General features: G+C 43.7%; 5 protein-coding genes and 1 non-coding gene across 12 annotated transcripts; 3 read left to right on the top strand and 3 right to left on the bottom strand.

The window, feature by feature from the left end:
- Positions 1-9,023: 9,023 nt before the first annotated feature.
- WFIKKN2 (WAP, follistatin/kazal, immunoglobulin, kunitz and netrin domain containing 2) lies at positions 9,024-13,330 on the top strand. The gene is made up of 2 exons (XM_069481170.1): positions 9,024-9,230; positions 11,810-13,330. Exons 1-2 carry the CDS (start codon positions 9,024-9,026, stop codon positions 13,328-13,330), a joined length of 1,728 nt encoding a protein of 575 aa, XP_069337271.1.
- Positions 13,331-29,943: 16,613 nt separating this feature from the next.
- TOB1 (transducer of ERBB2, 1) lies at positions 29,944-35,718 on the bottom strand. 3 transcript variants are annotated; one of them, XM_069481168.1, is made up of 3 exons: positions 35,546-35,718; positions 35,240-35,351; positions 29,944-31,883 (listed from the first exon to the last, which is right to left on the bottom strand). In XM_069481168.1, the coding sequence occupies exon 3, from the start codon at positions 31,733-31,735 to the stop codon at positions 30,698-30,700; it is 1,038 nt and encodes a 345-aa protein (XP_069337269.1). In that variant the 5' UTR covers positions 31,736-31,883; positions 35,240-35,351; positions 35,546-35,718; the 3' UTR covers positions 29,944-30,697. The 3 variants fall into 3 exon arrangements, with proteins under 3 accessions (XP_069337269.1, XP_069337268.1, XP_069337270.1); XM_069481167.1 differs by lacking the exons at positions 35,240-35,351; positions 35,546-35,718 and adding an exon at positions 33,758-34,045; XM_069481169.1 differs by lacking the exons at positions 35,240-35,351; positions 35,546-35,718 and adding an exon at positions 33,758-34,045 and having other exon boundaries at positions 29,944-31,678.
- A 78,695-nt stretch (positions 35,719-114,413) lies between these two features.
- SPAG9 (sperm associated antigen 9) lies at positions 114,414-245,655 on the bottom strand. Of its 4 annotated transcripts, none has more exons than XM_069482382.1 (30): positions 245,281-245,655; positions 217,805-217,925; positions 200,232-200,302; positions 194,509-194,603; positions 188,028-188,178; positions 177,704-177,745; positions 167,081-167,288; positions 166,077-166,176; positions 159,911-160,032; positions 152,521-152,578; positions 151,279-151,431; positions 150,748-150,799; positions 148,364-148,494; positions 146,230-146,286; positions 145,021-145,194; positions 143,822-143,951; positions 143,012-143,101; positions 142,584-142,751; positions 141,962-142,133; positions 140,027-140,245; positions 139,553-139,748; positions 137,584-137,709; positions 136,095-136,175; positions 135,337-135,404; positions 131,739-131,887; positions 130,033-130,204; positions 127,684-127,797; positions 125,416-125,592; positions 122,504-122,653; positions 114,414-118,397 (listed from the first exon to the last, which is right to left on the bottom strand). In XM_069482382.1, the coding sequence occupies exons 1-30, from the start codon at positions 245,581-245,583 to the stop codon at positions 118,282-118,284; spliced, it is 3,966 nt and encodes a 1,321-aa protein (XP_069338483.1). In that variant the 5' UTR covers positions 245,584-245,655; the 3' UTR covers positions 114,414-118,281. The 4 variants fall into 4 exon arrangements, with proteins under 4 accessions (XP_069338483.1, XP_069338485.1, XP_069338484.1 ...); XM_069482384.1 differs by lacking the exon at positions 177,704-177,745 and adding an exon at positions 146,050-146,061; XM_069482383.1 differs by lacking the exon at positions 177,704-177,745.
- A 17,235-nt stretch (positions 245,656-262,890) lies between these two features.
- On the bottom strand, positions 262,891-263,031 carry LOC138392657 (U4 spliceosomal RNA). Its single transcript, XR_011234947.1, has one exon. It is a non-coding gene; the product is annotated as a U4 spliceosomal RNA (small nuclear RNA).
- A 2,594-nt stretch (positions 263,032-265,625) lies between these two features.
- Positions 265,626-272,722, top strand: LOC138392067 (nucleoside diphosphate kinase A). 2 transcript variants are annotated; one of them, XM_069482378.1, is made up of 5 exons: positions 265,626-265,776; positions 267,253-267,382; positions 270,026-270,127; positions 271,706-271,818; positions 272,319-272,722. In XM_069482378.1, exons 2-5 carry the CDS (start codon positions 267,257-267,259, stop codon positions 272,434-272,436), a joined length of 459 nt encoding a protein of 152 aa, XP_069338479.1. In that variant the 5' UTR covers positions 265,626-265,776; positions 267,253-267,256; the 3' UTR covers positions 272,437-272,722. The 2 variants fall into 2 exon arrangements, with proteins under 2 accessions (XP_069338479.1, XP_069338480.1); XM_069482379.1 differs by lacking the exon at positions 265,626-265,776 and adding an exon at positions 265,784-265,859 and having other exon boundaries at positions 272,319-272,601.
- Positions 272,723-276,739: 4,017 nt separating this feature from the next.
- Positions 276,740-281,244, top strand: NME1 (NME/NM23 nucleoside diphosphate kinase 1). Its single transcript, XM_069482380.1, has 5 exons — positions 276,740-277,012; positions 277,366-277,495; positions 278,756-278,857; positions 280,068-280,180; positions 280,988-281,244. The coding sequence occupies exons 2-5, from the start codon at positions 277,370-277,372 to the stop codon at positions 281,103-281,105; spliced, it is 459 nt and encodes a 152-aa protein (XP_069338481.1). The 5' UTR covers positions 276,740-277,012; positions 277,366-277,369; the 3' UTR covers positions 281,106-281,244.
- The last annotated feature ends 7,114 nt before the right edge of the window (positions 281,245-288,358 follow it).

The raw sequence follows: 288,358 nt of genomic DNA, 5'->3' as shown, positions 1-288,358 counted from the left end.
AGACTAGGTAAGTTATAAGGAAAAAAGTTGTATTTGGCTGACGGTTCTGCTGGCTGGATGACTGGGCATCTGGTGAAAGCCTCAGGCTGCTTCTACTCATGGCAGAAGGTGCAGGGGAGCTGGTGTGCGCAGAGATCACATGGTGAGAGAGGAAGCAAGGGCAGGGGGAGGTACCAGGCTCTTTTTAACAACCAGCTCTCCTGGGAACTAACAGAGTGAGAACTCACTCACTGCCAGGAGGAGGGCACCAAGCCTTTTATGAGGGATCTGCCTCCATGACCCAAACACTTCCCACCAGGCTCCACCTCCAACATTGGGCATCGAATTTCAACATGGGGTTTGGAGGGTCCAAACTATAGCAGAGAGGATGAGGACAAAGAGGCTGGGTGGGGTCCGAAAAGGCAGGATCTTGTAGATAAGGTCAGATGGAGCTTGGCATTTTAAAGAACAGATTTATTGTTGTATAATTGACAGACAGTATGCTTCACACATTTCAAGTGTACTCTTGGGTCTGTTTTCTTTCACTCAGCATAGTTATTCTGAGATTCATTCCTACTGTTGCATTCATCAGTAGTTTGTTCCTTTCTATTGCTCAGTTGTATTCCATTGTATGGATATATTGCAGTTTGTTTAAACATTTACCTGTGGAGAGACTTTGAAGTTCTTTCTGGTTTCTGGCTGTTACAAATAAAGCTGTTATGCATGTTCAAGTACAAGTTTTATATGACTATGTCCCTTCATTTCTTTTGGGTAAATACCCAAGAGTAGAATGGTAGATGTACTAATATGCTTTTTAACAAGCAAATTATTTTACAAAATGATTGTACCATTTACAATGGTATACAATGTCCTCATTTTCCCATTAGCAGCATATAAGTGTTTTGGTTCCTCCACATCTTGTCAACACTCGGTATAGCCGGATTTTTATTTACCATTCATACAGCTTCTTTGCTCAAGTGTTTGCTCTCATCTTTTACCTATTTTTCACTGGGTTGTTTATTTTCTTATTATTGAGATTTGAGGGTTCTTTATATATTCTGGATACAAGTCCTTTATCAGAATGTGTTTTGCAAATATCTTCTCCCAATCTGTGGCTTGTCTTTTTATTCTCTTAACAATGTCTGCAGGGCAGAAGTCACTTACCACTTTTTTCTTTCATGAATCATGTTTTGGATGATCATATATCTAAAAACTCATTGCCAAACTCAAGGTCACCTAGATTTTTTCTTGTATTATATTCTAGAAATTTTATAGTTTTATATTTTACACTTAGCTCTTTGATCCATTTTTAGTTAATTTTTGTGAAAGGTGTAAGTAAGGTCTATTATATATATCTAGACTTTTTTTTTTTTTTTTTTTTGCATAGGGATGTCCGCTTGTTCCAGCGCCATCTGTCCTTTCTCCATTGAGCTGCTTTTGTTCCTTTGTCACATATCAGTTGACTATATTTGTATGAGTCTATTTCTGGGCTTTCTTTTGTTTCATTGATCTATGTGTCTATTCTTTCGCCAATACCATGTTGTCTTCATCACTGTAGCTTTACAGTAAGTCTTGAAGTTGGGTACTGTCAGCCTCCCAACTTTATTTTTCTTCAGTATTGTGTTGGCTATGCTGGTATTTTGCCTTTCCATATAAACTTTAGAACCATTTTGTTAATATCACAAAATAGTTTGCTGGCATTTTGATTTGGATTGTGTTGAATCTATAGATCAAGTTGGGAAGAATTGCCATCTTAACAATTTTGAATCAGTTAACCTATACACATGGAACATCTCTTCCTATATGTAGATTTTCTTTTATATCTTTCATCAGAGTTTTGTAGTTTTTCACATATCGATCCTGTACGTATCTTTCAGATTTATACCTAGGTATTTCATTTTTTCGATGTTAATATAAATGGTTTTGTCTGTTTAATTTCAAATTCCAATCATTCACTGCTGGTAAAAAGGAAAGCAATTGACATTTGTATATTAACCTTGTACCCTGGAACCTTAATGGAGACAACAGAAGTCCCCCAAACCCTGGCCTTTGGCTGTTCCTAACCTTCCCAAATGATCCTCAACTTTTAGAATACTGAAGAGTGTACCACATATAGAAAGGGCAACTATAGTTTTGTGAAACTTGTTTCAGTTATTCATGTGAATCTGTGGACTGAATCACAATGAAGAATGTATCTCTGTGTGTTGCAGGCAAACATTTGAAAGCCTCTGCCACAGAGGAATTTCCTTCCCCAAGGATCACAGAGTAAAGGTGGGCTCGGTTCAGCTCAATCTCTTGTCCAGTGCCTGCCTCCTAAGGGTTTGTCCTGTGCCACCAGCGTCTCTTGCCCTGTGGGACCGATCAAGGCTTCCAGTGGCTGAGTTCACTTCTCATCTGCTTCAGCCACCCGCGTCCCACTGGGTGCCCTACTGGTAAAGTGCTGCTGGTAAGAGTTCTTTGAGACCATCTTGCCCCTCAGTTTCTGTTGTTGTTAAACAACAACAATCATAGTTTAAAAAAAAACAAGCATTGAGTCTATGGGCTTGTCAGAAAAGAGAACACGCTCCAGTGAAGCAATTCACTGCGCATTTTTAGGAGGAACTAAAAAGGAGTTGGTTGTGGTGGTTGTACCATTTCATCATGACCAGGAAGGGCCCCTGGAGAGCTTTAGACAGGTGTATTCACTTCCTAGGGGGTAATTCATTTCCCATTCATCCATTTCCTGCTTTAACAAATGGTGGCTTAAAACTGTGGTTCCCCAACTCCCCAGTCTGTGGACCGGTACTGGTCCATGGCCTGTTAGGGACTGGGCCTCAGAGCTATGCCACTCCCCTCCTCTATCCGCAGAAAACTGTCTTCCATGAAACTTAGGAAGTGTGGGGGGGTGGAGGGGAGGTGCACAGCAGGAGGCGAGCGGTGGGCAAGTGAGGGAAGCCTCATCTGTATTTACAGCCGCTCCCCATCACTGGCATCACTGCCTGAGCACCGCCTCCATCCACCCCCCTCCACCTCCCATGTCCGTGGAAAAATTGTCTTCCATGAAACCAGTCCCTGGTGCCAAAAAGGTTGGGGACTGCTATCCTAGATAATCCCAGATGATCTCATCTCAAGATCCTCAACTTCATTACATCCGCAAAGACCTCTTTCCAAATAAGCTCACACTCACAAGTTCTGGGGGTTAGGAGGTGAACTTATGTTTTGGAGGGGCTACCATCAACTCACTACATTGAACGCTTAAACTCTGCCACACATTTTGTAACCCAGTTGTGGCTTTCTGTTTTTGTTTTGCTTTGTCATTTAAAAACTCTACCAGGAAACTCCAGGACGGGAAGTGGCTTGGGTCTTCCTCACCGTCTGAGGCCAGGAAGGTCTCCTGAAAGACGTAGCTTCTGAGATGGATCAGGCAGCAGTTGGCCAGGGGAAGACGGAACCAGCCGGCAGGGGGGAGACCGTCTGCCAGAGGACAACATTTGTGTGAGAGGCTGGAAGGGCAAGACCGTGTGGAGATTTTAAAGACCTGAAAGAGCAATGTGGCAGCTGCCAGCGTTTGAGAATGAGAGGGATGCCCGATAAGCCTGGAGAAGTAAACCGAGGCAGAAATCCGCGGTGGCCCAGGTAAATGTTTTGGCCTCATCTTGAAGGCATGGGGAAGCCATCTCTAAGCCAGTCTTGGAATAACGGTCAGGAATAAACCTGTTTCTCCCACCCCGCCCCCTGCATATAGTTGCACATTTTGTGTTGTTGGATGAGTGTGCAGGACGTGCCTGGCCTTAGAGAACATGTGCCACGTTGCCTGGCAGCGAGCAGGGAAGCAGAGGGACCCTGAGTCTCAGACCCTCTGGTTCTCTCTCCTCGAAAGGATGGAGGCAGAGAGGGCGGGAACCAACCAGCTTAGAGTTGAGTAGAGGCGGGGGGAGGGGGGGGGCCTTTAGGGTGGGGACACCTGCGTTGGGGGGAGGCCACGTGGCTATTTGTGGGACTCTGCTGAGCCCCCAGGCCTGGGGAAGTGGAGCCCAGCCCTTGCTCTCCCGCAGCAGAGCACAGTGGTGGAGCCCACACCGGCCTGTGGCCTCTGGCTTCTGCACACTCGTGTTTGTCTTGGCTGAGAGCTGCGTGGGGCTTTTTGAAGCCTGATTCCACCAAGGCAAAGCGGGAGGAGTCCGGACTGGAAGGGGCCTGAGATGGGGAAACAGAGGGGGTCCCACAGTGAGTTGACGGCAGACCTGATGAGAGCCCAGGACTCCTGATGCCCTGCTCGGCGCTCAGCCCAAGCACCATGGAGCTTCCCGGGCGGGTGAGGGTCTGATGCAGGCCTGACATCCTCCAGGAAGACATCTGAGTGCTCAAAGGAGCCTAGCGTTGTGCCCCCGTACCAGAAGTGTGCCTCCTGCTCTTGCTTCATGACATGCAGACACCCCCCAACGCCACACTCCAGCTCCCAGGGGCTCACCCGCACTAGCAGGCCCTCCTGGCCTGGGCGGGGTTCTCCAAGGAGGCCCAGCTGGCTGGGGGCACCGGGCCATGCTCCACCCCCGCCAACCCCATGATTCTCAGACCTTGATCCAGCACGTCCCCCCAACCGCCGGCTCAGCGAGGACCCTCCCATGTCCTGTTCCGCACAGATGCTGACGGGTCACGTGTCCCACAGCTGAAGGCCTCCCCCATCCGCCTCCACCATCTGCTGAGGCCCCATAATTATTCCAAGGCCCGGTGCAGCCTCACTAGAGGGGAGAGTTCACACAGCCTTGTAATGCAACCCGGCAGAGGCTGTGCGGGCAGGGGGTCCCCAGCTGGGTAATGAGCCGCTAGCTTTATTGAATTCCCTGGCTTGGCTCTGACTAATCACTGCTTTAGCTAAGGCTGCCCATCCAGCACCCTCTCCAAGGACTTCCTTCTTCTCAGCACCCCAATTCCTGCTCCTCAAATCCTTCCTCCTCCCCAAACAAGTTTAAATGACCAAGACCAGGGCAGGAAGGGCCCCCAGGGGGCTGGCCTCCCCCATCCATCTGGGAGAAAGTATGGCTGCCTTAGGTCTGGGGCCCGAGCAGGGCAGGCCAGGATGGGCTGCTGGTGCGACTTTGCTGGGGCCACCTGTGCAGCACCCGCCCCCACTCCGGCTCCTAAACCTGCCGACTTCCCTCTCGCCTCCCCTTTCCGGAGGCCTGGGCCCCATGGAGGGAGGGCCTTGGCAGGGGAGGCTGTGCTGTGGGCCATGCCTTTCCAGGGGGAGGTGTAGGAAACTGCCTTCCCTCCTTTGCTTGCCGTCTTCTGCTCAGTCTCGGGCCCCACCCGATGTCACGCCTGTGCAACAGCAAACCCCAGGTCTCTCCCCCAGCACTGTAAGGGCCTCCAGCCCAGCGTTCGCTCTTCTTACCACTGTTGTGTACTTGTTTTCCGGCCAGACTGTACCCTCTGTGTTGACAAAGACCATTGTTGATTTCTATGTGCCTAGAACTTAGCACACAGTAGGTGCTTTAAAAAAAAACCTCTGTGGAAAGAAAGAAAATAGAGGCAGAGGGACCAGGTATGGCGAGAGGTGAGAGGTTTGGTCTGTGCATGAGTGAATTGGCATCTCTGGGCCTCTGTGCGTCCCCGTCGCGTGTGCGGCTGATTTGGGAAATGGTATTAGCTGTGTTGTCCTGTCAAGACCCTAGTGGCTCAGGAATTGTTGTGCTCTGGGCGAACCTGAGGTCAAGGGTTACACAGAGTTCACTGTCTGGGTGTGACCTCCTGCCTTGGCACCTAGAGCAGGGCCTGACCCCACCCTGGAGGCTGTGACAAGCCCACGGTGTCCCCACCCTCTGACAATGGTGAAGGCCGAAAGGGGCTCTTCTGAGACAGCTCAGAGCCCGGCCCTCTGACCTCTCACCCTGGGTGGCAAAAGAGACTGAGCTGTGCCCAATGTCCCTGGGCAAAGGGTGAAAGGCAGGGGACACCGCCAGGCGGGCCAGGCCTCTGCCCCAGTGGCTTGAGCCGGGGAGGCCCAGTGGACGTTGGTAGTGGGCTGATGAGCCACCCCAGCCGAGCCCACCCTTGGTTTGCTGAGGGTGGGGTCCACGTCAGCCACCAGGGAAGAGTGTGTGGGAGACAGTCAGACAGACACACGGACAGCAGAAGGAGCCAGAGCCTCCTGGGAGGGAGGGCCCAGGAGGAGGAGACTTCAAAGGGCTCCGAGAGCAGCTTATAAACAAGCCGGGCGGGGCAGGGTGGCCAGCGGGGACTGGGGGGCTCTGGAGGGGATGGAAGCCTGGGGGCAGGGAGGGGAGGCCGTGGAGGCCCGGGTGGGCCCAGCCTAACCTCTCTGTGACTCGGTTTCCTCTCCCGCGCAGCAGAGCCCTCTCCCTCCTGGGGCCGCTGTGAGGTCGGAGCCGTGGTGCAGGTGAAAGCGCTGTGTGGGCTCCGGGCCCTGATCAGCTGTTATTTATTATTCTGAGCCGTGTTTTGGTGGGAGACTTGGAAGGGCTGAGAGGGAGAGTCAGAGTGTTCTAGGGCCCCTGTCTTCCCTGATGCTGTTTTGAGAGCTCTCAGAGCAGAGTGGCCAGGAGTGGGGCCCGGGAAGGAGAGGCCCACGGCTCCCACAGGACCGGGCTGGGGGAGGGCAGGATGGACGGCTTCCCCTCCCCGCTTGCTCCCCCCACCTGCTCTGAGCCTGCCCCTCTCCCACCCCCTCCCTGATCTCGAGGGGCTCCCCAGAAACCAGCCTCCTCTCCTTGGATACTTGTCCTTGCGTAATGGGGCTGTGACAGTTTTTCTAAGTCCTGCTTAGAAATGTGTCACTGTCCATTTCCCTTTGTGATATCACAGGAGGCTGCGCAAACCACGTTGTTCCAGAGCTTGCTGAGGCCCCTGCTCCGAGCAGCTGGAACACGGGTTTATGAAATTACAGGGAATTCAAAGCAGCCGGCGTCGCCCGCTGTCTGGCTTCATTACTGGGACCAGCCTCGGAGGGAAGTTTATTCCAATAATTTAGAGGATTAGGATCTGACACCCTTCATTAGTGATTTGACATAAGCAGAAAAGACAGATCTTGCAGAATGACCCGCACAACGGGAAGGAAGCGGCTCGGGCAGGGAGAAGGCAACACACCACCCAGCTGGGAAGAGGAAAAGTCTGTAGGGTGGAAAGAAGGATCGTGTTGGCTTTTTTGCAGTCAAATTAGATGGTGAGCTTTGTTCCTGAAGGGGAAAGCGGACCTGGGGGAGGGAGAGGCCTGGGCCCAGGCCTCAGTTTCCCCATCTGTGCAATGAGAGCACTGCCGAGGGCCTTCGAGATCCTTTCCTGCTCTGAGGTGTGTGGTGCCCACCGATCTGCTACCCCTGGCACATGGCAGCTCCCCAAATCCCTTGTGGTTTGGCCTTGACCAGGTACCTCTCTCTCCCGGGGCTCTCTCCGTACCGGCCTCCCACCCCCAGGACTGGCTGACCACCGCAAACACACTCAGCCTGCTGGCTGCTCTGTGGCATTTTAGATACAAGCCATTTCCTGCCACAGGGGGAGAGCCCGCCCCAGCCCCTGGCAGCTTCTGGCTCTCTTCCCGGCCCCTCCACAAATATTGCCCCTGATGTTTCAAAAATTTCTTGTCCGGTCTGTAAAAACCAGCGTCTGGGCTGTGCCTTGACAGCAGTTCTGACAGATGGATGGGGGAGGGGGCTCTGCAAGGCCCCTGCCCACACCCAGCAAGCTGGTGTCCCCGATTCCTGGATAATGGCAGGGTGCTTAGCTTCTCCGTGGGTCCTTTCCTCCCACCTAACGTGGAGGTGCCGTTTGCGGTGAAGACCAAACGAGGTGATGTGCATACAGAGACCCTGCCTGTGTGTGGAGCCCAGGACATGTTAGCCCTGGCGTCACTACTGCCGCTTACTGTGTGTGACCTTGGGCAGGTCGTTTGCCCTCCTCGACCACAGACCTTTTCCTCTGCGGAGGGGGGACTGCGATGACACCTGCAAAGCCCCGGCGCTCGGAAGGAGCCCCCTGGAAAGGGCGCGGTGGTCGTCGGGGAGGGCAGCTCGGCCGTGCAGTGCAGTCCTGAGACACTGTTGCCGCCGCGGAGGTTTTCTTGGAGCCGACAAGTGTGTCGATGGAGGAGTGAGGAATGTGATACGTCCCGGCAGCCGGGGGAGCCGGAGCATATCTGGTATGTGTCTCTGGAATGATTTGGGGAAAATTCATCGAAGTTGGAACGTAAGACACAACTGCCCGGGACGTAGAGATACGAGCTGTCTGTGTGCGCACCCCCCACCAAGGGACCTGGGGCTGGGGTGGGAGTCGGCTTACACGGCACGGCGGCACAGCGCGGCTCAGGCCCGCCCTGGAATGGCCGTGAACTTGTTGTTTTTCCACGTCATTTGCTCTCAAATGTACTATCGAGCCGGGCGATGCTAACCGGTGGCTGCAGGTCCCTCCTGGTAACAAGTGACTGTGTGTTCTTTAGAGGTGGCTAAAGGGGAGGAGGGGGCCCAGCCCCAAGGCGCGGGGCCGGGGGGGAAAAGGAAACAAACCCTTCTTTACAGTGAGCTTGCGTGTCCCGAAGCCAGCTCCCCCCAAAGCACATGCCATTTTTGGCCCTTGAAGGGGTTAAAGGCCTCCTGGAGTCAAAAACAAGCAGGTGTCCCACCGTGCCAGATACGCTGCCTAAACTGCTTCCAGCTTTTTTTTTCCCCTTCTGCAATAAGTCTGTGATCGGCCACGGGACAGAGGCGCCAGCAGCCTGCCGGTGACAGGCGTCAGGTTAGCTCGCTCCCACTCGGGTGGCGCGCCCAGGATATAAATCCAGGCTCGGGGCCCCTGCTGCGGCTCCTCTCCCTGCACACTCAGGAGAGGGAGTTTCTTTCCAAAGACCTTTCTTTTATCTGAAGCCGCAGGGCCCAGCAGGCTGCGCTGACTTGGTGGAGGCAGCCGGCAGCAGCAGCCTCAGCACAGCCTTAGCAAGGAAGCCTGCTGGGGTGGGGAGGGCAGGTGTCTCCAGCCCCCGAGAAGGAGGCTCTGGTGGCCCCCAGCCCCTGGCGTCGTTGCAGGGGAGGTCTCTGGCCACCACAGACCGCACCATGGGGGCCCTGGGGTGCCGCCGGTTCTGGTCCCGCTGGGAGCAGGTGGCAGCGCCGCTGCTGCTGTTGCTGCTCGGGGTGCCCGCTCGAGGCCTGGCGCTGCCGCCCATCCGCTACTCGCACGCTGGCATCTGCCCCAACGACATGAACCCCAACCTCTGGGTGGATGCGCAGAGCACCTGCAAGCGGGAGTGTGAGACGGACCAGGTGAGTGGACCACGTGAGCGTGTCAGTGAGGCGGGTGGGGGCTGCGGGGTGGGGACGGCTCGGAAGTGCCCCGCAGGACTCAGGAACGTGAAGGAACACAGATCCTGTCGACCCAGAGATAAACAGGGCGAGATGCCTGTCTGTTAGCACCCAGGCCTGGAAAGAGGCAGGAGTGATGTCCGAGTTCATCGGGGACTGGGTATCCGAGGATTCCTCCTTGCCTGCCGAGGGCTGCTGTGAGCCAGCGCTGTGGCTGTGGCAGGCACATAGTGGGGACTGGCACGACACGTTAGCGCACAGGCACCAGCAGCCCATCCCCAGGTGACAGTGGAATGCAGAGCCCTGCAGGGAGGGCCCAGGGCGTCACGGCCAGTGAGGGCAGGGTGGGCTTGGAGCCCACATCTGACAACATCGCTGAGGCCTCACTGGCCTCCAGGCCACCTCCCCAGGGTTGGACCCTGACCCTGCGAGCAGACCAGGCTGATGGCAGGCTGGGCACGAACAGTTCTGAATAGTCCCTCGGGTGTCCCTGGGAAGGAAGAGGGCTGTCAGCCTCCCAGGTTCCTCGGTCCAGCTCTCCGCTCCTCATCAGAGGACACTGCAGCAGGGCTGGGCCGGCTCTAGGGCACTTCCCTCCCAGTTCCCAAGCCATTCCCAAGGGCCATTCCTGCCCACGCCCCCGCCAGGGGCAATGGGCCACGGTACCTGCACCTGCTCCGGGCAGAGCCACGTCCTGGCCGGCCTGGCCAGCTCTGAGGACAGCACACAGTCTCCCATCCCCAGGGAACTTGAGACCCTAGTGCTCCTGTAGGTGCCTGGTCACCCACAGGAGAGCACAGGGCTGCCCTGGGGACAGTGCATGGGGGACCATGCTCAGGCCTCTCAGGCCAGATGCTGCCAGCAGACATGGGGTGCTGAGAGAAAGGGAGATAAGTACTGGGGAGGGGTGGCGGCTGTTCCCGCCCAGCTAGGGTCGTGCCATTAGCTGGCTACGTTTGCAGGGAAGCCTGTTTCACTGGTGGGGGTCGGCCTGCTAAGCCAGGTGGGGCCTGGGCACAGTGGACTCTGGCCCTGTGTGTCCAGGGTAGAGGCACCAGTGTGGGGCTGGGGATTCAGACAGCCTGTGGGGACACTCTTGCCCGTGAGCAAAAGTGTTCTAAGGATCAGTCCGGGTTTCCTGTGCCCCGAGGACCCAGCCTCTCATGGACCTCCAGGTCCTGAAGGAGCCTTCCGGGCCAGTGTCCTAAGGAACCAGATGGCCCGCAGGCTGAGGGGCAGGTTCTCCTGCACCCACTTTCCCTCTTGCCCTCATCTCCCCGCATGGCCCTCTCCCTTGGACGCCGGCTCTGCGAGCTGCCCATCCCTGTCCCCAGCCTCCCCTGGTGTGGCCTGGAAGCCTATGCCAAACAAGGGCTGCAAAACAAAGTCCCTATTCTGAGCCAAAAGGGGTAGCGCAGTAAACAAGCCAGGCACGCAGGCCCCACGCAGCCAGGGTGGCGGGCATTTTCCCCCTCTTAGCTGATGTGGAATGTCAAAGAGGCTGAAATAAAAATTGGAATGACAAGAGGCCAGCCCTAGTGGGGAGTAACTCACAGAGTTACTACCTGGTGGAGGATTAGGAGCGCTGCCCGCCTGCCCCGTGGGTACGATGTGTTTTTGTCAAAAACACCACGTGAGATCCTTGTTTGTGTCGGCCCCAGGAGCGTGGTGCTAATTTCGAGGAATTAAACTAATGCTTTACGTGGCTCCACAGAAAATCAGAGGGGATTACGGCCTGCCAAGTCCCTGCTGACCTTTGCCACACAAGGGGACTTTTCTTCTTGTTGCTTTCCCCCTGAAATGTCCCACACGGAGCTAAGCGCCCGGGCCGTCTCACCTGCCTTCACTCTTGGCTTTGGGTGAACCTGGGCCCATGTCACGGCCTCTGTTCCTCAGGTGTGTGCTGGTCTCCCCCAGGGGGCAGAGGGTGGACAGCCTGGAACATCTGTCCTGGGGGGTTTCCTTCTTGGCAGCTGCTGTGAACTCTTCAAGTCAGCGGAGCATCCTCACCCCATTGGAAAAATGACAAAAAGGGCAGCCTCACTTGTTCAAATTAGACCTCATTTGTGGTCACCATAGGATGTGGGGCGCCATGCAGCATCCCAGCCACTGGGAGCTCGGAGCCCTGGTCTTCGGGCATCACCTCTGGGGCTCTGCATTCTCCTCGGTGAAAGGGTCATAGGAAAATGTCCCCTCTTAGAGGTCTGTGGCCCATCTCTTCCCACACTGCTAGCTGTGTGACCTGGGGCAAGTTACTGAACCTCTCTGTGCCTCAGTCATCACCATCTGTAAAGTAGGGATAGTAGCTGTACCCACCTCAGGCTTGTGATGAGCATAGTAAGTTGACAGATGTCCAAGTTCTTAGACGAGGACCCAGAACACAGTAGACGCCATGCAGGCGTTAGCGGGGATTATCATCAGGTGTTGCTGCTCACTCTAGACGGTGAGCACGTTGGTGTCCCTCCCCACGAACCGTCGGGCAGGGAGCCCCTCCCCTCTTCCTTCTCCTCCCTGTTCAGGCCTCTCTCTGGCTCTTTCAGGAGTGTGAGACCTACGAGAAGTGCTGCCCCAACGTGTGCGGGACCAAGAGCTGTGTGGCGGCCCGCTACATGGACGTGAAAGGGAAGAAGGGCCCCGTGGGCATGCCCAAGGAGGCCACATGCGACCACTTCATGTGTCTGCAGCAGGGCTCCGAGTGCGACATCTGGGACGGCCAGCCCGTGTGTAAGTGCAAAGACCGCTGCGAGAAGGAGCCCAGCTTTACCTGCGCCTCGGACGGCCTCACCTACTACAACCGCTGCTACATGGACGCCGAGGCCTGCTCCAAGGGCATCACGCTGGCCGTCGTCACCTGCCGCTATCACTTCACCTGGCCCAACACGAGCCCCCTGCCACCCGAGACCACCGTGCACCCCACCACGGCCTCCCCCGAGACCCCTGGGCTGGACATGGCGGCCCCAGCCCTGCTCAACCACCCTGTTCACCAGTCGGTCACGGTGGGCGAGACGGTGAGCTTCCTCTGCGACGTGGTGGGCCGGCCCCGGCCCGAGATCACCTGGGAGAAGCAGCTGGAGGATCGGGAGAACGTGGTCATGCGGCCCAACCATGTGCGTGGCAACGTGGTGGTCACCAACATCGCCCAGCTGGTCATCTATAACGCCCAGCCCCAGGATGCTGGCATCTACACCTGCATGGCCCAGAATGCCGCCGGGGTCCTGAGGGCTGACTTCCCGCTGTCGGTGGTCAGGGGGGGTCAGGCCGCGGCCACCTCGGAGAGCAGCCCCAACGGCACGGCCTTTCCGGCAGCCGAGTGCCTGCAGCCGCCTGACAGCGAGGACTGCGGCGAGGAGCAGACGCGCTGGCACTTCGACGCCCAGGCCAATGACTGCCTCACCTTCACCTTTGGCCACTGCCACCGCAACCTCAACCACTTCGAGACCTACGAGGCCTGCGTGCTGGCCTGCATGAGCGGGCCCCTGGCAGCCTGCAGCCTGCCCGCCCTGCAGGGGCCCTGCAAGGCCTACGCGCCCCGCTGGGCCTACAACAGCCAGACAGGCCAGTGCCAGTCCTTTGTCTACGGCGGCTGCGAGGGCAACAGCAACAACTTTGAGAGCCGAGAGGCCTGCGAGGAGTCGTGCCCCTTCCCTCGGGGGAACCAGCGCTGTCGGGCCTGCAAGCCGCGGCAGAAGCTCGTGACCAGCTTCTGTCGCAGCGACTTTGTCATCCTGGGCCGGGTCTCTGAGCTGACTGAGGAGCCTGACTCGGGCCGTGCCCTGGTGACAGTGGACGAGGTCCTGAAGGACGAGAAGATGGGCCTCAAGTTCCTGGGCCGGGAGCCGCTGGAGGTCACGCTGCTCCATGTGGACTGGGCCTGCCCCTGCCCCAACGTGACGGTGGGCGAGACTCCGCTCATCATCATGGGCGAGGTAGACGGCGGCATGGCCATGCTGCGGCCCGACAGCTTCGTGGGCGTGTCGAGCACCCGGCGGGTCAGGAAGCTCCGCGAGGTCATGCACAAGAAGACCTGCGACGTCCTCAAGGAGTTCCTGGGCTTGCACTGAAGCCCCCCACCCCTCCCTGGCCCCTTCCTGGCCCTCTCCCACCTCCCCCCGCCCCATGCCCCTCAGTCAGCAAATCTGGGCAAGGTCAGATCAGACAGTCGTGGGCCGGCAGGGAAACATCCATCAGCATGTCAGAAAAAAGCCACCAGAGGGTCTCAGATCAGCTTCTATTCTTTGGGTTCTATAAGGGGTTCATATTTTTAGCTGAGGGGGACAAAAGGGGAAGTCAGTCGACACGTGTAGGTTGTTCCTGATGACCAGTCTAGTCTGCTCAGGCGTTCTCCCTTTGCCACCCCCAACCCCTGGCTCCCCCAGCCACCTGCCCACAGCCAGGCCCGGCCAGGGTTCAGGGGACGGCCGCTGCGTGCTGGTTACAGGAGAGTTGAATGAAAGGGCTTACAAGGGGGCAGGTGGGGGGAGACAGGAGGGCGCAGGGACTCGCGGCACAAATTCCCCACAGCCTCCTAGATCACTGTGAGCAGAGACCGCTTGGTGTTAGAGGTGGGGGCGGTGGGAAGCCGGAGGCATAGCCCAACCCAGCACTCAACTGGCTCTGAGTAGGGGCTGCTGGGACAGGTGGCTCTGGGTGCTCATCCTGTGTCTCTAAGGCCAGCGCAGCACCAGCCGAACACATCCTTCCTCTCGGCTGCATTGGTTTGTTGATCGAATTGTGTTCACTTCAACCCAGTGGACATTCTCGGAACACCTACTGGGTGCCAGGTGCTAGGACCACAGACTTCTGTCGGTCACTGCTCAGCTCCGAGTCCCCGAACACAAACACCATGATCCCAGGGTCCCCCTAGAAGCAGACCCGTGGCTGGGCCCCCCAGCTCTCGCGTCTCCATTCGATGGACTGTGTGCTTTCACAGGCCGCTGCACGTAAAGCCCCGGGCCCTGTTTTTGTAGCAAGAGAAATAAAGGAAGAGGAAAAGCAGGCGGGAAGGGGCAGTGGAGGAATAGGAGAGGGGGAGGCAGGCTTGAGGAGGAAGAGGAACGCTGCTCACTGCTCCCATCTGGTGGTGGCCTTGGGAGCCCGCAGGAGCCTGGAGAGAGGCCCTCGGTGCGGTCTGGGAGGGAAGGTTTGGGGATGTGGCAGCTTGTTCGTGATTTTCTTGTGTTTCCAGACTCCCGGGATGGGCCTGGCCACTTCCCCACGAGACAGAGGATCTGGGAGCCCCACTGTCAGCCCTGCATCTGCCCCCACGCCCTCCTCAGCCCTGCATCTGTCCCTGCCCCTCCAAAGCTAGCGAAGGTCATTGTGGGGCATCCTCATTTCTTCCTCAAATATAGGGAGGAAGATACCAATTAAAAGCTCATAGTATCAACAGCCCTTCCTGTGTGATTCCTGTGGGCTCACGCTGGGGAGGGGACAGGGGAGGGATAGTGGTAGTGGTCATTTGCTTGGTGACCTTCTGGGAGGGAAGTCTGGCTAATGGGATCACATGTGGGTGCTAGAGGGACACTGCTGATACTCAGGCCACTTTGCAGCTCCGAGGCCCCTAAGCAGGGCTGCTGTGTGAGCTAAGCACGAGAAAGCGGAGGCCAGAGAGGCAGGCAGGGGTGGGGCGTAGGCCCACGAGACCTGACTCGAAATCTGGGTGCCCAGACCCCATTATGACAGCTCGGCGGGTCAGGTGCACAGGCCAGACCCTGCCACTGATGGCGTCGAGTTCAGAGGTGAGAAGGTGGAGGAGATGGGAGTGGGACAGGCAGGGGCTGTGCCACCAGCTGTGACTCCCTAGGAGGCCTCTGGGTGGGGCCTGGTCCCTGGAGGACTCTGCGGCAAAGCCCCGGGTATGCCCTGGCGTGGGGCCTGGTTCTGAGAATGGAGACAGCGACGTCTTTGGCCTCAGGGTGGCCCAGGCCTGCTCCTCACCCCTGGAGATGTGTTCAGGAGCCCTGCAGCTGTGGCACACCCCACAGCTCGTCTGTCCCCTGCAAGAGACACTGCTGCCCTGCACGCTTGCCTGGGCTCCAGCCCAGTGGAGGACTCAGGCCTAGCCCAGCCCAGCCCGTCTCAACCACAACGAGGGCACGAGGCCTGGGCCGGGAGAGGGCAGGCACTCTGCTCCCTGAGAGAGGAGAGGCCAGAGGGGCGGGAGGTTCTCAGGCAGCCATCGGGAGAACACTGAGCCCCCAACTTAGCCACCAAGATGGTGTGATCTGCTATGATGACACCACTGCTCTCCAGCCTGGGCAACACAGCGAGACCCTGTCTCTAAAACACGTATATAAATTTAAAAAAGATGGTGTGATCCCTGCTCAGGCCAGGTAGCCAGAGGGCGAGGACTGTCTCCTCAGCCTCCCTACAGGCCTGGGGACATTGGGTTGCAGCTGCCGCTAGCCCAAGGTCTAGCACACTAGAGCCTGAGGAAGCGAGTGTCCACACACTAGCACAGGTCACCTCCCCTTCACCCCCACTTGCACAAATACGGGGCCTGAGCCCTGTGGCAGGGGCCAGGTGGCACTTCTGCTCCCCTAGTGGTGGTGTGAGGTTCAGGAAAATCCCACCTGAGGGGTCCCGCTCCCCAGATCACTGCCCACCCTCAGCCCCAGACCCCGGGGTCCCCGTCACACTCCAGCCCCAGCTTGGCGGAGCAAGAAAACCCAGCCTGTGAGCTCAGACTCACCCAGGTCTGTCTGGGCCCTGCCACTTTCCTGCTGTCTCTCTGAGCCTCAGTTTCCCTTATCTGTAAAACAGAAGGTAGTAAGAGCACTTTACAGAGACTTGGGGAGCTCGACCCCATTAGCCTTGTAAAACTGGACAGGCTGGGAAACAGCCTGGCCCGGGGTGGCTGCTGCCCCGTCTCACCCTCAGCCGCCCCCTGGCCGGGAAAGGCCAAGACCTATAGCCCTGCCCCCATGCTGGGTGCTGGGCTTCCCAGCTTCAGCAGACACACAGCTTCAAATGTTTTATTCTGTTGCTCACAGCGTACGGCCAAACTGAGTGCCCCACATAGGCTGATTTGGGGTTCAGAAAATATGGGCACTTAGGGAATGGGTGGTTTAGACTCTGTTATAACTTCTGACCTACTACATGGCATTTCTTTTTTTTTTCCTTTCTTTTTTTGTTTTAGAGACAAGCTCTCTCTCTGTTGCCCAGGTTAGTCTCGAACTCCTGGCCTCAAGTCATCCTTCTGCCTCGACCTCCCAGAGTGCTAGGATTACAGGCATGAGCCACTGCACCTGAGCAGCATGTATTTTTCTATCCTGGAAACCAAGCTCGAGACCCTTACCTGTGTTACCCTAGGCCTTATACAATGCCGGTCATCTAGTAGGTGCTCAGTAAAGGGCCGACTGAGTTCCCGGTTGCCAGGCAGCCTGGGGAGGTCACTTCACTCAGTCAAAACCGCGAGATTTGGCCCTGGCCTGGGCCCCAGGACATGGGGAGGTCGAGCCTCCTTCACCAAAGCCAGACTCGCCCGCTTCCCTGTCTACACTAGACGCTCGCTCCTCCCCTCCTTGCGTCCTTGCGGCTCTCGGTCCCCCCCACCCAGTGCATCCCTCTGTGCATGTCTTCACAGACCCACCCTGCGCAGCCTGTCTCCGGACCAGCCCCGGGGCTTCTGGGGCAGGACAGCTTGGCTTTTTCCACCCTCCGGCCACCCGCACCTCCAGCCTCCTAGGACACTCTGCTCCATTGTCTCGCCAGCTGCTCTGTAGTCTGATGTCACCCGCTGGACAGTGGGGCCAGAGAGAGGGGCTCGGGCTGGAATCTGGCTAGGGAAGGGAGAGAATAAATACGCAGCGTCGTGGTGATGTCCCCAGGCCGTGGAGGCCTCCCCGTGTCCCATCGTCTTGTTAGGACAACATCAGCATGAGTGAGTGCTTACTATGTGACAGGCACTGGACAGTCTCCATGGCAACTGTGTGAGACAGAATGCTGTTTTGTAGGTGGGAAAACTGAGGCTGCAGGGGTGAGAAACTTGCCAGAGATCACACAGCTGGCGAGCGAGTGGCAGAGCCGGGACCTGAGTCCTGCCCGTCTGACTTTGGAGCTCGTGATGCCCACATCATGCTGTTTCTCCCCGTGTGCGACACACACACACACACACACTGCTCTGGGCCACGCAGTGGGGAGTCCCACCAGGACCCCAAATATCTCCAAAGAGCCTGCCTCCAGGCAGTGCACACACACCACCCTGGCGGTTTCTGACCTCGCCGTGTGACATGTCTTTCCATCACGCACATAAGCAGTCATGGCCTAGATTCCTGAGCGAGACACCAGCCTTCTGCCTACTCATCCTTCAAGACTCGGCTCCTTGGGGAAGCCTCTGCTGTCCCCCAGGCCCCGTGAGCACTCCTCTCTGAGTCTGTCCCCATCTACACTTGCACTGATCCAGATCGGAGTAATTGCCTAGGGGCTCCAGGAGGGCTGTGGGCCCAGCTCCCACAGCTCACGGGGGTTTGCGGGATGAACAAAGGATGCTGGGACCGAGGGCCACACGGTGCTATTGCACTGGACAACCGCGAGGCTGGGAAGGGGCCCCTCTGGAGTCTTCCCTCCTTTTTCAGGGCTCCACCTCCTGACACCTGCTCCTCCTCCTTTTCCTCCCACCACCCCACGAGTCTGCAGCCTCCCTCCTGCTCCGGGGAATGTGTGATTAATGCAGGCAGGATGGGTGGCAGGGTTCCTGGGTCCTATTCTTGGCTGTGGCCTCATTCTGGAATGTGCCTTGAGGTCAGGTGACACTCCTCTCCCCAGGCTGTGTCAGGAGGAAGAATAAACCTCCAGCTGGAATTTTTCGGGGGGAGAGGGCGGGACAGGCGGTGGGCAAGGCTCCCACCCTCTCCTTCCCACCTCTAGGCTCCCAAGCCCCTCCGTGCTGCTCTTCCAGGGTCAGGTTGGTGTCTCTGTGTCCACATCCCAGATTAGCCTGGGACACGGAACTCTGGCTCCCGGGTCTCCAGCAGCACTCTGGCCACCCTCAACCCGCGAGGGAAAACAGGACTCAGCTCCAACGCTTCCCAGTCTGGCCTCTCCGGAGCTGGGGCCCCTTCCCAGCATGTCTGTCGCAGGGGCACTTGGGTGTTTCTGCCCCTTTCATATCTTGGGGGTACTGCCAGGGACCTGGCAGGAGGAAGATGTACCCCTCCTGAGAATTTGGTTTCTGTTTTGGTGCGAGGGACACATCCAATTAGTCCATAAGCTAAGAGGGGACAGAGGATGGTGACTGCTTTGTCTTCTTTCAACGTGGGCAGCCAGGAAGTGAAGAGGGGGCCTGGGGTATTGTCACGGACCCTGGGCAGGAGAGCAGCGCGGTGCCAGAAGACGGGGAGTGGACGTTTGAGTACTAACAGCTCAGAACCAGCACTTCACTGTACTGCCCAGTTTCACCCTCACAACCCTCTCAAAGCTAGAAATTATTTGACTGTTTCACCATTTGGCAGATCCCACCCTAGGTTACAACCTTCAGGAGTGCAGACAGGCTGTGCCTTGCTTACCTCTATCTACCAAACACAAGCCTGACCATGGGGGATATTCGATAAATATTTCTTGAATGAATGAATGAATGAAGCAAGTCCTACAGACCTTATGGAGGAAGAGATGCCCTCATAGGTATTATTTCCCCTATTTTACAGATGATGAATCTGAGACTCTAAATGTTTAAAGGACACGTGCCCAAGGTCATAAGGTCAATAAATGGAAGAGCCAAGACTCAAAGCCAAGTCAGTCTGTCTGATTTTAGTGCCTAATCTCTTTTTAGGGTGATATGTATGTATATATTTTTTTCTTTCTTTTTTTTTTTTTTTTTTTTTTTTCTGGAGGCAAGATCTCTCTCTGTCACTCAGACTGGATAGCAGTGACATCATCATAGCTCACTGCAAACTTGAACTCCTGGCCTCAAGTGATCTTCCTGCCTCAGCCTCTGGAGTAGCTGGGACTACAGATGTACACCACCACACCCCGCTAAGAGGGTGATATATATATTTTAACCATCACAGCTAAAGGCTGAGGATGAGGGTGGCCGGAGAAGAGAGAGAGAGAGGGAAAAGAAGACACACTCTGGGTTGTGCAGGTGGTGGCCCAGGGAGCAGAGATAAAGTGTAACAATTTGGGCAGAGATGGGGAACCTCTGGGACCTCCATGGAGGCCTTAAGAACATCTCTCCAACCTTCATTCCCAGCTCTAATACCTCAGTGCACAGACCTCAGCTCTCACTGACCCCGTATTTCAAGGGCCACTCACCTTGTCGCTGTGCTACAAGGGGCAACAGAATAAAAGGAGTACCAGCCTTAGGGCCCTGGTACGATCAATAACAGACTTACAGCAATATTCGTAATCATTATGACCAACGAGATCACCCTGGGACCCTAATAAGAGAAGCTCATATTTACAGGAGAGCAGAATGCAGCTTTAGTGGGACTTACACAGACGGCAACCCATCCTGTCCCAGGCCTCATAGAGGCAGGGTACCTTTTGCCAGTTAGATGCCCTGTTGGCAGGGTTAATAATTTCCATTACTAATAGCTAACAGCATTTAATATGTGTTCAACATGCACGATCTCATTAAATATCTGCAACCCTGTGATGTATATATTATTCACCTCCATTTAATGTTCTCCCCATTTCAGAGATGATGAAACTGAGGCTCATGGAGATTGAATAACTTGCTCAAGGTCCCCGGCCAAGCAGGGACCCAAACCTAGGTGTGTCTATGTGATGCCAAAGCCCATGCAGTTAACATGTATAATACCTTCCATCACAGACTCGAGAATACTCAAATATGGTTTTTCTCTCACTTTTGCTTCCTCCCTTCTTCCTGCTAATCCTAGGTTTTACTTCCTAGGATTCTCATGAAAAGGCAGGTTTAAGGCCAGCTGACCTCCCCTAAATAGGCCAAGCACATGGCCTTGAAGCTAAGCCAGAGAGAGAGAGGGGGGGGGATTCAAGCCCTCTCGCACTGAAGAGGGAGTTCAAGTCATTCAATGTGGGGAAGAAGGTTATGCTTAATGCTCTATATAGCCTACATGCTCATCACACCAACCCTAACAAGTAGAATTTTTCAACCCTCTTTCATAGATAGGAAATCAGAAACTGAATAGGTTGAACTCACAGGGCACAGCTATGTAAGGGTGAGTTTGGGATTCAATTCAAAGTCTGACCCCAAAGCCCATATTCTTTCTCACACAAGGTCACGAGGAGTGATGTTATTTGGAGGCTTAATGAAGCCACATTATTCTAGAGCGTTCTTACTTCTTAGCAGTTACCAAGGAGCCTAGAGGGAAAATTGTGGGCCCTAAACATTTGTCCCTGCTGGAGATGCTGGTGTATTCTGCACCAAAGCAGGATCCGTGTTTTGCACAGAGCAATGATGCTCTCTGAGCAGTCCCAGGTCACATGAAGGAGCTTGGCCAGCTCGTGGTGGTATTTTCAGCAGATGACAGAGTGCTCAGCCACAAAGCGAACTTAGGGGAGTCTGGAGAAGGGTGTTGCCAGGGGAAGTGACCCAGGGGAAAAGCGATTTGGGGCTGTGGATTTCTGGCTGAGATTTATACAAAGCTTTCCCTGCAAAGCCTCGTCCTTTGATTTACGCTCAAACCGGAAGACACTGCGAGCATCCAAAAAGCCAGACTGGAGCATGAACAGCTGAGCTCTGCAAAGACTTTATCTTGGCCCGGGGTACGTGTGGTGATGGGGGCAGCAGGCAGGGGTGACCTGGGGGCATCTGAATTTGTGAACCCACACTTTCCACCAGCACCAGCTTCTGGAAGCGGGGTACCTGCCGTGAACCCTGACATCACAAAACCACAAGAGCTTTTGTCACCAAGGTAGGAGAACAAATGAGATGACCCCTAGAGGGAGCTTCTAGCCTGAGGCAGCTTCTCACATAATCATTAAACCGAAAATCCGTCTTGAAGGGCAGGGATTAGAGCCATCCTCCTACACAGCCTTCTGCCCGCCACCCCCACTCTCTCCTTGCTCTTCTTACCTGTCTCCCCACCCCCTTCCTACCCCTGGGTTTGATGAATAAAGAAGTTCCAAACCACCTTGCTTTCCTAATGTTTCTGTACAAAGCTTGAAACAGTGAAAAAATAAATTATAATGTTCAAATTCAAAGGCGGCTTCTCTCAGGAGAGATGGGCTGGCAGCAGAGCTTCTATTTCTGATTTCCTCTGCCTTTTTTCCCTCAAGGGTTAGCAGCACACATTCTTCCTACTGTGGACACATCAGACGAAGGAAAAAAACCAGGACTAAGTCTTTCCTCTCCTCTGGCTGTTCCTGCATGGGAGCTGGGACTTTGCGGCAGCCCAGGCTCCCCTGGGTACTTCCAATAAACATTTCCCCATTCTTGATAGCTTGATAACTCCTTCTAGATCTAGAATCCCCCAGATGGGCATGGTCTCTCCTTTTTTTTTTTTTTGTTCATACCTCTACATTGTGCTATGTATTATGATTCTTTGGGCCTGTATGTTGTCTTTTGCTAGACTGTAAGCTCCTTTAGAGGTTCTAAAGGTCTTTATAGATCACCACCAGTTCCTAACCCAGTAGGTGCTCAATAAATGTGTTGAATGGATGAATATAGGGGCTGTTTTTAATCATGCCTCACCTTGTTTGGGAAAGAATTCAGGGACAGGAATGGAATCTGAGCCCAGAGCAGTCACTTGAGTCAACATCAGCCTTTTGCTTTCACAAGTACTAATAAAGTTCAGGACCAAAATCTTCAGCATGTGAAGTGCCTGTGGCTACGGCTCAAAGAATCTAGCTATCCGGAGAGCAGCAGTAAAGTGAATGAGTAAAACTAGCGCACAGCCCTCGAACTCTCGTATCTTATTCCACTGGCTTTTTGGCAACAGAGTTCTCTTTCCTAATTGTGCCTGGCAAAGCTGGTATTAAAATGAGTTGGGGGTTGCTGAGCGTACAACCACTTATAGGACCACGCTGGGTAAGCAGGACAGGGACACTTGCCATAAAGTGCATTTTAGGTGACTTCTGAATAATCAAGTGTGGCTCTTTTGGCGTCTACCTGTTGAGGTCAACCAAAGGAGCAGTAGAGCATAATGGTTCCCGATCTTGAACTTTGGAAACGGACTCCCACAGTTCATGTCCTGGCTCTACCGGCCGACACTCTGTCACAAGCTGACTGCCTCCATTTTTTTTTCTGTAAATGGGGGAAACAGTACAACCTTCGGAGACGTGTTATGAAGTTGAAGTGAGGTAAAATGGGGCAGTATCTAGCACCGAGTAAACGCTACTGAGTGTTGCCTCTTTCTGTTACTGAGTTTCTGGGGTTGGTCGTTCCCTCTGGACTTCCTCAGACTTTGTGATAGTGCCAAAATCTCCATCCTTCAAACAGGCAATGCTCTACATGACACAGCTTCCTACCCTCCTTCAAAATCTGGAAGAAAACACACAGTCATCAGGGAACCGTAGGATTCCTGGACTAGGGGTACTTGTCCTGGATCTCAGGACTTCTGCAAAGCCTCCATCGGGGGAAACTGATCTCCAGGGCCAGTCCCAGGGCGGTGCATACTGAAGCTCTCTCCTTTGCTGTTCTTTCGACCTTTCTAGACCCCGAAGGAAAGGCAGACAGAGGGCACACCCCCTAGCCCCATTCTTGCCAGCTTCTCTAGCAGATGCTCCTGGGGAGATAAGGTCTTACCTCCGTCACTCTATTCCTTTTACACAGAACCCTAAAAGTCCTTTGAACTTTAGTGATTCAGAAAATAAACAAGAATCTCCTTCCAAAAAACATTTCTTTCTAGGTTACAAAAGAAAAGAAAGAAAAGAAAAAGTTTCCTTCTTCCACTCTTTTGCAAGATTCGGAAAGATGAATTTCCCCAGGTAAAATCCTTTATAGCTGTGTGAAAACTGGGTTGTTCTCCAAGTCTTTAGTTAAGGAGCCTCCAGTGACACCTTAGTTTCTAGAAAGGCTGCCCAGGGATTGCAGTTATCTTAAGCATCGTAGTGAAATGGTTTAGAGATCCCCAACTTGTATCCTGGAAATAGAAAGGAGTTAGAAGAAAGTCAGGAGCCAGGACTGCACAGAAATGTATAAAACAAGGAGCAGTGTTTTGGGAAAAGAGCTCTGAGGGCAGTAGGCAGATCTGGATAATCAGAGTAAAAAAAGAACAGGCCTGCTCCTTACAAAACAAACCCAGATCCAACCTTCATCCTTGCTAGAAATGAAATGATGGGTGGTGGAATGGTGTCAAGGAAAAGCCAGTCGAAAAGAGTACCTGCATTTAGTGCAAAACGGAAAAAGGGACTATGCCTAGGAAACTTGTACTAAAATGGCCAGTATTTGCAGGGTCCAATAATGCCATTTTTTAAAATCATGCTGAGATGATACCGACAGTATTCCTTTCCATCAGTATCCAGAAGCCGTCAATGTACACCCATTTGCTAGGAACCAAGCTAGACTGATGTCATATCCATGCTCGTCACTCTTTATTTCTGGCCTAAATGAAGTACAAAATTGAAGTCAGAATCTGGTTTTAGGAGGTCACACAACCCAGCCCTCACGCTCCAAGAGACTATAGCACCGTACTTTTCTAGCTCTCTGAACAGCACTAAAGAAGGAAGCGCAAGAGAGACCTCAAGAGCTGTAGAAAGTCACGTGGAGACCCAGCGTTTGGAAATAGCTGCGACCTGCTGGCTGGTGAGGAAGTTTATGCTTGACTCCAACATTCACTGCAAAGAAAGAAAAAACCCACACATAAAAGCTATGTCTAGCTCATTTTTGTCAATGTGGTTTTTTCACAAATTATTTTTGAAACACTTGAGGAGTATATAGACAGAAGGGATGCGACCTACAGTATATGCCAAGGTTTGTCTAAAAATATATTACACCTGTTCTGTTCTGCACACTGGTCATATTTTATCAGTGAAGTAAGTACTCATAATGCCAGACGGAATGTGTTTTTCCTTCCAAGTCTTCAATATTTTTCCCTTCTGTAAAGCAAACCTCCTCTTCTTTTCTACCTGCACTAAAATAAAGCTAGCACCATTATCCATATGACATACCCACCACCAGAGCTACATTTTAACTACTATTCCTGAACCAATTATTGTTTAAACAAGAACTACTTCAATAGTTTTCACAACAGCATGGATGGTTTAATTTAGCAAACATTTTTGGCTGTTCCCAAAAGGAATGTCAACTGGTGTACTGGGTTTAAATCAACTTGCCGATTATATGAAAAAGAATGCTGAAACATTGGTTTCGTTCAGTGCCTCAAAACTAGAAATACAAACTCACTGATAGTTCTGAAGTATGAATAGAAGACCTTTTAGGATATTACAGTAGAACTTTAATTCTCTGTTGATGCAGATAACTGACTAGACAACAAAATGTTGATATAAGACAGTTACGGTCTTCATTTACTTTTCTGATTTCAAAGGGCAGCAAATGCGGCTAAAATTCTGGACTTCATGTCTTCCAAATACTGTAAGCACCTATGGATTCGTGTTCTATTGATTCATGGATAATTCTTAATAGCAAAGTGATTAGTTCTCATAGCTCCCCAAGGAAGTATACTGGTATCACTGTACCCATTTTGCAGATGAATAAACTGAGTCAGCTGAGTCAAATGACTTAATATGATTAAGCAAGGAATTAGACCCATAATTTCAAATAGCCTCCAGACATGAACTGCTTCCTGATTAAATGTTTTCTTCTAAGGTTTGCCTAATTGTGAAATGATCTCAAAGTTCTAATTACTATATATACAAAGCAAGTTTTTAAAAATATAAAATCTTAAAACTCACATGTTAAGGAACGGGTAATAGAGGTTTGCTACTTACCAGTCAAATTCCATTAATAAGACTTTTAGCCCAATGTAAACCTCCTAAAGCCCATGTAAGAGTTTAGCAGTATTTGGTCCAAATTCTAACTTACTCAAAAATCTGAATAGTAGGCAACGTAGTTTAACAGAATTTAATCCATGCAGAAACTACAGAAATTCTCCTGAGCCATTTTTAAATGGGCTCTTCTGTTTACTGTGCAGTTTAAACCTGTTCAAAACTGGTAAACAACAATAAAGGGCATATAAGCTTACCCATAATAGCTTATGCTTCTTAAATGTAACCACTTTTTATTTTAAACCAAAATATATTTTGATTTTTTTCAAGAAAGGCTTTCAGAACAAGTTTGAAATGAGAAGTCATTTGGTTTCTTTTTTTCTTTACTTTTTTTTTTTTTTTTAAGACTTTTTTTAAGTCTCACTCTGTCACCCAGGCTGGAGTGCAGTACTCTCATCATGGCTCACTGCAACCTCGAACTCCTGGGCTTAAGCGATCCTCCTCCCTCAGCCTCCTGAATAGCTGGGACTATAGGCACATGCCACCAAGCCCAGATAATTTTTCTAGTTTTTGTAGAGACCAGGGTCTCGCTCTTGCTCAGGCTGGTCTTGAACTCCTGGCCTCAAGTAATCCTCCTGCCTTGGTCTCCTAAAGTGCTAGGATTATAGACATCAGCCAACTCACCTGGCCTTAGTTTCCTTAATGTTTTAAAATAAAAGTAAAAAGACCATTTATCACAACATCTATACATATAGAAATCCTATATCACAAAGGTTTGCCTTAAGGTAGCTTTTCAAAGTAATTTAAAAATAAATCATAGGCATACATTGCTGAAGAGTACTTTGGTAAGACATTCCACCTTTCTTTAGATTGTTTATCAATACGCACAGATAAGAAGTGTGTGTGAAAATAGCCACACGGGGCCAACGGTTATAATTTTACTTAGACTTAATGGGGCCGCTAAATCTACAGTCTTTAGTTTCAGGGAATTATCCAGTCGTTCTAAAATGAGAGAAGTAATTTACATGATTGAATTAAGAAAACCGACACGAGTATTGATATAACTTAATGATTTCTAAAAACATTTCCAGATAACCTGTGATTGCAGTTTACGGCCAATGGAAATATAAAATCTCTCAGAACATCATTACGACCTCTGTGCATGTTTCACGCTAGATAGACCCTTCTCATTAACACTTTTGTAGAGATTCTGTAAGTCATGTGGCTAATACAAAAATGGTTTTATTTCTGATTTCAAATCAGAATAGCAACTAATCTGAGGGAACAAAGTGCAGTGCTTAAGAGCATGAACTCTGGAACCACTACCTGAGTTTGAATCCCAAGTCCGGCACTTATGGGCCATGCCATCTTGGGTGAGTTAAGCTTTCTGTGCCTCAGTCCTGCTCCCCTCCGCCCCGCCCCCTCCCCCCAATCTTTAAACTGGGTTAGAACTGCACTTGACACATAGTAAGTGCTACACCAGTATTTGTTAACTAAAAGATTTAAAAGATCAAAAGGCAGCTTCAACAAACAACAATACTAATTTTCCAGTTGTATGCACATTGATACTGATCCTGTGTCTTTTGAAAAGAATCTATCTTCCTCATATACCACAAAAACTAAAGAACTCTATCTCAGGTGACCTCCTGGGCCAAGCATCAACTGATTGGCATACTAAACAATGTTATTTCAGCAATGACCATTGTACATATTTGTCTTCTAATAAGGCTGTTTTCCTCTTATCTGTTCTTGCACTAGAGCTGTTATCCAGCTTCTGGCAAAAGCATGCATTCCAGTCAAGGATATACATTTGACATACCATGTCTGTATTATTTTGTTTGTGTAGGAAAAGGGTGTTGAAGAAGGTCTCCAATCAGCATTTTCATTAGTTTAAATATGTCCAAAGAGACATATATTATTTTCTTTATCTATTACAGTGGCTTGTTTTAAAATAACCTACATCCTGGAGGTTTGTTAGATTAGGTCTCTCAATTAACATGCCAGTACTAAGATATCTATATGTGAATGAAATTTACACTAACACGCATTAGAAAAACTTTTGAACTTGGGAGCATCTTTAGTTTCACCTTCAAAAGCTAAGTTAACTAATCACAGCAAATAAAGATTGTCATCTTTAAGGAGGCATTTTGAAGAAGGCCTACCCTTGCCATCTATTATAGGTGAAAGCTATTTAAAGGAAATTTCACGATGTACCTGATTTTAGAAAAGATAAGGCAGGACAGTAAAGAAATATACTAAATTCAGAAAGCTTCCTTTGGGTATCATTTTCCTCACTCATCCACGAGCTATGTAATCTCTAAGGCAGCATTTTGGATACAGGGTAGGGTATTCAAAGACTGCTACAGAATCTATACTTATAGAAGTCAAAAAGATGGGAAAGACCTATGAAGATAATGAATTCATCAAACCCTCAACCAAAACAGTCTCCACACAGAGGGCCAAAAGCATGGTGGCACAGTGGGCAGGAAGAGATTTGGGACTAAGATGTAAGTTTTCCTAAGATGTGCTAGACAGCAGTAGCTTTTTAAAAAATTTCCATTCCTAATGAGCAAAAAGGGCATGAAAACAAGACTTTTGTTCATTTAAGAAAAAATTATAGGCCAGGCACAGAGGCTAACGCCTGTAATCCCAGAACTTTCGGAGGCCAAGGTGGGAGGATCACTTGAGGCCAGGAGTTCAAGACCAGCCTGGGCAACATAGTGAGATTTTTTTTTACAAAATAATCAAATTAGCCAGGTGTGGTGGCATGCGCCCATAGTCCCAGCCTCTCAGGAGGCTGAGGCAGGAGGACCGCTTGAGCCCAGGAGTTTGAGGTTACAGTGAGCTATGATCAGGTCACTGCACTCCAGCCTGGGCAACAGAGTGAGACCCTGTCTCAAAGAAAAAAAAAAAATAATGAAGTTCTCAAGGACACCAAGCTCAAATCAAACTAATAGTTTTCATGAGGACTATCGAGATAAAATTTGGAGGCCGGGCACGGTGGCTCACGCCTGTAATCCTAGCACTCTGGGAGGCTGAGGTGGGTGGATCGTTTGAGCTCAGGAGTTCGAGACCAGCCTGAGCAAGAGCGAGACCCGGTGTCTACTGAAAAAATAGAAAGAAATTAGCTGGACGACTAAAAAATATATATAGAAAAAATTAGCCAGGCATGGTGGCGCATGCCTATAGTCCCAGCTACTCGGGAGGCTGAGGCAGGAGGATTGCTTAAGCCCAGGAGTCTGAGGTTGCTGTGAGCTAGGCTGAAGCCACGGCACTCTAGCCCAGGCAACAGAGTGAGACTTTGTCTCAAAAAAAAAAAAAAAAAAAAAAGAAAGAAAGATAAAATTTCGAATTAATCCTTCTCAAGTGTCAAACATAGGTACCAAGATGAAATTTCCCTGAGATTTTTGTAAGTACATATACATATATCCTTAAAACCTGAAAATATTTACATTAAGCTCAATATTTAAAATTCGAATGTGTATGTTCCAGACTGTTACAAATTCTATTATGTACTGTCCAGTTACCTTATTCTGATTTTCAGAAAATGTTAACTTGAGCTTTTCATTTTTAAATAGGCAGTTTTCTTCCAAGCCTATAACTTCACCAAGTCTGTTGCAGAAACTAGTGCTTATAATCATTACCCGGATTATTCTCTTACAGCTATTCAAACTCTGCGATCGCAAAAGCACATAACTGGCAAGTGCTGGCAGACCAGATCTCTGCGGGTCCCACTCACTTTTCCAATACTTCTTCATAGCCTCATTCTGTCCACTAAAGGACAAAGGCCTCACCATGGAGCCGACAGAACAGCTTAGCTCTGTCATTCCCAGTGCTTGTTTCTTTAAAACTTTTTATTGCTCTAAACTGCATGGGTAAATGACAAAAGGCTTTTGTGGACTGGTGTCCAAAAACCTCATTTGAGACCAAATTTATTTCACTGGTAACTCAGAGTGTGCCAGTTTCTTACTATAAAAGTACAAAGTTACTTTTTTCTTCTAGTTCAAGACAACTTTCTCACCAATACTGTATCAACACTGTATCAATGGACACCTAAACAGTGAAATGACTCATTTTACTTTAAAAATAGTATTATTCCTTCTAACTCCTTATGATTTTGAAAAACTCCATCCTCACCAAGCCACTACAATTTGACACACTCTAAGTAACTAATCTCTAAACCCCACAAACCAGGTTGGACACCCACTTGCAAAAAATACATATGTGAACGTTTCCGCTGAACACAAACATTAGCAACCTGTCCAGCTGAAATGATTTTGATCATAAATTCCCTAGCTAAATACAAAGACTAAACTCTAAAGATTACTAAACAGATCGCAATCTTTTCTTTTTAAAGTTAGGTCAGCTGCTTTGTCTAAGAAAGTTTCCTCAGCTCTTCGTCTCCCATGCAAAAACAGAAAACTGACCCAATGGTCTTTCTCTCTCTCTCCATATAAATTTCAAATAAATCCTCTCGGATTACACGAGTGAATTTCATCTTATCACCTGACTCTCTTAGATGTCAGCATGCTGACACCACATTTTAAAATTTGCTATAGAGTTGACTAATTTTAACATACCATTCCTATCATGAGACAAACGTGGACTGAAGAGGGTTGTTTAAAAAAAAAAAAAAAAAAAAAAAGCTGTCCCAAGCATTGGTCAGACGACACAGTTTATAGTTTTGACAGGACAACTTCTTATGTGGCAAAACACTATCTGGTGCACTGATTGAGCAACTGCTTTCCATTACTCCTTCATGATACAACGAGTCCGAGTCAGATCTTTCCCCATTCTTACTTAGCATTTACAACAGAACTCCGGAGGTAGATCTTTAGAAAATGCTTAAAAATAAAGACAACAGGCATTTTTAATTTTAAAGAATTTTAATACAAACTTAATATAAACTATTTCAGTCCCTCTTAACATGTAAGACACTGACTCAAAATACTTTTATACCATTTTTTCAAGTATTGCACAATATAGGTACAAAATTAATATTTACGATTACATTTTCTTCCATAATATATAGCAAAAATCTTTAAACTTTTAACAGAAAATACATTTTTTTAAAAAGCAAATATTCGTACATTTTAATTCCACCACTAAAGGAATATCCTGTACACAATTTTTAGAATAGTTGATGTCTTTAAGATGGGTATTTTACAATTTCAGTAAAAAAAATACAACATGAAGCTGCTGTCACAGATCACTGTAGTAAAAAGATATAAATGCAATACCGTGTCGTAGAAACAATATATATATCCTCTGATATTTTACAAACTTTGTACTAAATTAAATTATACAATTAGAAAAGACCAATAAACCCACTTATTAGTGCTAATTTTTTATAAAAAAAAAATCAGCCATGTCCTTGCTATATCTTAAATACTGTAAGAGGCCATATCTGAGAGTATACTTTAAAATATACAGTCAGTATAAAATAACTTTGTGCTTGGTTGGCAAATGAAAAATGATGCATGTTTTGTTTTTGTAACCAAGCTTGAATGTATCCTTACTATAAGCTTAAAAAAAAAAAAAAATCTCAAGGAGGTACAAAGAAAAAAAAAAAAATCCCCCTTGGGCCCGTGCATTTTAACTTGTACATTTTTTTCTTTTTTTTAGTTAGCCATAACAGGCTGGAATTGCTGGTTAGAATACTGCATGTTATTTAAGCTAAAATTCAAGCCATCTACAAAAGACTTCTCGTTGAGGCCTCCATAGGCCGCAAACACATCAAAGGCATTACTGTACTGGAGAGGACTGAGGTTAAGGGGGCTGTCACCTGGGAACATTCCATTGGTACTACTACCTTGACCCTGCATATTAGGAAAAATAAATTCCTTGGCATTAGGAGAAAGAGCAGAGGTTTTCTGCTGTTGTTGCTGCTGCGGTGGCGGTGGCGGTGGTGGTGGCTGGGATGGCTGCTGCTGTTGCTGTGGCTGCTGCTGGCTACCCAGGCCAAGCCCATACAGAGAGTGCATTGAGGACGAGATGGCTTTCTGCTTCAAGAGGTCATTCACATTCAAGCCGAGGTTGATAGGAGAAGTACGTGCAACCTTGTTGCCACGGCCGCTATTCTTCATTTTGGTAGAGCCAAACTTGGTGGCAGCAAAAGTGGCAGTGGTAAAGGTTAAAGGCTGAGTGGACCGGGGCATGAAGGTAGGGCTTACAGCAGCAGAGTGACCAAAGGGAGGCGATGGAGAGCTGGACACTGATGAGGCTGGGTCACTTATGGGCATAAAAACCTGGGCCTCTGGGTTAAAGCTGTTTTTGATCTCCTTATCCAACTCACATCCATTTTCATTATTATCATCCACATAAAGCACCTTCACTGGTCCCTTTTCACCAATTTGGTAGGAAACCTCAAATGGGTCGATCCAAACACTAAGATCCTGTGGCAGATTGCCACGAACATCATCAATGTCCAAACCACTCTCTTTGGATGCTTGTTCAATCACTGGGTCCACTTTCTCCCCTACGTGTATACATCTAAACCCTGATCCTTTGTATGGCTTTTCAGGATACCAGTGCCCTTCATATTTCTTCTTAAGAAGTCTTTCAAGCTCTTCACCAAAAATGTTGACACGTCTCCTGGGAAGCTTATTGTATAAATATGAAATAATAAAATTTAGTGCTACTTGGATTTCAAGCTGCATAGCTGCTATGCCACAAAGTTAGGTTTGTTTCAACTCTCCCACCAAAAAAAAAAAAAAAAAGAAAGCGTTCAGTTTGTGGCAGGGAAACAAATTTTCATTCAAAGTGCTGGTATTGGTAGATTATCCTTCACCTTGAGTGATCTTGTTCCTTAAAACAAAACAAAAGCAAACATGTCCAAATAAGATAAATGTAATAGAAGTCCCATGACCTTTTTGTTTACTCCTAGAGTAATTTTACTTTTGAAAATCTCTAGTAGGCTACAAAGCCTGAAAAATATAATTAGTACAAAATAAAATAACATACGATAGAGAATTGTTTATTAAAGTTCAGAATCTCATGGGAAACTGCAGATTTATAGTTAAAATGATATTTTTTAAAACTCTGTTTACTTTGTTTTTGAATGAAGTTCTAAGAAAAACATCTCCACAATATGCATTCTTCTTCTTCCTTCAATTCTCACAAGAATATTTACTGGAAACTGTATTCAGCAGATGCCCCACATATACAAGCCACTTTTAGAAAGTGGTCATTAATTTTTATTGTTATTCACCAATTTAGAAGTAGATACTATATTTTAGTTCATTTTGGATATATACTGTTTAAATCTGCTCTATTGTTAACATTTAGAAATTTGAGAAGTTAGGAAAATTATTTTAATTTCCAAAGTACATGATGCTAAAATTAAAGGTACTAAGTACTACACGAATTGTTATCCTATTCAATGATGATTAGGAACCAAATCGTCCTATAGTTGCAAGCCTTAAATATACTAAGGGCACACAATAATGGAGCTTCTCTGTGCTTTTTTTCAATGTGTATTTTTCTAAATCTGAAAATCTCTTCGGCCCGAGTGTAACAAAAGTAACAATGAATTTTAAAGCTCCATTGGTTATTCTGTTTAAAGGCCAGGGTATCTGAGTTTTATTCTGATTTTAAAAACCACCTCCCTCCCTCTCACGGGAGAACAGCCGGAGAGGCATGTATGATAAGGTCGACCTTTAAACGCTTGCTGGATCAGCACTGGGTGGGGATAAGAAAAGATCAAGGGCAAACAGAAGATATTTGCGAAGGGGACCTATTTGTACACTGAGGTTGGATCAAAAAGGACATTTAAAAATCAAGTTGGTATGAATTCGTCTGTTCCATTTTCCATATCCGTGGTGACAAAGGGAAAAGAATCCCTGGCTGCTCCTAAACTACAAACACTTTCTAAGTCAAAAGCCTGAGCGCCGGCACGGGCAACCGATTAAGCCCAATTGCTTGAAGGTGCAGCCGAGCAAAATTCAGGCTCGGTGGAAGGTAGTTTTAGAGCAACGCCTTAAGACAGACGGGAGTGTGAAGAAATTACATAAACAGCCAGTTGAGTCTCATTAGATTTCTGCTCACAGCTCTCGGAGCCCAAGCGCTACAGCAGCAGCAAAAGCAAGAGGAGGTGGAGGTGGAGGAGGAAGAGAGTACAAGCCTCCTCGCAGGCGAAGCAGGAGGAGGAGGGCCACGGGAATGGAAAAGCAATCTCCCGAGGCCGAGCACCAGCACCGAGCAAGTCGGGGCGCCGGCCGCAGCCGGGTCAGCCGCTCCCCTCCCCCGCCGTAACCTGACCCGCCGCTCCCCGCTCCCCCCACCCCCCACCGCCCGAGGCTCCTGGGACCCGGCCAGAGCCCAGGGGAGCACCGGTTCCCCGGCACCATTTTCGGTCGGACTGCAGCGTTCCCCGCGAGCTCGCTGCTTCTCCCGTGCGCCCCAACCCCCGACTCCCGTCAGCTCGCCCCGGGCCGCCCTCCCCGGTCACCCGCCCGGGCCAAGCCCGACGCGCCGCCGCCCCTCGGAACCGCCTCCCGCGGGGCCTCGGGAGCCGCTCCCCTCGGGTCCCGGCGGCTGCCCCCTCCGCGCCCCGGGCTGCGGCGCTGCCGGCCCCGAGCCCCCGAGGGCCGGGGCTGGACGACGCTGCAGCCCCTCCTCCGCTGCACGGCCCAGGGCTCCCGTCTCCTCGCCGACCCCGCCCGCCGCCCCGCGATACTTACGGGCTGCTTCGGGGCTGCTTCCAACACAGGCCGGCGGCTGGGCGGGGGAGAGGGGCGGCAGGGCGGGGACACGGGAGGGTCGGAGCGCCGAGCTGGCCGAGTGCAAGACGTTGCCGCCGCCGGGCGGAGGACAGCGGCCTCGGGCGGGCCTCAGGAGCTTGCTGCTTCTGGCTCGGGGTGGCGGGGACGGGGGTCTGGCAAGCGCGCTCACTTCACACAGCCCAGTGCCCCGGCCCAGCGTCCCCGTAGTCGCCCTCTCCGCGCCGGGCCAGAGCTTCGCTCCTTCTGCCGCGGCGCGCGCCCCGCCTCTCGTTTTATATTCTCCTCCCTGCCCCCATTCCCCTCCGTGGGGGTGCGCGCGCCCGCCCCGCGTCACACAGCTTTGGGCGGTGTAACCATTCCCCTCCCTCCGCGCCGGGCGCCCCAGACCCTCTCCCGCTGGCTCCGCCCCTGCCCTGCCCCCCGACGCCATTGGCCAAGTCCCGCCTGCCCATGTCCTGACGGGCGGCGGACGGCCGGGGTGGGGAAAGTCACACCCCTCGGGCTCCAGGAGGACCAATGAACCGACGACCTGGAGTGACTGTGGGCGGGATTAAGAGAAAATTTGGAAAGCGATTGGAGGAGAGACGTGCCAGTGAGGGCGAAAGGGGTGGGGAAGAACGGCTGCGCTCGGTTTAGGCGCAGAGCGCCGGGGAGATGGGGGAGGGGAGCGGAGCCGGTGGAGCGGTGGCGGCAGATAACGCGGAGAGCCCCAGGCCCCGAGAGAGGGAGGGGAGAGGATACAGAAAATGTCCTACCCGAGCGGGGCTGTGGCCGAGGAAAATCGCACTCGCGGACTAGCTACCAAGTCGGCCCCCAGCCCACCCCAGGGGAGTTCAGAGAAAGGGCGAACTGTGACCCGGACTCGTGCACCCGATTAATTGCATATTAATCACCTCAGGGCCTAGGCCAACTGCCACCCAGAGAGTGGCAACTGCAGAACCCAAAGCTGTGGTGCCGGGCTGGGGGTGGGGAAGGGCCACCTCGTCACGCCTCCCGCCCAGGTGACAGTTTAACTGCCTCCGCAGTGCCACCTCAGACCGCCCCGTGCGAGCCGGCAGCAGCTGAGACGTGGAGATGGCTTGAGAAGGATCACATTTTATTGCAAACGTCCCAGCCCAGGCCTCCACGGCCCAGGGCGTGGCGACGCGATGCCAGACAGCGTGTGTCTCTGAGTGTATACGTGTACGTATACGTATACACACATGCATGGTGCATTTCAAGGGCTTGCTTTAACTCGGGTGCACGGAGTAAACACGATGCCTTCCTGTAATGCGCATTTAAGATAATTTCCGATTGAAATACGTGAGGGAGTGGGGAAAGAGAGGGACCCAAAGGGTGCGACCGGGTAAGCGCCTCTTTTCACAACCTGCCCCAGAGAAACACACCAAGTTACACTGGGAGTGGAATGGAGCGTCCCTCTCGGCTAAAAATATTACTCACAGGTAGCAACGACGCCTGATTGGCCGCGCTGTCCCTTAGCAACCAGGCGATTGGCCGTCTGGTATCCAGGAGACCGACGTCAAACTCCGACTGGGGAAAGGGGAGAGAAAGTCTGGGGGGAGCTGAGGAGGGGAGGGGGAGAAAGAGAAGCAATGAATGAAACGCCCATCGCCTGGCCTTCCCGTTTCCCCTTTCCTCTGCGTTCTTGGAGCACTTCCTGGAAAAACACCAGGTGGGGCGCCGCCTCCCCTCAAAACTGCGGGGCCTGCCCTCAACTTGCTGTAAAGAAGTTAAACCGCAGCTCACCCAGGCGTGGGGTGTCCGCGGGGCGGGCCTGTGTAGACCAGCTGTGCTCCTCGGGCACAAACCCGCTTTACGAGTCGGGCGTAGAAGCTTTTCGCTTTATGGGTTCGAGATCTGGAAGTAGCCTTCTTCTCCCACCCCGACTCTCCCCCCTCTCCCTTTTAGAAGGAACCGCATATAGAAAGGACATTTCTCAATGAGGGAAAGATGGGTTTGTGGAATGGGCTGAGGGTGGGGAATGGTCAGGTGACCGATTTCATGTTTATTGTGCAGATTCCTAAAACATAGTTTTACTCAGTGACTCTTTAAGCTCGGATTTTTTTTTGTTTTTAGGATTTAGGTTTTCTATTAATAGTTGCAAACAAAAGTGGAATTAAATTGTGAAAATATGGCAAGCATTTTAAATTAAAATGCCCCTTCCTCTGCATCGAAATATCATCAAAATATCAAATATAAATTATTCATTCTGTTTTCTTTTTTTTTTGCTCATTCGTATGTTTTGGTTTTTTTAAATAATGACCATTAATTCCATTTGTAATAAAAATGAGTTATTTTTAATTTTATAATTAGTTGAGAACAGAAATTGCAAGAAACTAGGTAGGATATTTTGGGAATGGCTTACCAAGAGAAACACTTGATTTTTCATGTGCTCCAGAGCATAATTTCTCTTACCATTAGGCAAATAATGTTACTGTACCAAACATCCAGAATTTCAGGACGATGTATCTGGATTTGTAATTTGGAAAATATATCACTATAATTAGGGGAGCATATTAAGCTTGGCTGAGATTAAAATGTCTAACTAAAGATAGATGAATCGTAATTTTGTCAAGCCTATCTATACTTTTCATGAATTCTCTAAAAGGACAGCACAAATTCTCTTTTCTGAATGCCCCCAATCCATAACGTTTGTTTAAAATATGAGAGCAGTCATCCGATAGTTGCTGATTAAATATCAATAGCAGTAAATAAACATTTTAAGTCAGAAATTTAGATGTCAAAAGTTTATGAGTTATTGCTGCTCAGCCCAGGGGTATGAGAGGGTTTCAAACCAAATATAAACACACACACACACACACACACACACACACACGCACACAGATACACATGGAGGCCCTATCACATACTGGAAAAAGCATTGAAAGGTAGGTATTGGAAGATCTGAGTTTCAACTCAGTTTTTGTCAACTTTTAGTTTTCTCACCTACAGAAAGGGTTGGATTAGATATCTCTAACATCTCTTTCAATAAAAAAAAATCCACATTTAAAAACTCCATGTTCCTAACATAAATAATGTAGTTCTTTTTCAAATATGGATTGCCAATAGAAGGGAAAGCCAATTTATATCTATGAACATTGCCAGTCACAAAGTATAAAATGTCCTTTATCCAAGTTTTGCGCTTTAAAGAACCCCTTGTAGGGCTGATTACTATTTAACATTGAATCTGGAATTAGCTGGAGTGGACAGCTAAATGATTGTTTCAATTTATGGAGGGGAAAAAAGGAAGAATTTGGTATTAGGCTCCAGGCGGTATCACAATCAAGAGGTATACCTCTCTCTGAGCAAATGATAGTCACTAGAAACCATGGCCTTTGCCTTTCACATCTTACCTTCCACACAATTCCTAGCCTCACCTTACCTCGTAAAGGCAGTAATTGGTAAAAAAAAAAAATAACTTCCAATATCATTATAAAATACAGTTCTTGAAAGTGCCCTGAATTATTCCCTCATCCACACACACATACAGACACCACCTGATTTCTGAGAGAGATGTGTCCTAAACTTTCTAATTCTTATTGTGTTTCCTTGCAAATTGAGGTAGGATTGCAGGAGAATGGCTATTACATAGTGTGTATTACTAAGGCCCATTGCACTTCTAGGGAATCGACCATTTACCTTTATTTGAAAAGAAGGCAACATACAAATATAATATTGTTTTTATCATTATTCATTTCTTTATAGACAGTCATGCAACACAAACCATAGTATACTAATTTTAAAAATGATAAACTAACCATAGAGTTATTAAAAAAACAAGTAAACCAGTCCTTTCCTAAACATTTCTCAAAGGAAGGCAACGCACTGACGTCTGAGGAGACTCAGTGTGGTTTCCTGTGGCTTTTCGTATGGGTTTGTAAGGAGGTCCAGAACAGCCTGGCACACAGGTATTTGTAATTAAAAGATAACTAGATAATGTTGAGCAAACCCATTTATCTTTGGAGCAGGCAATTCCACCGAAGCAACTTGGTCTGATAGGAGAACGTCTCCTTATAACTTGCTTACTCCCTATAATCTTGATGAACAAAAATCCGAACTAAATCTTGAAATTTCTCTCCATTAGCTAAGGATGAGGATATTGATTTCAGCAAGGGATTGTCATGCAGGTTCTAGGAGTGATACAGTGTTCATGACATCCTGCGTACAAAGAACATTTACTTAAAGTTCTCTGTGAGCAAATGTTATTAGAGTACTTTAAATACATTTAAAGCATGGGTCGCATATGTTATTATGCAGCTCTGCTTACTAAAATAGAATATAGTTTTTATATATATATATATATATATATATAAAAAACACCAGTTGTGGCAGACACTGTTGCCAGCTCACCCATTTCCCATGCCCCATTCTCATCCCCTGTCTTCCTGACTAAAGCGGCTATAAGAGCTAAATGTGTGTTTTCCCAGGCTTCATGGCGGTAGAGGTGGCATTGTGGCACTGTTCTGCCAATATGACATAAATAGAAGTCAGCTGGGATAGTTTCTGAGAGCACTTTGCTTTCCTTATCAAAGGAGTTTGTTCCAGTTACTACTGGCTGCATAACAAACTATCCAAAACACCCATTTATTATGGCATGAAAATGCCCATTTTATTATGCTCTTGGTCAGGAAATCAGTCAGGGCACGGGGGATGCATGGCTTGTCTCTGCTCCACGATGTCTGGAACTGCAGCTGGGAAGACTCAGCACCCAAGAATTATCTGGAGCAGATGTGTTTAACAGAACTTCCTCCAATGATGGAAATGTGCTATATCTGTGCTGTCCAATGTAATAGCCACATGTGGCTATTGAGCACTTGAAATGTGGCCAGGGTGAATGAGGAACTGAATTTTTTAAAATGTAATTTAATTCTAATTAAATTGAAATTGAAATAACCACATATGGACAGCAGCTCCTGAATTGGACAGCATAGATCTGAAGACTTCTTCACACACGTGTCCAGCACCTGGGCTGGGGTTACTAAAAGGCTGGGCTCAGTTGGCACTGTTGACCAGACACATGGCCTCTGAACTCCCCCTGCAGCTTCTCACAGCATGGCAGCTGCTTCTGAGAGGAAGCAGAGGGATTTTCCGGAAAGTGGACATTCTAAGAGAGCCTCGTGGAAACTGCATCGCCTTTTATGACCCAGCCTTGGAATTCACAAAGCACCACTTCCACTATACTCTTTCTTTCTTTTCTTTTCTTTTTTTTTGTGAGACAGAGTCTCTCTTTGTCCCCCAGGGTGGAGTGTGATGGCCTCGTGGTAGCTCACTGTAATCTCAAACTCCTGGGCTTAAGCAATCCTCCTGCTTCAGCCTCCCAAGTAGCTGGGACTAACAGGTGTGCACCACCATGCCTGGCTAATTTCTTTTCATTTTTTGTAGAGATGGGGTCTCACTTTTGCTCAGGCGAGTCTCGAACTCCTGACCTCAAGCAATCCTTCCACCTCGGCCTCCCAAAGTGCTAGGATTATAGGCGTGAGCCACCGTGAGCTATTGTAAGTAATCACAAGCCAGATTCAAGGGGAGGGGACATGACCTCCATCCTATGTCAAAGAATTTGGGGCCATTTTTTAAAATCACCACTGGGGCATTTCTACCTTCCTCCTGCCTTGAACATGAATCTGATGGCAGGAGCTGCACAGCCTTCTTATAACCATGAACAAAATGTCAGTTCATCATAGAGATGGGGGCTCTCACCAATGCCAGTAACTGCCTAGGTCTGGTCCATTTTTTAAACCACATTAAGTGTTCCATGACTTGCAGCTCAAGTATCCCCAGCAAAAACACCAACATTACATCTTGAACTTGATTCTCAAAAAAATCAAAATAAATTTTTTTCTAGTCTAAAATATCAGGGCTTCAGTGTCATTATAAAACCTGGAAATGCTTTTATAGAAAATTTGGAACACACAGAAATAAAGAAGAAAATAGCAATCATCTATAATCTCACCATGCAGTGCTAACCATCTTGCTCCATTTCTTTCTGAATGAGTTTCTATTGTGAATACAATTTTGTATCCTGCAGTTTGCGTAATATTACATTGTTCCTATTTTCCCTTGACATTAAGCATTTGTCATAATCATCATTTTTAATGATGGCGTAGTATAATCCATTCTACAGATTTAGAATAATTAACCATTGCTGGATGTGTAAATTGCTAAAAATTTCTCTGTATTAAAAACAAACATATTTAAGCAATATTTTTATATCTAAATCTTTAACTATATCTCTGATTATTTCCTTGGGCTAGATTCTATAAGTGAACTTACCAGGTCAAAGAGAAGGGACATTTTTTTAAGGTTCTTAATACATAATGACAATCCACTTTCCAAAGAGATTGTACTATTGTACCCTCCCCGAGTATACTTTTTGCACTCTTACTACATTTGTAGCCATCATTGCCTACTAAATTAAAAAATAAATTCTTGGCTAATTTTATAGGTAAAATGATATCTACTATTTTTTTTTTTTTTTTTTTCCGCAAGACCGAGTCTCACTCTCTTGCCCAGGCTAGAGTGCTGTGGCATCAGCCTAGCTCACAGCAACCTCAAACTCCTGGGCTCAAGTGATCCTCCTGCCTCAGCCTCCTGAGTAGCTGGGACTACAGGCATGCACCACCATGCCCAGCTAATTTTTTTATTTTTAGTAGAGATGGGGTCTCGCTCTTGCTCAGGCTGGTCTTGAATTCCTGAGCTGAAGCGATCCTCCCGCCTCAGCCTCCCAGAGTGCTAGGATTACAGGCGTGAGCCACCACACCCAGCCCAGATATCTGCTATTTTCATTTGTATTTCTTTGATTACAGGTAGGATGAACATGTTTTGACATATTTATCAGCTCCTTGAATTACTGTTTCTGTGAATTTTTATCTATGCCTTTTCTCCATGATTCTATTGAAGGGCTTTGTGTTTATCTTCAATTTGTATGAACATCTTGCATATTGTGTATCAAATACGTGGCTGAACATGATCCTGATCATAAACTTCACTCTAGAACTTACCCAAACATCTTAAACATGTGATTTCGATGCTTAGAACCTTGATTTCTGATCTACTGTTTAACTTTATAAGGCTCTGACCAACTCAAAGTTTACCAGTGGATGCTTAGAAATGAAAAGGCAAAACAAAACAGTTCTAATGATCTTTACACAGGCCTCTTCTTGACTGTTCTGCCACATTTCACATTGGTGTTTTTTTTTTTTTTTTTTTTTTTTGAGGCAGAGTCCCACTCTGTCACCCTGCCTAGAGTGCCGTGGCATCATCCTAGCTCACAGCAACCTCAAACTCCTGGGCTCAAGCAATCCTCCTGCCTTAGCCTCTCGAGTAGCTGGGACTACAGGCATGTGCCACCATGCCTGGCTAATTTTTTCTATGTATATTTTTAGCTGTCCATATAATTTCTTTCTATTTTTAGTAGGAAATAGAAAGCCTGCTCTTGCTCAGTCTGGTCTCAAACTCCTGAGCTCAAACAATCCTCCCGCCTCGGCCTCCCAGAGTGCTAGGATTACAGGCGTGAGCCAGCGTGCCCGGCCTCACATTTCACATTGTTTATTGGTAACTACTTGAAATATTTCATTCTGGCTTTGAAGACTTTGCATGCTCTTGTACTGACATAGATTGACCCAGCATGGCTCCCACTTTGTATCTCAGCTTCAGTGGAACATAGTAGAAAAATTATGAATTTGAAATTAGAGGATGTGTTTGAGTCTTGCTCTGCCTGATATTAGCTGGGTATGGCTGCTCTGAGTGTCAGCCCTTGTGTAATAAATAGAAGCAATAATTACCCTCAGAGTTGTGTGAGAATCAAATGAGATGATGCCTATGAAAATGCTTTAGCAACTATCAAACCCTCCATAGATGTTAATATTTTCTTCCTTTCTTCCTCACACCCTTCCTCCTTGCCTCCTTCTCTCTTCCCCTCTTTCTCTTTCTCTTCCTCCTTTGCTTCTTATATGTGGCAGAAATTCAAGTACCATTTGATTTAGCTCAAGTAAAAAGTATGTGAAATTGCTTTTAAACTATAAGTGAGTATTATTAACACTCTCTTCTGTCCTATACGGTGTCCCCAACTCTATCATTTCCATCTTCAAAATGCCTCTCAGAATCTCACACCTTGATGTTTTACATTGTTATTTAATTCTTAGTTTATTTATAATAACTTTCCATGCGTTGATGTCCTGTATCCTCTGCTGGTCTCCAAGTTTTTTTAGAGCAAGGACTATGTCTTACACTTTTTTATACCTTTATACACAAGCTTTATAATGCTTTACAGTTAATCAATATTGATTGATTGATGAATTTGCTATGTCACTGCCTAATCCAGTGAATGAACACAGAATATTTGAGGAAGGGTAAGTGGTTCCGAGTGGCTGATGTATAGGGGTCAGAGGTGACAATCTAGAGAGGAGGCTGCATGGTAGGCAGAAGCCAGGTTATCGAGGACCTTGTATTAGGAAATTTAGAATTTTGCCTTTAATAGATGAGAAGATGGCCAGGCATAGTGGCTCATACCTGTAATCCTAGTACTTTGGGAGGCCAGGGCAGGAGGATTGCTTAAGGCCAGAAGTTTGAGACCAGCCTGAGCAACATAGCAAGAACCCCATCTCTACAAAAAAATTAAAATATTATCCAGGCATGGTGGTGCACGCCTGTAGTCCCAGCTACTCAAGAGGCTGAAGTGGGAGGATCACTTGAGTCCAAGAATTCAAGGTTACGGTGAGCTGTGATCACACCACTGTACTCCAGCCTGGGTGACAGAGCAAGAACTTGTCTCTAAAAAAAAAACACAAAAGAAGAAGAAAAGGGGAAGAATGCATTCACTGGCTCACATCTCCCACTGATCAAAGGATTCATGCCATGTTAGATAACCATATTGCACAGGTATATGTCCTATTTCTCCAAGAGAACTAATTTGTCACGAGAGCAGGCCAGTAGCTTCTACTGCCTTGTGCCTGTGCCATCCACTGAATGCTTAATAAACATTTGGCTGAACTGACTTTTCAAGTTTCATAAAATTCAGCATTCTGCTATTTGGTCATTTGCATTGCAATGTGCTTTTCCCAATATGTGCTGTTTTATTAACCTGTTAAGTTTTATTATTTGTGCAGTACTTACACAATCACCCAATGATTTCACATGCTCAGTGGCATTTGCATTCTAAAGCCAAGTCATTGTTCTTCTAGTCTCAATATGGTTAATATGAAAAAATGTTAAACAGCATGTAGAATAGCTCTAAGGGATTTGATATTGACCAACACAGGAATGCCAGAAATTACAAATGGAGAGAACGGGAAGAAGGAAATAACAGAAGAAATCAGAGGGAGAAAATTGATATACCAATTAGTTAAAAATTAAAGATTTAACTAATATAATTAATAAGTTTGATTTAGTAGATAGCTGTGTTCTTATAGGACTTTCCAAGAATAGACGTTCTTTTCGACTATCCATGGACTGGTTTTAAAGTTGCCTATGTAATATGTCAGAAAATTTCCATGCATTTTCCAAAATGCAAGACTTATGACCCAAACTGCCCACAGAACATTAACACTAGAAATTAACACCAAATATAGCAAAACATCTACTTACAATTTGAAAGAACTTTTTGAAATAGCTCTTACATTAAAGAGGAAATCAAAACTGAGATTACATGTCATTTATAGTAAGGAAATCAAAACTAAAGCAACAGATTGTTTTAGAGTAATAACAATGTGATTACTATATACTGAATTCTATAGAATGCAGATAAAGTGATAATCAGAGGAAAATTTATTTCTTAAACACATTTATCAGAAAATGAGAAAATCTGAAACTAAGTTATCTAAGGATTTGACTCACAATGCTAGGAAAAGAGAAGGAAAATACACCTAAATATATAGAATACACAAATTAATAAAAAATAAAGCAGACATTGATGAAATAAAAAACAAAGATCAGATGCCTAAAATCAAAAGCTGATGATTGTCCAATAAAATAGATCAAATTTTTACAAGTCTGATCCAAGGAAAATGGACTCAAATGGACAATTTTAGAAATAAGAAAATAACAAAATGATAGAAGCAAAGGTTATAAAATAATTAAGAGCATACTATATACAACTGGATTAAACTTATAATTCTCAGGGAAAAATATAAATCATTTAAACTGACTTAAGAAATAGTATCAAATCTAAATAGACCACCAATAATAGAAAAAAATTGAAAAAAAAAAACAAAGTTTAAGATCTACCCACAGAAAAGACACAAGGCCAAGATGGTTTTATGGCAAGCTCTGTCAAAACATTCCTGTGTCATTTGAATTTTCAGAGCTTAGGGAAGCATAAAGATCTTACAAACTCGTTTTATGAAGTTGGTATAACACTAATATCAAAGCGGACAAGGATAGAACAACAACAACAAAAGAAAACCAAAGTCTCTTTTCCCTTGAACTGTTCATAAGTTAAAGTTTGCTTATGAACACAGATGAAAAAAATCCTAAATGAAATATTAGCGAATTGGCCGGTCATTGTGGCTCACGCCTGTAATCCTAGCACTCTGGGAGGCCGAGGTGGGTGGATCATTTGAGCTCAGGAGTTCAAGACCAGCCTGAGCAAGAGCGAGACCCTGTCTCTACTAAAAATAGAAAGAAATTAGACAACTAAAAATATATAGAAAAAATTAGCTTGGCATGGTGGTGCATGCCTGTAGTCCCAGCTACTCAGGATGCTGAGGCAGAAGGATCGCTTGAGCCCAGGAGTTTGAGGTTGCTGTGAGCTAGGCTGACGCCACGGCACTCTACCCAGGGGAACAGAGTGAGACTCTGTCTCAACAAAATAAAATAAAATAAAAATAAAAACAAAACTCAACTCTTTTAAGTAAGGTAGAGAAGGAAACATCCTTAACTTGGTAAAGTATCCATCAGAAAATTACAGCAAATGTTATACTTAATGGTGAAGCATTAGAAGCATTTTCTTTAAAGTCAGTATTGAGACAGACAGGGTTGGTACCATTGCTATTATTAAACAAGCCTGGAGTACCTAGCCATTGTAATAAGACAAGAAAAGGAAATAAAAGGTATACATCAGCACGAGAAGAGAGAAAATGACATTGTTTATAAATGACATAGACATTTATCTGGAACTCTAAAGACCAACAGCTTATAAGAGACTTTAATAATGTAGTACATTAGGAGATCAAGCCTACAAAAACCTAATAGCTTTTCTATACAACAGCAATAATGAATAAGAAAATGTAATAGAAAAAAGATACCATTTACATTAATAATAAAAGCTATATGGTACTTTGGAACAAAATGTCGAAAAATATACATGACTTATTATGAAGAAAACTATACAACTTTTCTGAAGGCCATATGAATACTGAATATATAGAAAAATAGGTTATATTCCTGGATAAAAAGACTCAGCATTAAAAAGATATAATTTTCCTCTGAATTTAATTCCTAATGACCTTCCAGTAGGATGTTTTATGGGTGTGCTGATTCTAAAATTTATCTGGAAGAATAAATGTATAAGAATAACCAAGAACATTTTGAAATGGAAGAATCATGAGGAAGCACTTACTATTATGTCAAGATATACAACAAAGGTATCAAAGATATAATAACAACGTGATATTGATGTAGGAATGGCCAAATGGGCAAGGAAACAAAACAAAGGGTCCTGAAATATGTCCTGTATAAATAGGAATTTATTTTATAATAATGATGGTAATTAAGATTTGTGGGGGACAATGATGTTGGAACAACCGGCTGTCAATTTTAGGGGAAAGAAGTTACATCCCAGCTTACACAAAAACTCCAGGTGGTTTAAAGATCAAAATATTTTTAAAGCTCATAAGAAATAAATATGCAAACATTTTTTAAAAATCTTGAGTTGGGGTAGGCCTTTCTAAGGGAGGCTCTAATCCTAAAAGCCAAAGAAAAGATCAAGATATTCTACAGATAAACAGATTTTTCTGTTAATAACAGATTAGCAGATAAACATTTAAATCTTTTTTTGTTGTTGTTGTTGAGACAGAGTCTCACTCTGTTGCCCGGGCTAGAGTGAGTGCCGTGGCGTCAGCTTAGCTCACAGCAACCTCAAACTCCTGGGCTCAAGCGATCCTCCTGCCTCAGCCTCCCGAGTAGCTGGGACTACAAGCATGCGCCACTATGCCCGGCTAATTTTTTCTAATATAGATTTTTAGTTGTCCATATAATGTCTTTCTATTTTTAGTAGAGACGGGGTCTCGCTCTTGCTCAGGCTGGTCTCGAACTCCTGACCTCGAGCGATCCACCTGCCTCGGCCTCCCAGAGTGCTAGGATTACAGGCGTGAGCCACCGTGCCCGGCCTAAATCTTGAGTAATATTAAAGAAACATAATGTTAAAAGACAAATGGCCAACTGAGAAAAATTATTTGCAACTTAAGAACAAAGAACAAAAGATTAAGATTCATAATATGTAAAGAACTCCTGCAAACCAACAACTGAAAAATATATAAACCCAATGGACATAGAGCAACTGTAAAATGGAATTGATTCACTGAAGTACAAATTACAGCTTATTAATAAACACAGAAAATGACAATTTCACTAAAAACACAGGAAACACAAATAAAAACAATGAAGTATTTTGTTTTGTCCTTTGGCTTGATAGAACTTGATAAAAACCACTAATGGCTAGTGTTGCCAAAAGAGTGGGGGGAAAGGGCCTCTAACAGGAATTCAAATTGGTTCAGAATGAGGGTGGGAGTGGAAATTGATATCAGTTTGTAGTGAGAACAAAACTGTCCACATCTGTGCAGAAAGATATATCTTTATAGACACTTACTTCAGAGCCATTTAGAATTGCAAAGGGAATGGAAGTGGCTTAAATGTTCATCCATAAAGGATGGTTGAATCATTCTGATTCATTTTGTACTTTGTAGGTGTTGATGAGATAGACCCTTGGTGATGGAGGAAAATACTATGTATCAGGCATTGTTCTTCCTGATTTGCATCTGTTTAATTCTCACCAGAATCCTGTAAGGAAGATACCACAACTAGTGCCTTTTTGTAGACGAGGGAACTGAGGCGTAGGGGCAGGTCATTCACCTGAGAGTGCACAGCTCTGTAAGTGGCAGAGCTGGGATTTGAACCCCAATCACTTTGCTCCAGAGCCTGTGGCTTACCTATCTCCTTAAATCGTGTTTGCATATAGCTGTGCTATCCTGGGAAGATAAGAAAGCCACAGAAAAAGATAGAATAATTTCATCTTTATTAAAAGTGGAAAATACGTTCTGGTGCATAGGAAAAAGCGGTTATGTTTGACAAGGGGTAGCTTTGGGGGTGAGTTTAAAGGGCACTTCACTTTTGGCTCTATTATATATTGCTTAAATATATTGCTCCTTATATAGTGCTTAAATTTTTCACAGTGTAAAGTTCCTTTTGCAATTAAAAATAAAATATTGGGCCGGGCGCGGTGGCTCACGCCTGTAATCCTAGCACTCTGGGAGGCCGAGGCGGGTGGATTGCTCAAGGTCAGGAGTTCAAGACCAGCCTGAGCGAGACCCCGTCTCTACTAAAAATAGAAAGACATTATATGGACAACTAAAAATCTATATAGAAAAAATTAGCCGGGCATAGTGGCGCATGCCTGTAGTCCCAGCTACTCGGGAGGCTGAGGCAGTAGGATCGCTTAAGCCGAGGAGTCTGAGGTTGCTGTGAGCTAAGCTGACGCCACGGCACTCACTCTAGCCTGGGCAACAAAGTGAGACTCTGTCTCAACAAAAAAAAAAAAAAATAAATAAAATAAAATAAAATATTAAATATATTTGAACATTTATCATACTTATATATAATTTTTGTATAATTTATATCTATAGATATCTTCCTATTTGGGGCTTCTTAGTTTATGTAGTATTTGTTTCTAAAAGCTTCCTTCAGTTCAAACTACTATCTCTTACAAAAATGAGAACAGAATCGTCACACCCTACCTATCGGTCTACATTCCAAAATCATTACTTTATCACTTTGGAGAGAGCTGATTTTTGTGCATTTTGAAATACCTATTTGTTACAAGAAATCTGTGAATGGTTCGGTTGAAATGGCTTTAGCTCCACGCTAACATACGCCCTAACGGAGAGGGTTTCCCCTTTGTGGGTCTGGATTTCCCTCCCACCAGCATTGTTCACGGGAGGGCTCCTTGCCAGATGCTCTGCAGGGTGGGGCGGGGGTGGGGATAGGAGGCTAAGGAAGCCCCAGTCTAGTGGGAGAGACAGACACTTTCCAAGCCAGAACCCCAGGAGTCCTCTGGGACACCGCTTTGGGCTCATTGGGTCCCTAATTCCAACCTGCCGCAGGGCCCATCAGCCCAACCTCCTGCCTGTTGTTCCGGTGTGCCCACCCCTGTCCCGGCTGTGAGCTCCTCCTCCCTGGACCACCGCACCAGCCGCCCACTGGCCCTCCTGGCTTCCCTCCTGCCCGCTTTGCTAACCCATTCCCCAAGCCCACAGCTGAGGGATGGATCTTCTAAAAGTGCAAATCAGACATGTGCCCATCGCCCTGCCCCCACTGGGGTGAACCCATCGGTGTCTGCGTTACTCTTAGGGCGAAGACGAAGGCCCTCACTGTGGTCCGCAGACCCTGGAGGATCTGGTCCCTGCCTGCCCATCTAGCCGCAGCCCAGAGCTTGCACAACTCCCCCGGCCCCTTTACTTCCTCAATGCGCCCTGCTCCCTCCCACTTCCCGGCCTTTCACTTGTCCTTCTGCCCCAGCCTCCCATCCCACCCCTCATCTCATCAACCCCTGTGTAGCTTTCTGCTATCATCCCCTTCTTGGGGGAAGCTGCCCCACCCTCGCAGTTAGAGCAAACCCCCTGCCATGTGCGGCCATCACCCCGTGCAGGTAGGTATTTACTCAATGGCTGTCTCCACCCTTGGGCTGTAAAGTCTGCAAGGGTAGGGCCTGTGTCCACTTCCTTCCCGTGGGATCCCTGGAACCAAGCACGGTGCCTTGCTCATATGGTGCTCCGTAAGCGCTTGTTCGAGCAACGAATGGATGGATGAATGAATGATCCAGCTGTATTACCAGACAGATCGTGGTGGGGACAAAAGTTGCAGTGGGGTGTGGCGAGGCTGCCTTTGCCTCGGATTGGGGGAAGGCAGGGCGGGGCCAAAGGGAGGGTGTCCCTTCACGGGCAGGGAAGGGAAAAAGACATTCCAGACTCAGAACCTGCACGCAGGTGAGGCAGACTCCCGTGGTTGCCGGGTCAGAGTGGGGAGAGGCAGAGATAAGGCTGCCATTGAGGGTGAGCCCAGCCTGGGAAGGGCCCTGCGTACCAAAAAAAGATTGAACTTTATTCTGCAGTTAATCGGAGAACCTGGCAAGGTGTCAGGCAATCTGTCCTACTCTCTTCCTCTTTCCATCCCTCCTTCTCTGCCTTCCTCCTTCTGGAGATAGTGCCAAACTGTGCTTTTGGTTGGAAAGGGAGTGACAAGAGGTTACTGGGTCATTTGCCTCAGTGGACCCCTTTTCTTGGCCCTGTCCCCGGATGTATAAAGCAGAGCTAGAGTAGTAGAAAGAGTGTGACACTACCCAGAGCCACTGCACTCATCCAGAGAGGTGCCTGGGAGGCCCGAAGCCCCCGGGACCCCAGCCTCAAGGGTGGATGCTAGAGGGAGGAGTTGAGGGGACAGGTGCCCATCAGTGAGAATGACAAGTTGACAGAGCTGCTGACAAGTATCTGGGGGTGTGCCATCTGCCAGGGTTTCTTCTGTACTGTTTGCTTTGCCTTGAACAATCGAGGGGTTGAAAGTCATCAGCCTCCAGAGCCAGGTCTAGGGCACAAACAGGTTCCAATCTGCCCAAAGCCAGGCAAAGTCGCCTCTGTCTGAACAGAGACTGGAGGTAGCAGAAGCTCGAGGTGGCACCGCACTCAGAGATTCAAAGCCTCACCTCGAAGTTACCAGTGTCCCAGGTGAAGGCACTCACTCTTGGCTGGAGGTGGAGTTAAGGGAAACAAGTGCCCACCGGCCCAGGCCAACAGTTTCCATGGGTTTAGACACCTGCTTTCCTGGCTCCTCCGCTGGTATTTGAAACCTTTCAGAGTTTCAGAACCATAGTTTCCCACTCTGCTCTTTGGGCTTGAATTTGTGCTTCAATTCAACATCACATATTGGCGCTGGCTCTGCTCAAAGCTCCATGCTAGGCTCTTGAATCATAAAGGTGAATAACTTATGATCCCTGCTCTCAAGAGACTTACAGTCTAGTGAGACAAACAGATACAAATAGAAACTTTCAGAGCAATGTGAAGACCTCAGAAGAGGTCAAATTCCAGTGGAATTCCTCTGACTTTTTTACTATCTTTATGTAACTGCCATATACAATGCATGACCTATAACACATGGCCCAATATTCTGTCACCTTTGGAATCCTCGTTTATTTTATTTTTTTCCTAGTAATATTTTGGGGTTTGGGATTATTTTGTTTGGCTACAAAGAAAGGAGGATGTGCCTCAGTCTCCTCAAAATTTCCTCTGCATTATCAATCAGCTCAGTCTCTTCTGAATTTGAGCTGCCCCATGCCCTCACCTGGGCAAGGCAGATCTGTAGCAGGTGAGCTGCAAGCTGCCGAAGGAAGCAGCTACTTTGTCGCTTCTCAAGAGCAGGCAGGAGGGGCCCTGACCATAAATGTGTCCTTGATAAGGGCCTGAAATCCCACTGGTATAACTTTATTTGTTTTTTGTTTGTTTGTTTGTTTTTGAGACAGAGTCTCATTCTGTTGCCCGGGCTGTTGCCCTGGCGTCAGCCTAGCTCACAGCAACCTCAAACTCCTGGGCTCAAGTGATCCTCCTGCCTCAGCCTCCTGAGTAGCTGGGACTACAGGCATGTGCCACCATGCCTGGCTAATTTTTCTATATATATATATATTTTTTTTTAGCTGTCCATATAATTTCTTTCTATTTTTAGTAGAGACGGCGTCTCGCTCTTGCTCAGGCTGGTCTCGAACTCCTGAGCTCAAACAGTCCGCCTGCCCCGGCCTCCCAGAGTGCTGGGATTACAGGCGTGAGCCACCGCGCCGGCCCCACTGGTATAACTTTATTCCTTTGAAGCTGCGTAAGGAATGACACCTTAAATCCTGACCACTTAACAACTTTAGCAGAGATTTTATAGCCAAGCGGGGTCCCAGGATGGGCCCAGGAAGAGCAGGGAGGTGCAGCCAGCTTTCCTGGCAGGCCCTGACTTTCTCCAGATTTTGAGGTGGTTTCAGTTACCTACTGTGTAACACACCACTGCAGAATGTAGGGGCTTCAAACAGTGGTTTATTTTTTCCCACAATGCCGTGTGTTGGCTATTTGGGCGGTTCTGCTGGGCTCACCTGGGATCACTCAGACAGCTGCAGCCATTTGACCTGGGCTGGGGGCGTCTAACACAGCTTCATTCACATGTGGCAGTTGGCGCTGGTCACCAGCTCTCCAGGTGGCCTCTCCTCCTCCAATAGACTGACCTTCATCAGCATACGGTGGTCTCAAGATTATGAGAGGGTGATTGTAGAGGCTGGAAGACCCCATTAGGCATAAGCTCCAGAATTTGCACATTTTTATTAATATTTCCACCACATTGTATTGGTCCAAAAAGGCCATAAAGTGCGGTTCCACCTTTAGCTTCTGCTACCCACCAACCTCCGTCCAGATGCAAGGAGGTAACAAAATAGCCTCGACCTCTGGATGGGAGAGCAACAGCATCATATTGCAAAGGCGCCGGGACACAAGCAGGCATGATGCGCTGGGGCCATTATTTTAACAATCTACCGCAGAGATGAAGAGATATAACCTATGAAGCGTTAGCTTCAGGACAGCAGAGAGCGGGTGTAAGCCCCCTATTATTTTGCCAGTATCTGTTTCTGTGGTCTCTCCCAGGGGGCTGTTAACTTTTTCCAGCAAGGACGCAGCCTGCAAATCAGTCTCCTCTTGACTCCACAGAGCCCATCAAACCACAGAGCTGCTATTTCACTGGCCCTCCTGACTGGTTCAAGCATGTTCTGCCCCAGGCCCAGTGGTGGGCTGGCAAACTGTGTGGGGACAGGCTGGGGAGACCCCGGTTAGTAGCATTTGCCGATTTCTATGGTGTAAACACTCCTACTATGGTTGATTTCAAACTACAAATGTAACATCCCTAAATAAGGAGCTCTGAATACTTACGAATAATTGGCTCTTGGGTTTATTTATATAGGCTGACTTCACGCCTTTTTCTTATCTCTGGAATTTTCTAGAAAAATGGACTACATTTTTGAAAAAACATGAACGTTTCTTGGTGCCAAGAGAATAAAATGGGTTAAGAAGACAGAGTCTTAACTCGGAAGGCTGGGAATTCCATAGCTATTAGGCAGACTTGGAAACTAGGTGGGAGCTAAACACACCTAGTGATGTGTTTGTGTGGGCACAGATAACTTTCTGGAAGGGTGTTCACCTAACTAATAGTGGTTATTTCTGAAGACGGTAGGTGGAAATGAGAGACCTTTTTTGATGCATTTCCATACCATGTTCACTTTTTTAAAATAGTGAATATACAGTAGATTTATAATTAAATAATTAAAACTAAATAAGTGTACATAGCCTCATTGAATTTTACAGACTATCTGACTCAGGAACACATAATTCCAGATAAATTGGGGAATTTGTCGTGGTCAGGAGTGCAATCAGCACTAGGACTCAGGTCTCTGGACTTCTGATTCAGAATTCTTTCCCCCGGCTTCCAGGCTGCCCCATCTCAAATCAAATCAGGAAGAAAGTGATGGTTCTACTGCCAAAAGCTTGTGGTAGTTTGGAAAATCTCACCCTGGGAGTCTGGGCACAGGTCAGAAGGGTGCCCACTGGGAGTTGCACGGGCTTTGCTGGCCACCAAAGGGCAGCCACCCAGAACCCCTTGGGGACATACCCGTGGCCCTAAAGGAAGTGTGACCACTGCCGGTGTCGTTTAGCCTCAAGTAAAGCAGGCAATGAAACTCTCAGATCTGTATTGTTGGCCTGAAACATCCTCCCCACCAACTTACTTCTTTCTTTCTTTTTTCTTTTTTCTTTTTTAAAGTAGAGATGGGGTCTCACTCTTGCTCGGGCTGGTCTCGAATTCCTGAGCTGAAGTGATCCTCCCACCTTGGCCTCCCAGAGTGCTAGGATTATAGGCATGAGCCACCACACCCTGCCACCCACCAATTTATTTCTGGACACTCTTCTTGGGAGACGTCATCACTGATACTGAATCAATTCATTAAAAATTCTTTTCTGCAGAGTTTAGTGTTTCTTTGATTTGTTTCCCTCTTTCTTGTGCCCTGCTGCTTAAACAACCTTCGGGCTTCGGCAAAGTAAGTACAAGGCCAATCAAATGCAGCACGAAAACAAGCATCAATAAATCAATGAAAATAACACACAAAGGGCAGCCTTATCTCGCAATGGGAGGAGAAAGCACTTGTTTTTAAGGAAAGGTCTTGTCTTGTTTGGGATGAATGTAGGAGGAGGGTCAGGGAGGCTAGTGCCAGGAGACCAAGACAAATGGGAAACTGAAGGGGAAAAAAAACCCTCTGAAAACAAAAAGTGCTTGAGGTGCTGACACTTCCCTTAGCTCAGAGCCACATTCAAGGCTGAAGGGACTAGCTAGAGCCCCAGGGGGGAGATTTCTTTTCCGGGCTGAGCTGACCCCCAGGGGCCATGGCACCCAAGCACTTGGAGGTGAAACCAGTTCGGCCCAGTCTTCATACTGTTCTTGAAACATTCCATATTTTCTACTTTATTTCTGTGTGTCCTCTTCCTTGTTAGGCTGAAGTCCCCTTGAGGGCGGCGTCCCTATCTCAGTTGCCGTAGTAGCTCTCAAAGTGCTTATCATAGTTGCTCATTCTTGGCAAGTGATCAAGAAAATGTGTGTTGAATGAAGGAATCCAATCCAAAGCAACAAAAATATCGCACATGGGCTTTACTAGTTGGTTTTTGGGAGGAGGGATAAGCATGGAGGTTTAGGGGTGGGTAGGAAATAAAATTAAGATACGATCAGGATATGTCCCTGCCTTGGCTGACGGACAAGTCCGAGAGACAGACTTCAACGCAGATCTGGGTTAATTGCCCGTTTAGCTCCTTGCCCCGGGGCCGGTTATTTTCCACAGATTGTGTCCCAACTTGAGACTCAGGCTTCTCCTTCTCTCCCTCACCCCGGTAGGGCCACTCCAGCCCAACTGCAGAATGGCAGGACGTGAGTGGAAGAAGTGCGGGGTCCGCATCACAGTGGCTGCGAAGGCTGGGCTAAGCTCTGACATTCCGGGCAGGTTCTGGGCAATTGAGGACACGGGCCGAAGCTGGAGCCGGGGTGGGGACGGGACAGGGTATCCACTCAAAGGTGGCAGGAGCAGGAGCCGGAAGGCGGCATCCAGCCAAAGCCCTTGAAGAGTGCCAAGCGGCAAATTGGAGAAATCAAGTTCCGGCGTCAGGTCCCAAAGGCAAGAGGAGGGCTGGACGTGGGAGAGGGCCCAGGTGGCCCTGGAATGGAGTAGGAGCAGGTTGGGCCGGAAGTGAGAAGGCCCCTGCGTGGGTGAGTGACCTGGCGTACCCGTACCCACAGCAGGACGTCAGAGGTGCCAGCTGTGTAGGCATGAATGCGCCAGGTCAGCACAAACGCTGGGGACAGGACAGACACCTCGTCCCTGGCTACCAGGCCTCTGCCACGTCTCTCACACGCAAGCCACCTTGGTAGCCACAGCCCAGGAAGAGGAGCATCCTAACCTCTGCCCTGCCACCAGCCCTGCTCCGTGACAAAGCGTTTGTCCATCAGCTGCAAACTGAGAAAAAGAAGGTCCATGAGCTTTTTGTAAAGTTAATTTCCAGTTTTAAATGGCTACCTATGCTGAGATCACAATTGTTTCACTTTTGGTAATAAGATGGCTTTTTCTTTTACGAAATCATGGTGATGGTGATAGGTTTTGTTTTGATTTGGTTTGGTTATTAGAATTGCCCCACTGAGCTAAATTTAAAAATTGTCAGTATTGGTTCCCATATTTATGAGGGAAAATATGAGATCATCAAGTCTCAGTCTGGTCAACCTCTGCTCTAAGAAACTGAAATCCTGTCCCTGAAACTCAGATCCTGGCTGCCAAAACAATATCATCATCCTCACCTTCAGCAACAGGGTGGCATGCACTTTGTGCCAACCGGATCCTAGACCTTTAAATATGCTAATTATCTCCTCCCCAGCTTTGGCCTCCTGCCCACTTCCCTCTGCCAAATACCTTGATCTGGCCCTTTTGCTCTGACCTATCCCGCTGTCAACTGAGTGCCAGTTCTGATGGCTCCCTTGCTGCAGCGCATGTCATGAGACTAGCTGCTGTCTCCAATGGAAGCGCATGAAAATGCTCCCCCACTAAGGCAGAAGGAGCCTCGGTTTCCAACTCTCTTTGTCCTTGCTGTGAAACGTCCCCTTCAACTACTGCTGGGAGACTGACCCACTGATTTCAGCCAAAATGTGCTCCCTGGACTCTGGCTGCTTACCTGGCAGCTGATTCTGCCTGGAACTTTGCAGCCACCCCTCACTTCGCACCAGCCAGGGCCTGACTGCATATTTCATTCTTTCCTGGCTCCACCCAAACAACCAAGCTGCCTGGGGCAAAGGAGAGTGCACTCTAGGTCTGCATATAGTGGGATGTGAGACTTTAAGAAGGTATGATTGAGGTCTGCCCTTGCCTTGATGTCTAAAAAGCCCAAGAGAGAGCTGGGTGTAGTGGTGCATGTTGGTAGTTAGTCCCAGCTACACAGGAGGCTGAGATGGGAGGCTCACTGGAGCCCAGGAGTTCGAGGCTGTAGTGAGCTATGATTGAGCCTGTGAACAGCCATTGCACTCTAGCCTGGGAAACATAGCAAGATCCTGTCTGAAAATAAAATAAAAAATAAAAAGATAAAATGCCCACGATTAGAGTCACCAAAAGGTGTATATTCGAGGCATTGTCTCTAGTGCCTGAGTCTATTGAAACCTGAGGAAAAAGGAAAAATCAGTAATACAGGTCCTGTATTCATTGAAAAATCTAATATTTTTAGATCCTAAGATAAATGCAGTTTTACTTGTTTAAAAAAGAAAAATCTGACATTTTGTTTATCGTGGATTTTTTTTCGAATTAATTTGGATAATTAAAAATATTACAGGGGCCGGGTGCAGTGGCTCATGCCTATAATCCTAGCACTCCGGAGGCCAAGGCAGGAGGATCGCTTAAGCTCAGGAGTTCAAGACCAGCCTGAGCAACAGCGAGACCCCGTCTCTAGTAAAAATAGAAAAATTAGCCAGGCGCAGGAGTGTACTAATGTAGTCCCAATTACTTGGGAGGCTGAGGCAAGAGGATCACTTAAGCCCAGGGGTTTGAGGTTGCAGTGAGCTAGGAGGATGCCACTGCACTGTAGCCAGGGTGACAGAGCAAGACAGAGCAAAATAAAAAGTTAAAATTAAAAATTAAAGAAAATATTACAGGCCGGGTGTGGTGGCTCACGCCTGTAATCCTAGCACTCTGGGAGGCCGAGGCGGGTGGATTGCTCAAGGTCAGGAGTTCGAGACCAGCCTGAGCGAGACCCCGTCTCTACTAAAAATAGAAAGACATTATATGGACAACTAAAAAAAATCTATATAGAAAAAATTAGCCGGGCATAGTGGCGCATGCCTGTAGTCCCAGCTACTCGGGAGGCTGAGGCAGTAGGATCGCTTAAGCCGAGGAGTCTGAGGTTGCTGTGAGCTAAGCTGACGCCACGGCACTCACTCTAGCCTGGGCAACAAAGTGAGACTCTGTCTCAACAAAAAAAAAAAAAAAAAAAGAAAATATTACAGAGCTTATGCCTGTAATCCCAACACTTTGGGATGCCGAGGCTGGAGGATCACTTGAGGCCAGGAGTTCCAGACCAGCCTGGGCAACATAGCAAGACCCCATCGCTACAAAAAATAGAAAAATTAGTTGGTCATGGGGGCATGCACCTGTAGTCCCAGCTATTTGGGAGGCTGAGATAGGAGGATCACCTAAGCTTAGGAGTTTGAGGCTACAGTTAGCCATGATTGCACCACTGCACTCCACTCTAGGTAGCAGAGCAAAACTCTGTCTCAAAAAAAATTGCATTAAAATATTATTTATCTTGATTATTGAGTTTTATGACACTCTCTTAAATTTTGTGCCTGAGGTCAGTGCCTGACTCTCCTCGTCACAGTCTTGGCCCAATTATAGCTACAAAGACTTAGTAAGATTTACCTGTTACGAAGCTCCTACTCTAACAAACACGGTTAGCTCATTAGATTAGCTGCTTGATACTGGCCCCATCAGTTAATGTAATCTCTTTCCTGACCCCCGTCCACCCAGAAAGTAAAACCCTGACTCAAAATCCCTATCCAGTGGCTATGTCTCTACTCCCTGCTGCCCAAGCCTTACCAGACCCTTATAGTGATGGCCCGGTTGGGCCTCCTGCTGACACTGTCAGACCCTCTGAATACTGTGCATGACCCTAGGAAGGGGAGCCACCTGCTGCCGCACCCTGGGCCCCCCAACACTAACGCCCTGGTGCAACTGGACTCTCCCATTTATCTGGATCTGACTCTCCTGGGCCCCATTCTGCCCTCCCAGAAGTCTTTCTTTACTGCCTGCTTCCTGCTAGGATCTTCCCTGAACAAATACCCCGCCGCTGTGTGAGTCTTTTTGACTTCTGGGTATCATGCCTCCCCCAGGCAATGCAACACTTAAATCAAATACTGTGCTCTGGTCCTAGACCTGGAGTCATTGCTGTAATAGCCACTGAGAGTGTACCATGTGCCCCTGTACTGTGCTTTACTTGTGTTAACCTATATGCGTCTCACCACGACCTTACAAGGTGGATATTATTGTCATCTCCATTTTACGGATGAGCAAATCAAAGCCCAGAGAGGCAAAGTTACTTGCCCAAGGTCACACAGCTAGGAAGTTGCAGAAATGCGCTTGGATCCCAGTTTCTAGAGCAAAGCTCTTAACTACCCCTTTACCTGGCTTTTCTCCTTCAAGTACGAGAAGCCCTGCCCTGGAAAGTTTTGAATCAGATGAGTCTCCAATTCATATCCGAGCTCTTCAGCTTATAAGCTCCATGACGTGGGGAGTCACAGTAGTTCTGCAAGTCTCAGCTCTCTTATCCTGCATGGTGGTGTAAGAATTGGCATCGGGCCCTCAGTACACGGCAGACACAATCGTCACCCCCATCCTTTCCTGCATTAAAACCCTAGCAACCACAAACATGCCAGGAGCAGGGCCTAAGGTATTTAATTCTGCACTCTGGGGATGTCAGTAACAACTGGAAGGAATAAACCCGGTTCTGTTTGGAAAGCACTCTTCTGCTGATGGAGGGGGGAATGCAGCATTTGGAGGTACGGAGCCAGCTTGAAGGCCGGACTCCGCAATAATGTGTGTCTTTAGGCAAGTTTCTTAACTTCCCCATGCCTCTGTCATCTCATTTTTAAGGGGGGGTGAGGAAAATAATAATAGCACCTACCTTGTGTAGGGATGTCACTGATTATAGAGTTCATACACACATGTACGCCCTTAGAAAGTGCCTAGAACGTACAGTAAGCTCTTCGAAGTGTGAACTGTTCTTAGTCTCTGGGGTAAGGGGAACTGCTATGTTACCACTATTTTGCAGTCAAGGAAACAGAGGCTCCAAGGAGTTGAAGGATTTGTTCAATATCACACAGCTTTTGCAGAAGTGGACCCAAAATTGAAATTCAGAGCCTCAGGTTAAAGGCTTGCCAGCTCCTCCATTTCTTCCAGTAGTTACTTATTTCCATTTCTGACATGACTGCCGTTGGCTCTGCTTCCCAGGCCACCGGTTTCCAACCTCATTAATGCACTTCTGCAAAAGTCAGGCTCCTCCTAACTGGCATTGCCGCTGTTCTGCCTCGGCAGCTGTCCACCCACGGCTCCTCGACGGAGCGCTGCAGGATGACGACCTTGGGTGGGGGAGACATTTACCTCCGTAAGGCGCCTAATTATGCAAACCCAGAACATGAGAACGAAGGGGAGATTGCGGCCTGCCCGAGGATGATTGATGAGGCTGGCTGGTTTTATCTTCCCCGTTGTACAGGCCAGAGGCTTTATCGTGGGAGCAGCTCAGCGAGGTGTCTGGGTTGCTTTGTTGCAGGCACTGGGGCAAAGGAGGCTGCACTGGGTTAACACAATGTGCCGGTGACTCACTCCCAGGAGAAGACCTGTGATGGATCATTAAGCTGTCTCGGAGCTTGTTTCAGGCCCACACCCCCAAGATGAATGCTTTCAATTTGTTTATCGGGTCTCCAACAATAGGCCACTATTCTTCCCCACAACTCAGTTACACAATCTTTCCCCGCCTGTCTTTCAGCCACCTACTGAAAATCTGTCTGTGGGAAGCACGAGCTCTACCAAATGCCTGGCTGGCGCGTCGTCCCAGTCCTTGATGGGTACATTCACTCCGCTAGCTCTGGCTTCCCCTAAAATGGAGGGACTTATTCTCCTGCCTGGGCTCTCCTGTGGGCAGAATTTGTTCTTTCCCCTCTCCACGTACCCACCCCCAAATCCTCTCGCCCTCCCTGACCCCAAACTGGATCTCGACCTCTGAATTATCCATCTTTTCATGCCTGTCCTAGCTCTTCCAATTCCCCTTTGATCCAAAGTTCTTGGGTTGATTCTTTGTAAAAAAGAAATTGTTGCGGTGGCTCACGCCTGTAATCCTGGCACTCTGGGAGGCCGAGGCAGGATGATCGCTTGAGGTCAGAAGTTTGAGACCAGCCTGAGCAAGAGTGAGACCCCACCTCTACTGAAAAAGGAAAATTAGCCAGGCACTGTGGCACGCACAGGTAGTGCCAGCTACTCAGGAAGCTGAGGCAGGAGGATCACTCGGGCCCAGGAGTTTGAGGTTGCTGTGAGCAATGATCACGCCTGGCCCAGTCAATAGTGAGACCCTGTCTCAAAAAAAAAAAAAAAAAAAAAAAAAAAAAAAGTCTGGCCCACAATACATATTCAGTTAAAAAAATTTTTTTTTTTTTTTGCTGGCTAGAATGTAAGAATAAGAAATATACCTACAATGGCTCAGTGATCCTCTTACTTAGAAGGTAAGCATTTTTATTAGATCCAGATACAGCATAAATTTCAAAATTGATTCAGATACTAAGTGGGTACACAGCTATGATCATTTACATTATGTAAATGATCACATGTAAATTATCTAATATTTCAACCTCACAACAGCTGCATGAGATTTCCATGTTACAGATCAGTGGCAGTCAGGGATATATCAGGATCTTACAAATAGTAAACGCCAGGACCAGAATTTGGACAAAGGTCAAAATAATGATTATTCTCTAAAAAATGATTGAGATTCAATTGTCTTTCAAGCGTTTTGGATGCAGAAATTTCTTTCCCTTTAAGGGACATCCCCAAACTGGGTCCCTTGGCCATCTGGTTCCTCACAATTTAGCAGCCGAATAATCACGGGTTCACATTCTTCCCAAAAGTAACTGGGGGGAGGTTATGAATAAGTCTTTTCCCTTCCTTTATGTCACAAGTATCAAGAACTTTCCCCAGCCATCCTTCCTCAACCAAACATTTCCTGCCCAACTTGAAGACGTGGTAGATTGTTACCCATGAACAAGGTACTGCGGAGCCAGGTAACATACTTGGTGCATTGTCTTGTTTTGCCAAGCTTAACAGAGGGGTCTGATGCCCTGTGTTCTTTACGGATGGACAAGTGCCTTGTTGGACTCTGTAGCTTCTCATTCGCTCGTTCATTCAAAAAACATTTACAGAGAACTTCATAATCACAGTTAATAACAGTCGCTAACATTTATGGAGAGCTTAATATGTGAGAGCCACCACTCTGCCTGCTTTACAAGTCGTAATTCATTTAATCTTCAACAATCCTCAGGCAGGAACTATTGTTATGACAGTTTTATAGATGAGCAGCCAACTGAGGGACAGAGAGGGTGAGTGACTTGCCCAAGGCCACAGAGCCTGTAGTACTGCTGCCTCTCCCACCGTGCACAAGGCTCTCCACCAGCTTTGGGTACATGGAGGTGAATGTGACGCAGGCCCTGCCCCCAAGGAGCTTATGTGCTCATGCAAGAGAGACATGGAACGGGAACAGCAGGACTCTGTGCTGAGGACACATGCAAGGTGATAAGAAGCAGAAGAAAGGAATGCTTGCTGGCTAGCTGATGACTTCCAGGAGCCTTAGAGGAGGTGACATGTTAGCTGGGTCTTAAAGGACAAGTAGGAGTTCAGTAGATTGACAAGAGTTGGGTTCGTTGTGGAACGCGACCTTTGCGCAGGGGAGAGAACATGCAAACCATGGAGGTGGGACAAGGACAACTTGCTTGAAGAACAGTGAGAGATTCCAAGGGTTGGCTCACAGGGTCTGCAGAGGGAAGAAGCAAGAAATAGGCTGGATTAGTAGGTCGGGCCAAACCTCGAAGGGTCTAAAGGAATTGTACATTATTTTGTGAGAAATGGAGAGGAGATGGAGATGTTTAAACAGAGGAGTGGCATGATTAGATTTGTGTTATACTCGCAGGCAGTGGGGAAGATGGACAGGTGGAAGAGAGTTTAAAAAGGAAGCCAGAAAATCATCAAAAGGCAGTTGTAATCAACCAGGAAAGAGACACATCGTCAGAATAGGTCGGAGAACTATTTTAAGAAGTAGCATCAACAAGGCTGGATGGCTCTAAATCTTCTCACCCGGCCTGTGTGAATGGGGAGGATGTGAACCATGGCAGGGAATAAAAGAGGAAGAGTCATTCGTTCATCTGTTTCTTTGTTGAGTAGACACTTGGTCAGAGAAGCAGAACCTGCACCAGGCACTGGGGACGCAGCAGTGACTCAGACACAGGCCTGCCCTCGAGAGCCCACAGTCTACTGGGCGAGGCTGACGAGTAAACAGACCCGCAAAGGTGTGGGTGGGCCACCCACGGAGTCAGAGTCCTTGGAGTCTGATGGTGATGTCTTGACACCCACCCTGGCTGGCATGACCAGCTCTGGAGGCAGCACTGGTTTCCTCTGGTTGCTCACTCTGCCACCCGTCACTGGGGTTGTCCAGCCTGGCTTCCCCAGGGCACAGGCCAAGAGCCTGATATAGATATTTGGGGTTGGCAGGGCTGGAACCAGGACATGGCTTAGGAAGGCACTGCAGAAAATGAGCATCCCAGTGGGTGAGCCACATCACTGCCCATCTGGGAAACCCAGTAGAGGGAGACGAACTCCAGTAGAACTGGATAGAAACCCCTAGTCCAGAGAGCCAGGGCTGGGGAAGCAAAGCCAAGAGTTTAGATTGAACAGAGGCAAAAACGATCCAGAACACTCAGGGATGACTGCCCCGAACCCTGGTGGGGGGCCAGTTTCTGTTTTCCTTGATGGGCTGGGACCCACTAGATGTGTGGGTTCTGGGGGCTGGCAAAAAGGGTCAGAGGTAGGACTCCAACCAGTGCACCTTGTCTACGGCTGCAGAGAAGTGGCCCAGCCCCCACATCCTCCCCCCGGCCTCCCAGGTAACCCACAGCAATTCATACGGTGTGCCATGGATTGCGAGGAACGAACGTTGACTATCTGCGATAGTTTCAGCAGGAGGCAGTTGCAAGAGGCAGAGGGAGGTAGAGAGAAGAGCCAAGGGCACAGCCGACAGGGCCTGCGAGGAGAGGACTGTCCCCCACTCTCCCTCTGCAGTTTCCTCTCTTTAAAAAGAAAAAGGAATGAACAAGGTCAGCAAAATCTGGAGGCCGTGTTGAAGCTGCCCGAGCTGCTGAGCAAAGCGGGCAGTGGCTGCTGGACCATTTGGGACACCCACGGGACTCAGGGCCCCTCTGGGAACATCCAGAGTCAGCCACTGGGCGAGGGAGGTGGGCGGAGACAAAGGCGAAGGGGAGGGAGAGACACAGCACCCTACCACAGGAGAAAGGGAGAACCAGAGGAGGTCGGGAGGCGGTAGGGAAGGGAAGGCCCTGTTTCCGGTCCCTGGATTTTCACAGCTCTGCTCACAGCAGCCTCCTGCGGTGGCACCCACAGCTGATGTGGCCCCTTGGGAGGGCAGTGGGAGAAGGCTGGTGGGCGCCGATGGGAGGTGGCATGAGTTTCTGAACTGGGGGAACTTGAAGCCCACTGGCCCCTGATGGGAGATGACAACAGATCAACTGAGCCACCGAAGGAAGGAGGGTGATGCTGGTGGGGAGGGGTGAGTGCCACCACCAGCGTCCTAATGAGGAGACAGGGAAACTGGGGCCCTGCGATCACCGATCATCACCACAGGCTCCTCTGGGGCTGATCACAGCATCTGGCCGCATTTGCATCGATCATTCCTTGCTGTCTCTTCATTTTATTAACTTTAATTTGTAACTGAGTTGATCAGCGATTGTTCTTCCTGGAGGGTGTAATTAGGATTATAAATAAAGCCAAGTAGGGAGTTTGGACGACCCATGGCTGCGTGTTCTGTGCTATAAAGAACCCAGGGCCCCCCAGCACCCTCCCTGGAGGATGCCATTTTCCAACAATAGGTTTGTCGCCTCATTGACTCAAACAGAAAGCTGAGAGAACCCTCACACTTCACTGTTCGGAAGGAACCACGTTTGGCGACCTTCATCTTCTAGAAACCCATCAGCTTGGGAATTTACTATGGGAGGCTTTTGAATTTGGAGCTCACTGTCTATGGCCATACCAGCCTGAAAGCCCCCGATCTCATCTGAACTTAGAGCCCATGGCATTCAGTCGCTTCCAGAAGTCCCATCTCCTGCAAGAAAGCTTCTGAGGCATCCGATATGTGTGCCCTGCCCAGGCTGGGCCTGAAGTCCCTTAGCCTGCCCCTTTCTCTCTACCTGCTCCGTCCAGGCTTAAGCTTAGGACCACTGTGCTTCCACCTCGATTATTCCGTGGTCCTCCCGCTGGTGTCCCCATGTGATCCATCTCCTGTCTCCACAGTGATCTTCCTGCAGTGCAGACATCTCCTGCTGCAGCAATCCCAGACAATCCCGGACACAGCCAGCCGCCCACGTCTCTGGGCCTTTGCACAGGCAATGCCCTTTCGTTTGAAGACCCTTCTGCCTTCTACACATGGAAAACTTCTATCCAGCTCCAAGGCGCAGTTCTCCAGTGACTGTCACCTGACTCCTGTGACAGCCACCCCCACTTCCAGCTCCCACAGACAGGAGTCTGCACTCCCTCCTCCCGTTGCTCGCACAGTTGCACTTTACCTGCCTCTCTCTCGCCCTTACGTGTCCTTCATTCCTCCATCTGGTATTTGTCCTCTACTCCCGTAAATCCTCTGTGTCATTGTGTCATTCTGGATTTGCAGATACATTTTGGGCAGAGATCATGTCTCTGAGATTATTTTTTTTCTTTAAGGCCCATCCCAGGTAAAGCTCATATGTAGATGGTGCCTAAAATGTTCCAGGTAATAGAGCTCCTGCCACATCCATGGTAACTGTTTAACCCCGCACTGCCCAGTGGAACTTCCTGTGATGATGGAAATGTCCTAGGTCAGCCACGTCCAACATGGTTGCCACTAACCCCATGTGGCTATTGAGCACTTGAAATGTGACTGTTATGATGAAGAAACTAAAAAATTAGATTTGTTTCATTTTAACTTAAGTAATTTAAATTTAAGTAGCTATATGTGGCCAGTGGCTACCACGCAGGGCAGCACAGGTTTAGATGAAGCCAACTGGGTGTGAAGTTTAGCTAACAAGACAGCCTACCTGTATCAAAGTCAGCACCTCACAGCGATTTTGCAATCTTTGAATACAATAAATGGCAATAGTAACAAAGAGAGATTAAATGTTGTTTTGGTAGCTCAAACTGGGACGTTATCACAGGCTTATCATCCCAGGCAAACTTTTGACAGTCCGGGGCCATTTCATCTGTTTAAAACATGCTGGGCCGAATGGGAGAGTGACAGCAAGTGCTTCTAAAGAAGGCAGAGCTACGGCCACACCACCCTGAATGCGCACGATCTCGTCTGATCATAAAGAAGGCAGAGCATGAAAGAGCTAAGTGCACTATTCCAGGCACGAGTAGTGGTATTTTCCCAAGCATGGGAGAATGATTTCTTAGGTATCCTGAGGTCTGAGAGAGATTATATCCCAAGAGACTTACAGTGAAGATCTAAATTTATCCTAAAGGTGGTGGAGTGTAGTGGCTCATGCCTGTAATCCCAGCACTTTGGGAGGCTAAGGCAGGAGGATCCCTTAAGGCCAGGAGTTCAAGACCAGTCAGGGCAATAGAGCAAGACCCCGTCTCTATGAAAAATATTTTTAGAAAATTAGCTGGGTGTGGTGGCACATGCCTGTAGTCCCAGCTACTTGGGAGGCTGAGGAAGGAGGATCACTTGAGCCCAGGAATTCGAGGTTACAATGAGCTATGATAGTGCCACTACACTCTAGCCTGGGAGACAGAGCAAGACCCTGTATCTAAAAATAAAAAAAATAAAAAAAAATTAAAATAAATAAAATAAAATAAAGTAAATTTATCCTAAAGGGCCATTTGTTGGCCCAGCCCTGAAAACTTTAAAACAAGAGGAAGGAGGCCGGGCGCGGTGGCTCACGCCTGTAATCCTAGCACTCTGGGAGGCCGAGGTGGGTGGATCATTTGAGCTCAGGAGTTCGAGACCAGCCTGAGCAAGAGTGAGACCCCATCTCTACTAAATATAGAAAGAAATTATTTGGACAGCTAAAAATATATATAGAAAAAATTAGCCGGGCATGGTGGTGCATGCCTGTAGTCCCAGCTACTCGGGAGGCTGAGACAGGAGGATCGCTTGAGCTCAGGAGTTTGAGGTTGCTGTGAGCTAGGCTGACGCCACGGCACTCACTCTAGCCTGGGCAACAGAGTGAGACTCTGTCTCAAAAAAAAAAAAAAAAAAAAGAGGAAGGAATCAGACTATTTCAGCAGATGTTCAGTGCTGGGCTGTTAGGTTTCCTTAACTTTTGCTCCAATGGGAGATCCTTTCTCCTGCCTGTACTCTCTCACCTCTTGGCAATGAGCAAGGTGTCTGAACACAAAAAGAAAGCTTCGTGCTTTCTCTCTGGGCAGCTGCATCCTTTTGAGTTAGGGAATCCCAAAGCTCTCCGGTGATTGATTGATGGCAAGGTAGAACAATGGGTCAGTCAGGGAGGTGAGAGCTGGGCTGGGACACGGACAGCAAAAAAGCAAAGTTCTCCATATCCATTGCTTACCCCAGTGATCAGCCTGTGCTGATGACAAGGGAGGACTCAGGGAAAGAAGCACTCCGCTGCCCTGGCCTTCGGAAGAAATGGTTTGAATGTAGGGAGGTGGCAGGCAGGGGAATAGGATGAGGCTGCCAGTATGGCAAGAGCTCTGTTTAAAAACACTCCCAGGGGATGGTAAGAACTACCAAAAGGAAAATAAGTGTAGCATTTTAGCCAACACTGTATCTGCTTAAACTCAGGTATAAATAGATCCTTAAGCCCTTCTCTACTCAGCATGGCTAGCAGAGCATGTTTAACCTCACCCATGAACAGTGACTTTGAAGAGGCAGAGGAATGTTTTCTGGTGAGGCAAAGAACCACCCTCCTAACCTGAAGGACATACAACCTTACAAAAAAAAAAAAAAAAAAAAAAGCCCTGCTCAGTCCCTGGGGAAGAGAAAATGCCAGGATGTAGAACAGGGGAGGGCTACATTCAAAATCCCTTCCTATTCACTCACTGTAAAATGGTACAGTCACTTTGGGAAACAACTGGGCGGTTTCTTAAAAAGTGAGACATACACTTAGCATACAACCCAGCAATCCGACTTCTATTAATAGTTACTAATGCAAGAGAAATGAAAACATACATCCACGTGAAGATTTATATGCAAATGTTCATAGCCTCGAATTGGAAACAAGCCAAGTGTCCAGACACAGGTGAGTGGATAAACAAACTGTGATATATCCATGTAATAGAATAGATTACTCTGCAATAAAAAGGAAAGAACTACTGATAGATTCAACAATACACATGCATCCTGAAATTAATATGCTGAGAGCAAAAATCAGATGCAAGAGTGCAAACTGTGTGGTAATGTACATGAAGTAAGCAAATCTAATCTTTAGTGACAGAAAGCGGATCAGTGGCTGCCTGGGGCCAGGGGAAGGGAATGACTGATTGAGAAGGGGACACAAGGAGCCTTTCATGGTGGTGGAAACATTTTGTAATTTGATTATTGTGGTAGGTGCACAAGCATATACGTTTATCAACTCATTGAACAGTACACCAAAAATGGGCACATTTTTGTAAGTTAGACCTCGATAAAGTTGATTTAAACAATAATTCCTTCCCAAGAGCCTGGATGAGGGGCCGGAGCCTCCACCTTGTCAGAGGTGGCCACAGGCCTGCTGGCTCCTCCTACGAGGCACAGGCAAGCTCCTCTCCAGAAAGCCCAAAGATCAGAGAAACCTCCAGCAAGACCCCGGTGACACTGCCAAGCTGGAAAAACAGCTCCCTGGCAGCACGGAAAGGGCCCCTCTCTGGCCCTTGATCCTTAAAAGGCTGGAATTTCTGGCTGAACAAGAAGGCCTGGGCCCAGTCCCCAGGGGGCAGCTTCTCCCCAGCTCTGGGCAAGATGCCCAGCTACCCTGCATTCGCACTTGGTTCTGGCGTGCTGCCCGAGCACAGGACCGGAGGGCCCGGGCAGGTCCCCGCTGCCCCGAGGCCAGGCCGTCTGCAAAGCCTGAGCACCCATGAGGCTCCCCCAGCCCAGAGAGTCACCAAGACCTTTACTCTGAATGGGGATGGTGTTAACAGCCCCCAGAGAGGCTCAGAGAGTCGGTGACAGGCCAGAGCCAGAGCCCGGACTTTGAACTCTTAGCCCAATGCGCTTTCCCCCACCCCAGTGCTTTGCTGGGGGAGGGATTTTTAGTGGGTCTGGTTCTGAAGAAGAGCTCTCCAGGCCAGGCCTGTGCGACAAAGGGACTGTGTGCCACAGGGGCTGGGCAGCCTGCCCTGAGGGGAAAGGGCAGCAGACCCAAGAGCTGGTGCCGCTGCTGCTGATGGTTTGTCCGAGGGCAAACTGGCCTTCAGGTGTGCGACTCGGGCCAGAGCCGGCTAAGTCCTAAGTGCTCCCTGCAGACCCCCCGGTTCTGCAGTTCAGGGCTCTTTGGGCCCCAGTGAACCTTCTGTGGGATCATGGAGAAGCCTGCAGAAGTGGAGCTTGGGGCCCAGCCCAGGGATCCCCAGGGTCTCAGGAGCCCCGTCTCCGCTGCTGTCTGGCTCCCTCTGCCTCGCCTTGTCTCTGTCTCGGGCTCCCCTCCCCCCTTCCCTGTTGTCACCTGCACCTGTTTTTCCTGCCTTGCTCAATCTCTCCAGTCCACAGACTGTTTGTTCCCAGGGGTCCCCTCCCCTTATCTTTTTCCATGGCCTGCAAGTACAGTTAGTTAACTCTTTGCTCCCCACCCACTCCACACCCAAAGGGCCCTCAGCAGCAAAGCGCACCAGGGAGAGCCCAGGGCTGGGGCTGAGGAAGTCCGGGGTCTGGCCCTCTGGCTGTGTGACCCCTGCCTCATCGTGCGACCTTGAGCTGGTCACTTACCCCCACACCTCAGTTTTCTCACCTGTAAAATGAGAGCATTCTACCTTTTTATTATCCCAGCTCTGTAGCTCTCCCCAACACACACACCCCACACACACATACACACTGTGTTTTCAAATTTGGGGCTATCCAATAACACTTATCCAATAATTATTAATTCAAGAGCTGATTTCGTACGAAACAAAACCAATCAGAGCTTCTGAGCAGCAGGTCTTGATTTTGTTTCATATGAAACAGAATCTGGAATTAGTAATTACTGAGTAAATGTAGATTTATCATGTTCCTTGTTAAAATTCCAGCAAAGAATCTTGACATTTTAGTTAAGCCTGTGTAGCCTTCACACAGACAAATGTTCTATTTCTGTTAGGCTTTTAGAAAGATAAAAAAGCAACTCCAGGTCTCCTCTTTCCTGCTCTTTTCTGGCCTGGGGTAGGGAGTAGGGAACTAGGAACAGGTGATCGCCTTGTGTTGCTGGGGTAGTAGGCCCGCGTGTGTCCCATTGGCTGACACATCAGTCAATCATTTGGCCCCTGCATCATCATCATCAGTCCCGCCCACCAGCGCCAGGCCTCCCATCAGAGGCCCACAGGCCAGCCGACCCGTTTCCAGCACAAACCCCTCTGCTCCTGGGCTGCTGGCCTAGCCCACAGTTAACACCAGAATTCAGAGCTACTGACAGTGGAAGCAGGAAGGGGCACCTTAGGATTTCCCTTAGGGGTAGGAAAAACTGGTTGCGAGTCCAGGGGCCTTGGCAAGGAGGTGAGCTCTTGGGAACAGAGGCTGTTCCCTGGACCAGCTCTCGGCGGTTAAAGCCAAGGTGCAGAAGAGTGCTGGCCCCTTCGGCCAGACCTCCTTTCATACCACAGATGGGGAAACTGAGGCCCAGGAGTGTCACTTCCGTGCCATTCTCTTTTCCTCTCTGTCTCTCTGTCCCCTACCTACCTCTGCACCCCAGATCCCCACAGACAAGGTCAAAGCCATGAGCTGGATGGGGCAACTGGGGTTTGCAGTCTTGGCCCCATTTAGTAACTTCCAGACCTGTAGCTCCTGCTCCTAACTCCATTCCCTACTGGACACTCCACCCGATGTCTTGGAGGCGCCTCAGACTCCACCTGCTCAAACCAACCCATCATGTATTGTCCCACTGGAGGTGGGGAGACGGCCCTCTGGCTGGCTCTCCCTGCAGCTTTGCACGAGGCCGCCAGTCACCCAGGCTCTGCCTTCTGACCCCTCAGGCCCCTGGCACATCCTCTAGGCCAGGGCTCCGGGTCCTAGGAGTGTTTTCTCCTCCCCTCCCCGCAGGCTGCTCGGCCTTCTCGCACCTTCCTCAGCCCCAGCCTCTCCAGAGTCCTCCTGGACCATGTGGGGCCCTTCCGTCCTCCCACCCCCCACCCACTGGAGCCAGAGGGGGATTTTTCATGTCACCTGTGATTGATCATTCGCAACCTTGGTCGAAACCTTCGGTGACTGCACACAGAGACACAGCATGTGTGGCAGAGAGCATGGGGAGGGAGGGGTCAGCTGAAATCCCTGGGAGAAGGTGGGGAACATTCATCAGCGCTAACCCTTAACGTTGCAGATGAGAAGTCTGAGGCTCAGAGACAGGCGGTGCTCAGCTTAAGGTCACCCAGCGAGGCAGAGGCAGACGCATGTTCAGGGGACAGTAATGGTCTCCCTCACCTGGCAAGCTATCCACTCCCGATGTCCCCACTGGACACTGCACTCCAGCCACATGGAGCCTCCATGTGCCCTAAACACACGCCATTTCACACCTCTGCTTCCTTCTTCATGGGGACACACAGCTCCTCTCCTGCCCCTCCTCCACAGACCTAGCCACCTGCCTAGCCCAGCTCAAATGCCGCCTCCCCCAGGAAGCCTTCCCTGAATGCCGGTGCTGACCTCCCCTGCAGGCCACTCTCCACATCACTCAGCACTCTCAGACTGAGGTCAGAATTATTACCGTGCATGTCCCCCAGGAGGGGCGGGACTTGTGTCACTTACCTTCACATCTCCAAGAGCACCTTGCACAGTGCCTAGCATGTCGCAGGTGCTCAACAGGTCTTTCTGGAAGGAAGTATCATTGTGTTTACAGTGTCATTATGAATGGCTGGCGTGGATAGTTGAGTCAGCCACTGTGCTCAGCATGCGAGTCAGAGCACAGGCGTCTTCTCAGCAGGCCCCACGATTAGTCCCATTTCACAGATGAGGAAACTGGGGCTCGGGGAACATTAGTTGCTGCCCTGGGTCTTGCTGCTGGAAGGAGGCAGAGCTGGAACTCGACCTATAGTGCAGCTGATTCTAAAGCCTTTGTCTCTCAGTCTCTGTGCTGCTATGACCGCACCCCTGGAGGCGGGGTGAGAAGCTGGTCAGGACCCCCGCACTCTGCCTGGCCCCCCATGGCCCTTCTAGCCTCGGGGACCCCTGTGGTCTAGGGCCGGAGGATGGAGACCCCTCCAGGTCCCACAGCAGGCTCCACCCAGGCCCACTCTGTGGATGGCACCTGCCACATGCTCAGAAGCTGCCCTGGAATCCCAGCCAGGTGACAAGAGTTCCCTGCTGGCCCTGGGCCACAGGAACACAAAGTACCTTTGCACATAACCTCTCTTTGTGCCCTGCTGGTGACGACAGATAGGGCAGGCCCAGGGCAACGTGGTAAGGTGGCAGAAGTTTGTCTTGGACTGTGTGTGCAGCCTTTGTGTCCTGTGCCCTTTCCACTGGGGGCTTCCTGCTGGCTGACCCCTTCCCGTGCTGCGGGCCGGGCTATAGGGTTTAACCCTTTTTTCACCCAGAGGAACATGGAAGGGGGGGACTTCAGGCTTTATGGTAGATTCATTTTTAGAATCAAAGTGGAGGTTCTCCTTGCTCATAAAACCTGGACCACCCTGCAGTTAGTCCCAAAGAGAACTCGTGGCGGTTTCGCCCCTTGGGTGCCCCCCATCAAAGCTCAGTGGGAAACCATGCTCTGTCCCTGCTTTGCCTCCCCGATCCATGTCCCTGCACCCAGGCCTCCCAGATACTGTGGCTGCAAGGCCTCCCGTCCCTGCCACCGCGCCTGTGCCCTCCTGGGAACGGGTCTGGGGACCGGGGCACTCACCCTGCCTGTGTGCCAGGCCCTGCGCTAGGCCTGCGCAGACACCAGCTCCCTTGATCTTTACGAAAACACTGACCTTTTCTCCCCATTTCATGGGCGAGGACTCCGAGGCTCAGAGCGGTTCCTCAATACTCAATACTCAGGATCACACGGCCAGAGCATGAGTTGCTGGGATCTGAGCTTTGTTCCTGTGGCTGCAAAGCCTGCGCTGCCCCAGTCCTCCCTTTCCACCTGCTGCAGCCTCCGTCCCTCCGGACAAGTGACGTTCCTGCTGCCCCCACCCGCCCGGCACTGGGGTGTCCCCCGGAGAGCGGGGAGAGTATGGGCCCAGGCACGGAGGCCTGCCAGAGATGAGGCCAGAAGACTGTCGCTCCGGAAGTGGTTCTGCTCCGGCAGTGAGGTCACTGCCCAGGGTGGCTCATGCCTGGTTCTGTCCTCGTGGGCATCATAACCAGCCTGAACCTCAGTTTTCTGTTTTTTGGCCTGTGTACTCAAAATACCTCTTTCTGGAGACCCTTGCGAGCATTAAATGAGATCATCTGAGCCAGGTGCTTCACACAGTGGAAGGACTTGGTTGTCGGCCTGCGGTCTGGGTGGGGGCGGGGTGGGGTGGGGCCGGTGAAGAAATGACACAGAAACCCACAGGAAACTTCATCACCCAAACTGATGGCATATTCAAGGGAAGTGACAAAACGAGAAGCAAAAAAACTTCTAAATTTTGGCTGAGTAAAGGCAACAATATAATTACCATCGTTTATAAAAACTGTTTCCATTAATGTCTAATTCCCACGAAGCGCGACAATGATTATCTCATTAACTATGTGTCAGGTTAACTTTGTTGTAGGTTTTATTTGATTAAAGCAGCAAACTCGCAACACATATGCTCATTCCTCACGGTCTGTGGTTTCTGGAGCAGAGTCCTCTGTCGGCAACTTTTTCTAAATTAGAAAGCATATTTCCAGGGGAGTGTTTTGTGACGTTCAGTTATCTTGAACTCCAAAGCAAGGTGGACCAGGCAGGAGCCGGTCTCAGAGCTTCCCGTGGGCTCTCACCTTTGGATTTGCAAAGGCCAGTGATGAAAGACGAATCGTGTGTCAGTCTTTTAAAAGGCTTTGTGGCTTTTGTATTATTCAAGTATTTTACTGGGCGCATTTGCATTCTTTTTGTGACATGTATATAGATGCCTGGGAGTGGGGGATACTGTGTTTATTGCTTTTTGTTTTTTTTTCCTAAACACATTGAAAACCTCCAGAGTTTCTGTATCCCGGGTTCTGTTTCCCCCACGGGGAGAAAAGGTTGCTGTCTGTAATATGCACTTACGCGCCTGACATTTTTCTCATTTTCTGATAGACGGTGGAGCCCTCCCCCCCTCCTCACCCCCTACCTTAAAAGAGAAAAGCTGCCAAGAGACAGCTTCCAGCTGCCCAGGGAGATAGCGAGGATTTCCAATAGGGAAGTGTCACGCTTTGCCAACTCTGGGGAAGACAGAAGAAGTGGCCGGGATCGCAGACCTGGGCAGTGATGCCAGCAGAAGGCAGAGCTGGTGGGCGGGGCATCTCCCCCCATGCTAGGCCAGGGACACTGTGTCCTCAGGCACTTCAGTGGCCCCTTCTTGCCGTCAGGAGCCCTAGTGGGTGCCAGCTGCCCTGTAGGAGAGTCCCTGCACCCACAGGGAGCCCAAGGAAGACCCTCGCCCCGAGATCAAGTGATGGGTGTTCAGGAGGAAGAGTCCAGCCCCAGCACTCAATTTGGATGTGGAGGGGAAGAAAGGGGGGTGGGCAACAGAGGCCCCTGTCATCGTGACAGGACAGGGAGGCCAGAGATGTCTGGGAGAGGGAGCTCCCACTGTCCTGACTCCCCACGTCTGTGCAGGCCGAGGGCCTGTAGGCAGAAATACCAGGTGGAGATGGCCGACCCTGGTTCAGACTTAGCTCTCTGGGGGCGAGACATGAGCAAGCCTGGGTCGTTGAGGACCAGAGAGAGGAGCCCCTGACCACAGAGTGGGAGGAGGAGGGCCCTGGCTTGTCCCGTTCCCTCCTGATCAGAACGCAGCACCCACAGGTGGCCTGTGGGAACAGCTCCCAGCTCGGGGCTCCTGGGGGCCATCCTCCGCCTCCAGCCCCTGCTCCTGTGGCCTGGCTGCCTTGCCCTGGCCGCTGGGCATAAGGCCTAGGGCTGCACCGTCCAGTAGAAATATAATGCCAACTGCTTGGAGAACATTTTCTAGTGGCTACATTTTTTTAAAGTAAAAAAGAAGCAGGATGCCAAGTCGTACAGTTTCTAAATTTAATTCTTACATCTTGTCACTATGTTATAAAAGTTAAATTAAAAATCAGACAGTCACATTTACTTTTGTGCATCTAATCTTCTATGAAGTCCAAACATAACGGTTAATTGATGACATTAACACATTATTAATAAATATTTAATAATCGTTCATATTTAAAAAAACAGGTAAAATTAATTTTAGGAATATATTTAGCTTAACCCAATAGGTCCAGAATATTATCATTTCAACTTACAATCAAATGTAAACATTTATGACATCTTTTTCATGCTCTTTTGGCACCACGTGTTCAAAATCTGGTGTGTAATTTCCTCTTGTGGGACTTTTCAATTTGTCTAATTCCATCCCCAGTGCCAGCGGCCACATGGCTCACGTCTACCACATTGGACAGCGCAGGTCTAGAGCTTTCTTTGTGCCCTGCCACTCCCCAAAGGGGAGGTCATTTGGCTTCCTTGGAGGCCCCCAGTCCAGAGCCCCTTGACCCAAGAGCAAGCCATGCTTTGGGCCCGGGGGTACCCATCTGTCTTCCCTTACAGGCCGGTGGCGGGGAGGGAAGGCGAGAGCCCTGAACTGGGCATCAGAAGGTTCTGCCACTCAGCTTGCTGTGTGACCTAAAGCAAGTCACCTCCCTTCTGCGGGCACCAGTCTTGTTCTCCGTCAGGTGAGGGGTTTCCACTAGACTTGCAACTTTCAAACGCTGGAACCTGCTTTTCAAAGACAGCTCGTGCAGAGCCCCAGCAGGTGAATCACAGGAGAGAGGGGCTGCGCTGCTTCGAGAGGGTGACGGCCTGAGCCCTGCCTCCTCCCGCTCCCAGCCTGGAGGTCACTCCCTGGCCAGGCCCCAGGGCACAGAGCGGGGACCGTGCACCCCAAATCAGTCTGCAACTCGCATTTTCACACCCAGTTTTCTAAACATGCAAAACTACCCTGTAGGTTGCTTGTGGACCCATATCTGTAGTAAAAGGTTGAAAACATCCCTGATTTCAAGTTAGCAACTTCCTCTGAAGAGGGAGGAAGGAGGGCGGGTTAGGGATGACACTTCAGCTCTATCGCCACCATTTTACTTTTGACCTAAAGAGACCTAATGAGAATACAGTGAAATGTTAACATTTGCTCAAGCTTAGTGATGGGTATGTGGCTATCTGAGCTTTTACTCTGTACCTTCCTGCATGTTTGAAATATTTCATAATTTAGATTTATTTAAAACGTTAAGAAGGGCAAACAAATAGGATCTGATCTCACCTGAGGCATAGAATTTTTTTTTTTAAAAAATAGTGAAGTAAAATGTAACTTCCCTCACCCTACGTGGTCTTGAAGCCCTGAGCACCCTCCTCCCGGCCTGCTCTGACAGTCCAGGAATCTGGGTGCTAAAGTGACCAAGGGTTGGGGGTCTGGGGAGGAGGACCAAACACTCATTCAATACGGAGTGATTGTATGTTGTTGGGGTATCAGATATATGGGGGACCCCAGGGGTTTAAGACCTGGCCCTGCTTTGAAAAGAGCCTGAGAGGGGAGACCTTCCTTCCCATGGCTAACCTGGGCTCCGCGCTGGCTGTGGGGGAACCTGGGGGGGAGGTGGATGTGCCCCTCCCTGGCTCCCTTGTCTGGGGCCTCCTCGTCGCTTCTCACTGCTGTTCCCGTCCTGTCCCAGCCCGACCCTCCAGTGCACCTCGGATCCGCCCTGAGCTCATCTGGCTGAGTGTGGGGGGCGCTGCCCAGCTCACCCCTTTAAATGTGTGTGTCCTGCTCTGGGCCCCGTCTCTCCCAGTCACCCTGCCCCCACTCCCCAGATGAGGCCCCGAGCTTAGGAGACTTGCCAAGGTCACCGTGCTGGCCTGGGCACGGCGGGAGGAGGCAGGTGGCAGGAGGGCAGCCATGGCCAGGCTCCTGCGGGGTTATTTCACCTGAGCAAACAGGTCCTGCTGCTTTGCCATTCGGAGAGGGTTTGGCCCTAGTCTCTGCAAGCTGGTTAAATGGTAACTTGTCTTTGGTTGTTTGTGGAAATGTGACTCCTCCTTTGGCGGAGCCGTGTGAGACCCCTTTCCGGTGTCATCCCAGCCATGCGCATAACCACAGAGGGCCACAGCCACGGGGTGGGAGGGGAGGGGGGAAGGGGTGGCCGGTGGCGGGGGTGGGGGGGGTGGCCTTTCCTTGGGAGATTTCTTCACCGAGAGCCACTCGGCCCATTTTACAGGACAAGCAACTGAAGCAGGGAGGAGTGAAGTCACCATGAGTCACCGGCCTTCTTGGTTCTCTGTGGCTGCGCCAAAGAAGTGGAGCTGGCTGGGGGTGGGGTGGGGTCCACCTCACAGTCTCTGGAGAGAAGCTCTGGTTCTCCAAACAGAGCTGAATGTCCTTAGGTCCCCCGGATTGTGTGATGGGGGTGGCGGCCCACCCCCTCCCTTTGTTCAGCACCTGCCCGGTTAGAGAGCTGGGCTACAGGATCTCCTCTGCTCCCGCAACACCCTGCTTACGTAGGCAGAGCAGGTTTTACCAGCCCGGGTTACAGACCAGGAAACTGAGTCAGCAAGATTCGGAGCCTTATTCAAAGTGTAGCAGCAGCCCAGGCCCAGGGAGACCAGGTCTCCGACGCCGGCTCAAGACGCAGGCTTGTCTGCAGCCCCCAGGCCTGCTCCAGGTCTGACCCTGTGTCTCCGAAAGAAGCCCAGGATGCCACGTGTCTGGTCTGAGTGCTGGACCAATGAAAAGACTTTTGAAATCAACAGCCACTTAGAGAGTGAGGCTTCCGACCTGCCCTTTCTTCATTTCGTTTCGGGCTGGTTTGGCCTGTCTCGGCCCCGAGACAGTATGTCTGTTCGCTCCGAGGACGTGGTGCCGGCCATGCTGAGCAGGGCTCACCTGTCACCGTGCACCCACCCTGCCCTGCCCCTGCCCCCTCGGTGCCAACATTCCAGAGAAAGGAAGGGGATAAAGAGGACCCCCCACCCCGGCCCACAGTCCCAGGTGGGCAGAGGGAGTTCGCTGTGGCTTTTGGAGACCTTGGGGAGGAAGGAGCCTCGCCCACCCGCTCCCAGTGTGTGTGAGCCCTAAGGTGCCAGGGCCATAATGCTCCCCAGTCAGAGATGACACGTGACGCGAGAGGTGCCTGTCAGACAAGCCTGGGTCACTCCTGGCCCCGCACGGTCCTAGCTGTGACTCGCTTTTCTTCTTGGTACCCTGAAAATGATACCTCCTTCCTTGGCAGGCCTTGTGAAGGTGCAGTGATATAGTGTGCATGAAAGGACCTCGTGCGGGGCCTGGCGCACAGTGGGTGCTCAACAGCTCCCCCCACGGCTCCCTGTGCCCCTGTGTCACAATTTCAGCCTCCAAGGAGAGGGAGACCTCGGGGGGGTCCCCAGGAGGCAGGCTGCATCCTCATCGCCAAGGCCACTGGATGCCATGCTGCTGCGGGGCAAGACCTTGACTGAGGAACCTTCAGAGGTCAGCGTGAGGCGGGAGCCAGGGCCGCAGGGAGGGCAGGCCAAGGACAGCTGCCCACTGCAGGCCACAGCCGGGGCTCTCCCGGCACCACAGGCAGACTTTTTTCTCATGCAAAACCGTGTTATGGAAATCAGTGCTGGATTGAGCACACTCAAGGCAAACAGTCAAGGACTGAGCCCCCACAGCCCCCATCCGGGGCGTCTGAAGGCCTGGCCCAGCACCGTGGTCACCTAGCCAGCTCTGGCACCTTGCTAAGGCCAGAGCAGGTGGCCGAGCAAGCTGGGCTCTTCCCCAAATGTGAGAGGGACACTAGTCTTGGATATGGGGGGCCACCGTGCTGCAGGGAGGGGACAGAAAGATGCAGCTGGGGGAAGCCCATGACCTGGGAGTGGGGAGGGAGCCTCCCGCCAGGTGCTTCCAACCTTTGACCCAATTCCTCCCTCTCTGAGGCAAAGGGAAAGGGTGTGGCCGGTGTCCCAAGGCTGGCCACCATTCTTCCATGGGGTCAGGCAGCTTTGGGAGGTGAATGCGGCTCCCTTCTGCTGAGAAGAAGAGAGCAAGTCTCAGGTGGGCACAAAATTCAGCTACTGGGTAGGGGGGCTCCTTGGACCTCTACCTCACAAGGGACGTTCCTTCTCCCTCCACCTTCCAGAGCTTCTGTCCCCAGAAGCCTGCCTCCTCCAGGACACCCCATGGTGACTTTCCCCAATGCCAGCATTGGACTGGAGCCACACTCACAGAACTGGTTTGAAGCCAAACAATGGCGTGTCATAGTCCAGCTGAGCAGGAGGCCTCAGCGGGGTGAGCAGGAGTCAGTTCATGGCCAAGAGGGGCAAAGGGTCCACAGGGATGCAGGGGTGGCAAAGTGACCACATGGTCCCTTTCTCTTCCCCATGACCCAACTGCAGCTTTGCGGCTTCGAGGGCAGCACACGACCTCTCCACCCAAGTGGCAGGGCCTTCCCCGGCCCCAGAGGTCCTGGAGGTGAAGGAGGGCAACTCCCCCGGGGAGCAGGAGGAAACAGAACTGAGATCTACAGCCTTCCTAAGGCAAGGGAGGAGCATTTTGAGGGCAGAATGGCTGTCTTCATTGCATGGAAGCCTCCAGAGGGATTGACCAGGGATGTGACCGCTGATGTGGTGGGAGGTCTGCCCTCCCCGAAAGGAAGCTGAGAGCCCAGGGAGGTCCCTTGGTCCAGGGCAGGGCTGGGCGCAGGCGTCTGGGTGGAAGTTGAGCAAAGTCTGGCAGGATGGGGCACCAGGACACACGGAGACGCTGCATGGCTGAGACACTGGGTGGGGACAGACCCCAGCAATTCCCTTGGAAATGGAGAGCCTAGGACAGGTCCCAGGTCCTGCCAGGGGACAGGCTGGTGGTGGGGGTGAGTTGGCGAGGCAGAAGACTCCCTGGATGCCTGAGGCTTTCTCCTGGAATTGTCCCCCGATGTGTGGCTGAGGCCTGGGGACACTCTCACCACGTGTGCTGGAGCAGGGTGGGGGACCCTAGGCAGAGCTTGGGAAAGCATATGGCTGAGGGAACCCTCTGTACATACCACCTTGTCCCTGCAGAGAGCCTCCCAGGGGGGTGGCAGCAAAGAGCAAGCCCGTGTGGCTGTCCCCAGCTCCCAGCTGCCTGGCCTCGCCTCTGCCCAGCACACCGTGGGTGGACTCCAACCTACAGCTTCACTGACCTCGGAAGGTCCCACCCTGTGCTTCTGACTGTTTATTTCCTGCAGAGGAGTCAGGGTTACTGCCACCATGCAGGGAACAGAGGTGGCTCCACCCACAGGGCCCACCCAGGCACGGGGAACAGGGGTCCGCATCCTGACTCCATCACCGTGCAAGGTATGAACCTAGGCCTTTCACACCTGCTTCCTGGGTGTGAATCCAGAAAACCCCTGAGCCACCATCCGATCCCTAAAGTCTCCCCATCCCCTGACCTTCCTCACCAAATACCCTTGTCCTCCCCACTGAGAAGAGGTGCAGCCTGGCGGGTGCAGGGGGCTGACAGGCAGCTGTGCCTTCTCCTCCTCCAATCCCAGGCCCTCCTCCTGGATCCCACATCAAGGGGCCCAGCAGTTGGGGAGCTCAGGCTGCTCCCCACCTTTCCCTGGAAACCACCCGAAGTTGCCACCACTGGATTAGGTCTCTACAATTTGCCCCGTACCCGTACATTAGCCATGACTTTATCTGATCCTCACTGCAAGGTAGATTGTTGGTTCTATTTTATAGGTGAGGAGACTGAGTCTCCGACAGGCCCTGTGTCTTGCTCAAAGCCACCTAGCAAGTCAGGGGCAGGGCGGGTTTTCAACCCAAGGGCAGACCCCTCACCCCCCACTCCCCCAAGCCCCAGCATTGTAGAGCCCTGGGTCGCCCTCCTCCATGTCGCCATGGCACCAACACCCAGGCGCCTCCATTCAGGGCCTGACTCTGCAGCCTACTGAGCTGGTGATGTCAGCGTTGCCATAGAAACCCTTCCCTGGCGTCAGGCAGGACCAGCCTCCCTGGCGCAGTTTCCCTTTGTGTGGACTTTGCAATGCGTTGCCAAGGCAGTGGGGCCTGCTGGGCGGGTTGGCATGGGGCGGGGAAGGCAGACAAAAACCCACACTGCATCCCAGCAACCGGCAGCTCACAACACGGCCCACGGCGCCCGCGGGGGGAGGGGCTGCAGGCTGGGGCCAAGGCAGTGGCCGAGGCTGTGAGGGTGGGGACAGACTGCACCTCTGCTCCGGCCCCCGGCTGGCAACATCTTTAGTGGTGACCTGGGGTCCTGCTGCCTCGGAATCCCCTGGGCCTGGGCCTTGTGGAAAAGGCAGACCTGCTTGGCAGGGGTGGGGAGGAGTCGGTGGTTTAAACAAATCCCCAAGGCAATTCAGGTGTGCAATCAGCTCTGAGAACGCAGTTCAGGGGAGAACGACCTTTACTGAACACCTAGATATGTCAGGCCCTTTTGCCTATTTTATCCTGCATGATCCTCCCCGCAACCCTGGGTGGGGGAAGGGGACAGAAGAAATTGTGTGTGTGTGTGTGTGTGTGTGTGTGTATTTTCATCTTCATTTCACAGTGCAAGACACTGAAACCCAAGAGAAGTTAAATCTCCTGCTCGCCCATGGTCACCCGGCTTGGACGAGGCAGAGTTTGGATTCCAGCGCCAGCCTCCTCATCACCCAGGCTGGGCCGGTGACCTGGCATCGTTCGCTTCCTCCTCCTGCTGGTTTTCCAAGAAGAATCCTCAAGTACCTTTGTAGAGTGGGCCGGCTCCGGCCAGAGCCTCCCACTGGAAGCTCCCGGATCTAAGAGGGGATTGAGCCAACCGAGAATCACGCAGCCGGCCCCTCCCCGCACGGGCTGCCCGCAGAGGCTCAGAAAGCCTGCCCGGCCCGGCCTGGCCTCATAAGGGAAACCCGTGCCCTGGCCGAAGTCTCTGCCGTCTTTCCCCCAGCTTGGCTGTGTGACCACACCCTCCTCTGTCCTGCAGGCTGCCCCGGCCTCCTCGCTCACTTCATGGGCTCCTGAAGTCTCTGGTTTTCCCCCTACCCAGGGGTAGGTGGCCCCTGACCCCATCCACAGAGATGCTGCCTTCTTGGAAGTCTCCAGCAAGAAAAACCCAGTGACCTGGCTGGCGACGGTTAAGAGCCTCTGTACTTAGAATCTGCGGCCTTCCTGTGTACCCCCTCCCGCCTCCTGCTTTCTCCGAACCTGGTTCCTCCCGCCTGCTAACTCTGAGGCTGGGAGCCCTGCCAGACTCCACAGCCCCAGGATCGGGGCTCCCCCCTCCACCTGCTTCCCCCTTATTCAAGGTGGACAAACACCAGTGATGTCGGATGAGGGCTGAACTCATGCCAGGGATGCCAGGAATGGCTGGATGGTGAATGGTGATGAGACTTCTCAGCCTGTGCTGGGCACGCCTGCAGCCAGCCAGCGTTCCGGCCCCAGCCATTACCAGGCCCGGCCAACCCTTTCATCGAACAAGTATTTCCTGAAGTCTGTGTGCTACGTACTAAAAAGCATTAAAAAAAAAAAATAAAAAAAGTCCCCAAGCAGGTCAAAAATGATGGAAGGGAATTAATAAAAGCCAAACAACTAAATAACTGTGACCCCTGCCCCCATAGAAGTGTACAGCCTGGTGGTAGTTCATGTTTAACTTTGAGATGAAGAGGAAATACACTCCCAAATACCAGCAACGGTCATCTCTAGCTGGTGCCATTGTGGGTGACTTTTACATAACTTTGCTATACTTTCCAAAGTTTCTACTCCGTCAGATAATTTTTTTATAAGCAGAGGAGCCCCAGTAAACCTGAGCGTTTCTTAAGCAGCCCTTAAGAAAGTCTGTTTACAGCCTCTGGGTGTGGGGGGCAAGGCAGAGGTCAGCTGGTCCACGTGGGTGTGCCCTGCCCCCGCTGGGTCCATCTTCTCCCAACAGGGCACACCCAGGCCAGTCGATAAGGTTGGTCAGCCCCACCTCGGCAGGCTGGGTGAGGCTGCCTGGGCAGAGAGCCTGGGCTGAGAGGGCCCCTGGAGATTTTGACCCCAGCCAGAGCATCTAGAACAATCAAATGACCAAAGGGCAATGAGTGGGTCACCCCCCAGCACAGGCCCGATAACCTCCTCCCCGGCGCCACCAGTCTGGGAAGCAGGGGCCGACAATTGGGGTACAAGTTGTCTGAAGGGGAGGGACACCGCTGTGACCTGGCCTAAGCCTCAGTTTACTCATCTTTATTTTTTTTTTTTTGTTTTTGTTTTTTTTTTTTTTTTGAGACAGAGTCTCACTCTGTTGCCCAGGCTAGAGTGAGTGCCGTGGCGTCAGCCTAGCTCACAGCAACCTCAAACTCCTGAGCTCAAGCGATCCTCCTGTCTCAGCCTCCCGAGTAGCTGGGACTACAGGCATGCGCCACCATGCCCGGCTAATTTTTTCTATATATATTTTTAACTGTCCATATAACTTCTTTCTATTTTTAGTAGAGATGGGGTCTCACTCTTGCTCAGGCTGGTCTCGAACTCCTGAGCTCAAACGATCCGCCCACCTCGGCCTCCCAGAGTGCTAGGATTACAGGCGTGAGCCACCGCGCCCGGCCAGTTTACTCATCTTTAAATGGGGACAATAATACCTCTTACGTAGACTGTTGGGGGAATTAAATGTCCACCCCTAGAGGACAGTGGCTGGCACAGGGGAGGCACTTAGGAAACATGGCTGAGCGCGTGCACGAATGCTCTCAAGCCAGCTGTTCTTCCTTGTTGGCTTGGAAATCCTCTCCGTGCTGACCGTGGAATAAAATAGCCTTCCCTTTGCAGTCTGTGTGGGAAGCCCTCTCTGCTCCCCGAATTTCTGCAAGGGCACACAGGCTGCAGCAGGAAGTCCCCGGCTGAGGCGGCCCTGGGCTCTTCTTCCAGAGCACGTCTGGCACCCTGGAAGTTCTCTCGGGGCTCTGGGGCCCAGGCAGCCCTAGTTGGAACTGCCACGTCCAGCCCTACCACAGCCCAGGCAGCGGCCACAGGAATGAAAGGGATTATGGCTTTGTGGGAAATTCAAACATAAAAAAAAAAAAAAAAAAATCCCACGAAGGCCAAAAGAAGTCCATCTGGATGGGCTGCAATCTCTGTTCTAAATTTTAGCATTGATCTTGCTAAAATAACACCTTTGCATGTTTATCAGGACCTTCCTGTGGAATAATTTCCCCCAAAGAGGGAGACCACAGTGGTGGGAACCTCAGGCCCTTTGGCTGCCCCCCGGGGCACACCGGGCACCTGTATGTCCTGCGCTGAGTGACGGGCCTGCCCCCCACAATGCATCCTCAGGCACCAGTGGATCTGAGATTTTGGCAACAGTCTAAGGCGGGGTGGGGCGGGGGGCGCTCTCTGGAAGCAGAGGGCGTCAGCTGTGACTTGCCTTTGCAGAGACAGGACCTACCATGGAGCCGTGCGCTTGGGATTCTGGGACGGGGTGGAGTCCCAGAAACACCCCCTCCTCGGGCTAAGCAGATTAGTTTCCACCTGCTCTTCCCTTCAATAATCCCTGCATTTGATTCTCTAACCACACAGGAGCCAGGCCAGGTGGAGAGAAAAATGATTTCCATTTTGCAAGTGAAGAAACAGGCTTGGCGAGTGACTTACCCAAGGTTGTGCGGGGACTAAATCCAAGCCCGGCAAACCAGGACCACTTCCTAGCAGATTTCCCAAAGGCCACATGTTGTCATATTCTCCCCCAGGAGACTTTCTGGCTCTTATGGCGAACGGAATTTCTTGCCCCTAGTAAATTTTATTTTTCAATCATCGCACAAACTCCATGTTAATTACCCATGACAAGAACCCCAAAAGACCAAAAGATAATCCAAAACCCATGCACATCATTTATGGTATTTTCCTATCTTGCTTCCAATCATCATTCATAGGAAAAAGCCTACTTCCTTGCCTCTGAGATACACATTTTTCACATTTCTAAAACGCAAATGCACTTTATAGTTGATGGATATACATACTGTGCATGCATTTTGTTCCCCACCAAAAAAGAAAAAGAAAAATCTCTTGGGAAATCAATGATGTGTTGTAGAATCAAGGAAATAGGGCAGGTCATTTTGTGGAGATGTCATAAAATCATCAATGTAATGTGCTTCCCGCTTCATTCACTTCCCTTTCTATCCCTCGGCGTTGGCAAAGGTTTTAACGTAAGGACAACCAGCTCCAGCTGGACGAGACCCAGTATGTCCTAATCCCTGGCCAGCTGGCCACCCGGCCACCCCCACACAATGCACTTGGGCACTGCGGCTAACTTTAGTATAAATCAAAACAGCCATAGGATGTATGTAAGCCACTGCTCTAGAAATGCCCAGGGGAAATGGGAAGAAGAGAAATTGATGTTTAGTGAGCACCTACTATGTGCCAGCCTTGTGCCGTGGAATGGGAGGCATGGTAAGGGACTCGCTCTAGCATGTAAGAGGAAGTTTCACAATTCCAAACTCAGAGCAGAGAATATTTCCGACTGAATGAGAGAGAATAACCCAGCTTGAAGAGTTCCCTGGCCCTCGGTAATTAATTAATTAGAGTCAGTTTTTTTCTTTTCCCCAAACGTGTCGATCAACTGAATGTCTCTTATTAAGCTGGGTATTTGCAGACGTGTCGAGTTCCTGTTGGGCCCCACCTGTGCCTCACCGCCCCAGCCTGAGAGGGTGCCCCTCACATTTTTTCAGAATCGAAATCTCCTGGGGGGTTGTTGAACTACAGACTGCTGGGCCCCACCAACGGAGATTCTGAGTCAGCCAGGCTAGGGTGGGGCTCGACAATTTGCATTTCTAACAAGCTACCTGTGGATGCTGACCATACAGGTGTGTTTCCCCCGAGGAGGAGCTTTGTTAGAAAGGCCGGGCTCCCACCCGCAGGATTCTGACTTAACTGGCCTGGGCGCAGCCTGCGCGTCAGGATGGGCAAAGCTCCCCCGGTGGTTCTAATGTGCTGCCCAGCTTGACAAACACCCGGGTTTATGGAAAAGCCAACAGACGTGATTAGGGTTCCTTGGGTTTCACGGCAACGTCCATCCGCGTTCCTCCCAGATCAGGGCCTGCCAGGCAGTGAGTCTCTGAAGGATGGAGGGAAGGGGTCCTGTACGAGCTGTCCTGCCACACCTGTGTCTTTGAAACCAAGCACATTGTTTGCTAATGTCAGGGGAAAAACTGCGTAAACCTGTTACCAAGATTTCTGGTTTCTCTGAACAGGCTTCTGGACCACTTGGCTGTGGTTGGCTGGAGCCACCCCCTTAGAAGGGGACACACCTGCCAGCTTGAGTCCCCTCACTTCCTAGTGTGTTACCCCCACTTGGCCCGAGACTCATTGATTTCAGCTGGTTGGTGCCATATGCAGCCCATCCCCTGTTAGTGGGCAGGTGTGGAGGGACAGGTGACAAGCTCAGGCCCTGCCCTGAGCCTAGAGGGGGAGGAGGGTATTAGACTGAAACTCACGAGACCTGTAATTGAATCCCAGCTGTTACTAATTTGCAGGGTGACTTTAGGTAACTAACACTGACTCTCTATGCCTCAGTTTCCTAATCTGCAAGGTGAGAGAGGGTAAGACATGCTGATCTCCTGAGTCCTTCCTATTCTAGGGGTTGGAGAGAAAAGGGTCCACGTCCTTAAGAATTGGGAGGAGGAGACCCCGGAAGCCTGGGGAAGGAGAGAGCTGGGCCCCAGGATGTGGGCTGGGAGAGAGACATGGCTGTGTCTGCTCGAACCACAGGCCTGTGCCACCCCCAGTTCCCCAAAGCTGGGCTCTGAGCCCCCACTTGTGGGCTCAGGCCCAGCCCAGGTCCTGTACCAGCTCTGATGCGAGTGGTTAGTGGCTGTATCCCCGAGCTCTGGAGCCCAATGGGCCCAGGCCTGAGGCTTTGCCACTTTCCTGGCCGTGTAGTTTCAGGCAGGGTGTTGGTACCCCTGGCAGTCCCAGTATCCGCAGGTATAAAAGGACTGGCAGTGGTTGCCCTGAGGGTCAAACGAGACAGTGCCTGGAAAGCACTTCCCATGTGCCCTGTGTGTGGTAGAGGCTTAGGGGTCACCATCATGATTATTAGGAGGAGACTTTCAGGTTGTTCCCTGGGCCTTGTCCATTCCCCTAAAATCTCAGCCCCAAGATGTGTCTCTTGATGATAGGAATTGGGCTGCCTTCTTAAGTTCCTCTGATTGAGCCCAACTTCCCTGAAATGGGGGTCTGGCCCTGCCTAAGTTCACTGGATGGTTCTCAGACCCCTACAGACCTGAGCCCCTGGAATCAGGTTGCCCCTGCCCCAGCCCTGCTGTTCTCTCTGCCAGCTGCCATGCTTACGTGCCCTGAAGCATTCTGGACGTGGAATCAGACAGCACAACCCTCTCCAGCTGTGTGACCTTGGGCAGGTTACTTAATCTCTCTGAGCTTTTGCAATATGGGAATAATAACCTCCACTAGAGCCTAAGCTCCACGAGGGCAGGGGTGGTGTTTGCTTTATCCACCAGTAGATACCTAACATCTAGTCCAGTGCCTGACACATAGTAAGTGCTCAAAAAATATTTGTCAAATCCATGAATGGGTTGGCCTAAGGATTAAATTAAATAATATATGCGACGCACAGTGCCAAGCATACAGTTGTCACTAAATTAATGTTTCTTGGATCTGAGACTCCCTAGACTTCTGTAGTTTCCTTTTTGTGTTTTCTTGTGGCCTACTTGTTGGCGCACATCCCAGGAGCTTTGACTGTGGATCACCAGCCTCTTGGTCATCACACCTGGCTTCCACCGGCACCTCCCAATTTCAGCAGCAGAGCCAGCCCCCAGGGCCTGTCCCACATCCCCAGGCCACCTCATCTACCCTAATGAACTCAACAACCACCTGTGTGTACCTTCATTCACTCATCATTCATTCATTCAACACATTGTAAGGATGTGTACTGTCGCCGCACGTCCTCCCCAGACTCCTCCCCAAGCTTTAGAGTCCTACATTTGTCTGTGGCCATACCACCCTGAACGTGCCCTATCTCATCTGATCTCAGAAGCGAAGCAGGGTCAGACCTGGTTAGTACTTGGATGGGAGATTCCTACACCTAATGGGCTACTGAATGTCTCCACCTGGACCTGCCTGGCTGCTGCAAAAGGCCAAATCAGACCTTCCTTTTCTCACACCCACTTTTCCTCCGGGTCTCTCTAAGCTGACGGTGCCACTGTCAGCCCAGTCACCCAAGAGAGAAACACAAGAGTTGCCCATGACACCCCCAGGCGGGTGCCCAGGCCTGACAATTTATTTCCTGCATTCTTATTACCTCTCGTTCCTTCCAACCTTTTCTGTCCCAGGAGCTCTGGGACCCCCGAGTTCTCTTTCCTGGGTTTCTCCCTCCTCACTGCTCTATCCACCTCCTCTTCTCCCTCCTTCCCACCCTCCCGCTGCTGCTCCCAGGAGGCTCCGTCTCCTGTCCCCGCCTTCGATGCCTCCTAATTGCTCTCAGTCCAAGCTCTTGGCCTGTCCTTAAGGCTCCCACGGTCTGGGGTCCCTGCCACCTGCTCAGCCTCATCTCCTGCTCTCTCTGTCCCCTACTTCATAAAGACTCCCCTGGCTGACATCTTTCTGTAGCTCACCTCCAGGGCTTACTCCTGTCTGTAATGCTGGAATGCCTTTCCTTCCTAACCCCTTTACCTGGTCAGCCCTTACTCACCTTTCAAAGCCAGTTCAATGTCACCTGCTCCAGGAAAACTTTTCAGACCCCGCCCAGCCTAGATTACAGACTCTTCAGCCCTGCTCCCCTATTGCCCACACATGACTCCACCCGGTGCACGTACCACGTTATTTTACAATTATCTGCGTGTGTGTCTGGCTTCTCCGGGCTTATTCACTGTCCTACCCCTCTGTGCTCAGTGCCTGGCACAGAGTAACCTGCTTTTCAGATACTATTACACTGTAACAAATCACCCCATAATTTAGTGGCTATTTTATTTTGCTCATGGTTTTGTGGGTTTGGAATTTGAGACCGTCTGAGCCAGGCAGTTCTCGCTTGGGATCTGCCAGGGGCTGCACTCACCCAAACGCTCAGCCGGGCTGGATGCACAAGACGTTGCATGCACACGGCTGCAGCTGATGCTGCGCTTGCCACCGAAGTGCCACAGGTGGCTTCTCCAGCATGGCCATCTCAGGGTAGCCAGACTTCCCCCAGAGCCAGCATCCCAACACAGCCAGGAGGAAGCTCACGGCCTCGTCTGATCTAGCCTTGCAAGTCGGGCGGCATCACTTCCGCTGCATTCTGGTGGCAACCCAAAGTGAGCGACTGAGGCAAAGATGGCAAACTAAAGTTTGAGGACGCATCTGGGAAACACAAGCCACAGATGCAGCTGTGGCTGTTTTTTCCCTCCGAAGAGGGATTTGGGGACTTCAGTATTTAAGGGGAGAGGGCACACAGAAAGAAAGTGGAGGGGCGGAGTGGGCAGTGAGGCCAATGGCTACATTCTTGTGAGGCCCAGGACAGCTACGTTTTACATGAGATAAGGTGAATATCAGAAGAGAAAAAGGGAGTGAAGGAAGAATCAATTATGTCAATGTCCCCAGGCAGGTGGAAGAATGATTGATCTTGTCTTGGCTCTGGTCTGCACCTGGGAAGATAAACTTGTAAATCGATGTTAGTGTGGAATCCAACAGACCTTAGTTTTAGGAGCTAGACTTATAAAGTTACAATTTGCATGTGCTTATTTATCAGAAGCCAGCAAGGATTTCCCTTATGAATGAGCTGTGGGCTGTCCTTTGAGATGCCTGAGGCCTTCACCTTCTTGGGGACCTGGCTAGAGAAATGTTAGTAACAGCTGTTCATTTGGACTGGCATGTTGCACCACTCAGCCTCCAGGCTTGGCCTTCCCTTTTGCATAAGAATTAGGGGGTGGTCTTGAGATTTTTATTTTCCTTTACACTGTGTATAACAAGTGAGCCACTAAGATCAACCCAAACTCAAGGAGAGGGGACAGAAGCCCCACCTTTCAATGGGAAAAGAATCAAGGAATTTGCAGACATGCTTTAAAACCACCAGAACCCTCAACCCTTTTCTGTTGGCTGAATGGCTGAAGAGAGAGATGCCAAATTGCTCCCCATCTATCCTGCCATACGAATAACTAGTTCTTTTCTTCCTGCCTCTTTTTCTTGCACCACCGCGACCCCAGCACATGTGGGGACTGGCAGGGCAGCCTGGCCTGGTGGTGGAAGAACCACAGGCTAGCAGCCCACAGCTTCTGCCTCCACCTGCCTCGTGCCCGCCGGCATGAGACGCTGGGATGAGTCCCCGTCCCATCCTGGGCCAGATGTTCTCAAAGATCCTCCCTGCCTCCCACGTTCTGCTCTAAGTTTAGGTGGCTCCATAATTCCTTCTTGCTTTCTGAAAAGGCGGCTGAAGTACAGGCTGGCCCCAGTCTGCAAGGCTGCCCCAACCTTCGTGTCTTTGGGGGTTTGCCTCTTAATGACCCCAGCGCACAGAGCACACGCTGGTGTGAGGGACTCTAATACTACAGAAGTATGCACAGCCAAATGTGAAATTCCCCACCCCCTTCCTTTACACCCTGCCGCCCTCCAAAAGTGGCTGTCCCCATCAGTTCAAGGACTGCCATGGCACTCCTTGTATATGCATCGACTTTCTCAAACCTTGTAGGTTTCCAAGAAAAAGAAAGCTTTGCTGGTGATATGTGGTTTGTTTTTTCCTTTTGACATAAACATAGTGTTCATGTTTCTGCAACTTGCTCTTTTTCACTTAATTCTATGTCTAGCACATCTTTCCATCACCTAAGCCCCTTTAAAAAAAAAAAACAAACACTCTGTAATATGCTATAGGATGAATGAGCCATGATTTATTTGACCATGCTCCCCATTGTCAAACATTTTGGTAGCTTCCAATGTTTAGTATTTCATACAGTCTTGCATGGGACATCTTCAGGCGGTTTGCAGCACTCCACGGAATTGCAGGGCTGAGGAACACTCCATCCCTGCACCATGAAGTGGAGAGCCTGTCTCAAGCCAGCCAAGTTCAAATCCTGCTGCCTGCACGTTGCCAGCTGTGTGCCCTGGGCCAGCGCACCAGAGCTCTCTGGGACCTGCTGTGCTGAGCGGAGCTAACAATAGCCCAGCCTGACAGCCTGGGGCTGCTGACGGCGCGGCCCGGGCAGGGGGTGCGAGGCAGAAGGGCCAGGCCGGCTTGCTGCTTATCAGAGGCCGGCTCTGGCGCCGGTTACATAATGGGCCGCTAATGCTGTTTTACTTGTCGATGGAACACAAATTAAAAGAGGAAATTATTCTCCTGATGCTCAACTCGCCTAATCCCCATCTGTCTCTCCCCTGGTCCCCCCCACTCCCCCCCGGGCTGCCGAGCGCTCGCATCTAAAGGTCTTGAATGCGTTCCAGATTTCTAATTTCGTTTGCTTATGCAACCAAAAATATATGGCCGCGTTTCCTGGGGGTGATGAAGTCTATATTCTGGGCGCCAGGAGCACTAAAAACGGCAGTGCTAGGGCCCAGCGCCATTCGCGCGTGCACCACGCGCCGGCTTTTTTTTGGTTCCTCCGAGGCGCGGGCAGCTCTGCAGCCGCGGGGGCTGCAGGCGGGCATCGGGCTGGGGTTGGAGACGCCCAGGACCGGGGAGGGCCTGGGATGGCCCGGGGCAGGCAAGAGGGGAGCGAGGGGCCAGCCTGGGGCGCCCAGAGACGCTGGGCAGGTTCTGGTCGCAGCCGCCTGGGTGTCCTCTCAGAACCTCAGTCTCCTCCTTGGTCTTTTCTTCTCTGACTCTGACTCCTGCGTAGCAGGTGCAGGAATCCATCTTTTCCTGCATGTGCCCCACCCGCCCCGAGATCTGTTGAAAGATGTTTATTGCACTGTTGTGTATTCTGAAATACTGAAAAATTGTCTACCAAGATGGGGTAAATGAGGGAAAAAACGAGAGAACATCAACACTCTGGAATACTGTGTAGCTGATTAAAAAAAGAATGAGGTAGATCAAGATGTATTAACATGTATCAGATTATTAAATTTCTTTTTTAAAAAAGCAAGTCACAGAAAAATACGGGGTATGGTTCTACTTGTGTTTTGAAAAATCCATGAACGTGGAAGTGGAAGGATACATGGAACTGTTAACATGGTTACCTCTGGGATGGGAACCAAGGGTGAAGAGACTTTCTTTTTTTCTTTTTTTTTTTTGAGACAGAGTCCTGCTCTGTTGTCCGGGCTGGAGTGCCGTGGCGTCAGCCTAGCTCACAGCAACCTCAAACTCCTGACCTCAAGAGATCCTCCCGCTTCAGCGTCTCGAGTAGCTGGGACTACAGGCATGTGCCACCATGCCCGGCTAATTTTTCTGCTTTTAGTAGAGACGGGGTCTCACTCTTTCTCAGGCTGGTCTGTAACTCCCAGCCTCAAGCCATCCTCCCGCTTCGGCCTCCCAGAGTGCTGGGATTACAGGCGTGAGCCACCACGCCCGGCCCGAAACTTGCTTTTTTACTCTACTTCTGCATTATTTGAATTGTACAAACAGACTCTATTCAATTATTACTTGCATAATTTTAAATATTTGCTTTTAATTATAGGGGCCGGGGGAGCAGGGAGCCTCCCTGACTCTAGCTTATTTTCTGGAAACAGTGGTCAGATCAGGAGTAGAACTGGCTAGAAGGCATCTGTCCTCCCACTCACTTCAGGCTGGGGCTTCAAGCTGTCAGACCACTGTGTTTTGAGGCCTTCTGACCATCAGGGGCCTACTGGGAGTCTGGGGGCTGAGGCAGGGGTGGGCACCTGGCCTGGCAGGGCAAGTACTGAGGGCAGAGCACTGGGCCTGGAGTCAGAACCTTGGCTTCTAGTCCCTGGAGGCTCAAACAACTGAGTCTCCCTTATACCTGCCGCTGCTCTGGGTCTTGGAGTGGGGAGCCAGTGATATCCCCTCCTTGAGCCCGGTGGCATCCTCTGCCCTGAAGGCCAGGCCAGGGCTGGTGGGAGGAGGCACCAAGGCCACCGGGCCAGCCCGGGGCTGCGGCTGAGTGTGAGGCCTCGTCTACGCCGGACCTGGAGAAGCGGCCCCGACTTGGCTTCTCAGGGCAAGGCCAGGGCTCCCTGAGGGCCCCAGAGGCAGAGGGCCGGGACAGGCCCCGGGGGTACCCCGCTCCTGAGCCGGGCCCAGCCTGTCTGCGCCAACCGGACACCGGAAGCGGCCACACGGTTGCCGGGGAAGCGGCAAGGAGGCTGGCGGCCCACGGGCCACCTCCCACAGCGCCGCAGGGCCCCCGAGGGCCTCCCGGTGGCGGAGCACCGATCCGCCAGGGTGTTACCGCTGCACACCGGGCTCTGGTGTCACAGTTCCCCGTGTGGAACTGACCGCCCGGGTTTCTTACCTTCAGCCCCGGCCGCGACCGTTCTCGTGCCGTGCTAGGTGGCCGCGCCGCGCGCAGGTGCATCGAGCGCAGCTTTTACCGGAACGGCGACGACTGGGAGCCCTCTTGTTCCAGAGCGTCTCTCAGGGCCAGGGAGCTACGAAACGGTGAGCGGTGGAGGAGGGACACAGGCACCGAGGACAGAGGACCCTCCCGGGCACCGGCGGGGAAACCCCAGACGAGGCCAGGTCCTGTCTTACCGCCGCGCGTCACGTATCGACCGGGACACGTTTTGAGAAGTGCGTGGTTAGGTGATTCCACGACATCACAGAGCGAACTCGTGCAGACCAGGTGGCCCAGCCTGCGGCACACCTCGCTGCTGTGCCCAGTGCTGCAGGCGGTGGCAACACCAGCGCACGTATTTGCACATCTAAACACAGAAAGGTACAGTAAAAATGCAGTACTATAATAATGCACATGTACTCCGTATAATTATGGTGCCACTGTCATATATGTGGCCCATCATTGACTGAAACGTCATTTTGTGGCACATGACTGTATAAGAAAGTGTGACAAAAGTAGAGGCCACCTCACCTGTGAGAGATTTTTAAACTATTGGTGCTGTCCAGAGGATGCCTGTGGGCTGGCGTGGGTGGAGGAGGTGTGTCGGCCAGCGCAGGTGTGGGGCCCACGTTAATCTCTTTTCTCAGAGCTTGACTCCTGGGCACGTGTGTGCATGTGTGTGCACACACTTAGCACACGCCTGAGGATACACAAGCGTGTGCTGACACGGGACACACACAGGCACACTGAGAGCACGCACACATCTCCCCCCGGGAGCAGGCCCATACAGAAGAGCACACAGCCACGCACACGCCCCGTGCACACCCACGCAGAGCCACGTGCCCACGCAAACCCTTGGGAGCTTGCTGACAAGAAGGCAAGCACACAAAACACACCGAAGCACAGATGGAGGCCCACATGTCCACACACGTGAGCCTGAGCCAGCACAGACACACACACGGCACGCCACACGGCACGCCACACGCCACCACACACTGACGGACACGCGCAGGTGAGCACACGCAGGTGAGTGCAGACGCAGGCGCGTGCCCAGGGTACGCACCTGCATCCACACACCGCGTGCCTGAGGCCGTGACGGCTTCCCTGCCTCCCCATGGAAGAGGGCCCAGTGGGGGTGGGAGCGACGTCGTGTTCTAGAGGGAAGCCGAAGGAGTCCAAAGCAGTTCACAGGAGGCATATGTCCTGCGAGTATTTTTATCTTTAGCACTCATATGTCTAGCAGAGTCTGGATGGCTCCGTATTGCTACCAGGAAGGAGGACAGGTGGCTGGATTTTAAAGCAGATGGCCTCTGGGTGCAGAGGAAGGAGACCCCGGTTCCCTCCACCACCATGGTGTTCCCTCCTCCAATATCTTGGGTCCCCCAGAGGCCTGCCCAGGCCACTCATTTCACACCAGGAAAATAGCTGGCAGGGCAGATTCCCCAGTTCCCACTCAGGTGCCTGGAGAGAGAGTCTGACAGCCTCCGACCCCCAACTCGTCCCCCCCAGAGGCTCAGCTCTCCAGAGCACTTTGGGCCACAACCCTGAGTCTCGGGCCTGGGCTGTGCCCCATTGCGGGAGCCTCTGCAGCTGCCCCAGATGTGTGCACGGATGGTGTTTTCCACCACCCCGGAGCTGGCAGGAGGTCTGGGCACATGCCCTGGCCCTCTGTCTGGTCAAGGACAAGCTGGTGCATTTCCAAAGCTATTTAATCCCTGGGTTCTGACGCACCCAGTTCACCACGAAGCAGGATCTAGTGCCCACGGATCTGATGTCAGAGGGCGGGAGCGGCCTTGGCCAGGCCCTGGCACGACTCCCTGCCTCCTGCCCGCACGGCAGTGTGGCGGAGCCGGCAGGGAGAAAGAGGCGTCCCAGAGCCTTCGCCTCTTGAATCACATCCATTCTCGGGGCCTGCAAACACCAGTGCGGCCCAGAAAATGATGGTGTAAGAGAATAACAAGGAAAAATAATCAGGAGCTATTACGTACAAAGAACAGATAAGCCAAACATTAGAATCTCATGTTTATTTTAAAACAATAATGTATTTAGGCAGAGGGAAAAGAAACTGGAAAAACTAACAGGGACTATCTATCTTTAGAGATTTATCATTCAACAAATATTTACTGAGCACCCACTGTTTGTCAGACTGTTCTAGGTGCTGGGCACAGAGCAGTGAAGACACAAGAACCTTTAGGGAGCTCACGTCCTACAGAACTCACAGATAAGAAAACACACAAGTTCAACATATAGTAAGTTTAGTGGTGACAGGGTGACAAGTGCCATGGGTAAAGGCTGGGAGGGGGATAGAGTGGGTCGGGGGGGTGTAATTTTTAATAGATTCTATTTTTTTAGGGCAGTTCTGTATTTACAGAAAAATCAGATTTGCAGTACAAAGAGTTCCCCCAAACTTCTCCGCCTGCACCTGTTTTTGACATCTTACATCAGTATTTTATTAATACATTTTTGCAATGAATGAACCAGTATCAATCCATTATTATTAATTAAAGTCTACAGTTGATGCAGATCTCCTCAGTTTGCCTAATGTCCTCATTCTTTTCCAGCATCCCACGTTCCACTTCATCCTCTCGTCTCCTGAGGCTGCTCATGGCTGTGACAATTCCTCAGGCTTTCTTTGTTTTTGATGACCTTGACGGTCCAGTAGGTACATCGTAGGGTGCTGCTGTGCTGGAATCTGCCTCATGTTTTTCTCATGATTACACTGGGGGCGTGGGTTTTGGGGGAGCCGGATCACATTTGTATTATTAATGTATCTAGTGTCAAAGGTCCATACCATTAACGTGACTCATACTGATGTCTGCCTTGGTCACCTGCCCATGTGGCGTTCGCCAGGTTTCTGCACTGCAGCGCTGGTCTCCCCGGCCCCTCCCCACACCGTCCTCTTGGCGGGGGAGTGCTGTGTGCAGCCCACACTTAAGGGGAGGGAGTCACTTCACCCATTTAGGGGTGGAGTATCCATGTAAACTACCTGAAATTCTTCTGCCTAGGATATTTGTGTCGTCTCCCCCACTTATTAATTTATTCAATTGCTTATATATAATGGACTCACGGATATTTATTTTACAGTTGGGTTATAATCTGGTAACACTTCCTTTTGTGGCTCAGATGTTCCAGCTTTTGGCTGTTGGGAGCTTTTCCACAGGTTCCTCTGTCCCTTTGACGCCCCTGGCTCAATGTGGTTCTTTTTGCCAAGCCCAGCCTCACTTTCTGCCGCTGCAGGATGCTCCCGGCTCATCTTACATGTTTCCTGCCCCAGTCCTGGATTCAGCCATTTGTCCGAGGAGCCCTGGATCCCTTCACTGGAGAATGGCGTTAGAAACCAAGATCTGGGTGCTGGCTGTGACCTTTAATTGTTAATGTGGTGGTTAACGAAGGCTTCCCTGAGAAGGTGGAATGTGAGTGAGGCCTGAAGAAGGTGCGGAGCAAACCATGGGGCTACTGGGGAAAGAGGATTCCAGAAAGCGGGAACGGCAAGTGCAAAGGCCCTGAGGCAGGCATGTGCATTGCATAATCAAGGAGCAAGGAGGCCAGTGCGGCTGGAGCCAAATGAGCAGTGGGAGGAGATGTTGTTGGAGCAGTGGTGTAGGGACCCACCATAAATGACTTTGGCTTTTGCTCAGACTGACCGAGGAAGCAGACAAGTGAGACCATCTACTCGCTTCTTAATAAAATCACTGGCTGCTCTGCTGGGAACAGAACGAAGGGGCGAGGGATGATGCTGGCCTGGACCAGTGGTAGCAGTGGAGGCGGGGCGAGGGGCTCAGGTTCTCAGTGTGTTCTAATGGCAGAGCTGACGGCATTTTCCGACAGACTGGATGTCAGGTGAGAGAAAGAAGGGCGATGCTAAGGCTTCACGTGGTCATCTGGAAGGGGGCAGTGATCAGCAGGGAGAAGATGAGAGGAACATCACATCCTGGACACATTACGTCTGAGGCGCCCATCGTCCATGCGGGCAGAGTCGTTGGGTAGGCAGCTGTGGGCGTCTGGAGTCCAGGGGAGAGGGTGGGCTGGAGGTGAGCCGTGACAGCCGCCTCCCAGCCCAGCCCTGGCCCTGGGCACAGGCGATCTCAAGGCAGTGGGCTTAGGCTGCCGGGGCTTGGCCAGAATGTACCGCAGGAACAGGGGCCAGCCTGAGACCTCGAGGGGAGAGAGGAGGCTCCAAGAAAACCTGGCCCCAAGGTCCACTCGGCACTCGGTCAGCTTCCGAAGAACCCTTGGCTTTGCTGTGTACCAGGATGTACCGTGGACATCCGGGGCTCAGGGCATGGACAGTCCCCCGCGTGAGGCTGGGCTTTCGCTCCACCTGAGGTGCTCCCAGGCTGAGGCTTGGGGCCACATCTACTCCTTCTGCAGCTCCCAGCCTCTGGGCCTCGGCCACAGTCATCAGAACTGCTGAGCGAATGGCGGAATGAGGCCATATTCCAGAGGGCAGCCTCTCTGGGCTGTGGGAGGTGACGGCATGAGGTTGCTGGCTCCTGAAGCAGAAGGAATGGAGAGGAAGGGGCGAGGGGAGTGGAGGGGAAGGAAGAGAAAAGGAGAAGGGAAGAGCCGGTCCCAGCAATGAGGGCAGGTGAGAGGAGGCCACACGTCCCAGGGCCATCTCCTGATCCTGTAGCTTGGTGGAGGGGCCAGCCACCAGCGTAGGCTCTTCTTGCTGACTCCCTTTCTCTCCCAGGCCACATCTCGTCCATCCGCCAGTGCCGTGGTGGGCTCGACCTTCACATCTGTATGGAATCAGACCGTGGCTGACCACACTGACGGCCTCCTCCCTGATCCAGGCCACCACGTTCTCTGACTTGTGCCTCTATAGGAACCTCCTCCCATTTTGCCCTCCACAGTCTGTGTCCGGGCAGCCAGGGTGACCCTGCTTAAACACAAACAAGATCAGCCCATCCCTTCACGAACCCTCACCTCCCAGAGCAAAAAGCCTATCCTTGGGCTGCTGAATCTTCCCTCCACTCTCCAGGCCTCACTGTGGTCCTCCCTGCTGCTTCTTGCCTAGCACACCAAGCATGCATCTGCCCCAGGACCTTTGCACCTGCTGTGCCCGCTCCCTGGGCTGCTCTCCCCAGCCTAGTGCCTCCTTCCTGCAGCTCCTTCCCATCTCAGCTCGGCAGTCCCCTCCTCAGAGAGGCCATCTCTGCCCACCCTGTCTGAAATAGACTCCCCTCCTCACCGTCGCTCACCAGCCCCTTACCCAGCTTCCTTTTAAGACTTACCGCTGCTTTATTTATTTAAGTCCTCCCCACTAGAATATAAGCTCCATGAGGACCAGGCCTTTGTTTTGTCTCCCAGAGTATTCTCGGCACCTGGAACAACCCTCAGGTGCTCCATTAATACTTGCCGAATGTGGAATGAATGAGTGACCATGTCGCACCTGCTGGAGTTCCCTGGCTCAGGCCATCCTTAGACCACAGGGGAACCTATTGTGCTAAAGATGGGAAGGAAATTCACAAAACCTCAGGGAGCCGATCACACCCTCCTCTCAGATTTGCAGTCCCACCTGCGTCCCCAGCGCTGCCGCCTCCCCCACGCCTCCCCCACGCCCAGGAGTCAGCTTCGCCCCAGGTCCTTCCAGGACGTCGCTTAAACATCTTTGTCCTTCCTCTTCTCCCTGGTCCACTGCCCTCCTGCCGTCAGCTCAGGGCCTCCAGAGGTGTCTGGACTTCGCTCTGGCCACCACGAGCCAGTTTCTGCAGGGATCCAGAATGATCTTGCTAAAAGCACGTCTGAACTGCCCACTCCCAGGCTTAAATCCCTTGGGTGACCCCCAGGAGAAAGGGCGAAGTGCAGATGAGGCTGCCTCCGGCTCACACCCCAGCGCTCTTCTTTCCCCTGCTGCGAGTGTCTGTGGGCTCGGACCTGGCACCTGCTCCTCCTCTCACGTGCTTGATTGTGATTCATTGTGTCATTGCCATCCTCTGGACTCCCCACTTCAAGTTCTGGGGGTGCAGCCGGGCTGGGCGGAGGGCTGGGCGGAGGCCTGGGCCTCTGTCTTGGGTGTCCGTCGCACGGCCAGCCCGCTGGTCTCAGTGCGGATGCTCCTGGGGGCAGCCACGGTGGGCGAGGGGCAGCGGATGGAGACCACAGAGCTGGCCGAGGCCCCCGACCCATCCCTCAGGGACTCCGCTGCCGACTCGGCCGCAGACCCCAGACTCCACGAGCGAGGAAACGGCTCTCTCCCCACCAGGGCCTGACACGGAAGAGGCTCTTAGGAAACATCTGTTGACTGCTTGGTTGAATGATTGACTCTAAATAGTAGCTTTGGGTAATTTTTTCTTTCTTCATTTTTTTATTTTCCTTTTGTAAAAAAAAAATAATGTGTATCTGTGATTTTTTAGAATTAAAAATCTTACCTTGAAAAATCATTCCTCTGGAAATGTTGACTAAAAAGTGACACTTTCTGTAGCTCCCAAAGCTGAACAGACACATACCTGGGCCCTGCAATCCTCGCCCTAGGTCTACACCCCACAGAAACGCGTCCCTGTGTTCACAATACACAAGACCTGGAATGTTCACAGTGGCTCTGCTCACGATGCCCAGGAACGGGAGCCTACCTGAATGTCCATCAACAGTAACACGGGAGAAAGAAGCTACCCACTGGCCATGGGGACGAATGGCCTCTGGCTGCCCGTGGCAGGGTGGGTGAGCCTTGCAGACACGATATTGAGCAAAAGGAAGCACAAAAGAGCAGTCCCGTGCGGCTCCGTGGATGCGTAGTTTAGAAGCAAGCTGCAGCAGCTCATGGGCTTAGCAGTCAGGGGAGAGGTTCCGTGGGGGCAGTAGGTAGAAAGGGTGCTTCTCGGCGCTGCAGAGGTCCGTGTTTTGGTTCGGGAGCCCGTTACATGGGTAAGTGCAGCTCATGCGGATTCATCCGGCTGCACACCTTGATGTGTGCAACTTTCTCTGTGTGTGCTTAACTCCAATAAAAACGTTTAAAAAAAACCCAAAAGGCATGCCTCCTGGAGCAGGTTGAATCCCCTCCCTTTCCTGTTCAAGGGGAGGTGGGGAGCAGATGCCTGTCCTTCCTGTGCCCAACCAGGTGCCCCCTTGCCGGTGTCACCAGAGTCCCTCTCCAGCCTCTGAGACTCCTGAAGCCCCAGACTCAGGGATTTTTGTTTGCATCAAGCTGTGGGGTAAATCCCACCATCGCAGGTCAGGCCTCCGTTTAGGGCCCAGAAGCAGGGCAGGGTGGAGCTTCAGGCCGGCCCTCCCTGGCTGGAGTCCTCGGGGCCTCCCTGCCATCATTCCCGGCTGGGGTCAGGCTTGGTGTTGGGGGAGGGTGCAGGGATTCAGGCTACCTGGGTCCCTGGCTTATGGCCTGTGGCCTCCCTCTGCCTTCTGGCCCCTGGGGGGCTGGTGACGGTGAAGGGGGGGCTGTCTGCACCTCAGGGCCCCCCATGCCCAGCCCCTGCCCCCAGCAGAGGGCCGGGAGCCTCACACTCGTGAGACATGGGAAGCCCAGGGCCTGGTCTGACCTTGTGCGCCAGCCCCAAAGGTCACCACGCTCCGGCTCTCAGGGTTCAGGTTCCCGCAGTTGGGCCGGGGAGGGCGGCAATCAATCCGTGCCCAGCGGCCGGCGAGGGGCGCAGGTCCAGCGCTGCCCTCAGCTGCAGCCGGAGTGGTTATTTATAACCTCCTGACCTTCAGCTGGGGCCCGGCGATCCGCCCGCGGCGATTAGCATCTCCTCCCGGCCGCCCACTGTGAACAAACACCCCTCTGTGTGCCGCCCTGGCCCGGGCCTCACTGGAGGCCCTGCAGGAAGCACGGTGTTGACCGGAGTCTGCTCCCCACGGCTCCTTCAGGCAGACCGGCCACGTGTGAGTTGTGGGAGGTGGAGTGAGGTTGGGGGAAGGTGCAAGAACTACTCTCATTTTCTTCTTTCCCGGGTTGCAAATGTTCTGGTCTATTCTGGGTGGCAGTTTTATTTATAAAATAGAGCTGCCCAGCCTGGGTCTGCTCAAAGGGGTGCCCTCTCCCAAGTCAGGGGCGAGGAGGCAGCCCTCCGCGGAGCACCTGCACGGCGTGGTCCCTGGAATCGCACGTTGCACACATCCCTTCCTGGATGGCAGCTGAATCTCGGAGGGGCAGTGACGGCATCAAGGTCCCAAGGCCATCCATGGTAGACCCCTGGCTCTGGCGGATGGCTTTTCCCACTGGCTCCCAGAACTCCAGATTGGGATCTGGAGAAGACTTGGCAAAGGATGCCAGGGTGGGGAGATTGGCCCATTCATTCATTCATTCAGCACATATTTGTTGGATACCTGCTAGGTTCCAGGCATAGCTAAAGCCCTTACCCTTGTGAAGATGACAGTCCTGGGAAAAGAATCCATCCCTGGACCCTGGGGTCCCCTGATGGAGCCACAATCCAGGTGGTTGCTGAGGGTCTTGATGTGAGTTTCAGGGAGGGAGACTGAGGCAGGGAGCGAGAGGGCCAGGCTGAGGGCACATGGGACTGCAGCCTGGGCTATTTGCTGAGGAAGGCCAAGGCCAAGGGAGTCACCATCCCAAGCCCACGAAGGCTCAGGCTGGACGGCAGTGCCCTCCCCTGCACAGCTGCGGTGGCCTTGCACCCAGGGCAGGTGGTGAGGCTCTCACGCAGCACCCAGTCTGCGAGCTCGTCCTGGGGGAAGACACGGGAGGGGACCAGCTGAGCAGGGAGATCTGGGAAGGGCAGTGGGGGTGGAAGCGTCCCTTTCTGCCACACTCTCAGGCACTCAGGGGACTTTGGCTGTGTTCCCTCTCTGGGCCTCAGTTTCCCAACATGAGCCATGAGCGGGTTGGCTGAGATGAGCCCTTTCAACCTTGGCTGCCGGTGGCTCTGGATCTTCCAGACCAGAGACCTTCCCATCCAAGTCTGGCACAGCCAAGGGCACGGGCCAGGTGGAGTAGCCATGGCCAGGGTCCCTAGTGTGGCCAACAAATTACAGCTATGTGTGAGGGAACAGCATGTGCACATACGAAAGCCTGGGTGAGCGTGTGGAAGTCTACGTGTGTCGAGTGTGCCTTGGTGGGTGGGAGTGTGTCTGCAGGGGGGTGTGGGTGGGTGTTGGAGCAGCATCTCAGTGGCGGGGGGGCTTGAGGCAGGGGAGGAAGGCCTGGAGGCACCCCCACCCCCACTCTGCAAACCCCTCTGCCCACACAGTCAGCTTACGGCTGGCAGGCCCTGACCAGTCAATGAACTCAGGGTCTGGAAGAGTCAGCGGCTTTTCCGACCTCTTTGCCAAATGGGATGTCAGCATGGGGGCGGGGCGGGGGTGCGGGCCGGGGAAGGTGGCAATGACTTCATGACAACTGGCTGCTGAGCAGCTGTGGGGGACGGGCAGGGAATGGAGCCCGGCTGGGCGAGGAGGCCTGTCCCTTGGCCCACATCCAGGGCAGAGGCTGGGGATCCACTCCGGACGGGGGAGGCAGCCAGGCCACAGGCTCGTGCTTCCTCAGGACCCCCCAGTTCCCGGGAGGAGGGCTTTCCTCCTGGGGTGGAGCACTCCCGGGGGGCTTTCCCGCGGGATCCCATCTCAGCTCACAGCGACCCTCTGGGGTAAAGACTCTCGTCCCTGTTTGGCAGGTGAGGAAGCTGAGGCTCAGAGTGGCAGCCGCGCGGCCAGGGTGAGTGGTGGAGCTGGGCTGGGCACAGGCACGTCCCCTGCTCTGCCCCACACCGATGCCGTCGGCCAGGGCGATCCTCAACCACAGCTCCTCTGTGAACACTTCGAGGTTCAAGCATCGCCTTCCCTGAATCCTCCAACCTGGTGCCTCCGGGCACACCCCAAAGGGGCTCTTTCCGGGGGAGCCCGTCCACACACGTCTCTACAATGCGGGGGCAGGCAGCACAATGACCACGTGGCCGGGCCACTGCGAGGAAGCAGAAGCCTTTCCGGTAAACGCCAGGCCCTCTCTCCAACGCGAGCCACGGCCGGCTGCTGTTTCCCGCAGAGTGCCAAGGTCCGGCCCACGCCCCCCGGGCTCCTCTGTGGGGTTGGAGGGACCTGGCATCACAGACCCAGAGGTGGGCGTGAGACTGTCTTTGTACCCAGAAGCTGAGATCAGCTTTGGGGCTGCTCTTTCTTCAGCCGTTTACTAGTTTCCCATAATACTAATCACTACCCCGGCCCGAGTTTTATAGTTCACAAAGTACTTTCACAAATGTTCTCCCATTTAATCTTCACACTGGCCCTGTGATGAGGGGTTAATATACCCATTTTACAGAACAAGGAACTGAAGCTCAGTGGGGGAGGTTCTGGGACCAGTGTCAGCTCCCGCAGCCAGGAAGTGGCAGCCGCCCTGGGGTCCCCGAGCCCCGTCCAGACCAGCACCTTGTACAGCAGCCACCCTCCGCAAAGCGGCGGGTGACTGTGACTCCCCCCGGGGGGACTCCCAGCCTCTGCTCTCTTTAGTCTGGGAGCTGTAGGAAGCCCACGCCCCACTTCCCCTCCCGCAGATACTGGGGGGACGTGCGTGACAGAGGGGAGACGTGAAGAAGTGGAAGTGCCCAGTGCACAAGCGAGTTGGGGCTGCGGTGCCGGGAGGGCCCCCCAGAGCAGAGCCGGCCGCCCTTGGCCTTGGCCCCTGCAGAGGAGTGGGGTGCCCCGTGCCAGCTGCTGCCATGTTCTCACCCGCCCACAGCAAAATGAGAAAAATAAGGACGACGTGGTGAGGTTTTCCTACACCTCGACCTACTCAATCCAAAAGATCGCCCTTTCAACGGAGCTGTGTATGTCAGATCGTGTGTGTGTGTGTGTGTGTGTGTGTGTGTATGTGTATGTTTAAAAGGACCTTCCCTTTGACATTTCCTTTGAATGCCCTTAACTCAGCAAAATAAAAAACCAGTGACCGTGTCGGATCCTAAATTGTGTTTTTGGAGATGTTAGTGACCCAAGAGATCCGAAAGACTGGGGGCCACTGAGCCAGTTCCTACGATGGCTCGCGGTGCAACCTGGCCTGGAGGGAGTTGTTTTCTGAGGGACGATGTCTGGAAAACCCCAGGGGGCGAAGGGGCTGGGTTCATGTCCAGACTCAGCCCCCACAGCCCAGACTAGACATCCCCAGGAAACCTGAGCAGAAGGAACATTCGAGTAACTGAGTAACTGTACTGGGAATTCTGAGAACAGCTTCGGGGCCAATCCTGCAGGCCACACACCCTCAGCTCCTCTCTGACCAGGAGCCAGGAGGAAATGTTCCCTTAAACAGAGAGGCAGCCAGCCTCTCACCTCTGCCTCCCCCAACGCCCCCAGGGCTGGTTCCAAAATAGGCCAATCCCTTGGAGGAGATACCGTGGGTCCGGCTGGCAGCCTGCCCCTCTGAGAGGGCATGTCAGTAATGCAGAGGCCAAATATAGAGGGACACCGGTCACCAACTGGGAACCCGGGGCCTGGGGAGCCCCGCAGGTAGGCTGCCTGCCCTACCCCCTCCCTTTGAGCCCTGCACCCCTAACCTGGGCAGCCGGGAGGCTGGCGCCCCTCACTTGGCCTGGCTCACCTGGGGACATGTCCCAGCAAGCCCAGGCGGACTGGAAGGCTGGGCATGAGTGTGGGGACTCTCTCTGGACAGCACAAAGCACTTTTATAAGCGTATCTCCCCACAGGGCACTCCGAGATCAGGAGACTGAGAGGGACCGGGTGTCTCCTGCAGGGCCGCTCCTGCTCTCTGTTCTTCCCAGCTTCCGAGCGAGACCACGGCCACAAAGCCGGGGTGTGGGAGGCTGAGAGGAGGGCAGGAAGCCAGGGCAAACCCTAATAAACCGCTGGTTGAATCGAATTGCAAATAATTAGTCCTGATGGCCAAGGTTGCCTCCACCCTCCTCTCCTGGGAATTAAAAGTCAAAGGGCAGAACTGCTGACGCAAATGTCAGGGGAGACACGCGGTTTGGAACAGCTGGGATCCGGCTCCGGGCTCCACCGCTCGAGGTCGCGGGCCCCAGTTGCCCTGGACACGATGTCCCCCTGGCCCGGCCCTGAGAGACACTGTTTCCAACGTGCACACAGGGAAGGGGGCTCCATTCCCTTGCCCCCCTCCTGGCTCTAAGGTCTTGAATCTCAGAACTTGATTTGAGGTTCATCAGACACCGCCCCCCGCCCAGAAGTGTTGGCCAGTCTTGCCAGTCGCCTTCCCGACCCCCACAGGAGGAGGAAGGAGCCTCTGCCTGCCTGCCAGGGGGAGCCTGGCTCCCAGAAACCCGCTGTGCCCCTTCCCCCTTCGACCCTGCCACAGGCACACCCTGGGTGGCTGCACCAGGTCTGTGCACCAGCGGTGACACCCAGTGGTCAGGGCGGGACTTGAACTTGAGCCTTGGGCACTGCTGCTGAGGACCCGCCACGGCAGCCTGAGCCCAGGGCCAGTGACTTAGGGACCCTGAGGTGCACGTGGTTTGGGAACCTGAGTTTGGTAAAGGGGCTGTTGGAGTTTGAAGTATTTTGTAGGTGCCGGTTTTTCCTAATTGAACTGGGGCTGGATCTGGGCCTAAAGGTCCCACTATTAGCAAATCAGCGTCAACATGTCTGAGAATGAACTCATCATGTTCGAGCCCTAAACCTGCTCCTCCTCCTGACTTCCCCATTTCTATTAATAGCCCCGCCACCCTCCTGGTCCCCCAGGCTGCAAACCTCTGAGTCATCTTCTAGCCTTCCCCACAGTGGGCAGGGTGCCTGGCTCTGCCCTTCCTCATGCTGCAGGTCACGGTTCCACCCTCTCCTGAGCTCATTGCCACTGCTCAGCCAGCCAGCCTCGCACCTCAGTTCCTGCCATCAACAAAGCCACCCAGTCAGACCTGAGCATGTGACCCGCCTCTACCACTTGCTGGCTGTGTGACCTCGGGCAAGTTGCTTAACCTCTCTGAGTCTCATCTTCCTCAGCTCCTCAGCTGTGAGGACAATAATCACAGTCCCTTTCTCATAAGGCATGGCATGAATGAAATGGCAGAATGTACAGAATGGAAACTATAACACACAGGAAATGCCCATCGGGTGTGAATTATTAGAGATCATCCAGTCCAACTCCTCCATTTTACAAGCAGGGAAACTGAGGCCCAGAGAGCTGAAGGAAAGCTCACATCTGGCGTTGCGTTTCATGCTACAAAGCCAGGGACTTGAAGTTCCTCCACTCCCCCTACACCCATCTTCACATTCTAGAACCCAGAACAAAAGGCCACACCTGAGTCCACTGGGCCCATCCCCCTGCCACACTTACCCAGGTATTCTTGGGTAAGTGTGGGGGTGGCTCAGCCACAGGAAATATTTTCTGGGATGGGACAGTCACAGGTCGTGTCCAGCAGGCTGAGTCAGGGTGACCCATCTGCCAGGTGAAGACTGAAGCTGCGCACAGCAGTTGCCTGGCACAGCTGGCTGCCTCGGGATAGAAAACAACGGGGCGTGTCCACCCGGCAGGTGTCCCAACAGGGCAGACCGCCCTGCCCTCCCATCCCTCTCCCCACACACAGCCCACCCCGGTCCCCACTGCCCACTGGGGTGGGAGGGAGGGGGTGGCCGACTCAGCTTGCTCCACATCCAGGCAGCTGCTGTGACAGGCACTCCGTGAACGGGCGCACGGAGTCCACACGCTCCTTGCAATTGAAGGTGGGAGCCCTGTTCCCGGAAGAGGGTCATAGCCGCCATTAGATTTGCAAAGGGGACTTTTACCCCTAAATAAATGGCAGCAAGAAAAGCAGGTGGGCAGGCTTTAGAATCAGATGATCCAGGTTAAACTCGGGCCCACCCTAGCGTCCTTGGGCACCTATTGTCTAAGACAATTGTTCTCAAATGGGGACGATTTTGACCCCAGGGAACATTTAGCAATGTCTGGAGCCGTGTTCAGTTGTCTCAACTGGGGAGGGGTGTGTCCTACTGGCATTTAGTGGGCAGAGGCCAAGGACACTCTAAATACCCCGTGGTGCACAGAACAGACCACACAACAAGGAAACGTGCAGCCCCAGGGTCAGTAGTGCCAAGGCGGAGACCAGTGCCAAGACCCTGGCCTCTGCGCCCCCTGTCACGGGGAAACGTCTGCCCACAGCTGCCCTGCAGACCGAGGGAAGCAACGTCTGTGACGACCCCGGGGCTGGGCCTCGCGCACGCTGCACAGGACCTTCCTTTCCTACGGTCGCCTGGCCTGGGACACGGTAGCTGGTGGGCAGAGGTGGGCTGGGCACAGACTCTCACCTTCGTGTGAGAATTCTCTGAAATGATCCTGATGTTCCTGCCCCGCCCGGCCTTGGGCAGAGCTTCCAGAACAGTCCTATGCCCACTTAGCAACCCTTCCCACAAGGCGAAACCAGACCCTGGGAGGAGTCGCACACCCTCTGGGCGCTCTGAGTCCTCCACCAGGGCTCCATGTGACCCGCCCCACTGGCACTTAGGAAGGGACAGGACAGAGGGAGAGGACGGGAGGTAAAACGCCTCCTCTGTGTTCCCCTTGGACCCAACCTGGAGACCCCAGGGAGGGAGGAGGATTTGTTCAGGAGCGGGGGCGGGGGGGTGGCCGAGAAACCTCTGGAGGTGGCGTGAAGCTGAGCCCAGGAGCCGCAAGCCCTCCCTGCCCTCAGCTCCACGGTCACTTGGGTCCCTCAGCCTCAGCAGTGTGGGGTCAAGCGTCTCCCCTACAAAGATTGTTCCCAAATAAGTCACCGCCTTCTCCCCAGGACTGGCTGGTGTACCCAAGCTGGAATCCCCACCCGGCCCCGAGTTCGCCTTGCTGGCTTACCCAGCTCAAGTGTGATATTTAGTAGAGTGTGGCTACCCTGCCGGGAGGTCTCTGCCCTGAGGCCGGCTGACAGAGATGGGACCCTGGGGTCCCTTTCTGGCATGGCTCACTTGTTGGGGCTCAGAGATTAAAACGCAGTCCCCCGCCCTGGGTCTCAGTTTAATCCGGAGGACTCCACTGCCTTCCAAACCTCCGTGATGGACGGTGTCAGGCTGCGGGGGGAGGGGACCCAGCTGACTCCCGACAAGCCCAGACATGCAGCTGTTTCTGCAAAGGAAGCAGCAGCGAGGGGGGAAGGGCAGAGCGCTGGGCGCTGAGGGGGGGGGAGGGGGAGGGAAGAGGGGACCAAAGGACACCTGGATGATTGAGGACAATGACAAGGTTCTCAGCACTGAGGCCCAGTATCCAGGTAGGAGCTGCCACCTGCCACAGGAGTCTCTGCCCTGGGAATATTTTTGTCTTTTTTTTTTTCTTTTAGACAGGGTCTAGCTCTGTTGCCCAGGCTGGAATGCAGCCGCACAACCAGAGCTCACTGCAGCCTCCAACCCCTGGGCTCGAGCGATCCTCCTGCCTCAGCCTCTGGAGTAGCTGGAATTACAGGCGTGTGCCACCACACCTGGCTAATTTTTTTTTTTTTATATTATTTGTAGAGACAAGGTCTTGCTATGTTAACAGCTCAGGCTGGTCTCAAACTCCTGGCCTCAAATAATCCTCCTGCCTTAGCCTCCTAAAGTGCTGGGATTACAGGCCTGAGTCATCACACCCAGCCCAGTTTTGTCTTTTTTGGAAATTTCTTCCTGATATGTGACATCTGACCTTTCCCTCTTCCTCCACAGCAGCCCTGCTGCCAATCTCAGTGGCCTGGGACACTAACTGCCCTCAGCCCCCAGCACCACCTCTCCACACCCCGGCTCTTCCCAGGGACGCGCAGAAGCTGCAGGCCACCCTTGCCTTCTGCCAGGCTTCTCTTGCAGGGGCTCCAGAGCTGGGGAGGGGCAGCCCGGGCCTCGTGCAAGCTCTGGGCCAGGCCCCTAAGGAAAGGGGCCGGGGAGCCCGGCCATGGCTCCCCAAAGGTTCCTACCAAGGACTCTATCTCTCGGCCGCCCCAACTCTCACCCAGCTTTGCTGTCATTTCCTGATGCCACACACTTCTGACATCCTCCGCTTCCCCACCAAGCCTCTTCCCCAGGCCCTTCCCTCCCTCGGCCAGCTTTAGCCTGGACACCCCCAGCTGCTGGGATCTGGCCTGTGGCTCTGCACAGGCGGCCAGCCAAGGGTGGAGAAGCCTGGGGGGAGCCGTCTCCCCAACCCCAGGGGGACGAGGGACAGAAGCTGTGTCTGGGACCTGCTGGCTGCAGTTTTGTGCATTCATACCCACATGAGCGTCCTGGAGCAGCCCTGAACCCTACGAGGCATCGAACTCCCCAGGCTAGAGAGTGGCGAATGCAGCTGAGGCGCCCTCCCCTGTGCCTCTTCCGTCATGCAGCCCACCTGGCCCTGGCTCCTCTGTGTGTCCTGACTGCAGGGAGGCCTCAGGGAGCAGTGAGGGCCCTTTACCCTGCACTCTCCCCAGCTCCCCACCCCAGCCAGGGCAGCCTCCACCCTGCTGCCTCCTCCCTGCATTGTGCCAGGGTCAGGCAGCTGGGAGTGGGGCCACCAATCCCCGTCCACGTGGTGATGCCACACTCTTCCCCCTTTCCCACCAGGAGGCTCCGACAGCTTCTTGCAACTAACTTTGGGGGTGGGAGTGAGGGCAACAAACCTAATCCCCACTCTTCTGCTCCCAATATTTAGAATCTGGGGGCAGAAAGGGACGCTAGAACTCAACTAGCCCAACCCTGTCATTTTACGGAATAGAACACTGAGGCCCAGAGAGAAAGTGACCAGCCCAGAGCTCGTGGCTTCTCAGGGCAGCTAGGGCCGGGGTCTGGGTTTCGCGGCGGGAGCCCAGCTGCGGATGTGGCGGGTTGCTGTGACTGGCGTTGGCTGCAGGAGGGTGTGGGCGGGAGGCTGGAGGTGTAGTCCAAGCACACACGCTTTCTCCCCCTAGTCCTCGGCCCTTCTTTGTCTCCTTTTCAGCAGCAGTTATAAAATCCAGGAAACAAATGTGGATTGATGGCCTATAAAGGGCTTAGTTAGTGCTGTGACCTGCTGAGTTATGTAACTGCTATTTATTATCGGCCTTGGATGAAGTTTCCATTGAAGCGACTCACTAAGCTGATTCCGTGACATTTCCTTTAGCCTGTTCAGAGGCAGCAGCAGCAGAAATTCCTTTGCAACTTCAAAAACCAGAAATTGGTGGCGTGGATGGTTTCAAAAATTTCCTTCTTTAATCCTGAGGGCCGATGTTCCTCTCATCCATGTCACCTGCTCACCTCGGCAATGGTCCCAGGCTGGGGGCCCTTCGCGTCCCTGGGCCACAGGCTGCCTGGCAGGGGCTGAAAGGCTGTTTCCCCTGCCCTGGGGGAAGGACAGGGGTGAGAATCTGGAGCAGCCTAGTGGAAAAAGCACTGAACTAAGAGTCAAGATTCTAGTCCAACTTCCGCTGCCACCGTCAGCCTCAGCTTGCTTGTTAGCAACGTGAGCCAGTTACTTATCTACACAATTTGAGCCTCCTGGTGCAGCACCCTCCCTGGTCTGGCGTGGCCTGCCACGCTGGGGTTGGCTGCCCAGTGGGGATGAGGGGGAGCGACCAGGGGCCGGCAGGCTTTGGGCGCCAGCACGAGGACGGTTAATACCAACATGGCGCCACCATGTGTTCAAAAGGGAGCAGAGCCCGGGCTCTGGCAAGGCAGCTCCCCGTCTCCCACTCCTTTCCTGCTCTGGGAGGGGTGCTCTTGAGAAGCCAGAGGTCCCCCCTAATTAAGCTTCACCTCTCAGACATCCACCTCCGTTGCCAAAGGGGCCCTGGGGAGAAGCTCTCTGACTTTTGGAGACCCCTTCCCAGGTTCAAGAAGGAAAAGACCCAAGGAAAGTGCAGGACGCAGAGCTCATTTGAGCCAAGCCCCTGCTTTTGCACATAAGGGAAACTGAGGGCCCAGAGAGAAGAGATGACTTTTGATGAATCAGTGACGGGGGTTGGGGGGGGCCAACCTACAGTTTTTTATCATGACTTGGTTTTCGAGACCCTGACTTCTGGCTCACATCATACTGTAACACCAGAGGGGTCTTTGGAAGGCAGGGCTGTCACCCTAGGGCCCCAGAAACACGGCTTTCATAGCGAGTGGGATGGTCTGATAAACCCTCAACTGGGTGAAGCCCAGGACTGAGTCTCTAAATCAGCCAGGGCTGGCCTCGGGCATCTGAATTTCAGCCCATCTCCAGCCCGGCCCTGCTAGGAAGGACAAGCGCTTGAGATGTCTCTAAGAATCAACATGGGACTCTCTTTTGGTGAAGAACAGGACACCTGTTCCTTGTACCTATGAACAGCCCCAGGTAAATGCTCCAAGATAAAAACGTAGATGACCTACACCTGCAGTCCCCAAGGTCTGGGCCATAGACCGGTACTGGCCCGTGGCCTGCTGGGAACTGGGCCACACAGCAGGAGGTGAGCGGAGGGCGAGCGAAGCTTCATCTGTATTTACAGCCGCTCCCCATCACTCGCATCACCTGAGCTCCACCGCCTGTCAGGTTAGCAGGGGCATTAGATTCTCATAGGCGCATGAACCCTGCTGTACACTGCGCGTGTGAGGGATCTAGGTTGCGTGCTCCTTATGAGAATCTAATGCCTGATGATGTGAGGTGGTGATGCTAGCACTGGGGAGTGGCTGCAAATACAGGTTCTCATTAGCAGAGAGGTTTGACTGCACAATAAATGTAATGTGCTTGAATCATCCCGAAACCATCCTCCCACCCCCAGTCCGTGGAAAAATTGTCTTCCATGAAACCAGTCCCTGGTGCCGAAAGGGACCGCTGGCCTACACTATTAAAAAGCCTGCGTGTACAGCAGCACACCAGCCCAAAATGCAGCAAAAGGCAAACAGCTGAAAACTCACTCCTGGATTTGGAACTCAAAAAAGCCACTGTCACTTGTCTGGGGCTGGCCAAAGGTGGGGGAAAGTAAGCTTGACGAGAAATAACAACAGGAAAAGCAAACGAGGCCTCAGTGGGGGAAGGATAGAAATACTTGTTAGCTGTTGCACAATATTTCTCTGTATGATCTCATTTGTTCTTTCCAACAAGCCTGTCAATAAGGTGCCATCATTACAATACCACTGAGGAGGAAATTCAAGTTTTTGAAAGACCACTCCACTCTCTTTAGGTGTCTTTGCACCTGAGATGTCCTACAAAAATCTTAACAGATGGAATTTTGCATCCTTGCTTGGGAGGAGGAATGCTAAGCTTTTTAATCATGTAGAAAACCATACAGCCGTCCCTGCCACCATTCCACACCCTGTGGTACATCTGATGTTAATATTTTATTTGGTTCTGTATATCTGCGCGCTACCCATTTATATACAGCGACTGTGAGTTTAATTCTTGTCATAAAGCATTATGAGCAAGATACTGAATAAATGTTTTCGTGACATCTAAAAATCTCACCTTTACCACTCTTTCATGCTTCAACATGCTCTTCAATGTGCCTGCACAGGAATGAAATTAACTCTTAGATGCAAAAGAGAATATGGGTTCTCCTGTGTTTCAACTTCATGGAATGCCCCTTTTCCCGCAACGGGGGAGGACAGGGCCAGAGAAAGGTATTCCCTGAAAGGTCCAGTAGGCCCGAGGTACCTCTGCTTCCTAACATGGTCCTGTTAGGACAGACACAGCCTGGAACACTGATAAACACAGTGGAGATAAGAATATTCTGTATTCAGTAGGTATCACAGGCAGCTTTTCTCTTGTTTTTATCATATTAAAAGTAGACACCATACCAGTATCATTTGTTCCACTACTGCTTCTAGCGTACAGCCACGATGCTTGATCACACACCCCCGTTCCCACATCTGCTTCCCCCTACTGGCCCAGTCTCCTCATCGTCACACACCTGACATCTAGGAACCTCAAAAGCCTGCTGCTGAGTGCCTACAAGGGCCAGGTGGTGTGCTGGCCGCCATGACACGCATTGCTTCATTTGGCCAAGAAGCCTTTGGGGTGTTACTCTCTTTTTACAGTAAGGATTAGTGAAGGATCACAACATTAGAAAGCAGTAGACGCGGGATTCAAACCCAGGTCTCCCGGCTCGAGATCTACTACTTTCCCCAACACACCTGCAGTGGCCTCTAGAGTTCGGTTAATCTGGGTATACCACCCAATGAGGCACGTGAGCCTTTATTTGTTTCGGTTGCACCTGTTTACCAATGGGCACGACCCCCTGGGGTCGGGCTTCTGGACCACCTGAGGACAGTAATACTCTCCAAAGGGTTTCTCTGCGCATCACTTATGAACGGATGGGCTAAACGCTTTGAAAAAACTATTAAATGTTATGTAAATGCAAGCCAGGAATGATAACTAAAAGGTTATAAGTTTTTACTATGAAAAACTTTAGAAAAACTGCCTTGCCAAGTGGATACACAGGCTAATGGGACATGAAATATTCCCTGAAAGCTTTTAATGTAGCAGTAAGTTGAAAGTACCCTAAACTTCAATTGCCCATGAATCAAAATGGAAAGACCATTGGGGTGAGCCTGCCTGTAGGTTTACCATGTGCAGGTTCTAACCAGCGAGAATAAATGAAATGAACGAGGCTTTGCACTCCTGGAAAACATGTTCCCAACGAAGGGATCAGAATCACCTGGTACCTGTTTTTCCCAGTACACCAGTAGAGTCTGATATTCCTGAGATGAGAGGAGGAAGGAAAACAATTTATTCCGCAAGTAGTTCCGGGGTGATTCTGGCCGTACTTTCCTGGCCTGGCTGAGAACCACAGCAGGGAAGTTGCTGTCCCCACTGAGCTGGGGCTCATCTGTCCATCTCTCCTTTGGGGCCTCGACTCAAATCCTAATTCCTTTTTGTCTGTGGGTGGGAGCCAATGTTCTGCTTGCACGAGGCTAAAAGCAAGGAGCTAAACTATCTGGCTTCTTTTGTATAATGTTGTTCTGATAAATTGGAAATTCTAAGAAATCAAATCCCAACCATCAGCTATCTGGGCTTCACGGGGGCTTGGGCAACCCTGCACCTGCAAGCAGGTATGGTTCCTGTGTGTATAGACAACACTCAGGCAAATTACAGCCAAGGTCACAGAAGCAGAGAACATTAGAGCTATGATTTTTTTTTTTTTTTTCCTATTACTTGGCTAAACCACCCTCCCTTTTAACACATGACAGAGCTAAGGTCCAAAGAGCAGTATCCCTGAACCTATGCTACACATCACACTTACCTATGACACTTTACCCCAACAGAGAGTCTGATTCAACAGCCTAGGGTAGAGATTTATGTCTTTGTGGGTGATTCTGGGGTGCTATGTTAAAGCGACTTGCCCAGGGTCACTGTAGGGGCAGAGCCTGGACAGCACCCGGGTCTACAGCCTTCTTTCCCACTATACCACTATGTCTCTCTAAAGAAAATGAGTTTAAAATGAAATTGTATTAATTACCCAATATTTAAGTCATTCTGAGAAGTCCCCTAACTACAAAATCTTCCCTAATAAATTGGCAGCTACTGAAGATTTACGTCCATGCTTCTTGTGATCTCAGGGCTTTCCTGCCTACACTGAACTCGAGAGGCCTAGGGGCTTAAGCAGCATGACTCTACCTTGGTCTGTTTTTCTTTTTTTTTCTTTTTTTGATTAATCAAAACCTTAGACTCCACCTTGGTCTGAAAGACAGTTCTTCCACTTGGAGTTTGCGGGGGCGGGGGGGGGGGACTGCAGGCTACAGCTCTAGTTATGAGGCCGGTGCTCTTGCCCTGTTGCCCAAGCAAAATTAAAACGAATGTTCTGTCCCCTGCTGCCACTCTGGCCTCTCACTAGGGTCTGGCAGGATCAGGAAGATAACTGAATGAGGCTCAAAATAATCAGTTTCCAAAACAATGTGACTTGGCAGACCCTAGAGGACTAAGGGTCAGGTGGGTAAGGTCCTATAAAACTTAGGAATGGACCAGGCTATTAATTATATTCTAGAGCATCCAGTCTTACTGAACAGATGACTGTGCCTTCATCTAGTGAACTGTTCTGTTAACATGTCAATCAGGGTGACTTTTACTATCACGTTAGAATCCCACATTTCTTGAAGACATAAACAAAACACACTGGATTACACTAAATACCACTGTGCTGAATGTGGATTCACATTGTGCAGACACGTGATCAGTTTTATAATCATCCTTCCTTTTAGAGGCTCTCCCAGGCAAGTGGGTCACATGTAAGCACACTGTATTATTAAAATCTACATTACAACCTGCCCCTTATTACTGAGCAATCTGGCAAATGGTATGCCTTAGTATCATGTGTGGGCTGTTACTCAGCGCTCCCCACATTGCTAGAAAACCCTCTTGCCTATTACTCACATCTCATCTGAACACGTGAGCCAAGCAGACCAGCACAAGTACTTCCCACTTCAGCTGGACAGGACCAAATGGCAACAGTCCTGACCCTCAGAAATGACATGTTTGATGGGGAAGATTATTGGACTTTCAAATAAAAACCAAGTTCAGACCCCCAGGAAAGGAAAAAACTAAACAAAAAAACACACTGGACTTCATACATGTTTCATATACATATTTATATATATTTCATGTACAAAGTTACATTCTGAACCCCAGAGATTCCATAATAGAAATAAATACTGAAATAACTACATTGCTAAATGAGCTTTTTGCTCATAGAAATGAAGCCTCAGCCTCTAAGAGATAGCAAGTGGGACATTCTAGAACCCATTTTTTCAGATTATAGAGGCAAGTAAAATTCTGATAAAATGTCTTGGACAAAAAACAAATTTAGAACATAAAATGGTTAAAATATATTCAAATATTGAGAAATGTATGACAAAATTAATGATAAAACAATTTTTAAGAGAAAGAAAAAAGACATTTAGTGTTACAGAACAGCATAACCCTGTTAGAAAAGCATTTATGATTTCCACATTTAATTTTGTCTCCTACTCTTCCCCATGTTACAAAGTGAGACCAAACGAGTCCCTTTCTCAACATGATCAGTTAAGAAGAGTGAGCCCTAAATCTGGTCAAGTCCTTTGGTAACGGTCATAAAACTCACAGGGAAATAAATATTCAGTTCCATAGCATTTGCAAGACACATGTTCTTTAGGACAGTTAATATTGTGAAACATTTTGTTTTGCTTTATTCTTTACTAAGGCAGCCTTTGTTAAAGGGTCTACTCTGAAATGTAGGAAGATCTTTACAAGAAATGAACAATACAGCAATTGAGAGAAGTGTATTTTAACCTTTTCTATGCAAACACATTTAATCTGAAAAGTGACGTGCTGCATATTTTGTGCTCAGAATGTTTTACACTCTCAACAAGCTGTAGCTATTAAGAGATTCATTCCTATTTTAAAAATTTAGATCCACACAAGTTAGAGAAGGACACTCTCAAAACTGAGTTCCTGGGGAATATTTTCTCTTTGCCTCACAGAAGATTTTACCCTGCATTTAATTGTATTAGGTTGAGGCATTTTTGTAGAACAGCAATGGCTGAACACTGGCTATTTCTTAAGGTTCGACCTCATACATAACCCAAGTATAACAAAATGAAAATTCTCAGATATCCCTTATTTCTTCCAATAGGGGTGTTTTTTTTTTTTTTTTTTTTTTTTTTAACATGGAGAGATCAACCTGAGGTACTCAAGCCTCTTCTCTGCCCTTGACATGGTAGCTACAGGCAGTTCACACCCCTTTGCTGCCTGCAAGCAGCTTACATTTTGGCATTTTCTTCTGAAAGTTACCACTTTGACCAAAGTGAACATTATAAGAGTATCAACCTGTTATGGGGGGAAGGAGAAGTGAGGCAATCTGCAGAAAATATTTAACTGAAATTACAAACATAAGAACAAGCCTTTAAAACAAATTATACAGGCATTTTTATCCCTGAAGTTAATCAACAGGGCCACAGATAATCTGACATTTTTAGATAAAATAACTATATATCTATATTCCTTTAGTTAAAGCCAGTAAGTTCAACAACAGCAATTACAACCATTGTGACATGTTTGCATTTTTCATCGTTAACTCCTGGTTTCCTAAATTATTTTCCCCCATACTAACATGGCTGAACAACGGCAAATGGGGTCTGACTCTGGGATGTTTACTTCTTGGGATTAAATTTCCCAAACACTCTGCTGTCTCTTTCTTGTGAATTTATACATTTCCAATAAATGTTTAATAATGCTTTTTTAAGGTATTGCCAAAAATGGCTCAGATTTAAAATAAGATAAAAACATAGCAAACAAGCTATGGAAAAGTGAGCTAAGTTTTGGTGCCTTGAAGAAAAGTGACTAGCTCAAGCAAAAAATTATCCTTTTAATACAGCTTTTACCAAAACAGTTCTTTTAATACATATAGTGGCCACAATTTTATTGTGTACACAATGTGCTTGTAGACACATGTGATCAAATGGATCTAAAGGCCTCCTCTGGCTCATTGAATCCCATGTACTTTGTAATCTAGTGCCTAATCATATATATGGTGTACTTTTTACAGACATCTTTTGCATAATGGTTCAGAAAAAAATCCCTGGTACTTAACACATTAACTGCCACATGAGTTGTATTTAACTCAAGCTAGTTTTGAGCCCAGGGCGTTATGAAGCAAAACCTGCAGCTGGTTTGTGAAAATCTTACTTGTTGATGTTCTTATTGTTACAACTAATATTGACAATTTAATTCTAAAAACATGGATTAAATGAATAGAAGTAAAAAAATTTCGTTTTTCTATTCATGTTTACCTTTAAGTTACACTTAAGCCTGACAAGTCAAGAAAACACTTTACCCTTATGACCTATTTTTCAAGTTTTCACATTACTTTTTACATTATTTTCAAGTTTTCATATTACTTTTTTATTGAAAAACACAGAAAACAATAACAAATAACAATTTTTTCATTCAACTTATTCTATTTTTGTAATAAAACACTGTGGCCCCAAGGAAAAAAAATTTTTTTTCTAGTGTGGCAGTCAATGTGTTAAGAATGCTTAGGCAGTTTCAGACCTGTGTTTGCCCTCTTTTCTTTAAAGTAGTCCTTCCAATGATTGGGGGGGCCTTTATCTTACAGGTTCGTATTGTTAAAATAGTACATAAAATTATATTTAGCTTTGCTTAGGAGTAATGGATAAGAAAGGGTAAATCACACATTTTCAAGAAGCTGGAGAGGGAAAAAATTGCAGCATCATGGTTTTTAAAAACTTATTAAACAAGAAAATCAGTTAAACCCAGACTCTAATCTATTTTTTTAAATGGGCATTGTGAGTGAAACAAATGTAACGTCAACGTTTGCTTTACGGTATCTTGGCTTTGTTTTCTTCTCCTTCGTAGTTTTCCCCTTTGAAGATGGTGTTTTAAGCTCAAAGAGGTGCAAAACCTTATGTTATTTGGATACAAAATACCAAGTATACAGCTGTTCTGTAGTTTTATACAGAACAAAAGAAAATAAGTTTTCTAATTAAATCCCTCATTCAGTAGGTTAGGACAGCGTCCATCACCGCTACAGTTTTACTCTTATTAACAGATAAGAGCAGTCCAGGAACATTTGGCAAACAGGTGAATTTTTTTACATGGACAAAACTCAACCAACCACCACCATCCTCTGGTACAAGGAATACAAAACACAATTTCCTTTTAAAAAAATCCTCCCAGTGGTGAAGTATCTTTTAAGCTTCCCAGAGTATTTTCTAAGCTTTATAAATAATAAGCCTTTCAGACATGTCAGTATGAAATGAGTGAGACTAGTCTCAAAAAGAAAAAATCAAAATATTCAGAAAAGCAGGCCTCATAAACTTTAGAGCTCTAATAAGTCAGAAACAGGAAACGTTTATTTAAATAGTGTAGTCTTAATTTCTTTAATATAAAACCCCCCAAAATCTGATGAAAACAAAGTTTTATATACCATATAAACAAGATTTGTCAGATTTGAAAGTGAAAGTTAGAGTAATTTACAGTTAGCTTTCAGCCCTCTCGGGACATTTAGATAAATCCTGATAATCCACTTGATATTAGTGTGTGTCAATTTTATGATCCATTGGGGAAAACTTTGCTATTGTACTTAATGGTACAGTTTCATTCATTAAGTGTTTTCCATTAATTCCATTATTAGTGACAGCTAAAAAGTGATCCCATCAAATGAAGTGAGTGACATTAGACTGTGGCAGAGTAAACCACATCTGGATTGCTTTCTATAATTTACCAGTTTTGTAGAAAGTAAACATTCTTTGATTTGTTCATAATATACTGAAATTGCCTATAACACTGGTGCGGGAAAACGGCTAGTTCCTCTGTATTGTTATGGTAGAACAGATTTTGTAGTATAAGGTTAACAGGAAAAAAATGCTCACACATTATGTGGTGAAACTTATTTCACAAAAAGAGCATTAAATAAAGGGGAAAAGGGAAAATAAACCATGCAGAAGAGACGGCGTCCCCATCTCCACCTGTTTCCTATGGGCTCACTCGCTGCCATACATCACTTGCCACACTATCAAGTGACTCCTTTCTGCTTTGGTGACAGAAGGCTCAAGTGGAAGATCCTCTCCAAGAAGTTCTGATTCTCCACCTTCATCACCTAGCGGATGATAAGAAGACTCAGGTTAGGTTAAACACAGAAAATATAGGAGGATGTGAATCAGACATAGTGCTCATGGTTCCATGAATAAGATGCACAAAGCCTGTCTGACTTCCATTGCAGAGAAAACAGTAAAAGAAATAACATGAGTCAGAATCTTCACTCATATTCACCCAAGCCACTGCCTGACTTTCCAAAAGGTTAATTCATTTTTCAGACTACATTTATAAAATCAAGTTTACTATACCATGTTGGAAAGTCATCCTGCTGTGTCTGCATATTGGTGTTAACAGAAATGGGAACCGAAGAAGACAAAGCTGTCCAATTCTGTGTTCATCCAAAATAAATAGAGCCTACTCTCATTTATTTAAATCTAAGAATTGAGATTAAATAGTGCTCTAAAATGTGTAAGCACGGGTATAGAGCACACAAACTCAACCCAAATAACTCATGCTTATGAGTGATAGGTGTAACATTCTCCAATTGTGGATAACTGATACAAGCATATGGAAATTAAAATCATCTCCCTACAGCACTACAAGATGTCAGATTCATCACCTACTATACTGGGTTTTTCTTTCAATGATTTTCAAGTTTAGGATAGGTTATGAATTAACAGTACATGGTGGAAATGAAGAAACTAAGAGACTGGAGTAGCAGCTAGGCTACAGGTTCTTCTGCAAGGCAACTGAGTGAATGTGACAACTGAGGTCCTGATCCAAGGCACTGGCTTCCAAGGCCCAGTGGGGGCACACCACACTGCTCTGCACAAGCTTGCATCAGTTACATCTGTTGTTAAAGAGCAAGGTTATTTTGGCACAATCCAGTGACGACTTGTCTAGTGGGGTGGATTCTTCAGTAGAATCCTAGAAACGTGTATACCAAGGGACAAAGACAGTCCACTGATTTACTAGAATTTTGTAATGTGCCTTACGTGAATTTCAGCTAGACAAAGAAAATATTGATACCACTGACTAGAAACAGTGGGAGAGAAAAATCCCTAAACATCAACATTTTTCTCTGTAGGCTAAACTCTCTTACCCCACCCCCTAGTGGCCTAAAAGCAATGTCAAACTATACAGAAGAGTACACTCAGGACAAAATCCCATTTCTAAACTGAAATGTAACCAGGAGGCTAGAATGTACAAAAAAATTGAGGCTAGGCGTGGTGGCTCACACTTGTAATCCCAGAGCTTTGGGAGACTGAGGCAGGAGGATTGCTTGAGACTAGGAGTTCAAGACCAGCCTGAACAACATAATGAGCCCTTGTCTCTAAAAAAAAAAATTAAAAAATTAGCCAGGCATGGTGACACACACCTGTAGTCCCAGCTACTTAGGAGGTTGTAGCGGGAGAATTGCTCGAGCCCAGGAATTTGAGGTTACAGTGAACTATGATCGTGCCACTGCACTGCAGCCTAGGCAACACAGCGTGACCTTGTCTCGAAATAAATAAATAAAATTAAAATAAAATTTAAAAATATTACAATAACGACAAATTAATTGGCTGAGGCAAAGGCTGTTGGCATTTGTTTTTTTGAGTTGTTTTGAAGATTTTTATGTATAAAGAAAAATTATCAGGCACAAGTGGTAGCTGATGCCTGTAATCTCAGCACTTTGGGAGGCAGAGGTGGGAGGAATGCTTGAGCCCACGAGTTCAAGACTAAAAATTAGCCAGGTGTGGTGGCTTGCACCTATAGTCCTAGCTACTCCGGTGAGCCTGGGAGTTGGAGGTTGTAATGAACTGGGATCACCCCACTGCACTCCATTCTGGCAGTCTGGGTACTGAGCGAAACCCTGTCTCACAAAAAAAAAAAATAAATAAAATAAAATAAAATCCTGTTTTCTAGGGTCTCTACATCCTAAGATTTAAGTTACACCATTAAAAATATGAGACTGTTGGAATCCATTTCTCATTGTTAAAATATTACAGGAAATGAAAATGGAAATGGAACAAAAAAAGATCAAACTCATTTTTTAAAAAAGGTATTTTCAAATCTATTAAAATTAGCCTATGCTAAAGACAAGTCTATTTTTTAGGGTGGATCAACTAGAGATACTGCCAAAACCAGTTAAGCAATTTTTATGCTATTTTCAGGATCCACAATGGAAGGAATTTTTAGTAGAAATGGAAAAACCACAGAGATTTTATTAACATACTCCTTAGTATGGTTCCAACTGCCATACTGCACTCTAAGAAAAAGCTACAAAAATCACCCCAGCTAAATGGACCCCCTATAATTCTTCTCTTATAAAGAAATTCTAACCAATAGTCAATTATTTAAAAATAATGGAAAGGACTCCATTCCTTCTGAATTATTGGACAAAATCAATTTCTAAACCTAACACCCCTCCCCCCTTTAAAAGTGTCAATAAGTCTTTTGCATCCGATATTCTGACTTACACTAATCACATATGGCACACTGTCATTTATATGACCCTATATTTTTAACTTTATTATTACAGAATTCATATCTAAAGCAACTATTTGTCACTGATCTACAGCACATTATTATATTTCCTAAAACCATTTAGTGTCTTATGTTTGGGAACTTTTTGAATCACTGAGATTTTGGGTTAGTACAAGGGATCTGTTTATTTATAGCAAATAAATAAATTTATATTTGCACAGTGCTTTACAGTTTACAAAGCACAACTCTTTCATAAACATCAATTTCTCTTTTCTTTGTACCTCTCCGGCCATTCCTTCTTAGATTCCTCAAAAAGCTCTGATGATCTTTAAATGGAGTATTAATTCAGGGTTCTAACCTCTTCTTTTAGCTCCTACATACTTTTCTTGGGTGAACTCACCAAGCCTCATGGCTTTTAGTACAAGTGTATGCCAAAAGCCCCCCAATCCCTCTTTGCTAGGATATAAGACCTGTCTACCTAGAAGCCTAGTGGGAATCTCCCACTTAAATCACCACTGTGCTCTTCAAGGTCAACATGTCCAACACTGGCCTCCTCCTTACCTCCCTGCAGATCCGCTTCTGCTGTCCTATAGGAGCTCTAAGTGAACGGATCCTTTCCTCTTTCCTCACACCCTGGTGGTTACCAATTCCCCATCATGCTGCTTCTCTATTCCCACTGTTACTACCTTACTTAGGTATTCATTTTTCCTTAACTTGTGTTCCTGTCTCTAGCCTTGAACCTCCAATCCATTTTTCATGCAAATCTAATCACACAGTTCCTACAGTGACCCTTTGCTTGAAAGATAAAGTACAGATTCTTTAATTTAGTATATAAAGGCCGCCCATACTCCAGCCCTTCCCTGCCTTTCTAGACTAGAAATTCATACTTTCTTCTACTCCATGCTCTCATCATTTTAAAACAGTTTTTCTTTAATTAAAATGGTTTCACATCTTTACACATTTGGTCAAGCTATTCTCTTACCTTGGAATACCAATCCCCAGCCCTCCCCAGCCCCTTCCTAATTCGATCCTTTAGACTAATACTATTCAGTGCTGAGTTGCCACTGTGCCCGGCCCCTTAAGTGTCATTTCTTGACTTCCTTCTCTCCCCAACCCTGGAAAGAACTAACTACTCATCAACAGCACGTCTATAACATTTTGATTGATTAATATTAATACATCTCTATCTCTGCCCTATTCTATAATCTATGTGGACGAAGGTTTTGATTTGTTTCTGTATCTCAAGTTTAAGGCTCACAGACACATAGCAGGTGCTCAATGAATGTTTGCAAAAAAAAGAACAAATGAAATCAGTTTTGATACAAACAACCCTTTATGAAGTATTTTTACTTTTCCACTTTGCAGGTGAGGAAACTAAGCTCTTAGAGGGTGAATGATTTGCCCAAGGCCTTCTGACTGCAAACCTTATGCTCTTCACATAAAACTTAACATATGACCACACATCGCTATTTCTAATATTCTTTGAAACAAATATACTTTGGTATGAAAAGAAATACCAAAAAAAAAAAAAAAAAAAGGAAAGAAATGAAAAGAAATACAAAATCCTTTCCCAAGTAAAGAATTCAAAGAGAACCTCTTAAAAATCATTAGAAATCAGAGTGGTTTATTTATTGTGGGTAAAAACACAAGTCACAGAACACAATGGAAACTGAGCTCCCAGAACTGAAGATGACTCACCCATTCGGAAGTCAATGTAGCCCTCTCCTCCACTAATGACAAGCATAGACTTTGAGGGCACCTGGCTGCCAGGCTCCTGTGCAGATGGCCCTGCTTTGTCAGCTGTTAGATCTGTGCCACTGTTGCCACTCTGTGGGCTGATGACTTGACCTATTTTATACAGGAACAGAAGTGAATATTACTTATCACAGGCAGGGGTGAGGGAAATTGTTTTTTTTTCTGAATATTTTCAGAGTTAAACAAAGAGGTAAGAATATTTTCAAGTACAACCTTAGTACTGGGAAAGCTAGAAGGCTCTGTATGATCAGAAAACATCTATATCAAGGTTACAAGAGCCCAATTTGAACGTCTAAGTAAAGCAATTTTGTACCAAAGCAGGAAGAGTTCCAAAATCCAGTATGAGATATATGTATGGCAAGGTGGGTTTCAGCTACGTGCTTCAAACTATTAATACTATATCTTTTGATCTGAGAAATAGTAGAAGGTCTATTCCCTGAAAAGGAGTGTGCTTATTTGTGTAAAAGACTAAGAAAAGTCTTCAACTTAAGCCTTATGAGTTTGTATATTCATAATTAACATTTAAATTTATTCCAAATCCATGGCTTTCCTCTCATATTTAAGGAAAGTACATCTTATCTTAAATTTAGATTATGCAAATAAAATTACCAGTAAATGTGCCATTTGTTCTAAAGCTTAAGTTCTAAGATACCTTGAGCATGAAATGGTAGCATGAACAAATGAACAATCTTTAAGGCATTCGTCTTAGAAAGCTTTGAACTGTGGGGTATTTTTTTCCTTGCCAAAATCTACTGTCTTTTGGTCAAATTACACAGACCATGCCTCCAGGAGCTAGTGGGACAGTCACATGATGCAATACACCATAAAAAATTAATTTATGTTGAAAGTGGATAGGATAGTTTGATGTATCCCCACAGGGCTTCATTCATGCATTACTCAATTATACTTCGGAAGAAATCAAGCCTGTTAGAAATAACTTCTGTCAGTAGACTAGTTAGTTCTGCGAGGGAAGCAAGAGCATAGGGGTATAAAAATAAGGCCAACCAGAATGGTTTAACCCTTAGGGCCAACTGGCTTGACAACAAACAACGCTGCCAATTCCACTTTTAGGTTTATACCCAACAGAAAAGTTTTGTATATATGCACAAGGTGCACTGCAATATTGTTTTTAATAGTGGAAGAAAAAAAAAAGGGAAGAAACCTAGAGACCTATCAACAGGAAAATGAATAAAATATAGCACATTTATTCAGACATGAGAATATCAGATTTCTATGCTATGAACATTAATAAATCTAAAAAAGTGAGAAGTTGAAGAATACATATAAAACATAACATTTAAGTTGAAAACCACAAAATAATACTATATTTTGTTTATAAATATATTTAAGCATAGTAAAAACACAAAAAACGTAGGCAGGAGGATACCTGTCAACTTCCACATACTGGTTACAGATGGAAAAGAAAGGGAGAGGGAATGAGGTTAGATAAGGCCATAATTGAGACTCAAGGGGGACTCTGTGACAGTTTATTTCTGTTTTTTAAAAAGCAAAAAAACCCCCTGCTATTACCATAAATCTCCTTTCTAGGAATTTATCCTAAGGAAATGACGATCCAAATATATAAATAACCTTGCTTTATTAATTCAATCATTTAATCTTTGGAATGCCTTTGGGAAAATGAATGTGTTGGTTAATTGTATGTGTCAGCTTGGCTTAGCTATGGTACCCAGATATTTGGTCGAACACCAGTCTAGATATTGCTGTGAAAGTGTTTTTTAAATGTGATCAACATTTAAATCAGCAGTCTTTGAGTAAAGCGGATTACTCTCCTTAATGTCGGTGGGCCACATCTAATCACTTGAAAGCCTTAAGAGAAAAAGACTGAGGACCTCTGACGAATACAAATGTTGCCCCCAGATTGCTTTCAGCCTTGAATTGCAACAGTGACTCTCCCCTGGGTCTCCAGCCTGCCCGCCTGCCCGCCTGCCCGCCTGCCCGCCTGCCCTGCAGATTTCAGATTTGCCAGCCCTCACAATCAGGGAGCCAATTCCTTAAAATCTCTCTTATTCTCTCTCTCTCTCTCCACACACACACACACACACACACTCTCTCTCTCTCTATTGATTCTGTTTCCCTGGAGAACTCTGACTAATACAGGGAAATACCACAATTTCTAGGTCACACAGTTGGTGTGGTAAAGTCAGATCTGAACTTTGTCTAACTCCTAAATTTGCCTCTTATGGGAAAAAAAAAATTGAAAATATGGGTCCTGCTTCTAGATGGTAACATCATTTTAGTATTGTTAATGGACAAAACATTTTTCACTGGACGTTACCACTACTACCTTTTGTCTGGATGGTGCTTTAGAATTCCCAATAGCATTTTCACAACAAATGAGGTAGGCAGAGCAGACTTCTAATCATGTCCACTTAGGAATGAGGAAATGAATGACTTGCTCAAGTTAGTGGCAGAGACACGGGGTCCAGATCCCAGGGCTTCTAGTCCACACATTGCTAAAGGTACCAGAGTACACTCCCCATCTCTTCCTGCACACAGTATTAGTGATACAGGCTTCTTTCTAGTGACTTCCTTCATTAGGTCAAGACCATTTTTGGCATTCTGCTGTGACAAAATAACACTATTGCTTTTCAAAAGTAAGCGAGTCTCTTAAAGAAAAATCAAGATATTTGTTTTTGGAGGTGGGGGAGATATTCCAAAATAACTTCACTGAAGTATCCATACAGCACTGTCTTCGTACATCTGTTACAGGACTTCTTTCATATAGTATATTGAAATTAAATGCAATTCCAGTCCTTAGCATTAGACCAGGTAGTGGAACCAAGGGATGACAGAAGAGAGATAATTACACATCTCAACAGAATAATCTAACGCACCTGGAACTGCCACAAAGAATTTCACAGCGTCCCGGTGCCCATGGAAGCAAAGCTGTGCATGTGCCATTGAACAATAGGGTATAAATGTTCCTGGAGTCACTTTATCGCTGTTTTCATCACCATATACGCGGATTACACTTCCAGGACGATTTCCTGGTGCTCCTGAGGTCTTATTTGCTGCAACAGAAAAACCAAATACCAAATATTTTCCCCTAGAAAACAGTAATGATGCAAGAGGTTACTGGTTAATCCTTATGATATTATCTAAAAGCTACAGCCAGTTGAGATAAAACAAGGGCAGCATTGCCAATTCAAGACAAAGCTGGGGAAAAAAAGATACAGCATGCTAGTTATTTTTAAGTACCTGAGTAAATGGAGTAGGGGATTTTGCCAGTCTAGCAATAACTAAGCTTGCTTTTTAAATACATCTATTAATTTTTTAAAAATCATTTTAGTTAACAAAAGAAAACAGATTTGACTCTTAGGTGTGTCTGTTTTGTTTTGGTTTTAATCCTCATTTTAGAAAACTATTATATAAATAGATGTATTTTTAAATAAAATCTTTTTTATGGTTCATCTTATTTTGCTCCCCTGTAATAAGAATATTTCCCTTGAGGGGGTGATAAAAAGTTGTGCTTTTAAGAATCCAGCCACTAAAATAGAGTAGCTTTTATTTATGAGACTGATGGTTTGCTGGGTTATTGTAGAATGACCAGACTCACAAAACATCCCCAATTCCATGGGCAAGTAAGTGAATGAAAGAAACAGGATCAGTAATACGAGTAAACAATGTAAATTAATGACAGTTTAAGAGATGTTCCATGTTTATATTGGAAAGAAAACAAAGTCTGAAAGAAAGTTCAGCTGCAACAAAAGATGATAAATAGACTAAGCTGCTGAGCAGTTTGGTGGCCATGTAACAAACGTTAAAAAAACAAAACAAAACAAAAAAAAAACACCTGCTGCAATGCAGTGACTGCAAGTGGATGACATTTAGGAACAGTCAAGAGGGTATTCTAGAGAAGTGGGAACAGCCTCCCAGTGGCTATAGAAGCCAGGAGGAAGAGTTTGGTTCAGGATCTGCACTTACCCCTCAGCCCCAGTAAACGTCCCTGGTGGAGGATTACGGCTAAAGCGAGAAAGGAGGAAAGGGGACATGGAGAGGTGCACGACAGGGAGGAGAGAATTATTGTGAGCCACCACTCTCAGCGTCTTCTATCTGGTAACCTGCGCTCAAAGCTCCTAGCGAAATGAACAGGATCCCACTTGGCATAATACCAAGTAACACATAAAGTTCTTAACCAATGCCTCCAGAGAATATCTCTGCTTAAAAAACACCATTTGATTTACTGTGATTTGGGTGTTTTTTTTTTTAATTATAAAGCAATTTTAGTGAAACTGAATCAAAACACTGAGAACTTAATGAAGAGCATTTCCTAAACGCTAAAATTTCTCCTTTACTTTTGTGTGTGTGTGTGTGTGTGCGCGCGCGCGCGTGTGTTTTTAAAGAAATTCTGTTCCAGTAAGTGCATTAAAATGAAACTCTCTCTTAAACAGCTGGGATAAAGAATGCGGGTTTCTTTAAAGGCTCCAGATATACTTTCTAGTTCTTTTTCCTCCCTTTCCCCTGAAAAAAGGTAGGGCGATTCTCAGGTATGGGTTTATTGACTTATTTTATGGACTTACAGCATTTGTTTTCAAACTATTCCCTGCCCATGAATTTTGCAACACAAAAACACTTACTTAATGGATGATCAATGCAATGGAACATCACATGAGAAACAATGCATATTTTTTTCACAAAAAAAGAAATCACATTCTTTTAAAACAGAGAATAGATGGTTTGTCTGCAGTATAAGGAAAGGCTTGCTGACCTCCTGAGGAACTTTTTTTAAACCTCAAATAAGGCACACATGGAATATCCTCAACTATCTGCCAAGGAGATAGGCAAAACTAGGATGAATGCTAGGTAGTATTTCTGGACACTGGTGTAATAAAGGTGAAGAAAAAGGGACTTCAATTTTTATTTCAAAGATAAAATAGGACTGTGATTCCTGAATTGAGAAAAATAGCTTCTCACAATGAAACACTTTTAATTATGAACACTGAGGAAGAGTAACAACAGTTAGATCCTTGCCATCAGTTTGATTTCTGAGTTACCACAGATTTGCCAATATATAAACAATTCCCTCTACCTAAATTCTAGACATAACTATTTCCTGCAACTCTCCTATTTGTCCTGTGGCAGTTATCTAAAAATATACTTACTTTCTGTCAATGGGATGGAGATAATGACACCATTTCCTGTCCCCACCCACAAACGATTGCAAGACACCATAAGAGCTGTGATCCTCACAAAAGAGAAGCCCAGTTTTCCAGTACCTGTAAGGGAGGGAGGGAACATTTTATTGAGAAACTAGAGCAGACAGTGTTTTAGATTCCAAGCTCCTTAGAGTAGGAGTAGCAAGATTAATACAACAGAGAAAAAATGTGACCAGAGCTAGATGGATGTTTCCTGAAGGTGCACATCAAAGCAAACTCTTACTTAACCGTATCATCTATCTGACAATTCAGAGTTAATGGGGTAAAAAAATTCTAAAAGTGGGTAGCATTACATTATTGGTCAGAAGAAAGGTACACAGGAAATAAGGTATATCGGAAATGAGACACAGGATTTAATTTGGGAGCTGCAAAACCAAACCAAAACACAAAACAAAACAAAAAAATCCCAACGAAAAACAGAGTTTACTAGATTGGGAAATCAAATGTCCTTTGATTTTAAAAGTTGAAAAAGTTCTAGTTTGCTGTAAATTTCTTTGCACAGATAAAAACAACCTTTGCTAAGAAAACCTACACTTTTCCCCTTGTTTATATATTTAGGTTCTAAAGCAGTTTAGAAATATTAGGATATAAATAATTTAGGGAAAATGGATGCATTTTTGTATAATATTTCAAGTGAACTTTTACAACCGATCTTATTTTCAGTGACATGAGAGGGAAATTATTAAACAGACAATACATTTAAGACAGACAATATTAGTCATTCATAAGTTCTACCTACAACAACTGAGGGCATGATCATAGAACCACAGGTTAGAAGGCGATTTTACTACCATTTAGTTTAAGCTAGAAACCTTTAACCTATAGTCAAAGTATAACCCTGAAATTAGTTTGTGTTTGTGTGTTACATACATGCCTGAGTCTAGGGAGAGAGCCATAACTATAATTAGGTTCTCTGAGGGCAGGAACCCTAAAAAAGTTAAGAACTACTGATCCAGTTCAACCTTTCATCATTAAAGGAATAATTTATGACATCCCTAATAGTCTATAGCACTGGGTTAGGTGATAAGCATATAGCAGAAAACAAGACAGAGATGGTCCCTGCCCCTCATGGGGCTTAAAGTCTGCGGAGAAGACAGTGAACACGAATCACATAATACCAGTACAATCATAGTAATGACAAGCCCACAAAGAAATAGCATGACAGGACCTAAGTGAAGGTCTCTCCTGGAATGACACATAGCCTATGATCCGAAAGCTAAGTAAAAAAAAGACTAAGAGCTTCCAAGGCAGAGGATACAGCACATGCAAGAATCCTGAAATGGGAAGGAGCTTATTGTGGGTCAGTATGGGTGGAAGAGAGTGAGCAAGGAGAGGGGTCCAGCCCATGTCAGTTCTCCTAGTCATGGGACAAAATATCACCTCATCTAAAGGCCACAGTAGAAGTATGTCAAGGTAGTATTTGCACATTGGTTACTAGGCAGAGAACAGATTGGAGTGGAAACAGGGAGCCCAGTTAGGAGGCTCATGGTTTTTCCGGGGGAAAGGATGGTTGCTCGGGGTAGGGGGAGAGTGGTTGAGATAAAAAAGTAATTGATTTGAGATATTTTTGGAGGCAGACTTGACAGTTCCCAGTGATGGATCAGATGTGGGGAATAAGAGAGAAGGAGTCAAAAATGATTCCAGTTTCTGTCAAGAACCAAAGGATTAACTGGAGCATCTGTTTGACACTTTCGGTGACAAAAGTTCGCTATCCCTCAGGCACCTTACTCATTGGTTCCACACAGCATTTTAGACCATTTAAAAATAAAACAAAAGCCAGGTGCAGTGGCTCACACCTATAAGCTCAGCACTTGGGGAGACTGAGGTGCCAGGATTGCTTGAGGCCAAGAGTTCAAGAACAGCCTGGGCAACATAATAAAACCCTGTCTCTACAAAAATTTCAAAAAATAAAAAAATTAGCTGGGCGTGGTAGTGCACACCTGTAGTCCCAGCTACTTGGGAAGCTGAGACAGGAGGTGTTTGAGGTTACAGTGAGCTATGATCATGCCAGTGCACTCCAGCCAGGGTGACAGAGTGAGACCTTGTCTCACAAATAAAAATATAAATATAATAAATAAATAAATAACAAACTAAAAAAGATAAAACAAGAGCTGAATGTGGTGCTGGGCACCCATAGTCCCAGCTACTCTAGAGGCTGAGGCAGGAGGAAACCTTAAGCCCAGGAGTCCGAGTCCAACATGAGCAACATAGTGAGACTGCATCTCTAAAAATATATAAGCAAATAAACAAAACATTCTCTTTGATTGGCAAAGATAAAATGTTCTGGAAGCTTACCTAACATTTTGCTTACATAAGGCTCAATGTCCACATCCTGCAGATGTTGGTAAGTGTGTGCATGATAGAGACGGAGTGTGGAATCCAAACGAATGGAGACCCATACACCATCACCCACCCACGCAAGCTGTCGCACTTGGCTCTCCTTCCTGGGGTGTGCATCAAATGATTTCTAGGAGAGATTGTCCAATCACAGAGTTCCTTTTGTTACACAGGAGTTCATATTTTAAAACTGTCAATTTGCACAATTTAGCAGATTTATTTATTAAAAGAGAAGCATAAATATTATATACTAAAAATATGATTACTCTTACATACACAGTTGCTTTCATCCTAGAATGCAAAACAAAATGAACCACAGGATGTTGGACCTCAGCACTATACAGAATATCAATTTATGAAAGCAATATTGGCACAATACTGGCATATCCACACTATGTAACTGTTCAACAGAAAGATTTTGCTCTCTGGATTTTGTGCTGATGTAGAGCAATACATGAAGTAAGATCCTATTTGTAATTTTGAAAAAAGGAACCCACATTGATGCGTATGTGTGTGTATAGGCTGAGCATCCCTAATCCAAAAATCTGAAATCCAAAATGCTCCAAAATCAGAAACTTTTTGAGTGCCAACAAGACAGCATAAATTATCTGGAACACATTATTTTTTTCACTGTATTAATGGCATTCCTTATTTTTTACTGTTAAGTTTTTATGTGTGAGAAAGTATAAGAAAATGATTGCTTACTGGCAGCATATAAATTCAGAGTCAGGAATGACAGTGATGCCAAACAACTAGAGATTATCCATATGTGTGACTGAGATAGTGATACATTCGCTTTCTGACGGTTTAATGTACACTAACTTTGCTTCATTAACATTACTAAGAATATTGTATAAAATTACCTTCAAGCTATGTGTATAAGGTCTATATGAAGCATAGATAAATTTCATGTTTAGACTTGGGTCCCATCCCCAAGATATCTTATTATGTATATGCAAATATTTCAAAATCCTAAAAAATCTAAAATCCAAAACATTCTGGTCTCAAGAATTTCAAATACGGGATACTCAATCTGTATATAGATCTGGATATAAAGAATAGATACGAAAAATAAACACCAAATGGTTAGCTTTTGGGCCTTCCAAGAAAGGGAATTCGATTTGGGGCAGGGGAGAAGGAGAATTTTCACCTGCTGTAAATTTTTTAAACAATTAGAATGAATTTGTGTATTGTGGCAAAAAAAATTATAAGAAAACAATGCTAAGAGATTTTTGTTTTTACAACCAATTCCCACTGCAATGTCATTTCTTGGTCTGAGACACATATGTGGATGTGGCTGGATACACATGGTGGGGGTGGGGACTCGGGAATCTTTTTCTCAATCAATCCTTACGTAATTAAACATATGAAGAACCATGTATTCAAATAAAACATATATTAATCTAAGGATACATATGCAGACACACATTTAAATATTCTTACGTGAATCCGCCTTCCTTTAAAAAAAAAAACCTTCCTATTCTCACAATCAAAGGTGGCAAGAGCTGAAAGTAACACAGAAAGCTAAGACAGCCAAATATATTGAAGTGTCCTAAAACACAAAGATTCAAAAAACAATTTCTAAAGAAGCTGAAAATAGTTATAGTCGAATAGTCTTTGAGTAATACAAATTGAGTAAGTACAGAAAACATAGGCTAACTTGCCTCTATTTTCATGGCCTTTGGCTGAACCACATAGATTTTGTTCCTATAGCCACACCAGACTTTGTCATGTACCACAGTCATGCATCGGATAGAATGATGAGGCCGTCCGAGGTCTAAGAGGTGATAGTTTGACAAATCCCACTGCCCATCTTTAAAATAAGAAATAGATTATAGTTAAAGCATACCACCTTTTACTCGATTTCAACACAAGAAACATTCTATTTGGTTCTATAATTAAATTTATTGATGAAGAAACCAAAATGTAATGTATTACGTATACCTTTTAATTTGTAGAGACTGGGTTCTCTTACTCTATAATCTGCAAAGTTGGAAGAGAACTCAAAGGTCATCGGATCCAACCCGACACCCAGCACCTGGACCCCCTTTAAAAATGCTCTCAAGGCTGGGTGTGGTGGCTCACGCCTGTAATCCTAGCACTCTGGGAGGCCGAGGTGGGAGGATTGCTTGAGGTCAGGAGTTTGAGACCAGCCTGAGCAAGAGTGAGAGCAAGAGCCCAGCTCTACTAAAAATAGAAAGAAATTAGCCAAGCAACTAAAAATAGAAAAAACAAGCTGGGCGTGGTGGTGCATGCCTATAGTCCCAGTTACTCGGGAGGCTGAGGCAGGAGGATCGCTTAAGCACAGGAATTTGAGGTTGCTGTTAGCTAGGCTGATGTCATGGCACTCTACTGGGCAACAGAGCAAGACTCTGTCTCAAAAAAAAAAAAAAAAAGCTCTCAAAAGCAGTGATATATCAGTTTCAAGTTATCTGTTCATAATAATATGTTTAGAATTAGAATGGACTTAAGTTTATTTGGGGGATGTTATCTCACTCACTTGCATTTTGATGTATTTGAGGCAACTCATTACTAACACTTCAGGGATTGTGCATACTATATATTTAGTGATAATAGAAATACGAATGAGAACCAACCTCCAGAAGCTTGCTTTGCTTTGTTAGCTTTGCTTGAATAATTTCAGTGAAAGAGCTACCTCACAAAGCAGCTGTTCTATTTTCAGACAGCTATAAATATCTGAAAAATATTCCCCATACCTAGCTAAAGCCTGCCTCCTTGTATGTAATCACCCATTGGTTTGCAGTTTTGCCCAGGGGAAACCCAAGAATAAATTCAGTCCAAACTTCTCTGTTACAGTCCTGTCTTCTCCTTTCAAAACCAAGCATCTCTGGTATGTGCTTTGTATCCATCACAGTTTATAGACCCTGCATCCTAATCTATTTTGTTGAAGTCTGTTGAATATGCTCTTATCTAGCATAGAAGAGCAGGATTATCACCATTCCTGTTTCTGGACATTTTATTTCCATGAGGCTTAAGGCATTAACTAAGTCATATTGAGTTTAGAGTCAACCTTTAGATAATTCTCACTCTTCAGACTTACCTCCCCCATCTTGCTCTTCTGAACCCAAATGTAGGGCTTTGCATTGATTCTTACTAAATGTATTTTGTTTTTCTTGTTCTGTCAATATAATTTTGGATTCAGTTTACCTAACCTTTTTTATTCCATTTTTTCTAGGCTCTTCCACTTACTAGCTGAGTGACCATCAACAAGAGACTGAAATGCTCTGTGCCACAGTTTCCTCATTTATAATATGAGGATGACAATAGAACCGTCCTCATAAGTTGTTGTGAGGATTAGATACAGATAAAGTCTGTAAAGGGCCTGAACAAGGTAAAATAGAGCCCTCTCACTCTTTGATGATATGGAGTCATTAACCAGCAATCTCTAGGTACTAATCAATTACAAAGGCACCTAACTATCATCTATCCCACATTTCTCCAAGCCCAAAAGGATATGAGACATTGGGAAGAATCTTTCTAAAATCCAAATTCAGGCCGGGCGCGGTGGCTCACGCCTGTAATCCTAGCACTCTGGGAGGCCGAGGCGGGTGGATTGCTCAAGGTCAGGAGTTCGAGACCAGCCTGAGCGAGACCCCGTCTCTACTAAAAATAGAAAGACATTATATGGACAACTAAAAATCTATATAGAAAAAAATTAGCCGGGCATAGTGGCGCATGCCTGTAGTCCCAGCTACTCGGGAGGCTGAGGCAGTAGGATAGCTTAAGCCCAGGAGTTTGAGGTTGCTGTGAGCTAAGCTGACGCCACGGCACTCACTCTAGCCTGGGCAACAAAGTGAGACTCTGTCTCAACAAAAAAAAAAAAAAAAAAAAAAATCCAAATTCAGTATATCATCTATGTTTCATAATATTTCCCCGATCTACCAATCTAGTGGGTAGGAAATGAAGTATTTTTGGTTGACAACATATACAAAGAAGTTTAGAAGTTTAGTACTAAATGCCCTTAATTATTCAAGGTATATTTCCTGATACCACCACCCCTCCATCTATAGATAAAATAATGGTTAAAAGGGAAGAATATAAGTAATGTGATATGAGAATGATTAAACCTTACGCAATTAAAAATTATTTTTAAAAACTCCAAATGTAAGTGGATCCAAACTATTTTTAAAGCATGGGACTATGGTCGGGCCCAGTGGTTCACGCCCATAATCCTAGCACTCTGAGGGCCAAGGCAGGAGCATCACTTGAGGTCAGGAGTTCGAGACCATCCTGAGCAAGAGCAGGACCCCATCTCTACAAAAAATAGAAAAATTAGCTAGGCATGGTCGTTCGTACCTGTAGTCCCAGCTACTCGGGAGGCTGAGGCAGGAGAACTGCTTAAGCCCAGCAGTTTGAGATTGTAGTGAGCTATCATGATGCCATGGCACTCTAGCCAGGGTGACAGAGCAAAACTATGTATCAAAAAAAAAAAAAAAAGGACCAGAAAAAAATATCCTCACCAAATTTCTCCTAATTGAATAAGTACACAAATGAAAAACAAATGCTTCTATATCACATTATATAAAAGTACCAGAACATGCTGAACTGCTTGTTCATTATGGTAAATATATTTCCCTGAGGTATGTCATTTTTTTCAAGACAGGGTCTCGCTTTGTCACCCAGACTGGGGTGCAATGGTGTCATCATAGCTCACTGCAGCCTTGAACTCCTGGCCTCAAGTTATCCTCCTGCCTCGGCTTCCCAAAGTGCTGGGATTACAGCCATGAGCCACATCGCCCAGCCTTTCCCTGAGGTATACTGTTAATGTATACCTCCACATAGGCACTACAATACTTACTGATGTCACACATTGTTTTGGGTGGTTTTGTTTTGTTTTGAGCCAAGGACTTGCTCTGTCACCTGAGCTAGAGTACAGTGGTGTACTTGCGGCTCACTGCAACCTGCAACTCCTGGGCTCAAGTGACTCTCCTGGCTCAGCCTCTCAAATACCTAGGACTACTGGTGCACACTGCTACGCCTGGACAATGTTTATTTTTTGTAGAGATGGGGTCTCACTATGTTGTCAGGCTGGTCTCAAACTCCTGGCCTCAAGTGATTCTCCTACCTTGGCCTCCCAAAGTGCTATGATTACAGGTTGGAGCCACAACACCAGGCCTTATACATTGTTAGTATTCAGCTTAAACCTTTATTCTTTCTTCTACTAAGTATTATTTCTTCAAACCATAAAGTCAATCTGCTAAAAATGCTTTGCAAAGCAACAAGTTATTCATAACCACTCACCAACTCCTCTGTGAAAGATTGCAAGGGTGCCATCAGCCAGGGCCACTAAAACAATTCCTTTCACGTGTCTGCAAACAGGAAAAGGAATTTCAGAACTCTCCATTCAGGAATACAGAAGGGACTATATGCCACTGAACTTGTTCAAAGCCTTGTAAAGAACCAATCTGTGACGAGATGAGGAGCTTACGCCAGAACATAAATGAATACACTGCTTTCTTCATTGTGAATGTCCTGCATGAAAAAATGTCAGCTGAACTAAATAAGTAGCATTGTGGAATCTCAGTTGTTTCATTTTCTGGCCCGAGCTCCTGCTCTCATTACAGACGGTCAACAAACTCCACAGACCAGAGACACACACCTTGAGTGCAACTAACAGAGTCAGCCCTGTGGACTGTCTGATTTTTGCTAGTCACCATATAGAAAAAGACTAGATCAACCTATTCTACAAACTATTAATAATGTTTTAAAACACATATAAATTAATAGGTATTGGTTCTCTCCCTGAAGTACTAAAGAACTAGTATGGTTAAGGAACCAATCTGGCAAGTTTTCTCTTCTACTTAGTTTTCTGTTTTACTTTTTGTTATAGAATTTCATTCTCACTCAATTTCTCTAGTTCCATAAAAAGGGTTTTAAAAAGGCAAACAACCTGGATACTGACTTAGTCATGAAATGCATCTTAGCTTCAGAAGCCTTAAAATCTAGTTTATACCAAAATACATAGTTTTAACAGGAAGAATTTCAAAAATAAAACTTACACAATACTGAGAATCGAATCTTTAAGTTTAATGGAATGGAGACATTTCCTCCACTGGGCTACAGATGAATGGACATACAAACTGCAAGAACAAAGTCAAGACTGGTAAGGCATAGAGAACATCAAGACACCGCTTAAACCCCATAATAACCACAAAGTTCATTCAGGAGGAAAAAGAATAACGTACAGATTTTGCTGCTGCTTTGGTACAATGGTCGGAAAACAAAAATGAGAGTAAAAGTAGGCTGGAGGCAGAGAAATAGGCTGCTTAAGCAAACAGAAACATAGGAAGACTGAAAAGCAAGAACCAGTGCAATGCATAGTCAGTTAGTTTCAGGGTACCCCACGCTTTAGAGTCCTTGGCTAAAGCCCTCTTTTGGAATTACCTTACTTCTCCACTATACTATAACTTTTGGATGACAAAGTGGTCCACATAGGGAGTGACAAACTATGGCCTGCAGACCAAATCCAGCCTGCCATCTGTTTTCACACAGCCTGAAAACTAAGAATAGTTTTTACGTTTTTAAATGGTTGGGGAAATAAATCAAGAGTATCTCATGACAGGGGAGATTTATATGAAATTTGAATTTTAGGGCCCATAAATAAAGTTATATTGGAACATAGTCAACATTAACTTTGCCAACCCCTCATTTTATAGTATTGGACTCGTATGGAAAAGACATACTACAGATTGAGTATCCCATCCAAAATGCTTAGGACCAGAATTGTTTTGGATTTCTGATTTTTTTCAGATTATGGAATATCTGCATTATACATAACAGTTGAGTATCCTTAATCTGAAAACCTGAAATCTGAAATGCTCCAATGAGTATTTCCTTTGAGCATGACCTGTGAGCGTCAGCACTCAAAAAAGTTTCAGATTTTGGATTTTTGGATTAGGGATGCTCAACCTGTAACCTTGCTTAACCTTTGGAAATGCACAATTTTGTAAAACTCCCCATACTACTAGAAAGTGAACGAATCGTGTAATGTGATTATCCTCTGAGCTTTCGCACTGTGATTTGTTCTGCCTTTCCTAGTAACTCTACTAAATAGCTATGTTTGGGATTGGGCCTCCCTGCAGCAAAACACATTAGTTTAATCCCAGCTTCCCTGCCCACACTGTAGCCTTATACATCAAACATTCTCTGTTTCTGTGCTGTTCAGGATCTTCTATTTCTGCATAACCCAGATTTAAAAATTTTATTTACCTCTTCTTCCAAGAATATTATATAAAGGGAACATTCTGTGACCAAAAAAAAAAAAACAAAACAAAACAAAACCATATGGTTTACCATTCAGAACCAATATAAGCCCAGTTTATGAGGTAATTGCAATATAATTTCAAATTTTGTGGCTATATAAAATTCTCTGCGCTAATACTCACTTTTTGTTTGTATTTGTGTTGACCACATTTTACTTATCTTCTTATTCCAAAATCAAAAGTAAAAGAATAAAGATACTCTAATGTTTAAAATGTTGGCACTTACCAGCCATTTTGTGCTCCTAGCCACATAGTTGGTAACAGACTACTCATTTTCTGGGCTTCTTCTCTCACCAGGTCTTGTTCATTTGGCAATACTGGTATTTGATCTTTATATGCCTCTGAGTCATTACTGGGAAGGTGAGGCAAAAGGAAAAAAATGTGAGTATGCTTAGCTATAGTTTTCAGGGACTGAACATTTCTACATTTAAGTTTATAGTTTAAAAAAAAAATCAAACATTAAAATTCCAGAAAAGCCAAAGTTAAATGCTTACCTCAAATATATTTCAACAATTGTACCAGAAATATTAACTAGGAGGCCCAAGGTACAAATAAGGGAGTAAGACATGGTAATGAAACATGGCAGTTAATACTCAGACTATAATTATGGCTCTCCCTTAGTTATTGTGAATTGCACCATAGTTTCTTCTTGGGGTGAGAGAGAAGGGAGGGATGGTTTGTTTTAAAGCTCCCCCGTCCCCCACAACACACACACACACAGGAGGGTGATATATAAAGAATTTCCAGCATGGTGGCTCACACCTGTAATCTTTAGCACTCTGGGAGGCCAAGGCGAGAGGATTGCTTGAGTTTGGGAGTTCAAGAGCAGTCTGAGCAAAAGCGAGACCCTATCTCTACTAAAAATAGAAAAATTAGCCAGGTGTGGTGGCGTGCACCTGCAGACCCAGCTAACTCAGGAGGCTGAGGCAAGAGGATCACTAGAGACCAGGAGTTTGAGGTTACAGTGAGCTATGATCGTGCCACTGCACTCCAGCCTGGGCAACAGAAAGACTCTGTCTCAAAAAAAAAAAAAAAAAAAGAATTTCCTAAAATAAACTGATAAACTGAAATAAGCTTAATGTTCTATCACAAAACCTCTCTTTTGAATTATCAGGGCACAATTAGTAAATGATGTATAACTGGACTATAAACTTTAATATATGACTTTATTTTTAAATTAATAAATGTTAATTGACTCTTGGCTGCTCTATACACTAACAGTAAGAATATTAAACTTTATAGTTTAAAGGATCCAGTTTAAAGAGACCCTCCTGCCCCCATCTAGAGGGAATCTAGCAAAAGCAGGGAAGAAAATAAAAGAATTCACAAAATGGGCCTAGGTTAACCAACCCTTTAAGGAAGAGCCTAAAACAAATTGTTTTCTAATAAAATATTTGCATGAAAACTAAATTGAAAAAGTTCATTCAAGCCCATGTAGAAAACCCAAACTTCATGGCCAATTTAATAAACAATGGCCAATTTTGCTGATAACTGGAGTGGAAGTGAGAGTAGGGGCAGGGATTAAAATGACAAAGTTACTAATACGATGGAAGATAGCAAGTACAACAATTTTTTAAAAAATCATACAAGAGGAGAAAATGACCAAGAAGATTTTGACTCATATACAATCATAGGCTGCAAAACAACACTGTGGTCCAATGATGTACTGCATATACAATGGTGGTTCTGTAAGATGATATTAAGTAATATCATATTTTTATTGAACCTTTTCTATGTTTAGATATGTTTAGATACACAAATTCTTATCATTGTGTTACAACTGCCTACAGTATTCGGGACAGTAACATGTTGTGCAGGTTTGTAGTCTAGGAGCAATAGGCTATACCATCTAGGTCTGTGTAAGTGTACACTGTGATGTTCGCACAGCAATGAAATCACCTAATGGTGCCTTTCTCAGAACACATCCCCATTATAAAGCAACACATGATTGTGCTTTTATAGACAAGATTTTTTTTTTTTAAGTTGGAAGGAATAGAGAAGAAATGTGGGAAAAATGTCCAGAGAGGATGAAGGGAAGGGAATAAATGAAGACAAAGCAGGAATAGGAAATAACACTTTGCAGTCTACCACAATAACGCCAATTAGTGGGAATATTTTAGCTGTTTGAGATTATTTTGGTTTCTTTTATTTGTGTACTTTGCCCAGTTTCCTAAGTTGTTGACCCATTATCATACCTTGACTGGTACACTGGGGAGAGGTCTTCTGGGATTTGAACTCCCAAAGGATCTGTGAAGACATGCTCTGTGTACACGCCAGCTTGGGAAATGTCCGCAGTGTCTTCAGCTGACCCTGCATTGCCTTCTGTGGCTTCAGTTGCTTCTTCTGCTGTTGGAACATTTTCATCAACCTCACTATTTTCTGGTTCCATTTCTACAAAGTAAATAAAACACTCTTAACTATTCCTAGTTTGAGCTTTTCTCCTCCAATAATTTCGGCATGCAGACCTCTACTACAGAATCCCATTCCGCCCACCCACTCTTCCATGCTGTATCATGAAATTGAGAATTCTTGATGGCATTTAGCCATCATTACAACTTCTTTCAAGCTCTTTCATCCTTGTTACCTTAAGATCTAAATTCAGCCCACAATGTGGCATCTGGGGTAGCCTTAGTCTCTATACAGACGGCATGTAAGGGGAATAGAATTACCTGGTGGTTTTTCTATCACTGGGGAAGCACCATTGGTACTAGGGGAAGTGGCAGCTCCTGTCACACCTTCTGCAGAACAACCAACCACTGTGATGCCTCCCAAAAGGCTGTCTGTCTCTGCCGAGCTGTTGCTTGTCATGCTCCCACATAAAGACGCTTTGTCTACCTGACCAGATTCTAAAAGATCTTCTCCTGCAGGGTAATCCGTTTCTCGTGCGCCTGAAAGGGAATATAAACCTTCTTTTAATAGCTAAGTAAACGCCTATAAATAGCATTTTTTTTCCACTAAAGCAACCACAGATTTGAAATGAGAGAGTGCAGGTTAGATATACAGCTACTTGAATACAGGTAGCATTAAGTTTATTTAAACTTATCTTCACAAAATGGAAAGGTACTTAAAAATATAATTCTTCTAGTAATACAAGTAAGTGCAAATAACACCATGAAAATGTCAAAAATGACACTTCTGTTCTTAATGAGCTCCTCAGCAGCAAAAAGGTTAAAAACAATCTAATTATATATATATCTGACAAATCAGCAGAAAAAAATGTTTAATGATCAAGATTATTATTTGAAATATAGACATTTTTTTTTTTCCCCCAGACAGAGTATCGCTTTGTTGCCCTGGCTAGAGTGAGTGCCGTGGCATCAGCCTAGCCCACAGCAACCTCAAACTCCTGGGCTTAAGCGAGCCTACTGCCTCAGCCTCCCAAGTAGCTGGGACTATAGGCATGCGCCACCATGCCAGGCTAATTTTTTCTATATATATTAGTTGGCCAGATAATTTCTTTCTATTTTTAGTAGAGACGGGGTCTCACTCTTGCTCAGGCTGGTCTCCAACTCCTGACCTCGAGCGATCCACCCGCCTCGGCCTCCCAGAGTGCTAGGATTACAGGCGTGACGCACTGCGCCCGGCCCTGAAATATAGACTTTTATCCACTACTGTTAAAAATTAAATACCCTAAGTGTATACAGTGACTTAGGTATGAGTAAAACATTTTAAAACAAAGCATTTATGATGTAAGGATAAACTTCCTCAGTTTACTTAGAAAATTTTTATTCATATCACATTAAAAATTTTTATTGTAGTAAAAATATATAACATAAAATTTTCCATTTAAACTATTTTAAAGTGTACAGTTCAGTGGCATTAATTACATTCACAATGTTTTGTAGCCATCACTGCTATTTCTAAAACTTCTCCATTGCCCCAGATGAAACTCTGTACCCATTAAATAATAACTCCTCATTCCTGCCTCCCTCACCCCAGTCCCTGGTAACCTCTAATCTATTTCTGTCTCTATGAATTTGCCTATTCTAGATATTGCATATAAGTGGAATCATACAATATTTGTCCATTTGTGTCTGGCTTATTTCCTTTAGCACAATGTTCCCAGGGCTCATCCATGTTACAGCGTGTACCAGAACATCTACCTGTAGTAAACAATAATGTATTGTCCACGTAAAAATTTGGTAAGAGGGTAGACCTCATATTAAGTGTTCTTACTGCAATAAAAAAATAAAATAAAATAAAAACCTTCAATCCTTTTTATGGCTGAATAACATTCCATTGTATGGCTGTATCACAAACCTCTTTAATTTTTAAATTAATGTCTTAATATCATATATTGAATCCAGAACTTTAGAAGACCTTCCCTTATTAATCAATCTAAATAGCCCCTTGCTCCTGCCTCCCAGTTACCTTCTTCTCTCATTACTGTTGTTTTATTTTCTTCACGGCATTTTTCACTATCTGAAAATATCTTATTTTTTCAATGGTTCCAGTTTATTTCCAATCTTCCCCAACTAGAACATACTCCATGAAAACAAGGTACATAACTACACCTCCAGCAGCCAAATCAGTTCCTATCAGGAAGGAGGTGTGCATGGAGGGAAGGGATGGAAGGGCCAGAGAGAGGCACGCCTCACTCTTACCTGGTACACTTGCAATGCACAGAATATGAGAGTTGCAAACAGAGAAACTGTCCAGGATGTTGCCTGGTTGAATAGCATCAATGATGATAACTTTTGTAGCTGAGTGAGTACTGGTACAGATCCAGACTAAACTGGATAATTCTTCCTGATTTTTTAACTCCTTCTGCTGTTCCTGAGTAGACAAAGTAAGGAAAATGAATATTTAAAATGATATGTGTGTACAAATGCTCATATGACTGTGCTGTTACAGTAAAGGGCAATACTATTTCAAAATTTATTTCCAGATTATTTGTAAGGGTAAAAACACAACTATCTATATTAATTAGTAGATTAAAAACCTAGCAGTTAGAGCAGATCAGTGATAAAAAATGTTCTATCGTTGTGATTGTGGTAGTGATTACATAGGTATACAGATTTGTCAAAACTCTGACCTGTACCCATTTCACGTGTACACTTTATTGTATGTAAATTATACCACAATAAAAGTGACTTAAAAGGGTGGTGGGGGACAGTAAGCAAAGGCATAGTAATCCCAATTAGAAGCTGGACCAGAAGTAAATTCTGGACCAAGGAGCTAAACTAATAGTCTCATAAACCAGGTCAAATGTTAACGTACACTTACCTTAAGTTCCTGATCTAACTTATCTAAGCTACTCTGAGATGCACTTCGCTGTTTACTGCCTTCTGTATCCAAAGCGGCAACATCCTTGTAAAATACACTTGCTCCAACAACAGAGCCACCGTCTCTGGTCTTCCCACCAGATAAATTGACTCCAACAGCACACCACAGCTTCTCAGGCGGGGGAAAAAGAAAAGGGTGTTAAATCTAGAAACGTGAAGAAAACGCTTTTCTTTTCACGTTTTCTTACTTTTCTTAACATTCTAGTTATTTTCATTTTTTCTTAAAATAACTTGTATACGTAGGTATTTAATATAGTCTAAAACTATAAAATGAACAATAAAAGTAGTATTTAAATTTTTTTGGTTTTAGGGAAAAAAACCTTACCCAGAGTTTAGGAAATATCTCCTTTAACTTCACAATGAACTTACCTTCATTGATGTATCTTTTTCATCTAGAGGTCTGAGATACACAGGCACAGGTAAATTTTTCATCTTGTTTTCACCTTGACCATTGGTTACCTAATGATGGGAGGGGAGAGAAAAAGATACACTGGTAAACCTCATTAAAAGGGGACTTCTTACAGAACCACTGAGACATGGGCAAACACTGCTATTACAGATTTACTTCTTTAAATCAACTTTAAGTTGATTTTGTCACTCTTATTTGAAAAATAAACAGAAAAATCAAGTAGCAATTAGATAAAATGTAACAGGATACTTATGGGAGGTCAGAAGAGAGGTACTGATTCATGTGCATGTGCACACATGTGTGCTTGTACCCAGATGTGTGAGTCTTTTAGGCGTAGGGCATATGGAGTAGATAGGTAAAGTTCCTGAAGAGCTGAACCAAGTTTTAAGTGAACAATTTGAAAGTCTCCATCCAGGCCAATGGTTTTTAAACACTTTTAAACAATGATGCTGTTTTTTAAAAAATGAAATCTTCAAATATTAAAAAAGTGCTGCTCTGGTTAAAGCGCAGCCAGGTACCTCAAGTTCTATGTACCTGGCCACCCTGTTGACCCCTCTCCTCCTCACAGACTCAGAGGCATTTCATTTGAGCTCCATGTTGCTAGAAAACAGCCTGAAAACCAGCACCCTCTGCACGTCTCTAGACATGTGCCAAGTCCATGCAGCTTGACATGAGCAGTGCTGGGGCGTGTACTGCAACTCCTTCACACCCAAGACACTCCCTCACCCTGTTATTTCCCGCCGGGTGCTCTTACCACGTTCACATGTTACCTGTTTGTACTTCTGAGGCAGACTCCAGCCAAAAGCCTGCACTCTACCATCTTCCTTCTGAACATGCGCCTTTACCTGACGATACTGTTCTCTCTTTTGTTCTCTGCGTGAGGCTAAACTGGCTTCAGTTCTAAAAGGAAGAAAGATTTCCTCTTCAAATTAAGTGAATACAACAGCTTTATCTCCCCTCTCTCATCATAATAGTAAAAACAAAAAATTACATGATTTCAAATTAATTTATTCACACTAAAATAGCTTTAAAAAGTGTTACACTAAAGCTGATCTTTTTAAGTTTGTGTAGTGCCTGGGCTTTAACAGGTTAGCAGGCAGCCTATTATGCTAAATTGAATTATCAGCCATCAAATTCCTATTAGGTTTTAGATGTTGGTCATATGAAAGGGAAAAAATTCTTAAGTATTTTTGGCTCCTTCTTTTTTTATTCATTCAAGAAATATTTACTGAGAATTTTCTAATGCCAAAATGCCAAAAGTGACTAAAAGATCAATAAATCAATATCTACTTAGGAAGATAATATTGGTCAAATTTTAGATCCCACTAACTTGTTTCAGAAGACAAAAATGAAAAATAATTTGGTAAGCTTTGGAGCTACGGAATAAAATATTACAAAAATTATTCTGAAAATAATTTGCCTTTCTTTTGGCTATTTAAATTTTCATGAGGTGACTTGCTATGTATGCTGCAGTTAACAAATCTACCTATATGTCAGATACTTTACAGATACTGTATAATTTAATCCTAATATCTTTGAGATAAATTATCAGACGCATTTCACAAGCAAAGAAACCAGGGCTCTGAGAGGTTGATTTGCCCAAGTGTACGTACATAATGAGTAGCAGAGTTAAGATGAAAACCAAGTTCTTTTGACACCAAAGGAAATGTTCAAACTTTTAGGATAAAGGCTCATATAAGCCTTTAACATTTCTATTAATATTTATCAATGTTGTCATACCAGCAAAAATGAGGTATTTAAAAAAATTCCTTCTCTTTATGAAAACTGAAATGCAATTTTCATAAAAAATGCTGATGATAAGAAATTTACTTAAAGGTAGCCAAGTTACAGAAGTAGTTTTTTTTTTTTTAAATAGATCTTAAACCTTATAGCTGATGTGATAAGGGGCAAGAGTATTTTGAACCATTAACTTATTTAGGGCATAACCATTAGTCTGGAAAATACTTACTCTTCACTAAGGAAATCAAAGGCTTTGGACTTATCCCCTGGGAGCTGAGATAAGGTGCTGCTTCTTTTCTTGACAGAAGGAGTAACATGAGAGGTGGGTGCATTATACTTCAGATTAACAGGTGGTTCAGGCTTCTTGGTCGTATTACTTGAGGAGCTGAAAAGTCGGCTGAAACTAAACAGAAAAAAGCCTGTGTGTGTGACATGCACTGTGAAGAACAATCAATGATTTTCCACAAACTTTTATGCTCAAGAAAATTCCAAAGCACTTTTACAAGGCAATGAGTTAGAAACTGGCAAAAACAGTTTGCTAACTTGCATGCTACAGGCTTAACAATAACTCACAGCCAAACTCAGACATTCAGGGAAGAGAAACCATTGCTTAGAATGGCAGGTACTGGTTCTCTAATTAGCAATTTCCATAATGAAAGGAAGAAGCTCTTGAGTAAAGGGAACTTCTACTGAATAAATAAAAGGGTTCCTTTAGCTAGCTCCTACTTGGTGCAATATAAAGCTGGTTGTTAAACAACAAAGTTATAGCTGCATGATTTGAATAGAAGCTTAGTATGCCAGTTCTAGAAATAATCTATTATAATAAAGTACTAGAACAGACATTAACACATATCTCATACATTTTCTGATTAAGCTCAATTTAAATAACTACTTTCATGTCCACTTTTTAAACAATTGCCACTTCTATTAATTAGCTGATTCACCAAAACCGGGGAGGTAAGTTTTAACTATAGTAAACACACAGTACTTCTGGTACAAACATAATTCAAGTTCAACACGTACAAATACTGCTCAAACCTCACAAATGCTAAATTTCTTATCTTCACTTTGTGAAGTTCCTTACAATCACACAATCAGTGAATCAGGAACTTACTTAATGGGGAATACAGGTAATTATCAACTCTATAAATAACTCCCCCATTATTTTATTTAAATTTGGCAGAGGAATGCACCAAATGCATAACCAACATGATGCAGCTTACGACAGCTTATCTCTTGTCCTCAAGAACAGCCTTACCGAGTTGGTACACTACATATCAAAAAGAAAAAATTCAGTTTAGCTATTTATCCCCAATTTTTAAAAAAATTAAAGAAAAATGGACACAAAATCATTCTTGAAAATAATTTTTGATTGTAATCTTCTTGTCTCAAAGTGCTGTTTAAAGTCTTTTTTGTTTGTTTGTTTTTTAATACTTACAACTGCCAAATGCTTGACCTTTTTTTTTCTTGCATGGCTGGATTTTCTCGTGATGCCCTACATCAAAAAAAAAAAAAAAAAGAAAAAAAAAAGAAAAGAAAAAAAAAGAAAGAAAGAAAGAAAGAAAAGAAAACGAAAAGAAAAAGAATGAAAGAAAGAAAGAAATGTGCTATCAGTGAGGTGTTCTAGCTTTCTACCTGAAGAACAAGGGACCCAAGAAGTTCATGGAATACACAGAGGAGAGTCAACAATTAAATTCAGTAAATACTATAAGTTACTTTGACCTACCACGTGTCAGTCAATCTGCTAAAGCTAATACTACTAAGATACATAAAATACCATCCTTCCCTCTAGAGCTCAGTCTAATGATTGAAGGTTGTTATCTGTGCTAGACAGATAGCCACCATGCCTGAATGATAATATTTAAACATTTTTATTAAAAAGATGTCCTCTGGCCGGGCGCGGTGGCTCACACCTGTAATCCTAGCACTCTGGGAGGCCGAGGTGGGTGGATCGTTTGAGCTCAGGAGTTCGAGACCAGCCTGAGCAAGAGCGAGACCCCATCTCTACTAAAAATAGATAGAAATTATATGGACAGCTAAAAATATATATAGAAAAAATTAGCCGGGCATGGTGGTGCATGCCTGTAGTCCCAGCTACTCGGGAGGCTGAGACAGGAGGATCCCTTGAGCTCAGGAGTTTGAGGTTGCTGTGAGCTAGGCTGACGCCACGGCACTCACTCTAGCCTGGGCAACAGAGAGAGACTCTGTCTTAAAAAAAAAAAAAAAAAAAAAAAAAAAAAAGATGTCCTCTAACTCTTCCGTTTATCAAAATATTGCCATGTAAATCCCTGTCTTTATCTAAAAGTCATATTATCTGTACTCTCAGCTCTCACAAAATAGCCCCCTGTAACTTTACCATTCCGATGGGTCATTTCTCACAGGACTAAACTTCTCTATCACTGAATAGATGGCCAGGGAAGGGAAGAGGATAAACTGGATTGACAGGTAATTCAAAATTTCAGATAATAAGACATTCCAAACTAATTTAATAAGGTGGTAAGAATTCTGCATCATGATCAGAGCTCCCTTTCCACTTTTTTTTTAATAGAACTAAATTTAAAATATCTTTTAGTTCAATGAACAAGTTAAAAGTAAGCTACTATTTCCTTTCACTTGTTGACTACCACTTGGCTGTTAATTAAGAGTTAAAAATAGCAATGAAAAGTGGAGTCTGCCTATATGCTTTCAGTTTTTAAAATATTTATTCAGTATTTATTTAATGTCCATTAAATGATGCAGTTAAGAACATACTTCTTAGCTTACTAGTTTCCTTATCCAATCTGATCTCCTTCCTTCTCAGCAGCTATAAACAATTACAATTATAGAAAATTGCAAAGTGTGTTACACAAAATACTTCGTTCTAGCATGGCACTGGTAAAGGATCCATAAACTAATAAATGATGTAACCTTAAGAAAGTAAAAGTTGGAGGTTAGCAAATATGCTTATAAACTTAAAAACAATGTGTATTGTTACTGGTAAATCTGATGTGACAATCCAAACTCAAAAATATGGGTAAATTAGGGAGCAACTAATTTATAAACTTTTCATGAGCTCTTTCTAAATTAAAGTAAGCAATACTGTTACTAAGAATATGACCATTAGATGGCAGCATTAGGTGAGATTTAAGATCCAATTGCCTGAAAAATGTCAATGGAAGGTATACTTTGCATGAATAGTTTGAAAATACGGAAAAAATTCAAGCAATAGTATTTCACAGGAAGACAATGAGTAAAAATAATTTATTTTCCTGTGTTACATATAAAATTTTGATATTTTCCTGACATTACTGCAAAGGAAGTATCAATTTCTATTCTTTTGAAAAATGACCATCATTCCTAAATAACAACAATTGCTTTTTGGAAGTTGTGGGAATGTCCTCCAAGATCCCTTACTGGCCTAAAAGGCACCTAGTTTGATTATACTGTTACTAATTCCAACTGTTACTTTAGAAAGTGTCTCCTAGTAAACAGAGAAAGGGGCTTGGACCCTCAAGGCACAACTCCAGTCCTGAGTGAAGTAATATTCAAACCTACAAACCAATAGTAGGAAAACACTCTAGAACTTCTCATACCGAATCATCTCAGTCCATCGAACTGCTTCTTGAAGCTCCATCAGTCTCTCTTTATACTGGTTTCTCTCCATGAGAACACGGGCCATTTCTACTCTAGTAAACCGCTTCCTCTGGGCTGTGGGAATATCACTCTATAATGATGAGAAGATGACAGATCACTCTGCGAGCCTATGTATGTTTTGGTGTTAATCTCAGACTTAAACAAAATCTTTAGGCTTTTAAATATTCCTCAGTTGCTAATCTAATAAATCACTTAAAGAAAAATGGCCTTATACGAAATCAAGAAGAGGGAGGGGGAGAAGGGGAGGGGGTCAAAACCTGCCTAACAGGTACAACGAACACTACTTGGGTTATAGGTACACTATTAGCCCTTACTTAAGCATTACAAAAGCTACCCATGTAACAAAAACATTTGTACCCCCCTTAACATTTTGCAACTAAAAATTAAAATATAAAGCTACTACAAATAAGAAAAAAAGAAAAGAAAAATGGCCTTATAAAAATAAAATAGACAAAGAAATTTAAATAATTATGTATGACTGAAAAGATAAAAGGTAGGCAATTTAATTTCTGAATGTAAACACAGATATTTGAACATATTATAAAGAAATTACAAAGAATAAAGAATACAGATTTCAAACTAAAACCAAAAAATTTAGCTGTTATCTATATAAATCTACATAGATTTACATATGTTCTTATAAGTTCCACCTAGAAATACTGCTCTAACATTATTTTAAATTCATGTTCTATAACAACTGTCATTCAGAAAATAGTTACAGGTTAGTTCCAAAAGAGGTTCATTCATCTCAAACTACCAATCCATATACACACCCAATGCCAGCAGAAAGGGTAAACCTATTGCCTAGTTACCAAGGTACCCAACTATACGAGTCAATAAAACACCAACAGAAATACAACGAGATAGAGAGAATTATATTAATCAGAATTATTCTTAGAATAAAGGATGTGAATATGAGGTAAGCACAGGGGTAAGACCCCAAAGGGGCATGCTCAAGTCTACTTTCTTCTGATGCTGATTTCTGAAGTCTTTTCTGGGGAAGAAGGTGGGTCTAACTGTGGTGCTTTTGTTTTGCTAAATGGAATATGTACATTTGGGATCAAAGCTGAAAGGGTTGGGACAGTAAGAAAGAGGCTAAGCTTAGCCTTCAGCAGTTTTCCTCCTTTGTTCTCCAGCCACAGAACTTGGCCTCTCCTTTAAATAAAATAATAAAGGATCTTCTATTTGTAACACAGCAATCCCACTGCTAGGTATAAAATCTGGGAAACCTATGGCTTCTATACATCTGGACACTCGTACTATCATGTTTATAACAACAGCACTGTGATAGTAAAAAGATGAAGACTAAATATACTAATACATTAACAGGAAAAAAGATACATGAATTATAAAATATTTATATAATGGGGTATCATAAAGCAGTGACCATGAATGAACTATAGCACTAAATACTACAACATGAGTGAGTCTCAAAAACATACAACTGAGTAAAAGAAGTCTGCAAGACTAAATGTGCCTATAGTATGAAACACAAAAACAACGAAAACTAAGCCATACTTTATAGAGATACATATATGTTATGTAATAAAACTATTTTTTTTAAAGTTAAGCAAATGATAAATACAGGATAGTGGTTTCTTCTGCAGGGGAGGAGCACAGAGTAGTTTCAATGTTCGGTAATTTTCTAGTTCTTAGATTGGATGGTAGGTAGGTTCGTAGTGTTAACTTATTATGGTCTATTACTCACATATATTACATATATTTTTGTATTATCAAATATTATATTTAAAACACCCATTAAAAAAAAAAATCTCAAGCCTGACCTTTGACCTGCAGATACCTGATATAAAAATGATCATCTAGCTATCAACAGAATTGACAGTATGCTAATAATATTGGCAAGAAGTACGTATTTATTCTTTCGTATTTCTTTTGTATTTATGTATGTTGACAACAATATAGGCTAATTGGCTAGTACTAAAGTTTTAGACTTCATCTTTTTATGTTTAATACTATTAAACAATTTTTATTATTAAGCTTTCATATTTCTAAATCAAAATTTTAAACAAAACAATAGCAATGGAAAAAAACCCAAATATCTCAGTTGGTCCTTGAACTTGAACTTGAACATGCAAACACAGGTCCGAGCACAGAGACAGAGAGGGAAAATGAGCCCGTGCCATATAGCTAGAAAGTAAGCTTATGGATACCATGTAGAAGTATGAGCTATTCATGACTGTAAACATGTCTTCAGACTTTTAAAAATCTTTATAACACTATATCCAAAGCTTATTTAGCAAGATTTTCCCAAAATACCAAAATGTGGTAAAGTAAGAAAAAAAGTCCAAAATTGTAAACCTACATCATCATCATCTTTTGCTTTTTGCCTTGCATCTTCAGCTTCTGCACGAGCTCTAGTGGGGAAAAAACAAAACATGTTATTTGAATTGAGTTCATCTTTTCAAAAAAATGAAAGAGTAGGTCAACAATTTTAACTACCACTAAAGGATTATTTTTCTTTTTCCAAACAGGGTATTTAGCTGCCTTCATTTAGTGGAATGTTCTCATAGCACTGTTTTCAGAAAACAAACAAACAAACAAAAAAAAACAGGTATTACAGAAAGCTGAGTGAAGGAAAATAATGAATATTTTTAATTTCCTTATTATCAAAACAAAGACATTTGAACAATTCTCTAACTCTTTTCATGTCATGACAGATAGTCACAAAAAATGACAGGCTAGTAACTGGAGGGGCCTGCTCAGAGCAGAGGCAATCAGCGAGGGCACTTCCTGGCTTGCGTGGGCTGAAGGCTTTTGTCTCAGAGTTACACCTGTAACCCTCTGTGGTACAACTGCAAAGAGTTTGGTTTAGAACAACACAGTCAAAACTTACTTCTTAAGCTCTTCCTCTAATTCTCGGTTCTTTTCCTCTAGCTTCAGTTTGGCTTGTTTCACGGCCTCCAGTTCCCCTTGCAGCACATCTTTCTCACAGGTCAGTTCATCCACTTTTGCTATCAAATCATTCTTCACTACATTCAGAGCATTTCTAAGAAACACATATTTCAAGTGTGTCATTACAAATAAATATTTTCATCTTTCAGCTTATTCCTTTGTAGACTAAAGTAACTGTACAATCATAAAGCTGAATGACTGAATACTTCAAGACATTCTACCTGATGTTGCTCTTAAAGGCAAAAAGAATATAAAGCAACTAAGGTCTAAGTTATTACTCTTCCCACTTATCAAACAAAGACTAAATGGATAAAGCAAGACAGACCACCAATTAATAAAAAGTCAGAATTAAGTAAAATTAACTTTAAAAAACAGCATTCATTATCTCAGGAGCAGGAAAAAAAAAAAAAAAAAGCATTCATAAGGCTACTATTGTTAATAAGTTCTGAAAACAGATTACCCAATCAATAAAGTTATTCCTTCATGTTACCTTTAATAATTAGTGAGAAAACAGCCTAAACTGGAAAGTCTAAGCAGTCTACGGTGAAAGAAAAAAATCTAAGATCCAGTTCCCCTGGGTACAGTGGACATAGGACCTCATTATAGCTACATTCTGTCTTGGATATATACAAATGTTCCCAAGTTGCTGTGACACAGCAAACTTGCAAACGGACATGGTCACTTTTCCACATTACTGAGGACCTGTCCCACTAAATGTGCTTGAGGGCCTAAGACTCCCCAGAGTGCGCCCAAGAGCTTGTAGCTATGGAGGACAGCTCTGAAGAGGTAGGCCAGGTATGGATCAAAACATTTGTGCAGAAATAAAAGCAAACCCAGGAAAAGAGGTAAGAAAATAGACACAACTCAGGGGAGGGAGCAAAATAAGTGTAGGACACATCCAGAAGATTAAGAGAAAGGCATGAATACTTGTGGAGTAGAAATAAGGTGAAGATCTGTGTGTCTGCAAAAAACAGCAATGAAACATACCCATATCAGGGCAATGTAGATCCCACTACCTATGTGTGTGGGTGAGGGTGTATGTGTAAACACATGCAGAGAAGGGGAGAAAGAGGGAGATGAAAACTGCATGAGTACTGTGTTAAATTGATGAACTGCTATTGACTTGGACAAGAAGAAAATTCTGTATCTTTCGTTCCTTTTTAAAATTTCATACGGAACTTACTTGGTTTCCAACAGTTGTGTATTTTCTAATATAAGATTCTCAACTTCACGACCCATTCCTATCAAAAGAAAAAAGATAAAGACTTTGAAAACAAATTTATCAAAAATTAGATATATTTATAATATTATAAGCTATAATCACACATTTTATTTTAGAAATTTTATCTGTCCTTTAGTAATCTTATTTTGCCTATAATTTCATTTGATGTATCTACTTGTATGGATTATAAAATTATAAATAATTATGCATCACAAAACAAAGCTAAAGACTTTGTTGGCTAATTATTTATATCCGTTAGTCTATATTTTATTTCTCATAGACACTATTTCAAAAGTATCAAGACTTTTCTGCCAAATACTCTAACAATATTCTAACATTACTTAGGGAAAAAAAGAACAGCATTAATATGGATTAGAAATTGTTCCCAAATCACAGTTGATATCGTAGGCTTTTGTCTAAAAATTAGATCTTATTAACAGAGAACAGGTAGAAACAAGGCCAAAGAAAGACAGAACCCCAAGGCAGATGAAACCTTACCAAAGAAATTATGGTCTTAAAGCCCATGCATTCCATGTAAAGCAAAAACAAAGAACAAGAAATGTTTTATGTAAGAAACAGCATGAAAACAGATTATTAATCTATAAAGTTTTATGCATGATATGAAAAACATCTGGAATCACAATGTTATGATTTAATGCATAATGATGTGCAAAAGACAGAAACAAAGATGATTTCCTTCATTTGTAAGGATGCTCTCTAACATACCTAAAAAATGCTTCACCAACGCTTTCTCACAACAAAATTGAATATAATTAGACTGAAAACCCAAAATCAATACAAACTTTCCTTCAAAGTGTCACTTAAGAAATAATATTCAGTTGTTACTTTATAGAACTGTGTTTAATATTTTAATGAGTGCTGTAAGATAGGCATAGAGAGCATTCAATGCAAGATCTAATGGAATTGTCCCTAGAGAGAATAAAGTTATTTAATTTGCTTCTCATAAAAAACTAAAGAAATGAAATAACACACTAAGGAATATCACTCAGAAAACAAAAAAAACAAAGCAAAACAAAACAAAAAACCCCACCACTCCGTCATTCCAAGAAATTGTGAGCTAATGTTGGAAAATCACATACAATGGGAGAAGTAATATTGATAATCCAGGTAAACAGGAAGGAAATATGTCTAAAGAAAACTACATAAGGCAAAAGAGTTAACATGCCCCTTTATTTAAAAAAACGTAATATTCCAATTGATTTAAAAATTATTTAAAACAAACAAAACCAACCCAAGAATGCTAAAACTTTATTTAGTGTTCACAAATGGACTTATGTTTTGTATTATAATTTTCTCAAATATTCTCAAAGACCAGGGTACATCTACCAGGAAGAATTAAATACCAGAAATAGTAGCTTATTTAATCATCTGTGTATACTCCACAAACTAAAAAAATAAGTAAAACAAAAGTTTTTTAAAAAGTTTCCAAATTCCAACTCCAAAATGATTTCTAGCAAGATATTTGCTTTAAACACTAATGTTAACTTTTTAACAAAGTTATAGAGACAGAAGAAATAGAGTTTAGACTGGCTGAAAAAAAGTTTATATAATAACTGTTTGCAATATACTCTCAAGCATTTAGATGAGCATAAAAGCTAAAAATACATGTAGGGCAAAAAAAAAAAAAATAGTTGAGCAGAAAAAAATGATGAGAAAGCACTAAATGAGAACAGCAGCCAAGAACACCTAGCTTAAAAAGCAGAAACATTATTCAAAAGCATACACACCAGAATATTCCCCTAGGTAAGCAGCCCAAGAGAAAAATGAATGAGAATCTCAATTAGATTATTTTCAGAAAGCAAGAACAAAACTCATTTATCTTAAAATGAGAGAGAGAAGACAAAGAAATTGAACAGATGTAGAGAAACCATTAACTAAACACAATAAAGTATGAATATTAATAGGAAAAACCTGGAATCTGTACTATATGAGAAACATATCCTATAGTATAGTTTCTAAAGTTTATGTTAAATTTACAAATTCCCAATGAAGAGTTTTCTATAATATCCGATCAATAAGATTATCCAAAATGTTCATTTTGAAAAGTACCAATAAAAACAAACTCATTACAACTATAAGGAAAACATAATTTCAAGTGGCCTCATTTCTATTCAAGACTTAAGCCCAACATAAACTTAGATCTAATATATTTGGAAAAGTTACCTACTAAAAACAAGCAAAAAAACCTGCCTGGCAGTTCCTAAAATCTTATTAGTCTCATTTGGATTTTAGTATCAATTCTCAAGCAAGTTCCACAGATGGGCTTCAGAGTTACCTGGCAATCACTTGAGAATGTATGTACCACTTTATCCAGTTCTATACGTGCATTTTTCCAATGGTATACTGCTCTCTTACATATTCTCTTGTAAAGGATTTTTAATCCCAAAAGGTAAAGAATCACAGATTTAGAGGTGAAACAAAAGTGTTAGAACTATTTAGTAACCCCATTCACTTAGTTGCTATGCGCTAAAGACGCAACAGTAAAAGCAAAAGACATGGTTGTCTTGGCCACATTGAGCTTATTGTCTATCCAGGGAGACAGGTACATAAAAAATGACAGTCAACTATAAAAAGCAACATAATAAAATGCAGTGTCACGAGAATACTTTTAGGGACAACTGAGCTTTAATTAGAGGATCAAGGCAGAATTCCTGGAGGATGTGTCATTTAAGCAGTGGCAAGAAAAATAGATATATACATACATTTAGGAGAGGGAACAAAACACGCCTTGGTGACTGGCTGGGAGGAAAGAGTGAGAGGAATAGGATGGAGAGATGAGTGGATGGCAAGGCTACTCATTCCCTGAGAGGACATGTTGGTGCAAGAACAGCCTTGGGGGACAGACAGGACAATAAAGATGACAAACTGAGTTTCAGGCATGTCAAATGTAAAGCCCTACAAATCATCTTAGGGGTGTCTAGTAGGCAGTTTGGAAATAAGTCTGGGACTCCAGAAAAAGATCTGGGGTGGAGATAAAAACTTGGGAGTAGTTACCCATGAAAACCAAGAAACAATGAGAGCAAATATGGTATCCAAAACAAAGAAGGCCTAGGATAGGAACAGAGGCTGTGGATCCTGCTAAGCTGCCTGAAAAGCAAAAAGGAAGAGTGAGAGGTAAGAAAGGATGCAGGCAAGTGCAGTATCACAGAAACCCAGCAAAGAGAGTTTTAAAGACAAATGCTATTGAGAAGTCATGTGAAATAACTGAGAAGGAACCACTGGATATAGCAAACAAGAAGGTTGTTTCAGGCAAGCTGAGTATGGGGGAGAATGTCAAATAGTAGTAGGATGAAGAGCAAGTAGGACTGGCAAAGTCCTGCCAGTTAAGGTAGCCACACTTTAAACAAGTCTGTTTTGTTCACTGACCTATCACAAGTATCTATAACAGTGCCTGGCTCATAACAGACACCTCATCAACATTGTTGCATAACTGTAGTCCCAGCTACTCCAAAGGCTGAGGCAGAAGGATTACCTGAGACCAGGAGTTCGACACTAACCTGGACAACATAGCAAGACCCTGTCTCACACACACACAAAATAATATTGTTGCATAAAGGCCTGACTAGAAATGGGAGGTGTGTGAGTGATGGGTGGTAGGCAGTGAACATACACGGTTGGAGGAAGGCAGTATTTTTATTTTTAAATGAAAAAACCTAAACACGTTTAAATGATAATGGAAAGAAGTCAATAGAGACACTGAAGTTAAAAATACATGAGATAATTAAGGGAAAGAAAATCTCAAGAGCAGGATGTTTGAATGTATGAATTCCAAGTTCTAAAATGTGGCCATGGGGAATGAGTGACCAAAGTAAATGGAGAGGCTGGGCGTGGTGGTTCACGCCTGTAATCCTAGCACTTTGGGAGGCCGAGGCGGGAGGACTGCTCGAGGTCAGGAGTTCAAGACCAGCCTGAGCAAGAACGAGACCCCCGTCTCTACTAAAAATAGAAAGAAATTATCTGGCCAACTAAAAATATATATAGAAAAAATTAGCCTGGCATGGTGGCGCATGCCTGTAGTCCCAGCGACTCAGGAGGCTGAGGCAGTAGGATTGCTTAAACCGAGGAGTTTGAGGTTGCTGTGAGCTAGGCTGACACCACGGCACTCACTCTAGCCTGAGCAACAAAGCAAGATTCTGTCTCAAAAAAGGAAAGACAAAGAAAGTAAATGGAGAAAAGGGTCACTGAAAATAAGAAAATCAGGGATGAAACACCAATCAAGATAAAGGACAAATGTTGGGATTATCTCTTTTAAATTATTAAAAGCAGAAAAAAGTAATCTAAGTACTGAATCCATGTAAAATGATTAAAAGAAAGTAATACCCTGCAACAAGAGAAAGGTTTTATAATAATATGGTAATGAGAAAAATGAATGAGTTATAGAAATGGACTGTGTACTTATCCTTGGCCTTTATCAACCCAAAGGCCATCAAGGAATCTTGGGGAACAATTTTGTGGGCTTAACTATATTCCATTTCATGAGTATTACCTCAATTACTATCACTGAATTACACAGAAGAGAAGCCAAGGAACAAATATGTTCCTTGAAAACTTCATTCAACATCTTTGACTAGCTGGGCAAGGTGGCTCCCGCCTATAATCCTAGCAGGCTGAGGCAGGAAAATCACTTGAGCTCATGAGTTCAAGACCAGCCCGAGCAAGAGTGAGATTCCATCTCTACTAAAAATAGAAAAATTAGCTGGGTGTGGTGGCGCATGTCTGTAGTCCCAGCTACTCGGGAGGCTGAGGCAGGAAGATGGCTTGAACCTAGGAGTTTGAGGTTGCTGTGAGCCAGGCTGACGACACTGCACTCTAGCCCGAGTGACAGAGCAAGACTCTGTCTCCCAAAAAAAAAAGCACCCCCTCACCCCCAAAAAAATCTTTGACTAAAGGTATTCATGTAGATGTACGTCACTAAACTTAACGTAATAAAATACTCTAATCTGGAATATTCTAGTAATCAATATATCAATATCTACAATATGGAAAAGATAGTTTTGAGTCTATTTCGTGTCTTCAAAGTAGAAAACTAAAGCATCAAGATTTTGCTTTTAATCTATTACACTTAATATTTTCTGACTTTCAAACAACACTTGATTTAAGAGACCACATTTTCCTCCCCCCCTAAAGAGATGGGATCTCACTCCCAGGGTGGAGTGCCATGATGCAATCATATTATAGCTCATTGTAAACTTGAACTTCTGGGCTCAAGTGATACTCTTGCCTCAGCCCCGGAGCAGCCGGGACTACACGTGCACATGCTCAGCTAATTTATTTTTGTGTAGACATGGGGTCTCACTATGTTGTCTAGGCTGGTCTCAAACTCCTAGCCTCAAGTGATCCTCCTATCTCAGCCTCCCAAGGTGCTGGGATTATAGGCATGAGCCACTGCACTGGGCCCTTCCTAATTCCTTTTTTTTTTTGTTTTTTATTTCAAAGTATTACGGGGTACAAATAATTTTGATTGCATGGATTGATTTTATGATGCTTGAGTCATGGTTATAAGACCTTTCCAAATTCTCCTCACTACTGGATTATGAGGCAACATAGTGTACAAATTATATTCAAAAGTACTTCATGCTTTTTTTTAAATTTTTAATTTTTTTTTAAAGGCTAATCAAGGGAAGCAGTGGGAGTGCAGAAGGAACAAAGGAAGCTGTAACTGGTTGTGATCAATTAGTTGTAAACACCACTGCACTTGGACCAGCCAGTACTTCACTCTTATTAATATAAAGAGGCAGCTAAAGGAATTTTGGGAGATGCTGTATATTGATTCTGGTGGTGGTTACACAACTCTATCCATTTGTCAAAACTCAAGAAATTGTACATCAAAAAGAGTGAATTCTACTATACTGAATATAAATTTTTAAATTCTTCTAACATTATTTGCACCTGTCCCTCAATTTTGCCAGGGAGCCAGTTTCTTAAACCAATTAAATCTTAAAAGAAATTTTCATGTACAATTTGATGTTAACTAAAATTAAAGTGTAAATTTAAATGTAAAAATGGAGTATTCCTTAAGAATTAATCTTTCCTAGCCCTCCTTAAGAAATGTAATTCACTAGATTTCTTCCAAAGTTTCACTTAGACTTTAATAGTGGCAGTCTCTTTATGTCTAACTAGAAATAGTCATATATACATAGTTTCAATCTCTTCTACTAGATAGACCTTGAGACACAACTTCTGTTTCCTTCTAAAAATATTTAACAACATCATAATTGGCAATCAATAAATTTAACAAATTAATGGAAGTGATGTCACTCTATATTCATAAGAACTTTGTGGCAAAGAGTACCTTTTGAGAACAGTATAGGCTGTACTATAATTACACTAATGAGTGCAAAATTCTTTTGTAGTCCAGTATCTATTCCAAAGGCATAAATTTTTAATTCTATATAGTTTTCAATTTCTATAGGATCTTAAGTTTTAAGAAAGGTATACCAAAGCTAATTCACCTGAGTAAGAATCATGTAATTACTGCTGAAAGAAACTTTAGAGACTACCTAGAGCAGGCACTGGCAAACTTTTTCTGTAAAGAGCCAGATGGTAAATATTTTAGGCTTTGAGGGCCATATGATCTCTGCCACAAACTACTCAACTCTGCTGCTGTTGGGCAAAAGCAGCCACAGACAATAAGTAAACAAATTAGGGTGGCTGTGTTAGAATAAAACTTTATTTACACACACACAGGTCAGCTGGATTTGGCCCATGGAAGCACAGTTTGCCAGACCCCTGAACCAGAGTCCAGGTCCTTCATTTTACACAAGAAGAAACCAAGGTCCAGAAAGGTTAAGCTATTTGGCAAAGGTCACCAGCCAAATAGCAAAAGAGTCAAATGCAGTATTCTTTTCAAACCATGTGTTCTTCAACAATGCAAACTTTAAAATGATTATATTTCCCATAGAGCTAAAACATAATAATCTGTGAAAGCTCAGAAAAATAAAGTGTTATAATGTTTTAATTAAGGTCAACAGAATTTAATGAAATTTATTTAAGCCAGGAACTAACTATCCATCAATCCAAACACACACACACCACTGTGTTCCTATGTATAATATCTGTCTTGGAATACTGCAGAAGTTCAATAAATTGTGTTATATGAATTCAAAACACAAACTTAAATGCAATTCAATTTTAAGCATATCCATATGTGAAGACGCTTCCATTTAAAACTTTCATGATCTCAAAAGAATATATTCCCAGTAATTACCTAAAAGGGCAATAATCCTGTACCACTGAGCAGTTGAAGACATTTTAAAGGAATTTTCAATTAAATAATTTTAAAAATCTATTTTTAAAACAGTGTGATACTTCTTCAGATGAGCTGCCATACCTAGTAAATCTGCTCCTTCATCCACATCTCCAATTAGGCCTGAGCCCGCTGAAGACAGTTCTTCAAAGAGAGATTCTGTATTGCGATCAAAAGCTTTGTTCTCTATGCCTTTGGTGGGAGTGCTATGCAACAAAAACAACAAAACCAAATCAACAAATTAGAAGGACTTTTTTTTTCTTTTTCTTTATTTCAGCATATTATGGGGAGAAGGACTTTTTTGTTTAAAATGAATACAGTGGGCTAAGCTACAAAGGAATTTCCTACCTATATAATTTACATTTTCTACAAAATATAATTTTAAAAGACTTCTCAAAGGTTTCCCAAGGAATTCCCAATAAGCTCCACAGAGATAACTGGTAGAGAAAGTACAGAATGTTTTTGTTGTGAGATCCCAGCAAACACAATAAGGGCAGCTACTTTGCTCTGTACTAGGTGCTAGTCTAAGTGCTTCCCATAGATTACCTATTTAATATCATAACTACTATACAAAGAAGGTGCTGCTATTACCCTGATTTTACAGATGAGGAAATTAAAGAGGTTAAGAAATATGCCTGCCAAGATCATTCAGCAAATGAATGAAAAAGGCAGGATTCAAACTCAGGCCATTTCGTTTCAGAAGCTTTTATCTTAACTACCATGTTATATGTTGTTTGGTATAATTTAGCATGGCTTTTTAATTTTTCTTTGAAGAACAATTGTTTTAAGGACAATTTGACAATATCTATTAACATTTAAAATGTAAATACCTACTGACCCAAGAATTTGATGCCAAAAAAATCCTACAAAAACCTTGTCACAAGAAGGCAATTATGTATGTAAAGGATGGTCAGAGTAGCATTTTAATACTGGCAAAAAATTGAAATGACCTATGCAACCATTAATAAGTGACAGATGAAATAAGTTACAAAGTTAAAGTTTTTAACTTTATGGTTAAAAACATTAAACTAGAACTTTATAAACTGAAGAAACTCATTACACTACAGATTTTTTTTAAAAAAAACAAAGTTGTAAAGCTGTATATTGTAAACCCTTTTTTATAGGAGCATGGAGGGGCATGGGGAAGTGTGTATGTTTGTGCCTCAATGCTATCGTAACAGAAAAACTGTATAGGATTTCCAGTTAAACACTGTAAACTGAACATAGTCATTTATCTCCTAATGAATAATTCTGAAACCTAACTAAAATGACAGTTAAGAAATTAAAAAGGTATACATCTAAAAGGGAATAGAAAAAGAAATTACAGCAGATGAAATGTGAACAAAATTCTGTAAGATGGAAAACAGATGGACACACAGTAGAAACTGATTGAACAGACCAGAGAAAGCTGAAACCTAAGCCATGGGGGGGGGGGGGGGGGGGTTAGGGAAGAGATCAGTATGCTGCCAGATCCCTGAAAGGCCTCAGATTTCAAAGTATTAGCAACTTCGGAGACAGCAATGCCAGGCGGAATACGAACCAGAGGATGGGATAAACGACTGCAACAAGAGGCAGAATGAGAGCTAGATGCAATCCTCCAGGAGAGGGAGACCTCCCTTCTCTCAGCACAGCTCCCTGAACAATGGAAGCCATGTTTAAATGTTACAGGCAGGAAACTGGAGAATCAGCGTTACCTACTGAAGTATGAGAAAAACAGCCAAAGAACATCAAGCCTCTATTATAAAAGAGCCCAAAACAAAAGAGAACATGTGTGACACAGGCACTAAGAACAAAAGGAGATAATGCAGGCAGCAGCAGCAAAACACAAACACAAACCTTAACGTTTTTTCAGAATAAATGTTGTTTCCATAAAAGAACAGCAGGGTGATATAAAAAATAACCAACCAAGAAAAAGAAAAAAACTTAGAAAAACAAATCAATGATGGTTTAAGGAAATCTGTCAGAAATTAGAACAAAAGTAGAAGAGATGGAAAAAAGGGGGAAAAAGAAATTTTGAGGATCAGTCCAGGATTTTCAATATATACCTAACAGGTGTTCTAGAATGAGAGTGGAAGAAACAAAAATAGGAAGAAAGAGAATTTCTTAGAACTGGGAGATATGGATTTTCAGATGAAGACTTACTTCGTGTAAGTAGATACAAAAGAAGACTCCTACACCAAGAATAGCATCATGAATTTTTTTAAAAAGAAAAAAGAGGCGGGGGGAAAGGGAGGGGAAATAAAGTAAAGATTTTTTTTTTTTTTTGAGACAGAGTCTCACTCTGTTGCCTGGGCTAGAGTGCCGTGTCGTCAGCCTAGCTCACAGCAACCTCAGACTCCTGGGCTCAAGCAATCCTCCTGCCTCAGCCTCCCGAGTAACTGGGGCTACAGGCATGCGCCACCATGCCCAACTCATTTTTCTATATATATTTTTAGCTGTCCATATAATTTCTTTCTATTTTTAGTAGAGAGGGGTCTCACTCTTGCTCAGGCTGGTCTCAAACTCCTGAGCTCAAACAATCCGCCCGCCTCGGCCTCCCAGAGTACTAGGATTACAGGCGGGAGCCACCGCGTCTGGCCTAAAGTAAAGATCTTAAAAGCTTCCAGAGGGTATATATAAATAAGTGAGAACCCAAATGGTACCAACCTGAACTCAACATGACAAATGAAGCAATGTCTTCACAATTCTGAAAAGCTTTCAAACCTATAATTCTATATCTAACCAAACTATCAAATGTCTCTTCAAATGACATTTGTCACACTCAAGTTCATAGTTCTCAAAAAAATTTACTTGTCATGCACCTTTTGCTCAAAAAGCTAGTAAAGATGTGTTCTGTCAAAACAAAGGCATAAATCATGAAGCAGGAAGATGTGGGATCCAGAAAACAGATGCTACAACAGAGGAGAGAGGTGAAGAGAATACCCGGGGTGATAGTGAGGGCATATTCCAGAATCAGAGTAAATATGACAACAGTCTAGAATGGACCATGAGAATAGAAGGTCACAGGAGAGAGACCCCTCGGAAACAGGTTTCGTGTTTGGTCATACTGAAGATGTTTACCAATTCCAAAAGAGAACACAATGCGATAAAAGAAAGGAAATATAATTATAGTATATTCTGTGGTTAAGCTGTGATTAATATTTATAGAGTCACAATGATATAGACAATGAATATTAGTTTAACAAAAATTAAGATATAACAATATTGGGAGGATGAAAGAAAGGATGGTAGTTGAAGCAGTTATGTCCTTTTTACCTTCTACTATAGAAAGTCAAGAGCTAATGTCTCAGCCTTTTTCAACCAGGGTTCCTCATTTGATCCACAGTACACAGAAAATGATTTGAGTGACTACTTTCTCAATTCTCCCAAGGAAAGTACAGACCCAGGACCAGTCTGGATATACAGGAATATAGCTAATCCATTATATACAAGGATACCTTAGGGCAGTGGTCCCCAACCTTTTTGGCACCAGGGACAGGTCTGGAAGACAATTTTTCACCCCATGGGGTTGGGGGGCGGTGGTGGGGAAGCAGAGCTCAGGCAGGGATGCGAGCAATGGGACCAGCTACAAATACAGATGAAGCTTCGCTCACTCTCCCACAACTCACCCTCCACTCACCCACAGCTCACCCTGACCCCCAGGTGCCCCCACCTACCGCTGCTCACCCAGAGTTTACCCACCGCTCACCTCCTACTGTGTAGCTCAGTATCTAAGTTTCATGGAAGATAATTTTTCCACAGACAGGGGTGGGAGAGGGGAGGCGGAGCTCAGGCAGTGACACACCCGGTTCCTAATAGGCCATGGACCGGTACCAGTCTGCTGCCAGGAGTTGGGGACCGCAGCCTTAGGGCACTAGGACTTAGTTCTCTCACAGAACCCCAGCTGAGAAAGGGAAGGATGAAGGAAGAGCTGCACAAGCATGTTTTTTAGATACCTGAAGACAAACAGTGTAAGACAAAGCTAAGAAGTAAACAGAGGTTGCCTCTTCAGAGCGGGAATACGGGTTGGTAGAGGCAAGGGACTATTACCCTTCCTATTTTGTATTACCATCTGACTTTAAAACTGCAGACATGTATTAATCTAATAAAAATACAATTTAAACTTTTAAAAAGAGGTTCAGAATGACAAAACTACACAAACTGATAATAAGTAGCTCCATCTCCTAGGCTTAGGAAAGGGTGAATAAGAAACAAATTTTCACTTTTTATACTCTGCGTTGTTTAAAATTTTAAATAAGCAATAAATGGTCTGGGCGCGGTGGCCCACACCTATAATCCTAGCACTCTGGGAGGCCAAGGCAGTAGGATTCCTTGAGGATAGGAGCTCAAGACCAACCTGAGCAAAAGCAAGATTTGTCTCTACAAAAAACAGAAAAATTAGCCATGAGTTGTGGTGCATGCCTGTAGTCTCAGCTACTGGGAGGCTGAGGGGGATGATCGCTTCAGCCCAGGAGTTTGAGGTTGCAGGGAGCTATGATGACGCCACTGCACTCTAGCTGGGGCAACAGAGTGAAACTCTGTCTCAAAAACAAAAAACAAACGAACAAACAAAAAAAAAAAACGAAGGAAAAAATATTTTAACAAGACAAAGCCTTTGAAATCAGAGAGTCCTAGATTTGAATCCCAGCTCCACCTCTTGCAAGTTTGGTAATCTCGGACAAATTATTTGGACAAATTCTAAGTCTCCTTATCTATAAAATGAAGATGAAGACATCTACCTCCTAAGGTTGTAATTAAGATCAAATTATATAAAATGATGATGAAAACAATAATATTAGTTAACATTTATTGAACGAGGCACTTTGGCGATGATTTAACATAGTGATTCATTTAATCCTGACAACCATCTGAGATATTAACATAATCCCCTTTTGTAAGTAAGAAAACATACTTAAGATTCAAATCCCAGGCAAGATTTGAACCCACATAGTCTTTCTTACTCTAGGGTCCATGCTTTTAACCACTGCAGCATACTGCACAATACTTAGCGAGATCAATAAATGCCATGTATTCTTATGGTCATTTCTAGCTAAAGGATAAAGTTTATGGAAGAAATTCAAAGAATGTCAGTAGCTCCTGACATTTCCCATGGAAAATGATTCTAAAATGAAACTAATTTTTTCCAGTAGTGAGATCATTATAGTTCTGAAGGAAGAAGTATATTCTCTTCTTCCTGATCTTGGGGGAGGGAACCAAGTTTGTTCAAATTGTTACTTCCTTCACTCCTGCTTCTTTGTTTCAAGTTACAGAAAGTACGAGATGTCTCTTATCTCTCTCTCTTTTTTTTTTTTTTTTTTGACACAGAGTCTCACTCTGTTACCCGGGCTAGAGTGCCATGGCGTCAGCCTAGCTCACAGCAACCTCAAAATCCTGAGCTCAAGCGATCCTCCTGCCTCAGCCTCCCGAGTCGCTGGGACTACAGGCATGCGCCACCATGCCTGCCTAATTTTTTCTATATATATTTTCAGTTATCCAGCTAATTTCTTTCTATTTTTAGTAGAGACGGGGTCTCGTTCTTGCTCAGGCTGGTCTCAAACTCCTGACCTCGAGTGATCCTCCCGCCTCAGCCTCCCAGAGTGCTAGGATTACAGGCGTGAGCCAACATGCCTGGCCCTAGATATCTCTTGCTATCTGGTTTTCCTCTATCTGCTATAGTTTGAATGTGTCTCCTCTAAAATTCAGGTATTGCCAATGTGATAGTATTAAGACGTGGGGCCTTTATGAGGTGATTAGGCCATAAGGGCTCCTCCTTACAGGGACTGGGGCCCTTCCAAAGAGGCTCCCTCAGTGTCAGAGCTCACTTGCTCTCCTGCCATGTGAGGACACAGAGTTCCTCGACTCTGAAGGATACAGCAACAAGGCACCAGCTTGAAAATAAAGTGTAGCCCTCACTAGACAACCGAACCTGCCAGTGCCTTGATGTTGGATTTCCTAGCCTCCAGAAATGTGAGAAAATAAATTTCTGTTCTTTATAAATTACCCAGTCTCAGGTATTTTGATAGCAACACAAAACTGACTAAAACATCCTTCCAACTCCTGCTACTGATTCATGAGGCTGCAAAGATACCATTTCAACAAAAAATTTAAACCATGTACAATGTCCAGTTTTAAGAATAAAAACTGGAATATAATACCAACATTTCTTCAACAAAACATCTGAATTCATTTTGATCCCTCAGACAACAGAGAATAGTGTTTATGAGAGTGGGGAAAAGGAAAATAAGATGTCTTAATCTGACATTTACAGTACCTTGAACCTTTATATCCGCTGAGATCTTTGTCCATATCCAACTCAGGGGTGGATTCAATGATTGCTTGAACTTCTGACTTCTCGTCATTTTCAGCATTACCTAAGGAAAGGACATGATGAAAGAAATAATATGTGTATTACATAATGCCCCTAACGTGAAAATCCTGTTGCTTTTATGGTTATAGCAACAGCATTTGAACATTAAAAAAAAGTAAAAGAGTGGGTTCCAGGAAACGCAGCATTAGACAGTATGTCATATATTCAGTTAACAGTCAATATCACAAGCTAATAAGCAACGAAGAAAAATTTTCATTTGTGCTTTTGGGATATACAGTGCAGTCTATTCAAGGCCCTGCTTTCATTCCTATTTCAAGGGTAGGCAGAAAAGAACTAAAGACAAATACTAATAAACCAAGGTAGGGGACAGAAAAGAATTTTCCTCCTGCCTTTTACACTCTCTAATCTCCCAGCCCCTAACATTTTAGTCTCTAAGACTTGATTTAATCATTACCTCTTTTAAGCTTATTTACAGCTGAATAAAATGAATTACAGCCGTCCCTTTGTAATTTGTGGGGGCTGGTTCCAGGACCCCCCACTATACCAAAATCCTCGATGCATGGGTCCCTTATATAAAATGGTGCATTATTTACATATAACCTACGTACAAGCTTCTGTATACTTCAAATCATCTCTAAATTACTTTAAAACCTAATATAATGAAAATGCTATGTAAGTAGTTGTTATACTGTATTGTTTAGGGACTATGACCCAAAAAAAGTATGTACATGTTGAATACAGATGCAACCATTTTATATTTTCCAGTATTTTCAATCCATGGTTGGTTGAATCCATGAATGCAGAACCCATGGTTATGGAAGGCTGACTGTATCTAACTATTTTATAAATATAAAGCAGGCAACACCCCAAAGACATATTTTTTCATACTCAAATCATCTGAGTTTACTAAATATTTTGCTACTAAGAAAAGAATGAGGATCATTTACCTGTAGATACATTTCTAGTTTCTTGGGCTACCTGTACTTCAATGTGCTTGCTTATCTCTGATTTATTTGTTATATCTGTAACCTTCACAAATCCTTCATTATCTTCCTTTAAGGGAGTATCAGTAGGAATTGTTGCCACATCTGAATTAGCTGTTGATGCTGGAGTGGTAGCTTTAGATCCACCTTGGCTAACATCAGAAAGTTCATCCTACAAATAAAAATAATTAGGAAGAAAATTTTAGCTGAGTAATTTATTCTAAATCACTTTTAAAATGGGTTAAGAAATAAACTTGCCCAGAGAAAGTTCTATTTTAAAAAAAGGCAATGAAGAGTTACTGATTACCAATAAACAATCTCTCTAGATTATTTGCAAATAATTGAGAAATATTTAAGTAAATGGTATTTTTCCAGACATATGAGATTTTTCTAAACAGAAAATTTGAAAATAAAAGTAAACTGGAAGTATTAGCAATAAAATTATACATTAATGCTAACATCAATTTTTAATGGCTGTTGTAATATTATATAATCACTTGACAATAAAGACCTATTTTGAAACACTTAGAACATATACTCTGCAGTAGCTGCTCTAAAACAGCAATAGGATAACCAAATTCTTAATCTTGGGATAGTTTCATAAAGTTTGGTCTTAAAACATTCTGCATGTAAATATTTGAAGTGCTTGCTAAACGGGGACCTTCTAGTCATGCAGTGTTGTGCACCTGTAGAGCCAAGTGACTGGAAGCTGAGACAGGAGGATAGCTTAGCCCAGGAGTTCAAGGCTAGCCTGGACAACATAGCAAGATCTCTGTCTCTTAAAATGGAGAGGGGGGATATATTCCAAATCCAACTCTAGACTTAATGCATGAAACTTTGGGCCATGAGATCAGGTAATCTGCATTTTAACAAGCAACCCAGCTGATTTATATACTCATTAAAATTTGATTACCATTCTACGGTCTACAGATAGGCTTTGAGAGGAACATACACATTGAAATTACATGCAAAAATTTTTGTGTATTTTTCTAGGAAAAGAATATAATGGCTTTTATCAGATTTTCAAAGGGGTTTGTGGCTCCAAAATAATTAAAAACAATTGTCCAAAGGCAACCAAGAATGAGGCAGTTCTTTTGGAGTACCTAGGTCTTAAGGAAAGAGAACTTGGCTGGACAAGGTGGCTCATGCCTACAATTCTAACACTCTGGAAGGCCGAGGCAGGAAGATCACTTGAGGTCAGGAGTTCAAGACCAGCCTGAGCAAAAGCAAGACCCCATCTCTATCATAAATAGAAAAAATCAGTCAGGTGCGGTGGTGTGCACCTGTAGTTCCAGCTACCTGGGAGGCTGAGGCAGGAGAATGGCTTAAGCCCAGGAGTTTGAGGTTGCTGTGAGCTATGATGATGCCACTGCACTCCAGCAGGGGCGACAGAGCGAAACTTTGTCTCCAAAAAAATAAAGATAAGAAAAAGAGAGAACTTGACAAAAGTTCACTACTACTCCTACTAATAATAATAATAAATAATAAGGATTAGGGTAAAATCAGTGACTTTACCATTCACTAAGTGCATGACCCTAGGTAAGTTAAGTATTCGTTCTACATCTATGTTGTCTCATCTGTAAAATAGAGATAATGGTACTTACTTCATAGGATTATTGTTAGTTATTCTATATAATGACTTGGCAATGTGCTTCACATGTACTAAAAAAGTGTTTAAAATGTTAGGTATTATTACAATTTATAATTGTAATTATAATTATCAACATTTGTATAATTATATGTTTTTATAAATGTAAAGTATATTTCCTATGACAAATAGAGAGCTCTTTATTCCTTCAACAATCCCCTTACATTCTTCATCCCTATCCTAGGCTTTTTTTTTTTTTTTTTTAAATGATGAGAAATGTAGAAAGTCAATGAATATGAGTGGCACACCCAGTGTTGGAATACCTTAGCTGTACTGGTGGGCATGGGCTCTAGCAAATGGATAAAACCCCAAGCATTCTTAAACTGAAGACCTTCAATCCAGTAATCCTTGCTATTCTCAACTTTTGACAGTTTATACTGTACTTACCCTTGTACAATAATTGGTCAGCTACTCATTATCTTATTGCTCATCATCATTTTAAGAAACACATATACCCATGACAGACAATGACCCATTTACCAAAATTAAATCTTCTCTGAGATTCTGAATCCATCAAAAGGAAAAAAAAAACCAAATAACCAGCATGTCCATGCTAGAGTACAAGACTTACTTAAATATATGCTAAATTGGAAAAAATATGTATACTTTCAAAGAAATAATCAAAGCTAGCCAGGCACAGTAGTGCTACTCAGGAGGTTAAGGCAGGAAAATTGCTTGAGCCCAGGTCTTCTAGACCAGGCTGGGCAATATAGTGAGACCTCATCTTTAAAAATAAAAATAAATTTTTAAAAGATCCATACACATTGCCATTTATAACAGTAAAAAATTGCAAACAAATTCATAGAAGCAAAGAGTGAAATGGTGGTTGTCAGGGCTAAGAGGAGAGGGAAATGGAAGTTATTAATCAACAGGCATATAGTTTTAGTCTGGCAAGACACATAACCACTTCTTCAGTCTTACTCCTTAAGAAATAACAGAAAAATCTCTAGAGATTTGCTGTACCACGGTGTACCTATAGTAAACAATAATGTGTTATATACTTGAAATTTTAAGAGGGTAGGTCTCATGTTAAGTGGTCTTTACCACAATAAAACAAAAAAATAAAACATTGCAAACTTGAATGTCCCAAAATAAGAGAGTAAGTAAACTGTGATACACAGAATATTTACACAGCAATTAAAAACTGTGTTGCAGGCTGGGCGCGGTGGCTCACGCCTGTAATCCTAGCACTCTGGGAGGCCGAGGTGGGTGGATTGCTCAAGGTCAGGAGTTCGAGACCAGCCTGACCAACAGCGAGACCCCGTCTCTACTAAAAATAGAAAGAAATTATCTGGCCAACTGAAATATATATAGAAAAAATTAGCCGGGCATGGTGGCACATGCCTGTAGTCCCAGCTACCCGGGAGGCTGAGGCAATAGGATCGCTTAAGCCCAGGAGTTTGAGGTTGCTGTGAGCTAGGCTGATGCCACGGCACTCACTCGAGCCTGACAACAAAGCAAGACTCTGTCTCAAAAAAAAAAAAAAAAAAAAAAAAAAGACAAACTGTGTTGCAGAAGAATATTTACTGAGATGGAAAATATTCACAATATTTTACAGACACAGTGGGGATTAAAACAGTGTTATACAGTATGATCAATTAAATATAAATACATATCAGAATATAAAATGATTTATGAAGTATGGTCCCAAAGTTTTTTAAAAAGCATATAAAGTGGCCGGGCGCGGTGGCTCACGCCTGTAATCCTAGCACTCTGGGAGGCCGAGGCGGGTGGATCGCTCAAGGTCAGGAGTTCGAGACCAGCCTGAGCAAGAGCGAGACACCGTCTCTACTAAAAATAGAAAGAAATTATATGGACAACTAAAATATATATATAGAAAAATTAGCTGGGCATAGTGGCGCATGCCTGTAGTCCCAGCTACTCGGGAGGCTGAGGCAGGAGGATCGCTTGAGCCCAGGAGTTTGAGGTTGCTGTGAGCTAGGCTGACGCCACAGCACTCACTCTAGCCTGGGCAACAAAGTGAGACTCTGTCTCAAAAAAAAAAAAAAAAAAAAAAGCATATAAAGTAACTATAGATAGTACACAAACTTTTTTCCTGCTCATAATACTTTTGTATTCTTTCCAAGTGCAGCCCCTCGACTGAATCCAAACGTCACAGAACAAATCCCTTTATTAAAAGGGATTTAAATCCTTCATTAAAATGATTTTTTCTGTAAAATTTGAATTCAGTCAAAAGGCCACACTCAGGGATCCAGAAGGCCACATGTGGCCCCAAGGCCGCAGGTTTCTCACCCCAATGAGAGAAAGCTTTGAGGAAAAAAAATCCATTCATACTATTTATGAATTGGGGGCTATCATTATTGGCTTGTGTTTAAGATAACTTTGATTGGCTGGGCACAGTGGCTCACGCCTATAATCCTTGCACTTTAGGAGGCCAAGGCGTAAGGATCTCTTGAGGCTAGGGGTTCAAGACTAGTGTGGGCAACATAGTGAGAGTCCTGTCTCTACAAAAAATAAAAATATTAGCTGGGCATGATGGCACATGCCTATAGTTCCAGCTACTCGGGAGGATCCCATGAGCCCAAGAACTTCAGGTTGCAGTGCGCTGTGATCACACCACTGCACTCCAGCCTGGGTGACAGAGCTGGATCTCAACTCTTAAAAAAAATTTTTTTAAATTAAATATAAATAAATGATTATCTGTCATTTGAGGTACACTACTAGCCATATACTAATAAAATTATCCGAATTGTACAGCCAATTATTTTCTTATTTACATCTCATACTAGGCTGATTTTCAATGAGAAAGAAGACAAACCAAAGAAAAAAATAGCTTAAATTCTTCATCACCTCCTCCTCCTTTAAAATTAAAAGATAAAATTGCTGACTATTTTCTCGAGCTGGTAACTGGCACCTAATATAGAAGTATCTGACAAAAATCTGCTAAGCCCAGCGTATTAGCTTGTTTGGAGCAGTTAAGTCAGAAAAACTGACAGTAATATTCCCAGAGCCAAAGAGGCCTACAGTGAAGACAGCTCCCAGTCCCTCTGAGCACCACTCTCTTTGTCTTTGCTTTGATGTGTACCCTATTAAAAAATAAAAGTGGTATCATTTTGATTAATTTAACAGCTTAGCTAACTCATATTTGTTTTGTCATGTACATGGATTCCCATTCTTGAAAGGTTTGGAATTAAAGATACAAAATAGGCCAGGGTGCAGTGGCTCACACCTGCAATTCCAGCACTTTAAGAGGCTGAGGTAGAAGAATTGCTTGAGGCCAGCAGTTTGAGGCCAGCCTGGGCAATACAGTAAGGCCCTGTCTCTACAAAAAAATTTAAAAATTGGCTGGGCATGGTGGTGCATACCTGCAGTCCCAGCTACTCAGAAGACTGAGGTGGGAGGTTTGCTTGAGCCCAGAATTCGAGGTTACACTGAACTATGATCAGGCCACTGCACTCCAGCTGCGCAACAGAGTGAGACCCTGTCTCATAAGTAAGTTAATTAATTAATTAAAAAGTCTTATCTTCTTGACAAAAAGTGTTGATGAAAGCACTTAAACCTATCAAGACTGTGGATTCAGAAAGCCCTAGAGAATATCAAGTTCATCTATACTGAGAAAATGATACACCTTTGAAACCATTTGAAAAATAAATAATTTGAGATCAATTTTGGACTTTTGTCATTTACCTCTTAAAAGTAGAAAAATTATTTCTTCTTCTTCCTTATCATTCCAGTCTCCCACCTCCCAAAAAGTCTGGTTATTTTCACTTTAAAAAATTTTGTACTTAGTAATTAAAGTGTTCACAATATATACAGTTTGGCAAAAGCCCACCTCCCAAACTCATTTGTGGATCTAAGAGCATGAAATAAAATAACCAGGGGAGAGCTGAATCTCAAACAGGAAAAGGATTATAATACCTCAAAGATCCCAGGGTTTCAGGTTACAAGGAAGTGGTAAATCAGGATCTACTTAGAAGAAAATGATGTTTTAAATTTGTCCTAGACTATCCAAATAACATGAGATTTATTATATTTATGTGTAACTTACTTCCCTTTTATACTTACCACATAAAAATATTTTACACTCTTTAAAATAGCTCACTGTGTGGGCTGTACTTGAGAGTGGAGGAGGGAAAAGTTCTGAATTTTAGGGGGATAGTTTGCAAAAAGTATTTCTCCTTGGTCTCCCAGGCAGTAGTGACATAAAGTTCCTAAGATTAGCAGAGAAGAAGTCTGCCACACCATTTGGCTAGGGGCACAATATTTTTATACTATACCTCACTAACTGCCTCTAACTAAAGACAAAATGAAGAGACACAAGCTTAAATATCAACCTGCTAAAAGATAAAATATATTACTTTTGGTCAACTGTACACTCATAAGATAATACAGTCATATGCCGCATAACAAAGTTTGATCAACAATGAACCTCATATATGATGGTGGTCCCCTGAGATTACAATGGAGTTGAAAAATTCCTTTTGCCTAATGATGTTATAGCCATCGTAATGTCACAGCACAATATATTACTCACGTTTGTGATGGTGCTGCTGTAAACAAATCTACAGCACTGCCAGGCATATAAAAGTAGAACACATACAATTATGTGCAGTGCGTAATACTTGATAATAAACGACTATGTTACTGGTTTATGTATTTACTACATTTTCTGTCATTATTTTAGAATGTCCTCCTTCTACTTACAAAAAAAAAAAGTTAACAGTAAAACAGCCTTAGGCAGTTCTTCAGGAGGTATCCAGAAGACCACATTGTCATCATAGGAGATGACGGCTCCATACAGGTTACTGACCCTGAAGACCTTCCAGTGGGAGAAGATGTGGAGGTAGAAGATAATGATATTGATGATCCTGACCCTATGTAGGCCTAGGCTAGTGTGTGTTTGTCTCAGTTTTCAACAGAAAAGTTTAAAAAGTAAAAAAATTAAATAAATTTTAATAGAAAAAAGCTCATAAAAAAAATATTTTTGTGTGTGGTTGTACAATGTGTTTGTGTTTTAAGCTAAGAGTTATCACAAAAGAGTCAAAAAGTTTAAGAAATTTAAAAAGTTTATAGAGTAAAAGATTAAAGTAAGCTAAGGTTAATTTATTATTGAAGAAAGAAAAAATGCTTTAATAAATTTAATGTAGCCTAAGTGTACAGTGTTTATAAAATCTACAGTAATGGAGAGCAATGTCCTAGGACTTCACATTCAATCACTACTCACTCACTGACTCATCCAGAGCGACTTTCAGTCTTGCAAGCTCCATTCATTGTAAGTGCCCCACATAGGTGTACCATTTTTTTTTTTAATCTTTTATACCGTATTTTTACTATACCTTTTTTATGTTTACATATGTTCACAGGCACAAATACTTACCATGGTGTTCCAACTGCCCACAGTATTCATTACGGTAACATGTTGTACAGGTTTGCAGCCTATAACAATAGCTCATACCATATAGACTAGTGCATAGTAGGTTATACCATCCTGGTTTGTGTAAGTACACTCTATGATGTTTGCACAATGACAAAATCACCTCATGATGCATTTCTCAGAACATGTCTCTGTTGTTAAGCGATGAATGATTGTATACACAAAACTAGGAAAAATTCTTATTAGTATCTAAATGAAAACTAGAAGCATTTATTATGAATTATACATCATAAAGTTTCAAGGGAGATATATGCCGTTATTTCACATTCAATCTGTGGCTTCTTGAGACTGTAAATTTCTATTTTATATTATATTAGACTTTGTAAGTCATGTGACAGGCTGTACTGGTTTGGCTAACAGTCTTGATTGCAAATGCCACTTCAGTTATTTGAAGACCACTGACTAGCCTATCAAATCCTAATGTCTGACATCATTATGATATCTTTTTCAATGGCATGAGTGGTGCAAAACATGGAGATTTACACGGTTGTCAAGTTTGTTTCTGACAAACTTACTTGTTTTGTAACCCCATTTCCCCTCTCTTCAAAGTCTTTAAGGAATAGTCACATTATTGGCTCTGCATGTCATTGGAGAATGTCCATGAAAAACAAGGACCTGATTTGGAACTGTAGCACTATATAAAAGAATGGCACATACCTGTGCATGTTTAAATTGTGTTTTCAAACAATAGATGTAACTCAAAGATAATAAGCCAATAGCCAACAAGCACATGAAAAGGTGATGGAAAAAAAAAAAAAGAAAAGAAAAGAAAAGGTAATGAACATCACTAATCATCAGAGATATATAAATCAAAACCACAAAGAAGTATCACCTCACTCACATATGGATGGCTACTATTAAAAAAAAAAAACCTTCAAAACAGAAAATAACAATTTTGGTGAGGATGTAAAGAAATCAGTACCTTTGTGTACTGTTGGTAGGACTGTAAAATGATGCAACTGCTCTGGAAAACAGTATAGAGGGTCCTATAAAAAATTAAAAATAGAACTACTGGTCCTGTGCGTGTAATCCTAGCACTCTGGGAGGCTGAGGCAGGAGGATTGCTCAAGGTCAGGAATTCAAGAGCAGCCTAAGCAAGACAGAGACCCCGTCTGTACAAAAAATAGAAATATTGCCGGGCGCGGTGGCTCACGCCTGTAATCCTAGCACTCTGGGAGGCCGAGGTGGGTGGATCGTTTGAGCTCAGGAGTTCGAGACCAGCCTGAGCAAGAGCGAGACCCCATCTGTACTAAAAATAGAAAGAAATTATATGGACAGCTAAAAATATATATAGAAAAAATTAGCCGGGCATGGTGGTGCATGCCTGTAGTCCCAGCTACTTGGGAGGCTGAGACAGGAGGATCGCTTGAGCTCAGGAGTTTGAGGTTGCTGTGAGCTAGGCTGACGCCACGGCACTCACTCTAGCCTGGGCAACAGAGTGAGACTCTGTCTCAAAAAAAAAAAAAAAAAAAGAAATATTAGCTGGGTGTGATGGCATGCACCTGTAATCCCAGTTACTTGGGAGGCTGAGGCAGGAGGATGCCTTGAGCAGAAGAGTTAGAGGTTGCAATGAGCTACGATAATGCCACTGTACTCTAGCCCAGCAAAAGAGAGAGATACTGTCTCAAAAAAAAGAAAGAAAGAAAGAAAGAAAAAAGAACTACCATATTATTCAGCAATCTAACTTCTGGGTATATATCCAAAAGTGAAAGTAGGGTCTCAAAGATATATTTGTACACTCATTTTTGTAAAAGCATTATGCACAATAGCCATGAGGTGGAAAAAACCCAAATGTCCATCAACAGATACATGGATAAACAAAATGTGGTATACACATACAATAAAGTATTATTCAGCCTTAAAAAGGAAGGAAATCCTGTCACATGGTATAATACAGATAAATCTTGAAGATATTATGCTAAGTTAAATAAGCCAATCTCAAAAAGATAAATACTACAATGGTTCTATTTATACTAGGTATCTATTAATAATGTGTGAGGTCAAATTCATAGAAACACAAAGTAGAATGGTGGTTACTAGGGGCTGGCATTGGGGTGGAAAGGGAAATTATTGTTTAATGGATGTAGAGTTTTAGGTTTACAAGATGAAAAAGTTTGGGTGATGTTTTACGATAATATGAACATACTTAACACTACTAAACTATGTACTTAAAAATGGTTAAGACAGTAAATTTGTGTTTTACCACACATACAAAAAACAGTGTTATTACTTTTAGTTTCATTTGAGACACTGTGGTAAAAGCAATATGGTCTTTATGCTATTTTATTACTGGTTTAGTTATCAAGCTAAAAGCCTACAAGCCATTCAAAATATTTTCAATTGTTCCATTCATTGAATGTATCATGCACTTAGTGCCATATAGAATATAAATGTCATGTGTTATCTGGCATTGCACCATCACTACTTATTTTCTAATAGACTATAAACCACATTTACAACCATAGAAAATAAGTTATCCCATTAAGGACAACTTATAAACACTACATTTTCCAATGTAGTGTTTTCCTAAGTAGCTTGCCTAACTTCATCCAAAATAAGCTAAGTAAAAGAGTAAGCAACTCTGTTACATAAATTTATCAGTCTTTTAGATTTGAAGGTTTTAAGCCAATGAAAATAAAAAAATTATTATACAAATAATTAGGCCAATATAGAATTCCCCACTATAAAACACGCATCACCTTATAATTTTATATTTACATTTTTTTTCCCTAAATAAGTTTCTAAAGCAGTTCTTAAACTCTTCTGATTTACAATTCTATGGCATAAAAAAGTCACAAAATTCTGTGTGTACATGTGTTTTTCTAGAGAGTTGCAAATAATTTGATTCCTAAAGGAATTTGTGACCCAAAGAAAACAATGAAAACCAAAACTCTAGACACTGACATTTAGGTAAAATACATCTAGATATAAATAGTATTGTAGGTTCAGGAGAATTCAGATTATTAAAAGAAAGGTATGAATGTCCTAACACTAAGGATATTTCTGAAGGAAGAAGACACAGTTTCATTGTCAATGCTGGAGAGCTTCCATGGATCCAGGGTCAACCCTGGACCTAGCAGTGCCCAGCACAAGCCTGACATGCAGCAGGCTATTAACAGGTGTTTGTTGAATAAAGCCAGACTGGAGCTAAAGAATCTATTAAACTAGGGAAGCAGCCCACAGTAAAATGACATACTGGACTGTCTCCAAATACGTATATTTGGCCCTGCGGAAGGTATCTGTGGCAAAGTATACTAGTTTTCCTACCTAGAGCCAGATAAATGGAAACAGTCTGAATTTCCATAGGATTTACTTGTATTTTTTTCTCCTTCATTTTAAAATGCTTGCTTTGGAGGAGTAAATTACAGATTAAAATAAAGCTCTGGCAACCATTGTAGAGGAAATAGTTTTCTATTTCAGTGAATAACATCAATAGTCTCCCAAACCGAGCAACTGATTTCTTAAGAACAGCAGTTGAGGAAGTAACCAGTAGTTAATCACTTTTGTTTACTTTACGTAATATGTTTTGAAACACCATTCTCACCTCCTGTTCTATAGCCTTCAGAGTTTCAGGACTATTGCTGACCTGGGAGAGGGAAAGATTACAAAAGAGAAAAAAATTATGTATTTACTGGGTTTTCACATATTTGTATTTTTGGCTTGTACTATCTCTCAGGATACAAAATTCATTTATCTGTTATGTTAGTACTATGTTTAAAATGAAGGTGTGAGGGTTTTGTTTTGTTTTAATTTAAGATTATCTCCTTTAAGACTCTCGTTCTCTTTGCTTATCAAGTCTTAAGGAAAAAAACAAAACTCTAGTTTACTTAAGTGATATCACGGTTCAGAAGCCACTGTGTGGATTAGTGTTATACCTCATACTTGTTGATAAGCAGCTTATCATGTAACCCTTTTTTCTACTCTATGAAATCTTCCTGACATTTATTCTAGTCACTCTGTTTAACATACTAATCCAGTGTGGCATATTTAGAAAAGTTTACTACACCCTCCTTTCTCCTCCTATCATTTCTAAAACTGTTAGATAACACTAATGATTGAAGGGTCACCAAGATTCAAATCTTTTTTCTTTCCAAGATCAAGGTACTGAAATATTAAAACAAATTTTTAAAAAAAATTTCATAAAAACATCTGTTTATTCATATTCTTTATTTCTATCTATACATTTTCCCTCTATGGGACAGAATTTCTCTTAAACACAAAGCAAATTCAAGTTTTAAACACTCTTAGTCTGGAAATTCATCAAAGTCTTTTTTGAGGCTGCTGGCTCTCAGTTAATTCCCTCAAAAACACAGATTAGCAAGGCATGATCACTTTATAGAAGCCAGATTGCCTCTTCTTTATTAGATTTTTTTCTAGCTTTATTAACATCATTGACAAATAAAAATGGTACATAGTTAAGGTATAAAACTTGATGTTTTGATATACATTGTGAAATAATCACTACAATCAAGCCAATTAACATATCCAGCGCTTCACATAATTACTTTTTTTCCCCTCTCTTTTTTCAGTGATGAAAGCACTTACTGCTTATTTATACGAACTTTGATTTTAGATTCTCAACATCTTTAACCATTCTCAACTATTCATTTCATCAAAAACTAGGTAAAAATTTGGATGGTTTTCCCTATGTAAAAGTAGAACGATTGTCAAGATACATTATAAAATGGAAAAAAAAGCAAGCTGTAGGAAGATAGTTATAATATAAACTCATTTATCTTAAAAAGACATTATGTAAGTATGTGCTATCTATGTACATATGTAAAGAAAAAGGTCCAAAGGATACATCAACTATTACAACGATGGGGGGAAGGAGTGAAATTTAGAGTTGGAGAAACTTTCCATTTTTAATCTATAGTCTTCAAAGTTATTAAAAATCATGAAACTGAATTAATGTAACTGTTTTTTTAAGAGATGGGGTCTCACTGTGTTGGCCAGGTGGAGTGCAGTGGCTACTCACAGGCATGATTACACTACACTGTACCCTAAAACTCCTGGCTTCAAGCAGTCCTCCCACCTCAGCCTCACGAGTAGTAATATAACTTTTTAAGAGAAAGCATTAAGCCTGTTTTATAAAATATCTAGACCTCTGAGCACCTTAACAACATTCTAATACATGGCATTGTGCCTAACACAGTGAGTATCAATAAATATTTTTGAAAGTGAAAAAGCAAGGTCATTTTCTTCAACAGGAAATATTTAAAACAACTTTTCCTATTCTAAACACTTGCTTGAAGATTAAACATCTGTAGAAGCCACATTCAAAATATAAGCTTCCAACACCATCTTTTTCAAACAGTGTTGTTTATTTAGACTTTTACCAATTTTCCTACATAAGCATCTTGGTCAATATACAACACAATAAATATACCAAAAAGAAAAAAAATCCACTAACAGAGAACTAATTCCACTCCCCCTTCCCCAAGAAAAGTTTTTGTTTTATTTTTTGAGACAGGTTCTTACTCTGTTGTCTGGGCTAGAGTGCAGTGGCATCATCATAGCTCACTGCAACCTCAAACTCCTGGGCTCAAGTGATCCTGCTGCCTTAGCCTCTGGAGTAGCTGGGACTACAGGTGTGCACCATCATACCCAGCTAATTTTTTTAAAAATTTTTGTAGACACAGAGTCGCCATGTTGCTTAGGCTGGTCTCAAACTCCCAGCCTCAAGCAATCCTCCCACCTCAGCCTCTGAGTGCTAGAAGTAAGCCACTGCGCCTTGGCCCCCAAGCACAAGTTCAAAAGGGGAAACAACACAAAAAGATTGAAAGGACTAAATATTTACCCTTTTTCTCCTTCAAACCCTGTCTACTATGAGTGGTTCCCAAAGTTATCAAATGAAGATATATGCGAGGGAAAAAGTTTGTAAGTAAAAATTGAGGTTATAGAACAAATTACTTATCCACTGTCACAAGTAAAAATATGAAATATTACAACACATAATCCATTTTTTCTTAAAATCCTATTTTTATTTTACCCTACTGTATACACTAATATAAAATCTATAAGGAGGTAATATAAACTAACGGAAAAACCAAACACGAGCATCAAAGAAAGAGAATGCCCACAAGCAAGGAGATTCTAAGCATTAAATACACTTAATGCCTACATGTTGGTTCCTGAGTAGCATTCTCCCCCAAAAATGAGCCAGGGCTCCTTGAAGAAGTAGATTTTTAGGGCTGGGGCAGGGAAAATATAAGAGCTTGGAGCATCTTACAGTGCCAGTAAGGAAGGAAGTCCTCAAAAAAGGATGGGGCATATCGAAAGAGTATAGGAGACAACCTGAAAGAGCTCCCAATGGCCAAAGCTGGAAAAATTGAACAATTCGAGAAACCAAAAAAATAATAGGTTTGGATAGCCCACAGAATAAAATATATATCCACTGAGTCCAAACTGGAATGGAGGGAGGGAGGGAAGAGGACACTTCTCTCTTACAGAAGCATTCCAATCAATGTAGAGGGATGAAAAAAACAGAAAATAATCATCAGTAATATTTTATTTACAATTCTTGTAGGCAAAATCCACTGATGGATGCTAAAATTAGGGGATGAAAGTTTGAGCAGAAACAGGATCTTTGCATAGTCTCAAAGTATATCCACTAAGATATTTTTTAATCATAAAAGGAAAAATAGTAACTTTACAATGGAGAAATCTGATACATGCCAGCTGAACTAAGTGACCAAAGTTAACATTACTACTAGTAAGACTTATCAACATTATTTACCCTTTGACATAAGAGTAAATAATAAGAAAAGATACAAGGCTTCTGGGGTATTTTTACCAAAAATGTGTAACCTCAGTCTAATCATGAGAAATCATCAGAGAAGCCCAAATGGAGAGACATTCTACAAAATACTAACCAGTACTCTTTAATTTTAAAAAGTCTTAAGGTCACGAAAGACAAGAAAAGATCAATGAATTGTCACACATTGGAAAGGCTGAGACGTAACAACTAAATGCGATGTGGGATCCTGGATTGGATCCCAGAACAGAAAAAGAACACTAGTAAAAAAGCTGGTGAAACCCGAATACAAGTCAGCAGTTTGGCTAATAGCGTTGCACCAATGTTAATTTCTTAGTTTTGATAATTATACTATGGTTAGCTAACATTAGGGGATGCTGGGTGAAGAGTATATGAGACTTCTATACTATTTTTACAACTTTTCTATAAGTCTAAAATTACTTCAAAAAAAGTTTTTAGGCTGGGCACGGTGGCTCTTGCCTATAATCGTAGCACTTTCAGAGGCTGCAGTGAGAGAATCACTTCAGGTCAGGAGTTCAACACCAGCCTGAGCAAGAGCAAGACCCTGTCTCTATAACAAAATAGAAAAATGACTCAGGCGTGGTCGTGTGCACCTGTAGTCCCAGCTACTCAGGAGGCTGAGGCAGGAGGATCACCTGAGCCCAGGAGTTTGAGGTTGTTGTGAGCTATGATGACGTCACTGCACTCTAGCCAGGGCAACTGAGACCCCGTCTCAAAAACAACAAAAAGAAAAAGAAAAAAAGTTTTTAAAGACTGAGAGCTTTAACTGTTTTACAATTTAAAATTACACATGCATTTTATAATAGGAATCTTTTATAATAGACAATACAGAAATACAGTTCAACTACTATAAAAATTCAAGCTTGGGAATTCAAGAGAATTCAAGCTTGGGAAAACTCAGGAACAATTTTAGAATTTAACCACAAAGGGAGGAGGATGGAAAATTCTTTTCAACAAGAATGCTGGCTCTGTTTAGACATTTCCTACTCTGTATGCTAAGCACATCCCCTGAAGAATGCAGCACACATTGACCACTGGCTTTACATACCAAACTATGTTAACAAGAACTTCTCACAGGAGTTCTACTAAAGTATTTCAAGTCATATGGTTTTAAAAGAGCTCTTTAAATTTTTCATAAGTAGGTACCTACCTAATTTCTTTCTAGTTAGTTAAAACTGTTTTTCTCAGTTCTAAAAGTCACATTCTACTAATAATCAACAACCAGAATGCTCTTCAAAGAAAAAAAAAATACTTTTCTGGAGTACGTATACATATGTGCGTGCGTGTGTGTGTGTGTGTGTGTGTGTGTGTGTGCGTGCATTATCCCATCCATATAATTTTCACGCTGTTTGCTAGGCCTTGGTTGGTTGTTCACCACATTATTATTGGTAATAGCAAAAGACAAGGAAAAATGATGGTGTCCCATCAATGAGGAAGATTTGAATTCCAATTGGGATACATGATTCCTTTCCCCTGCCCACCTTCTACGATTCTGATGTATCAATTACCTTTCTTCACTCTCTTGTGTTTTTCTTTCTATTCAATTCTCTTCTGAGCACACAAACAACCTAGTCTTTCCCATTCTAAAAGTACCTCTACCCTGCCAACCTCCACCTCAAGTTATGCTTTTTCTCTCCTCCCACCACCTTTCTTAAGTAGTCTGTACTTCCTACTTCCTCCTTTTATGATGCACATTCATTCCTGTTATTGGCCCTACAACTCTAACGACTCAAACCTACACCTACAAATGTACAAATTTAGTCCTCATTCTACTCTTTTCTCCAACCGTCTAACCCTGCTGACAACTCCTTCCATTCTAGAACTCTCTTGGCCCTTGACTTCCAGGGCTGAAGTCTCTTATGGTCTCTCCTCTCTGCCACTACAACCCCCTACCAATGCCCTTCTCTTCCTATACATCTTCTTTCTCCTCCATTCCAGCCCCCTCACCCCTCACCATACACACAGATGCTGCCTTCCTCACCTGCTCAGGCTCACACCCTATGCCTGGCACCTCTCCTTGGGGAGGGTCCCATCACCCTATTTAGAATATGATGCCCCCGAAGCCAGGCTGCCCTTCTACAGGGATGTCCTTGACACTGCTGGGGCTCTGACTTTCTACACCAGGCCATCCCTTCATGGATACCCTCCTAATCTTGCTTGGTTGTGATACCAACCCCACTCCTGCCTCACCCTGCTGAGCCTAACCTTGCTCTGCCCTACCTGTGGCCTCAGGACTGAATTGTGCAGAAAGGAAAGAGGAAGGGAAGGTAAAGCAATACTATGCCATCTTAATAATTAAAGCTTTATAGTCTTAATATCTGGTAAGGCAAGTTCTTGTACGTTTTGTTGTTCTTCAGGATTGTCTTGGTTATACTTGCTTTTGTTCTTCAATTCCTTCTTTATTTGCAGCTTGTTCATGAATATAATTCAGTTAACTGAACAGTCTCACCTTACCATTTTGCCCATTCCCAGCCTTACAGCACTTTTTTTTTTTAACAGAACAGTTTTGGTCATTTAACATAAGGAGTTTCTTTTTATCAATTTCCCTAGACGTCCCCAGAAAAAAATTTCTTTTAATGATGCAATATAAAACTCCTCCAGCCGGGTGCAGTTGGATGTGCCTATAGTCACAGCTACTTGGGAGGCTGAGGTGAATCACTTGAGCCCAGGAGTTCTAGTCCAGTCTGGGCAACATAGTGGGGCCTTGTCTCTTAAAAAAAAAAAAAAAAAAGTAAAATAAATAAATAAAGCTGGACAATTTAATGCCAGCAAAAGTTTAAAACAAACAAAAAAATCCTCTGCTTTCTGCCTTGAACTGATCTCTAAACTCAATTCAAGGACTATCAACAGGGTATCAGGTAAGGCTTTATGTAAACTGTGACATTTGGATCGGCCTTGAAAGAGGGTGTTTCTACTGGTGGTGACCTAAGCAAGGTAAAACATATATATTTGGGGAAACTATAAAGAAAAGCAGGCCGGGCGTGCTGGCTCACACCTGTAATCCTAGCACTCTGGGAGGCCAAGGCGGGAGGATCGCTTGAGGTCAGGAGTTCGAGACCAGCCTGAGCAAGAGCGAGACCCCGTCTCTACTAAAAATAGAAAGAAATTATCTGGACAGCTAAAAATAAATATAGAAAAAAAAAATTAGCTGGGCATGGTGGCACATGCCTGTAGTCCCAGCTACTTGGGAGGCTGAGGCAGAATGATTGCTTAAGCCCAGGAGTTTGAAGTTGCTGTGAGCTAGGCTGATGCCACGGCACTCTAGCCCGGGCAACAGAGTGAGACTCTGTCTCAAAAAAAAAAAAAGAAAAAAGAGGCCGGGCGCGGTGGCTCACGCCTGTAATCCTAGCACTCTGGGAGGCCGAGGTGGGCGGATCGTTTGAGCTCAGGAGTTCGAGACCAGCCTGAGCAAGAGCGAGACCCCATCTCTACTAAAAATAGAAAGAAATTATATGGACAGCTAAAAATATATATAGAAAAAATTAGCCGGGCATGGTGGTGCATGCCTGTAGTCCCAGCTACTCGGGAGGCTGAGACAGGAGGATCGCTTGAGCTCAGGAGTTTGAGGTTGCTGTGAGCTAGGCTAACGCCACGGCACTCACTCTAGCCTGGGCAACAGAGTGAGACTCTGTCTCAGAAAAAAAAAAAAGAAAAAGAAAAAAGAAAGAAAGAAAGAAAAGAAAAGCAATTGGATACAGAGGCCTGGAGTTCAGGGAAGGGATCAAGGTTAGAGATTCAAATTTGTGAATCTTGATGTGTGGACGGCATTTACAGAAATGGAATTTGATATACCCAGATTAAGACCAGGGCTGAGGTTTAAGCCCTGGGGTATCCCAACATTGAGAGGTCCAAAAGTAGAAGAGAATCCAGCAATAGAGAAGGAGCAGTGAAGAAAACTAGTGGGGGGAGGGGAGGGCGGGGGGGGAGGGGGTGGTAGCAAACTAAAGGAAGAAGCATTTCAAGAAGCTGAATGTATTCAAATACATCAAATGCTGCTAAAAAGAAAGATGAGGACTGAGAACGTTCCGTTAGATTTGGAAAGATGGGTGCTTTTGGCAATCTTGACAAAAGGCATGTTGGTGCAGTTGGTAGGACTGAAAGTCTGAAGAGAGGGATGAAGAGAAAACCACCGTTCTTCAAACATGCCAGTATGTCCCTACCCCAGGGCCTTTACAGTTGCTATTAATATCTTATCTTCCTCAAACACTTACTCTTCCAGACCTTTCCATGCACCTGCACGTCCCCACGTCAGGGTGCAAGTCACTTTCTCCAAGTCCTTCCCTCCCCACCCTAAAATAAGCATCCGTCCCTACTAATTACTCTCTAGCTTACCTTGCTTTCCTCATAGCACATAACAATACTTGAAATTCTATTATTTTATTTATTCATGTACTTGTTTGCCAATCTCCATAAGTGTGAGATAAATCAAGAAATAATATGTACCAAAAAAAGAAGAAACAACATGTACAAATAAATTCTCCTTTCTAAGAACTTGAGAGCAGGCAAGGTGGTTCACACCTATAATCCTAGGACTTTGGGAGGCCAAGGTGGGAGGATTGCTTGAGTCCAGTAGTTTGGGACCAGCCAGAGAAACATAGTGTGACCCCTACAAAAAATGTAAAAATTAGCCAGGTGTGGTGGTGCGAGCCTGTAGCCTAGCTACTCGAGAGGCTGAAGTGGGAGGATCACTTGAGCCCAGGAGTTTGAGGTTGCAGGGAGCTGTGATGACACCACTGTACTCTGGCCCTGGCAACAGAGCTTTGGGAAAAAAAGAGAGAGAGAGAACTTATACATTTTCTAGGTGCGTGATTCCTAGAAATCCACTGGATTATTTATAACCTCACTGACTACAGGTCTCTCACAGTGAGAAATTTGCAGTGTAGCAACAAAGAAGGGCTGTAACTTTATGATCACTGCCAAATCCCCTCATCTGCTATTCTGCCACAGAATTTTCTACTGTTCTCTGTTTCCTTGGTTATAACCCATCATGTGACTTTCTCACAGAACATTTTTGCCTTAACCTTACTTCACAGAAAAATTATGCCAGTAAAATTAAGGTAATTATAATTCACACTTTTGGTTTTCTTCACAATGAAGTCCAAACATGCTCTAAATACAGCTAGGTCATCCTAAAGTCCTCAGGAGAAATGAGAGTTGTAGGATATTTTAAATTAGAGAGAGTCTAGTCCAATTCCTGTTACATCATATGGCCCATGAGTAAACCCTAAACCTGACTTCCAGCCTTTGTAAAGTTAGAGAAAGATAGTGGTTAATGACAAAGGCTTAGGTGAATAATAAAATACTGTATATGCCCTAATCAGTAGACATACTTAATACTGGACTTTTGCCATTTTATAACGTACCACCTCATTCCTGGAAATCCTCACCTGTTGCCTATCCCATTTAGTGGCTCCATGTCCAGACCAAGTAGAAATAGATAGGATTTTGTTTTAGAAACTCTGGGGAATACTTCCCTTAGTATCTCTAGGGAGGACACAAAAAACTCCCTACTTAAGTTTATATGAATAATCTGCTAAGCGGTTTATAATTTGCCAGTAAAGTTCTGCCACAGCACGTCATTGGATTAAATAACAAGAGAATTATAATAATCTTTTCTTAAGGTATACTTTTGGATAGCAATTAAAATATAGTTACCATATGGGATACATTTTTAATGTATTAAAATTATCCCTCCTACTTAATTTTGTTTTGGGAAAGGTGGCACGGCAAGTAGGCGATGGAGAGATGAGATGTTTTGGAAGATCTATTAAGCCTCCAGGCAGGCTAAAAAAGCCAGTGTGGCCGTAGGAGTAAAGAATGAGAGAGTTTCCCAGTGGTATCACTGTGCATTAATACTGAGCACTATTAGCTTCTAACAAATTGAGCAAGAAGGAGAAAAAGGTGAGGTAAACCTTACTGTTAATAGTTTTTATTAAGAGAAAAGCTATCAAATATTTACTGACTGCTTGTTGTTTTGAGCAGATTTCCAAAGTCAACAGAATGATTCTGAATGCCTCCCCATTTCTAGAGCTGAAAGACCATTTATATTATTCCAAAAGATTCTTTCTAACATCTAAAACAAATAATTCATTCAACAAACATGTTCTGAGTGCCTACCATGTGCTTGACGCTTTTCTAAGTGTGAGGGATACGGCAGAAAATAAACCTCTTGGAATTTATGTTCTTAGTGAAGAGAAACACACGAGACAAACATATACAGTAAATGACTTAGTATCTTAGAAGCATTGTAAGAGCTATCTTAAAATACTTAGACCATGGTAAGTATTACTGAGAAAAATAAAGCAGAAAAAGGAGATAAGATATAAGTAATTCATTTGTGTTCATTGTAGGTGGCCTATTTGTTTCATGATAAAGTAGATTTTATAACGTAACAAAGGATCTTTTATAATCAATATTCTCTTGTAAGTATTCCATTTTATAAGACATAGATCATAACTTTAAATATTTTTTTCAGAATGTTACAAGGAAATAAATATTTTTTAAATTTAATTATTAGTTTATCGCCACGCTTAGAGTATATTATTGATTATGCCTATTACAAGTTGATGACAAGTTCTTGGTCAAGAATATAACCTATAATGAACTAACACCAAATCTTTTTAGCTAAACACAATGCATTTTTGTATACTGCTTTATGAAGTTGTTTTGAGGAAGGAAGAGTGTCTAAGTGAAACTGTACTAAATTGTGAAGCTTTAGACAGTGAACCAAGGAGTTCAGGTAATAGTGATTTTCAGTTCTAAAAAACATAATTAGGCTCATTAGTCACCCCACCCTAAATTCATAATATATAGCCATTGTCAAATAGAAACTAATTTTTGTCACTAGCACGCTAATCAAGATGTAATAATACTTTACTTTGTTTTCCCATATAACTTGAAATAGAACAGTAAACAAATAATACTCTTTGGGAAGAGCTCGTTTCCAATTTAAAAAAAGACACCAATTTTACAAACTAAAATGTATATAAACTATTACATTTTATTATGCTTTGGTTGTCTAGTACTTCAATTAGAATAAGAAAGCTTATAATAAAATATAAATTGACAATTTCAGCAGAATAAAGTTTACCTTCAGGCTGGTATGAGAACGTGGTTGACTTAATTCCTGAAATTTCCATTGCTCTGATCCAGGGGTCTCACCTCCTTTCTGAGTGTCAGGTGTAAGCAATCCATCTCCAGCAGGTAATGGGAAAATCCCTAATGATATAGGGCGTTCTTTTCTATTTTGAGAGGGGAGAAAAAAATTAAGCATTTATTTTTTATTTGTCATGACTATAAACAACAAGCCTGGACTGTCATTGCTTTAGAATCATCACCTCAAATAATACTGTCTGCCCATATGAACAAGTAGACTTATCAAAAAGAAAGAACTGAGTCTCATAAGATTTTTTGGTGTTTTGTTTTGTTTTATTTTTTCAGATAGGGTTTTGCTCTGTTGTCTGTGCTAGAGTGCAGCAGGGGTCATCACAGCTCACTGAAGCCTCAAACTCCTGGGCTCAAGCAATCTTATTGCCTCAGCCTCCTGAGAGTAGCTGGGACTATAGGTATGCTACCACACCTGGCTAATTTTTATTTTTATATTTAGCAGAGACGGCAGTCTCACTACGTTGCTGAGGCTAGTCTTGAACTGGCTTCAAGCAATCCTCCTGCCTAGGCCTCCCAAAGTGCTAGGATTATAGGCATGAGACATCATACTCAGCCAGAATTTTCTACTTTTTTAAATATTTATTTTTTTAGAGTCAGGGTCTTACTCTGTCACCCAGGCTGGAGTGCAGTGGCATCATCATAGCTCACTGCAGCCTTGAACTCCTGACTCCTGGGCTCAAGTGATCCTCCTACCTGAGCCTCCCAAGTACCTGGGACTATAGGGGAGTGCCACCACGCCCAGCTAATTGGGTTTTTTAAAAATTTTTGTAGAGACGGGGTCTGGCTATGTTACACAGCCTGGTTTTGAACTCCTGGGCTCAAGCGATCCTCCCACCTTGGCCTTCCAAACTGCTAGGATTATAGGTGTGAGCCACCTTGCCTGGCCAAATAGATTTAAATTAGCCTCAAGAAATCAACTAAGAAAAATGGTAAGAAATAGTTTACGAAATCATATAAGTTACTGATGAGCTCCTTGCCCAAGAAGAAGTCAGTGGTCTGGTCTGACCTAGAAAAAAGTTGCTGAGTTTTCAATCACACTTAGGTTAGCCCTAGGAGGACCTGCAACCCCTTCCTTTGGAAGTGAGCCCAACCTCTGCAGACTTTCCAAATCCTCACACTAATCCCTGGATGTTTACTGAAGCCTCTTCAGGGTATGCCTTTTCTGCCTGGAGGAAAATCAACATATTATCTAAATCAGGGCTACTGATTAAATGGTAAAAAGAACTCAAAAGATCTTTATCATTCCTAAAGTAGGAAACTCTATTTTTCTACAGAACCACTATATGAGTTCCTTTCAAGCACAGTACATAAGAGAAAACCACTGCCAGTTTTTTCCAAAAACAGAGGCCAAAAAATTCTATAAACGACTGTTGAATTTCCAGTGCTTTGTGAGAAATTTCAATGAACAAGAGTTACAATTTTAATAATAGAATTTCAACAAGAAATACATCCTTTGTTGGTGCATGTAAGATTCCAAACCAGAGTGCTTTTAGAGGGTATAAACAAGCCTACTAACAGGTCATATGGGGTCACTAACTCAAAAAGTGTAGAAATTGGAAAGAAATAAGACACTAAAAGGTTTGATGCCTCCCAGAATTCACACCTCTACTGGTAAGAATGTAAGTTAGAATAGAAACAGTGAGGTTATAAATGAAAGTGGGAAAATATTAAGTTTTGCTAAATAAATCTTTTATTCTATAAATTCATTTTTATACCAAGAAACTTAAGCCAATTTTGAAAAATGCCCTCACTTAACACAAAGGATGTGTTCTTCCATTCCTAACAATCAAAAGGGATTAGTAAAACTGTCATAACATCTTCTTACAGATTAGGTGAAGCAAAAGGGTTGAGAGATTGTATTTCATTAAAGTTATATGCACAAGGAAATAAAATTTAAAAGCAGGACTTTTCCCTAGTAGGGGTGGGGAACCTGTGGCCTTGTGATTTCACAATTGTTCTTTTTTAAGCACCAAAGGAGGGAAGAAAAGCTTCATTTTTCTCTGCTGCACCCCTTTTTAAAAAAGGATTTGTTGCGTAAAATTTGGATTCAGTCCAAAGGCCGCACTTAAGGACCTAGAAGGCCACAAATTGCCTTAAGGCAGCAGGTTCCCCACCCCTAAATCTAAGTTTGTGATTATAAGCTGCCAGAACAACCAAATGACAAAAATTAAAGTAACTAGTCAGCTATTCTGTTTACACCAGTTATTCCTAAATGCTGGTCAGCAACAAACTTTTTTAATTCCATGGCAAAAAGAGGCATTATTATTTATTTCCTTAGAGGACCACATAGTACACATTGCACACATACAAATTTCCATACAACATAGAACCTGTTCTTTCTTGAGAATTACTGACTCTTATTTTAAACTACATCTTTCCTGCTTCTTTGACTTAAAATGCCCTTTCTTTCATCAAATGATGGCGACAGTTATTGGCAGCTGGATTTTTTTTTTCCGTGTCTGTATTTGATAAAAATAAAAACATGTCAACTTGATGTTTATCCTCCAATTTGGGGGGGGGACATATTTTGGGAACTGAAAATTCAAGAGGCCTAAGAGCTACTAGTTGACTTTTATTTATTTATATTCTAACATACCTTAATGACTTAAGCAAAAAGTGACTGGGAATTCAATCAGATTGAGTCTAACAAAAAGTTCTCTAACCCAAAATGCAAAGGTAACCAGGAAGATAATATACCTTTCATGTGAATCCATCATACTGCTAACAGAAATCAAAATACAACCCTATCACTAGAGTTATATACATGATAACACATTCATTTTTACACATACCAAATACTGAAAAGTTGAAAACTACTGGAAGAAGGAGTCTTCTATGAATCCAAATTTTACTTTCCTACTTCAGTCAACTAAATCTATAATCAAAAGTACAAATAGAATTCCCACCTTTTCATCTTGCTTGTATCAATCATTCAGAAACTGCTCTATAGGGAGGGTGCTTCTATTCAGAGACTGACAACTATCTGTCAAGTGGGTCAACGATTCTCTGGGTTACATTGTTCCAACTCTAGAAAAATAATATCACTTCGTACTCTTCTTCTCTCCTTATTTGACTGATAAATTACATTAAGAGTTGGGGAGCGGTGAGGAGAAGGACATGTAATTAGGCAAGTTCATCAGAATCCTACTTTTGAAAAGAAACCCTGAAAGGTAAACATTAGTCCTGTACTATGCTGATATGCATATTTGGTACTCTATGTATTAAATGCTTCAGTAAAACTCAGAGAAGGAAAAAAAAAAAAACGGGATACATATGGAAAAATATCAAGTGGCAGATTTAAACCCCCAGATTGAAACATCTGCTATTACTGTCTAGAAAACAAACCTATCATCAACCATCAGAATCCTTGTTATAATCTTTTGTTTAATTGCCTTTGTTCCATATAGCCATTTTTTAGTTGGGTATTTAAATACTAGCTGATGTGTTTAATTTTGCAAATACATTTTTAAAACAGCTTTTTGGCCATATTCACATTTAATATAATACAACTAATTAGTAAAATCTACTTTATATATAAAGGGCAGTAAAAAAAATTACATTTGTTGAACACCCACCATGTGGCAGGTATTAAGCTACATGATTTATTTAGATTTTTCATCTAATCCTTACCAAGAAATAGGGATTATTTTCCCAGCATTCAGAGTAGAAAAAGTGATGCTCAGAGACTTCAGGCACTAGTAACTGGCAGAGTTGCCATTCTAAGTCAGGTCTGTTCAACTCCAAGGCCCATGTGCTTTCCCTGGAACTTCCCATTTGGAATTAACAGTTTTTTGATAATTTAATCTTAATCTTGAAGGCTCTGATATCTTTATTCAATCAGATTAGCAGCAACTTTGGTGTCAAGAAACTTTTAAAAATGTGATCATAAGATATTTTATCAATAAAATAGCTGGAGCTAAAACAGTTCTGCTAAAAATGGGGTATAAATGACTATGAAAATTATTTACTTGTGTAATTTACCATATATCTTACAACTATAATTAAATACAAAATAATAATCTCACTTGATTTTTAAAACCACCCTATGGGGTAAGGCCCTCCAGAGGAGCAAACTCAGGCAGAGAGATTAAGCAACTTGCCAAAGGTCCCGCAGCCACGTGTGGCAGAGCACTTGCAACCAGGCAGTTGACTCCAAAGCCTCGTACCCACTTGCACAGCACCACACGGCACAGCACGGCACTGTCCTCTCAACTGGAACCTAAACCTAAGACAGCCCCTTAACAGTAGTCTTATTTTTATATTCTTGAGGTCAGGAGTTTTTAATTCCTTCAAATCCTAAATATACATAAATACATATACAAATCTTTTATGTATCAAAATATATATAAATAAGATTGTTCCTGATTTTTGTAAATCGGGAAAAAATAAATAAAAACAAGTCTCTAGTTTTAAACCACAGATGAAATCTAACTTCTGGATCTTAAACTGATATTAAACATGAACTGACCTATGAATAAGGAACACACGGAGGAAATTTACTACTTTAATTCTTCTCAATGTATCTAAATCCACAATTAGGATTTGAATATTGGGGAGGGGGGCCAAAAATAAGGATTTGAATATTTTTATAAACATTAAGTAATGAATAAAAACCATACACTATGAACTTTCATTTAAAACCATGCATAAAGCAGAAATCTGAACAAATCAGAGAGTTTTAGTTTGGTGAGTTATAAAACAAAGGAAACCAAAATCTTAAATGTCTAAGATGTAAAAGATGGCTCTTACAGAGTGTAAGTGGGGTGAGCAGCAGTAAAGCTACAGAGATTAATTACTACCCCCACAAGCAGGCATGGATATTTGTCACCCAAGACTACAAAGAAAAGAAAGGGAGACATCCGACAAAACAATAGTGAATAGGCTTTGTAAAGCTTTCACAACTTTGATGTGTAAATAATGGGGGAAATGCATTCCTTACCCTAAAAGGTTTTAAATCCTTTCACTTTAAAATATATTTTGGTGCTCGCTTCGGCAGCACATATACTAAAATATATTTTGTCTTAAAAGGAAAATATTTAAATTGTCGGTTCCCATGAGCTATTATCAAAAATTGCAAAAGTGGTGCCTGAACTTCAATCAGTCAAAGGATGAGTAAAACAAAATAAACGTATGGCCTGTGTCTAATCAACTGCAAGTTCCAGCATAAAAGATATTTGCCCCTAAATGCTCGGAAGATAAACGCAAAGGTTGTATAAACTTGGACCCGGTGCTCTACTCTTGCTCTCCTTTTACTCTTTGAACATCCTGCTTAAAACAAGACCACACTGACCTTGTACTTGTGTGTAAGAACAATATGAAAATCATTTTCTTTTATTAGTAGTTTCCAAACACAAAGCCGTATTCCTAAGTGATGGCCTATAAATTACTATAAATAAAAATTGAAACACTAGCTTCAGGCCATTTTCCATTGTTTCAATCTGCAACAGAAATGGTTACAAAGCCGACCCATGAAGCTAAAAATTTAAGAAAAACCAGCTAAACAGGGGCTTCCAAGAGAGACTGGAGTACCTGAGTATCCTTGGTAGGTTCTGCGTCAGAGCTGGCACACCGGTAGAAATAGAAAAGTGCACAAGCAGCAAAACAGAGAGAGATACTAAGATAGCAGAATTAATGACCACCGCCCCGCCAACAAAGCCAAACACAAACAGCAGCATGCATCCGGGACTCATGGCGCTGTGCTGGCATGGTGAAACACCGGAACCAGGAGGCCTACACGGGGGCCAAAGGGGTATCTTTGTAGTGAGGATCTGTCATTCAGCTGCTGCCACAAAAACAATGCCATCAGCAGCAGCTTTCCACTCCATCCTGCAGCAGCTCCCAAGCGATGACGTCATTCCCCTCTCCCCATCTCATAACCATAGAGCTGCTGCTCCCAGCATTTATGCAGCAACCCAGAGCGACAGCCAGCCTATTAACTATTTTCCCCTCCACTAAGAGTCCTGGCTTAGCTTATTGGCTACACTGTCTGGAGATCTACATAATTTATTCACACTCCTACATCAAACAGATGGCCAGCTAACCCTTTCAAACATGCCTCTCTGTAACAAAACGGACTTTAAACCAAATTACACAGGAGAAATGAAAAATTTCTGCATTCCCACAAAGTAGAATGTTTTAAACCTAGCGTAGTCTCCACTAAGTATCAGAAAACAATCAAAATACCTCAATATGCTGCTTATATGGCATGGCTCACAATGTGCCTTTTTAATAGCAAAGGCTGTTTCTATTTTTCCATGCTATTCTCTCCTGTAGCATTCTACCACAGTGGAGAGCTTTTTGAATCAGCCTAACTATTGTTCCAGGATTAAAGAACAGAGAAAAACAGAAACAAACAGATTATTTATTTTACTTTTTCTCAAGGCAAAATGTATAACAAAGCTTACCTAATTCTACTATGAGCTGTGGATTCTAGTTGATCACTCCCTGAGAGCTGATGAAGTTTTGTTCTTTCTAAGTGTTCCATATAATTATGAATCATCTATTTTAAAGAAAAAAAATACACAAAATTTAAGACTAATACCTGGAATAAAAACATAGTGTTATAACAAGAGAAACATTTCTGTATAATTTTCTTATTTATCAGAAATACCCAATTCCACGTAAAAGAATATTAAGGAATGAAATTTTTTTAATGGCAAAGGAATATGCAGATGCTTACATTTAAGGATACTGGTGTCCATAAAAGTAGCTAATATCTTACTTAGCAGAGCAAAAATCTTTTTTTTAACAATATGTGATGCTATTAAATAATATCGACATAACAAATTAGTATATAGACAGTGGTGAGGAGGCAATAAGAGACCACTGGTTAAAAATAATGGATAGCATTTGAGAAACTCATTCACTAAAATGGGAAACAACAAAAAAATTAACGTGAAACTTGAGAAGAAACCATACCCTTATGTGTTGGTCTTTTCCTTTTTAAAGGGGATTAACAGAGTAAAGATAACTTTCAATTTAATTTAAATACCACGATGTTTGTTTCTGTAGATTTAGTTGAAAGAATCCTAAAATATTTTCTCCTTTGCTTGAGGTTAATTTATTGGTATCGTTACTTAATATAATCATCTATAATAATAGCAGCAAATTAATAAAAATGAAAAAAATCACAACATTTAGTCTTAGAAAAGGAATCATATAATAGACAAGCTGAATGTGGAAGTAAAACTTCAGTAATATAAAGTACCTAAATTATCAATAAATTCTAGGGTCCTATTTGATTTTATTTATTTATTTATTTATTTTAAAGAGACAGGATATCATTGCATTGCCCAGGCTGAATTTGAACTCCTGGACTCAAGCAATCCCAGTAGCTGGCACTACAGGTGTGCCACTTGGCCCGGTTCCCTATTTGATTCTTGACAATCTATAGTTTCACTTTAAAGAAGCCTAAATCTGGAATTAAGATATGTAAAATGACAACAAATTTCAATCATAAAATCAAAAAACCTTTACTAGAGATGCCAATATGATATCAATTTAAAAAACCAAGAAATGGTAGGGTAGTATTTTAAAGGGTATAAATATTAAGAAGAAAAGATTGGAGTCTTGGGAATATTACTTAAATTCTTAACACTGTAGCATGGACTAACTTTGGAAGTTATTAAACTTTAGCTGTTAATAAGAGGGATTTATTTCAATCTCAATATAACTTAAAATAGGCATTGTAACATATTAAATAACTACTGAAATAAAATCTTAAATACATTTTTAAAAATTTACTTTAAAAAAGCATGCATTTGCTACAAAAACTTCACTTGGCATATACAAAACTTAAGAAATAAGTTAATTTTAAGGAGTTATTTATTGCCAAATAAACAAAAAGCTGAACTCTGATAATGTATGAAATAAAATGGATTAATCAGACTATTCCCAAGACTAGTCCAAAAAAGAAATGCTATTAACAAAGAAAAATGAATATAGATTCACAAAGATATGGTATTTAAAATTTTTTAAATTTATACCCTTTCTATCTAAAATTTATAGATTTTACCACCATTTAAAGAATAGTTTTACAAAAACAGAGCTTTTGCCTTTGTGTTAGCAAGTTAGAAATAATGAGCTATTTTCTTCTTGTATCAGGAAAAACTTTCAGAAAAAAATCAAACATTTGTTTAATCAAATTGATTTGACTGTTGAGCCTAATCAATGTCAATTTAAATTTTCAAAAGGTTTTAGAAAGCCTAAATTGAATTCTTATAAACAAGATAGTAATCATATGGGGTTGATTTGTTCAAATGGAAGAACCTAAGTTTCTTTAAGCAAATAAAGAAAACAAAAACTTCCCCCAGGCCAGGCACGGTGGCTCACTCCTGTAATCCTAACACTCTGGGAGGCTAAGGTGGGAGGATCCCTTGAGCTCAGGAGTTCAAGACCAGCCTGAGCAAGAGCGAGACCCTATCTCTACTAAAAATAGAAAAATTAGCCGGGTGTGTCAGTTGCACACCTGTAACCCCAGCTACTCAGGAGGCTGAGGCAGAAGGATCACTTGAGCCCAGGCATTTGAGGTTGCTGTGAGCTAGGCTGATGCCATGGCACTCTAGCTCAGGCAAGGGGGGGGGGGGGGAGACTCGCCCCAGATTACTTTTATAGTAATTCATCTATGCATTCAATATAGAAAAATTAAAAACAAAACACAAAGATACAATCAGTTCTCCCCCAAATAGCCCATTCTATAGGTAGATTGTCTTAAATACTTAAATAAAAAGATTAAAAATTTAGAAAATGCTGAATTCTAAGCCTTCCTCAAATGAGTGATATCAAATAATCGCAGAATGGTCTAAATAATGAAATTGGTCCTAACTCAACCGAACTAGCACTTAATAAGAGAGAACAGTAACAACAAAAATGCAGCTATCAATTATTGACCACCAGTTACATGTCAACCAGTGCATTTATAGCCTTTTTTTTTTCCCCCCATTTAATCCTTACAATATCACTTGTCCACATTAACTGGCTAGTTAGTGATTAACTTTTCAAACTATCATTAGCTCTGGGGCCAGAACTCAGGTCCAGCTGACTCAGTCATCTGAGCAGTTAAGCATTGCAGGACTCAGGCTATATCTGCCCTTTTAGTTAATCCTCTAGGCAAGCAATGAACTCATTGTCCTTTCTTCCTCACACCCACAAGAAAACCCCACATCCTAAAGCATTTCCTGATGTCAGAAATAACATGCACTATATTCTATAAATGCACAAAAATGTAAAAAAAAAAATAAATTATACATAAAAGTTTAAGTTTTAATAATAGGGTTTCACAGTATAACTCTGGTTTAAGATAAACTACTATTGGGTCCACCAGGCCCCTCCCTCCTGGTCTCAGAACTGCAATTCTCTCAGGTATGCACATTAATTCACACATACTCAGGATTCAATTCTGCAATTAACAATTGGAGTCATTGAGAAAGATCCCAAGCATATTACCTGGAAAATCCTGGTCTGGGTAAAACCCCAACTTCCCTCCCTGGAGATATCTTCACTGCAGAGGTTGACTATCAGTAAGCATTAACTAAGGCAATGGTGAATGAAGATTTAGAGACAAGTGGCATGGATCCTTTTAACCCTTTTGGCCTTGAATCTTTCCATACGCAGCCCCCAAATCACATACCTATATACCGACAAAACCACTAATCTTAAAGTTGTTGAGATGCCTTAAAGCAAAGAGGTATAGAAAACTGTCTCATGTATTTAGCACATGGAACCCCAAAATGCTATTAAAAGTTCAGGCAATGAAATGAGACAAACCTGGCTTCAAATCCAGTCACTAACTAGTCTGGGATTTGGGGAAAATCACTTCATAGTCTCTTTCTAAACCTCAATCTGTAAAACAGGAATGGATGATAGAGTTTGGTCAGCGTATGAAAGGAGAATGCATCTAAATACTGCCTGATGTGAGATCACCCCAGGATTCCCAGGATTGCAAGGGGTTCACCTTTTTTGGTTGTAAGGGGACGTACACATGTGGCCTGAGTGGTTCACAATCACTTGACCTTTATATTTCCTCCATTGCCTTCTTTACCATGTCTTCTTTCAACCAAATTCAGTAATGTATATAAAATTTTGGATTTGATTAGAGAACAGTTATTCATGTTACAAAAAGAGCCATAGTAGGTCTTCCTCAAGCGGTAAACAATGTGTTTGATAAAAGTACTATTTACACAACTATTTTGTGCCTATAAAAGATATTATCTTCTTTGGAAGTAATAGCGAAAAGGTTAAGGTTAAACCCTTTCAGACCTCCTTTCCCCGAAGGTTTCCACAGTTTCCCTTTAAAGGGTACCTAGCTCTTTGGCTTTAAATAGCTATTTATAATTGCTAATTGAATGACATCTCTAGACCAGATGTTTACACAGAGAAAATTGTGGACTAGAGTAGAGCAGACACATATTTCAAAGCAGCCATATCTGTGTTACATAAACCTTCCTGAGGCAAAACAAAAATGAAAGGAGCCTGTCAGGGCAGAGGATAGAAGCTGCTTATGACTGAGGGAGGGGATCCTGTGAAAAGAGCTGCAGCTTGGGAAATCTGCCTTGGTTATTGGATAGGCCCAGCTTTCTGACTTGGTAATTAAAATTTTCCTGAGATTTTTTTTTTTTCTTCCTGAATAGACAGAAAAATTATTATATCTTTTCATTTGAAATTAATGTCAGTTTTTTTCCTATAGGAACCTATCTTCACTTTTATTGAATAAATATATGGGAAAAAATAAGAAATTTCACTTGACAGTTGATGTTTTAAGAATACGCATGTTTTATAAATACTTCAATTAACACATAATTTAATAATCCTCAATTATTACAAAGGTTAGAACTTCACTGAAAAAACAAAAGCATTATTCATTACTCCATTACTCATCACTATCACTTATAATAGTAAGTAAAATACAAACATTCTCCAAATATATTTGTAATTATCAGCATTGACAAGCAATACTTGAGTAAACGTATGTACAGGACATTGTTTAGGCACTGAAATGAATGGTATAAAAAGAATCAACAATAGATTTTAAAAAAACAATTATTTTTAATAGTCTTTGTATCCACCAAATGTCATCTTATTAAAATGTGGGTATTTTTTACATACTGAAAAAATTCTGTGTAACCTGCTCCTGTCTTCCCAGAGCTCTACGGTTCCAGTCCTTCATGGCCAATCTTTTCACTCTACCACTAGATGTCAATTCTGTGACACTTAATGCTTTGGGTGTAACTATTAACCTATGATTGCAATAATCAAACCTCAGGGCTAACAGGAAGAAAATGTTAACCACATTATTCCAAAGCAAATGAAACCGAGTGTGGTGGGGTTTTCTGTTCCTTAAAAACAACATAGGTCTCTACCAGAGGCAGGATAAGAGATCACATAAACTAGTGGAAAGAAAACTGAGAACTAAGACTGGAACCATCTGTATCATGGGAGAGATAGAACTAGAAAAGGAAAAAAAAGAGAAGAATCATTTTTATTTGGGTATGTGAACCCCAGACTGACAGTGATACACAAAAACAAGTTTCACATTAAGGAGATAGAAACAAATGCAACATATGAATGGCTGACAGAGAATCATAAAAGAAGGTTAAAAAAAACCCTGAAGTACATTTTCTAATTTGATTTGGAGAGGTTATGTGCTGGAATTGTTAATTTAAAATTCACGCAGAAAACCTACTTTAGAGTCATTCTGATTTAACATATCATAATTTGTGTTTATGTTATTTGTTATCAGCTTAATGCAAATAAGCCCTCATACTGGATTATAAATGCAGAGATCCTTACCAATAATTTACCAATCTATCATTTCCAAACTGGTAACAAAATCAATTCCTCTCATCTTAGCATCATGTAAACTTTTCACTATGTGCACATGAGTTTTTGCTTTCCTAGCCAAGGAATTATTATTCTGTGGCATACTAATTCACTACGTGAAAGGTTAATTCCAGATGAAAAACCAGAAAAGTTGACATTTGATAACCAGGTAAATGCCTCATGAAATTTAATGTTTTCTGGAAATAATCACCAAGAATTATTCTGATTTTCAAAGAAAAATAAGACATACTTTTCAAGGTTCATTTCTTTGTCTCAAGATTAGCATGGTAAGAATAACCCAGGAACCCACCTCAGTGTGTCTTTGATGTAATGCATTATATTCCTTCTTCAGTTCTGCTTCTCTTTCTTCAAGTCTGCTAACTGAAATTAAGACACATACACTTAGTCAAAACAAAATACAAGAAATTTACTTGAAAAAGTCCATCTTTAAAACTTGGAATGGGTTATCTATAATTGTTAGCAACTTTAGGACTCAGTGCTCCATACAGAAGTCTTTACAAAGGCATGGACCTCATTTCATCATCCTTAATAAACAAAACATTGCAGGCGGAATGGGGAAAACATCAGATTGGTTCTCTAATATGCCTGTTTATCAGGTCATCCCCCTAAATAGATTTTTAACATGATATAGAACTATCTCTTTCAAAAACATTTATAAATCATCTCATAAAAATTTTAACCTCGGATTAAGGCCCAAATCATTGATTTCTAACACTATTCCAGGTCTTTTTCAGTACTAGCAGTTTGTGAAAGTGTCATTATTTACAAGTACCATTTTCTGCTTCAGGTCTTCTCAATTTCAGGGACTCGTCTTCTTTTATTTAGCTCCCTCTGCTGATGGATTTTGTGAGTGGCACTGACTTGGGATAGTGCTCGCAGAGTACAATGTACAGGTATTTTTTAGAAAGTTTTACACCCCAAGAGACAGAGTATCAACACAGGATTTCGTAGGAAAGAATAACTGATAGCAAAGAGGGATGATTCAGAGAGGAGGTGGAGTTCAAGCAAGACCACAAAAAAATTACAATAGTTAAGACAGATGGTAATAAGAGTGTTCCAGACACTGTCACCACAGAGAAGGAAACAAAATCATGCCAGTGGAGAAGCAGAGGGGAGACTGGCCAGTCTGGAAGAGCCCATGCTGGCTAAGCAGCAGTGGGGAGACAGTCTGGTGGGGAGAAATAAAATTGGTGCCAGGGGAGCTTGTCAAGATACTCAGTTAAGTCTGTTTGAAAGCCTCAGCTTGTTGGAAATGTTCTCTTGATGTCAGCTAGTTACGAACATGTAAGGCTGTTTGTAATCTATAGCCTGTGACTATGGCAGCCAGCTGTAGAAGGAACTACTATAAACTGATACTCTAACAACACATAAATGTTTTATATGCTTCATGTTAACACATCAGACACCAAACAAAACACTACTTGCACTGCCCAGTAAACTCATTTTGGGGTTTGTGTGCCTTTATCTGTCATTTGGTTGAATATCTTGAAAATATGTGATTAACTAGGAAAATTGTAGTTCTTATTATTTTGATTTGTTTCTAATTCAAGCCTGTATGTCACTGGCTCATTAAGTTTGCACCAGTGAATAAACACACACTACAGTACCCGTGGAGAACATCTTATCATGCCAAGCAAGCATCAATTATATCTGTCGCTCATCTTATCCTGTGGTTGAAGGTGATAAGAAGCAAACTTGTTATGAAAACGTGCTGAGATAATACAAGAGATGCTAAAAACATCATAATAGTTTTTATTTAAAAACAGGAAAGCCAAGCAAATTATAGATATTAGTAAAAATTTCAAAATAAACATTTTCTGTTACTTCCTGCCAATTAAACGTACCTAAAAGCTTAAAGGAATCCTGAGACTACTTGACAAACCATATCTATTTTCAATTGTTCATCTTTGTGAATCAATCTTTTTTTGATAATATACAACCTAAACAAAAAATTGAATGCTGAGGCTAAAATAAAATCCAACTATCATTCATAACCCTCAAATGCAAATTTATAGTCAATAACTGAGCCTCATTATTTTTGTCAGCTACTTTGATATGAATTCAAAATAAATTTATATCACCATCACTAATAGCAGCTAACATTATATAGAGCTTATTATCTAAGAACTGTATATAAACTAACTTATCTGCACCTGACATTAACCTTATGATGAAAATATTACTATTATATTCATTTTGGAGATGAGGAAACATAGGCAAACCAGGGTTCACTAACTTGTCCAAAGTCATACAGGTAGTTAATGGCAAAACAAGGATTCCTAACATAGTCTGGCTCCAGAATCCACGTTCTTAATTACCATGCTATACTGCCTCTCAAGAAATACTCCTTTTTGGCTTGAGACCAGGAGTTCGAGACTAGCCTGAGCAACACAGTGAGATCCTGTCTCTACAAAAAAATAAAAAAAAATTAGCCAGATGCAGTGGCTTGTGCCGTAGTCCTAGCTACTCAGAAGACTGAGGTGGGAGTATTGCCTGATCCCAAAGATAAAGGCTGCAGTGAGCTACAATTGCACCACTACGTTCTAGCCTGGGTGACAGAGCAAGACCTTGTCTCTTAAAAAAAAAAAAAAGAAAGAGGCCTGGTGTGGTGGCTCATGCCTATAATCCTAGCACTGTAGGATATAATCCTAGCACTCGGGGAGGCCAAGGCAGAAGGGTCACTTGAGCTCAAGAGTTCGAGACCAGCCTGATCAAGAGCGAGACCCCATCTCTACTAAAAAATGTAAAAAATTAGCCGGGCATGGCAGCGCATGCCTGTAGTCCCAGCTACTCAGGAGGCTGAGGCAGGAGGATCGCTTAAGCCCAGGAGTTTGAGGTTGCTGTGAGCTAGGTTGATGCCATGGCACTCTACCCTGGGCAACAGAGTCAGACTCTGTCCCAAAAAAAAAAAAAGAAAAAAAGAAAGAAAGAAAGAAAAAGAAATATTCCTTTTAATCTGTTTTACATATTAGAGTTTATTTAAAGCTGGGCGTGGTGGCTCACGCCTATAATCCTAGCACTCTGGGAGGCTGAGGTGGGAGGATTGCTCGAGGTCAGGAGTTCGAGACCAGCCTGAGCAAGAGCAAGATCCCATCTCTACTAAAAAATGTAAAAAATTAGCCTGGCATGGTGGCGCATGCCTGTAATCCCAGCTACTCGGGAGGCTGAGGCAGTAGGATCGCTTAAGCCCAGGAGTTTGAGGTTGCTGCAAGCTAGGCTGACGCCACAGCACTCTAGCCCAGGCAACAGAGTGAGACTCTGTCTCAAAAAAAAAAAAAAAAGAAAGAAAGAAAGAAAGAAAGAAAATGAGTTTATTTAAGATTTTACTTTGGTAGAGGGGAGTATGTTTCAAACAAAAAACTTCTCTGTTCTTATGAAAATAACCTAGTCACGGATACCTTAACACAAAGACATCAAACTACAAAGCAAACTATGTACCCCACTTTATTAATCATCGGGGAGATGCACATTAAAACCAGAATGCAACACCACCACCCATCAGAATGGCTAACATGAAAAATATCATACATCAAGTGCTAGCATGGATGTGGAACAACTGTAACTTTCATATACTACTGGTCCCAGTATGCCCATTTTGAAAACTGTTTGGTAAGATTTAATAAAATCAAATGTTTGCCAAAGCTATGACAAAACAATTTCATTGCAGGAAGTACGTATATGTGTCCACCCAAAGGCATTTAAAACAATGTTCAAAGAAGTGCTATCTGTAATCATCCAAACCTGAAAACCCAACTTGTCCAGCAACAGCAGCATGGATAAATATTCATGTACTGGAATACTACACAATGTGAATGAACAAATTATTGCCACATAAATCATGAACTAACCTCACAAACATGATGCTGAGAGAAAGAAGCAGAAACAAAAGCACATAAAGTTCAAAGACATACAGAACTAACTGGTAGTAGAAGTCAGGATAGTGGTTACAACTGGGGATGAGTTAGTGACCTGATAAATTTCTGACTGCACAGTCTCTTGCCACCCCAGTCCAAACACAATGTGTATCCATTCACATAGGCACTTTCTTTGGCTTGAACACTCATTCTTCTGAATGCTCATTCCGCCAACCACTATGAGTTCAACATGTGGCACAGATTTAGACAGACTATTCGGAACCATTACAAACAAGTTGTGCTGCTCTTACTTTAGAATTCACAGGGAAAATAGTAAAAAATGTTAGCAAATTAGAGAAGTATAAAAAGAAAGAAAGATGGGCACCATGGGAGATAAACTAGAATTACTCTTTTGAAAGTCATGTTGGTACTATCTATTAAATAAGCAATATGTACATCCTTTGACACAGTATAACCATTCTTATGTATCCTACAGACACTTGCACCAATGTCCAAAGATATGAAAGTGGATGTCCTGTGCAACGCATCTTGCAATAGCCTCCAAATTGGAACCACCTCCAAATTTGTCATTAGGAAGTTGATTGAGTTATGATAGTCTTATGAGAGAATACAATGCAGTGGCTTTGCTACTTCCTTGTTATGCAACCTTGGTTAAATTAACCTCTCTGGGCCTCAGTGTCCTTACTTGCACATGAGAAATAATAATAGTCTATCAGAGTTGATATTAGAAATGAGTTAATATTTGTAAAGGACATAGAATAGTACCTGGCACACATGTGTTTTTTAAATAAAATACAATAATTAAAGGTACCTGCTTTAAAAATGCTATATATATCTAAATGTACTGACATGGAATGATGCCTAGAACTAAATGGAAGGATATTGAATATATATTGATAAAAATAAAAAATACAAACAATATGATGCCACTAAGATGTCTACAAAGCCAAAACTGGACTGTTTCCCCCAAAGCTGACCTTTCCCATAGTCGTCTTACTTGGGCAAAAATCTTGCAGCCATCCTTTTGCTTTCTCTTTCCTTCACATTGAGTATCCAATCTATCAGCAAATTCTGCCCATTCTACGTTTAAAATAAATCTAGAATCTGACCATTCCATCACTCCTATCTTGGTCCAAGAATCAGAGTGGTCCATTTGTTACAACAGATAAAGCTACATTGACACATGCTTATCACCCAAAGTACATCGTTTACGTTAGGGCTCACCTTAGGTGTTATATACTCTGTAAGTTTTGACAAATGTATAATGACATGTATCTACCATTATAGTATCATACAAAACATGTTCACTGCCATAAAAATCCTCTGTGTTCCACCTATTCATCCCTGACTACCAACCCCAAATCCCTGGAAACCACTGATCTTTTTACTGTCTCCATAGTTTTGCCTCTTTTAGAATGTCACATAGTTGGAATCATCTAGCACCTAGCCTATTCAGATTGGCTTCTTTCACTTAGTAATAAGCATTTGAGGTTATTCTATGTCTTCTCAGGGCTTGATAGCTCATTTCCTTTTGGCAGTGAATAATATTTGATTGCCTACATTACCACAGTTTATGCTGTGGTAAGAACCAAATAGTAAGAACCAAAAGTCTTAAAATTACAAGCCTTAAACACTCACCATCTCTTCTATGCACAAGTTAATTTTCTTAATCCACAAAAAGTGATATTTAAAGATATTTTCAACTAGTATAGATGTGTTTTAGAAACTTGTATGCTGACAGATGATGTCCACCTTTTCACTGTTTTCAATGTAAAATAAATCACAAGTACACTTAAACTAAGCTCTGTCTCAGCTTTTTATATAAATATATGTTCTTACCTGTTTACTAACAGGCAAAATATTAAATTTTGCATCATCTAAAATAAAACCAAACAAATAATCTCATGGTTAAAATGTCTACATAAATTACATTGCAATCTGCAGAAATGATAATCAGCTCCTCTAACATAAGTATTATCTACTTCTATCTGCTTCCATCTCCAGTACAAGAGTAAATTATAGCCTAGTCATCTCAGTCTACTTACTTGTGGCCCTTAACTAATTTATTTTTCTTTCCCATTAAAATTAAACAGAAGGTTTACCATTGTGTATACTTATATTCAGATGTGTCATTGATAACTAATTATACAAATCAAAACAAGATTAATAATATATTACCTACTGCTGGTAGGCAATCACAGGGTTATATAGATGGTTTAAACATGAAGTTCCCCATTTATGGACTAAGAACTAAACAAGTTAGGATGCCAAGGGGAAATCCAAGGAATATCTTCCCAAAGTGGTAGTTCATTACATTTAACTCTGCAAAACTACATACTATAGATTTTCAGACAGCTAAATTAGAGTTTTAGTTGTTTCTAGCTCTAGGGGGATATATAGGCAATTAAAACCAGAAGTAAGGGGGTGTCACAAAATGTAGTATATCCATATAATGGAATATTATTCAGTCCTGAAAAGGAATGAAGTACAGATGCTACAACATGAATGCTACAACATGAATAAACTTTATGCAGGGGGAAGCAAGGAATAAGGAGTGAGTGCTAACAGGTATGGGGGGTTCTTTTTTCAGGTGATGAAATGCTCTGGAATTAGATAGTGGCAGTAGTTGCACAACCTTGTAAATATACTAAAACACCACTAAATTGTACAATCTGAAGTGGTGGATTTTTAGCAGGGCTTGGTGGCACATGCCTGTAGTTCCAGCTACTCAGGAGGCTGAGGTAGAAGGATCACTTCAGCCCAGGAGTTGGAGGTTACAGTGAGCTATGATGATACCACTGTACTCTATCCTGAGTGAAAAGGTAGACCCTGTCTCAGAAATAAATAAATAAATAAAATAAAGTGGTCGGTTTATGGTATGTGGATTAGATTTCAGTTTTTTAAAAGGTTATTCAAAACCTATCCCTAAATAGCCAGGCATGGTGGTGTATGCCTATAATTCCAGCTACTCAGGAGACTGAGGCAGGAGGATCGCTTGAGTCTAGCAGTTTGAGGTTGCAGTGAGCTATGATGATGCCACTGCATTCTAGAGAAAGAACCTGTCACCCCCGCCAAAAAACAAAACAAAACAAAACAAAACAACCTATCCCTTTATGCAGCATGAAGAAATTACTTCTTAATAAAGAAAAAGAAAATCAAATGGTGAAGGAACAAAAAAACCTCAACATTTAGTAAATGTTGAATAAATTAATAAACATGCAGTGAAGACTTTTAAAACAATGATAAAATCAAGCCAGAGGAACCCTGAAGTTGTATTTTTAAAAAGCAGATTATAGGGCCGGGCGCAGTGGCTCATGCCTGTAATCCTAGCACTCTGGGAGGTCGAGGCGGGTGGATTGTTTGAGCTCAGGAGTTCGAGACCAGCCTGAGCAAGAGCGAGACCCCGTCTCTACTAAAAATAGAAAGAAATTATCTGGCCAACTAAAATATATATATAGAAAAAAAAAGTTAGCTGGGCATGGTGGCACATGCCTGTAGTCCCAGCTACTCGGGAGGCTGAGGCAGTAGGATCGTTTAAGCCCAGGAGTTTGAGGTTGCTGTGAGCTAGGCTGATGCCACGGCACTCACTCTAGCCCGGGCAACAAAGCGAGACTCTGTCTCCAAAAAAAAAAAAAAGCAGATTATATAAGCACAAATCATAAATGCTATATTTTCATTAAAATGTCCCCCTCTTCTCTTCCTCAGATAATTCACAGCAGAGAGAATAGGCAGATGGTTGTTAAGCCTTAAGTACATTCACTTCCTTGCCTGAACACTTGAGCAAAATCAACACATGGAAGCACAGTGTGGAATGATGGACAGTGGAGACTCCAAGGGGTGAGGGAGGATGGGAGGTTGCTTGGTGGGTACAATGTACATTGCTCCAGTAAAGGATGCACTGAAGGCCCTGACTTCACCACAGTGCAATATATCCATGTAGCAAAATTGCACTTGTACCCCATGAACATATACAAATTTAAAAAACAAAACACTGAGCAAATTGTTAAGCTGAGGCAGAGACTGAGGCCAGATGTTAATCAAAGCAGTTTCTTCTTTTTCTTGGACACATAGACTATGTATCCCAGCCCCCGCAGTTAGCCTCTCACTGAACAATAGCCAGTGAAATAGAAGTAAAAGTGATGTGCACCACTCCTAGGCCTGGTCCAGTAAAAACTTTCCACATGTAATCCTCCATTCCTTTTCCCCTTCCTCCGAGTTAATGCAGGTGAATATAACAAACTTGGAAGCTATAAATTGGAAAGTGCCTGTGTTTCCAAAGAAGCCACCCACTTACTCCAAACATCCACTTTTTAAACTTTACATGAGCAAGAAATAGCATATAACATTTGAGTCATTATATATAATTTCTGTGGCTTGTTTGCTACAGCAACTAGAGTTAGCCTAACCTATATTAGTTTATAAACACATATTAAAGTCCTCTTAAAAGTTAGCATTCTAAGGCCGGGCGCGGTGGCTCACGCCTGTAATCCTAGCACTCTGGGAGGCCGAGGTGGGCGGATCGTTTGAGCTCAGGAGTTCGAGACCAGCCTGAGCAAGAGCGAGACCCCACCTCTACTAAAAATAGAAAGAAATTATATGGACAGCTAAAAATATATATAGAAAAAAAAAATTAGCCGGGCATGGTGGCGCATGCCTGTAGTCCCAGCTACTCGGGAGGCTGAGACAGGAGGATCGCTTGAGCTCAGGAGTTTGAGGTTGCTGTGAGCTAGGCTGACGCCACGGCACTCACTCTAGCCTGGGCAACAGAGTGAGACTCTGTCTCAAAAAAAAAAAAAAAGTTAGCATTCTAAATCATCAAAGATCTGTCACCCTATCGTGCTTTAAGAATAGTTTATATCTGTTATTCTGGATGATTTTCAGAATGCTATTCTGGCAATTTAATCTCTCCTCTATAAAACACAGCAAGAACCTAGACAGAAACTATCTAAGACTTTATATTTCATGTTTTCTTTACCCCATACTGTGATTCTAAATTTTGTTATAGTATTATCTTTTTAGGTACATATAATACAAATCATATAATACAAACATCATATGATATGATCATATAATGCAGCAGTCCCCAACCTTTCTGGCACTAGGGATCAGTTTCATGGAAGACATTTTTTCCATCAACTAGGGGTGGGGATGGTTTCGGGATGATTCAAGTGCATTACATTTATTGTGCAGTCAAATCTCTCCCTTAATGATAATCTGTATTTGCAGCCACTCCCCAGTGCTAGTGTTGCCACCTCAGCTCCACCCCAGGTCATCAAGCACTAGATTCACATAAGGAGCATGCAACCTACATCCCTCATATACACAGTTTACAGTAGGGTTCATGCTCCTAGGAGAATCTAATGCTGCAGCTGATCTATCAGGAGGCGGAGCTTATGTAGTGATGCAAGTGATGGGGAGCGGCTATAAATGCAGACGAAGCTTCGCTTGCTTGCCCACTGCTTACCTCCTGCTGTGTGGCCTGGTTTCTAACAGGCCACAGACTGGTACTGGTTTGTGGTCCAGGGGTTGGCGACTACAGATATAATACATAGAATACACACACACACACACACACACACACACACTCTAATTGAGATTATATAACACAAATTCAGAACCTCACAATCTTTTCTATAAATACCTACAGTAACTCAGTACAACAACATATCCAATGAAGCCAGTTTACTCAAGGCCTAAGTCATATGAAATGGCATAAATACTTTTGAGAAGTACCTTTCAACATAGGGAAGAGCCACCTCTTAAGAGTCCTGAATGCCACTAAGGAATTAGTTAAAGGGAAAAGAAAAGGGAAGTAGAAGGGAAGGGGAAAGCAGGAAAGAAAAGCCCATCTGGGCAAGGACTGTAGACATTCCTGAAACCTCAAGTACTATAAAGTTACCTTATGCCTATATTGTTGCATTACATTTGAAGTGTATTAAATGATCATTTCTTGTTTAATAGCAGCTCCCAAGTGACCCCAAACTTCAAAATGATCTCAGAAAAAGTCCTAAAACCTTATCATTTTACTAGCTACAACCTGAGCCTAACTGGAAATAAACAAGATTCTAGTCATCCTTCCTCTCCCAAAACAACAGATAACTAAACTGCCATTTTTTTAACTGCTAATTTTCTGGAGAGGAAAAAAAATTAAATCATGGCATCTAAAAAAAAAGGTGGGGGGAGGGCAAGAAAAAAGAACAATCAAAGGACTAATCCAAAATTTCCCCCTTATAATAAATAACTAATGGAAATACTTCAGCCTTGTTTTAAATGCTCTTTCTATCCATCTTTCCAAAGAGCAAGAGGATATGATTAAGGCAGGAAGAGCCACCTGCTCTGCCGGCTCAAAATCAGAGCTTACCTCCTTAGATTGATGGCCTTTGCCAAGTTTGGAACACCTTCCATCTCTGTTGTCTTCTGCCCCATCAGACTGCTGATAGGCCTATGGGGGGAAGAAAGAGAAACAGACCTGCTAGAACGCCATATCCAACTCATTATTTGCCTTCTCAAAAGGAATCATCAGTTCTTAGGGTTCATGGAAGGCAGACAATCCAACTGTTACCAGGCCTCAGAAGATTGACATTAGTCTTTCAGAAACTTCTCCTTGAACAATTTAGCATCAAAGTCCCAAAAGGTAAGCAAAAATCAAAGACTGACTTAAGAGCAAATAAATCTCACTCAGACAACCACATCAAAACAGTAATAAAAATGACTCCTCCACCAACTAAGTCCTTCACTATGTCTCTAAACTTCAAAAGATATTCAGAGAATACTGTATGTTATTAATCAAAGACACAATGTGAAATTATAAATATTTTAAAGCTCTCACTTATCAATGATCATATCCTTAAAACAGAATAGAATAACATCAAAGAATCCCAGTAGTAGAAATTTCCAGCAATCTGACACAGTCACTGTCTCAAAGAGGTTACCTAAGCCATTCACAACGGAAAATTGACTATTCTTCTAAATCTCTATGTAGGGAGAGTCCATGCTCTACCTCAGCACATATTCCTATGTATCATCCTCATGGTCAACAAATACCTCCTCATGACCAACCAAAACCAACAAATTCATGTCCTCTAATTTAATCTTCCAAAATTACAGAAAAACGGTGTGGTATCTTCCTTATACATCCCTTTATATGATCGAAGGAGTAATCAAATCCTCCGTTTTTCTCCAAGCTAAATCACCATAAATCTGTCAACTCTTACTCATAAATTAATTTTCTATGATATCTTTAGTTCTAGATATTAATTATACACTATAACTGTAAGGTTCTCAATAGATGACACTATACTATAAAAATAAAAAAACCCAAATACAGATAATAAAACATAAAACAGAGCTGAAAGCCACATAGTATTACCTAATAAAGCAGAAGTAATAAAATGTTAGCATTTGCATAAATTATCTTGTGTCTAATTTTCTACTTTCCCTATCATATATAGGCTCATAAAAAAGAAACAGCTCTTAAATAAAGTTTACTCAATATACAGATATACTAAATCTTATAAAGAACTAGATTCTGGATATATGGACTATATAATTAACTTCCTTGCCTTTTTTTTTAAATCGAGAGATAAAAATCTGACACTACTAAAGCTGCCTTATTAAAAAAAATCCTTTCAACAAAAATACAAATCATTACTAGTCTACTTTATCATTCTAAAAATTATGTAGAAGGAATTGTCTATTGACAAGATAAAACTAAAACAGAAGCAGCAATCTATTATGGTATTATTCAACTTTTTGAGAGTGACAGAAAATATTTAGGCTCTCTCAAATATTAACTTTGATATGAAACTATACCTGGTAACTTTAAAACAGTTTATATGCTATGAAAATTCTCAATTTATCAATCATATCATTAATATACAGATCTTGAAGGTCTGTTTTAAGCCATTTCTTTCTTTTTTTTTTTTTTTTTGAGACAGAGTCTCACTCTGTTGCCCAGGCTAGAGTGAGTGCCATGGCGTCAGCCTAGCTCACAGCAACCTCAAACTCCTGAGCTCAAGCGATCCTCCTGTCTCAGCCTCCCGAGTAGCTGGGACTACAGGCATGCACCACCACGCCCGGCTAATTTTTTCTATATATATTTTTAGCTGTCCATATAATTTCTTTCTATTTTTAGTAGAGATGGGGTCTCGCTCTTGCTCAGGCTGGTCTCGAACTCCTGAGCTCAAACGATCCGCCCACCTCGGCCTCCCAGAGTGCTAGGATTACAGGCGTGAGCCACCGCGCCCGGCCAAGCCATTTATTTCTTTAAAATAAAAATTATGTTAATGATTATACTACCTCCCGATATCTTTCATCTAGTATAGTGCTTATTCTTATGACCAAGAAATAAGAAGTGTTTTCCTTCCAATAATCATGTTTCAAGGTGAAGGCTTTAAGGTATTTGATACCAAATTTAAAAAGCAAATGAACGTTAAATAGGGGATGGAAAGGTTAAAGGTTAGAGTACAAGGCTCTAACACATTTGTCTTCAGTTGTCAACATTTTTCCATTTAAACAAAAATTCATTCAAAGGAAGAAAGGGCAGAATCAGAGAAGAGACTTTAGCTTAAAATCACTGCTATCTAAATCTTTCCAACTTCTCACCAAAAGGCAATGGCTCTGTACTCCAGGGACATGTAATCTATTGTAAACTCAGAGAGCTTGAGGGCAGAGAATCAAATAACAAATAGTTCTATATCGGCTCTGGCTAATACTATATTGTAAATAATGGTTCAAATTCGTAAGTTATCATAAACATACTAGAATTTGTTACTAATACTTCTCCAATTCTATTCACATTGAAACAGCCAAACGCTATTTATGTATCAAGAACCACAAAAATGTTTATATTCCTTAACCTACTTCCTTAAATATATTCTAGGAAAATTACTAAGTATATTCTAAGAAAATTATCAAGAGGGGAAAACCTATAGGTGTAAAAAATATTTACTGTAAATATGACTCACTACGCTAGAAAAAACGTCTAACCAACCAACAGGGGAAGTTTTTTGTTCTGTTTTCATTTACTTACATTAATTTAACCCTGATTCATTCCTTCACTCCACAAAGATTTCGGATAGCTTAAAAGAACACATCATAATATATTCATTATATATGCATAAAATTTAGATCAAGGAAAAAAATATGCCTTCCAGGTAAGGTTCAAACTTGGTTGTTATGGTTGCACTTCAAAGCTTATTCTTAGTTTCTGGGTAACCAAGATAAAAAATGAAGTGGCCATTAAATAATTCTCATCAGAGGAAAGAAAGCAAGCATAGTTCCTCAGGAAAAACAAGAATTATTGGCCAGGCGCAGTGGCTCACACCTGTAATCCTAGCACTCTGGGAGGCGGGAGGATCACTTGAAGCCAGGAGTTCAAGACCAGCCTGAGCAAGAGCGTGACCCCCATCTCTACAAAAACAGAAAAAATTAGCCAGACATAGTGGCACGCGCCTGTAGTCTCAGCTACTCAGGAGGCTGAGGCAGGAAGATCGTTTGAGCCCAGGAGTTTGAGGCTGCGGTGAGCTGTGATGACGCCACTGCAGTCTACCCAGGGCAACAGAGTGATATTTCGTCTCAAAAAAAAAAAAAGAATTGTTAATAGATGACATAGTTGTTTCTGGATGTTGGACGTAGGCAGACATAAAAAAATAATTAACAAATATATAACAAGGAAAATACTTATGATAATGTTAAAGAAAAAACACAAAATTAGATATATACTCTAACTGCTGTGATATAAAAACACAATACATGTGGAAAAAAGACTAGAAGGCAATACACATAATCTTCCCTCACTTCCCCCCAAAACTATGATTTCCTTGACCAAAAGGACCGTATCATGTTCTTCTGTTCCACAACCATACCTAGGCAGAATGCTAGGCACACTGTAGTAGTAGTTTAATGGTTTTAACTGTATTAAAATGTCTATATTTACTTCACTCATTTGAGGTAATATTTGGCTTACAAGACAGAAATACTCAACATATGACAGAGAAATAAATATAAAAAGTGTTTTTTGACAAAGAACCCATTACTGCCACTCTATGAACGGCAAAGTAGATTAGAGACTCCTTACACATTTGAAAAGCATCAACAGGCCTTTCTCAATTCACAACTTCCTTATTCCACACCACATGTATTTCAGATTCTTCCTTAAGGTTCACAAGATGTTAATTGCTGAGAGAAGTATTATAACTCCCATATGAGTAAAATACAGCATTTTTTAAAAATGCTTTATTCATATTGGAAAATAAAAAATATTTCTTACATTAGTTCAAATTTTGAAAAGAGAGCAACCAGAAATCTCTAAAATCAAACATGACCACAAAATTGTAACAAATTTTTTACAGATTCAACTTCTCCATGTCGTTAAATCATACCACAATGTATGTCTTTTAATTCAGTTCCTATTTCTTTACTTTTTCTTGCTTCTCAAATAGCAAAGAACTGCAACCAAAATTTCCCTTTTTAACATAGGAAGTAGTCTTCAGAGCAGAACTTGGATTTTTATCGTGACTACTTTTTTTCCCAGAGTATTACGGGGGTACAAACGGTTTCATTACATAAATTGCCTTTGCACCAACTGACAACTGTGTCCATTCCCCACCCATATTGTGGCTACTTTTTAAAAGGCATATTGGGCCCTATAACATACATATCAAAATTGACATACTCAATCTTTTAAAATTAAAGACTCTAACAGATTACACAAACATAAACATGAAAATTGGACAAGGTATAGTTATTATACAGCACTCCAAAAAATGGCAATGAACAGGAAAAACTGCACCCACGCTTCCCTAACTACAGGTACCACCAACAGTAATTACAGTGGTCCTAAATAAATGCTTATTTTAAATTAGATGTTGGGTTACAGTTACTTTAACAAAAAAGCAGTATATATTTTCTTTAAAAAACAAAAATTAATTGTAGAATTCAGATACTTGGATAGCCCAAATAATCTTTTTCCTATAATACAAAAAAGAAATTTTTCTGATACATATTTATTTAAATTTGTTTTCATCTTTTAAAAAGCACATATTCCCAGTCCTGGCTTTCCAATAGTATATGGCAATGATGATACTTAAAGATTACCTTCTACCAGCACCATTTTAAAAACTAAAGGGCTTTGATTCATATTGGAGATTTTGGGGAAGAAAAGCTAAGGGAGTAAAGTGAAAAAATAGCCAAATATTTCCCCCCCCCCCCAAAAATGTTGAGGGGATGTTTTAATATAGTAAAATAAGGACTGGGAAAGAATTTTGAAGATACATTTAGATTTCATATTATACCCAGTCAAGCCTTTCAGAAAGATAGAAGGAAGAGAGAGAAAAACAATTAGAAAAGAGAAAGACTCCAAAGTCTCAAAGACAGGAGAAGGGAGTAAGCTCCAAAGCCTTAATAAAAGATGGCTCTTCATAACCTCAGTTCACAGAAAAAGCGATTTAATGTTATCAACTTTGTGCATCTGAATAGTCGATTTTGACTAACCAGAGTTTTAAGTTCTTTAATGATTTAGACACCAAGATTTATTTCAGAATGGGACAGCAGACTTCCAGGGGAGAAATTCTTTGGAAGATAATATATTAATAGCAAAAATAAAGCTTTCAGATCAAATTAAGCTCAATACCATATCTAATACTTGGTAAAGAATTTCCTCCTCCCTCCTCTACAGTACTAGCAACTATTTTTTAATGATACCTAATTTTTTAATGTCTTTGCATTAAAATGGAAAATGTTATAATTAATACTTTTAGAGAGAGAAATGAGAGGATGGGTCCCACAGAACATGACAATTCCAAAAAAGTTAGATATAACTCACTGGACTGGATAACAAATCTGAGACACCGAAAAGACACATTTGAAACACTCAAAATATTCTCCTAAATTGATCACTTTCCTGAATTAAGAAACTACTACATTTTGTTTACATTTACTAGAAAGGAACAGGAAACAGATTTTTTTTTTTTTTTTTTGAGACAGAGTCTCACTCTGTTGCCCAGTCTAGCGTGAGTGCCGTGGCGTCAGTCTAGCTCACAGCAACCTCAAACTCCTGGGCTTAAGCGATCCTACTGCCTCAGCCTCCCGAGTAGCTGGGACTACAGGCATGCGCCACCATGCCCGGCTAATTTTTTGTATATACATATTTTAGTTGGCCAGATAATTTCTTTCTATTTTTAGTAGAGACGGGGTCTCACTCTTGCTCAGGCTGGTCTCGAACTCCTGACCTCGAGCGATCCACCCGCCTCAGCCTCCCAGAGTGCTAGGATTACAGGCGTGAGCCACCGCGCCCGGCCCAGATATTTTAATTTTAGTAATAAAAGGGCCAACATGTATGTGAAAGAATCAGTAATTCACTCCAGTTAGTTACATTTATGAAAAAAGAAGCAGTATCTCCTTTGAATATGAGAGAGACATTTTGATATCAAAACTGCAATTTCAAGTATAAGGTAATTCTTCCTCTAATATCTCCCTTATCACAGAAGCATTTATCTTTAATGCATAAAAGGATTTTAGACAAGGAATTCCTTCCTAAGTCAAAAAAAATTTTCTTACCAAAAACTTGATACTCTTCAGAAATCAAGAAGAAAATTTAATATGCGTAACAATGAAAGTTAGGCTGGTTCTGCCAACTGTGCCTTTATTGTTTGGGTCTAAAATACTATATAATTCCTGATATAAAAGCACAATCAGGTTAGGATTAAAATACCATCACTAAAAGCTAAATTTTCTTTTTCTTTCAATGAAGAACACTTAACTCTTGAAGCATATTAAAAGCTTGCAACTGGCATTTTTCCACTTAAGTGGTACTCATAGTAATGTGACTCCAATAATATATTTGTTAGTGCTTGCACTGTGAAGTCCATCATACAGCTAAGACCTTATATTTCTATAGTAGAATCACAGAAGTCACTCTATGTATTTAACAAAGGAAGGGTACAAAACTCTAGGTATCTACAAGCCTAAAAATACTAAGACATGACACATGGCTCATTTTGTTTCACTCAGGTTAACTTCTGTTACCAAACATCCATTGGCTCTTTTCTATGACATCTGCTTAATAGCTACAAGAGTTCTCCTTGAATTCTAGATTGCTTGAACTCCAGATTTCCAGTGATTTTGATTTAGCTCTATTAGGCCCTTTCATAGTTCTAGAGAGAACAGTGAGTTCTCATACACACCAGAGAGGCCTGGTAGGAAGGTTATCCACCACGAAGGACAGCACCTTAACAGCAGGTTATCACTATGTACATAGCTTTAATGAGTAATATGGAAAGAGTAACTGCCTGGCCATCTTTTGCTCCCTATGATTCTGAAAGTTTGCTCTGGTGGGAAGGACAAGCAGAGAGTTCTCTATCTACCTGTATCAGATATGAAAACAGGCCAAAGTTTCTCACCGTTTCTGTTCTAATTTTGATTTAATTAGGTCTGGTTTCATTAGCCAGAAAGGGAAAATCATCCTTGAGGTTTGAAACAATTATTTTAAAAATCAAGAATGAAATATTTAAAATAAAATGATCCTAAAAATGAAGTTCTATTCCCCTAAATGCCCTCACTTTTCCATTAGAAAGAAACAAAAAAGAGATTTCAGTATTTTATACAAACTTCAAAGCTAGAGTTTTTCTTACATTTTTACATTTCAAAGCAATACAGAAAAAAGGGAACTTTGTGTACTTGATCAAAATTGGAAGAAATGATCCACATGCACACAACCTGCATAAATAGAACATAATGTTAACTACAAACAAAGGCTGAGAACTAAATTGAAGAAGTGAGTCACATAGGTAACTTTAGTTATGTCTGCATACATGGGTACCATGTGAATGAAAAAGAACTAACCCCAGCTCCAGGTCTCACTCTTGAGTATGAGATGACAATCTCAAGCACATATTTGGAACTCTAGTCAAATGGTCAGGATGAGTCATTGCACTATTAGAGTCCACTCTTTAATGTGCACTTTATGAGGAGAGGTATTTTTACTTACTCTGGTCAGCATAGTTTTTTGCTTTGAGTTCAAGTTGTCTCGTTTGAGATTCTAAAGACTCCACTCGGGTCTGTAAGTCCTTTTTTTCCTGTTCTTGAGAGTCTTCAAATTCAATGAATTTCTAATAAAAAAGAACAATATATATTTTCATCAGAGAAATGAAACCCTTTTTACATTTTCAACTCCTGTGTTTCACAGTATCAATAATCACAGATAGTATTAACTACTTAAAAAAATCTCACGGCTAGGCATGGTGGCTCACTCCTGTAATCTTAGCATTCTGGGAGGCCAAGGTGGGAGGATCGCTTGAGCTCAGGAGTTCGAGACCAGCCTGAGCAAGAGCGAGACCCCATCTCTACTAAAAATAGAAAAATTAGCTGGGGATGGTGGTGTACACCTGTAATCCCAGCTACTTGGGAGGCTGAGGCAGGAGAATCGATTGAGCCCAGGAGTTTGAGGTTGCTGTGAGCTAGGCTGATGCTACAGTACTCTTGCCCAGGTGACAGAGCAAGACTCCGTCCTTGAGTTGACTTTTTGTTTTTCTGTAAAAATCAGGTTTAAAAAACTCCAAATATAGAAGGAAAAATATGACAAAATAACTCATTTATTAAGGTGTTTCCACTTCATTCCAAAGATCATAAATACTTCTTAATACAAATATATAAATCCCTTAACCAGCATACTTGCATATTCATCTTGAGTTCAAGATACAAAATTTTTAATCTATAACATGTACCACAGAGAGCAAAAGAATGATGGAATAATCAACAAATATCTGTTAAATGATTATCTGATTTGGAATTTAAATTCCTTAAGGGCATGTGCTAATGAATATCTCCACCAATCAAATCTAATTTACTAAAACTGTCCTTGTCAAGGGGATTATTGTTAAAGTACAATCATCATATCTCAGTTTTCATCTTAATTGTTCTATCAGTAACATTTGACAAATGATCACTCAACCCTTCTTAAAATTTTTTTTCCCATTTGGCTTCCAGGATTTTTCCTTATTTTCCTTCTACTTTATCAGCTCTTTCTTGGTCTTCTTTGATGGTACCTCCTCTTCTCCCTAACTTCTTAACATTGGCAAGTTCAGTCCTTGGACACATTTTCTCTTACGTGTTTATGCTTATTGCCTGGTGATTTCATCCAGTTTCTTGGCTTTAAATACTAACTATGTGCTGACAACTTCCAAATTTCTATCTCTAGCTCAGACCTGAACTCCAGCAGCTTAAATTTAGCATGTGAAAACCTGCTCCTCTCCTGGTCTTCTCTAGCTCATTAAATTACTGTGGTCAATTGCTCAGGCCAAAAATTCTGGAGTCAGTTTTGACTCTTCTATTTCTCTGTTACCTCATATATTTAACCCAACAGCAAATCTATCTTCATATCTGACCACTTTTCATCATCTCCACCACCACCATGGTCTGTGCCACCATTATTTATTGCCTGAATTACTGCAACAGCAATCACCTCCTAATTGGTCTCCTTACTTCCACCCTTATCCCTCTACAATGCATTCTCAATATAGTAGTTAGGGGATCCTTTAAAAAGTCAGTCAGATCAATTTACTCCTCTGCTCAAAACCCTCTGATGGTTTATATTCTTCACCATGGCCCTTATCGTACCCTTCCAGTGTCTACACAATCTGCTCCTACCAATGTCTCACTTAACATCATCCCCTATTTCTCTTCCTCCCCTCTCCTTCCCACTCTGATTCAAGCCTCTTTACACAGTTCCTCCAACACACCAAGCCTTTGCACTTGCTTCCTACTGCCTGAAATCCTCTTCCTCCAGATATCCAAATGGCTTGCTCCCTCCTCACCTCCTTCACGTCTTTGTTCAAATGTCACCTGCTTAGAAAGACCATCCTTAGCCATCCTATTTAAAACTGCAATAGCTACTTCCTATTTCCCCTCCCTGCTTATTTTCTCCAGAGCACTTATCCCCACCTAACATGCTATATATTTTATTAATTTATCTTATGTATTATCTGCCTGTCTTTACTAGAATGTAGGTTCCATGAAGGCAGGGATTTTTGTTTCGCTAACTGCTGTAGTCATAGTGCAAAGAATGATGAAGGAATATTGCAGGTTCGCAAATATTGTTAAATGAATAAATAAACGAATAAAACTTTCAGAGTGAAGGAATTGAAACCCACATAGAAAAATGTATAATTTGCAAAAAAAAAAAAAATAGATAACACTTGTATCTAAGTGTGATAATTTTAACTTAAGTGTGATAGTATCTAATAGGAAATTTTCAGTCCATTATCTATTTTATCTGTCCTCAAACTTTTCGATCACTGTAGAAGACATTGTTTTTGGTCTTATACACTGCCTTTCTTTGGGGAATTTCCTCTCCCCAGTTTCATGCTAATTATATTCAGTCCATGTAATTTGATTGCTGATGACTCCATCACCCTAGGCATGAGCACATGACTTGAACCAGACTTGTCAGAGTCCTCTCTGGGACATTTGCCAGTTGTTAGGAAGAATACTACCTTCTCTTCCTCTGGAATCTTAAACTCTAAAAACCTAACAGACTTAAGCTGCAGACTGACATCTTTTTCCATCATAGAAGAGCAGGCCTGAGACTAAACCCAATATAGAGAAAACCAAAAAGCAAGGGCAAGGAAAATTCTACTTAAAGACACTATTTAAGTACCTGGTTCAGTAGTTCCCGGAGCCAGAATTTTCCCAGTGTTTTTTTGTTTTTTGTTTTTTTTTTTAAGTTACATAAACCAATGCCTTTAAATACCATTAAGAGGAGATAACTTGAACTCCTGTTTTACATAAGCTTGTTTGAGCTGGTTTCTATCATCAAAAACTGAAAATACCCTAATATATCAGTCACCTATTTTCTATCAAGAGCCATTTGATTCAATGTTTTCCTGGTCTTTGAAGCTTGAAAACTACAACCTCTAAAACATTGGTTCTTAATAATTTAGTGGTCCACAGACCTATTTGGAAATTTGACACATCTATGAACCATGTTTCCCTAGGAAAAAAATGCCTCCATAGATCTCAAATTCTGCCTGTTTTTCTCAGGGGGCTCAGAGACTCCTTAAGTCCAACCCCAAATTTGGCATCCCTTCCTATACTTTTCTGTAAAAATATTTCATATTTGTGAGGCTTCTGGGAAAGTCCAAACTGTTATTGTTTATTTTTTTCAGAATATTAATCTAAAGATAACTATAGGCTGGGTGCACAGTGGCTCACACCTATAATCCTAGCACTTTGAGAAGCCAACACAGGAGGATCGCTTGAGGCAAGGAGTTGGAGACCGGCCTGAGCAACATAGTGAGACCTCATCTCTACAAAAATAGCCAGGTGTGGTGGCATGTTCCTGTAATTCCAGCTACTCGGGAGGCTGAGCCTGGAGCATTGCTTGAGCTCAGGAGTTGGAGGTTACAGTGAGCTGTGATCACACCACTACACTCTTCCCTGGGTGAAAGAGTGACACCCTGTCTCCAATAAATGAATGAATGAATGAGCAAACTGACAAATTTTTCATTCATTCAAGAAACATTTACTGACTGCTATGTGCCAGGCAAAGGGGACATGACCGTGAGTACCCCACTACCCCTTCCTTCCAAGCATCCTCTTGCTACAGCTGAATGTAAGCATATAATATAAAGTTACATTAAATAGAAAAGCAGCAACTATGAAGTCTGAGTAAGTTATTTCAATATTTTGCCTAGGTATACAAGCAAAGACTAAGAATTAATAAGAAAATATAATTACCTTTTGGCCTGCTTTGAAAATGATACTCCCTTGGCTTACTTAACTACTATATCTGGGTAAGTAACCAGAAATTCTTATTTTAGGCTTCTTTTGTGCTATGTTGAATATAGCGTTTTAAAGAACATACAACATATGTTTACCAAATAACACTTAAAATGCTGTGATATTAAACTGCTAACAAAAACCTTTACTGCCACTTTGCCTATTCAGAGCTCCTTTCTGACTGATAGAAGAAACATCATAACGGACACACAGCTTCATGTCTGCTTTGCTTCTTAGCGACCCAGTGTGGCTACCAAAGAGCATGAATAATCTATAACTGCTTAGCAGTCACTACGACATGCTTATTGTACAAGTATATTACTTAGACCTCCCTAGATGATTCAAGCTTCAGAATTTTTCACATTTTATTATGACTACTAAGGCTTTATATCCATTTCAATTTAAGTAAACATGGTAAAAAAGAAGAGAGTTTTTTTTTTTTTTTTAAGTGGTATGACACATCTTAGACTGGCAGGGCTATTTATCTCCAAACAGAAATAATGTACAGCTGCCACTCTCATTTAAAATGATTATCACTAATACGCAATAAAAATAATTATTCCTCAGTTCTGAGAAGGGCATCCTAATAGATCACACAGGGCACTAAAATCCTAGTAGATAAACTTAATAGCTTTCAGAGAGTAATCAAGAAAAAGTAACAAGTAACTAAAATTTTCTAAACTGTTACCCAAGAAAAATATCTACTACATAGGCTAGTTTGGGGCCATTGTTTTGTGAAATATCCCTGATAATAATAATATAGGTAACCTTGGGAACAGAAGATACTATATAGGGTAGAATAGCTCAGGAAGCAGGACACTGATACGTACAAAAATACTTCAGAAAATGGTATAGCTCTATATAGCAATTAGCAATAATGTGAAAGTAAGAGACACTAATATAAGAATTTAAAAAAGAGAAAATTAGAATAGAAATAGGAAAGGTGCCATGAAATTCAATCAGATGCCAAAATAGAGCTCTTTGCAGAAAAAGACTTGGATTCATGGCCCTAATAAGAATCCTTTTTCCTGAATGGGGGCTAGCAATAGAGTATAAGGGAAGTAATAAGAACGGTTTCTTTTTTCTGTAACTATCACTTCCATTCTATAAACAAAATAATTAGACAATAGGTGGTAAGGGTTATACTAAAAAGAAAGCTCTCCAACAGGGCTTTCCTGTTTCTCTATGCTCAGAAATCCTAGGACTAGAAGCACATATGAAGTTCTGCTGAACCTCATTACTAGCTTTGTAGAGTTCAAAAATGGCTGACCCTTTTTTTAAAAAGTCTTCTTGATTTACATGTCTGCTTTCAATTCCTATAATTTCAACTTAACACACAAACTAATTGGGATAACATAAAAATAGGAACATACCCCATTCTGTCACTTTCTAGTGAAAGAAAAAATTGCTGTCACAATTAAATGAAGCCACACACCTATTCAAAATGACTGTTCTCCAGATGTCAGGAGAAGTACAGAACAGGCAGTCAGGCAGTATAAAGATATTTATTATACACTAAGTAATATCATTCATAAGATTTATTCTTAGATAAATTAACATGTTAAATATAAAACTAAAACTCTTTACCCACCCATCCAATGGAAGCACTTACTTCATGACAGCCACCAAAGACCCCTAGCAAACATTAACAATATAACATGCTTAGGAGCTATAATGGAAGCATAGAGGAACAAATGACTTAAATCTGCTTTAAAAAAGAGAAGCCGGCCGGGCGGCTGGGCGCGGTGGCTCACGCCTGTAATCCTAGCACTCTGGGAGGCCGAGGCGGGTGGATCGCTCAAGGTCAGGAGTTCGAGACCAGCCTGAGCAAGAGCGAGACCCCCGTCTCTACTAAAAATAGAAAGAAATTATATGGACAACTAAAAATATATATAGAAAAAATGAGCCGGGCATGGTGGCACATGCCTGTAGTCCCAGCTACTTGGGAGGCTGAGGCAGAAGGATTGCTTGAGCCCAGGAGTTTGAGGTTGCTGTGAGCTAGGCTGACGCCATGGCACTCACTCTAGCCCGGACAACAGAGCAAGACTCTGTCTCAAAAAAAAAAAAAAAAAAAAAGAGAAGCCATTTCAGTTGACTCTAAAAGGAACAGTTTACCTGAAAAAGTGGGGTAAGGATATTCCAGGTAGAGATAAGAGCACATGTGAAAGCACAGAGGCATAAAGATCATGGCATGCCTGGGAAATTACAATTTGGTATTAAAATTTGAGTCGATGTAAAGGTAAATCATAAACCAAAGAATAAGTTGAGATTCTCTCCTTTGATTCACAAAGGGAGTAAATGGGCAAATAAAATTCCATTCATCCATCCATGTTTTCCACACACAACTTGAATCCTTATTGTTTTTAAGTATTCTAAGGTGCTAGGAATGTAGCAGGTTACAAGACAGCCCTGGTCCCTATGTTCCATTGCCTGAAACTTAGCAGAAAACAAAAGACAGTAAATGTGAACATTTTACACAAAAGATGGATTTGCAAAGATCTTGTATAATTCAACTGTCACCTAATTTGAGGTTAATGCTGATAAGAGATGGCCATTATTTCTGTTACTACCTAAGTAACACCAACACAGGATAACAGTACAAACTTGGTTTAGAACTCAGTTTCAGGCTTGCATATGAAATGATTCTTGAAGACTTTTCTGAAACAGGGAGTTAACATTTCAAACTCTCAATATGAAATAAAACTTTTAAAAATCACATAGTTCAACTCTGCACGAAATGTTAACCACACTGTAATCATATATGGGAACAAGAAATAGTACAAGATATCAAAAAGTGTAAAAGCGTATAACTTTATATAAAGATTCAGGGAAGACATCCCCAAAACATTTAAACAGAGACATGAAAGATAATTATTATTAACAAGTTCACCAAGCAAAGAGAAGCCAAAAGAAACCAAAAGAAGTTCAGAATGGCCAACCTTAGAGACATGTGAGAGAGAATGGACTGAGATGAGGCTGGAAAAGAGAGGAGGACCAAATCATAAATGGCCTTCAAGGACACTGGCATACTGACGATACTGAACACTACTCACACTTTGACAAGCTCAATCTAATGAGGATGTGGGGGACAGCAAGGGGTTGAAGGGGAGAAGGGAGTATCTCAAGGGAGAATGAAGTCCAGATGAAAAATGATTACGAACAGTAGCAGTGAGGACAGAGCAATGAGGATGAATTCAAGATATTTAGGAGGTAAAATAAACAGGATTGATGACTGACAGCATGTAAGGGACAGAGAGAAAGAAAGGTAAGGAAAAAAGTCTAGATTTCTGGTTTGACCAATGGTGTGGATAGTGCTATCACTTATTCAATGGGGGGAGAAGATATGGGTTATATAATAAACAGATGAGAGGGATGGTATGGGTAATAAAATTGATTTTCAGTATTAAGGTGAGCTACCTGTGAGGTATTCAAGTGTACATATGGAATAGTTATAAATAAGGTATCTCTGGGAGTAAAACTGGTATAATTCACCTGGAAGTTAGCAATATATCTCAAAAACCCTTAAAGAATGTATTAAAAATAATAATCTTTTAAAAGGGTTTTTGATACAAAATGTTATATGTAGTATGATACTTTTATAAACTGGAAGAATACATAAGCAAAGGAAAAGGTATGGAGGCAGAAATACAACACCATATAGCTGGGCACAGTGGCACACACTTGTGGTTCCAGCTACTCAGGAGGCTGAGGAGGGAGGATTGCTTGAGCCCAGGAATTCAAGGCTGTAGTGTGCTATGATTGAGCCTGTGGTTTGCCACTGCACTCCAGCCTGGGCAACAGAGCAAGATCCCATCCCTTCTAAAAATAAAATAAAACAAAAAAAATACCACTATGTAATGTATTATTTCTATTGTTATTGTAATGGCTATTTATCAGTGGTAGGATTTAGTGTGATTTTATCTTTTTTCTATAGCCTTATCCTTAAATAGTCTAAAGGTTTTTTTTTTCTTTTATAGTAAGCATGGATTTACATATTTTAAAAACTAAAGGAAGTGAGGGAAATGCAAATGGTGGTGAAAGAGCTAAATATAAACTCAAATTCATTGGCAATTCAGCTTTGAAAAGCTCAGTATATCAAGCATTAATAATACCATTTAAGGGCTACGTGCAGTGGCTCACACTTGAAATCCTGCCTCTGGGAGCCCAAGGTGGGAGGATTGCTTGAGGTCTGGAGTTCAAGACTAGCCTGAGCAAGAGCCAGGCCCTGTCTCTACAAAAAAAATAGAAAAGTTAGCCAGGGGTGGTGGCTTGTGCCTGTAGTCCCAGTTAGTTGGGAGGCTAAAGCAGGAGAATTGTTTGAGCCTTGGAGTTTGAGGTTACCATGAGCTATGACACCATGGGACTCTAGCAGGGGTGACAGAGTGAGACTTTTGTCTAAAAAAAAAATTACCATTTGACCAAAAATGATTGTGTTTTTCTGAATGTAGTTAATCAAAATCAAAGTCTTAAATGGAATATTGAAGGAGAGGGAAATCAATGTGAAGAGATAATCCCATTTTAATTATATGCAATTCATGTTTTATGCCATGATAGTGTGTTAGATCTGTTGAAGTAAAAAGCTAAAACACAAGAATGATGTACCTCAGGCCTAAGAATACAGAAGTGTGAATGTATTCCAAAAAGCCTGTAGAAAGACTGTACAAAACAGATAAATTGTATAGATTACATTTCTTTTTTTTTTTCCTTTTTTTTGAGACGGAGTCTCACTCTATTGCCCTGAGTAGAGTGCCGTGGCATGAGCCTAGCTCACAGCAACCCAAACTCCTGGGCTCAAGCAATCCTTCTGTGCCTCCATGCCCGGCTAATTTTTTTCTGTATTTTTAGCTGTCCAGCTAATTTCTTTCTATTTTTTTTTTTTAGTAGAGATGGTGTCTCGCTCTTGTTCAGGCTGGTCTGGAACTCCTGAACTCAAGCAATCCTCCCACCTTGGCCTCCCAGAGTGCTAGGATTACAGGTGTGATCCATCACACCCAGCCCATTTTTTTTATATTTTAAAGGTATTCACAACAAAGTTCCCAGTAGGACTAGGTGGTTTCCTTTTATTACTATAATTTGCATATAATAGTATTTTTATGCAAAGTAAATAGGATTTTGGAGGTTTTACCCTAGACAGAGACATTCTGAAGAAGGAAAACAAAAGTAAATGAATGCTTAGTTCGTCTATGGACTTTCATAACTGACTTAATATGATTTAACTTCTTGTCAGTAGCATGACTTTATAAAGTTGGTCACCCTCCACCACACTTGGGAAATGTCAGAATAATAATGATGGCTTAAAGCAACAGCAAAATCATGGCAGGAGGGGAGCAGCTTTTCAGATTACCCCTGAAAATTCTGGCTAGCCCTGGCAGCACAGAAGACTTTGTCAGATCCCTGAGGTATATTGATACAGAGTACACATCCTTCTCCCCTTCTCTCTGTCTGTCTGCCTGTTTCTCTCTCTCATACACATACACTTTTTTAAAAGGGGGAGGAGAGGAGTAAGAGCCCATGAATGAGATTTTTCAGCACATGTAATAAACACATCTTCACTAAATACCCATTTCCCTCTTCAATAACAGGCCATCAACAACATAGATGTAACTTCAGACGGAACTCTCTTGGGATCAACTAGACACTGTTTAGGGGGAAAAAAAATTAGTGGACAATACGGACTTATGTCAGGATTTAAAAAGAATAAGCTTTGTGATGAAGCACGCTTTCAAGTCCCGATGGCTTATAGGGACTGTTTTGCCCTACTGTTCTGGAGAAAAACAAATGAATACTTTGAAAAGATGAGCTCCCAAAAATTAAAAAAAAAGAAATCCTTAGAGATTGTTGTTTGTTGGAATAAAGGTGTAGAAGACCAAAACAAAGGAAAAAAGGCCATTTAAATAGTTACTTTGACTACAGTACTTGTCTAAAAAATAACATTGTAGCCGGGCACAGTGGCGTGGGCCTATAATCCCAGCAATTTGGGAGGCTGAGGTGGGAGGGAGGATTGCTTAAACCCAGGAGTTCGAGACCTGCCTGGGCAACATAGTGAGCCTCTGTCTCTAACTAAATAAATTAAATAAATAAAACTAGCAAATAAAAGGCGAACACTGCTAAATGTCCATCATGATATCATCTTCCCCCTCACTCCGCAGAGTAAAAGGAAAATATTTCTGTCAAAAGAAAGTAATTATTATTAAAGTAATTATTATTAAATTATTAAGTAATTAATAATTATTAAATTATTAAAGTAATTAACTAATTATTAAATTCAGTTAAGTGTAATTGTTTTTCAATGTAGTGTCTTTTAAAAAATAAGAGAGGATAGAAAACCATATTAAATAATGCTCAAGGGACGTGATCCCCCCAAATCCAATTCAAAAATAATGTCAAGGAGGAAAAAGAGAAAAGGAGAAAGAACTACTACACATTAAGAGAAACTTAAGAGACATATTAAACTAAGTATAAATGTGCAGGCCATCTTGTTTGGATCCTGACTAAAAATAACCATCTATAAAGCTATATTTATGAGACAATTAGGAAATGTAAATACTGGTTAATTATTAAATCTTATTAAAGAATAATCATTTATAACTTTTAGGTATAATATAACAGAATTGCGGTTATGTTTTTTAAAAAGCCCTATCTCTTAGAGATACACTGATATACAGTCTTTGACTTGCTTTAAAATTATGGTGGAAATGCTGAAGGGAAGTTGGGAGGTGCACATGAAAAAATACTAGCTTCATGTTGATAACTGCTAAAGTCGAATGATAGGTATATGGGAGTTCATTATACTATTCTCTTTAATGTTTGGATATTTCTACAATAAAAAGTTAAAAAAGAAAAAACTTGGAATAGAATATTAGCAATATCTATACGAAAAATTTTACAACAAAAAACATGCTGTCATTAAAAAGCAAATATATCTAGCCTGGGCAACAGAAGACTTTGTCTCAAAAAAAAAAAAAAAAAAAAAACCCCAAGCAAATATATATGCAAAAAGGGGCATGTACAAGGGCACTCACTGAAATGCTACTTATAACAGTTCGAAACTGGAAGATAAATGTCCATCAACATACAGTAGATAAGAAAATTATGACAGATTCATATTATGGAAACTATATACCAGAGAACTGGTATGGAGGTGAGGGTAGGGTTGAAAACAGGGGGGTTGAATGGAAGTCTAAAGTCAGTAGTTATTATAAGTAATATCCCTAGTAGGACACCAGCCCCATCTCAAGTGGCCCTCCCTGCTCCTCCACAGAGGAGGTAGGAAGTTTTTTCTGAATAAACTCAACCACAGAGATTTTAGACTACAGACCTTCTAGGCACAGCCAGGCAGGTGCCAAATGAAAAGAGTAATTAAGTGAAAGTCTACATACTGAACAATAATACTGACAGCCCCCTTTCTGTTCCTGCCTCACCCAGGCTGCCATAATGTAGATTACTGGGCTTATCTACCAGTTACCCCCACAAAGAGATTATCCTTCTCTGGAAAAACACAAATGTCTCTGAGAATGGAGCAAGGGATACTGAAATCTGGGTTCCCAATAAGCAGTAAACTGCATCAAGGCACACAAAGCTTCTGGCCCTCCTTTTTCAGTGCCTCACTTAAAATGTGAAGGAATAATTAAGGGTTATGAGGTACTTGAAGCTCCAATCTGAAAGAGAAACTAAAACGATTAGGGAAAAAAAAATGGGACTCTGAAGAAACAGACAAAGCAGGGAACAAATATAAACTATAATTAATATACTCAGAGACCAAAGAAAAGTCATTGCTCCCATACAACCAGAATAGTATGCTATTTTTAAGAAGGGAGTAGGGAGGGAATCAAAAACAAGAAAGAGCTCTTGGAAATTATTAAAGTATGAGTTGAAAAATCAAGCACTTTTTCATTCTTATACAAACTACACCTTAGGGTAACCACAAAGTTGATGAGGGGAAGTTCTCCTTTATAAGAAAATCTAGATAATAAATGCTAAAGGAATAATTGGGTTAGAATAGCATCATTTCCCAACCCTTAATGATAGAATAGGGAATATCCAGTCATTATTCAGATTTTCCAGGTTGTCTCATAAATGCTTTTACAATCAGGATCCATACAAGGTCCATACATGGTATTTGGATAATATATCTCTTAAGTCACTTTTAAACTATAGATTCCCCAGTCCTTTTCACCCAAGTGAAAATCATAGAATAGTATAAAGCTATTAAATGGGATAATTTAGATCTATCTATGTACTTCCAGGCATAGGTTGCTGTCAGTTATGAGTGAATGAAACTGAATAGGCAATTCACAAAAAAGTAGAATCATCAATAAATGTAATAAAACATGCTCAACCTCACTAGTGATCTGAGAAAAGCAAATTAAAACAAGAGGGTTTCATATGTGAGATTGGAAACAGAAATAAAAAAGTATGATAGTGCCAAGTTGGCAAAGATACAGGGAAATAAGAACTCTTACACACCACTGATTTGAAAATAAATCACTACACTCCATGACAAGCAAGGAGGCCCATCTAGTTAAGTACAAATACATATCCTAATATTTGGCATCCTATTTCTAAAATGCCTATCTTTGAGAAGCTCTTACCAAGTGTTACTGCAACAATATTTGTAATAGATAATGTGGTAATGAAGAATGAATAAATAGTGGTATATTCATATGATGAAATACACAGCAGTTAAAACAAAAGAATTAGATGTATATGTATATATTAACATGGCCAAATATTAAAAAAAGTAAAAATAACAAAATGCAAAATTATTTGAGATGTAATAGCATGATATTATTAAATACATGTTTGGTCTTAGACCCCATTTCCTGACACACAACTCCTAAAATTCTTAGAATCTCCACAGTGATGTCTTTGTGTATGCTACTAAGTTGACCAGTGGCTGGCAACCCTGAGGCACTTTAAGGACAGGGGCTGGTCACCAGAAAGACCAAGGCATGATCAGAGGGTTGGGACTTTCAGCCCACCCTGGTGATCTGAGCAGGAGCTGAAGGTGCAGTTGATCACCAATGGCCAATAGTTTAGTCAACCATGTCTACATAATAAAGCTTCCATAAAAACCCAAAAGAGTAGGGTTTATTCGGAGAGCTGAACACCTGGGGGTTCCTGGAGGGTGGAGCACCCCTTCTCCCATAGTTTGCCTTATGCATCTTTTCAACTGTACCCTTTATTACAAACCAGTAAACCTAAGTGTTTCCCTCAGTTCTGTAAGCCACTCTAGCAAATTAACTGAACCTGAGGATGGGGTTGTGGGAACCCCAATTTATAGCCAGTTGGTCGAAATAACCTGTGGCTTGCTATTGGCATTGGAAGTGGGGGGGAGTGTCAGTCTTGGGTACCTCAACCTGTGGGATCTGATGCTATTTTGCTATCTGCAGGTAGATAAGGTCAGAACCTAGTTGGTGTCCACTGCAGAATTGATTGCTTACTTATTGGTGAGGAAAAAACCCACACATTTTGTCACATAAGTCTTCTGTGTTGGTTGGTGGTGGTGGTGATGGTGTGACAGCAGAGGAAAAACAGTTTGTATTTTTTTTTTCACTCATCAGTAGCATTTTAGAAAAAATTTTAAGCTCCCAAAGCAATACTATACATAGTCTATAGATACGTATATCTCAGTAAATGTCTAAAACCACGAAATTCACAGGTCACTTTTGTTCTCCTTCTCAGTACCACTTCCCTACCCAGATGACTTTGTCTTTATCTTGATGTTCTAAATTTTTTCAGAAATAAATATTTTAAGTAAAAATAAACTGCCAATATTTTACTGAGTCATGGGTAGATGGATGTTTTTTACATTATTCTCTTTACTCTTCTATTTTATGTAATTTTTTTTGAAAGAGTGAGGAATGTTTTGTGATTCCAGTAAAATATGATTGAGTTTCTCTGAAACATTGGTTCTTGAGTTTGAGGGAGAGGTGAGGCAGTTATAATTGCAAACACCCTGAGAGATTTTTTCCAAATACTCAGGCCCAGCCTACCAGCACTTCTTCCAAGGAGAGTCTCACAAGCTTGTGGGGGTGGGAGTGGGCAGGTTCAAAGAATTAGCTATTTTGGAAACATTCCTCCAGGTGGTTGGGGGTCCCACCTAATGTAATGAGAAGTCAGGAAGGGTAGCTAAACTCAGAATGGGTACTGACTTCTACAGTCCCCTTGAAGCCTCAAACCAATTCCTAACTACCCTCTGCCTGAGCATGGTTGTCATCCAACTGCTCTGTATGAACAAGGAAAGATATCCAAGACAATTTACGAGTTAAAAAGAAAATCAAGATACAGTATACTACATACGGTTTGATCCCAAACAATTTAAAATATATTCATACATGAAAGTGCATCTAAGTGAGACCCCGTCTCTACTAAAAATAGAAAGAAATTATATGGACAACTAAAATATATATATACAAAAAATTAGCCGGGCATGGTGGCGCATGCCTGTAGTCCCAGCTACTCGGGAGGCTGAGGCAGTAGGATCGCTTAGGCCCAGGAGTTTGAGGTTGCTGTGAGCTAGGCTGACGCCAGGGCACTCACCCTAGCCCGGGCAACAAAGCGAGACTCTGTCTCAAAAACAAAACAAAACAAAAAAAAAAAAAAAAGAAAAGAAAGAAAATGCATCTGAAAGACTGGATATCCAGCTGTTAATAATGAGTTCTCGGCTGAGCATGGTGGCTCACGCCTGTAATCCTAGCACTCTGGGAGACTGAGGCGGGAGGATTGCCTGAGCTCAGGAGTTCAAGACCAGCCTGAGCAGCCCCATCTCTACTAAAAATAAAAAGAAATTAGCTAGACAACTAAACATAGAAAAAATTAGCTGGGTGTAGTGGTGCACGCCTGTAGTCCCAGCTACTCGGGAGGCTGAGGCAGGAGGATCACTTGAGCCCAGGAGTTTCAGGTTGCTGTGAGCTAAGCTGGTGCCATATAGCACTCTAGCCCACACAACAGAGTGAAACTCTGTCTCAAATAAATAAATAGGAATGAAATAATGATATATGCTAAAATGTGGATGAATCTTGAAAACATTATGTTAAGTGAAATAAGTCAGACACAAAAGGACAAAATATGGTATGATGGGACAGGAAATTTTACCCCCACACACACCACATACAAAGGACAAATATCATATGATTCTACTTATATGAGGTCCCTAGAATAGTCAAATTCATAGGGATCAAAAGTGGAATAGAGGTTACCAAGGGCTAAAAGGAGGGGAGAATTAGAGTTACTGTTTAATTGGTATGTTGTTCCAGTTTGGGATCATGAAAAAGTTCCAGAGATGGACTGTAGTAGTGATGGTTACATGAAAATGTGGTGCTTAATACCATTGAATTATATACTTAAAAGTGATTAAACTTTGAAATAAAAAAAAACATGTTTAACTAAAATTGTTTGTACCCCATAATACTTCCAAATAAAAAAGAGAAAGTTTAACCAAAATTTTCTGTACTCTGTAATACTTTGAAATTTTTTTTAAAGTGATTAAAATGGTGAATTTTATGTTTCGTATACTTTACAATGAAAAAATTTTTAGAGGGCAGGTACAGTGACTCACACTTGTAATCCCAGCACTTTGGGAGGCCAACATGGGAGGATCACTTGAGGCCAGGAGTTCAAGACCAGTCTCAGCAACACAGAGAAACTCTGTCTCTGCAATGAGCTATGATCGTGCCACTGCATTCCAGCTTGGATAACAGAGCAAGACCATCTCAAAACAATAATACTACATAATAATGATAAAATAATAATAAAACAAGAAGCGTCAAACTGAAATGTCAGAGATATCAACTGTCAAACTTCATACGTAAGGAAATCGGACATTTCATACTTAATAACCTAATACTAATTAAGACTCATCATTCTTAAAAGAGCAACTCACAACTGAAAGCACACACACACACACAAAATCGGAAGGGAAGGGAAGGGAATGGGTAAAAAAAATAAAAAGAGAAAAAAAAATCATCACTCTGAATCACTGTGAATCACAGTTATAAACCATATTGCATTATATAGTCTGTCATGCCTTCAAGATAAAAATCCAAACTTGACAACATAGTCCTTTACTCTCTCTCTGGCCCCTGATTATAGATTCAACCTCAAATCTTGCCACTCCCCCATATGGCAGAAGAACTATCGTATTTTTTTAAAGAACATATGGAAAACTAATACTTGCTATTTACATATATTGAAAAATTAAATGTCATGTTTTTGTAATTCTCTGAATACGTCACATATTTTCAAATCTCTCATACTTTGCCTGTGACACATGACCCAGTTAAATGTCACCCCTTCTCTTAGGAGCCATCCCTCAGGTCAAGTTAGCCATTTAGCACCTGGCACATATAGTACTTATTCATAACAATTACATAAGATTATTGGTTGTTTTTTTTTGAGACATGGTGTCAGTCTATTTCCCTGGCTAGAGTGCAGTAGCATCATCATAGCTCACTGCAACCTCAAACTCCCAGGCTCAAGCAATACTCTTGCCTCAACCTCAGAAGTAGCTGGGACTACAGGTGCACACCACATCAGGCTAATTTTCTTTTTTTTTCCTTTTTGTGGGGATGGGGTCTTACTATGTTGCTCAGGCTGGTCTCAAACTCCTGGCCTCAAGCAATCCTCCTGCCTCAGCATCACAAAGTGCTGAGATTACAGAGGTGAGCCACTGCGCCTGGCCTTAATTATTATTTATATCAGCTACCCCAGTAGACCATAAACTCAAGGGCAGTACCCTGAACTATTTTATTCATTCTTGACCCCACACTCTGGGCACAAAACATTTAATTAACATCTGCTTTGTAAGTGAATAAATGGGACAGATAGGTAGGTAGATAATCAGACATACAGGTAACATTTAGTAACTATTAACTAAATGCCTGGAGCTTTGAAAAACTCATTTTTCTTGTTTAATCCTCACAACATCCCTATGAGATTATTGCTACAGATTAAGGATCCCTAATCCAAAATGCTCCAAAATCTAAAACTTTTTGAGCATGGACATGATACCACAGGTGGAAAATTCCACATCTAACTAACCTCATGTATACAAACTTTGTTTTAAGCACAAAATTATTAAAAATATTATATAAAATTACCTTCAGGGTATGTGTATAATGTGTATATGAAACAAAACAAATGATTTTCAAGTTTAGACATGGGTCCCATCCCCAATATATCTCATTATGTATGCAAATATTCAAATATTCCAAAATCCAAAAAAATTCAAAATCCGAAACACTTCTGATCCGAAGTATTTCAGATATGAGATACTGAACCTGTATTACAGTATTATCCCCTATTTATAGATAAAGAAACTTGATTACACAGTCAAAAAGTAACAGAGCCAGGATCTTGAATTAAGGCCAGCTGAATATATTGTCCTTGGCCACGGCACTATATTACTTTTTGTAACTTTCAGTATCCTGTTTCAGTGACACCTGTCATCTATTGGGTATAAAGACAACATATCTCTAATAGAGACCCTCATTAATTTGCTATTTATAACCTATTAAGGGCTAAGAAACTATTTTATTTAAAATAAGGTAAATAAGTACTTTGCCTTTAAATGTTTCTTCAGTAAGTCAAGATCATGAACTTTAATGCACAGAGCTTGGAACATTTATTTCAGCTGTTCAGAAATTTCTATTGAATTCCTGGCTCTCAGCTAGTTTAATTAAAACTGAGCAAATTACTGACTGAATTCCTATCCCAAAATAAAAGCATTCTTTAAAGAGTTAAAACTAAACAAATCCATAAATGAGTAATTTCTGTCAAATGTTTCCCAAATCACACTGAACAAGTTTAAGTAGACTATTTCCATAGTAGAGCCATAGACAAACAATCGTCTTTTTAAAAACTTACCCTTCTGGTTTTACAAAAGACTGGTTTGCTTCTACACTTGTTTAACTTTTTAAGAGGTGTTTGTTTTTGAATAGGTAGCCATAACAAAAAAAAAAAGTGAGGCTAAACAACAGGTAACTGAAAGAAAATTCAAACTGAGGATTTGATAATTAAAATTAAAAATTTGATGTATATCATAACAACCTAGCAGAAGTTTTTAGCCAATATATTAATAGATATCAATGCCCCCAAAATAAATGTTTATTCTTCTTCAGAACAAATGTTTTCTTCAGAAATAAATGTTGTTTTACTAACAATTTTACTTGTTTCTGTAGAGAACTGCTGAATTCTAATTAGAAATGTCTAACATAAGATTCTACGCAAACAGTTAAAATTAAGTTTTGGCACTTAATCTTCATTTGTGTAGAAAATTTATTCACACAGACCCACTTATTTCTCAGACAGTAACTCAGAAACAAATATATGTGGCTAAGGTGAATAAAAATATAACAGAGGGCCACTACTAAATTCAAGATAATCAGAGAATCATGGTACAAAAAGGACTTGATCACCCAGCCCAACTTTTGCAAATGCAGAATTCCTACAATACTTCTGACAGTAATTCCAATAATCTTAATATTTCCGTTTTTAAAATGCATAAATATTTATAGAATACTACGTATAAGACAATGTAGGTAAAGTATCTGAAATAACTATACCCAGTAAAAGTCATGGTTTTTCTGTATATGCAAAAGTCAAAGGACTTATTGAAAAACTTTTTGGAAGTTTCAGCATAACTTGGCATCAACAGTAAGAACAATAATTTGAATGCACAAAGAGAACTTTAAATGGCTAGGCTTAGCAATTTGACCTTTAGCACATTCATCCATTCAACCAAGAAATATCTATTAATTACCTACTGCATCCTAGTAGTCTGGTGAGGGAATAAAAGCAGTAAGTTAGTTTGGAAGTGCTATGAGAGGAGGACAATATGCTGCAAGAAGGATATAAGATGTGCACAATCTATACTTGGGTGATGACAAAAGGCATTCCAGAATTGAAACCTGAAAGATGAATAAAGATCAATTACGGGACAGTTTTAGTTGTCCATTCATGGATTCAGAAATATTCACTTGGCCCTTCTTATGTGCCAGCTACTGGCATATAGTGGTGAACGACACAAAGTTCCAGCTCTTTGGAGTTTGCATTCATGGTGAGAGATGCTAGTGGTCTGTACCAGAGTAGTGGAAATGGATTTGGAAAGAAGTAAAGAGATTCCAGAGATATCTAAAAGTTAAAAACAAAAGACGGTTAACAACGGAGGTTGAGGGAGAGAGAAGAGTTAGGGATGGTGACTAGATTTCTGGCCAGGTAGATGGTGATATCCTTTACAAGGATAGGTAACAAAGGAGGAGACAGCTTGGGAGATATTCACATCCAATAAACAATTATAATATGGATCCAAAACTCCAAAGAGAGAGAGAGAGAGATAGAGAGAGAGAGAGAGAGAGAGAGATATCTGGCCTTAGAGTTCTTAATAGGTTTAAGTTCCATAAGGGAAGGACCTTGTCTGTTTTATTGACAAGTGTTTCCCCAATGAGCACAGTACCAGGCACATAGTTGGCACTCAATATAAATATGTGTTAAATGAATGAGATATACATTTTGGAATAATCAGCAAATGGTAATTGAACCCATGGGAATGGATAATACCAGCAAGGCAATATGTAGAGCGAAAACTAAAGAGGACCTTAGAAGGAACACCAAGGCACACCAACACTAATGTGAATGAAAGGAATTCACAGAATGGTCAGACAGATAAGAGAAAAACCAAGAGATTTCAAAGTTGCACAACCCAAATATAATGTTTCTCAAAGGAAGGAGTCGCCAAAAGAGTCAAATGTTGCTGAGAAGTATGAGAAGAAATAAGACAGAAAACAGAAGAAATGTTGAAAACTTACTTTTTTGAACTTTCAAGAATAATGAGTAGGAGATACTCTGAATATGTATGTCTAAAGTTTCAGATCTAAATAATTATCTTAAAAGATTATTTGCTGCGTGGGCAGCTTAACCTTTTATAAACTTGTTTGTTCCATCTAAAGTGCCTGCCTCTTTAGTCTTTGTCCCATCACCCTGTTGATTTCCTGCATGGCATCTATCAGAATCTGTAATTAACTGGTTTGTTTCCTCTTTATTACAATACAAACTCCAAAGAAGTAAAGGCTATGTTCCTTGTCTTTTGTCTGTGGCTATATTCCAAGAACCAAGTACCATGCCTGCTTCAATAAATATCTGTTCTTTCTGAGCATCTATGTGTCTATTTATCTTTCTATCTACTTATGGAATAGGATAAGACAGAACTAAAAGATTATGGCATTCCCTTTAGCCCTTAAAAAAACTGCAAGAAGAACAAGTCAAAATATATTTTAAAGGGCAATAATAGAATCCAGAATCACAAAAATTCTAGGCCTAGTCCCTGGAAAGAACTTATCACCAGCCCTTTAAATTACAAGTAAAAAAATTTCTCAGGCTCTATTATCTTAGTGGAGAAGCAAGCAGTAGGAATAAGGTATCTTGGAAATACATGATAATAGTAAAAAAAAAAAAAAAAAGCTACTAGCAGAAGCATTAAACGTAGAGTCAGTTTCTCAATTTCTGCATCTCAAAGTTTCAAAGGGGAGGAAAAATATCCTTAATATTTTTCATGCTATAATTTTAAAACAAAACTAACCAATTTTAATCCAGTGTTACAGATCTCAAATTGAAATTTTTTTTTTTTAACTAACACCTTGCTCATGAAATTAAATAGAAATTTCTTGGGTTGGGCACGGTGGCTCACGCCTGTAATCCTAGCACTCTGGGAGGCCGGAGGATCACTTGAAGCCAGGAGGTGAAGACCAGCCTGAGCAAGAGTGAGACCCTATCTCTACTAAAAATAGAAAAAATTACCCTGGGGTTGGGGGAGGGAGATGTGCCTACAGTCCCAGTTACTTCGGAGACTGAGGTAGGAGGATGGCTTGAGCCCAGGAATTTGAGGTTGCTCTGAGGTAGGCTGACACCATGGCACTCTAGCCTGGGCAACAGAGTGAGACTCTGTCTCATAAAAAGAAAAGAAATTTCTTATAGAAAAGTAACTAAAGTGTAAGCAATCATTTTCTCCTTTCCAGATGAGTTACATTAATTCATTATAAAAATATTAATAGCCTATTTATTTCTACAATAATTGACATACACTATGCTCTTAAAAATTAATTCAAATGGAAGCTGGGCATAGTGGCATGCACCCGTAGTTCCAATCCAGCCTGGGCAACATGGGGAGATCCTGTCTCAATCAATCAATCAATCAATAAACTGAATGGAATATTAGCAAATGTTCTCAAATGCAAATAATATTGTGGTTATATGGGAGAATGTTCTCATTTTTTAGGAGATAAATGTGTTAAGTACTGAGAGGTGAAGTGTCATAATGTCTAGAATTTACTTTCAAATGGTTTAGCAATTAAAAAATGTATATGTATGTATGTGTGCCTCTGTGTATACTCACATCCACACATGTATCTATACCGATAAATAAATAAAACTACTGAATCTAAATGTGTGTATACAGATAACAAATGTACATTTAATTTTTCTGTATGTTTGAAAATTTTCCTAATGTAATTTCCTGGAACTGGCGAGGGGAACTTACTGAAAAAGTTTACTAACCTTAAAAAAAAAAAAAATAGCATTTAAAGTTCCTAATGCCATCAACTTCAACACTTCTCCGCTGTATTAATATGTAAATTCCCATGGCTCAGTTCAAACATTTTTGGGCACGCACGTTATGCCAACTATTAAAGACTGGAATTCCTAAGAAAATAAAATGCAGGCCAAGGCAGTGGCTCACGCCTATAATCTTAGCACTCTGGGAGGCCAAGGGGGGTGCTGGGGGATAATTTGAGCTCAGGAGTTCGAGACCAGCCTGAGCAAGAGTGAGACCCTGTCCTCTACTAAAAAAATAGAAAACATTAGCTGGGCATGGTGGCATGTGCCTATAGTCCCAGCTACTCAGGAGGCTGAGGCAGGAGCATCCCTTGAGCCCAGGAGTTTAAGGTTGCTGTGAGCTAGGCTCACGCCATGGCACTCTAGCCTGGGCAACAGAGCGAGACTGTCTCATTCATTCATAAATAAATAGATAGATAGATAGATAAAATGCAGTACTGTATTTAAACCAATAACTAAATATCACTGGCCAAGATTTCAAAATGTAAAATAGAATTTATATACATACATCGCTAAATATCAGCTTTTCGAATACACACACTACATAAATTATTAAACTGGGTCTTTGTTGAATTTTGTGACTTCAACCTAATAATTTATTTAGGTAACAGCTGTATTCATTATTACTGCTGAGCAGAGCAAAAAAGATGTTTTAAAATAACTCAGCCATTAGTCAACGGAACAAAAGAATATACTTGGCTAGGTTCTAACACCAGTTCTCCTGGGAACCAAAGGTTTGGTATGATTTAAGTATGCAACATGCAGTTAAAACGTAATCTAAGAATTCCAAAGCGGGAATCTTCTAGTCTCTTAAACACGGAATTAGATGTGTGCCCTACGGGACATACTCCAGCAATCTATCAAATAGTCTTTCATCTACCCTTTGATTAGAGGTACCAGATCCAGTTAGGTACTATATCCAGTTTTGTATTCTCTCTTGTGGGTTTTTGTTTTTTGTGTTTTTTTTTTTAAGAGACAGGGTTCTCCCTATGTTGCCCAGGCTAGTCTCAAACTCCTGGCCTCAAGCAGAGGAACCTCCCACCTTGGCCTCCCATAGTGTTGGGATTACAGGTGTGGGGTGCTGTGCCCAGCCTGAAGTGTATTTTCAGACCTATGGGTTTCATGTACAAAATAATGTAGGTAATATAAAAATCAATGAAACACCAGAATATATTCTGGGCATTCTAAAACTTAGATTTGAATGAATAAATTAAGATCTTTATTCCAGTGACCCTTTATCTAACTGAACCAACAGAGAAATTAAGTCAGCACCTGAGACAATTCTTGCGCCAAAAACTGTTAGAAACTGAAGAAACCACAAGATACGGGTTTTCAAAAACCACTGAACACTTACCACAGAGGGGATTCATTTATAAAATGAGTTTGAAAACTTTAATAAATAACATGTATAGTCAGACATATAAGATGCCAAATGCTAACACGCCATGGACCAGCAACTCATTCTTTTGTATTGACAGATCATCCGAACTGCCCTTCACCTGCTGCTCCACTTTTGTTAAATGAAAACTAAATAATAACAAAGTTAAATTCCCCAGGACCCAGAGTTAATGTAAATAAAGCTAAAAATCTCAAGAACTATTCTAATTTAAATAACAAGTGATTGTGTGAGCTAACAGCACAACATAAACAATGTTGAAGTAAAAGTAGAATTTCTGCTTTTTAACTTCCCAAATCCTTAATTGCCACCATCAACAATTTTAACCTATAAGTATACAAAATTACTCCTTTATTCCTTTCACTTGAAAAAGTCACGAAACTCAGTGAAAAGACTTCAAATTTTCCCTTTTAAATGTTTATTAAAGAGATTAATTTTACTGTCATTATAGATTATTTTACAAACAAATCAAAATTAACTTCAATAGTTTTAAAATATTTTTATGAATGAATGAGAACTATGACACAAAACAGAGCACTGAATGTCAGTGCCTGTTTTCCTGCCCATCAGTCTTATGGCCCCCATGTTCATACACTTCCAAAGACAACAACTTGATTAAAGTCTTCATAAAAAAACAATTTTGTTACTGCACTTCCAAAGACAACAACTTGATTAAAGTCTTCATAAAAAAACAATTTTGTTACTGCTTTAAATGATGATTTGTTGGGGAAAAATTAAAAAATTCTGGCCGGGCGCGGTGGCTCACGCCTGTAATCCTAGCACTCTGGGAGGCCGAGGCGGGTGGATCGCTCGAGGTCAGGAGTTCAAGACCAGCCTGAGCAAGAGTGAGACCCCGTCTCTACTAAAAATAGAAAGAAATTATATGGACAACTAAAATATATATATACAAAAAAAAAATTAGCCGGGCATGGTGGCGCATGCCTGTAGTCCCAGCTACTCGGGAGGCTGAGGCAGTAGGATCGCTTAAGCCCAGGAGTTTGAGGTTGCTGTGAGCTAGGCTGACGCCACGGCACTCACTCTAGCCTGGGCAACAGAGTGAGACTCTGTCTCAAAAAAAAAAAAAAAAAAAAAATTCTTAGTGGTATCTCTCACCTCAGCACTTAATCATATATATTTTTTTTTTTTAAGTAAAAAGCCACAGAGAAGTGGTCACAAAAATCACAACATCTCCTTCCAGCAGAGATATCTTTCTCTGCAGCCCATTCTCTTCATATATGCTTCTATCATGAAAGGAAGGAGATACGAGGTATTTAGGGAGAATGAAGATGGCGCATCTTCATTTTTATGTGCAAAGTCCCTCTACTCAGTGATGCTAAATAAACTCTTACCATGAGAATAATGGTGATAAGAAACAAGACCCACAGAATTACTTGAAAATAAATTCCTAAGAAAAAGGTTCTTTAAACTCATGTGCCTACTTTTCGGAGAATCTTTTTTTTTTTTAATTAAAGCAATTCATGCCTGTTTTAAAAGAATTAGAGTGTGCACAAAAACATGAAAAAACACTAACACATCCAAGAATAACATCTCAGATCAATTTTCTTTTTTTTTGAGACAGAGTCTCGCTCTGGTGCCCGGGCTAGAGTGCCATGGCGTGAGCCTAGCTCACAGCAACCTTAAACTCCTGGGCTCAAGGGATGCTTCTGCCTCAGCCTCCTGAATTGCTGGGACTACAGACATGTGCCACCATGCCTAGCTAATTTTTTCTATATTTATTTTTAGTTGGCCAGATAATTTCTTTTTATTTTTAGTAGAGAGAGGGTCTCGCTCTTGCTCAGGCTGGTCTCAAACTCCTGAGTTCAAAGGATCCTCCCTCCTCGGCCTCCCAGAGTGCTAGGATTACAGGCATGAGCCACCTCGCCCGGCCTTCAGATCAATTTTCTATCCAGATTTTTATTTTAAAAAGTCACTGACTTAAAAATAAGTTATTCAATAGCTTCACAGGGTTTATTCTGGATAGAGTAGACAGGAGACCTCGCTGAAAAAGTGAAATTTAAACTGGGCACAAAGTTAGGCGATAACCAGGGGAAGCTCTAAGGGAAGAATATTCTAGGGTAAAAGAACAGCATGGGTGAAGGAGAAAGACAGGTCTTGGTTAAGAAATGGAAAAATGTGTCCCAGAGAGCCCAAAGGGGAAAGTGAAGGGATAAGATGACAGATTTCTTGATTAGTATTTGAAACTGATTCAAATCTACCTACAATCCGCCCTGCTTAAGGGCTGTTAAGGAATCACTAAAACAGCAAAAGACTAACTCCACACAAGAAATGCAAATGAAAGCAAAGAAAAAAACAAAGATATTCAAATTAAGTCCTATCATTATAAAAGAGATTAAATTTCTAACTCCTTGCTGAGAATTCCTGCAAGCAAGAGATTATAGTACCTCACACTGTTCCTAAAACATTCTCACCATTTATATACCCTCCTAAATTTCCACAAAGGTGCTCAGCAGGTACTTTACACTTTCTGGTGATGGATAATTTCCATGCTTTCAAACTACTTTTGCTGTAAATAGCCAAAGGCATTTTTTTTTTTTTTACATCAGTCAGTTCTCCCCACCCCAACAAGAGTAGGTTCAGAGCAACTCCCATCCTGAAGCACTTTTGCTGTAATAACAGACTGTTAGACTCTATATTAAAGGCACAAAGCACTCATAGAAAATTAAGCACAGAATTCACTCCACATACTGGCCCAAGAGAGACTGGATTTTGGGGTACTGGGCAAAACTTGATTTATGATCTTACCTGAAGACTGGTTTTATGTTTGTGGCCTGGGAGTTGGCCCATCTAGCATTTCATCAATGTTCTCTGGGCTCAGGTCACAGCCTTTTGCCCAAAGGTTTCACTATGGAGAATTTATAGATGTGACTGAAAAAGTATAAACTACAAAGAAACTCACTGGATAACCTAGTTTTAAAAAGTATTTACTTAAACTAATATAAAACTCAGAGTCTAGCACTTGGTCAGTTTTATTTTCTGATTCTGCAACCTGTAGCAGACGGTTTTCTCTGCACATGCGACCTTGGCATTTTGCCTGTGTTTGCATGGACTGACAGAAGTTTAAGGCTGGAGGGCATTTCTTTTACCCGAGGTTGTGCTGGGCCTGCTCCTCACCTGTGTGTATATGGGGTTAATTCCCCAGGCTCTTCCATGTATATCCACACACTGCCAAGGGCCTGTATAAGCACCAAGAAGCAGCAAGCCATCTCAGAAGTACCACTGGACCTGTGTTCTATAAACAGCGCTAATAAACTAGCAGAAATTGTGATCCCATCATTATTTGATTTTTCAACTCTTCCTTCCCTATATGATAGGAAATACTCTTGAAATAAAGTCAATTGTGTTTGGCATATTCAATGGCATTCCTTTGAGAAAACTGGATCACAAAATCAGAACTAAAAATCATCACTATAGTCAAGCTTTAAAAAAAAAAAAGAAAGAAAAAGAACTATTTAACCAGGTGCAAAGGTACATGTGACAAAACAAAACATAGTTTAAACGGTGTTACTATTTAGTGTTAGGAAACAAACTACTAAACAAATCTCGCATCCTAAAATTTTCCAATTATTTTTGAAAAATAACATGTCATTCCTTCAATAATTAGTTATTTAGTCTGCTTCAATCACCACGTATTTAGCCAGGTGTGCTAGGTGCTCAGGAAATAAAAACAAACAGAATACTTCGCCTGCCTTAGATAAGTTCCACAGAAATAATGCCAACGCAGACTGAAAGTTAAAATCCTTGACACTCTCAAAAAGCCAAAGACCTATCACTTGCACCTCAGAACTCCAAAAGGTTCACAGACTCTAGGTCAGCACACCCAGGTCACCGCTCAGGTGTTAGAGTTAACAGCCCCGCAAGTACACCTGTCAAATGCAGTCTAAGAAGAAAACTCAAGAGGGGAAAAGTGTTGCCAACAGTCACCTATGCCGCCTCAACCCCGCCCCTCCCAGCACTTTTCATAAATAAACAAAGCGTTTTTGAAGGGAACTGTCCAAGGTTACCACCTGATACGGAGGAATGCTTTGGCGTGGGATACCAATAAAATAAAATTGTATACTCTATATATTTATTGAGCACTGCTATACAACATCTAAGTGTTAACAAAGTGTCAACCAAGGCACATAGAACACAAAATAAGATCTCTTTCTCGACAGGATTAAAACGTCAAGAAGAAACTGACCGAAAGAGGGAGATCTCTAACTTCCCAAAGCAGCAGCAACCCCCAGGAAAGGTACTGGAACCAGCGGAAGTTACATATCCAGGACAGAAGTGTCCCCCTCCGCAAGGATAAAAGTTTGAACCGCCATCTGACTATCCTACGGTGGTCGGAAACTTCCCTGAACAACAAGCAACCAGACACCCTAAAATCTGCGCCCTTGGCCAACCCCAGGTGCCCTCATGCCAGGCTGTCGCTTTCTGCCTGGGCCTTGCCTCCCCATCTCACTCCCTCTCCCGGACACTCACTGGCCTGCTTGGCTCCCAACGCCGGCCTGGGTCCCGGGATACCTCGAGGCCGCCGGGCTCGGTCTCGGGGGGCCTCGGCCTCAGGCCCGCCCTCCAGGAGGCCCGGTGCGCCTCCTGTCCCCGACCGGGCCGCGACTCCCGGTCCCCGGCCGCCCTTGGGGCCGGATCCCGCGGCCCCCGCCCTGCCCGCCGGCCCTCACCTCCTCGGCGTGCTTGCGCAGAGCCTTCTCCCGCTCGTACTGGGTGATGAGCTGCTCGTTGTCGTCCCGCAGCAGCTCCAGCTCCACCTGGTGCTCCTGGTCCTGCGCGAACACCGAGTCCAGGTTCTCCAGCACGGCCACCACCAGTGGCATCAGCTCCTTGACCACCTCCTCGTCATAGCGCCCGATGAGCCGCTCGAACTCGCGGTAGATGGAGCCGGCCAGGCCGGACACCCGCTCCGACATCACGGCCCCGGAGCCGCCGGGCTCCTCCTGGTACACCACACCGTCCTCCAGCTCCATGGTGGCAGGCAGGCGGGCGGCCCGGGGCGTCGCCGGCTGAGGGGCGGCACGGGCCCGCACGGGACGGGCCGGGCTGGCGCTGGAGCTGGGCCCGGCGGGGCGGGGGCCGGGACCGGGGCCGGGGCCGGGGCCGGAGAAGGGGAGGGGTGGGGTGTGCGCCCTCACCCCAACCGCCGCTGCACCAACTGCCGGGGCGGCCCGGCCGCGCGCGCCGCACGTCATCCGCGGGGCGGGGCCGGCGCCGCGTCGGCCCGAGGGGCGGGGCGCCGCGGGAGGCCGGGCGCGGCCGGGGGCGGGGCTGTGCGTCATGGTGCGCCGGCGGAGGGAAGCCGTGGCGTCAACATCCGGCGCCGTGCGGCCGGCGCGGACGCCAATGGGGGAGACGACGAGCGGAGGGTGGGGAGAAGTGTCAGACCGAGGCGAGGCGGGTTTGTAGGGCTGGTCCCAAAGGAAAGGGAGGGGTTCTGGAAGAGTAACTAGCGGTCCATAATTAGCATAGCTAACATTTCTATTGCTTTTTACAGCTCACAAAGAGCTTTCTCACTTGAGCTTCACAACAGGCGTGGCGCGGTAGACGTTTGGACCCCGTTTCACAGACAAAGAAACTAGGCCCAGAAAAGTTGTGGTTCACTCAAGGTCACGCAGCTAGAACGGGCAAGAAGCTGAGCCCGGACTCAAACCAGTTCTTCTGATTGAGAATTCTGGATTTTTAAAAAAAATGGGAAACAAGAGGAGGAGGGAAAGCAATCGTAAGCAGGAGAGGGTCTGCTTAAGGTGGTCTCAAATAGGAAAGAATTGTTTTGTTATAGGGAAAAATAGGGATAGCCTAAAACAGGAAGTGCAACGCATTCTAGAGAAGGGTAAAACTGTAACGCCAAATCTTACACTTTTCCAGAAACTGAGTTTGCTACTCCTGGCTAACTTAGGAGAGTGGCATTTCCAGGTTCCAGCCACCCTCATCTCCCCTAGTCTCGTAGAGGGGCGAAGAGTTACGTGGGAGGTTGAGGAGTAGAGGAAGAAAGGGGTGGAGTCACTGGAATGATTAAGTCCCATGATAATTGAGATCCCCGCCACCTGAGAGAGCGTCACGTGTGGGGAATGACACAACACCCAAGCCCAAGGCAGGCTGAGGCAAGGATAGCTTCCCGGTGTTCTCATCTAGCTGCTGCAAATAAGGAGGAAGACACTCTCAAAAGTCCCTTCTCCTGCCGCGGGTGACTCAGGAGTTCTCCGTCCCGACTCATTTAAGAATAGGGAGAGGGAAGTCAGGACTTGTATAAACAAGGGTTTAATGGGGGAATCGGCAACCTCTCTGGATCGTAAATACCCTCAACTTGGTGTTTACAAGTTCATGTTCTTCCCACCAAGCATGAACTAGTTCCCCAAAGTCTCCCACAAATGACCCACCTGGAGACCCACAAAAACAGTATGGAGGTTGAGTGAGAGCAAATGTATAAACTCAAAAGGACAAAGATGAAAATACTATTAAGCGTCAGGACTGAATTTGCGGCCCGTGCTGTCTCCTTTTCTCACCTGCACTTCACATCCACCCTTATGGTGTTTGTGTATGTGTCTGGGTTATAGGAATGCCGACCAGCTGGTTAGGTGTGAGCCCCAAGTGCCCTTTCTCTTGTTAACCTCACATTTGAAAATAAGAAAAAGTCTTGAGCTGAGTTTCTGTTTTCTTTTCTCTTCCTGAGGGCTGTCACTCAGGCAATCTGTAAGTGTGCCTCTATTTTCCTGGGAGTCAGAAGAGTCGAAAACTTCGGGCAAGGCTTCACTTTGTCTTTCTGCAATATTATCATACACACAGAATTCAGAGGAAACAATGTTGAACTTCAGGTATGAGATTATAATTAAGCGTTCTTCGTAATCAGTATGCTTCTTTAGTTAAGAGTTCAACATAGGCCGGGCGCGGTGGCTCACACCTGTAATCCTAGCACTCTGGGAGGCCGAGGCGGGTGGATCGCTCGAGGTCAGGAGTTCGAGACCAGCCTGAGCAAGAGTGAGACCCCCGTCTCTACTAAAAATAGAAAGAAATTATATGGACAACTAAAATATATATATACAAAAAATTAGCCAGGCATGGTGGCGCATGCCTGTAGTCCCAGCTACTCGGGAGGCTGAGGCAGTAGGATCGCTTAAGCCCAGGAGTTTGAGGTTGCAGTGAGCTAGACTGACGCCACGGCACTCACTCTAGCCCGGGCAACAGAGTGAGACTCTGTCTCAAAAAAAAAAAAAAAAAAAAAAAAAAAGAGTTCAACATAGAAAGCTATGAGATATATTTATGTCTTGATTTTAAGCCTCTGGGTGTGATCAGAGATCACATTTACTTATTTAAAATACAATTCAGTTAAATATCCATAAACTGATGAATGGATAGATAAAATGTGCCAAGGCTGGGCGCGATGGTTCACACCTGTAATCCTAGCACTCCGGGAGGCCAAGACAGGAGGATTGCTTGAGCTCAGGAGTTCGAGACCAGCCTGAGCAAGAGTGAGATCCCGTCTCTACTAAAAATGGAAAAATTAGCTGGGTGTCGTAGTGTGCACCTGTAATCCCAGCTACTCAGGAGGCTGAGGCAGGATGGTCGCTTGAACCCAGGAGTTTGAGGTTGCTGTGAGCTAGGCTGACACCACGGCACTCTACTCGGGACAACGGAGTGAGACTCTGTCTCAAAAAAAAAAAAAAAATTAAAAAATTAAAGTATTCCATATGCATACAGTGGACTATAATTTGGCAATAGAAAGTACATATTACAACATGGATGAACCTTGAAAATATTATGCTAAGTAAAAAGTCAGTTGTGAAGGACAACATATTGTATGATTCTATACATATGAAAAGTGCAGAAGAGCCAAATCTATAGAGAGTAAATTAGTAGTTGCCTACAGCTGGTGGGGAATAAGAGGGTGGGATGAGGGGAAATGAGAGTCACTGCCAATGGGTAAGGGGTTGCTTTTTGGGGTAATGAAAATGTTCTAAAATTGATTGAATACACTAAATATACTAAAAGAAGGCCTGGTGCGGCAACTCACACCTCTTATCCCAAGACTTTGGGAAGCTGAGGAGGGAGGATCCCTTGAGCCCAGGTGTTCAAGACCAGCCTGGGCAACATAGTAAGACCACATCTCTGAAAAAATTTTTTAAATGACCTAAGTGTGATGGTGTGTGCCTCTGGATCCAGCCACTCAGGAGGTTTAGGTGGGAGGATCACTTGAGCCCAGGAATTTAAGGCTACCGTGAGCTATGATCCTGCCACTACATCAGCCTGGGCAACAGAGTGAGACCTTGTCTCAAAAAATAAACAAATAAATATACTAAAAGGCGTTTAATTTTACACATTAGATGGGTGAATTGTATGATATGTGAATTATATCTCAATAAGGCTTTTAAAAAATAAATGAAATAAAATTTGTGGCTATAATGACTTTATAGTAGACCCAATGGAAACACAAAATTCAATGTGATAGAGTGGGAAGAAAATGGTATTGAAATTGGGAAATTTGTATCCTAATATGGGCTGGTCATTTTGAATAACTTAGGTGAGGAAAAAAAGAGCAAATATAGTTATTGAGCAAATGTTACCAGTTACTAAGTACCTACTGGGTGCCAGGCACTGCTATAGGGACTGTGAGCCTCAGCTTCTTCATCTATACAATGAAGGTGTTTATTAAAGATTTTGTAAAGCTTTCTTGCAATTCTAAAGCCCTAAGATTCTCTTGCAAGTAGCAATGACAGACAGGAGACAGGGCCTTGAAATTTTAGACCCATTAATGAACTCCTAATTATATAGACGGTAATACCACCTCCTATACTCACCTGGCTGGATAGAGTCCCAACACTCGCCTCTAACCCCCAAGGGCTGACATTATCATGAAAGACTAAGAGGGTTTTTTTGTTTTGTTTTGTTTTTGAGACAGAGTCTCGCTCTGTTGCCCTGTTTCCTGGATTAGAGTGCAGTGGCATCTTCACTGCTCACTGCAACTCGAACTCCTGGGCTTGAGCTATCCTCCTGCTTCAGCCTCCTGAGTAGCTGGGACTATGGGTGTATGCTGCCACATCCAGCTGGTTTTTCTATTTTTTGTAGGCACAGGATCTCACTATATTGATCAGGCTGGTCTCGAACTCCTGGCCTCTAAGGATCCTCCCACCTCGGCCTCCCAAAATGTTGAGATTACAGGCGTGAGCCAGTGTACAAGCCATAAGACTAAAAGTTGGTAAGGAAAAACTAGGCACCTTATGGACTTCAGAATGAGTGTTTACTTTTGATTCCTAAAAGGAAGGAAATTCCATGTCCTTGGCCTTGCAAAAATAGTGAGGACAGTCATGGGGGCAGTGGGGAGAAATTAATGAGAGTAGGAAGGGAGGAGTTTCTTCCTAAGCACAATAACTATAATCATTGGAAGGCTGAAATTACTAGTCTTGTTGCTTGTCCAGCCTTCTGGAACTTTTACAGTTATTTCTATGTGAATCAATTTCTCTGGTTTCACAAACTACATTTTCCCACCTGGAGAGAGAGAGTCACTGAAAAAGAAGGGAAAGAGAGGGCTCCCAGGGCGCAAGGCACTGGTCACAGCAGTGTGAAATAATAAGTGATTCATTACTCTACAAACACTAGAACATGCTTGCTGAGACAGTCAAGCGATGGAATTCCAGGCTCTTGAAAAGTGCCAGAGTATTTTTCTGAGTCCTCAGTTTTTCCTTTGTAAGCCATTTTCATGTGCCAAGACAAGATGGGTAAAAGTATCCAAGTTGAAACTAGAAGGCCTCTGGACAAGAACTATTCTGTTTTATTCCCCCCCATATCCCCCACATCCACCAAGAGCTTTGGACTAGCAGAAATTGCATCTAAGAAGAGAAGGCTGAACATATGGCTGCAGCAGGAATCCTGGTATCTGAGACTGTTTTGTTTTTGTCTTTGTTTTTTAGAGACATGGTCTCCCTCTGTCACCCAGGCTGGAGTGCAGAGAGGCCTGATCATAACTCACTGTAACCTCAAACTCCTAGGTTCAAGCGATCCTCAGCTTCCCTAGTAGCTGTGTCTACAGGTGCACACCACCACACCTAGCTAATTTTTAAACTTTTTTTTGTAGACACAGGTCTCTCTATGTTGCCCAGGCTGCTCTTGAACTCCTTGGCCTCCCAAACTTCTGAGGTTCCAGGCCCGAGCTATTGCACCTGCCTAAGGCTATGTTTGATGGAGCCAAGGTTATTCGTCATATTGTGTTCAGGTCTATTTTCTGTCTCCACTTCCTTCTGACTTGGGTTCAGTGGATGAAGAGGAAGCCCATCATCACCTCTCAGCATGGTTTTTACACAGAAAGCTGAAGTTCATACCGAGAATAAAAGACATGTTTTCAGGTCAGGCAAGGTGGATCATGTCTGTAATCTTAGCACTCTGGGAGGCTGAGGCAGGAGGATCGCTTGAGCTCAGGAGTTCGAGACCAACGTGAGCAAGAGTGAGACCCTGTCTCTACTAAAAACAGAAAAATTAGCCGGGCATGGTGGCACTCCTGTAGTCCCAGCTACTAAAGAGGCTGAGGCAGGAGGATCACTTGAGCCCAGGAGTTTGAGGTTGCAGTGAGCTAGGCTGATGCCATGGCACTCTACTCAGGGCAACAGAGTGAGACTCTGTCTCAAAAAAAAAAAAAAAAAAAAGAATTTTAGGAAACATCACACAAACCCAGAGCCCACCCAAAAGAGTCTGTAGATAGATTTCACTGAGGATGACATTGCAAATCCATCAAAGTTAAGAAGTTAATTTTGGCACATTTGTTAATAGTCATGCTTGGAAAGGAATGGAGGTGAGAAGAAACCATGTAAGTTTTCTATTTTTTTTTTTCTGTTTTTCACCGATGCTTCCAATGAACATTTAAGTTTTCTAAATGCTAATTTGTTTGTATATGTGATTTTGGGGAAAGGGCTCAATGACCCAAAACATCACTCTTGAAATCCACCATCTTTAAGAATTCTGTGCAATTCAGCCAGCATTTGTTACCTATTTAGTGCTGGTTCCTGTGCTAGACCCAAAGTGGAGGTGCTAGGCCCAAGATCAAGATAAATCAGGCACAATGCTTGCGCCCAAGATCAGCTGTCTAGTAAGGGAGGGAGGCAAACCTGGGAACAATAAATGGATATTCAGTATGAAAGTGCTACAATCTAAGTATGAACAAAGTGAAACGATGGTGAAGAGGAAAGAACAGTGAGCTATGTTAACACTCTGGAGCACATTGAAATGAAGACCTCCTGGAGAATTGTGCCAAGGGGAAGGTAACCCAGGCAGAGGCTTCACTTGGAGGTTAACTCACATCATCATTTAGAGAAGCAGAAAAAATACCATTTATTTGTTTTGTCTAAACCTAATCTGGCCTACTTTCTGAGTCCTCAATCACTGAACAGATCCAGTTGAAAGGAAAACTTGGTCTAAACCAATTATGGAAACAGTCCCCTTAGGTCATGTGTAGTCTCTCTTGGGTAATAATGTCAAGTCTTTGAGCTAACCTCTCTCCCTCTTGTTCTTCCCCTTAAGAATATTTAGAATACAGGGGAGAAGTGTGACTTCTGCCACTTGATCGAGATGGATAAAGATGTATGGAGTCTTTGGATCCATGCAGTGACCTTTGCTGTCTGTCTCCTGGTCTGTCAACAGTGTTCCTTGCTCTCTTGGTCTCTGGATATCCAACTGGCCTTCAAAGTTGAAATTTTGAGCTACTAAAACTCAGGATCTCTTCTTTTTGCATTTCTCCCTGTCTAACTTGGCCTCTTTTGACTCTGATGATACATGAGACATCTCTGAAATGTGGCTGTGAGGGAAGCCTTCTCTGCAGCCCTCTCCTCAGAGCCACCTGCTGCCAACCACCCATCCCCACCCCAGGTTCCCAGGTGACGCTTGCGAAAACTAAACCTTTCAGCTCTCCAAGGCCTGATCCCACAGCGCAATATGGTGTGCTTGTTCCCTAGGCTGGTATGGGGTAGTCTTCAGGGCAGCATCTTTCTGAGCCCCAGATGAGAAGAGGGTAGGGCCTTCAGCATTACTTCACTCATCCAACACACCTCCTACTCTCTGGGACAAAGCCTGGACTTTCAAAAATGTGGACACATATCTGACAGTTTTATTCTCTTCGTTCCTGTTCTCCTTGCTTCCATCTTACCAGTCTTCCAGCCTGAAAAGTAAGGCCCTTTTCCTGTGTTCTTCCTCCATCCCAATTTCAATGTCCCAGTTAAAATTTTTTTTTTTTTTAGACAGGGTCTCACTCCCACCCAGTTAATCTTATAGTGAGGTATTTTTCTCTCCATCTTGGGAGCCCGGCAGGCTAGGCTGTTGAAATGCTAAAAGTGGTGGTGAAGATGGAATGTTGTGGATAGGGATCAAAAACTTGGGTTGTCCAGGCTAACGGTCTTGATGGACATGTTTAAACTGATCTTACTTCGCTCTTTCTCTTTGCATTCCATCTGTATCTGATAACTCCCCATCCTCCCTAGATAACTCCCCATCCTCCATGCTAAGGTAATGGCAAAGGTATGGGTGTGAGAACCATTTGAGAGATCTACTGAGCAGAACTTGGTATTTTTAAAGGGTGACAGAGAAGGACTCATAGATTTCTGGTTTGGGTAAATGGTGGTGCTACCAATCAAGACAGCTAATTCAGGAGGAAAGCGGCTTTTTGAAATAAAATATTTAGTTCATTTTGGTCACCTTTGGTTTGAAATGCTCTGAACTGGATCTCAAACAAAGATGGTGGCTGGACAAACTATTGGAAGTCATTAATTTATGAATGTAGTTAAGTCTTGTTTTGTCTAATACTCTTAGGAAGAATTATTTTAGGAAACACCTGACCCAATATTTACCCATTATATTTATATTTTGTTTAGTCAACTCTTTTCTACCAAATAACTCGTTGAAATCAGTTGCCCTAAGGGAATGGGAATTTTACTGCATAAGCAAAAGAAGCCTGAGCTAATTTTGGACTTTGTGTCACTACTTCTTAGGAAGGTAGATTTTGGGGGCAAAAAAAGTTAGATTAAGAAAGATTAGATTAGGCCGGGCGTGGTGGCTCACGCCTGTAATCCTAGCACTCTGGGAGGCCGAGGTGGGCGGATCGTTTGAGCTCAGGAGTTCGAGACCAGCCTGAGCAAGAGCGAGACCCCATCTCTACTAAAAATAGAAAGAAATTATATGGACAGCTAAAATATATATATAGAAAAAATTAGCCGGGCATGGTGGTGCATACCTGTAGTCCCAGCTACTCGGGAGGCTGAGACAGGAGGATCGCTTGAGCCCAGGAGTTTGAGGTTGCTGTGAGCTAGGCTGACGCCACGGCACTCACTCTAGCCTGGGCAACAGAGTGAGACTCTGTCTCAAAAAAAAAAAAAAAAGAAAGAAAGAAAGATTAGATTAAGAAAGAACTGGGCAAGGTGGCTCGTGCCTGTAATCCTAGCATTCTGGGAGGCGGAGGCGGGAGGATCACTTGAGGTCAGGAGTTCGAGACCAGCCTGAGCAAGATTGAGACCCCATCTCTACTAAAAATAGAAAAAATTAGCCAGGCGTGGTGGCGCATGCCTGTAGTCCCAGCTACTCAGGAGGCTGAGGCAGGAGGATCGCTTGAGCCCAGGAGTTTGAGCTTGCACTGAGCTGTGATGACGCCACGACACTCTAGCCCAGGCAACAGAACGAGACTCTGTCTCAAAAAAATGAAAGAAAGAAAGAAAGAACAAACAAACTTCAGTGTTTTCTTCACTCAACTTTCCTCCCATTTTACAGCTAAGGAGACTAAGGCCTAAAGAGTGAGAGGCTTTAAGGCCAGTCATGGTAGCTCACACCTATAATCCCAGCACTTTGGGAGGCTGAGGCAGGAAGATCACTTGAGCTCAAGAGTTTGAGACCAGCTTGGGAAACATAACGAGACCCATCTCTACAAAAAATTTTAAAATTAGCCAGGCATGGTAGCACATGCCTGTAGTCCCAGCTATTCAGGAGGCTGTGGCAGGAGCATCGCTTGAGCCCAGGAGTTCAAGGCTGCAGTGAGCTATAATCATGCCACTATATTCCAGCCTGAGTGACAGAGCAAGATTCCACCTCTGAAACAAACAAACAAACAAAAGAATGAAAGGCTTTGAGCAGAAAACAAAATGAGAGCAGTGACCCGGGGATGGGGGAGTGGAAAACAGAGATTCCAGAAGGTGGGATAGAATCCCTAAAAGCTGAATATAAAAACTATCTTGAAACGAGGCAAAATTACTTTACAATTTCGCCCAGGTTGTGTCTTGTCCCAGTAAGACTTTACTACCACAAGAGAATGCGGGAACCTATTCTCGGGTACCAGATCACCAGGGGATGGACTAATGTTCAAAAGAAACCATGTATATGGAATCACTTTGCAAACTGTAAAGTCCAGTTACAAATGTTGTTAACATCAACCTCTATTCCTGAGAAAAGTAAAAAGCCAGATCTAAGGACAAGTCCAATCCACAGGCAGAGAGCAGGATATGAACAAACTGAAGCACAATAACATGCTGTTGAGTATGTTTTCTATTTAAGGTATATCGCTTATCTGAAATAAAACAGAAAAAGAGGGGCTGTTTGGGAACAAGGGGTGGTGTCTGGTCAGAAGGGAAATAATCCACAGAGCCTGTCTGACCTTTGTCACTTTTTTCCTCCACATATTCATGTATGAAAATGACTCAGCCCTAATGCTGGTGGCTTATTTTTAGTAGGGGCAACAGAGCCAGTTGAAAACCTAAGCATAGTAACCATTGCCAATCAACAACTTCACACATCAAAAGGAAGGAACAAGTACTCATTTATTCATTTCAACGTAATATGTGACTCTAGGGGCACCAGAGAGTCTGCTTCTTTCAAGATATATATTTGCTTTTTCCGTCTGCCACAGTGCTGGAACCTCCCAGGGGCAGAGTTACTCCTTTGGACATGAGATTTCAGCATTAGGAGGTCCCTTAGCCAGCTCTGTCTGAGAGGAGTCCAATGCTCTCATTTTACAGTTGAGAAATCATCCACAGTCACGTGTAAGTTTATGGCCGTGTTGGACTCTCAGCTCAGTGCCCCGTTGCACCTCCGTTGTTCCAAATTCCTAAGTCAAAAGCCCAATAATATCATCTATTTGACATGAGACCGTAGGTCTGAAAGAAGAAAGGATATATCCTGGGCCACGGTCCCATTCTAATGTAATGTAGATGTTGCACATAAGGAGATAACATTCTGTTGTTCACTATCAAATTAGTAGAAAGCACGACTCAGAGGGATGTATTCTTCACTGCTTTGTACAAATGTTAAAGTTCAAATGTTAGCCAAGCATACAGACAAGAGTGATTGAGAGAGCACAAGGGTCACAGTGTTAGTTCCTGGGATCTGACCTGGGCTTGTGCCACTTACTCACTGTGAAGTCTTAGGCAGTGTTATTCTCTGTGCCTCAGTTTCCTCATCTATAAGATGAAGTTGAGAACAAGAGTACCTATCTCATAGCATTTTTGTGAAGGCTGAATGAGATAATACATACAGAGCACTTAGAATAGTGCCTGGCATATGTATTTAATAAATGTAAGCTAAGTTTTTTTGTTGGTTTTTTTTTTGAGATGGGGTCTCGCTCTGTTGCCCAGGCTGAAGTACAGTGGCACAATCATACATATTTATTTATTTATTTTGTAGAGATGGGGTCCTAATATGTGCCCAGCCTGGTCTTGAACTCCTAGGCTCAACTGATCCTCCTGCCTCGGCCTCCCAGAGTGTTGGGATTACATTTGTGAGCCTCTGTTCCTGCCCAAGAACTTTTTTCTCTAAATCAATGGAGTTGTCCAAAAATGGTTAGGAGAATCTTGGGAAATAGTGGAAGTAGAGTTTCCAGCAGTGGCATTTTCAAGTTTAGCTTAGGCAGCACATGGCAGGGATGTACTCAACATAAACACAAGGTGGGAGTCAGAATAGGTGAGTTTGAAGGTTCTGTTTACTAGATCTGTGATCTTAAAATTTTTAGGCTGGCAAAATTTGCTTTTGAAGGCAACCATTTCCCCTTTTTGCTGCTTTTCCTAATTCTGATATTCTGCTCCCATTGGTTCCATTCCCCAAGACCTAATGGCTACTCGCTACCACAAGCTACCCATAGTCTCATATGCAGTATTTTCCACTGGCTCACCAGCTCCCCCTCCCTGCTCCTCCTTCTGTACCCAACCTTTAGCGTACTGATCCCAACCAGTTATTAAAGAAAAAAGAAAATAGCTCCCTAAGCTATTTTTTACTAAGATGTAAATGACTAAGTCATTAACTTTATGTATTCTCTTCTCAGAGACACATAACTTTAGAAGGAACTACTTATTTTCTAGTTGTATGTTTGGTATAATCACAAACATGTAAAAAATAAAGACTGGAAAGAAGTTGTAAACAATGATAGTTCTTAGATTGGGAGGATGAATTTTCTTTTCTTTTATGTTTCCTTAAATACTGATCTTATAGTGTGTTTAATTAAAAACAAAAGCATGACATGAATGCTCATTCTGACCAGGACGTGCATAAACTGTAGAAAGGAAGACCTATTTCTGCTGGAGAGTTATGGGGCCCTTTCTCAGAGGTCTTTGCATCTGACCTGTATTAAACTGTCCTAGGAAGACAGTGGACCAGGAATGACTCCTGGACCTGGCTTCCAGAAGATTTGTTCAACCAGCTTTTATTCATTTAGTGTTTTCTCTGTCTTCCTTTCTTCACCACACTCCAGAGAAAGAGTGTTTCTTGCTCTTAATAATGCCAATTACAGAAAGTTTAGGGGATCGTTCCAGACCATTTTCACCTGGGTAGCTCCTGGAAAATGATAAGATTCAAAACTGGGCCTGGGGCAGAGGGAGAAAACATTCCAACCGTGAGACATGCAAGTGAAAGAACAGAGGCAGGGTCATCTGGCAGGAGGTTAAAACCATTCCAAAGAACAAGAATTGGATTGAGCAATTATTAGTTAGTTTAGAGATAGAAGGTTAAAAGTCCAAAGTACAAGTGATGGGCTTCGACTAGACTGGGAAAGGAAGAGACAGGATTGCAGTGTGTGATATTTTAATGAGAAAAAGCCAAAGACATCTCCAGCTCACAGAATGTGCCTCCCCATATTTCCTAACTCCCTTAGAGTGAGGCAGAGCCATTTGACTAGTTCTGGTCAATAGGCTGGAAGGAGAAGGGATAGGTGTCACCTCTAAGCCAAACCAACCATTTAAGAATTACTGTGCAACCCTGCAGCTCTCTCTGCACTGCTGTGGTACACTTCGGCCTTGTACTGAGATGGCAGAGCCACATGCTGGAAAGAGCCAGGCTCTTGAAATTCACTGCAGGGGGCATCTAACTGGAGAGATGCTGCTCTTGCAGCAGACTTTGGGTGAATGAGAAAGTTTGGTTTTGTTAAAATCACTGAAATTTGGCCGGGCGCGGTGGCTCACACCTGTAATCCTAGCACTTTGGGAGGCCGAGGCGGGTGGATCGCTTAAGGTCAGGAGTTCGAGATCAGCCTGAGTAAGAGTGAGACCCCGTCTCTACTAAAAATAGAAAGAAATTATATGGACAACTAAAACATATATATATACAAAAAATTAGCTGGGCATGGTGGCATAAAATCACTGAAACTTGAGATTTCTTTTTTGCTGCAGCATAACCTAGCCTATGCTGACAAATACAAAAGGCACTACAACAATAGTGTTCTAGAAATTATAGATTACATGACATTCAGCTCCAAGCTGGAGAGGTTGAAAGAAGGAAGAAATGCTGAAGCAGTGGAGAAAAGCCTTTGGTAAAGACAATGGATAAGAGGCCTGTGCCAACGCCTCCCAGCAGGGGTCCTCAAGAATCAAACCACATCAAAGCAAGAACAGATTAATGCTAAATCACTGCTCTGAATGTTGAGCCTCTTCATCTATCTAATCCTTTCCTCCAGAGAGGTTTATCCTGAAAGACTATACAAGGGTCAAGGTAAGTATAGAGACTGTTATAGGCAAAGAGCCCATAGTTTTGCTAAAGGCTTTATTGTTCCTAAGCTCAAAAAGTGGAAACAAGAAGGTTGTAAGAAAATGTAAAAATAAATGGGGAGATGGTGGAGGAGCTTAGGGAGAAAAGATCAATGGTATTAGAATCATTCATTGTTTATAGGTAAGAGCAGAAAATGCAAGGGTGTCAAAGGAAGGCAACATACTGGAATAGAAAGAAAAAAGATGACTGACGTAATTTGGGTTGAATTGCGATCATTAAGGTCTCGTTCTGCCAGGAAAGCCTACGATTTCTGACAATATCATAGCCTGTGGTGCACAGTATGGTGGTTAGGAATGTGAGCTCTGGAGCAAGAGTAAGATGGATTCATAGCCAGGCTCTGCCACTTATTAGTTTTGTGGCCTTGGGCAAGTTATGTAACCTTCTTGTGCCTCAGTTTTCACATCCATAAAATAGGTATAAGAATGGTACCCACTTCATATAGTTGTTGCACCAGACTATGTGAGCACTTGCTCAGGACTTCTTCCCCAGTCAGCAAGTAATGCACATTTCCCAACAAACTCTCCTCCTCCCTTCCTCAGGAATCAGAGCCGCCGAAGCATTGCGGAGGTAGTTCCCCTATGCATATTCTACAGCCAGACGGATGACCTGTGTGTGGGTTTTGTGACACACAGGCAATTACCTTCACCAAATGATCCTGCTGTTTGATTTGTTGTTTGACTCCGGAGTCAAAGGTGGGAGGGTTCATACTTCATTCTTGATTATGGGCAGTGAAGATTCCCTGAGGGCTCATTCTCAATTAGTGTTATGAATGTTCTCTCTTTGCCCTGCCTCCCAAGATGCCTTTCTGTTTTTTGCACACAGGCATAATGCATTCGTTGCTCTGATTCCTTAAATCATTAATAACAGGACAGTCATGTCCTGAATCAATTCCATTCTTTGCACAGTAGTAGAGCTAGCTGTCTTGTTGGTCTCAAGTTGCATTTAAAAACAGTTATGTCATTTCCTTGTCTCTCATTATGATTTCTTTCCACCCTCCGGTGATGCTCATGTAGAAACGAGACCCGGGAATAAACCTTGCAAGTTACGATGCAGCATACACGTGGTTAAGGGGCCCAGGCCTGGAGCTGCTGCAGACTGGGTTTAAATTCTGGTTCTACCTCTTCTAGCTGTCTGAACTTGTGCAAGTTATTCTCCCTCCATGAGTCTGCTTCCTCACCTGAAATATGAGGATAAAAGTAGTATTTACTCATGGCCGGGCGCGGTGGCTCACGCCTATAATCCTAGCACTCTGGGAGGCCGAGGCGGGTGGATCGCTCGAGGTCAGGAGTTCAAGACTAGCCTGAGCAAGAGTGAGACCCCGTCTCTACTAAAAATAGAAAGAAATTATATGGACAACTAAAATATATATATACAAAAAATTAGCCGGGCATGGTGGCACATGTCTGTAGTCCCAGCCACTCGGGAGGCTGAGGCAGTAGGATCGCTTAAGCCCAGGAGTTTGAGGTTGCTGTGAGCTAGGCTGACGCCACGGCACTCACTCTAGCCCGGGCAACAGAGTGAGACTCTGTCTCAAAAAAAAAAAAAAAAAAAAAGTAGTATTTACTCATAAAGTGGTTGTGCAGACTAAACAAGTTAATACAAGTAAGATACTTTGTGCCTGGCACAGAGCAATCTTTCAATACGTGTTGGCTATTATTAATTTTTGTGTAACAAATGAATGGTAATTACCACTTTTTTTTTTTTTTTTGGTGCATTGGCCGGGAAACGAATATCACTTCTTTTTAATACTTTTTAGACATACAGATCACCTTAATGCAAATAATTCCCACATATCTTCCCTCAAGCCTAAGCCTCTCTTCTGAACCCCAGATAGATGTATTTAATTGATTACCACCCACTGTCTCTATCATCCTCCATCATTCACATGACACCAAACGCATAGTCCTTGGGCTAGCTCCCCCGGGTCTTCCTTTCTTAGGTGTAAAACTTTGTCACCCAAAGCTATAAAAAAAAACCCCAATCAGCTCACATTTATTATTTACTATGTGCCAGATACCGTGTTAAATTTTTATTGGATTACTTGTATATAATCTTCACAACAATTTTGTGATGTAGGGCTAGCATTACCTCTATTCAGAAACTCTAGAAACTGGTGTTTAGAGATGGTTGAATAATGTGTCCAAGGTCATACAACCAAGAAGTGGCTGAGCCAAGAATCACACCCACATGTTTTGAAAACAGATCCATGCTCTTAAGCACTATCATTGCTATGATGTAGTGCCCCTTTATCTCAAATCTTGTCAGTTTATCCTAGGAATTCTGTGATAAACATATTCCTTTGACCACTCTATTTTATTTTATTTTACTTTGGAGACAGAGTGTTGCTCTGTTGCCCTGCGTGGAATGAAGTAGTGTCATCATAGCTCACTGCAAGCTCAAACTCCTGGGCTCAAGCTGTCCTCCTGCCTCAGCCTCCCGAGTGGCTGGGACTATAGGCACACACCATGACGCCTGGCTAATTTTTCTATTTTTAGTAGAGACTAATATTTCTATTTTTAGTAGAGACAGGGCTCTCACTCTTGCTCAAGGGATCCTCCCATCTTGGCCTCCCAGAGTGCTAGGATTGCAGGTATGAGTCACCGCACCTGGCCTTTTGGCCACTTTAATCCAGAGGACCTGATACCCTCATACCTTAATTATTGATGATGTCAGCAGCTCCCTATTGAATCTCTTTGCTTCCGGCCTCTCCCTGTCCAATCTGTGCTCCATACTGTAGTTAGATTTTTCATGGTCTAAAACATAGCTCTCCCCATGTACCTACTGTAATTTTGAATAAATTGGGTCCTCTCTTTTGATCTGTTTGTTTCTTTGTAAAGTGAGTGAAAAAAAAAAAACCGTTTTTTTGAGTTTTAGAATGTTAAGGTGTTTCTCATGTCACTGTCCTATTCCCAAGACTCCGGTGGCTTTCCCATTAACTACAGTTTAAGGTTTAAACTTCTTAGACTAGTATTCAAAGCTTGTCCCTCATCTGGTGGTCTTATCACCCGCTCTTCCATAGGACTCTATTATGAGTGCCTAATCAGTTTTTCAGACATTTCCTACTTTTTCCTGCTTGCATCCTTTGCCCTTGGCTATTTCCCTGATCCTTCAGTACCTACAGACTCATCTATTTGCCATTTTCTTTTTTTGTATCCAAATCCTACCTCCTCTATAAAATTTTCCCCTTATTACAGGGGAGCTCAGTGACCACCCTTTCTTGATAATAGTTGACGTCATTAGTGCAGTTCACTAACCCTTACTTCTATTATTATTTTGGGTGGTGAATATATTTGATTAACACTTTTAAATATTTGGCAAGGGGAGGGGGAAAGGCCAGTGATCTGCCATCTGAGGTAGTGAGTTCCCGTTCTTGGAGGTTTCAAGCAGAGGGCGAAACCCATTGCTAGGGTTTCTGGAGAGGGAATTGGCCCATATTCCCATAAAAATTACTTTTAGCTTTAAATTCGTATAGCTTTCTGATTTGGTCCACAGAAACATTTACCTGTGGAAGCTTGGAGGGTTGTGTGTAGGGTTAGGGTGGAATGATATAATTAGGATGCTTTCAGGAAGAGATGAGACCTTCCTGTTTTCTAGTGCTCATCTCCCTCACCGGCATCTGCCTGGGCAAAACTCTCCCCCCCACCCCCCAGTAATGCTTACATAATCCAGTTAAAAGAACCTGGCTCTAGACATAGCCTTACAGAGTCTACCAATCAACAGTATTGGAATCAGCAAACTCTCAGGCTCCATTGCAGACCTACTGAATCAAAACCTGCGTTTTAACAAATCCGCAGGTAATTCATTTGTACATAGAAGTTTGAGAAGCACTGGTACAGTGGACCCAGGCTCTATAAAATAGTGCTTTGTGAATAACTCTATTGAACTGACACTTAATGCACTCCTTCAAAAAAAAAAAAAAAAAGAAAAAGAAAAGAAGAATAAGATGAAAAGAAAAAGAAAACTAGGAGTCATTTTCTTCTTTCTCTCATGCTCTACATCCTATCCATTAGCAAACTTGTGGGCTCAACCTTAAATATATATCCTGTAACTAACCAGTTGTTTCCATCTCTTTTGTCACCACCTATTCCAAACCGCCATCTCTCATGTGTGCTACTACAGTCTCAACCAGTTTTTCTAATTCTGCTTAAATTTTTTTTTTCTTAGACTAGTCAAGTGCAGTAGTGAGAAGGGGGAAAGTAGTAGAACAAGGAGCTCATTCTGTACCTGACTGTGAACAATCAAGTGAGATAACTCACTACCTTCAGACCAACCTTAAATTTTCTTTTATTCAGTCTCTGTAGAGACTGTCAAAAATTGCCAGTGCCGACTATATTGCAAGTCGTTACAGCAGGGTATTGGAAAAAGTTTCCAATTAGCAATAATTGTGCCTCAGATAAACCTCATTGGCTACGATATTGGCACTGCGTAAAGCTCCGCTTAAATTTTTAAAAAAATGAATAATTATAGATTCACAGGAAGTTGCAAAAAAATATATCTATGAACAAGGAAGTACCATGTATCTTTCACCTAGTGTCCCTTAATAGTAACATCTTACATAACTATAGTACAATATTAAAACCAGGAAACTGGCCGGGTGCGGTGGCTGATGCCTATAATCCCAGCACTCTGGGAGGCCGAGGCAGGAGGATCACTTGGGCTCAGGAATTCGAGACCAGCCTGAGCAAGAGCGAGACCCTGTCGCTACTAAAAATAGAAAAATTAGCCGGGTGTAGTGGCAAGCGCCTGTAGTCCCAGCTACTTGGGAGGCTGAGAGAGGAGGATAGCTTGAGCCCAGGAGTTTGAGGTTGCTGTGTGAACTAGGCTGATGCCATGGGCACTCTAGCCCTGGCAATAGAGTGATTATGTCTCAAAAAAATAAAATAAAATAAAATAAAACAAAAGAAAACAAAACAAAACCAGGAAATTGAAATTGATATAATTCACAGAATTTATTCCGGTTTCACCAGTTTTACATGCACTCATTTGTGTTCATGTATGTATAGTTCTGTGCAACTTTGTCATGTGTACATTTTGGTAGCTAACATCACAATCAAGATACAGAACTGTTGGATTACCATAAGATTCCCTTATGCTGCCCCTTTATGAACATACCCATGCCTCTCGCCAACTCCTGGAAACCATTAGTCTATTCTCTATCTTTATAATTCTGTTCTTTCAAGAACGTTATATAAATGCAATAATACAATATGTAACTTTTTGCAATTGGCTTTTTTCAGTTAGCACGATTCCCTTGAAATCTATCTAAGTTGTTGCATATATTAATAGTTCATTCTTTTTTTTTATGTTGAGTAGTGTTCCATGGTATGGATGTACCATAGTTTGTTTAACCATTCACTTGAAGAAAGACATTTGGGTTGTTTCCTGTTTTAGTCATTACAAATAAAGCTGCCATGAATATTTGTGAATAGGTTCTTGTGTGAACAGAACGTAAGTTTTCATTTCTGTTGGATAAATGCCCAAGAGTACAATTGCTGGGTGATATGAGAAGCACGTTTAGTTTCATAAGAAACTGTCAAACTTGTCCAGAGTGGCTATACAATTTTACATTCCCTCTAGTAATGTGGATCCAGTTTCTTTACCTCCCCGACAGCATTTGGTGTATCACTATTTTTCATTTTAACATTTGGATAAATGTGTATTAATATCTCATTTTGGTTTTAATTTGCATTTCCCTAATGACTAATGATGTTGAACATCTTTTCATATGCTTTCTTGTCATCTGTATATCCTCTTCAGTGAAATGTCTGTTCTTGTCTTTTGCTCATTTTTTAATTGGATTTTTTTTAACTGTTGAGTTTTGAGAGTTTTTCATATATTCTATTATTTATTAAAAAGAAATTTTTTTTTTATGGCTAGTCAAGTGCAGTAGTAGGAAGGGGGGAAAGAGTATGCGTATATTCTAAATATAAGGGCCTTTGTTGGGTATGTAGTTTACAAATATTTTCTTTCACCCTAGTTTGTTTTTTCATCCTCTTCAAAAGGTCTTTCACAGAGCAGAAGTTTTTAATTTCACTAAGGTTCAATTTATCAACTTTTTCCTTTTATAGATTGTGCTTTTGGTGTTAAGTCTAAAAATTATTTGCCTAGCACTATGTCCTGAGGTATTTATACTATTTCCCCCCCTACACTTTTGATAGTTTTACATTTTACATTTAAATCCATGATTCATTTTGAGTGAATTTTGTATAAAGTGTGAGGTTTTGTATAAGGTGTGAGGTTCATTTTTTGGTCTATATTTGTCCAACTTCTCCAGCGTCATTTGTGGAAAAGGCCCCTGATTCCATTTTTGTATTTTTCTCCCATCCATTCCCCGTACAGCAGTCAGAATGATTTCTAAAAAACGTGTATCAGATGTTAGGCCTTGTTAAAAACCTCTATTGGCATCCCACCATAATATGATCTGGTCCCATGCCAACCATATTTTCTACCACTCGGCGCCCACTATGATACGTAGCTCTCAGATAATCACCCGGTTTGCTTCCTCACTTCATGCAGTTCTATTCTCACTTGAGATTTCCCGGACCAACCTTTTTTCCTCCCACCCTGCTTTTTGTTCACAGCACTTACAAAATGCAATATATTACATATTAATTTGCTTATTTGTTTATTGTTTGCCTCTACTCCCAACCCTACCAGAAGCTGCAAGAGAGCATACTGTTATAACCCCGGGGCCTAGAATAGTACCTGGCCCCTAGGAGGTACTCAATAAATAAAAGATTGCATGACAAGCTAGAAAGACTGAACAAACACAAAACGGGAGCGACAATGCTACTTCTAGGTCAGGCGCTTCTTTGGATTTCAGGCAAAGTGTGAGCGCCACCTCTCGGGAAGCCTATTCGCTCGCGAACGAAGGAAGTGAGTCACAAAATCTTAGCGGGGGGGAAAAAAAAGAAAAAGAGAAAAGAAGGGGAACACGAAGCCGGAAAAGCCTGAAAAAACTAATGCCGGAAGCTAAACATCAGAAGGTTGCTCCCTAGAATGATTCCCTACCCACAAGGAGGAAGCGTGGACGAACGGTGTTGCGCAAAATGGGCTCTCCGGCAGCGGTTGTGCGCAGAAGCGTTCCGTGCGTGCGGGTGCCTGGAACCACGTGGGGCCCGGACGCTTTTCCGGTTTGACCGGCAGCATCCCGAGTTGAAGCCCAAGCAACAGAAGGGGTGAGAGGGGTTCGGCATCCTGAGAGGAAAGGGAAAGGAGTAGGGTAGGTGGAGAGGGACAGGTGAGGAGGTTTAGTGCAGAGGTGAGTTCCGCTCTGAGAGATGGCGAGGGGGATCGGATGGGAGGGGAGGGCTGGGGTGTGCCTGTCCGCAGGTGCATACCTGTCAGCACACGTCCCACGCCACGTGGACTCGCCTTTGTTCGTGCCTGCCTTTCCCATGCGGCCGCGACAACAGGGGCTGTGCCTTTTTTGTTTCTGTCGAGTACATTGCGGGGCACAGAGTTAGTCTCAGCAAGTGCTTGCTGAATGAATGACGGGCGTGTCAGGAATCGGTGTGTAGGGGCATTTATAGGGGCTATTTCTAGCGCTTTAGCCCTATTTTCTCCTGGAGAATCATGCTTCCCCCGCGCTCCCTCGGGGGTTCTCGAGCCAGTCTTTAGGCTTTGTCTCTTTTTCTTGGAAGAGCGGGGTGATTATCATTTAAGGCATTGTCTTTGCTCTTATTAACTGCTAGGCTCTGTCACTAGGGACCACAGACAGACACGGGAGTAAACCAGCCCTATATGCAGGCCGCAGACCAGTGGGGAGGTGGACACACAAACGGATAATTGGACTACAACGTTAAGGGGTTGTGATAAGAGGTTAACTAAAGTACAGGAAGGTAGAGCCAGGAGGTGGTGCGGCTGTCCACACTAGGAATTGTCTTTCAAGGTGAACGGGGCTCCTCCTATCTTATACTGCGAGACAGGGCAGGTTATGAGCCCAGTCTTCTTGTGAAATCTGGGGTGATGCTGTCTAGGCTTCCTTCCAACATGATGTCCCATGTCAGATGTAAGCAATGACTTTACTCCCACAATCCACTGTTTATTGGCTGGTCAGAATATTCATTACATATTGTATTAAGGGGTAGCATAAATTGCATAGGGTTGGGAAATCTGGATTTTGGTCCTCTTCCTGCTGCTCTGGTCCTGTTTTCCTCATTTGTACAATCAAGAGGGATATAATGAAGAAATATAATGATATATTCTCTGAAACCCCTTCCAGTTCTAATACCATGGCTGTGACAATCAGTCAAACTGTATTTCATACTGCCTTGTACCACATGTCACTTGACATTAGTAAAATTACACATCAGTGTGGTTTTTCCCAACCTGGACTACTGAGAAAGATAGTGTCTTATTTTTATATCCCTATCTTGGTTCCACCACAGTATTGGGTACACACACAGTAGATGCTTAATAAAAGTTTATTAAATCAAATGGAATAGAAATAACAGCCCCTCCTTTTAGACCCTTCTCTTTTTTGGGATATTAGTTAAGAGATGAGAGGGCTGGGGAGTAATGGTTTTTACCAGAGGGAGACATGGAGTTGACGTTAGAGATTAAACCAGCTTTATGGGGTAATCTGCTTGAGAAGGATAAAGATGCAGCAGGAGATTCAGTGCCATTGCATGCCCCCACCTGCCTATCCCCAGGACCATGGCCAACAGTGAGCGCACCTTCATTGCCATCAAGCCCGATGGGGTGCAGCGGAGTCTTGTGGGAGAGATTATCAAACGTTTTGAGCAGAAGGGATTCCGCCTTGTTGGTTTGAAATTTATGCAGGTAAGTAGACTTCATGCTAACTATTTTGACTCCTCTGTAGTATAAGGGAACACTGCAGATTAACCTGTTTCTCCCTTCCCTCCCCCTTTTTTCAAAAAATGAGGTCTCGATATGTTGCTCAGTCTGGAGTGCAGTGGCTGTTCACAGGTGCAATCATAGTGCACTACAGCCTGGAACTCTTGGGCTCAGGTGATCCTTCTGCCTCAGCCTCTCTAGTAGCAGGGACTATAGGAGCATGTCACTGCACCTGGCCTCCGCTTTTTTAGACTTCTCCATCCTAGGGTGAACACAGATGTCTTGAAACCTGGAAACCCCTCAGTGGCCTAGCATCTTGGCTAAATCTTGGAACAAACCAAGTTATTTGGGACTTTTGAAAATAGTCTCTCCTTTCCCTTGGCAATGCAGAGTTCCACATATTACTGCACCACTGTAATTTCTGACTCAGAGCTCTGGGCATGTTTGAGCTGCTGGTCTTGAGCTTCCTGATCAGATAATTTTAGAGTGCTTTTTTCCCCCTTTGAGGCAGGTTGTTTTTCAACAAGAAAATCTTTCCATCATTTTACTACCCACTTACTGTCTAGCATATATTAGGCACCATAGGAGCTTATGGGGGAAAACTATGGTTTTGCCTTTGGAGAGGCTCTCCTGAAACAGCAGAGAGAAGACACACTTGCAAGACACTTACAAAGCAATCTTTCAATAAATGCAAAGGATTGATTGACCAAGAACCCTTTTTCAAACAAATTCAAGAGATGAGAATTCAAATTCTCAAACAAATTAGAGGATGGTATTTTTTCCCATTAAGGGAATCAATTTTGGACCCTCCTAATGCATTCTAAATGTAGTTTGATTAGCAATTTAGTTTCTGGATGATGTTTTAGAAAATTGCTTTAATGTAAAAGGGGGGAGACTGATGTTCACCCCTGAGGAGAAAGCATGGTGTTCAAGGTCAAGGGGCTGGTGTCTGTTTAGGGCCTTCTTGCTGCGTCATCCCGAGGTGGAGCTGAAGGACAAGAAAGTGTGAGCTAGGGCAGAGAGAGAGACAGCAAGAGGGGCTGAACCTCACTTTTATAACAAACCCATTGCTGAGATAAGACATTCATTCATTCATTCATGAGAGTGGAGCTCTCATGACCTCAATACCTCCCAATAGTCCCCACCTCCAAATACAGTTGCATTGGGGATTAAGTTTCCAACATACGGACTTTGGGGGACACATTCAAACCACAGCAGAAGGTAAAATGAAATGAACACATTTACCATGTGCTGGGTATGTATGTTTTCTCATCTAGCCCTCATGCCAACCTTGAGAAGTACTTATTCCTACTCTCATGGTTGTCAGTGATGAGGAGCCTGAGGCTTGGAATGGTTAATGATCCTGGTAGCACATAGTCAGTGATGCAGCTGGATTTTAACTCGGGTCTCTCTGACCCCTGAGTGCAGACATTTTCTCCTTTACACTGAATTTTCTGTCAAGGATATGGGTTTGGTGAGGAATGGAAGGAGGGATAACTGCCGTGACTCTAAAGGGTTATTTAAATCTGGTGTGGAAGTGGGAAACAAAGAAAAACTTGAGCTTCTCTGCCTCCCCACCCCCTGAAAAAGCCCGTGATCTGTTTTGCAGACTAAAGATAATCGGAACCAATTAATAGGATTAATTAATAGGAGTTCCAATGAATAGGGGTATCAGGGTAAGGGAAGGTGAAGTCAATGTGTATTGGGAGATTACCACCACAAAATTCTTCCATCCAGAGAGGAAGGGACACGGCGAGGGGTGGATCCCTATCATGGAGTGATCACGTGGCCATGTAATTTTACTTTGGCAAGTGGTGATCAACCAGCGGTTGAATGATTGGATGTTCTGGGTGTACTTTTCAGCAGCTAATCTCCACATTTGTGTGTTTCACTAAAGTATGCAATATGCTTCAAACGATGCAGTACCACAGAACTAGAAAAACTACGGGACCCCGTTAGACCCTTCGCAAGCACATATGCAGTGGCACAGAGGGAACACAGCCAAGTTGAGTTGAAACTGCTAAGCAGATGGTTTGTTCTCTAGCTAACTTGACTTGTTCCCACATACCAGCCTTGCAGTATGAGAGATTCTATTTCATTTTTCAGCAAAATTCTTATTGCTAGATGTCATGTTATTTTGGGTGGTTTGTAAATACCTGTGGGAATCACACAGTCACCACACTTGGGCCTTTATATTTTGAATTTGTATTTGTATTTATATTTTGAATAAATGTGCAGTATCCCTGGGAAGTGGCTGGTTTAGTTTGCTGCTCACTGTATGCTCAGACTGTCTTCCTCATTTCCCTCTAACATTTTATTTGGCATTTGCTCTGGTCATGGAAATTCACCATATTGTTATTTTCCTGTCTAAACTGAGATGGCTGGATTTAATTCTAATGGTTTGTGGTTTTATTCTGATCAGTCAAGGCCAGTAGGGGGATAGTTGGTACAAAACTGTAGAAGCACTTTTATTCCCTGTCACCACTCCCTTCTGGTAGTATGGAGAATGAATCGGGTTATAATAGAATCAGTGAGCTTTTAAATAGCAGATGGGTGAAGGGGAATTAACTAGACTGCTGGTTTTTAGATAGTTTCGAGGCCAGTCTCATTCTCTGTTCTGTGGAATAGGCTTCCGAAGACCTGCTCAAGGAACACTACATTGACCTGAAGGACCGTCCATTCTTTGCTGGCCTGGTGAAGTACATGCGCTCAGGGCCAGTGGTTGCCATGGTGAGTGTGCCTGTGTGGGATGTTGATGTGTATGACTCAGTGCACATGGGGAAGAGTGAGTGTTGTGGCTCCTGCTTCTGGTGCCAGGTCCTCAATGATGCAGAGGAAATGGGCTTGGAGGATAGGACAGTTAGGGTAGAAGTTGGCTCTCTGACCCACCAAACACAAGATACATTTGCTTGCTGAGCTGAGCACCCATAGCTAGGAGTGGTCCGGAGAGGCCTGTCTGATTGGTAGCTCCTGGGGGACAGGGAGATTGGCTCTTATTTATCACAGTACTACTTCTCCAAGCATGTATTACTGGTCATCTTTGTGCCAGGCTGTCTTCTAGACACTGGGGATACAGTCATGAATTGAGACTACATAGGTATCTATTTTCAAAGTTTTCTTTGCCTACACTTTTTTTTTTTTTTTTTTTTTGAGACGCAGTCTCTCTCTGTCACCTGGGCTAGAGTGCCGTCATGTCAGCCTAGCTCACAGCAACCTCAAACTCCTGGGCTGAAGCGACCCTCCCCTCTCGCTTTGGCCTCCCAGAGTGCTAGGATTACAGGCGTTAGCCACCGTGCCCAACCTGCCTACAACTCTTGAAGGGGGTGAAGGTGGGGGTGGGCAGACAATAAAGAAACTGAAACATACATATATCAGTTAATGCTTAGCGATATGCAGAGAAAGGAAATAGGATAATGTGATAGCAAGTGACCACTTTAGGTTGGATGGTCAAGAGCTGCATTTTTCAAGCTAAGATCTGAATGACAAGGAGGAGCCAGCCATGTACAAAATCAGTGAAGAATGTTACCAGTCAAGGAAACAGCATATGCAAAGGACCTGGAGCGGGGCCAAGCTTGCTTTTTTTTTTTTTTGAGACAGAGTCTCACTCTGTTGCCCAGGCTAGAGTGAGTGCCGTGGCGTCAGCCTAGCTCACAGCAACCTCAAACTCCTGAGCTCAAGCGATCCTCCTGTCTCAGCCTCCCGAGTAGCTGGGACTACAGGCATGCACCACCATGCCCGGCTAATTTTTTCTATATATATTTTTAGCTGTCCATATAATTTCTTTCTATTTTTAGTAGAGGTGGGGTCTCGCTCTTGCTCAGGCTGGTCTCGAACTCCTGAGCTCAAACGATCCGCCCACCTCAGCCTCCCAGAGTGCTAGGATTACAGGCGTGAGCCACCGCGCCCGGCCCAAGCTTGCTTTTTGAAGTACAGAAAGAAAGTCCAAATGCCTGAAGCCTGATAGGTGAAAGAGAAGTTAGGAAAAGAAGAGCAGAGGCATGGGCAGGGGCCACATCTCGTAGGGCTGTGTTGGCCATGTACCTCCTGAGTGCTGGAAAGCTCTGGAAGGTTCTACTCTTGGCATTTGAAAAAGGCCACTCTGGCTGCCATATTGAGAACGGACTGTAGAAAGGCAAGCACGAGGGTAGTATCCCCAGTGCTGAAATAAGTAGATACTCTATAAATATTTGTTCAGTGAAGGAATGTCATCTTAAGGGGCCTTTTTATTTTTCTTTTTTTGGATTAATAGTTGCCAGATTTTCTGCCGAGATTGGTTTTCCTTGACCGTATCTTCTTCTGTCCTTGGAGGTCTGGGAGGGGCTGAATGTGGTGAAGACAGGCAGAGTTATGCTCGGAGAGACCAACCCTGCGGACTCCAAGCCTGGGACCATCCGTGGGGACTTTTGCATCCAAGTTGGCAGGTGGGATTTTAGGGTTTTTTTTTTTTTACCCTTTTCCAAAATCTTAGTTAGTTGCCACAAGAATTTGGGTTTCTGATGCTGGAGATGGACATGATGCCATAGGTGGGTCGATTTTATCAGAGTTTATTGTTTTCCTCCCTCTTAAGTTGGTGTTTGGCTTTGAGGGCTCTTTGCCTTTGGTTATCAACATCACTGTGGTTGTGCCTCTGTTACAGGGCGCAGAACCTGGTGCAACACACTTTGCTGGCCAGAGTCTTCCCCAAGCCGGCTATCAATGCTTCATCGATGTTGCTGGGAGGGCTGGATGTAGGGAGGGCATTGTTCATGCTTACGTTAATGGCAGCCATGGTTTTTTTCTTTTGATATGGTCTAATGTACATGGAGCTTTGGCCTTTTTGCTGTAATGGGGGTAGGATTTCTGGCAAGCAGCAGTGCAGTGGGCTTCTGGGCAGTTTAACCCTTCTGGTCTTGGTAATGTGGCTGTCTCCTTCCCCACGCAGGAACATTATTCATGGCAGTGATTCTGTGGAGAGTGCAGAGAAAGAGATCCGTTTGTGGTTTCGCCCTGAGGAACTGGTGGATTACAAGAGCTGTGCTCAGGACTGGATCTATGAATGACAGGAGGGCAGACCACAGTGCTTCTCCCATCCATCTCCCCTCCTTCCCAAGGGCACTGCCCAGGCTGTAGCAAACCCAGTTATTCACGGAAACTTCCTTATAATTTGGAGGGAAACTCTTGGAGCTGTGAGTGCTCCCTGTACAGTGTTATGTGCTACCATCAGATTAAAATGTTTTATCTCAATGTATGATTTGTTGAGTTGGTTACTTTGTATTGCTGTTTTGCTTTGTATTTTTTTTTTCCTTTTCATGGATAACCTGAGCTAATAGAGAGTGTAAATACCATGTAAATTACGGGTGGTCCCTGGGTTACAGACCAGATACATTCCTGAGAACAGGACCATCTTTAGGTCAGATTTGTATGTAACTTGGATCCCTGATGAACAGCACATATATGGTAATGATAATAATAACAATATTATAACGGCTCACATATGGTAATGACACATTGTAATACTGGAATAATAATAATACCCCTGTACTGTAATAATAAATTCCAGAAACGACTGTGCTTTTTTAATTCAAACAAACAGAACATAAAAACAAACTCACAAAAAAAGTTTATATAGGAGATAGAAAAAATTTCAAAAAGGAATATTAAAAGTTAACACTCACCTAATGTTGCAGCAATGTCTTGCTTACTGGCAGGGGCATGTTTGAGGCAAGAAGGCAGCTGTGACATTAATCGGAAGGTGACGATGGAGATGCTGCTGGAGAGGACAGAGTGGGTGGTGGGGTCAGGGTTTGATTCTGTTGCTGGAGGAGAGGAGCTGACCACTGAAGTTGGTTTCTTGAAAAAGGTTTCTAGGGTTGTTTGCACAGCCTTTTTCTTTTTTCCATCATAAATGGCCTTGTAGCAGCTGATGTTCTAACTGCACGGTAAACCTTTGTAAACTTCTCAATGTTAGGATCTTTTTCCTCAACCTTAGCAAATCCTGCTTCAATGAGATGAAAGGATTCAGCTAATTCTGTCGTAAACTTTCCTGGCTCTGCATCTACTGATTCTTCCTGTTCTTGTGTTTCTATCAGCTGCTTCTCTATCTATAAGATGAGGTGCTAGAGTAAAAAATGCTGCACCAATGACCTGCTTATGCCATGATGATTTGCTTACATGCACTGAAGAAACTATTTCCCGAATGATTAATTTAATTATAAATTATCTTTATGGGGAGCATTGGGAGCCCATTCTTAGTATGGAATTCTGTAAGTTGTGTGACCCGTAACCTGGGGACTGCCTGTATTTCTGTTGGCCTGAGAGATCTCACGTAAACACAGACATTCTCTGCCTACCTCTCTCCTTGTCCCCCGCATCCATCCACCCTTGCCCCTGAGCCAGTCAACAAGCGTCTATGGAGCATCTGCTAGGTGTTTAAGACTGTACTCGGCACAGAGGATTCATCAGAAATAAAAGATATCCATCCTGTTCTTGAGAAACTCTTAGGGAATCAGTGGATGGGAAGTGTGAGAAGTTGTAACTACTCCAAAATTCAGAAAAGCCACGTGGACAGTAGGCCTGGGTTCCTGGGATGGCCTCAAACAAAGTGGGAGAAATTTTGTAAGTAGCTTTGTTGTTAGGATATTAATTTGGTTGCTTTAACAGAGACAATATAGAAGTTTACTTCTCTTTCATTTACAAGTCCAAGCTTGCTGGATGTGGTGGGGTGCACCTGTAATCCCAGTTACTCCTACTCGGGAGGCTGAAGCAGGACGATCACTTGAGCCCAGGAGTTTGAATCTAGCCTGGGCAACATAGCAAGACCCTCTTTCCCAAAAAAAAAAAATAAATAATAATAATAAAAATAAAAACCCAAGCAGGACAGTAGGGGTGGTGATGGTGGTGAGGCTCTGATCCTTGAGATTGTCCTTGGACCCAGTTCCTTCTAATCAACCTAAGATGAATCACCCACCCCTCTGTCTGCCTTCCAGCAAGTTGGGAAGGGAAGTATCCTCACTTTTAAAGGGACAACTCTGAATTTACAACCTCACTTCCTCTCACATCCCATCGGCCAGAACACAGTCACATGGCTGCATCTAGCTGCAGGAGAAACTGGGAAATGTTATCTTTCTTTGGGCAACCTTGAGCCCAGGTAAAACTCAGAAGTTATACTATGAGAAGGGAGGAAGTGAGAACGGCTACTGGGGACAACTCTGAATTTTGCCACAAACTTTAGCATGTTTTTTTCTTGGTATCGTCCCTATTCACCTGGTTTTGATAGAGGCCACAGAGGGAATGGACTTCTCAGGAGGAGGCGAGGAGGACAGTTGGGCTGGGCTTCCTTCTTTAGGGGTAGCTGAGTGCTAAATGCATGACCTGTTTGTTTGGGGGGGGGGGGCGTGAGATGACAGTACCAGGACTTTGGGGGAATGAATGTGGATGTGGTGAGGCTGGACGGTTAGAGCCTCCCCAGTTAGAGCCTCCCCAGTGAAGAACAGTCTTTCCAGGAAGAAAAGGAGAGGTGAGGCTGGTACTGCCTGTACCCCAAGTAGCTATCGGTGATCCTGCCAAGGGGTAGACAGCTCTCCACTGGACAGAGAAATGCCCCTGAAATTACCAGACCCTTTTCCACAGTTGACATTTGGTAACTCTGAAAAGGAAACCCAAATAAGAGTGTGGTTCAGGCCGGGCGCGGTGGCTCACGCCTGTAATCCTAGCACTCTGGGAGGCTGAGGTGGGCGGATCGTTTGAGCTCAGGAGTTCGAGACCAGCCTGAGCAAGAGCGAGACCCCATCTCTACTAAAAATAGAAATAAATTATCTGGACAGCTAAAAATATATATAGAAAAAATTAGCCAGGCATGGTGGTGCATGCCTGTAGTCCCAGCTACTCCGGAGGCTGAGACAGGAGGATCGCTTGAGCTCAGGAGTTTGAGGTTGCTGTGAGCTAGGCTGACGCCACGGCACTCACTCTAGCCTGGGCAACAGAGTGAGACTCTGTCTCAAAAAAAAAAAAAGGCCGGGCGCTGTGGCTCACGCCTGTAATCCTAGCACTCTGGGAGGCCGAGGCGGGTGGATCGCTCGAGGTCAGGAGTTCGAGACCAGCCTGAGCAAGAGTGAGACCCCGTCTCTACTAAAAATAGAAAGAAATTATATGGACAACTAAAATATATATATACAAAAAATTAGCCGGGCATAGTGGCGCATGCCTGTGGTCCCAGCTGCTCGGGAGGCTGAGGCAGTAGGATCGCTTGAGCCTAGGAGTTTGAGGTTGCTGTGAGCTGGACTGACGCCACGGCACTCACTCTAGCCCGGGCAACAGAGTGAGACTCTGTCTCAAAAAAAAAAAAAAAAAAAAAAAAAAGAGTGTGCTTCAGATTGAGGCCAAAGGGCACACTGCCCAGAAAATGGGGACAAGTGACAGTCCTTGCCCATCTCTTGTGCGTTCATGCTCTGTAACCAGGATTTCGGAAAGCAGATGAGGTGGCACAGAGGCCTGGATGGTCATCCATCTAGCCAGCGGCAGGTGATCAGTGCAGCACCGGGACTACTGGGGTGATGGCATGATTGAGGTGGTCAGCGCAGAGCACACGGGCTCCCCCCAACCCAGGGCAGCACGCACTGCTGTGCACGCGTCAGTAAGTGCTAGTACGCTGACGGAAGGGGCTCATTGATTTCCCCAGAGAGGCCGCCCATCACCAAAGGGGGCTTGTTTGCCAGGCACCCAGGAGCTAGGAATTGCCTACAAGTGCATGACAGGCCTGATCTTTGTGAGAGAATCTAGGTTGAACTGGATGACCTCACCCCATAATAGTGCCGGCTGGGCAGGGAGCCCCATCTCAGGGAGGGAACGGGGCTGCTGGTTGGGGCTGGAAATGTAGATGGGGAGACAGGCATCCAGGGAGCACGGCGTACTGCAAAAAGGGCATCTTGCTAAGGAGTTTGAATGTCACTGTGTAGGCGGTTTGGCGGGGGAGAGTCATCCCAGCAGAGCAGAGGCAGGATCAGATGGCTGTTTGGGGAGGGTGCCAAGCAAGGAGAGGGGAGGTCGAGGCCCTTTGGGAGGCTGCCAGTAAGTTTGTAAGAGGAAAGCTGAGGGCTCAACCCGGGCTCCAGCAGACAGAAGGGAAAGGGGAAGGTGGATTCAGAGGTAGGAGGCATTAGGACTGCGGGTGCTCGGGCGGATGGCGGAAGCAGCCGGTATTGACCGGGCGAGGAACTCAAGACCAAGAGCAGGGTCTCGTGTGTGCACGCGCGCGCGTGTGTGTAGGGAGGGGTACGTGGGGACCACGGGCAGTATGGGGAGATGCGGAGCTGGACTTGGGACGTGCGTAGTCTTACTCGTGGGACGTCCAGGTGGGGCGCAAATCACTTCCTGCCTCTGGATCCCTCGCTGGAGCCCTTCCCGGCGAGGGCGGCACCCGGCGGGCCGCTGGGCGTGGACAGAGTCCTGTGGCCGCGTCCGGCCGGCGCGTGGAGCGTCCCCGCGGGTTGGACGGCGGGGCCCTCCGGGGTGTGGCCGCCCCGCGTCCCGCCCCGCGCCCCTCCTCCGCCGGCGGCTCCGGGGTCTGGTGGTCGCTCCGGCTCTCGACCTCCGCAGCTCAGCTCAGCGCAACCGCCGCCCGGCCCCGCCAGCTCCCCGGTAAGGCGGTGGGGGGCCCTGCCCCGCTTGCGCCGCGCCGGCTGTGCCCGGGCTCCGGCGTCCCTGGCGTCCCCGGCGTCCCCGGCCTCCCGCAACCCCCTCCCCCATTCCGGCCTCGCGCGGGCGCCCCCGACCCCTCCCCAGTCCCCGCGCCGGGTCGGAGCGGAGCCCCTGCAGCGCCGGCTCAGCGGCCTCGGGGCGCTGCGGAGGGGCGCCGGCCCTGGGCGGGGCGGAAGGTCCGGGAAGCCACGTGTCCCCGAGGCCGCGCGTGGTGGGGGAGGCGGGCCGGGCGGGCGCCCACGTGGGCTCGCTGGCGGGGGACCCGGGCCCTGACCGCGCCTCTCACCCCGCAGGACCATGGCCAACCTCGAGCGCACCTTCATCGCCATCAAGCCGGACGGCGTGCAGCGCGGCCTGGTGGGCGAGATCATCAAGCGCTTCGAGCAGAAGGGATTCCGCCTCGTGGCCATGAAGTTCCTTCGGGTAACGCGCCCCGGTCTCCCAGCCCCCTCCCCAGCCGGGACGCGGGGTTTCCCCCACCCCGCAGCGGCCGGGCCGCGTCTCCTTCCCGAGCCGCGGTCAGCCCTGGCCGCTTCCGCGCCCGCGGGGCCCCTCCGCCCTCTGCCCCGCCTCAGGGCTGCGCCGGCCCGCCGACCCCTGCCCGAGGCTCGGGAGGACTGCGACCTTGGGAAGGTTAAGCGGAGGTAACGTGACTCCTCCCGAGCTGGCTTCCTGCGGACACGTCCGGCATCGGCCACCACCCTGTCCCGCTGCCACGGGGCAGGAGACCCCCTTCCCCTACCCACGCCGGCCTGCATTTGCACAGAATGGATTCTTGGAGTCTTTTGTGCTTTAGCCTGAAACTTCTAGTTGATTGAAGTTTTAGGTGACGTGTCCCTTCCTTTTGCATAGGTTAATACCTATATTTTCCACATTAAATTTGGGGGACAGATCTGATTCCCTCCACTTATTTAAGGATAAGTGTCTCAAATTCAACCCAGCTTATCAGTGAAGAGAATGTTCCCAGTTATCATCTGAAATATTTAAAAGGGCATTGTGAGTGGGCCAGAGGAGCGTAATATGGCCTCTGCCTGGCATATTTATTATACTTTAATTGCAGCCGGTATTTAACTCCCTAAATCTAGATCCTCAAACCACCTACTTCTTAGGATTACAAAATCAGTAACATTGACATTATAAGGGTGTCCTTATGATTTGAACAATCTTTCTGCTAAAACGGTTTCAATTATATGTTTTTGATGGTTTTTTTTTTTAATATATATACACACACCTTATGAGTGTGGGCTAAAATATCAAACCTGACTTTTATTTATATTTTATTATTTTTTTTTATTTTATTTTTTAGAAAGTCTCACTCTGTTGCCCAGGCTAGAGTACGGTGGTGCCATCATAGCTCACAGCAACCTCAAACTCCTGGGCTCAAGCGATCCTCCTGCCCCAGCCTCCTGAGTAGCTGGGAGTACAGGTGTACACAACCATGCCCACTAATTTTTCTGTTTTTTTAGAGATGGGGTCTGGCTATGTTGCCTATGCTAGTCTTGCACTCCTGACCTCCTGCCTTGGCCTCCCAAAGTGCTAGGATTACAGGCATGAACCACCAAACTCGGCCAAATGTTACTTTAGAGAACCTACCATGTTAATGAGGGGTTCAGAGGATGGGATGGAGCCTTATTTGAGCCTTTGCGGCTTATTTCCTAACTGGTACCTTCTCTTGACTGCCAGGCCTCTGAGGAACACCTGAAGCAGCACTACATTGACCTGAAAGACCGCCCATTCTTCCCTGGACTGGTGAAGTACATGAACTCAGGCCCAGTTGTGGCCATGGTGAGTGCTTGGGGAACCAGGGAAAATGGCTTAATGTCCTTTTTATCTTCCCCAGCTACTCTAAATTCTTTGTTTCACAAATGGAGCCTGCTGCAGTTATTTAGTTAACTGAGCAACTAGGAGCTTGGGAGGAGAAAGGAAATGGAATCAGACCTTAGAAAAAAGGACACTTTCACATGAATCTCTCCAGGGTTAAATAGAGAGTCTCACTGCATACAAAAAAAAAAAAAAAAAAAAATGCTACATTTCTTCTGTTTGACAGGTGTTTCAGTCCTTAATGGTTCCTAGATTTAAAAGAACACTTTAAAAAATTTTCTCGGCCGGGCATGGTAGCTCACGCCTGTAATCCTAGCACTCTGGGAGGCCGAGGCGGGCGGATCGCTCAAGGTCAGGAGTTCGAGACCAGCCTGAGCAAGAGCGAGAGCCCGTCTCTACTCAAAATAGAAAGAAATTATATGGACAACTAAAAATATATATAGAAAAATTAGCCGGGCATAGTAGCGCATGCCTATAGTCCCAGCTACTTGGGAGGCTGAGGCAGTAGGATCGCTTAAGCCCAGGAGTTTGAGGTTGCTGTGAGCTAAGCTGACGCCACGGCACTCACTCTAGCCTGGGCAACAGAGTGAGACTCTGTCTCAAAAAAAAAAAAAAATTTTCTCATGAAAAATTCAACCACAATTATATATTAAGTGAAGCGAACACTCTCTAATCCTGTGCTAGAAATGAAACATTTTCTTCTGGATGGTGTTAATGTCCAACTGGGAGTGCAGAGAATGGAAGGAGCGAGGGTATCAGGGAGGCACTGAAATTGTTGGGAAAGTAGACCCACTTCCTGTTCCCCGTGTGGATTTTCCTTCCTTCTGCTCTTTCCTGGAATACTTTCCCCATGCATGTCGGTCTTCCCACTGATCCTTTTCCTGTCTGACCACTTTCCCTACCTTCTTCTCACTGTTTCTTGTGAGTGTTTGTGGCTTTATAAAAATTCTCCGGTCTGTTTATCTCTGTCTCAGACTGGGACGTCCCCAAGTTGGGCAGACTTTTCTCTGTATCCTAGCAATACGTTTAGAATGGAGATTTTTGTATATAGGCCGCTACTATCTTCTGGGATTAGCTGATAATCACATCACTGATTGGTTAGGTAGGAGTAAATGTTTGTCCCTCCTGGTCCTGAGTGGCACATCTGATGCGATTCTTTTTCCTTACTGTCAAGGTCTGGGAGGGGCTGAATGTGGTGAAGACAGGCCGAGTGATGCTTGGGGAGACCAATCCAGCGGATTCTAAGCCAGGCACCATTCGTGGGGACTTCTGCATTCAAGTTGGCAGGTAAGTCCTGTGGGGGTGTTGATGACTTTTACTCCACACCATTTAAATGGAGTAGAAAGCAAGCATTTGGGGCGTATGCTAATTTTAGAAAAACTTGAACTTACAAATTAGGTGGTGATTATCACTGGATAAAAGCTTTTATAAATAGCTGCTTCCGTAGTTTACTTTTAACCAAGACACTCCCCGGGGGAGCTGATGGGGTGGTTCCTGTGTGGCACAGCAGCAGGTGCTAAGGGTGGAGAAAGGAAGGGTTCTAGCTTTGCCTGTGCCCTTTTGGCACTGTGTCCCCGGGTGTGTTGCTTAATCCTGTGGTTCCCTCACTTGTACGAAATCTGTACGAAAACTCCACAGAGTTACGAGATTCAAATGGGATAAAGGGATTGTTATTAATAAGCATGTTATTGTTGTGGTCATGCTTTGCAAATCAGCGTTATAAGAAAATGCAGCAGAAATGGCCCTCAGTAAAGAATATGTTGCATTTAGTTAGGGTTTTGGTTTAGAGTGGGTTTGACTATTCCTGGATTTCTCAAAAATTTGAGAAGGAATGTTTTATGGCATCAGCAAACAGGTCCAAGTACTGTTTTGAGGGGGAAATCTTGGGAAGCATAATACAGTTGAGCCAAGGGACCTTTTTAATCAAGCACCTTTATGGTGCTTTTAAAAGGAAATAGTTTGGGGTGTAATTGATCTGCTGCTTCAAGTGGCAGTTTGGCAGAAAAGGTCCGCAGTGGCTACCCTTTGCTGGGCCCATGAAACAGACTTTTGCACTTTAAAACGTGGCAACTGGTAATGATTCTCTCTCTTTAGGAATATCATTCACGGCAGTGACTCAGTAAAAAGTGCCGAAAAAGAAATCAGCCTCTGGTTTAAGCCTGAAGAATTGGTTGACTACAAGTCCTGTGCTTATGACTGGGTCTATGAATAAGAGGTGGACAAAGCAGCAGTCCCCTTCGGCACCGCCTGGTGTGTCCCTGGACACGGCTCTTCATTCCACTGACTTGGAAGCAATAGGATTGATCGTTCTTTTCTAAAGCATATTTACCAATAAAGCCTTTGGAAACTGGGCAGTGTCCTTGTACTTACTTGATACTGAGCTAAAAGAAGTGACTTGGTTCCCTGGCTACAGCTGCATTAGGAGTGGGGAACCTTTTCGTGTTGGAAGCCCCCGTTTAATTTAGCTGTAATCAGATGAGGCCACATTCAGGAAACTTCAATTAGGTATACTTAAAAATGTATATTATTTTGTAAAAATCTATCATGTACTTAATAATGTCAAAAAATGAAAACTATTTGTTAATTTTGAAGTTAACCTTTGAATGACTTTGTTGTGTCTGCTTTTGTTGGAAAGTATTTGAATGTTTGGTTGCAGCATGGAGGTCCGTAGTTTCAGTTGATCCTCTAGATCGGCAGTCCCCAAAACCGAGTCCATGGACTGGTACTAGTCCCTGGCTTGTTAGGAACCAGGCCACACAGCAGGAGGTGAGCAAGGCAACCAAAGCTCCAACTATATTTACAGTATTTACAGCTACTCCATCACTTGCATCACTGCGTAAGCTCCGCCTCCTGTCAGATCGGTGGTGGCATTAGTCTCATAGGAACGTGAACCCTGCCCTAAACTGTGCATGTGAGGGATCTCGGTTGCACTCTCTTTACGAGACTCTAATGCCTGATGATCTGAGGTAGAGCTGAGATTGTCACTAGCAGAGAGGTTTGACTGCACAATAAATGTAATGCACTCTTGAATCATCCTGAACCCACCCCCCAAAGTCCATGGAAAAAATTGTCTTCCATGAAACTGGTCCCTGGTCCCCAAAAGGTTGGGGACTGCTGCTCTAGATAAATGTCAGTCATTTGTGACCTTAAGGGTGTCTGGATTTGTGTTAGGTAGGAGAATGCAGATTCACAGCAACAAGTGGTTGAAAAGCAAGAAAGCATTTTTCAGGCATGTTGACGAAGGTGTGGGTATTCTGCTTTTTTCCATATTCGGATCTTTCTTACCATCAATAAATTACTTAAAAGTGTTAACGTACTGAGAGCACAATCAATTCCATCTGTAGTTCTTTAGGTGCCTTGGTGATATCAACTAGGTGGGGCTGAAATGCTAATTTGAGTGTGATGTCATGATTCTCAAAGTCAGTGAATCTTTCATTGTATTCTCCAATTAATAGGTCTATAACATTTGTGTATTCTTCAAATGATTCACATATATCATCTTGCTCATCGGTGACCTTTGCTAATTGGGGAAAATGTTCATCAAAAATTTCCTTTTAGCCGGGCGCGGTGGCTCACGCCTGTAATCCTAGCACTCTGGGAGGCCTAGGCGGGTGGATCGCTCAAGGTCAGGAGTTCAAGACCAGCCTGAGCAAGAGCGAGACCCCGTCTCTACTAAAAATAGAAAGAAATTATCTGGCCAACTAAAATATGTATAGAAAAAATTAGCGGGGCATGGTGGCGCATGCCTGTAGTCCCAGCCACTCGGGAGGCTGAGGCGGTAGGATCGCTTAAGCCCAGGAGTTTGAGGTTGCTGTGAGCTAGGCTGATGCCACGGCACTCACTTAGCCCAGGCAACAGAGCGAGACTCTGTCTCAAAAAAAAAAAAAAAAAAATTTCCTTTTGAAGAAAAAGTGTTCTGAAAAAGTTAGCTTTTTTCAAAATGCTTGGATTTTTGGCCACATATCATATATGGACTTAGTTTTACCTTGCCAAGAAATTCAAGTCATTTTGATTTGACCTGATATCACACAGAAATGCTGCATTCCTGTAGAAATCTTTTAATGATTCACATTGCTGATTCTGTTCTTTGTAGAATTTATCTGTTCTTGCAGAGATAAAATTTTGGCTAACACCTGTGCCTGTGATAACCAATGCACTTTAGAATGATAAGGCAAGTCCACACTGAACACCTCATCATTCAACGTTAGTATGTTATGAAACTGATGATGCCATGTTGCATTTGCAGGAACATAGTTAACAACACTTATAACTTGTTGCAAAGTGTCACTTAAAATAGCAGCTTTAGCACATATTTTGCTGATGCAAGATACAATGAAATGAGAGCATCTGACTCTGTTAGTACTTTACCTGTGCAATAAACATTTCATGTTTTTCTGTTATGAAAGGTGCACTGTCTGTACATACACTCACTAAATTTACCGAATTCAGTCCCACTTAATGGCATTTATCTTGAAAGTTGAAGATATCTATTCCCTGTGTTCTGTTTGCAAGAGTGCCCAAATAGAGTAACTCTATAGCAGAGAAAATCTATGGTCAAATGATGTATGAAACCTGTGCGGAATCGGTAGTATCAGTTGATTCATCCAAAGCGATTGAATAATATATATTTTCCTTTTGAAGTATTGCATGAAGTTGTTCTGTTAAGTTGAAGGCTAATTCATGCTGCCAATCAGTTATGGTTCTTGAAAGAGGCAGTTGTTTGTACTTTGAAATGTTATTGGAGTCTAAGCATCCTACAACTTTTGACAATGCATTCTTTCACAATTTCTACATCACTGAATGGCTTCCCCCTTTCCCCAAATATTATAAGTTAAGTGGCATTATTTCCAGCTCTTGTTGCTGTTCGCAAGAATTGTCTTTGCTTTTGCTTTTCATCTTTCAATTTCTGCAATACAACCTTTTGTGCCTCTCCCTCTAATTTAAAATATTTGTGGTCCTTCTGAGTGTTATAATACTGATGATCACTGAATTTCTTTACTGTTGATATTGCAGTATCACAGAGCAAGCAAATCGTTTTATCCTTAGCAGAAACAAGGTAATATTGCAATTCCCAATCCTCATCTAAAAATCTGTTTTCTTCCTTCAGTGTTCTTGGTCTGCTTTGACATCATGGGCTGTTAAGTAGACAATTTAAAAATTCTGTTGAGCTGCATAACTATTCACAAATTCCACTTCAAACAGAAACACAGTGTACCTTTGTCAAAAGCTTATAACGGACTGGCATACTCAACCCCCGTAAGCTCTCACCAACCAGCCTTTTCAGGTGGTGGCACCAGTCAGGTGAGGCAAGTTAGAACTAAATCATGAGTGTAGTAACATCATGACTGTGATTTCATGACATAATAAGTATATATTTGGTCTCTACCCCTGGCTGCTGGCATACAGCTCCTAAAACCCTTGGAATCTCTCTCAAGTGATAATTTCTTTGAATACTAGATATGGCTAGAAGCTTCTGGGACGCCTCCCCCAACCTCCAGGCAGGGGGGAGGGGCTAAGGTAGAGTTGCTCACGCATGGCCAATTATGCAATCAATCATGCCTATGGAACAAAAGTCTCCATAAGTACCCAAAAGGATAGGGTTTGGGGATCCCTGGCTGAGGTGCTTGTAGGGTGGTATGCCTGCAGAGGGCCTGGGAGCTCCATGCCCCTTTACACATACCTGGCCCTATGCATTTCTTCCATCTGTATCCTTGATTTTATTTTTCAGAGATGGGATCTCACTGTGTTGCCCACGCTGGACTTCACCTCCTGGGCTCAAGTGATCTTCCTACCTCAGCCTCCACAGAAGCTGGGACTCCAGGTGTGTGCCACCGAGCCCAGCTATATCTTTTATTAATAAGCCAATAAATGTAAATAGTTTCTTTGAGTTCTGTGAGCCTCTCTAGGGAATTAATCGAACTCCAGGAGGGGCCACAGGGACGCTGATTTGTAGCTGGTTGGGAAGAACTAGTCACAACCTGGAGCTTGTGATTGGCATCTACAGCGGCGGGCAGTCTTGGAGGATTCAGCCCTTAAACTGTGGGATCTGATAGTATCTCCAGGTAGACAGTGTCAGAATTGAATTAGCTGGTGTCCAATGGAGAACTACTTGGTGTGTGGGAAACGCTCCCCACACATCCGGTGTCAGAAGTGTTGAGGTCCGTGACTGAGAGTAGAGAAGAAACAGTTAATTTTTTTCCTTCAGAATGACATAAATACCTTAACAGCTTGGCACAAAAGTCATGTCAGGATTCTAGTTTCAAGTCAACAATGAACAAGAAATTTAACATGCTAAAAATTATTTTTCAATTTCAAATTTGTGTACGTTCCTGTATGTTACATACTCATCACAGTTAAGCAGAAGTCAAATCTGCTTATTAAAATGATAGATTCTGGGGCAGGGCCCAAGAACCTGCATTTAAACGTGCTCCCTGGTGATCCTTACACATGCTGGTTCAGGTCCCTGGGTTAGCTGTAGCAGTTAAGTATGGGCTGAACTCTGACAGGGCTGTTTGAAGAACTTCACATAAATGAATCCATTGCATCTTTACAACTCTTTGGAGGCTGGCACTAGTATCCCCATTTCACAACTAAGGAAACTGCACCACGAAGTTATTTAACTAGCCAGTGAAGGAGGAACCAGGTTCCAACCCAAGTGGCTGGCTTCACACTCCATGCTCGTGGCCACTATGCTTTACTGCCTTCGTAGAAGTTGTTTTCCAGTGACATGAGAAATGGAGTTTGGAGGCTCAGTGAAGTCGATCTGGAGTGGCGAGAGCTGAGAGGAAGGCTGTGGACGTTAGGACTTAATTTGGTAGAACTGAATGAGAAAGAGTATGGTGAGAATAAAAGTACTGCCTCTGGAGTAAGGTTGGGTTGAGGATCCAATCCTATACCAGCAGCTTGGGGTGTGAAAGTGACAACTCATTCAGAACCTTCCATGTTTTCAATAAACCTTTTAGAAAAAACCACATAGTAAATGCATTATTTAAAATGCATTATCTTTACATTATCTAGTTCTTGTCAATAGGCAAACCCTACTTCGGCCTGTAGGACTTGGAATTCCTAAAAGGCCAAAAAATGATTATCTTAGCTTTAGTAGTAAGTGGTAGAAAGGAAATAGTTTAGCTGTTCTTTCTCCCTATCTCACAAGCCTGGATAAACACGGTGCTAAAAAGTTACTTGTTTTGGGGAAACACTTGTTATTCTTAATTCTGGGCATACTGTATACCAGGGAACTAGTTTCCCAAGAGGCATATAGTGATTTACAGAAAGCTCATGGGATATTAAATGAGCATCAACCTGGAAATTCCAGCTTACTAGGGCAACTGTTCAAGCCATTTAAGGTAGAAAGAGCAGAAATTAGGTTCTTCTTTAGTTTTCCTTGGAATTTGTTATATTTTTCTAAAGTGTGAAATTAACCCCTGAAGGGACTCAGTGCATCTCACTACTATCTTACATATTCTTTCCCAATTCATAAAATTCGCTACCAACTGCTTTTGCAGTACAAGTTGAGTAATTTTCCAAAGAGCCAGCTGTTGGTAAAGGAGGGCTTCTTTGCATTCCCTCTTAATGTAAAGGGCAAGAGTTAGCTGGGATATTTTATTTACACTCTTATTAACTTTGATGCTGAGGTTAATGGAGTTAAAAACACAAAGAAAAAAGGTCTCCTAACTAAAGCATGCTGCTCCCAAAACATGATGTTTTCGCTGAAGTGACTCAATTTCCCCGTAAACTGTCCCTGTCCTCACTCACCTCTGCTTGCTCCTGCTGTAGTTTTTCCCCTTTGAAATCCCAGCTCCGATGCAACCTTGTCCGTTTGTCTACCCATATTCTCTTTCTCCCTCACCGGCTAGTAGTAAATTCCTCCTCACAGCACTTGTGCTTTGCTCTACCCTTATTACAGGTTCCTTGAGGAAGGAATTCACTCAACTTTCATAGGGGCCTCTGACTGCTTCTAGAAGGCAAGCAATATACTCCCCCCACCCCCCCACCCCCCCAAACCAAAGCATATTAAAGAATCACTCAAATACAGCTTAACTTTAACATTTTATTTTGTGTAAAAAAGGGCAAATTTAGTGAATTATTTTCATCTTGTACACAAAGTTATAATTTTAATGCTTTTCACATCCATGCTGAAAATTTGCGATTTGGTAAAAATGAAAGGAACATAAATTTCTCCGAAGGAATTTTTCACGCCATTATATATACACTTCATGAGAAAGTCTCAAACACTTTCTCAATGATCACGAGTTACCAAGAAAATAAAAGATTAAATTTGTACAGATATTGATCTATATATCAAATACATACAGAAATGATGTAAAAACCTTATGCAGTTTACTTTGACCTCTGTCCTCAAAAGATTTGCCCAGGGACAGATACTTTTCTTTTGTATAAATGACTGTGGCTTTATTTAAAATATGAAAATCAAAGGAAGAAACCCAGTTTAATCACAGTATTTTTAAAATCCCTTCCCAATATTAAAGGATCATTACTAATATATAGCACCATAATACAAATATTGATGGGAGAGGGTATTCACATCACGCAAAATTAATAATAATAAAAACAAACAAACACTGAAAACCCGTGTTAGTATCCGTAGAATAAGAAGTTGATAACAGCTTTAGCTTTCCTCATACACAGCAAGGAAAAGGTTAAAGAGTTTAAACTACCAAAAGTCCCCAAATAATCCTAACAGGGGAAAAAAACCAAAAACAAACCCAAGGTCAGCAGTACATTTTGAACCGTAAAAGAGCATGGGGCTATTGAGTTGTACAACTGGAGTTATGGCTAAGACATAAATCTCCCCTGCGTTAACTTAGTTTCTGTTCATCAGCAGTAGGAGTTAGAGTATGAACAACGAAGAGGGCTTCAGATTGTGTTTAGACTGTAGGCAGTCCTTACCAACCTTTAACTGTTGGTCATGGGATCAAGACAAGAAACACTTCATGACTGGGTGGGACACTCAGAGCCTGGTTTTGTTGTAGAATTGGAAGCTTATAAAACCTGGCTACAAATGAGCATTTCACAGAACTAATTACCAGGACTGACTGGCTCCAAATCATCTCTCTCCTGGTTTACTCAATTCCCCATAGAGCCCCTAAACCCAAGGGGCTGGTAGTGTATACCATACAATAAGTTTCTTGTGCCCATGTTATAGAATCAGAGTCCTGGGTTTAATTCACTGAGCCTGAGAATAAAGACTGCTGTGACCTTCGCTTTGGAACGCTTCTAGGCTTTAAGTTTATGGGAAGATTCTTCCAAGTTAAAGATCTGGGAAGTGTGAGGATGTCACATTTACAGTAGGTCCCTCTCAGCAATATTGTTTAAGATAAATATCCAGTAATTTTAACAGCTGAATTCACATATATTTGACACGTGAGAATCAACTTGCGTTGATGTGATCTGCATTTATGCCCCCAAAGAGTCAGTATTAAGAAATGGTGACATGCGATTCCA

The sequence above is a fragment of the Eulemur rufifrons genome, chromosome 9 (genome assembly GCF_041146395.1).
Source record: "Eulemur rufifrons isolate Redbay chromosome 9, OSU_ERuf_1, whole genome shotgun sequence".
Taxonomy (NCBI): domain Eukaryota; kingdom Metazoa; phylum Chordata; class Mammalia; order Primates; family Lemuridae; genus Eulemur; species Eulemur rufifrons.
The sequence above is the reverse complement of the archived record's forward strand: the minus strand, read 5'-3'. Positions and strand labels throughout refer to the sequence as shown.

What these genes read in the sequence shown, in the direction of transcription:
- NME1 (XM_069482380.1), top strand. Translation starts at nt 277,370, where the DNA reads ATGGCCAACCTCGAGCGCACCTTCATCGCCATCAAGCCGGACGGCGTG. An exon ending in TGGCCATGAAGTTCCTTCGG is followed by an intron (nt 277,496 to 278,755) that starts GTAACGCGCCCC and finishes CTTGACTGCCAG; the next exon opens with GCCTCTGAGGAACACCTGAA. An exon ending in TTCTGCATTCAAGTTGGCAG is followed by an intron (nt 280,181 to 280,987) that starts GTAAGTCCTGTG and finishes CTCTCTCTTTAG; the next exon opens with GAATATCATTCACGGCAGTG.
- WFIKKN2 (XM_069481170.1), top strand. Translation starts at nt 9,024, where the DNA reads ATGGGGGCCCTGGGGTGCCGCCGGTTCTGGTCCCGCTGGGAGCAGGTG. An exon ending in GGGAGTGTGAGACGGACCAG is followed by an intron (nt 9,231 to 11,809) that starts GTGAGTGGACCA and finishes TGGCTCTTTCAG; the next exon opens with GAGTGTGAGACCTACGAGAA.
- SPAG9 (XM_069482382.1), bottom strand. Translation starts at nt 245,583, where the DNA reads ATGGAGCTGGAGGACGGTGTGGTGTACCAGGAGGAGCCCGGCGGCTCC. An exon ending in AACTAGAAATGTATCTACAG is followed by an intron (nt 166,177 to 167,080) that starts GTAAATGATCCT and finishes TCCTTTCCTTAG; the next exon opens with GTAATGCTGAAAATGACGAG. An exon ending in ATTCTTTGTGGCAGTTCCAG is followed by an intron (nt 122,654 to 125,415) that starts GTGCGTTAGATT and finishes TGTATAAAATAG; the next exon opens with GTCAAGTCATCAGCCCACAG.
- LOC138392067 (XM_069482378.1), top strand. Translation starts at nt 267,257, where the DNA reads ATGGCCAACAGTGAGCGCACCTTCATTGCCATCAAGCCCGATGGGGTG. An exon ending in TTGGTTTGAAATTTATGCAG is followed by an intron (nt 267,383 to 270,025) that starts GTAAGTAGACTT and finishes TCTGTGGAATAG; the next exon opens with GCTTCCGAAGACCTGCTCAA. An exon ending in TTTTGCATCCAAGTTGGCAG is followed by an intron (nt 271,819 to 272,318) that starts GTGGGATTTTAG and finishes TTCCCCACGCAG; the next exon opens with GAACATTATTCATGGCAGTG.
- TOB1 (XM_069481168.1), bottom strand. Translation starts at nt 31,735, where the DNA reads ATGCAGCTTGAAATCCAAGTAGCACTAAATTTTATTATTTCATATTTA.